The 257,970-nt window shown below is 42.7% G+C and overlaps 2 protein-coding genes across 10 annotated transcripts; one reads left to right on the forward strand and one right to left on the reverse strand.

Moving 5' to 3' along the window:
- The first annotated feature begins 11,843 nt into the window (after positions 1-11,843).
- On the forward strand, positions 11,844-179,969 carry TUB (TUB bipartite transcription factor). Of its 6 annotated transcripts, none has more exons than XM_052810451.1 (14): positions 11,844-12,114; positions 132,722-132,773; positions 135,390-135,552; positions 147,554-147,691; positions 159,001-159,168; positions 162,740-162,811; positions 163,757-163,878; positions 164,837-165,028; positions 165,588-165,700; positions 166,811-166,925; positions 172,665-172,763; positions 173,169-173,340; positions 174,454-174,579; positions 177,097-179,969. In XM_052810451.1, exons 1-14 carry the CDS (start codon positions 12,059-12,061, stop codon positions 177,129-177,131), a joined length of 1,623 nt encoding a protein of 540 aa, XP_052666411.1. In that variant the 5' UTR covers positions 11,844-12,058; the 3' UTR covers positions 177,132-179,969. The 6 variants fall into 6 exon arrangements, with proteins under 6 accessions (XP_052666411.1, XP_052666412.1, XP_052666414.1 ...); XM_052810452.1 differs by having other exon boundaries at positions 147,557-147,691; XM_052810453.1 differs by lacking the exon at positions 11,844-12,114 and adding an exon at positions 99,354-99,839.
- Positions 162,242-218,186, reverse strand: RIC3 (RIC3 acetylcholine receptor chaperone). Of its 4 annotated transcripts, XM_052810459.1 has the most exons (7): positions 217,993-218,186; positions 210,052-210,275; positions 208,699-208,777; positions 206,463-206,556; positions 199,301-199,449; positions 168,186-168,263; positions 162,242-162,808 (listed from the first exon to the last, which is right to left on the reverse strand). In XM_052810459.1, exons 1-6 carry the CDS (start codon positions 218,138-218,140, stop codon positions 168,205-168,207), a joined length of 753 nt encoding a protein of 250 aa, XP_052666419.1. In that variant the 5' UTR covers positions 218,141-218,186; the 3' UTR covers positions 162,242-162,808; positions 168,186-168,204. The 4 variants fall into 4 exon arrangements, with proteins under 4 accessions (XP_052666419.1, XP_052666418.1, XP_052666417.1 ...); XM_052810458.1 differs by lacking the exons at positions 162,242-162,808; positions 168,186-168,263 and adding an exon at positions 197,366-198,185 and having other exon boundaries at positions 199,301-199,446; XM_052810457.1 differs by lacking the exons at positions 162,242-162,808; positions 168,186-168,263 and adding an exon at positions 197,366-198,185.
- Between the last annotated feature and the right edge of the window lie 39,784 nt (positions 218,187-257,970).

The raw sequence follows: 257,970 nt of genomic DNA on the forward strand, positions 1-257,970 counted from the left end.
TTTGGTACTTTTCTGTCTTGTGGATTCCTAATGCGCAAGTTGCACACTGATGTTGCTCACCTCTCTCCTCCAGTTGCCTTTATGAACTATGCCTTTAATAGTCATCTTAACTTCTTGATCTTTTTTTGTAATTAAAAGGAAGTGAGACCTCTCCTGTCATCTTTCTCTTGAACAACCAACTTGAGATCATTCAAATCCTCATTACAATAACCAGCTGAATGATACTATCAACATCTGCCAGGGTCTCATACCACGTTTTGTTGGTGTTGTAAGGTGCCTGGGAAGGCATCGGTCACTGCCAAGTCCGAAGGTCTGGGACTGACTTTCATGGGGATCAGGGGAATTCCTGGTGACTGGAGGAAAGCAAGTGGTGTTGCACCCATCTCCAGGCAAGGCCTGGAGAGCAACGGAGGGAACTGCAAGGAGTCAGCCTCCCTCCTGTCCTGGGAAAGTCGCACAGCGAGTCCTCCAGGAACGCATTTCTGGGCACATAAAAGAGAAGTGGTTGGGAATGTTCTGCATGAATGTGCCAGTTTACCAGGGTCAGTCACGCCTGACCAGCATGATTGCCTTCTGTGATAAAATGGCTGAACGTGTGGTTGAGGGGAGAGCAACTCAGCAAGGCTTTCGCTGCTTTCTCCCACGGTATTTTTGTATCAAAGTTAGGACGTTATGGTCTGGGTAGATGGACAACCAGATGGGTAAAAAACTGACCGGTGGGTTGGCTTTGGAGGGTAATGGGCTGGCCTCCAGGTAGAGTACAGTGACAAGAAGGTGCCACAGGGTTTAGCCTGGCTCCTGTCACGTTAAACATTTTGCCAGTAACCTGGAGGAGACAGCTGAGTGCACCCTTATCCCATCGGCAGAGGTGACACCAAGTCGGAGGGACCGGTCAGTCTACTTTGGGGTGGAGCTGCCATCCTGAGGGGACCCTGACAGGCTGGAGGAATGGGTCAACGGGAGCCATATGGAGTTTAACAAGGACAAATGCAAAGCCCTGCACCTAGCAAGGAAGCCTCCCCTGCACCGATACAGGCTGGGGACCGTCTGGCCAAAGAGGACCTGGGCTCTTGGCAGGCAGCGAGCTGGACACGAGCCCGCAGCGTGCCCTGGCAGCAACGGCAGCCGACAGCACCCTGGGCTGCACCGACAAGAGCGTGGCCGTTGGATCAAGGGAAGTGATTAACACCCTCCCTTCTCTCCGCACTTGTGAGACCCCACACAGAAAACTGCGTCCAGTTTTGAGTCCCCTGGTACAAGAAAGGTGTTGATCAACTGGAGCGAGCCCCAAGGAGGGTAACCAAGGAGATCTGGGAGCTGGGCTGGAGCACTTGTCCTGGGAGGACAGGTTGAGGGAGCTGGGTTTGTTCAGCCTGGGAAAGGGAAAGCTTGCAGGGAGGGAGAGGGAAACAGCAGCCTTCCTGTACCTGCAAGGAAGACAGTGAGCAGACAGAGCCAGGACCTTCAGTGGTACATGGTGAGAGACAAAGGACAGAAGTTGAAATGAGAGGTTCAGACTGAATATAAAGACCAACTTTCTCACTATGAAGACAGGCTGCCCAGAGAGGCCGAGCAGTCTCCGTCCTGGGAGGTTTTCAGCACCTTACTGGATAAAGCTCTGAGCAACCTCAACTGACCTCATAGCTAACCCCAGTTTGAGCAGAAGGTTGAGTAACAGACCTCCAGACATACCTTTCAACTTTAATTGTCCTATGATTTTTACAGAAGACCAGCATTTGAGAAAGGTAGATACTATGGAGCAAGAGCTCAGTTTGAAAGGGAAAAAAGTTCTCCCACCTAATCTGATGATAGTAAGAGTGGTGATGTCTAATATGCGTTCAGATCTGTTACATCTGTGAGGGAAATTGCTGGTGGTTCTCATTTTGAAGCTTCTGGGAAAATAAGTAAGAATATCATCATAATTGATGTCCTGGAGAGGTTTCTTCGGGATGAAGGATGCTGGCTGTAGTGAATAACGCAGCTGCCCTGACCCCAAACCAGAATAACCCGAGATGTGTATCAGAGTCTAACCTATCAAACCCTTTCCACCTGGACTGTGACAAGCACCCCCCACATGTTACCTTTGGTTCTGTACGTGCGATTGTACACCCAAGCCATTGAACAGTAACGGAACCTGACCTGCAGCCTGAGCTGCGAAGTGCACGCTTCCCTTGATGGATTGCAGGTGTCGGCTGGATGTTCTGCAGTGCACTCTGGACCTCGATGGGATGTCTGGGGGGGGTCTCTGAAAAATGTTCCTGAGAGAACTTTTAAAACCAGAGTTTTCAGTTAAAGCAGCTTACGGCTTCTGCTGAGCAGAGCAGAGCACCTGTGCCAGGCCCTGGTATCGGGTTTGCACTCCTGCACGTCAGGAAAGGTGTAGTTGCCCCAGACTGTGGTGGCTGCCCAGGGCACGCCAGGCGAGCATCACGGGCGCACGTTCATCAGAGAGCCAGAAAGGGGAAGCTAGTAACGAGGAGCAGCGGCTTGTGCGACCAGGGTGTTTTAGGGGGATATTCGGATACCTTCATCATATTTTTGAGTTTGTTAAATGCTACTTCCTTCTACAGAGAAGTTGATTGTTTATTGGCAAGAAGCAGCTTGTTGAGCGGGATGACGAGGAGACGAACGGTGGTGGTTTGCAGCTCAGGTTCCGATTTTTCAGGTGAATGATGAAATAGTTACTGTACCTTGCATCTGGAAGGACAAGGTGCTTTGGTCTTTAATGAATGGGAAATCAATAAGTTATTAGGCTTTCAGTTTAGTTTCCAACTGATTACCTGCAAAAAGGTTCTGCTACTTAATACTCGGATATGGGTCCTCTGAAATCAACGCCCTGTGCAAGAGCCAATCTCTGCTATGGTTTTATGGTCTAGTGAAGGATGTTGCAATTCAAAGCTCTTCTCAGCCAGAGCAGGATCAAGTGACTTATTTCCATAACTGGAAATTACATTATACACATCAGAATGACATTAAAAAGCTGGAAAGTGTAATTGGGGTGTTTTCCAACATGAAATCTGTCATTGTTTTGTATAAAACCCCTGAGATGTGGTAGAGCTGACAGTTGCGTGGGGCGCTTTTGGTGCTTTTTTTTAGCTCTCCCAAAGATGGCATTTGTTTGAGGTGTGGTGGCCACCTCATTTTTGGCTTGTGTCACTGCACTGAGGTGACAAAGCTCCCACTGCCTGAGCAGAGGGAACAGCCTGAAGTAAGTGGATATGTGGGCATGTGTCTGTCTTGGATTTCATTGTAAAACCTCAAATTAACAGTTTGGTATTTTTATGTACTTCAGGTTCTGTTGTTTGGTTACCTTCCTAAAGTAATCCCGGTTTCCCATGACGTTTAAACAACATCAACTCATTTTTTAAGGCTTAAAAATTAATTTTTAAAAGGGTAAGTTGGCTAATTTGCTATTTTTTTTTCCAGATTCAGATGTAAAAAAACTGAGGAGGAGCACTGCTTTAATGCTACTGGTGCTGAGTTTATTTTCTAGCAAGATTACTGTTGCTTAAAATTTCCCGTAGTAGAAGCCAGTCAGTGACAGTCCTCGTTACTGCACTGCTTTAAGGACAGGGCTGCCTGGCTATCTAATTTATCTGCTGTCTGTGGTAGTTACAGAAATCCACAGGAGCATCAGTAGTTGCATTCACGGACGCAACCAGAGGCATTAACAGTTTGGTTCTGAATGCCAAAGCCGGCAGGAACCGTGGAGGAACAACAAGGGCAATGACAGGTATAGTGCCGGGTGGGGATTTAAACCCCTTTTGGCTGCAAGACTCGGTTCTGTACCGGGGCCGATGCCGTCACTCCTGCAGGACCCTGAGGTTTGAAGGGTGCCCCGAACTGTCGGCATCTCGCAGGGCGGAGGCAGGCAGCGCTGGGAGCCGGTATCCTCCCCATCCTTCGGTCTTAACCTCGCTATTGCTGTGGGACATCCCAGATGCTCGTTTGCCTCCCCATCTGGAGCTCAGTCCCAGGAGCGAGGACATCACCTGGTTTAATTATTGTGGGAGACGGTGCGTGGGGTAAGCGCTGGCTGGGAGCTCGCTGGGGAAGGGCTCAGCGCCTGCAGGAGCTCTGGGGGTTGGGGAACAGAGCAGGGGCCAGCACGGGCACCGCACTTGGCAGGGGTCGGCCCAGAGCAGCACCTCTCTCTGCCCGTGCCATGTTACGAACATGGGCACGCAGCAGCTGAACGTAGCAGGGCTGTGCACTTCGACCTAGCTGCAATAAAGTCATTAATCTTTTCTGATGCTTAGATTTTTACTTCCGTTCCTTGCAGATGATGTGGATCACTGGCACAATCACTGTTTCATCCAGGTTTCTTAAAAATAGATACATTCTTAAAAGCCACCTTGTTTTTGTTGAACCTGAATTTCTGTCAGTAAAGCTAGGAACTTCTTTCTCAGATACGAAGATGCTGGTCCAGAGAAATGGATGCAATATAATATAAAAATCCTCCAGCAGATGGAGACTGGAATGGAACTAATTTTGTTTGTTTGTTTTTCTTTTTTTTTTTCTTTTTTTTTAAATAAAGATCAAAGATAACTTTAGTCCCTCTCTCAGTCCTCTAAACTCAGAGATGATTTCTTTACAGCCTATCTCTGGAGCTGAAGCATCTGATACGGCTGCTGGTCTTGAGCAGTGTTTTGGGGTCATGTATTACTCGCTCAGCTTCTTTCTGTGTAGCTGCCCGCTGCAGGTACGCATTTTTCTGCTCTGCCTCTCCTGGGCCCTCTCTTATGCCACTTTTTGCTCTTTCCCCTCCATTTTTTTTCTAGTTTTTATATCTCCATTGTTAGCTGGTCCATATGAACCAAGATCCATGTTAGCAGAGTGCTGCCTTCTCAAATCACGTGCCCAGGTACAGCCTAGCACCATTAGGGCCTCTTAAGTAATAGAAACAAAACTTTTTGAAGTGCAAAGCCTGTATACAGCAAACACCAGGCTGGATTGATGCACTGTGTCAAATTCTCTGCACTTTTTCCCAAAGATCAGAGCTGTGACCTGGCTCCTGGGGGCCTTTGGGACTGATGTGAGCTGCTGCAGCCTGAAGTAAACATTGGGGAGCCGCTAGTGTCCCAAAGGAGGGGGATGTGGTTGAATGTAGCATCAGTATCCAGAGCAGCTTTGTACCTTCTTTAACCCAAGGGAAATTCTGAATGGTCAAAACAATTTTCATATTTCATTTTTTACTCCTATTAATGGAGTAATGCTTCACTGAAGGCCACTATTAACTATCCATCAGCACAATCTTGAGTTTGAAGTACAAGAATTTCTGTACATGTGGGAAATTAGCAAATATTACAAAGATGAGTAGAGGATGAAAAGAGCTACTAAGAGATTGCCTTAGCAATTAGGACTGTACAAATGGCTGAAACCAGCATGAGGTCCTTTCAGTAATATGCTCCATGAGGAAGGCAGAGTCTGCTAAAAAATACAGATCAGCACCCATGCTACTATGGACTTTCTCTGGTTTAGTAATTACAGTATTTTCTATAGAGTAAATATAGCATACATGTAGCATATATAGTAAATACAGTATTTCCTAATTCCTCAAAGGAAGAAGTCAAGCTCTTGTGAGCGCAGCACCAGTTCCTTGTGTTTGTAAAGAGAGGAACTTTGAAACAGGCACAGATTGCACAGCAGCTGGGAAGGACAACAGGTTTCTAAATGCTTTCAGGCGAGGGATTGTCAGAGGGTCGGTGCTGTCCTGCGCATGTGTAGGACTTGCAGGAGTAGCAATGTGTGGGGTGCTGGAGCAGGACGTGGGAGACTACGGGCAGTAGTTTCTTGGTTGCTGTTGGGAAAGCTGTGCTGCTTCAGTTTCCTCTCTGTAAGATGTAAATAGTGATGCTGGCTTCTTTGCGAAGTGCTTGGAGACTGACAGATGAAGTTGTTTATCATATTGGGAGCAGAGTAAAATTATAATGAGTCTTGGAGGGAATTTTTAGAAGCTGCATTATCCTTTGAAAAGAAGATGAAATACAGAAATATGGCACATGCTCTTAAGGACGTAAATACCCTCTTTTCAGAGAAAATTGTTAAGCCCAACTTTCATGAGCTTAATTTTGGCAGGGTAATACGAGGACATGTGGAAAAACAAACAGCAGCATTCCTACTTCCCTTGTTCCCTGATATAAAACATTATTTTATTCAAGGCACTGGCTTATTAGTCCCCAGCATAGATGTTAGGTGGCCTGGAGTCTCTACTGCTCATCCCATTGGTGTGGATTTCTCCTCATTACGGCTAGCTGTTCTCTGGCAGCACAGATGCTTTTAAGCTGTTTTCTTCAGCTGTGGTAGGACATAATGTACCTTGCAGCCTGTCTTTGCCTTTTTTTTTTTTTTTTTTTTTTAATTATGTAGTGTTTTTTTCACAGGCATCTCGTGCTTCTTTTAAGGCGGCAAAGCCCTGTGTGAGGACAGGCTCTGCAGTGCCGTTCCCGTGAACACCTATAGCATCTCGCATTGCTGCTGGCCAAGTATCTTTAGCTGCGGGAACAGCAAGTGGTGCTAACAAATGATTGAGGCTTTTAATTCCCAAATCTGCCTGGATAGGGTGTGACCAGCTTTGAGGCTCTGCTCATTTGCTTTATGTACCTCACTGAGGGGCGTGCTTAAACTCCAGGGGGTCGTCGTGTAGGGGCTTAGGTATAAACCCAAGTCTCTTTCTAAGTGAGGCCCAGGTATTTATTCTGCAGGGGGATGCAGGGATGTTTGCCCGGGTGTTGAAGGGTTTATAATTTGTTTTTCTTGAGGTTTTCCTGTTGCTTTCCTAAAATATGTCTGATTATTGAAGGAGAATATGCATGTTTTGTTCAAGTCAGCCTGAGTCCCTCTGGAGCTGACACAGACACTGGGTTGGAATAGTCTCCTGCTGATATCTCATAAACATCACCCTGGCACTCTCTCCCCCCCCCGGCAGGGTGCCGGAGGCAGCGGGTGTCTCAAAGCACGCTATGGTGATTTCCCGAAAAAGCCCCTGCTTACAACGGTGCTTAGGAGGCTGGCTCTGCTCTGCCTGTGGCTTGGAGTCCTCTGTCCTCACTCGTTCCTCTCATGTCCTCCTCACCTGGAGACCATCTGGCCACGGGGCTGAACACGGGCAGCCCCTCTGGAGGAGGAGGGCAGGAATTCTTTTGTCGAAACCACGGAGAAGGGGGCAGTTAGTGCCCTTCTGCCCCCGGCGCAGGTCCCTGTGTCACAGGGCACTGCCTGCAGACCAAGGAGCATCGTCCCCTCCAGGCAGCAGCCCGAGGGCTTGGAGAAATCCTCGCTTGCGTAAGTACTAATTAGCACTGCTGAAGGACTCCTAATCTCATTGAGGAACTTTTTGTGGCTGTGGCTAGAAAATGACCTGAGCAGTGCTGGCAGGTGCAGCTTCGAGCCCCATCTGATACAAAGGGAGATCCTGGCAATTCATTGACAGAGCGCACCCACGCTGGTGGTGGGTTTCTGGAGCAGGAAAGCAAATGCCACAGTTGGCTCTGGCCAGCGCCTTTCTGGCTGGACAGATGCAGAGACCTGTCTGTCCTTCTCTAGAGCTCACCTCCTGACTCGGACTGGGCTGTAACGAAGGGGCAGATTCTGCAGCCACAGACACCTGATGATGGGACAGGTGGTTTGTCGTGAACACGATGTTTTGCTGGAAAAACTACTGTCTGGGGATGCCCAAAATGTATGCTTAAACCTCATAGAATTTCCAGAATACCTAATCTGGAGTTGTTCCATGTTGGTTTTTTGACTTCCCACTGTTAAACCTGTTAGGCACCATCCAGTGACTCAGCGGGTACTTTGTCACTTGTTTGCAGCGTGGTATGTGCCAGCATAAAAATGCAGGAACAGCCTGTTTGCTTCAGTGCTCCTGCCAGTTTCATTTCTGTGGTATTTCAACAGCTCAAGCCAGTATTTTAGATCATGTTTATTTGGGTGGTAAGGTCATTTGCCGTATACTAAACACCTGAAAAAAGGAAGGTTTTGAGCTTTCTTGGTGCTCGGTTCCAACCTTTCCCCCAGCTGGCACTGGGACGGTCGCTCTGTGGTGTAGCCCTCCAACGCTTGTAACGAAGAACTGAAATTTTATTATTGCTCCAGCATTAACATATTGTAATCCAGAAGCCTAGCCCCCTTGCTGCCCCCGGATTAAACATACCCGCTTTGAGATGCCCCCGTATGTGCAGTAGTCAGAGGGAATCTCTTGAAACAGGGAGCAGACGTGACTCATTTCGGATGTGTGTAGATGTGCCCCTGCACAAACACATGACGACACCTGCCTTGTGGCACTGCTAACGGAGCAGAGCAAATGGCAAGACAAACATTTCCGTGGCTGAGTGAACTCCAGCGGGGATCTGATTTGTGTCTCTTCACCTTGTACAAGCTTACGAGTGCTCTGTCTTCCCCGTCAAAGCTGTTTTGAAAATTTCAGGTTTACAGTAATATTGTCAGCAATGCAAGCCGTGGGGTCAGATGGCAAAAGTGGCACTGGGAGACTTGCATAAGAAAGCCACAGCTCAGCAGGAGCTGTAGATACAATTAATCATAGCCGTCAGTGTTTGTTTTGAACTAGTGACACAGGAGTTGAGAAATGCCTTGGAGGAAGGGTTGGGAGGTTTTTGCATACCTGCATTCAGGGAGTTTGCCATCCACGTGCAGGAAGCAGGGAGACACTTGGGTCCTAGGAGGCTAAATTGCCACCCAGACTGTTTTTCTGAGGAGTCTCAAACTGTCATTCACCTGCAGCACAGCAACGGGGAAGTTGCACTTGTTTTTATTCTGGAGCGTCTCTTGTCCAAGGATGTTTGTGGAGGGGTCTCCTGAAGCAGGCATGGGGAATTTCTCAAAGTACAGATTTGGCAAAGCAATACCCTGTTGTATTTGGAGCTTGGATGTGGGTTTTGATTTTTGGTGTGTTACTCACGTAGAGAGGCTGTACTTGCCATGAAGTTCAGCAGGGTCAACCCAAAGTCTTCACAACCCACCTGCCGCAGTGTGCCAGGACAGTTTTAATTTCTGATGACAGTATAAGGAAACGAGGCTCCTGGGACAAGACTACTCTGGGTGTACAGCTGCGTTTCCCCCTGTCGCAGCATGAGCCGCCATGGTTGGTGTATTCCTGCTCAACGCCCTGCTCCAGGATGAGTGAGAAGGAGCCTGAAGTGCCAGCGAGCTACGCTTCGGGTGAGGCACATGCAGAGGAGAGCCCATGCTCCAGCAGCCAACCTGTGCTCCTTGCTTTTATTGATGCGCCTTGAAGTATTTGCTTACAAAGGAGTCTTCCCTGGGATGCAGGGACTCGTATGGGTGATTTTCAGCTTGTCTGTTGTGGAAAATGTTGGCCTGAGTAATCCAACAGCCAAGTAAACGGTCAGGTTTCGGTTTGCCCATTTACAACTTTCTTAGTGTGAGCACAGCAGTGAGCAGATGCGGGTAGGTGGAGGAGTTGGGCTGTGACTAACTCTCTGCTTTCCAGATGGTTCATTTCGTCTAGGTCACTCAGCACAGGTTATACATGAGATAAATGGGAACACACTGTCTATATGTAACATCGACAACAGCATCTGTAACAGGAGTCAGGAAGATACACTCACAGGGTAGACACAGTTACAAGGAATGAGGCTTGGGCCTGGGCATCTTCATTGCCATTTTGAGGAAACCTGGATGATGTTTTCCCTGTGTGAAAGGATTAAGGGCTTGGCCCATTCACCCTCCCAAAATAAAGACTGGAAATGAACAGATTGATTGCAGGTATTCAAGAGAAAGAGGATTTAACTTGAACTAAAGGAACTGAACGGTGAAAGACCAAGTGGATCTCAGATGTCCATGAATACTTTTGAGCTAGAAACAGGAAGGTCTCTGGTTGTCTGCAGGGTGAAACTCTAGGAGCTTCATCTACCTTCTGGAGCAATAGGAGCTTCTAGAAGCTCTTCACTACCAGTCTCTGGAGCTTCAGCTTGAGACCTCTCATCAGATATGGTTGGTTGTGAGATGAAGGACTGGGCCTGATTAACCCAAGTCCCTTCCAGTCCTTATTTATGTATGTTTGGGATTTTTAGTCATTTCTGCTGGGACATCTTACCCTTAGGAGCTGGGAGTGCATCCTACAGCTTAAGAGCAGGGCTGGGCACCTGGCTGGCCTTGCGGCGAGGGAAAGGGCCAGGAGATGCTAATGTGGGCCAAAGAGCTGAAGCTGTCTGGGAATGGTTTGAAAGCGGTCCCCCCATCCCCTACATGTGTGCGTAGACATCTCGGGTCATGCCGGGGGCTGACCATGCTGACCTGGCACCACTTCAGGTAGCAGCTCACTTGGCCAAGGTAGGGTCAGGTCTTCTCAGTAGCCCCCTGCGCCCGTGGCATTCTGGGCTATTGGGAAGCCGTTAACTCCTTAAATCAGGAATGAAGCGTAGGACAGAGCACAGTGCCTTGGGGCTGTGAGTGGGACATGATGCCCTGAGCACAACTGTGTATGGCAAGGTCTGAGCAGCTCTGAACTGGCTTCTGAAGAGACAACCTTCTGCCTGCCTACACCTGACCCTGCAGACCTCCTCCTCGTCCCAGGAGCATCCACCAAGTATCGTGAGTAAGGCTTGCTTTTGAGATCTGCTGCCCAAATCAAACCCTGGTAGGAGCTATGATGGGTGCCCCATCCAGAGGGTCACGATCCAGCTGTCTCTGTGTGCCTGTCATTGCACAGCCGTGCATCTTGGCAACCAAACTTCATAAATGTATGGCACTGGAAAACTGATGGCAAGCAAATATTTTAAGAGACGCAAGAAACCACTGCGCAGTTTGAAGGCAGACCTGTTCAATAAAGTGGCTTGAAAATGCAGAGATGCTGTGCAAGTTCTGCTGAACTTTTTGTTTTTCTGAAAAGAAAACCACAAGTGGATTTGAAGGAAGATTTTTGGTTTGGTTTTTTGGTTTTTTGGGGTTTTTTTTGTAAAGTGATTCAGTTTGAACTACTGTCTCATACTCCCCTCCTATTGAGATTATCGGAACTGATCAGAAAATAATGAGCAAGCAAGGTCTGATTCCCACCAGCACACAGGGCTGGATGGGGCACCTGGGAGCAGAGCAGACCCGGTGCTACCTGCTGCTGGCGGAGGTGAGAAACCCCTCTGCGAGAGACCCGCAGCTCCGTGGCACAGGCCCCAGTACTGAGCATTGCTGGTGCCCACCGGGGAAACGCAGGCAGGAGCTTGGCTCTTGGTCCTATGCCCAAGGCCTGTGCTCAGAAAGAGTCACGTCGAGGCTGGATGGATGCCACGCTAACGCCCTGGCTCTGGGGCAAACCGGGGCTGCGCGCCGCGCAAAACCGGTGACTGAATGGGGGTACGCAAAGCATTTTTGCCGTACTCCGAGTGACCCCTGGAGAAATCTGTAGGCTGACCTGTCGGGCGCAGGGGCTGCGGCGGGATGAGCGGCGGGGCCGTGTCCCCGGCAGGGAGGTGATCCTGCGGAGCTGCCTGACTGCGGCCAGCTGCCAGCGCTGCCCCTGCACCCAGGGGACGCGATCGCTGTCTGCCTGGAAGATCACGATGGCGAGACCCGGGGACCCGCGGCGGGGTGGGAGACGGCTGATGTCAGAGCGATGGACCCGTATCTGTGGCAACCAGAATAAATAAATAAATAAACGAAGCGCGTGTGCCGGAGCAGGAGGCGTACGAGCCGCTGCTCCCGAGCATGGCTTCGCCGAATATCTCTTAAGCGGCTTAGCACCCTTGCTCCAGTTTATTACCTGAGCGCCTTTGTGTCTGCCGGGCAGCTGAGAGCATCCTGCCGCCCGTCCCCTCGGCAGGGACCCTGGGAGCCCTCCCCTCCCTTCATCCCTCCCTCCCTCCCTCCCTCCCTGGCGCGGGCAGTGGTTTGCTCCGTGCATCCAGAGCTCGACGCGAAGCCGTCTCTCGGTGGTGAATTTTGGCCCCGTTGTGCGAGGCCGGAGGCGTCTGCCTGCATCCCTGCGGTGGGCCCGTCTTCGGGCAGGTGTTTGATTTCCAAGCCTGGCAGCCGGCGCCTGTGGGACGTGAGCGATGCTGGAAGCGCCATAGCCGAGCCGGAGATGGATGGTGTCAGCAGCAACAGGACCATGTCTTACAGTAGATGGAGTTACAACAGGTATCGTCTATCTTGGTTTGGTTTGGTTTTTTTTTTCTTTTTTCTTTTTTCCTTCCTGATATTGTAAAACCGGCAAGCTGTTTATATAAACTGAGACGGAGAGCCCTCTTCAGGAAAGCATAAACCTTTACTGACGCTGCTTTTACAGTCTGAAAGACACTTGAGGCACCCGGTTTCTCAGCGACTCGAGCAGCGGTGTTTGCTGTCGGGTAGCAGGCGTGTGTCTGGGAAGCAGGGTGGTGGTTTCGCCCTGCCGGGGCAGGACTGGGGGTCACTGCCGGCCCCCAGCAGTGCAACGCAAAGGTTTCCCCGGCTCTCGCCTCTGAACAGGGCAACAGACGCAGCCGTTGCCTCAGCAGTCGCCTAGACTTCTGAAAGGTGATCCCTAGGAACTGCTGCTCAAAGCCAGCACTTAGGCATTTTCTACAATTATAAACTAAGGCTTGGGAAAGGAAGGGGCCAGGGAGCCAGGGTGTGCCTAACGAGTGATATTTTCAAGCAAAAGCTGTGAGGAATGCTACGTACAGCCCAGGTACCACAGAGCCGAGGGGGCTGAATTAGGTGTCTTGCTGAGACTGCCGAAACACTCACAGTGTTTCATATCAAGATGCAACTATGCATGCATATTTTTCCTCTTCTGGGGAATGGAAAATTATTATAGCATTAGTTTTGCTTTTATGTGATTCGTGGTTGTGATTGACAGGTTCTTCAAGCCTGGATAGGAAAAAAAGGTACAAACTTCATACTCTCTTTTTTTTTTTTTTTTTTTTTACTTTTTGTCTGTGTAAATATTACGCCTGAAATGAAGCCAGATGCTAAGCAGTATTAGCATCTCACTGAATCACTACCACAAGCCACCACAATATTCTGAAGAAATAACCTTTGGAAGTGGTTTTCAGTGCTTGAACATGTATTCAGTGTTGCCCACGCTCACCAGGTGCGTGGGTTTATATGGTTTATACATGCATCTAGAGAGTTTCACTCATTTTCAGCACGTTCATACTGCCTCAGCAGGAAATATATACAGATGCATGCAGTGGTGGCAATAGGAACGGTGTCTTCTTTAAAAAAAATGTGTATACATTTTTGTATATGCAAAGCCGAGTTATACAACAAGCCATGATTTTATGCATATATTCTCCCACGCAGAGGATGCTTTACATCTGATGCCATGTCCTCAGAAACAGCAGCACTGAGACCCTGTAGTGCTCAGGTCTGTCCCATGCAGTCCAAGTTTGCAGCAGCTTTGACATCCTAACCCTACAGTAAACAATCCAGAAATTTCACAAAACCTCCTCTTGGATGCTTTCTCCCAGTGCTATCACCTTTTGATTTAACCTTATGTATTGCTTGCAATCTCTTTCTACAGTTTTCAGTCTTACGCTGACACACAAGTTGCTGATTACTATTTATTAGCCTTGCAACCGGGAGGTGTGCTGCACTTGTGTGTCTACCCTGCTTGGCTTTTGTAGTGCACCTGGGGGGAGATATGCAGTATTTCAGTGCCCGGGCTGGTTTTTTGGAGGCCAGTTTCCAGGTTTTGAGATTTTTCCTGATAAATCTAAGCTCCGTGAGCCGATGCCCACATACACTATATATTTTTCAGTGCCAGGAGGCTGAGTGAGTCGCTGCTTTTACTCACAGTCTTCCCTTTCTGAAAAATGGTGCAGAGTTGTTTTCGCACACTGAGCCTGTCCTCCCACTCCCCTCTTGTGCCCAGGCCCACGACAGGAGAAGGAGCTAACTCTTTTGTATCCAAAACCCCCGTGGCCGCTATTGCGTTTGGAGCATGTTCGCTGCCCCATCATCTTCGGTCTCGCTGAGCAACGACAGAAAAAAGCTTTGGGGGAACTTCTTGCCAGGGAGGGAAGGAAACGGGGGGTGCTCGTTTTGAGCATCTTTGAGCATCTGCGGGGCACACCGAAGCCTGGGTACGTGGGCTCTCCCCCCCAGCTCTGCTCCGGCGGGGCGCAGGATGCCTTTCTGACCCGCAGGCTCATGCGAAGCCCCCGCAGGCTGAGACCCTCCCATGACTGCTTATGCGACCGTCAGGGCTTGGGGGGAACACGAAGTTATTGCAAGATTTCATGAAAGTTGCGCTCCAGTGTAGTGGGTTGTAGGAGATTTGCTAGTCAGGTTAAATAATGTAATTTGCTCCTTCCTCAAGGGGCGCTTGTAACCTTGGGCAAGAAACGCTGCTGCTCGTAAAGCAGGGTTAATGACGTTTACTTCATTTACAAGAGTCCTGTGAAACCAAGTGATAATGCTGGGGTTGTTCCTCCTCACCACTGGCCACAAAACGTCACAGCTGCTCTTGGGGTAGCTGCTCTGTGGCAGAGCGTTTCGGGCCAGGGTTCCTCCAACATCAGCTAGCAGCAAAGAGAGCATAACTGATATATTTTTGTTGACTAAAGACATAATATTTACAATTCCTGGGTTACTCGTTACTGTGTGACCTGCAGAAGTCACTGTGCTTTTTTGCTTGTCCCCAGCCTCTATTTCCCTGGAGGCAGGAGGGGTTTAGGCACATACCTGTCCGCACGGGTGCACGGGGCAGCACCGTGAACAGCCAAGTGCTGTGTAAAAGCCGACGACCGCTCCTCTGGATGCACGCCCAGGTTTCTCCTCTTGGTGATGGCCTCCATGAATCAGCACTGCAGTTACAGAGGGACAGGGCCGATGAAGCAGGTGCTGCCTCCCATAAATACAATTGCATCTCTCATTTTAAAAAATGCTCATTGTCAATTAAATCAGGTGAAGGGAATTAAACAGAGGTTTTGGTCTCTGCATTCCCTAAGATGCATGATGGTAGAAGCCCATGGAAAAGAGGGGAGTTGCTATGTCCCTTCTAAATGGCCAAGCATGTGCCTTGCAGATGAAAGCACTTGTGTGTAGCATGTGGAGGTTTTTCTAGTGGGGTTTATCCAGCACTTGTTGGGTATCATCTCAGCATTTGGCCCTGTGTTTGTGGGCTTTCCTTAGACTTGCTGCCCAGGATTTCTCTATGGGAAAACCACTGCTCATTCCTGCATGTAGTTTGTGCAATGAAGAGCAGCAAGTCCAAACATTGACTGTGAAACTCGAGGTGAGGGAGCCCCATGCAATGAGAAGAGACTGTTCAACAAAGTTCACCTCGGCTGCTCTCCTAACCAAAGGAAAGCTTTTATTTTTTTTTCCCCCAAACTAGAACAGTATGTATGTGAAAAAGAAACCAGTACAGTATGAAAAGGCTCTTAATGATCACATGTGGCGTTTCCACATCTGACTTGTTGGCCTTCCTAAAAGGCTAGCCTTGTGTTGGGCATGTCTTTGCCTTCCTCCCTTTTCGGTGCTGTGATAATTTTGTCACTCTCAATGTTGCCGTCTGAAAGCAGAGGATAGGCAGCAATTTAACAAAAACTGGGAATGTTTTGAAGGTCCTAGAAATATTCGGGACTTCTGGAGTCGGCCAGCTAATTCCTAGAGTAAGACAATGCCACTCTTTCACCCTTTGCCCTTGGTGATACTCTCTTTTCTGGACAGTTACTACTCATTTTCATTCAGTTTCTTTTCCCCTTGAGCAGTGTGCTACTTGCTCACCATGCTTATAGCCCCCAGGTGTGCAGAAATGCTTGTCTTCCAGAGCAGAGCCAAACCTGCCCTTTTTCATGTGCTTGGTTTTCAGTGCTGGCGCAGGTTTTGGCAGCGGGGCTGTTGCCCATCAGCACTCTCGCTGCCTCCCCCTGACTTTGTCCAGGGGCCACGCGGTGCCTCCCTCTCGGGGGTGCCACGTGGGGACTAGCGGAGCGTTTCCCCATCAAGCTCTTCAGGAAGAATTCACCCGTCCCGGTTCACTGATTTAAAATGTCATCCACGTGGGTGTAAGAGCCACCATGTAGTACTCTCTTTGGGTTTGATGCACTCCATAGGAGTTCATGGTCTGTATGCAGGGAATTGTACTTTTCAGGGGCTCTGCTCTGTGCCGTGGCAGTTGCTGGTAGCACCCAGCACTGATCGGGTAGGACTTGAACACTGTGTGAAGTTGACTTCCTCCAGGCAACTTGCAGCCAAACAGTTACTGAAAACATCCAGGCTCAGGAGTGAAATGAGCGGCGGAAGATGGGCTATTCGGAAGCCTCCTCGTGTTGGCGCTCTCTGGGAATGGAGGCAGCAAGTGGAGGTTTTACATAGCGCTTCCCATCATACCCTGGTGGAAATGGAAGCTCAGACAGAGGAGTCATTAATATGGTAGGAAGGTGAAAATTGAGAATAGGTTTTGGCTGGTATAAGACTGAGGAGCCATTCTCGTGAGCTGGGCCACTCTAGTTCTTCTTAGCACTTCCAGCAGCTGGAGACCAGATGGACAGAAAATTAACTCTCAACAACGCCACCCAAATTTGACCACTGAAGTTCAAAATGGTGCTCATGAAGGCTTGAGGGAGCTCTGATACCATGGATGTAATTGAATCCAAGCTCTGGGAAGGCACAGTGTAGGAAAGTGTGCGGAATTCAGTCAGCCCATGGACATAGGAGACCAGTTTGAAATCAAATATAGAGGCAAATACTGCAGACTGGGAATCTGCAGTACCCATTTGGAAGAACTGTGCAAGCAGCTGTGCACTGCATGATTTTGCAAGGGTTTTCAGGTGTCAGTAGACTATGCATAGCTTTTATGAGGAGAGTCACAACTGAACGGCTAGTCCAGAAAGATTTGCTGCAGGAGCAGTAGAAAGTTTTGCAGCAGAAGGAATGGGTAATCTGCAGATTATACCTATGCATGAACAAAGATGTTAGTGGTGTTTTTAAAAAAGAACAGCAACAACCAAATAACAAACCACACAACAAAATGCCAGCTAGGGAGGCAGTAAAAGCTGCAGTTGTTTCCCTCTTTCCTCACATTTCTTCCTGAGACTAGCACATTCTCAGTTTTTCTCCCCTATCCTCTTTGCTTCATTTCCATACTTCTATTTTTTTCCTGGAGGGCTTTAGTGCAGCCATATCAGGTTCACAAATTACCACATTGTGATTAATGTAGGTTTTATCTGCTAGCATTTGGAAGTATATTTTGGGGAACTGACTCCCAGGATGTTTCAACTGTTGGAGACAACTGAAAACTTTTTTATTGATCTGTATCTTTGGTCTATTCTGGATATCAGCATTGTTCATGGCTTCCTTTTGAAGCTGCTATTTCTGTTTTGCCTTTTTTATGCTGTGTTGAAAAGCTGTGACTGTGTATTTGAGTCATGGTCTTGGAGGGTTTCAATCTTAGGTCTCATTTTTGAAGGTTTTTAAACTCCTCTACCTTGATCTTTTCTGGGACATTCCGTCATCAATGAGTAGAGAGGGGTTGTCCTCCAAACTTCATCCAAAAGGGCTTTCTTAGGGAAACTGTCATTTCTTTTTCCTTCTCTTCTTTGAAGTAGCAGCAGTGAAATCCCAAAGCATGTATACTTCCTACCTTCCTAGGCTTGCTGCAGCGAGTGCGCTTTGACTATACCGAAGAGCAGCTCCAATCTGTTCCCAGCAGAGCCATCTCGAGCCCTGTGTGCTGATCTGCTGTCAGCAGACGAATGGCACATGATGCCCTGAACCTCTGTTGACAGTGATTACTAAGTCTGCTCTTAAGGGGAGGTAGCACGCTGAGGAAGCAGGTTGAGGAGGGAGTCCCTTAGCCACTACCACCCTTCTCTCCTCTGCCATTTTGTGTCCTTAGGTGTTTCCTCCTGGAGTAGATACTGTAGTCATTGGACGAAGCACCTGGGGAGACAAGAAGTGGACATAGTGTTATGGGACAAAGGGAGGGGTAGAATCAGCCAACCCTCAAGTGAAGCCAGAATCAAACATTCATGTAAGAGAGAAACCTATGAGGATTTATGTATCAACGTTGCGTGTTTAGTTTGCTGGGAATCTCTTCTTTATTTTTCTTTCATAATAAAGTACCATAATATCAATTACATAGGAGAACCTAGAGTTTGGGAACGATGTTTCCTTCCTTGAGTCAAGACACTAGGAATGCTCTGCAGGTGTGCTCATGTACATCCTCCCAAGCTCAGGATGAACATTTTGCGTTGGTTGGCGGCACATCCTCGGGGTGTGTGAATTCTTCAGAGACTGCGTGGTGGCTTGTGACAGCCTGGCAGAGAGGTGTGAGAGAGGAAACTTCAGCTTCCACTTCACTGAAGAAGAAATTTTAAAGCTTCTTAAACAGAAGTAGCCTGAGAAAATATTTTAAACTTACTTGGCTCATGTACACCATTGCAATCCTAACAAACGTAAGAATTGTGTTTGGAGCAGTAAATATCATGGCTAGCAGCACAGCGATGAGAGCAAAGGGAAAGTTTTTAAGGGGAAACCAGTATTACAGGTGATCTTCAGTTTATCCATAGTATGTAACATATTAGTTAAGAATTTACGGTAAGAAAGAGAATCACTTAAGAGACTTAACTCAGCTTGGAAGATGCCGCTTGTGTGCTGTCAGTGATTTCATTCTCTACTCGTTATGTAAAAGCACACAAGCTGGGCCATAGCAATCAACGGACCTCACTGGTGTGCAAAACTCAACCTCCCACCTGAAGTGTTCAGTGGGCCCGCTCGCAGGGATGGTAGCACAAGACTTTGCACTCTCTATTGAGAATTGGACTGTGATCCCTGAAATCCATACCAACAAACCTTGAAAAGACAATTCCTCTGTTTAGTGGCTGCCTCCTCCTCAACCTTAGATTTCCTTTGTGTCTCACTGCAATTTACCTCCGGATATTTCTGGTTTTGGCTCAGTGCCAATGATATTACTCCTCTCGAATACCAGTGAAAGGAAGTGGAGAACTGCAGTGTTTAAAGGTATTATCACACAATATAGACCTGCGTCTGTGCATCGCATCTGCTCTGGGGAAGGTGGCTACTGAAGTGAAATGTGGAATAAATGCTGTTGCCATCTACTCTTCCCCCCTACATGTTTAGCTATCATTCTAGTATCAAGACAGAAATGTAATTTGGTATCTTTTTTTCTTTTGGGGGGGGGTGGTGGTGGTGGTGGTGGTGGTGCAGCCTAGCAGGAATTCTTAAATTTAAACTAGTTTTAAAAGGCATGCTATTAAAACTGTAAATTTTTCTTTGTGAAGATATGGGGTGAGCAGTATAGTCTCTAAATATGAAGAGTAGCAATACAGCAAATTATCCCAGCATTGTGTTGATAGTCTTCTTTCTTCATGGTTGGAGAGCTCATTAACAAAAATTCCCATTAACAAATTTTGTGAGAAGACTTCTTCTAGAAGAAGATGGAGAGAAAAATAGAAACAAAATATACATACCTTTTGTCAGTACCTTTGTAGACTTCTATAAAAGTTCCAAGGCTTCTGTAAAACTTCATGCTTAAAGCCTGCATTCAGGGCTTCTCTTGAACCATAAGGACAACTCAAGCATTTCTTCAGGGTACGAGGGGCAATAGGAAACCAGCATAAACGGCCATAAAGAGAATGGTGTGTGGTATGCGGTAAGAAACACTGCTCTGGTATCTTGTTAGCACTTTTCTGTTTCCTTCTTCTTTGGTCTTATGGCAAGCTCTGTGTGAGTGCCTTTTGTTACCATGTCTAAAAACCAAGCTAAGTGCCTCATCTTCGGTGCTGGGGCACAAAATTAACAGTCTCTTCTGTGCCTGAGTAAGTGCACCATACAAGGAAGATCGAACATCGCAGCTCTGAGCTATCAGAGACTCTTTGTGCTCTTGCTGCAGCTTTCAGAATTAGATTATATCTTAAAGAAAAATCAACCATGTCTCTCATGATCTGCACTATCATAAAAAGAAAAACTTTTCTCTCTCCAATACATAATTTGTGTAAATGTCACTGCTAATGGAAGTCTGAGAAATATCGTTCACAGCTGGAAACCAACAGAGAGGGTTTTCCCCCTTCAGAAATGAACCAGGACAGAAGAGCAATCCTGGCTGTCCACACGGTGGCACGTGGCGGGTGCTGCACATGCAGCTGGCCGGTGAGCGACAGTGCGTGTGGCTGTGGCGGGTTGATGGGGTCTGGGGAAACTTGTTCATCACTGATTTTAGGGGGTGCTTCTGCAAGAAGAGAAAAAATTAACATTCAGTTCATTGTGTTCTTTGCAAAGGCCAAAGCTGATCTTTTTTTGCCGTATACAAGTAGGTAGGGTCTGTCAGTCCACTTCAAATGTCATACCACTGGACTAAAATCATAACCTCATGCAATAAGTTCATCAAGTTAACAAGCACCTCTTTGTTTCAGTATATCCATAACCATCAGTTTCTAGAGATGGTTGAAACAGGGGTGGCAGCTGATTTATCTTTCCAGCACCCTGAAAGCCCATTGCCTTTGGCTTTGTGCTCCTGGCTAGTGGCCAGTGCAGTACTTCCAGCAGGCGTGGGGCACTGCCCGTCTCAGAGACATCCCAGCAAGTGGAGCCTGCAAGGAGGAGGGCTCGCTGCTCACACAGGAAAGGGTCCTGGTGCCCTGGCTAACCCCAAGTGCCCCAGGCCAAGAAATAATGTCCGTTTATACCCGTCGAGTTTTGCGTATTCTTGTGTCTGTGAAAAATTAGTATATCATGAGCCTTTAAGATGACCAGACTGAGTTCTGCCAGCAGTCACCTGTATTTGTAGAAAAGAGGGATGTTAGTCAACGCTTGGATTTATCTGAAATGCTTGAATGCCGAGGTCAAGAACAGGGGAAGACTTCAAGAGTTGGTATGAAAACAAAGATGCTCCCAGAGGAGTGCAGGTCTTTGAAGTATAAAATAACAACAAATCAGCTCAAAATCAATTTCAAAAGTATTTTTTAAATTGTAATTTGTCTCTAGGAGTCTACTACATGGATGATCAGCCAGGTAAGTTACCTTGCTTGGAAAAAAACCCAACTTAATTCCTTGGATTTATAAGGTTGCTGTGATGTGTGTTCAATTCCTTTTATCCTACTGGTGCTATGTTATGTTATGGTCATGTTACTCTGACAAACTGCCACGCTGTGTCAAACATCCAATTATTTGCTGTTCAGGTAAATGTGTCAGTTTAAATTCCTGCACCAATTTGTGCGTCCTTAGAGAGACAAGATGTGTGGCACTAGTCTTCCAGTCATACTTAGATACTGTTATTCCAGAGATAGTGCTCTTCTGTTTCAGAAAGTCTGGTTTACTTTGAAATCTCAGTTTCATGCACCACCAGCAGCATTCTCCTTCACGCTGTGCATTTTTGCTGTCTGTGAACACCAACAGCTATGTTTTGCAGGATGGAATAGTTCATTATAGCCCCTATGGGCACTGATGACATCGATATTAACATTAAACTATTGATCTGTTCTTGGTTAATTGTGCAAGCTTACCTAGATTCAATCCTGTTTTTGCAGAGTTTGCTGGCAATCCTTTAAACTGTATCCTTGAAGTTAAACTTTTCCAACTTTAAAATCCTACTTGAAAATCCCATTCAAACCTGTTCTGCTCAGACTCCTGAAGTATCAAAGCCAATTCCTTAATGCTTAATGTGGCCTTTCTATGTATGTCCTTGCAGGTTATTTTGCATAGCTGTAACCTAAAATCCTACCAAAACACAGGGAATTTGCCTGGCTGCTTAGAGGTGCTCCCAGAGAGCTGGGGGAGCTCTGCTTCTCTGCGAGTCTGGGGCTGTGTAAGGAAGCTGTCCAGAGGGACTTAGCAGGGGATATTAATCAGATAGTAATTTCAGGAGAGGCCGGCTCCACACAGACAGTTTTGCCTGTCTGCAGGATGCTCATTTTTCTATAATATAAAACTGCATTTGTCCTTTATTCCTCTCTTGAAATTTATTCTTTTTTTTTCACGTAGTGCTATTGAAGTACAACTGTATAAGCTTTCCCAAGCCGAAGTTGCTGCTTAAAGTTAATTTATCACCCTGTCTTATTTTTAACATCTTAGGTGGAACAAATAAATTGCTCTGCTTTTTAATATAACTTGGCTAGCTTTAGGAAGAGTGATGAAACTTAGACTGCATAACAGGATCTAATAGCTTTGAACCAGTTTTCAGAATGAGGTTATCATCTGGATTGTAAAACAGTGCATTCAGACCTGAACAGACTTTTTTGTAGGAAGGTGCAGATAAATTTGAAGGAGGAAATGAAGAGTGGGGCCAATAGGGAAACTGGTAGCCGTTCATTATTAAACAGCTGCTGTGTCTCACCACAGAGCAGGTGAGTTGATTTTTACGTACATATGTGAATTGCTGTTGGCTACCAAGAACGATGTGTGTCATCAGTGGATTTAGTTGGTTTTAATCAGATGGTCTAAATGAATCTCAGAAGAGGTAACCTGCACAATGCAGATTTCTGAAAACAAAGCCTTCTAAATAATGAATAGTTTATAGTCTTGTCTTACTAGTGACGAGTGAGTAACAGGTAAATACTGACAGGGAACTGGGAAGCAATGGGACTGGAGCTGGGCTCCAACATACCGTGTGAACAGAAGCTTTTAAGGTATTCTCAGTAACTCTTCTTGCATGACATACTGTGCTTCAAACAGGTCTAAAATCCAGACGCTGACAGTTAAGTGTCACCTTGCCTTGGAAGCTGTGATTTTGCCCCGGACACTGAAGGCAGCTGTAGTTTGCTTCCCAGGTGTGTTCTTCGGTGTGCACAGACACACTGCCACGTTTTTCCAGTAAGTGCGTCACCCACACTGCCACCACCACCACCTAAAATTTCCCTCCTTTCACCCTGTGCGTGCACCATGTAAACTTCTTTTTCTCTCTGGCATGCTTTATTTTTCTTCTCTCTTTCCTAGCAATCCTTTGAACATATTTAATTAATGGGGATTTTGAAATTCAGTTTGGGCCTCTCACACAAGAAGCGTAGGAGCCGGTCCAGGCTATGAACCCAGGTTGAGGCCAAAGACCATTTAAGTCCCTCCTTACAACCCTTCTGTTCTTCTGCTAATCACAGTAAGAGGATTAGCTTGAGGAGCACGGGATGTTGAATACTAGAGTCAAAGATGTTCATATCAGACTCTGGGTTATTTTCATTCATCCTTTTGCAAATGTAAAATAATTCCTGAAACAATGGGTGAACCGAGATCCAAGGCAGTTTACTCATGCCTGGAATATATGTGTATATGTAGCAAGAAAAGGAACCTTGGACTAAAAATAAGAACTGGCCTCAAATCGGAGCTGAGATTTAATGTTCCAGACTTGTTAAAAGCCAGAGCTTTTTGCTCCCACTGTCCACCTGTATTTGGAAGGAGTTGTATCATGCAGACGTTATTTGCTTTCTCTTACAAAAAACAATGAGCAACCATACAACATTACGCTGCTTTTGTCAGTGTCTGAACTGGACCTCTGTGGAGCTGCACTCCTCCTGTCAGCTCCTGGTGCAGGTGGGCTGCTCTTTCTTTGCAAGGGAGCTGAGGCTAAGCCACAGCTATTTCTGTTCATGATTTTTGGAGCTCCTAGAGTCGAGCTTCAGTCTGACTACAGGGATTATTAAATACATCATCTTAAATTCAATATCATTAAGTGCAAATACCCTGTCTTTTGCTTGGGAGACTGGGAGGGAAGGCAGTGGTATTTTCCTAATACTTACTGTTCCCCCTGGCCATCAGCTCTTGGCCACTGATATGGCAAAGGGAAACACTGGCCTTGCTGCGTCCAGCCACTCTTGTGCTCCTGAGGAAGTGAAACCAAAATTTGTCCAACAGGCATCCTCCTAGGCAGGCTGGGACTGCAGGCATCCCAGACAAACATGTCTGTGCCTGGGCAGGCAAATGAAGCTCATATGTGGTGACCAAACTCTGTTTTGTTCACTGTAGTGTCTTTACCGTGTGTTATGTACGTTTGATTCATTCACTGGAAAATCCGTATGGACTAATAGGTTGTTTTAAAATGTAATTAGGGTAAAATGTCTACAAAAGCAGAAGCAGTTGTTTTTCTTATCCATTACATCGAGGCTTTTCTGTTGTCTTGATTGTGCGGTAGATTTGCTAATGTAATCCAATGAGATGCTGAATTAAGAGTCAAATTTAAGGATGCTTTATGTGCAGGGGAGAAGTTGTACCTGTTCCTGTCTCAGTACACAAAAATGCAGTTGTTTAGGTAAGCTCTGATCATCGATTAACAAGTATGGGTGCTCTGCTGTGTTTTTTCTGCTTGTCCTGTGTGAAGTGCTCCTGCCCAGCCTGGGGAAGGTGTGCCAGGGGAACAGCCCTGGATCGTGGGTGCAAGGTAATGCTGAGTGCTGTTCCTGCTGTGATAAACCTGCTTGTCAGAGAAAGCTATGCATTTATCTTTGACTCAACTTGATTTTTTGGCATTGACAATTATCTTTCTGCTAAAAATCTCTTTGCTTTCATTTTGCCCCCTTAAACTGTGGGATTGCCTGCACGATTTGAAATAGTTGCCTAAATGCCTTTTCTGTGGATCTTATGAATCTTGCAGAGAACAATGTTGCAAAGAATATTAGTTTGCATCTTATCAGTTACCTTCCTGGCTGGTTGTTTGGTCCAGACTCTGTCACAAAGAGCAGCTACTAGTATTCTTATGCATTTATTATTCCTATGTACCGAGCAGCATAAAAGTGCTTGTGCCTCCAGTAGTGGTATGATGCCCCAGTAGTGGCACGAGGCTCTGAGTGCGTTTGCAGGTCTCTGGCTTCTTTACCACATGATTGCTTTTTTTCTACAGCTGTAACATCTGAGTTTACCTTTTTGATGTCATCTCAGTCATGGTGCAGCTGAACACAAATACTGAATTCTGTGTACAGTAAATGAGATAATGTATGTCAATGTTGAAAATATAGGGAAATCAATTCTTTTATGAAGTTTCTCTTCACCACTCTTGTGTAGGTAGTTGGAAAGTCAGGGTAGGTGACTTTGATAAGAATAGGCAAGGAGAGAGGGAGTGATAAAACAGATTATTTAGCACAGAACAATACTAGAACCCTTTAATAAGCCTTTTCTGAAGTATCTAAGATTCAGGCTTTTAATATGGTGCAGAAATTATGCAAAAAGTTTTCTAATGTGACTTGGATTCTGTCCACATGTACCATCAATTTTTTCTACACGTAAGTTACAGGAGGTCTAGAAGTTATAACTTATGTACCATTATAACTTATGCATTGTCAAATTTTTCCGTGCATAAGTTACAGCAGATCTATAAGTTACAACTTATTTTTTTGTTTGGGACAACCTAAAAACCCATCCCTATGCAATGAACTATTCAATATGTACTCAGATCCCACTGACAGTGGTACGGTGAGACTGTTCTTGCTTGTTAGACTAACTTAAAATTCACCTTTGCCTGAATGTTATGCACGAGGGCGGCCTTGCTGCCTGGCTTTGCCAGAAGAAGCGAGAAGAGCAAAGGTACCAGGGGACCATCTCGCTGTAGCAGTACTGATTTGTTTAAATTTGAGTTCAGCTTTGGTTTAGTTACAGCCTTGTGGGCTGACATTTAACTGCAGCTCTCCATCCTGGCCCCAGATGGGCTTATGACTACTCTGATCTGTGGATTTAAAAAGGAAAATAATCTCATAATACAAGACACAGAACATTTCTGAGGAAGCAAGAGGTGTTATCCAGTATGTTTTAGGGAATTTGGTTGCTGAAGCCAACCAGCCACTCTCCGTCTTTTGCTTGCCCAAGCGTAGGAGGGATGTTTCTTATCAGATGTTGGAAGACGAGAAGTCTCTAGAATTAGAAGTTTACAGTGAAGTTCACTCTGTGATGCTCCCTGAGAGCTGCTGCAGTGCTCCGTGCTATCTCTGCCATCTTGCCTGTCCTGTAACTGTGAACTTTACCTTTCCTTCAACGCTTTTCAGATACCCTCTGGGTATTGTAGGAGACTTTCAGGGCCACTAGATGAGCCTTTTTTTAGCCAAAACCATATTCTCATCCCTCAGTCTGCAAAGGTGTTGGTGCAGGCAATACTCCTTTAAAAATACATGAAGATTAGAAAGATGGTTTATTTTCTCCCATCTCTTTAAAAAAGTCCTCTCCTTTGTATTCCTTCTTTCTGCTGCTTTACTGTCTGTCTTTTCTTTCCAGTTTTACTGCAGTTACATCCCTGGTGATGGACCATCATAAAAAAAATCGGGTATTATTTTTGTTGCACCTTAGCAGTGGATGAGGCTAGAGAAAACAAGGGTGGATCTTCACAGCTGTTCACTTGGTTTAGCTCTTGCCTGAGCTGTCGCATGGAGGATTCAATTGCCTTCTGAATTAAATCTGTGCTGTCTTACTAGCATATTGTCTGACAGTTGGCCAGAGCAATATGAGCTGTTATTTTGAGATATTAATCATGTTCTGAAGCAGCATTACCTTGTGGTGGTTGTGCAGCGAGCACAGATTTGCAGTGCTGAAAGCGTTGCATGTGCAATGGTAGGGTTGCAGCCAGGCATCTCTGTAGCAGGGGAGATTTACATCACGACTGACCTTTTTTTTGGTTTGTTTTTGTTGTTTGTTTTGGTTTTTTTTTTAATTAGAAATACTTCTTGATTAGTTAGTAGCAAAAAGTAATCCTTTTATTCTTTTAATTAAAAATATTTTAAAATATCAAGTAAGATTCTTTTCTTTAAAAGGGCAAATCAAATTACTTTCCTTTCAGAAATAAGCCCTAGTTCATAAGGCTAGAGATGTCGTTGCATCGCAATTTGTAGAGCCACGCTCCCTCGCTTGCCTTGGCCTGGGTAAGACGAGGAGGAGGAGGCGGAGGAGCACTCCCTGTGCCCACAGCCCAGGTGCACAGGCAGCAGTAACTGGAAACGCTCGGCAGGGCCTCAGGGAATGCCAGGAGCTGGGCCAGGTGAGCACCACGAAGCACCTCCCCAGCATAAGACGCTGTATGGCAGAATGCACGGGTGGGAGGGTCCCTTGATGTCTCTCCAGAATACCCAGGACTGGGCACTGTTGGAAATGGCAGACTGGCATGCCTTATTTTTTAAGTTTAATCTGAAATAATGATTTCCTAGTGGTGAGTAACAGATGACATGATGCAGGTGGCATGTGATGGTGCTGATGGGTTGCACAGACTCTCCCAGGAAGGCCTGCTTTTGGTGGAAATGCCTCTCAGGTCTTGGCCCCACTCTTTGCTGCCTTCTTACATTGCGCGTGCTGTTGCCCCAGGAGAAGCTTGTTTTTAAATGAACTCTTTTGCAGAAAAGGGAGGACACTATGCATACTGGGACTCTTTCTTTGCAATACTATTCTTTGAATAGTTTCTCTGTTCCCAGGGCACACAATCTCTGTCAATACAGAAGGGTTTAGTCTCAGACTGAAGAAGTATCAGCTGTAAATGTGCAGAAGATGAGTTCGTGTCCTCTTTTTTATTTGTTGTTGTTTTGTTTTGTTTCTTTTTACCACGCCGTCTAAACTAGAGCATGAGCAGGAAGAGGCACCATCAAATAGGGACTGCCATGTGAAGGAAAGTAGCAGTGTAGATGCTGCCAGCAAAGCTGCCTTCCGAGGACCTGGCTCCAGAAGCTGGAACAGGCTCAGCTTGTTCCAAATTTCCTCTTGTCCTTATGTGCAGAGCTGCAAACTGCTCTCTGCTCTCGAGTGCTGTCCTTCGCTGTGAAATCTGTCTGGGTCGGAGTGCTGACTGTATCCTCAGCGCTTCTTTCAAAGGAAATGCAAAGGAAAGACCAGTTCCTCATTTAGGAAATCAGGTGGGGAGACGTGCTGATGGCATTTGCCTGTCTTTCCTCTCCCTGCGTTCAAACTACCTGTTACCAAAGGGTAGAGGGAATGGGGGACTCTCCTCCCAAACATGCAACCAAACCCTGCTTGTGTATTCAGCTGCGGTAAGCTTAGGTAGCTCTCCTGCCTCAAACCCTGCATGTGCATTCTCTTTTTTCCCCTCTACCTGCCAACATGTGTCATATTCACCTGCCTCACTAGGTGTTGCAAGGCATAATTCCTCCCCATTCTTTGATTAAATCAATTTCAAAGCTCTATTTAATTGAATACATACACCTTATTCTTACTTGCTGACTTAAGTCACTCATCAGAAACATTACTCTCATCTGGAAATGAGGTCTTGTGCCCTGGAGTTTGCATCATGAAGAATACGGTCCGTGTCTTCAGCAGCCCCATGGACTAGAAGACAGGCAGCCCAGCTCCTCAGCACACGTCATGGCCATCGCTGAAACTGCTCAGCTCTCTTTGTAGCAGAGTTGCCTGGAAAGTTAGGAAATATGTCTATAGAAAATGGACTATCCTTTCCTCTCCAGCTGTTGTGAAGCTTTGGGGAAGCCAGTCCTGGGCAGTTTTCCTGCACATTTCCCCCTGTTTGGGGCTGGTTTTATGAGAAAGCCCCAAGCGGCTGTTTGGTTGCCAAGAGTAAGTGTTACCAAGAAGTGTTACTCCAGAGTGCTCAGTCACACAGCACTGAGCGCCTGTGGCAAAAAATAGCTTTATGTAGATTGCATGAGGTACTGAGAGGAAGCTGAATTCCCTGAGGCTCTTGTAGGAGGGGGGAAAAAAAGGCTTTTTTTTCCAAATATGTCATACTCATGCAGTCATGCCAAAGCACGATGGTGTGCTGCTCCTGCTTTTCAGAGGCCTCTAGATTAATTGTTTTTCTCTGAGAACGAGATATCTGAAAGATATAGTGATTAATGACATAGCAGGCTTTCCCCCCTTCCTACAGGTCAAGCCTTCATGAGCAAGAAAGAGGAGGCTTACTATCATGGGGCTGGGATTTCTTCCTGAGACCTGCCAGATCTAGAAACTATTTTTTTTTTCTCACTCTGTGTTTTTTCTGTTAATAGAAACTGTCATCTGTAATTGAGACTATCACATTGGAATGTGAGAATAGTGCAGAAGTGGATGCAATTTAACTAATTCTGAGCCTGCTCATCCCCCTTGCTAAAACAGACAACATTTTTAGTTACCCTACCCAGTCCTTTCCAGCCAGCAATGTTTTGCCATAAAAACAAGGCAAACCTCCGTCGCTTCAACTGCAAGGCAGAGGAAGGGTGGTGGAGACTGGGTTGCCTCCTTCAGCCTGGGCTGTGTCTGTTGTCCTTAGTGGTGGTGGAGGTTTGCCCTTTTGTAAGCATGTCAGACTAGTGACGGTGCAGGTGGCTGATGCTCCATCTTCATGTGGCACAGTGGCCCCAGCACAAACTTTGTGATTTTAAAAAGGTTGTTGCAGAGCGTGGGGTTTGCGTCCAGTGAATTGGACATGGGATTTGGATAAGCAGTTTAATACGCCTGTTGCTGTAGGTAACTGAATCTGATTTGGCTGATTTTGATGTTGGTAAAATGCCACACATTTCCTACACCATGTACAAAAGAACGGGACAGAAAAAATAGCTGAACCAACAATTTTTCATGGACTTATTACCACTCTGATATTTATGACCCAGCAGGCTTTTTTTCATAAGCCCCCCAGAGGGTGCAGATTTTACAAAGTACTGTTCCCTTGGTCAAGGTTTTGGTGTATTTTAGATTTCAAATAAGCGGTCTTCTCTGCACTGGCTGCATAGAAGTCATTTGTTGCTAGGTCATCAGGAAGAGGTTGAAGATAACTCACATGCATTCATCTTGAAATACCTTGTAATTTTGTAAATGTAAAAGGTAGAAATCTTGGGGCAGGCAGAAGGAGCATAGCCTTGTCTTCAAGGCTTGATGACATTAAAAAGAATGCTTGTTTTAGCTGTCACAAAATAATTGAGGTGCTTCTGAAATAGTGTTTCAGCTTTTTCTCTATCATATGTTGAACGTGAAATGGCTCCTGTTATTAGCAGTCATCTTTTGTCATAAATGTATATCTCAACTCACCAAGACCTGTTTCCCAGATATACATGATAATGCCTTGTTTTCTGTTTAAACAGCAAACTGATGAGATGCTCGTTACTTTAATGTCACTAATTAAGTAATTACTTCACCTAGGAGATATGTTGCTTATTTTCTCTGACTTGATTTTTCAGATGAGTTGAGTTTAAACCCAGGTCACTTGAATTTACTTGTTTTAACCATGGTTGAGTCAACAAGTTTGCAAGTATTGGCCACTTTTTGCATAAAAAATTTCCAGTCTAGTTCTGATTAAGCTGTGATTTAAGCAGAGCATCAGCCTGCTAAAGAAATCCAGGTATGTTTTCCAGATGATAACTCTGGCATATTGTGAGTGAACTTAGAGTTGACTAATCTTCAGAATCCTTGATACAAAAAGTCCATTTAGAAAAAAAAAAAAGATAAGTGAATAGGAAATCTAGCATTTTAGAAGTGTAGGAAATTAGTAACATTTTGGCTGAATGCTGGAAAAGTCCCAATGTGATTAGAGAAGGGCTGAAATTCCTTGGCCTCCTTAAAATACTGCATACAGCTTTTCATTCCTGTGTCATTCCAGATCCTCTGATCAGGAAAACATAAGCCTGATATTTGCACACACAGGCTAGGAAGGAGAAATTTAAAAACAGCCACAGGTACTCACAGAGAATCGAAAGCATAAGGGTTCCTTTGACCTGTGGCGTGCAGGAGTGATGTGGCTGATGCTGTGCTTGGTTGCCTGTGGTTCCTGAGGCTGGTTGGTAAGATATCTTGCTATAGCTGGTTCTTGTACGCCACTGGGCAACAAAATACTGACTGGAAAATGATTGTACAAGAAACCCCCAATTCCTTGTAAGTAGGCATGTGGTTTTCTGAGACACTCAAGTTACATGATACTGGGCAGGAATCTTGCTTTGGAGCAGGAATCACTGCTTCCAGAGCAGGACGCCCCAACCCCCCTGGTTGTCCCCAGGTGCTGGCAGTGCCCGAGGCACACGGGAAGGCGGACAGTCCCACTGCCAGAAGCAAAGCTGTGGCCACACTGAGCTGGTCTGAGGCTCAGAGGTGCAAAGGGCCTTGAAGGGGTATGTTTCTATTACGAAACATTTATTTGCATTATGCAGTCATTTTGCAATATTGGCAAAGGCTGGCAGAGAAAGGGAAGCGCTGAGTGTCCCGCAATGTGATTAGCATTTTCAGAGCTGAGCTTGCCAGATGCCTGGGTTTCAAGTACTTGGTTTAAATTGTGGTCTGCACCATTGGAAATCCAGGGATGTCTGTCTTGTAGCAATTGCAAAATGCCTTATGTACAGGCGGGGGACACTGCTTCACTGCTGTGCTCGAAATATCGTGTCTGCTCCCTGTCCATATGAGCAAGGGAGCATTTCTGAAGTATATCCTTCTTACAGAGCTGGCAAGAGCCAGATACCCCAGCAATGCTGGGTTTTCATACGTTGACACCTACTGAATAAATTAAGGGTAATGGAGCAATCGGAAATCATATAGTCACAGTCATATGTATGCTTTGCTCAGATGGCCTTGTTGGAGACCCACTTGCAAGCGTCACCCTATGCTGAAGAGTGAATGGTTGAGCCCTGACAGCCCTGCTGGTCTTCTTGTAATGGACTATGGAGCAACCAAAAGTGACTTAAATGGGACACTGACACCCAAATAATGATAAATTATAAGAAAAATTGTAGCTAGTGAAGCTAGTCTAAGATGAGACAATATTCCCTAACTTTGTAGCAAAATGTTTCTCAAAGCAGCCTCTTGCTCACATTAAAAATACAGACACTTTAATACCAGAGGTTTCAATGAGTTTGTACAGTCCCTGATCAAACGAGAACATTTCAATCCAAATTCTCCATTATAGCAGAATCGGACCTATATGAAAGAATGACCTATCTATCTACAGACTTTTCTTCAGGCCACTTTTAAGCAGGGGCATGGGGGAATTTAGCAGAATTTGTCAGAAGTCTGGGATAGAGCAAAATAAAACAAAAGCCTTAGCCCCAACCCCCACCCAAACCCCACATCCTTAAAATTGTGAAAATACAACTTAAAATGTGGACCCCTGCCTTTGATTCTATGCAGTAAGCAATGAAGTATCATCTCTTCAAGTCCTTGCAGTGAACTTCGTGCTGGGGATTAGACAGCCAAGTGCATCTGGCAGATGGGACACTGTTTTGGGAAAAGGACTATAGGGTTGGATGAAATGGATATAGAAATAAGGGAGCCTGGCGTAACCTGGACAGGCACAGCAATAGAACTCTGAAACAAGGCTGAGTAAGATTCTGAAACCAAGCCTGCAGGTGCTGACTGGGAGCGTTTTTGGATCTTGGAGCTGGAAACATTTTTCTGATGTATTTCAGTTTGAGGAGAGAAAACCAAACTCTCAGCTATAATTTTCTACTTCCTTAATCACCTTCTTCGAGAGTTGAGGTACGAGAACGTGCAGCACGCAGAGCACAAGTGAGGGACCCACAGATATGTACTTGAGAGCTCTGCCAGTATTCTCATTCGTGCTATGTGGTTTCTTTATTGGTTGAGAGACTTGGTCAAATATAATAAGTGAGTATTTTATTAAATTATGATTATACTGTTTGAAATACATTGGGAAAATGAATAATTGATATCTCATAAGACTGGCTAAATTTGGAGGAAAAAAAAAAGTTCAAATATTTTCAAAAGCCTGTAAAGTAGTTTAAATAATAGATGACTACATGTTACTGTGATTCTGCACCCTCCCCCGATACATTTTGGGCATGTATTCATTTTCTTAGAGTGCAAATATTCTAAAAGAAAACAAGGTGGAAAAAAAATTTTAAATCGGAAATCAACACAAGTGCCTTGCTGTAGGCCAGCAAGAAATGGAGAGAAAATTCTCCATGAAACAACACAGTGAACTTCCTCCCACGTTACATCAGTGATATCCCCCCAAAAGACGGTGACGGTGTAAACAAAGGATGCTGTGTACAAACCATTGAAGGGCTGTACATAGTCATGTTATGTGGATACATATTATGCTGAGATAGGATTATTTCCTTTGCCAAAAAATTCAAAATATTTTTCTTTCCATATGTGAAGTAACTGTACTCAGTTTTTTGCTTGTGAACAAGTGCAAAGTCTCTCACTTTGGCGTAGCAAAGAGATATCCCAGTGGAAGCTTTTCTCTTTTTAACTTGCAGGTTTTTTGGGGTGGCCTTCCGTGTCTGACAGCTCTTTCTACTGCACAACAGTGCTGTTCAGCACAACCCAGGTATGGCCAGAGACGGTTGCCCTGACAATTCCCTGCTGATGAATCAGACTTGTTGTCTAGGCAACCGCCTTCAGCTCGAACTGGAAAACGATGAGTTAAGACCAGTCTTAAAACTGCGAGGCCTCCGAGGGTGGTCTCATCGCTTTTAAGGTTCTTCTAAACCTTAATGTTTACAGGCACGTGCTGTAAAGACGCAGTCCGAGGACGTAAGGGGGAATATGGCATCGACAAGAAATGACAGAAGATTTGCTGCAGTGGAGAGCTGCTGCCTCCTCCACAGTGCAGGGCTGGGGCGGGGGGGGGGGGGGGTGGAGTGGGTCTGATGCCTGGGCACGGACTCCAAATCCCCGCGGGAGGATGCAGAAGGTGGAGTGGGAACACCGAGTGCCCTCTCCTGCCCTGCAGTTGTCTGGCATTTCACGAAATGATGCGAAATGTCAAGCTCTTTCCCTACTGTTAAAATTTCTGTGCTGGGCAGAGCAACCTTTGATAAGGTCCAGCACAGACAGAGCTTGGTACCTTAACGGAGGGGAGACTGTTTACGACCAGCTGTGCCTGGCTGATGGTGGTGTTGCTGCCTATTCTTGAGGATTGCCTGCATGTTTCTCAAAAAGAAAACAAAGAAAATGCTCTTTCTGGCTTTTCAATGTAGATGCAGGTAGCGCCCTGCTTATGTACAGTGCTTTATGGCAGGTTCCAGTCCCGGTCTTGGGGCCATCCTGGTGTAAAGGGAAGCTGACAGAGGGCACAAATAGATTTCCTTGTTCTTCTTTGGTACACACATCTTCAAAAAGGTTTCAAATAGACTAGCTGCTTCTAACACAGTGGTGGCAAAGTTGCTCATTCAGAATTAGCTGAAATCAGCTCTGACGCAAGACCCTCATCGCGCACGCATTTGAGTGCGCAGCCGGGCAGCTGCTAAATAGCACAATCCAGGAGTACTGGAAAATTTACAGGGAGTGCGTGCGTGGGTATATATTGATCTTTGATAATTCTGGTTGGCTTCAAGCTATATACTAAAGTGCTGAATTGACAAAGTAATCATTTCAGGAATTTGTGTAAAAGTGGTGAAAAACATTACTTCCCTGTCCTGAATCTCTGGCTGTGGTGAGGGTGTCTTTTTCTAGACCTGTGCTTTACCTGTGAGGATGCAACTGTGGGGACTGCAGGTGATCTGTACTGGGGAATTTAAAGGATGATGGTGTAAAACAGAGGTGCTGGGGCAGAGAAGATGGATGAAGCCAGTAGGCTAAGGAGTGAAATACACGAAAACAGGTAAGTGAGAGCCAAAAAACCATATCCACTGTCCTCTGGTAAAGGTTTAAAAACAAATTCCTCCCTGGGGGATCTCCGTCCATAGCCCATCTCCAGGGACTCAGCTGTTCACTTCTGCCCCTTGTGAGCGTGGCTGGAAATAAAGGAAGAGCTATTTTTTAAGAAGCTGAGCTGGCTATTGAGTGGAACTTAGAAGCTTCCATCATGTTTTGTCCCAGTAAGTATGAAGTATCTGTCTGTACTTATGAGAGCTGCCAAATGGCTGTCTTCCACATTTGTGTTGAAAACCTGTGTGGTCAGACAGCCGCTGTAGTATTAGCCTGAAAAAAGAGTAATAAAAATTCAGAAAAGGATAGTCTTTGGGAATAGAATATAACCAAAATGGTTTGGGCTTTGTTTTCTAGTAGAGCGAAGACCATTGCTTCTGCATGGAAGTCTGTGAAGTCTTGCATATGTGAAGGTCACAGATGTTAACGTAGCTACAAAAATTATCTGAAGCTTCTTCCCTTACAATGTTGTATTTTACAGGCTGGTGTATATAATATAAAATCTATCCACAGCTAACCACAGTAACAAATTATGTGTGTCAATACAGACAGAGGAAGAACATTTTGTGTAAACATGTAGAAACGCTCACCTGAGACCTCTGAGACAGAACAGCTTTTTGTTGCAGTGCTTCTACCAGAGCCATCAACAATCTTGACAGTTCTAGTTTCCTCCTGAAACTGAAACATTTCCTGGGAATAGATTAATTACCGCTAATAATCTTGACAGAATGCCGTCAAAACATCTTGTTTTGATTTATATGGAATATAGAACGCAAGTCAAAACAAATCACTGGTGCTTGCAATGACATACTTTGGAGTTTTAAATTTAATGTTCTCAATTCTTCATTAAAATGAGTTCTTAGCAAAAAACTTGGAATTTCTGACATGGAAAATTGTTCCCAATCAATTTCAGCTCATAGTTTTCTTTCCTCATTAGCTTATATTTTAATCAAATATATCCAAGGCATATAAAAGAAAACTTATTCTTAAAATGGTGATTATTGACATTTGTAAAATATCTATATGAATGTACTATTGGCTCTAGATTTAAAGCCTTAAAATATATTGGGTATTTTAATTGATACTGAGGATCAATATAACGTTTATCACATTTTGGAAAAAAAAACCAAAACAAAACCAAAAAAACAACTTCATCTTTTTCTTGATCACATCTACCAAAACTTTTGGAGGCCCTACCTCGGAATGTGCTATGCTATGCCTGAGATGCTGAGAAAGACTTTCATTCTGCTTGCCAAATACATCAAATTCTAACCCCATCATTTTTCTCTAGGAAAAGAAGCTATGACAAGAAGCTTCTTAAATGTGTTGCTGACTACTTTATCAGGAACATGTAACCTGTTGTGGCACAGGACCCTAGCACAGCTATAGCTCCCTGCTGTATTGCAAGAGGATTCATGGGATCTGAAAGCAAAACAAATGGGATCTCCTTTTTAGTACAGCGTCATGTTTATTTCATAATAAAATAGATGCAGAGGAGTCGTGCACCTAACATTGGAAGAGGAGAGGAAGAATGGTAAAATCTAATAATGGATGGGAATGTGTGTGTAATGTGCTATAAAATAGCTCAGGACCTACATCCACAGTCTTGCCGTGTCTAGTTCTTTTCAGGCAAACACTGGCAGTAAGATGCACAGGTGTGTCTGGGCAGCACCAGCTCGCAAATCCAGCTTTTAAAAGTTTGGTTGAAGTGAAATGCTGATGAATGCTGGTTCAGGCTCCCTTTGCTATTTTAGAAATTTCCTCTCCTGTTGGTCTCATGGGATAAATATTTCCCTGGCTTGAGTAGCCATGTTCAGTGCCGAATTTCTGTAAAGACCTGGAAGTGTAATATGGGGGTCTGTCTGTCAGAATCTCCTATGTTTAACAATAAAAGATATTTCACATTTTACAACTGTGCGTGTGCTATACAGACATGAACAAATACTGGATTTTTAAAAAGAGAAAGTGAAAAAGCAAATGGTTTGGCTCATTCAATTGAGCCAAAGTCCATGGAAGAACAATGCTTATTCCCCTGGGCTGAGGATGAGGCATTTTGTGATGATTTGCCTTGGGCTTCTGAACCAAAACTGCAGAAACACCCAGTTATTACTTTTTTTTTTAAATCTCCATGAGAAATAAGAATTATTTATGGCAGCATTTAATTGTAACTATAAAAAGATTTATTCAGCAGTTTTACAGCCATTTGCTTTTTTTTAGACTTGCTTTATATGATATCTTTGCATCTGTAAATATCTCAATCTGTTTCTGTGAACTGTGAAGCTCACTTAGCACTTCAAGACTTCTCATAAGGGCAGCTAAAGAAGCCAAGCTAATAGCTGCGCAAATATATTTAAAATATCACTGTGGCTCATACAGGAGTTCTGCAAGCATGACAGGGCAGGTATTTTATCAACGTGTTGCCTGATATTTAGCATGTAGGTGAAGGCATCCAAACTCGCTTTCCTGCTGGCATTAAATGGATGAGGGAGCTATTTTGGACCACTTTTACAAACACTCTGAAACTCTGCACATTGTACTAAGGATTACTAAAGCTAGTTGTTGTAATCATACAAGCCACTATTATTTACATTCAGGAACTGATTTTCCCAGTTTCACTTCATTGCTTTACAGCTTTATTTACTTTCTACTTTTCTGTATTGTTTTCTATAGATGTAATGAGCATTGTGGTTTTCTTGTTTAGCGTCAGTTTAAATTATTCTAGCAGAAAACTTCGTATGTAAGAAAAGTTAGGTGTAGAAGCATAATTTGTTGGATGTAGTAGCCTATCAAGTAAGTCAAGTTACAAGGAATTTGCTGTATGTAAAGTAGAAGGAGGAAGGAAATATTCTAAAATCCAGTCTACGCTTCAAGGCAAGTGTCAGCTGTGTTTTCTGCACATAAGTAATGCAAGACAGTGTTTTAGCAACTAATGTAACATGGAATGTAATCTGCATTCCCTGCAAAATTAAGATGTTAACACCTCTATTAATAGGGGAGAAAATGTGGTGCCAATTTTCTGTTTGAGGACTAGAGGTGCCATATTGAAATATATCAAATAATTAATATCCATATTTTGAATCTCCTGATGTCTCCAAGTCCTCCCATAGTGCTCCAACTTAAAGCAGAAAAAACTCATTTATTTTTCTAATTGAAATAAACAGCACTTGTCATTATAGACAGAATGTGCTGCCAGAAAGTTTTTAGCTGCAGCATTTGCCACTCTTTCTAGCAAACTTTGGTTTCATGATGCAGTCAAGAGGTAGTTGAAGGTGCCAGTAAGTAAGCAATCAGGCAGCGTAGTGCCTGCAAGTTTATGGCAGACCTAGCTGTAAAGCCCATTGAACTGAAACCCACACTTCTGGTGGGGAAGGAAGGAAGGAAAGCAAGACAGCAAGCAAAGCTGCTGTGGGGTCAAGAAGCGGCACTCTTGTCAGCTGCAGTCAATCCATATCCTGGCATTTGGAAGGGGGTGTGAGAGGCTGCTTGTTTTATTTGGGATTCTGGGCAATTATTCTGAATATATGAAAAACCCCCTCTCTGTGTCCAAGGCTGTTAAAAGCAACATTTTGTCCAAACTTCAGCTCAAGTAATTGAAGGGGGATTCCCCCCCCTCATTTTTTTCCCTTGGTATTTTAAGAAAGCATAATATTTGTATATTAATACTTGTTCTCAAAGGATTTGGGGGGTTTGTCTATTTTCCTCTCTTATTTGGTAAAAAAGGAGAACCCTACATATGATGAGCTTTTCTCTTTCCTCCCATTTTAGTGTGTCCTTAAGCCTCAAACTATTTTCTCATACAAGAACTGGGAGTCAGCAAATTAAGCTGGTGGGAGACACGATCAAAACAAGGAAAAGGAAGTAGCTTTTCGCACAGCAGGCGACAGACATGTAGCTGCTTGCCAAAGCAAGCTGTGGATGCAAAAGCGGTTTATATGGATTCAGGAGGAGATTTGACTCAGGAAATGCCCTGAACTGAAAACACTTGAAGGCTGGAAAAGGAAGTTTGTGGGTTTTTTTTTTGTTTGTTTGTTTTTTGTTTTGTTTTGTTTTAAGGCATGTACTTGCCTTATTTGTTCTTTTCTCTGGGTGTCCACATACTTCTGCTGCTGCAGACAGGATACTGAGCTAGGCCGCCCCTTGGTCTGAGCCTGCACAACTCTTCTGCTGTTCTCACTGGATTTCACACTTTGCACTATTAGGGTTTCCCTGGCTTTTATGGAAACAGAACAACACCCCAGAGGTAGCTGCATGTCAGCATTTGCTGATGTAATCCCTTTGAGATGAAAGGAGCTCTGTAAGTAAATACAAAGTCATGTTCTAACCCAGTACTTTTGATGAGACAGTGAAATGATTTAGAGACCAATAAATGTGAATAACTCTCAGTTAGCAGTTTTCTTGCAGCTATCCACACTTCAAGCAAACAAGTGTTGTTCTCTACAGCTCATAAAATTCCCACTGAGATAATAATTGAAACTGATAAGACTCTTACCTGGAAATCTCTGTGTAGACAATAAAAGGTGCCCATTCTCCAGACATAAACAAAGAGCCATTGAACCTGTCAGACTTGGGGGAGAAACACATATGGTATGGACAGAGAGGGATTCTGCAGCGCTGGGTAATGTGTCTCCCTTCTAGCTCCTTGCCATTTTTTTAAGCACCTCCCTGTGCTTCTTCATTCCCAGCTGATTCTTCCAGTGTCAGCAAGTAAGAGTCACGAGGTGGAGGCAGAACTTGCTGTCCCAGAGAAGGAAAGATGCCTTTTCTTCTCTGCCCCTTTGACTTGCAGCCTGGCTTCAGACTGGGAAGGCACTCGCTTTGTTGTTCACGACAATTCCAGAGGAATTCAATAGCCCTATATTTGAAGGGAAAGAAATTACAGCACTGCACATAGCCCAGCAGGACCAAGTCTGCAAGACTATGCTCCTATCCATGGTTATTTCCCACTCACCCAAACAGGTGTCAAAGAAGTATTTTTGTCTTACATTGCTTTGATTAATCACATGTGCCGTATATAGATAAAACAAGTTAATGATTACATGTAGCCTGGCCTTGCTTTCCTGTCTTTTGCATATAAATAGGGATGAATGCAAGCAGACAGAAAAATAAGTGTTCCATCATCTTGAGGGTACATCGTGGCCAAAAAGTGCTTTGGCTCCTCTTTGCTCTTGACTTGAGTTCTTAGTGATATTTAATCGACGAGTGTGTTTGCCTGTCAAAGAACTAGCAAACTTTTTACATTAACTGCTTTTCCATTAAGCAGCATATGCGCTATGTCGCCCCTGCCAGTGGAAGCCACACAGAGCATAACAGGAAAAAATAAGGGAATACATCATGGTGTGGGTGGGTAGGCAGGAAGGTTCCTTGTTTTTTCAGATGTATCTCTTAAAGGACTGGTCATAGAGGAGGACCAAATCCTGCTCCTTTCAAAGGAGCAGGTAGGATTTATGGCCTGGCCCTGTTCCTTCCCTGACATGGAAGGATGCACCCTGAGGAGATACTGGGATCTCCAGTGTTAATCACTAGCTAAAAGGCTGAATACTGTGCATTAAAATAGCAGAAGAGAGATATGTTTAAAACAGCGCACAGAAAGAGTATGAGTGCTGGAAGAGAAGCAGCTCAAAAAGGAAATAGTACTTGGCAACTCTTCTGGAGACTGATGCATGGGCAACATCTTGCTTAATCCATCACAGCAGAGCTCTAACAACAGGAGGAGGGGTGGGAACCAAGCCCCAAAACAGCAAGAAGGTGAATTGTCTTGCTCTGTCTTTAAACACCAAGAGGAAATTAGTATAATGTTTCCCCATCTGTTCTGCTGGGATTGAAGTTCTTCAAAATGCTTCTCTTGCTTAGTGGGTAGGGAAATGCCAGGAAACATCTAATATTAACAAGTCTGCTATACCAAACTGTTCCTAGCCTAGACTTAGATGCATTAGTTTTAACAGTGCTCTTATCTATGCTTTTGTTATTTAACACTGTAATTATTGTAGGGGCAAGAAACCTCTGCTGTGGGATTGGATTCTGTTGCCCTCCACACTGTAAGAACAGCCATGCAAAAAGGTGTCTGTAACAGATAAATGCTCTGGAGAGAGGGACAGAAAGTAAGAATTGCAGTCATATGAGCACAGACTGCGTATTTGCATGTTCTGATGGCTTTATGGGAATATGAGAAAAATATCTGCATTTACTACTTTTGTCAGGGTCATGGCACAGCCCTTTTATCAGAGACCAGCAAATTAATGAACTGCTGAATCTTGGCCCACATTTCTTGTCCATGATACAAAGAGGCAGAAAGCTTGATCCAACAAGGTGAATATGCTCTTTGGTGCTTGCTACAGCTGTTCCAGGAGAGGTTACTTCCTACAGGTGGGTAGTGGTGTGTTGTTGTGTTGTTGCAGAATCTCTGCCAGCAATTAGCTCATATGCCTCTCAGGAGTAAGAAGAAACAAAAAGCTGTGGGGATAGTAGGAGTGTGGGTCAAGAAATCCTGCCTTCTTTAGTATGTGAGGGCATTTTCCTGTTTACTATTAGGCTGATTAAATACAAAAGGCTAATTTTTGGAAGGCCACCCAGCCATGTAAATTTGCCTGATTTTGCTTTTATATTTCAACACTAATTTTTCTTTGGTAAGGGTTCATTTGCTGTTTTCAAACAGTACTTATACTTCAAATGCATCAGTGATTTGAGTAACTTGCTTGAAAAATACCATAACATTTATCAAATTCATGATAAATTAGTGTTGCAATTTGGTGCATACGGTTATGGCTGGGAAGAAATTGAATAACTCCTATGTTGTTAGTTGTAATAGCCTAGTCTCTTGGCATTAAAAAAATAATCTCATTTCCAAACAGTCTTTACATGCTTCACCAGCCAGTCCTCCTTTAATGCTGTTACTGATTTTGTTCCTAGAGATTTGATTATTTTTTCCTTAAGATTGGGGGAGGGGGATTTATTATCCAGAACTGCTTTTGAAATTAAAGTGCTGGACAGACCTCATTATATCAGCAGAGGAAGCTGAGAGTTCTTTTAAAGGATACACCAAAAATTATGCTTTTTTAATTGAGTGATGTAGATATGTATGTTCTCACAGAAGTAATCTTCCATTGTTTTGATGCCATCCAATGAATCTTGATATAAAGTTTAGGCTCGGTTCTCAGCCACCTTAGAGCAAAGCTCTGATTCTCGAGCATTTTAAATCCTGCCTAGGCCTGGCAGCTGAGAGCACTGCACTCAGTAAGCAGGCAGGCGAGACTGGGAAGGCTCTTCCATCTGATGCGGAACCAGTGAAGTATGTGGATCCTGACAAAAAGATGTAATAAAATGCAATGTCTCCATAATGGCAAAGTGGGGAGGTACCCGGGACCAGCATGTCCCAAGAACACCTGTGGGCACGGACACAGCTGTGAGCAAAGAGGACTGGTTCCTGAACAGCCATCCCTGCTTCTTGTCTGACGGTAGTAAGCCTTTGTGTCTCGCAGTGTTTAGCTCAAATAACTACCCATATAAGAATGAGGATTCATGTTTGCATTCTCTGGTCAGCTCTGCAAGCTTAAATAAACACTTAAACATGTTCGGGGTTAGAGCAATACTCTGCTGTGTTCTGTTAGTGACAGAGCAGTGTTTTATTTACCAGTGGATTGTTGGTTACTGTCTATCATTGGTGAAATTTAACTCATTTTCTCCATACAGCAACTTGCATGTGCTACTTCATTTGCATTAAACATTGCAGACAACCACAGAAATGACCTTTTTTAATTGAAAAGGAACTATTTGCTCGTCAAGTTCAATAAACCTAAGCTGGCAAAAACATCTGCTCTAATTTGATAGTAATGAGAATTTTACAAATTCAACAGTAAAGTTATCCCAGTGTTTTTTTTCCTTGGTTATGAAACACATGCATTTAGGCATTTGCTAGTAGAGAGAAGCATGAGGATCTGAAGCATATCTGCTCATGTTCAAACTAGGGCATCAAAACAGAGACAACAATTTCTGAAGTAGAGCTGGTGTCACCAGGCAGGTAATTGAAATAGGCTTCAATGTTGTAGCAAGTAAAGATGTAGGCCTAGCTCACCACAGCAATCAAATGTGGTTTTGACCTGGTAGACCTTAAAGCATGTGATTTAGGGTGTTCCTAAATTAAGATAAAAAGACATCAAATGCCCAAATGTTACTGATCTTGATTAAGCAAACAATTAGATTTCCAGTATGTTGCAGCCCTGATTTCAATGTTTTCTAGACAAATAGCAATATATAGCAGCTGAGTATCTGCCTCTTCATATCATTCTGCAGTAACACAGATGTTTATTGCAGAGCTCTTCTGCAATCAAATGCTTTTAGAGCTGACCATGCTTTACCATGCTCCTTAAATTAATCATAGCTGAACTGGTCAAGGCCAATACTATTTCTTGGGAAGTAGCTGACTGATGGAGTCTTTCTTTAGATGAAGAGGAGGAGGAGGAAAATACAAATCTGCTCCGCAAGCAAATGTTTATTTGAGCTTGAACTGTGGGGTAGAGCCCTTCTGTTTAGGTTATGGCATGAACACAGTCACTTTGTGTCACTGGTCAGATAGGCATGGGTATTTTAACAAGTAAAATTTCTGTAGGTGAGAAATGTTCATGGGAAATCATGGAAAGGAAACTTTTACTAGAAAATGGAGCTAGGTAACCCTTTTATCCTGTATCCTGTGAGGGTATCATGAGAGGGGGATTAGCTGTAGGGATGAATGGCTTGTATGTGAAAGCTTAGACTTTCAGAACGGCTGGACTGTTCAGCTGTATCCTACTTCAGAAATTGTGTGCGGTGTATTGGGGAACACAAACTCGGGAAATATTGTCCTATACCATTCTTTGGAAAAATATTTTAGCAGCAAAAATTGTTGGAGAAAACAGATGATTTTGCCAGACAAGGTATTTCTGTACTTAGATGTTCTAGGTTTTCAGGGACATACTGCTTATGCCTTTTAGGAATTTATTTATCTAAAGCTCTCCAGCATCTATCTTAATTACATGGTATAAACTCAGTGAAGAGAAGCTATCTTTGTTTTACTGTGAAATAAACTTACTCAGTTCAGTTCTATATTTTTATCAAAGACTGGAGTTGATAAACAAATGCAGGCAGCTTCCAAGTGTTTTCTATTTCTGGTTATCTAACAGGTATTAATTAACTGAGGTGGAAAAACACTGCTAAGAGGGGGGTACTGCAGGCCATGAAGATATGTCCTTATAATGTGGTGTTGGCACAGACGTAAAAGAGTGTTTGGAGCTTATATTGGAGATTTGGTCATTTCTGCTGTGTGTGTTTCAGTACTTTCTATTTGTTGAAGCTGTACAAAGTATAGAAAAATACTCTAGCTGTTGACTATTGCAACGTTGATGCTTATGAATCAGCAGTATATTTTTGTGCTGCGAGCTCATGCTTCAAAAAGACTGCCCATAGTGAGGTCTGCAAGAGCTGAATTTGTGCTTAATGGCTCTTGGAACTTGATCAGGAATGTGGATGAAATTACAAAAGCGTAGTAATGCTGCATGCAGATGCTTTAGTGTGGCGATCTGGTGCTAGAAGCCAGCATAACAAACAGCATTTTCTTGTCTAGTATTGGCTGGAAGCACTAGAAAAGCAGCCCTTACCAGGAGGGTGGAAGGATGTGAATACATCTTATAGTGTGGTGCTTTGCATCCCTGAGGCAGGAGAGAATTTTCAGGCAGAGCTGGCATGTCTTCATTCTTTGAAAAATGTACTTTCTTAAATTTTGTGACTTGAAAACTCCAATTATGAATATAGGCAACACTTCAATGTGTTTTTATAATTGCTTATCAGAGAAACATCTGTCTTTTTAAGATATTCTCATTTTCTAGCTGTGGACATTATTAAGTGGTACCTTACAGGGTCTGATGGCGACTCTGGAAGCTTGCTTGGAGACTGTCACAGTCAGGGCTCTTGCAGGTTTCAACCTTCTGTTACCTGCCCAATAGTGTGACTGTGGAAGGATCAAGAAGAATTCGTGCCTGCTGCACCTCATGGTGCAGAAAGAAAGACGAGGTGGCTGCTGCCTTGTGCCCGTTGCTAGCTGAATAGAGAGGATAGATGCAGGACAAGATGATGCAAGACAATGTATAGCCAGCTGATGAGATAATGAGAATGGCTATTTTGTATCTTTTTGAGTTCTTCTCTCATTAGAATTACAGTGAGCTACACAGAAGGATGGGGCAGGAATGGGAGTAGAGAGAGCAGGAAGAGGATGGTAAATAGCTGAAGACAGGCAAGAAGGCTGACCTGGGGGAGCTCGAAACAGATTTCACTGACTGGAGGGGCTGGAACAAATGGGGAGAGGTTCAGTCAAAACTACTTTCTTACAGGTATTCTCTGATACCTTCCTGGTTATACTTTTTTCTGCAGAAGCTGAGCTGGCCTTGCTCCCTGTCTGGTCGATGGTGTCTCATGCTCGCGTGCAGACCCTGTCCTGCCCCTTCTCCAGTGTTGCAGCACTTGTTTAACTGCCTGCTGTAGTGACACCACTGGTTACACTTTCTGGCTGCAAAATTGTAACTGGGAATTAGGGCCTCATTTAAAAAAAAAGGTATATGGGAGTCTGCCACTTTAATACATTTAAATGTTACTTAAAATTCTCATAAGAAAGTAATCCATTGCAGGAGATGCTCAAAACAGCCTTCAGCTCTGTATATCTTCTGTGGGTTGATTTTTTTAATTTTTTTTTTTTTAAATAGTCAGTCTACAGTGAAAATCTGCCCAATCCACATAGACATTCTTTGGCTATCTTCTCAGACACTTATAAACACGGTATTTTTGCTTAAGTTTTCTGATTTCTTCTCTTAAAAATCCAAATTCACTAATTATTTCCTCAACTATCAGAGCCAAATTTCAGAAATAGAAGTTGACTCTGTTGGAGCTTAACCCAGTATTACTAGCTCAGGAAATAAGTTACTCTTTTTATCTTTGCTGTTTCATTTGGGATATAAATGTAAAATAGGTGGTTAGGTTTTTTCAGATTGCAAAATCTTTGATGAACCAAAAATACACTTTTGTAATATTGTACCTGTCTCAAAGGATTTGAAATTATACACTGAGGTCAGATTTCAGTACTTAGTGAAATTTCCATTTTTATATTCTGTAAACATCAGTGCTGTTTTTCTTTGAATAGAGCTGCAACTTAAATGTACTTACAGTAATTTGCCTTCTAGTCCTTTTATGCCAAATAGGGCAATTGAAATTCTTCCTTCCTTCTTTAGTCTGAAAATATTTTCATTAAAGCAAATGTCTGCTCTGAGATTTTTGTTATCACAAATGTGTTCAGAGGTACTGATTTGATCAGGATAAGCGTCGCCAATTACAATCTTAATCTTACAATCTAGTGTCCTTAAACATAAGTAGTGTTATCTGTGTTGCTGTTTAGGAGACTTTATTTCCTCCCTGTGAGAGGAGAAATTTTTTTTCAAATTCAGATGTAGTTGGAGTGAGAATGGGAGCTATGTGGGGCACTACAAGTTGTTTTGATACACAGCACCCTTGTCCCTGACTTCCCTTTTCTTTTTGGTCTAGTTGCCTCACACTTTGTGTAACTAAATGCCATTTAGATTCTGACCTGTTTCTCAGGGTCTTCACAATGGTCTAAGTAATTTCAGAAGGTAAGAAACCATACAAATAACATCTTATGGTTCACAGTCATTTTCCGCATGAACTTTCTGTGTGAACTACTCAATCAACAGGAAGGAGAATGCTCTACAAAACACGTGGGGAAGCCACTTTATCCAAAATACATGTGCACATGCACAAAGGAAGCCAAGCATACATGTGGGAGGAAAACAAACTTTATCCCTGGTGGAAACGACAGATGAAAAGTTTTTGTAGACAAATGGGACTTAGGGTGGCCATGTACTTTTTAACTACCTCTGAAGGAGCTTGGGAGCTTTAATGTCTGGAAAGGAACTGAAAGGTATAATACATAAAATGTTAATGTTGAAAGGGGAGCAGGTGTTTTTTCTCTCTTGGTAATTCATAATTAATGTTTTCAAGGCTGGAGAAGGTAGGGGGTTTTGTTTGGTTTTTTTTCTCTCTTTATAACTTGGGGAATTTTAAAGCATGATAAACAATGGGTTTTCCATTCCAGTGAACAAGCTGTTCTGGGCTCTCAAGCTGTAGCTTTTAGCCCATTAGATTGAAACCTGCTGGAGTGATGGATGCTGCAGCCACCATGCAGTGTTGGCAGTCTGGTGTGTCTCCATGCTTAATTAGTCAGTGAAATCAGCTTGAAAGGCAGCAGTTGCCTTGACAGAAGCACTGAGAGAGGTTAGTTGTCATGTGTTGGGTTTTTTAATGCAGTAAATGTTTGGTTCCCAGGGGGTGACAGTTGGCGGGAGCCTGAAGCAAAGGAGGTGGAAGAAAAAGCGAGCGTTTAGCCAAGAGGTAGGGGAAATGCCTCACAGTAAAGAGCAAACAGGATTTGGTTCTGTTGGCACAAGCCTACTAACCATAGGGCAGTATTTCAAGAGCATATAGGAGCTGGGCAAATGGAAGTGTGGCCTTGCTTTCTCAGCAGCTGAGTGCCTGCCTTTCCTCAGCATACAAAGTAGCTATGAGATAACACTGTAATTACATAAGACGATGACGATTTTAAATATTCTCAGTACTGCTCCTGGGTCAGACACCAGCTGGTGCTGGTGGTTGGGCTACATGGGGAATGGATTCAAATCATGCATCATTTAGAGCAGGTCATGTCCCATGCCCACCTATTCCTTGGCTGTTTTTCAGGAAAGACTGGTTTGTCCCTGTCTCTGTAAGCTGAATATAGGCTCCCATGACAAGAAGCTATGGTAACAGTTCGCTCACGTTGCAGATAAGGCAACCTGTGTTCTGGGCTGCATTAGAAGGACCAGGGGAGGTGTTTATCCCCACCTACTTGGCACCGGTGAGACAGCACCCAGAGTGCTGGATCCAGTTCTAAAGGAGGTGATTCCTCACTAGCTGCCTCTGGCTGTGACTGCAGGCTCTCTCTGCTTTTACATGCTTTGCAGTGGGCATTGTTGCTTGCAGTCAGCTGGAGAAGCATGAGATTGTTTCGCAGGTTATGTAAAGGGCTCTGTTTCCTGTCTAGCTGTTGTTTTTTGATCTTCATTCCTTACCTGTCTCCATTTCAGCCCCCCAGGGCTCGAGCTCAGACGGTGCAAGCTGTTGCACTTTTGTTTTGTTTAAAAAAAAAAAAAAAAAAAGACTCCCTGGGTCCAGTCCCTGTGTGGCATCTTGCTGTTAGCTACTACGTGGCAGAAGGCACATCTGCAGTATAAGCATGGCAACTGATATAACAAACACACTAATTAAAGCAACTCTTCCAGTGATGTCTCTCTAAATTGCTCTCTCAGGTAACCGACTCTTTGTTGTTATTATACTTTTACCATAGTGCCTCCTCAATAGAGGACTTCCTTCTGCCTACATTTTCCAAGAAGAGTGGTTCTTTTGTGCGTTGGCAGACATTACATTAGAAACAGTTTTTGTGTGTGTTCCAATAGAAAGTCACCTATTACTATTAAAGTCCACTAAGGTGCCTGGAGTTTATAAGCCCACGACACAGGGAGAAACACTTGGGAAGCAGCAAATGGGAGGGAAGGCAGATACAGTTTCCTAAATGAAAGGACTTAAAAGATGCCTGCAAGGAGATTGGGAGAAGCACTGGGTGATGCAAGGAGATGAGCATTACTGACCAGACATCCTCTACCCAGGAGAAATGCCTGCTACCCATGTCTGAACAACAATGCTCCTTTTCTGTCATTGCCCATTATCCTAGATGTGCATTCTGTTGAATATGAAAACACCGTATCCATCGGGGGTGGGTGTGTGTGTGTGTGTGTGTGTGTGCTGGTTTTTTTTAGTTCAATAACATCTAAAGACGTATAAACTGGATTTAAACTTCATACGAGTCTGTATTGGCAACAGTAAGAATCAAACCAAGAGTATAAAGCTAAGGAACCAGGAAACTCAGGAGTTATTCTTATTTTGGTAAAGTGCAGGTCTAACTGTAGTGATTCAGGTGATATAATTACCTCCAGTACTGTGACAGGATCCATAGTGAAACATCTAAGAAGTAGCACTGAGTGCCTATAGGCTAAATGGCTGTTCAGCACTGGGATGTTTTCCTTCTCACAAAGACTTTTGTCTCTTATTTTCAATGGGCTTATGCCAGTGAGGAGCAGCCTCAGTGTTCATTGACCTCACCAGGAGTCAGGGATGCCTAGCAGCTTTAGGACTGGTCTCCAACTGTGATACAGCATCTTTGTACACCAGAGCATGACTACTTTGTACAGTAGTTTTGGAGCAGTCAGTAATTTACACAGCAGTTAGGCTTGAGAAGCTTTGGAGACTGAGAAATACATATGCTCAAGTCCAGGTCCGTCCTCATCCAAGTAAGAGAAGTAGTTGCCTTCAGCTTCATGTGTAGTTATGAGATGTGTAGCTCAAGGGCCAATTCAGTCACCGAAGAACTACCCCCAACTCAGACCCTTTGAGCCACATAAACATGGGTGGGTTGGATCCAGGTTGTACCAAATAATCCTGAAGCAATAATCCTGACCCTTACCTTGCTTAATTTTCTGAATCAACCTGTTGTGTTTATTGACCTACCTTTTGTATCTTCCTACTGCTATTATAAAAATATTGACTGTGTGAAGTAGGGATTACTGCTCTCCCTCTGTTTTGCCCATAGCCCAACACAATGGCAACATCACCCAAGTGAAGCTTGCCTGTGTGCTGTTGTGAGTGGCTCTGAAGAGACAAGTGGGTTATGACTGAACTAATGAAGCTTCTGTCTTTTGGGTTCTTTGTCTTGATCCTGCCAAGTATTTTATCAGGTCCTTAAACAAGCTAAGTATTCCTGACATAGTGCTAGTTCCAAGTGTCCTTTTCCAACAGGGTTTAGCTACATTGCAAGCATACTTCAGCTGCTTGCTTACTTCAAACAGTTCACAGTCGTTACTAAGAGCAATGTGCTGAAATCTTAAGCAAAAACCTCTTTAGCTATGGCAAGCTCCTAAATTTCTTCAGGGCCTGAAGGCTATTTTACTAATTTGTACTAGAAACATTTAAGTGAGGGCAGAGAGCGTTAACACCTGATACCAGAAAGCATCCAGATAACACCACATACGTGAAAGCACCTGAAAGCCTGTATAGTACTGCATACTCTTTTAAAACAAGGAAGATGGCTTGTGGCAATGCTAGACTTGAGCTAAGAAAAGCTGTGAAACTGTCACAGGCAACAAAAGATGCTCAGGCAATAGACTTCCTTGAACGTGTGCCTCGTAAGGGCAGCTGGAAATGACAGCCATAAAGCCATACTGTTCAGTGGCAGCTTGAGTAAATTCCGTTTGCTTCTAATGCAAAAGATGGCTTTCTCATGATTAGAAAGGTTAACACAGGCAGTTCACAGTGAATCAACAAGACAACTGCTAACAGAGGAACAGCAAAAATATCCAGAGGAGCAGGGTGGGGACAATTGCTTTAGCAGATATTTGATAGGGTGAGCCCTTGTACAGGGAAGAGGAACAACCTGCAGACAGACGCCAGGTTTACAAACAGACATTGGAAACTCCAAAATTTTAAGTTTCCAGCACTTGAGTTCTAGCTGAATCAGCTCCTGGAGAAAACTAGTCTGTATCTCATATGCCCAAAACTAGCTGTGTAATGTTCATTGCTCACATTGCTCACATTGCTCACAGCTCACAGGAGCTGCCTGAAAGTAAGGCTTTGAACTAAAACTAGCTCTTTCATATCTCTTTTGCACAAATTTAACTCATAATATTATTCTATGTATATGGATGTTACAGACAATAGCTTGTCAGTGTTGTCACCCTTTGTCAGTACAAACTTTCTAAGCACAAATAAAAACCCTCACTGTAAAGAACTCATCTTCCCTGCAAAACTCTTCAGGTCTGGCTTGCCTGTGGCTTGGAGGGGTTCACAGGAACAGTTCTCTCCTCCCCCAGATCTAATAATAATCTTTTTTCCTCAGTATCCAATAATTTTTGCAACCCTGTGTGTTATAGAGATGCTAAACTCCCATGAAGACTGCTTTCCTATAGAACCAGAAAAAAAGTGCCTTGGTGCTCACTAATAATGTAGCCAAAGGTCATTGAGAGCTACCACCCTTCATGGCAGTACAAAGGGCCAAGGGTGATAGAAGCAGCTGTGCAAAAGCTGTAGACACATCATGTTATATTTTAGAACATTCATGAATTTGTTTGCCTTTGCTATTAGTTAATGAAAATTCAGGAATGGGACAGTATTTGCCAGGTGTATTTCTGCACGTGCTGTGCTCCTAAAGCATGGTAAAAAGCAAAGACTTTTCAGCTTTCATCTCTAACTTTGGCAGAGTAATTCAGAGGAGTGTGTTTTGGTGGACTTGATGCCTAATGCTAGGTGGAATTATAAAATCCAAGAAAGCCTTGGACAGCATGGTGGAGTGAGGAAAAGGAGATTTTGGTAAAAGTGTACATTTTGTTCATGTGTGCCTTATTGGGGGGCACAGAAGCCACCAAACACCTTTGATGCAGTGTTTATCCAAAAGCAAATCTGAAATGAACATTGGTAATAGTTGTCCTGTGTTTTGAAAGGTCACTTAGTACTTATATATATATTAAGTTTGGGGATTTTCTTTTTGCTTGGTTTGGGATTTGTTGGTTTTGTTTGTTTGTTTGTTTAGTTCTTTTAATTTGAACAGAATGGCTATTTGCAGATTTTGGGGGGGTTTACTCTAGATATGTTTCTAAGTAAGTAAAAGTATCTGACTTGGTTTTTTCATTCTGTTCTGTGAATCATTTTCAGTATGATAAAGGCCTCTATGGATGAAACTGCAAAAAAATAGATTGGCTTTTGGACTTCAGATTATGAAGAGAAAACAAAACGCTTCAGAAAGCTTGCAATTATTGGAAATAATATGACTTTCTAGCTGAAGTTCACCTTTCTTTTACTGTAAGGTGCAAGACTTGATAATGGCAGTTAAGAACCTTTATCAGAGGGGTATGCAGAAATTTCTGGGGGGCAGCTACACCTTTTAATACTGTGCTCAAAGACAAAGGAATTCCACTTTGTTGCCTTCAGAATGAAGGACGATGCTTCATTCGTACCAGCCGTCAGCCCAGCCTCTAAAAAGGGAGAAATATCGCCATCTTGAGGTTGCTATTCTGTATGGTGACTAAGATAAGGCAATGCGAGAAGTATTCAGCTAAAACTAATTAAAAATAAAATATCTTAAGTTCTGCTTGAAAGGCTCTGATGGAACACAAAGAATAAAGTTACTGCAATAGAGAAAACTTGATTTTTCTTTAGCTGTACCCTTTTCTTCTAAAGAAAAAAACATTGATGAACAGCATTTGTCAGGCTGTGAGAATCCTATTAAAGAATAGTAAGTACTTTTTATCATGCTGACACCGATCTATTATATACATAGGGACTGTTTTCAGAAAGGTCTAAGCTGAGGGGACAGAGGAATGTAATCTGAAATATATGCCTATTCCTGATTCTTAAGGTTATTGAATCAAATGATCCAAGATCTGAGTGGACAAATCGAAAAAAAATGTTGAATTTTAGCCCTTAAAATGCTTATGATTTCAGCACAATGTACGCAGGGTTGAAGTCCAACAGAATTTCACAATACTTCAAAAGCAAGCTTTTAGTGCTTGCTTCCAGAAGAAACTAAAAGATCATATGGGAGCAATTTTATAACTCTTTCTTACATTCCTGACCTGGTCATTGGCTTTCTGATTAACTTTGAACCTGTTGCTGAGTGCCTGTGTTCTAGCTTTTTTGCCCATAAAAGAGAGAATTGGCTACCTGAAACGCATAAATGAGATGAGATCCATGGTTAATGCTGAATAGTCTCAGAAAATGGCTTTGCTGTATAGTAGAAGATGCAAAGGGAACAGTGTGAGAGGCATCCAAGGATATTTCACCACCCATTTTTCCACTCAGATTATTGAGTCTAATATTAAAAGAGCAATGCAGACATATTAATGTATTTATCTATATTCACATACACATGACTTTGTTGTTGGGTTAAAGAAATAACTCGGCCATGCCAAGAATCAACATCCTGGCACGTAATTCGAAGAAAAACGGTTTCTACTGGATGGAAGCATTAGCTCAAAAAGCTACTATCAGATATGCTAGTGAAGGGTAGAAAACACTCGTCCTTATTACCGGAACCATTACAAGCCAAGGAGAGAAGGTGGTAACCCTTTAAAATGGAATCAAGCCTAACATGAGGAAGAGGCAAACCATTTATCTGATACCTTTCCTCTGCCATTGTTGGTCACATGCTAGCCCTGGCCCCTGGAACGTACTGAATGGCAGGTGACTGTAAATGTGAATATCTATCTTCCAAAAGCGCAGTGCTGGCTGGGCTGTGGCACCAAGCGGTTCTGGGGTGCACTGGAAATTGCCCATGGTGCATGGTGGAGCTCTCATTATTTCAAAGTATATGATGCGAGTATCTGGAAACAGAATGGAGCTGCTTCTAAGTGAGAGCTATGTCTTTTGAGCTTGTCACTCCAGATATGATGAACTCTGTGACTAATGTCTTAGGAGATGCACAGCTAAGATTAGAGCCACGCCTGTGCATATGGGACTCAATTTTCTCTGCTAGTCCCCTCTTTCACTCCTAGAAATCAGAGTGAAGCAGAACTGGCTCGTGGGAATGAAATAACAGAAATCTCTTGACATTTGCAAGAAAATAAACTAAATGGATATAGCCCTTTGGTTACCCCTATGTTCTTGCTTTCTTTCCTGTCAGGGGAAATTGTGAGCCCATAACTGTTCTTGGACTGTGCCCTCTAGATGGAAAATACTGTGCTAAACTGCAGTATTAGCAGGTCTGAGAATTTACACATCAACAGTAAGGATTTTTAAAAAAACCAGAGTTTAAAAATTAGTTTAGATACTTAATTTTGTTCCAAGACTTTTGAATACTTCAGAGGCCATGGTTTTCAAGCTTTCTTCCATAAACCTGGCAGCAGAATGCCTTTATAGGAAAGTGGATCTTCTTAACCAGAAGCCCTTCTTTAAGAAAAACTGTTAAGTATCCTGAGAATCTGGATAAATATGTTGTTATCCATGCTTGTGACTTTTACGAGGTTTCTCTTTACCCTTTAAAGGAAACAATGCATACTCCTCATGTATCAGACCAACTCTGCTCTAGTTAAAGCCGAATCTGCTCTTAGATGTGTTTCCACGTTCTTGGTTCCCCTGGTCAGCATGAAGACTGATGGATCTTAAGGGACTGCACTGAGGATCAGAAGTTTGGCTTAAGCCTATGGTCTGTTTCAGACTTCCCCACTGCCTTGGTCAAGTCCTTTAAACGCTTTGTCTGGGCTCAGTGGGGAACAATGATGATGCACCAATGGTGTCCTGAGCAAAACTTCATTAATGGGTAACGAGGTTTTTCTATACTATGGTAGCAGAAGGCATTTTGGTACCTCAGCTGCTTGTGCCTTGGTCTGAGACTCCTTCTCCCGACTTCTGGTAAACCGGGTAATGCTAAGCTCTGCCTTTGTATTTGAAAAGATTTCTAGTGTGGGGGCATTTTCCTCCTGACGAAAGATAGATGGAAATACAGCTTGTTCACAAAAGCGAGAAATCAGCCTCATGAGAACATTGGCTGTGCAATAAAGGTAGGAGGGGAGGAAGAGAGCCGAGTGTGCAGTGCTATTGATACTCATTCCAAGCCACTGGTTTTGCATTTTTTTCTTTTTCTTGCCAAATTACAGATCAAAGTCCAGGCCTGAATGTGCATGTTAGGAAAAGCACTCAGATAACTTCTACTTAATTGTGTTACAGCCCGTTATTGCATTAAGACATAATTGTCGATTTCATTAGAGTTAATTGTAGCAATTTTAATGTCACTATCAAAGTGAAGTATCCTAGCTGTAAGAGGCAGCACATCATCTTCTATTGTGTAATGGCCCACGTGTTACTACATGCCCAAGATCAAGACTTGGCTGTCTTTCTGAAAGACAGATTTGATTTTAACAACAAACGATTGGGTTTGGCACGGCAATTACTGGGTGATACTCCAAATCAATTTAGGCAGGAGGTCAGAATGGCTCTCCAGGGCTAACGTGTTTGATTGTGGTAAGGCTTAGATACCTGTGGTTCTTTTTTTACTGCATTTTTTTAAGGGAAGCCACTTAGCTGCACTAATGTGGTATGAAGCAGTTAAGCGAGCAGCTCCCAGATCTTTTCATGGATATTGAATTGCCTTGGTTTGTGTTCCCAGAGGATGCATTGGGGCTGCTTTGCTTTTGGATAGTACCTCATGTGAGCAGGAGGTAGACTCTGATGTGTCTTTCTTACACCAAAAGCTGTCTCTGGCTCATCATGTGGAATATGCAGTGGTTTGCTTCTCTGGATCAGCGTGGGGTTTTGAATGGTTTTAAAAAAAAAAAAAGGTAGAAATGAATCCATGTGATAATTTAGGCAGGTCGGTTTATTATATTATATAATCTTATAATTATTTTTAGCATTGTTGACTCTCCACAAAAGACAGAATAACCTAGATGCTATCTTTGTTAAAGTACAGCGTACTACTCCTTCAGCTTCTTTACTGGGAGGGGAAAAGATGCTAAATATGATTTAGGAGGAACTTAAAATTGTAAAGCAAATCTGCTCTTAGGAAAAGCTGTGATAAAACAGTCACTTAAGGCTAAAATGAACTGTTTTATCTCAATAAAGGCCAGGATTTGCTCTTCTAATGGCTTTTAGTGTCCATTTCCTTCTCAACTAGGCGGAGAGGCAATAGAGACCAACTGGAAAATCCTTTTCCGAACTGAAAGAATTAGCAGATGTAACACGTTTTGTGACTGATTTTTTTGTTGTTGTTGTTGTTGAGCTCTTTGGGCGCTTACTGCTAAGGTGTTTGCGCTTCAGTGAGGTCCCCATAAGAATGCCAGCGGGCAGAGCTTGTGTGAGAGGGAGGGGAGCACGCTGCATGTTTGCACCCCGTAATGGAGGAGCTCACGGGCTTCAACGGGCACCAAGCCAGTGAGTTCTCCCGCAAGGCAATTCGTTTCTCTAGGAATTTCAGTTTTTACTCACAAGCGTTAGTAGTGTCCCTTTAAAGGGCCCGTCGGTGGCACTGAACCGGTGCTCGCTGCTACGGAGAACGTCTGCTCTGGCAGCGCGCTGAAGCGGCGGCGGCCGCGGGTGGGCTCCGGGGCTGTCCCGGCTGCACGGCACGGCCGCGGGGCTCGGCTCCAGCGCCGGCCGCGGGGCTCGGCTCCAGCGCTGGCCGCCGCTCGCCGCCCGCGGCCCGGCAGGATTGCGGCGGGTGCCCGACTCCTCCGGCCGCCGGCGGCCGCGCCTCCCCCGCCCGCCCTGCCGGCGGCCGTTAGCCGGGAACGGCCGACCGCGCGCCGCCCTGCCACGGGAAGGCCGCGCCGTCCCCAAGGGAACGCGAGCTGCGGCGCCCCCGGGCGGCCCGGCCCGGCCCGGCCTCGTCGTGCGGGCCCCGGGTCCCGCCGTGGGCCGGCCGGCCGGCAGCCGAGGCGAGGGGGCTCCCGCGGGAGCGGGCCCGGGCCGGCGGAGGCCTGCTGGGGCGGCCGGGCACTGCCCGCCTCCCCGCGGGTCTGTGGCAGCCCCGGCCGCCCTGCCGCTGCCCCTCCGATTGCCGTGCGGCACCGCGCTGGCAGCTCCCTCCTTCACCTCGGGGGAAGAGCAGCTGATAAAGCGTGGCGGGAGCTCTGGCTCGCTTCCTTCGCCCAGCTTAGCCAGGAGGAAGAACGGGCACCGTGTAACTAGTCGGCTTGGAAGGGGGCAGGCGGCAGGTGTGCCAAGGGGTCGCCCCCCGTAGCGCTTTAGACGCGCCGTGAGCAAGAGGGGGTTGTGTTCAGAGAAAGCAGCAAGACGGGGAGTCACGCCTCGCGCTCAGCCACCGCTGCTGCTGGGGCCGGTTCAAGTAACGCGGTGAACGGATCTCGGAGAACCGAGGCTCGGTTCAGAAGATGCTCCTGGTTCCAAGTGTTTCCAGGCGCAATGCGATCCAAGGTCGACCGACTGTCTCTGTTCAGTGCCAGCTCTGCTCGCTCTTTGCAAGTGACGTTTACGGCCGCACGGAGATGCCGTTTCCTACAGCCTTGGCTGACGGGTCTGTGTTGTAAAAGCCACGCGATGGCCAACAGCGGATGCTTGGGGAAGGGTGCGAGAGCAAGGCAGCGTTGCTTAACCTGGGCAGCGAAGGCTTGTGTTTTGCAGTCTGCAAGTCTTAGGTTACCTGGGCTGCTAATGACCGGTTTTATTATGGCTTACAGCACTGGATAACTGGGACTGAAATGTTGTTATAGTAGACACAGTCTTTCCTTGAAATGACTAGTCTAAAGACAAGAGCTAAAAGTAGGGAAAGAAATATAATATTGCCAACAAAATGCAGGCCCTGTGGGGTGGGATACCACTGGCTAACTATAGCGAGCCTTGCAGATCCTTCCCACAAGCCTGGGTGCTTGCTGCATTGCTTGCTTCAAATGAAACCAAGCGCCCGACCAAGGACTTTTTTATGTCATTTATTTGTCAAAAGGCTGAATTAAGACAGTGCGGGTTGGCAGAGGCAGGGAGGTGGCCTTTCAGATGGAGTCCTGGCTTGTAGCCAACCTAACTCCTGATGTCTGCGTACAGCCCCAAGCTTTAGCATGGCGGAGCAGAGGGGTCATGCCCCGGTGGGTTATCTCAGAAGGTCAGCGCTAGTTACAGGGCGGCAAAGTTGCTGCCTCTTGGGAAGTTGGGAAGTCTTTAAGTGCCTTCCAGATCAGGAAGCAGCCGTGGAGTAACAAATCACCTCTGCAATTGGCAGCAATTGTCATCATCCCAATCAGCCCTGACCTAACCGTCCGTCCGTTTTGCAGCACCTATTTGCATTCTGCGGTTTCCTTCAGTTGGGGCGTCACTCGTTGCTGAGACCGTTCTGCCAGCAGCTACGCGATGCCCGGGGATGCCAGCGCAAGAAGGAAAATGACATTTTGAGAAGGATGTCATTTCTTTTTCAACACTACAAAACATCCACCCATCTGTCACAAATGCATGTCTTCTTTCCCGGCACTCCAGCATCTCCGTATCAGTCACACACAGAGTACAGCTCAGCACAGGGGAATTTATCAAGTTAATGTTATCAATCATATGCTAGTTTGCATTACTTACGAGTGCCAGAACCACCTTCTTTTCACCCCTTACCATCAGGTTTGGGCTTTTATTTTAGGCTTATCCTAGAGAAAAGAGCTGGAGAAAACACAAGTAGGGAGATATCACTGAAGTGTCTCTTGAAGACCAAGCTGGCTTGCAGACAAACTGAATATCTGTATCCTGAAGGAAATCTGCTGTCAGATCGCAGAATCAGAGGTGGAACGCTTAAAGCCACACATAGCTGATTGCTCGCCAAATCCTCCCGCTGCTCCTTTCTGTTTGAAACTCAGCCCAGTACCTTTTGTCTATATTAGAAGATGCTGATCCCTTCCAAGAGAAGAGGCCATGTGACTTACCTGATGAGCTGTCACACTAATAGCAAACCAAATAATCTTCATGCTGTTGATTCTGGAAATCATGCTCAGCTTAATAAAACACTAGTTGCAGTGTTACTTAACATCCTGGGGTCTGATGTCTGTTTTTCAGTGTCGCTCCGTGCCATTTAGAAATGGTACTTTGAAAAGAATTCACTTAACCGTTGGTGAAATATGCTCTGTGACTGTAATGAAGTGTCAGTTGCATGGTAACTAATAACATGCTGCAAAGTTCTTGCTGCATGAAAATACAGTATTAGGTGTGCCTATATTACCAGAAATACTTTCAGTTCAGATTGACTTGAAATTTTGGTTCATTAAGCTGTTAGCAGCTCTCAGCAACTATAATAAGGAGAAAACATTGATTAGTAGCCTCAGAAACCGCCGGCATGTTTACAAGAAACTCTGATTTGGGTCTATGAACAGAAGCTGATTGTAAATTTTAGGTTTGTTTTTAAATGTTTGTTTACTTATTAATGCCATATCAATCTTTTATAAAACTCAAAGAAGTTCGAGTCACACTATTGCATCAAGCCATGTTAGAAAATGAACATTAGAGCATCATTAAATACATGGGAGTCTGAAACACAGCAAAGTCCAGAGAAAAGCCAATCTAATGTAACGTAGAATATTACATATTTTGTGTATAAATCGGTATTTGTAAAGTTACCTGGAGCAATTCCATTGTTACGCTATTTAAGAATAACTTTTTTTAAAAATGTGTAAGAATACATGGTGCACACTTACTGTAAAGAAGATCAGACAATTTGCTGTTTTGTCTGTGAATTACTTAATTTGCTCAGCTGTTTCTACCGATGTCTTCCATCCAACCTCTTATTGCCACCTTCAGAAATATCTAATTCTTTAAGACAAGAATTTTATTTCCTTTATCGGGCATTTATATATGGGTCTTGGGTATCTATGTCACTACTGAGTTAGAAATCAGCAATAACAATACTAGAGAAAATTAATTCTCCTTGTGTCTCACTCAGTCACCTTGAATGCCAACTTCTAGAAGTGAGATAGCATTTGTCATTCTGAGAGTGCTGCTATTTTGTCAGCGAGATAAGATGAAAACTGGGTTTAGTAAAGCATGCACATGGCTTATCAGGCAGTTTGGTGGATGTATTTTAGGTTTGGAGGACTATGAAAGATGGGACCAAATCAGGAACTCTTATGCTTAAGCTTTTGCAAACTTGAAATTTTTAGAAGCATCTGTATTTATCTGTAAAAAAGGCACCTGGACGAGAAAAAACTGAAACACCACCCCTCAATGGAGAAGTGATTGATACAGGGAGCAAGTTTCCAGTCACGGGTGGCAAAAATGCTTTAAATTTAATAATTTTAAATGAAGCTATTTATTTGACTACAGAAGATGGAGGCCCCTGCTGTAGGCTGCTGGCCAGAAGGTGTGCTTGTGGGAAGGAGTGCAGAACATGAAATGTATAGTAGCGAATACTGAACGGAGAAGTCAACCTGCATGTATTGCTCCATGTACTTGCGACTGTCTGTCAAGGGCGATGTGTGCTTACTAAGCAGGCCTATAAGGTAGCTCCAAAGGCCCTAAGAAATTACACACACCCCACCCAACAGCTTTTTGTCTCCTCCTCACATGGAGGGACCCAGTTCCTGCTACTACAACCCCTGAGACTGAAGGCTCACTTCCACAGGGCAAGGAAGAGGCAATGCTACCCCGAGGGTATGTCCGTATGATGCACTGCTGAAAATCACATGGAGCACCAAAAGAACTAACTTGGTTATGAGCATACAAGAGACTAGTATTCATGGCTTTGCTGCCTGGACTCAGTTGTCCTGATGAACAACAGACTGTTTAAGTCTGGAGGACCCCACGGTACACGACCGATACCATTTTGGCAGCTTGTGTGCCTGAGTACCCTGGAATCATATATGAGCTTGCCTGTGATTTGTGACTAAGGAAGTTTTGCAGATGGATAAAGAAAAAACAGAGATGGGTCTAAATTTGTTTTGTTCCCAGGTTGTTGACATGAAAACTTTGAAAAGGGGAAGTCTTCTTGCCTTTCTCTGTAATCAGTATTGCAACTGCCAAGGAATTCTGCAACTTTCTCCGCTTTCCATGGGGCATCACCATCAGCCATCACCACTACCACCATCTCTCATGTGACTCTTAGGAGACAACAGGCTTACTTCTGTTTTCCTTTTTGCAGTCTGCTAGTTCAGTGACCCATGTGTATGACTATGTCTGCTTCCAGTGGGAAAGGTTCTCCAACTATTGCAAAGCTCTAAGCTTTGCTTCTCCTTCAGGGCTCTACTTTTCTTCTAGTCACCCATTAGGCCTCCACATTGGAAGAGGCATAAAAAAGAGATTCAGCCCTACTCCTCTGAGAAGAGGGGATTTTCCCCATACCCCAGAGATATGAAGGAGATGCATAAACAGATGACAGATTTTTCTTGCTCCTGTAGAATAAATTCTGCTTGCTGAAAAAATAATTGCTTTTGTCTCTGAAAACCTCTTCCAGCCAGACCGGCAGGGGACACAGAGACTGGCCAGACAATTCAGACGGGATTGCCTAGAGGTTTATTACTGGGACGATGGTCCAGCTGGACTGAAGAGATGGGCAGGCTGGGTTGGGACTAACCAATATGTGGGGTCAGTGGGAGCACTCTGCGGTTCATGCAGTGCTACATCCAAATGTGTGGTCAGCTCGCAGTGTGATGAGTAGTGATCTATTTCAACCCATAAGCCCAGTCTCTTCTTAGTTATAACTGCAGATTTAAAACTAAGGGTGAATTATCAGACTGCTGGAGCAGTCAGATAGAGAACAATTATCAGCTGTTTGTAATTCAAAGCCTGTCTGTGCCTTAAATTGTCATCTTAGCAGAAAAAAAAAAAGCCCACTCGAAAAAACCCTGATAATTTTATCTCCAGTATTGTAATCGGCATAGGTGAGTTACGGCCAGAATGTGAAAATAGCGTACTCAGAATTTTCTACTTCTTTTGTAGTAATAGGTCTGTTAGCAAACTGTCAATCAAATACTATTTGTTTCAAAGAAAAGTGTGATGACAGCTTTTCTGCAATGGAAACTCCATTATCCATCACCTGAATATGCTACCTAAACAATGCAACATCCTTCAGATGTCCTGAATCCTTTTATATGTCTTGTCTGGTTTTAGCTGCTTTGAAAATGTTTTACTTTTGACTAAATCATTACAAAAAATTTCTAGTCATCTCTGCTAGCAAAGCATACTTAGTTTTAACTTGGAGAATAGGATGCAGCACTCGTACTGCCTGAGAATATCTTTAAACATACAGCAAATGCTTTATGTCAGGTTATTGAGTGCACCTTTTAATGAACTGTCTGAGTGAGAAATAGAAAGACTGATTGTGGGGGTTGATGTTAGGAAAGTTAAGTACCCATCAGGTGGAAAGCTGATGTTTTTTGGGGGGGAACGTGTGTTAGCTGTCTAGAACTGTTACAGGGGTCTGGAGTGGAAATATGTAGAAAATGCTGATTGTTATAAAAACCAGCAGCAAAGGAGGGAGGAGGCTGGTGCAAAGAAAGGACGGTGGTGGGTCTTGACTTCTTGGGAAGGCAAGTGGAGAAGCCAGTCTCTCATCTCATTATCCTGCAGCGTCCAAATGGACCAAGCCATTTTGGTATTCTGAAACTGTGATATAGGAGGAAATGAACCTCTGTTCATGACCCAGACACAATTAATACATAGCTATGGATAAGTAGTTGTTACAAATAAACCTGAAGCCTGATGTTTGGTCCCGTTTGATAAAATTAGCTTGCAGTTCTCGGATTTAAGTACTTCTGAAGGCTGGTCACACAGACTTCCTCTGATTTCCCCTTCCAGTTGGTCTGGAAGTAAAATGCAAATCAGCTTTTGAACAAGCTGTGTGTTACAGTTCCCTCATGTTTATTCAAAAACACTTAAAGAATGTTTTTGAATAGAAATAGGTTTTTAATTTGGATTTTGGAGGAAGAGCGGTCTTCTTTTGAGAACTTTAATTTACTCCTGCTTAAGCAACTTGCTGGCTACTCCAAATGCTATATGTACAACTTAATTCAATAATGACATCTCTCGGATGAGTACTGAAGGAATGTTTAAAAAGTCCTAATCTGCTTTTCTGATTTAACACTGAACAATCTATGACTAAGGGTTAAAAGAAATTAATCTGAAGCTTCAAATGGGATGGAGCCAGTGAGGGTACGTGAGACAGGAAGGCTGTCACAGACAGAAGGATCGCTATCAGTAAAAGAGGAGTGTGTGAAAGGGGATTCGGCCAGGCTAGAAAAAGTGAAGGTGTATCATGGGAATAAAGAGCTTTACGTGTTGATTCAGAAAGCAGGATGTGAGAAGGAAGGCAGAAGCTCTTTACAGACAGTCTGGAACTGGAAGAACTGTGCCAGAGACATAAGCAAGTTGCAAGGATCAAGTTGAGCGTGGTTATTAAGAAGTATCAGTAAAGAAGATTATTTGGCTAATGTCTGTTCAAATGTGGTGATTAAAGTTAATGGGAAGAATAATATGACCGGGAAAGAGAAAGGAGGAGAATGAGATGAAATTTATAGAGCCCTATTTCTGTTCAAGTTCAAATTGTGTTACTGAATCTGTTACCCATTTTGCAGAAACTGGAAAACAGTGGAAATTAATGATTCTCTTGGTTATTTATTTTTGTTACCAGTGGCTTGAAAAGACTTTTAAAGTCAGAAAATACAGATAAAACTGTTTATTCAGTTTTGTCTGGATTTAAAAGATCTATTCCCATTCAGTTTCTGTGCATCTTTCCAAAGTTGTCTCTATCTTTTCAAGCATATTAAAAATCATTTTCTATAAATACTTTTCATTGGTTCTGGTGACAGCTCTTAGCGTTTTCTCAAACACGACCTTAACTAAGTAATCCCAAAGCAATCTTAAATATAAATACACCAGGTGGGAATGTTTTTATTCAAAGAAATGAGGTAAATGCATTAGCTTCCTGTGAAATACCATAGTGCAGGTTCTTCTTTTAAATCTTCTATTGGAAATGTCTCATTTAAATTTCTGCTCCTTTTTTTTGTTTAACCTCATTATTTGATATTTACGATAGCAAGCAGTTGTGCTGGTACCAAGGGAATGGTGCCAAAAAGGCAGAACTGAGTGGCCCAGGGGTGTGAATGTGTGACTGCTTGCGTTGAGCCTCGGCGTCCAGCTCCCACCTCCGCTCCACTCCCCCGTGTCCCACGGGAAGCACTGCTGCCGCGCTCCCCTGGCCAGCCCAGCTCTCAGCACTGGCTAGGGTAGCCAGCGTGCACAGTGCTAAGGGAGCCTCTAGCCATGTCCTGGGTGTTTTTGGCCATGTCCTTTGCCCTTGCCGACCAGGCTCAGTGGCCAGAGGTGGTGGAGAAGGCAAGGCTGTCCTCTGATGGGGTCAGGCTGTCCCCACAGCAGCTGAGGTTTCAGATGGCACCAAGGCCACCAGAGCTTTTAGTGTACTGCTAAGGTGTTTTCTCGCTTCTTACTGTACACCTAATATACAACTTGTAGTTCTGTCAATGCCAGTTAACTAATTGCAAATTAACTTGTCTTGCATAAGACAGTGGCGAATTCTGTGTCTGGACACTCCACAGAGTTTTGCCTCAAGACAAGTTATTACATATGTGAGCAGAAACCAGCTGTAAATGCTAGTCTAGGCGTAGATGCTACAGTGATGGATAACGTGATGGATAGATGATGAAAATCTAAACATGTTTAAACACCATAACTTAGGTTTAAACACTGTAGTCAATTTAAGCAGGGCCATGTTAAGAGTTCCTTTAGTCCATTCTAATAATAAAGGAAATTCGGAGAGATTCGATTGGGCTGATTTAGAAATGCGATGTGGTTAAAAGTAGTTAGTGAAAAAGCTGAATTTTTGTATGCCAGGTCGCAAACTGTGTAGGCTACCAGCACTGAAATACTGGGAGGGAAAATCCTTACCTGGGACATTCTAATACAGCGTACTTGAGAAAACCAAGCTGTGTAGTTTCTGTAATTTTCTTCATCTAAGAATATAACATAAAATGGTGCTGCTCCGCAGATCAGAAAAAAATGTAATTTTTTTTACTTCATTTATATAACTTCAAGCAACATCTGATAATGTAGTCTCTAGATGTTTGGCAGGTAGGACAACAATAGGAATTTAAAGCGGAAGTTATTCTTTCTGATTTGATGGGGTTTTTTCCTATAGATTACAGAAAAAGAAATGTGAAATACATACTAATTGGCTATTCTTAGCTTTTATATTTGAGTTTCATTCTTCCATGTAATTGTTTGAACAGACAAACTATAATCCTCCTGCTGCAAATCGTAATTGTGCAGAGAATTATAGCACTTAGTTTATCTTAAAGAATATCCAAAATTACAGATCAGTATCAACTGAATTATAACCAAAGGATGTAGACACTTATTTTCACTGTTGTAAATTGGGAAAATTAGCATCCTGAAAAACAATTTAATTACTTAATCTATGGAGAAATGTTTAAAAGAAAGTATGTGAGGAAAACCCCAGAAAGTTTCTGATGAAACACAAATCAGAAAGTCATCATTATAGATCAGTAATAGCCAGTAGCACTATGTAGAAATGAAAGCCCGTGTCTGTATTTTTCAAGATGCCTCATGTTGTTTTCTTTCTTTTAGTATGCTATTTCCAAAATAATCTAAGCCTTTGGAGTTAAAAGCCATATTTTGGTTGATATCCAGGTTTTTAAAAATATCGTATGTTTATGAAAAAATGCAGTATTATCTGTAGCCAGTGACACTTACTGTAAGATTATCTAGATGAGGCTCCTGCCACTTTAAGAGCATGAGAACAGCTTGGCAAAGTGATTCCTGATTTATGTATGCATGTCAGCATTTCACAAGTACTAAAATACAGCATTTGCTTATTTGCATGATGATGCCCAAGTTGAAACATATCAATTTAACTACTACTGGTTTACTGCCTCTTGGATCATGCTTCTAAATATATTTTATAAATGTGAAATAGTTTTATCAGTCTGGTGCTTTTTTATTCACAGACACCAGCATATGGAAACTAATAGGATTGTTTTCTTCAGTATAGTATATTATTGTGTGCATGAACGTTGCCTGAGATACCATACATCTGAATTTTGCAGTTGTCCTTGGCAAATGGAGAACACCACGGCTCATCTTTGTGTCTACATTTGTGCCCTTGGCTAGCAGCCCTGCTGTTCACAGTGATGACTGCAAAGGCCACTGGGGCCAGCTGTGTAGATACCTTGTAACAGACAACTCAGAAATGTAGGGTGAGGTTTTGTTGCTTGTTTGCTTGCTGCTGAACCTCTGAATATTTCTGATAAGGAGGTGCTTTTGCTAAAGAAAGCAGAGCCCTGTGCAGCAGTTGTATAGCATGGAGGTCAGGCGTATGATGCAAGGGAGTTCCTGTTTGCTGCTTTTCCAGAAAAAGCCTCAAGGTTTGAAGTACTGTGTTGATTTTGTTCAGGCACCAGAAATGCTTTTGTCTATTTGGCATTCAGCTTGGTTTTTTTCTGCTGTGCCACCTGATGGTGCTTCATCAGGCGAAGGGCTGAGCTGAAAGGATGTGCAATTCAAACATGCCACAGAAATATTTATTCATTGGGCTTAAACCAAGACAGAGATTTAAAAAGATCATCCAGGAGCTGGAGTGTTGTAAAAGCTGGTGCGCCTTTCCATCTGAGGGAAAGGGCAGTATGACGGTCACCAAAATAGTCTGAATTTCAAACTCCAGAGTTCAGTTGAGTGAATCACATGTTTAAAAGCTTTAAAAAATGTATGATAGAACAAACTCTTCTGGGTGTTCCTTATTTAGAGCTAATTAGGCTACCTTGACCTGCAAGGAAATTAGACTAAGTGTTGCTGGGAACAGAGAAAGTATTTTTATTTCAGTTTTTGTCTGGAGGGACAGTTTTTGCATGGCACCCTTCTGTAACATTGATCTTGTCACATTTATTATTTTTATCATGTGTGTATCATTTTGATTTACTAATTAGATTACTGTAGCTCTGAAGGTAATCAGGCCACTTGATTATTCACTTTTTACAGCTGCGGTACAGTTTGGGAGGAGGAAACAAAACCTGCAAGCAATCCTTAACTCTTATGTGCAATACACTTTTTCTTTTGCTCTTTGCAGTCTGGCAGTGATAAATGGGGAGCACAGAAATTAATGAAATTGGATATTTTTGAAAGCTTATTAGGCTTTAAACCACCCATCTGGATTGCTTAGTGTGGCAAAAATAGAAAATACTGAGGTTAAACTAGACAGGTTTTAAAGCTGGAATCTTTGTACAGGCCAATGAAAAACATCAGAGTGCATGCAAAGGAGAAATGTTTGCTGACGCATTTGTAAAAAATGATTCAAACATTAATACACTACTAACAGTGTTCAAGACTTTGTTAACATATATTTGTACTGATTCATTCCCATAATTAGTTGACCCATTTTTAAAATATGAAATCAATAAGTTTTTTTTTCCTTGGGGGAAGAAGTGAAAGCATTTGGGTTTTTGGTTTGGGGGGGGGGTTCTGTTTGGTTTTTACAAATGACAGTGAGGTAGGCGAAATTCTCCATTTTGCTTCACTATGCCTTATTCTGAGAAGGTAAGGGCATGAATTTGCCCTTAAATGTATTTATTTTTCACAGCTGTCTTTCACTATTTTCCAGGGCAAGTGAAGTCTTCATGATAAATATTAAAGACTTTTTTCTTAATCAGCTTTTCAGAGACAGAGATCAGAAACAAATTCTACGACATTTCAACTCAAACATCTTTCTTTTGTTGTGAGGGGGAAAACATAATTTGGTATGCCTCTCTGGAGGGTGAGTGAGCATCTTGAAGTGATGGGCCAAAATGATCTCTTCTTACACCTGGTTGCTGAGTGTGTACCTGCCTACTGCTCTCAGGGCATGTCCAAGGGGGGAGATTGTATGTGCATGGGAATGAAATACTGTCTTTGCAGTCGGTGGGAATTTGATTCGTGGTCAATAACATGCTTTGAGGCCCTTCGGGAATTTCAAAATACATCTCTTCACCTGAGTGACTAGTGGGAAATGGTCACAAGGAGGCTGTGCAGGGTCTGCCTGGGGATGCACTGTGGCCCCTGCTCTGTTGCCAGCAGTGCCCACAGCCAATAAGTAGGAGATGCATGCCTGCAGAAGGCACATGCTATACTGCTTATGTACACTGTACCGATCACGTACGCTGTATGGCTTTTCCAGCCTCCAGTGTTTTGCCCCTTAGGTACTTCTGAACCAGAGGCAGCAGCTTTGTGACAAACAGTGGATTTTCCTGCCATCTTTCTAACCAGTTTTTGAACATGTGTAAACTTTTAGCAGTCATAGTATCCCAAGGCAAGCAATGCCACTGGTTAGCTGCTTCTAATGGCAGGGAGAGAAAGCGCATCCTTCCCCACCCATAATGGTTAGTAAACCTTGTTCCTATTCCAGGCTCAGCTCTCCTTTTTCCATGCTATAGAAGACAGGGCGTATGGAATTTTTCATTAGGAAACGTTCTATACTTTTCATAGACTCATAGCATGGTTTGGGTTGGAAGGCACTGTTAAAGGTCAGCTAGTCCAACCCCTCTGCAGTAAGCAGGGACATCTTCAACTAGATCAGGTTGCTCAGAGCCCTGTCCAACCTGACCTGGAACGTTTCCAGGGATGGGGCATCTACAGCCTCTCTGGGCAACCTGTTCCAGTGTTTCACCACCCTCATCATAAAACATTTCTTCCTTATATCTAGCCTGAATCTACTCTCAGTTTAAAACCATTAACCCCTGTCCTATTGCTACAGGCCCTACTGAAAAGTCTGTCCCCATCTTTCTTAGAATCCCCCTTTAAGTATTGAAAGGTCACAATAAGGTCTCCCCGGAGCCTTCTCTTCTCCAGGCTGAACAACCCCAACTCTCTCAGCCTGTCCTCATAGGTGTTCCAGCCCTCTGATCATTTTTGTGGGCCTCCTCTGGACCTCTTCCAACAGGTCCACGTCTTTCCTGTGCTGAGGGCTCCAGAGCTGGATGCAGTACTGCAGGTGGGATCTCACTAGAGCAGAGTAGAGGGGGAGAATCACCTCCCTCAACCTGCTGGCCATGCTTCTTTTGATGCAGCCCAGGATACAGTTGGCTTTCTGGGCTGTGAGCACACATTGCCAGCTCATGCCCAGCTTTTCTCAAACCCTTCATCCCCCAGTCTGTCTTTATACTGGGGTTGCCCTGGCCCAGGTGCAGGACCTTGCACTTGGCCTTGTTGAACCTCACAAGCTTCACATGGGCCCACTTCTCGAGTTTGTCCAGGTCCCTCTGAATGGCATCCCGTCCCTCAGGTGTGTCAGCCGCACCACCCAGCTTGGAGTCATCTGCAAACTTGCTGAGGGTGCACTCGATCCCACAGTCTATGTTGTTGATGAAGATGTTAAACAGTACTGGTCCCAGTATGGATCACTGAGGGACACCACTCGTCACTGATCTCCATCCAGACACTGAGCCATTGACCATTACTCTCTGGATGTGACCATCCAGCCAATTCCTCATCCAACAGTCCATCCATCAAACCCATAACTCTCCAATTTAGAGAGAGGGATGTTGTGGGAGACCATGTCAAAGGCCTTACAGAAGTCCAGATAGATGGCATCAGTAGCTCTTCCCTTGTCCGCTGATGTAGTCACTCCACTATAGAAGGCCACTAGCTTGGTCAGGCAAGACTTGCCCTTGGTGAAGCCATGCTGGCTGTCTCGATTCACCTCCCTGTCCTCCATGTGCCATAGCTTCTAGGAAGATCTGTTCCATGGTCTTCCCAGGCACAGAGGTGAGGCTGGCAGGTATCTTTCACTAGACCAGGTTGCTCAAAGCCCCGGCCAACCTGCCCTTGAAGACTGCCAGGGATGGGGCATCCACACCTTCTCTGGGCATCCTGTTCCAGTGTCTCACCACCCTCAGCCTGCCCTCGTGTGCCGTGTGCCCCGGCCCCTCACCATCTCGAAGGCCCTGGGCTGGTCCCACTCCCCACGCGTCAGTGTCTTTCCTGGACTGGGGAGACCAGGAGGGGACAGAGGAGTCCAGGCGCAGTCGCCAAAGTACCAAACAAGAGAGGAGGAAAGCATTTTTACTGTTGTTTTCTCGGTTTATTGTTTCGGGTTTGTTTAAAATTGTTTACTGCCCAACCCTGAAAGGAGCTCCTCTTGAAGCACCTAGAAGGGACCTTCATGCTGAAGGCCAGCACTTCTTCCTGGCAGAGCTGCAGTCTTCTGCTTCTCCAAAGGAACAGTTGTCTAACTCACTCCTGTGCTTGATCTGTTGCTGTTCTTCGTGCACCGCCGCAGAGGGTCTGGCTTCACCTTCAACCACCCATCCGGCAACCTTCTTGTCTTCAGACTGAAGAAACCCCACCTCCAGGCCGCAGGGATCTCGGTGGCCCTCTGAGGGACAACTCCTGTCGCCCCGGCACAGCAGCCTGGTGGAAGCCAGGTCATCTCATCCCCTTTTCGTGGGGCTCAGAGCAGAGGAGATGGCACCCCTTCAGGAGGGGCAGGGGTGAGGGGTGGAATGGGAAAGAAGGGCTCACCCCACCCGTGGCAATCAACAAAATATTGTTGGTGCTGGGAGATGGAATGGGTGAGCCCACAGGGCGGCCACGCGTGGAGGCTGGGCCTCCCGGCTATCGGCAGGTGCGGTGGCTGGGCCGATGGCAGGGCGCTGGCCGGATGTTCCTGCGACGCCGCTGCCATGGCGTCACGGCGGGGAGCCCTGGCATGGTGTTGTGGTGCCAGGGGAGCCATGCTGGAGGTGGATCCACTTCCATCGGTTCTTCTTGGTCTTCCGGTGGATCCACCTCCATGGGCTCCACACCACCAGCCATGGTGTGCCCCCTCTGAGGCTGCCTCCTCTTCCTCTGCGGTTCCTGCAGCCACGCGTAGACTTCTCTCGCCCCATGCGAAGATGGGCAGCCAACCGCTTTGCTCTTGGACCTCTTGTTGCCAGGCGTCCTCGGAACTCGGCGGCCTCAAAGCTCAGCGAAGTGTGGGCCAGCCGCCGGGGTCCCCGTATTTACAGGGTCCAGAACAATGGGCAGCGAGGCAGCTCATGACACCAGGAGGCCGCTGTGGTGGCAACATGTGGCCAAATAGGGCTGTTCTGGGAGCTGGGGGGCCTGTGGCCTGAAAGATGGCCTCGCGTGGGAGGAGGAGGAGGAGGGTCGGGGGGCTGAGGGCCCCTTTCCTGGGGATCGCTCCGCTGTGCCCTTCTGCTGCCCCTTGGGCACAGGCACTGCCCTCCACCTCCCCTCGTGTGCCTGGGCTCCAGCCCCCTCCTCATCCCGCGCCTGGGCTCCCCTGGGCGAGATGGCGGCAACGGTGTTGCAGGAGGGTCGGGGGTCCTCGGTGACCCCCCACCCACCCGGCTCCCTGCAAGTGGCGCAGCCCCCCGTGCCTGACAGCGGCTGGGAGGGGGGAAGCATCCAGACGTCCCGCCGGCAGGAAAGGGAGGCGCAGCCGGCCTGCGCAAGGCCTCCCAGCACCCATACAAGAACTGCTGGTTGGTTTTGTTTCCCTTTCAGTATCTTTTGTAGTTTGCTATGTCCTTTTGGAAACGGGAGGACTAGGAGTGTGCACAGTATTTGAAATATGGGTGCAATATGTATCGAATTGTTGAGGTAAAGGTGTTTGTATTTTGTGTTCTATTTCTTTTAATTTCAAACCATCTATTGGCTCCGTCCTCCTCAAAGTTCCTTTGAAACTTCACTGACTTATAATCATAAAAAGTCTAATTGTTAGTGTAAGTAATGGAGTATTTCTCAAAAATGAATTTCCACTAGGGCTCACACTTGTGGCCTGAATAGGCTGTTCTTACGCTGAAGAGACCGCTACGTCTCATTTTGTGTTCACATGAGATTTTTATTCTATATCAAATGGATCTAAAAGCGTGGCTATGAACTTATTTCTGAAAATGTTATTTAGTCCATAACATTTTTGTTCCTTGATTTACATGAAGTGAATGTTTTTAAGCAAAAACAATTAAGTATTTTTCTAATGCTGATGCAAGCAGCAGAAACTCGTAATGAGTTTTTCACAGGAAATTAACAGACCAGGAATGAAATTCTTGGCTCTGTGAAGTAAGCAGTAATATTTCTATCGGTGTCAGGGATGTACTCCCTGTGAGCTGCTGCGTAATTTCAAAATACTGAATAGGTTTCAGAACATTGTGGCTATCTTCAAATGCAACTTTTGAACAAAGAAACGGCCAATAGTTTGACTAAATAAATACCAAGGTTTATCTTTCTTCTCCATCGGCCTATAGTGAGCATACTGACAAAACCAAGCAAAAGCCCGGCGAGTATGACAGATAACTGTTTGTCTAAGCACATTCAACAGCTTGTCACACTGCTGCCTTCCTCTCTGTAAGCTCAGTACCCAGAAGCCTAATATCTCAGCATTGTCAGACTGAGTCAAATTAACTGCAAATGACAGGGTGATATTTATTTAGGGCAACTCTTGGCATACTGTTAATTTACATGTTCTACTACTTAAGGATTTGCTCTTCAGTGGAAAGCAAACTCATTAGAACACTAAGGGAAGATTTTGTATTCTTTCTTGAAACATGTTGAGCATTTTGAATAAAAGAGTAATTATAGTTGTTATAGTCAGCAGAACAATGTGAAGTAGTTTTACTTAGAATGATATGCAAGCACTTGTCAGCTTGCCATTCACAGGAACCTTTTAAAATGCCACAGTAGTTACTTTCTAAATGCGTAAATATTAAGTCACTGGAACACAATTAAAACAATGATATTCAGGGAAAGATATTCTTGCGTTTGTGTTTGACCACACAATCCATGGTAGAAAATCTATGTGTTTCTAGAAAAGCACTAAAATAGTATTCCATGCAAGTGAGACTTCTTGCTTAAATTAAATTGATATTAAAAAAATCCCACACCAATTGCCCCCTCCAGTCTTGGCATAGTATTGTACTGTCCATTGTATTTAACAATAACCCGTTTAAAAATGTAAGTAAAGGAGAAAAGAAAATTCTTATGGTAATGCATCAATTACAGCCTTTACCACAATGTGTAGGAAAAGCTGTATTTTTTGTTCCAGTGATTTGGGGGTTCTCTATTTGCAGGAGCTTACTACCTTGCAAAAGATCTCTCTCTGCACCATACTGAATCAGCATTGGGAAGCACCAGGGTACTGCGCCATTTTGAATGCAATGTGCTAAATAGTTACGCTGGTTCTAAAATACTTAAATACCAAAATCACGTACCTGGCGTTGCTGAACCTCATTTTAACAATTCAGATATTTGTATATGACATTATCCATCTGGTCATTGCTGAAAGCATATACTATGGGAGGCCAAATTTTTAATCTCTGTTATCTCTGTGTAAATCTGGCAAAAGTTTATTGATTTCAGTAGGCTTCCTGGCAAGGTTTTTTCTTGTATAACAGGGAAGATTTTGGGTTATGTTCTCATTTCCAAGACCAGTGCTCCTGCAGACCTCTGCACTGCTCCATGCTGGCTGCAGTAAAGGCACTGCACAGCTCAGATAGCTGCGTGCTGAAAGCAGAAGTACTGCTTGACATTTGAGCTCCAGCTCATAGGGTTTTTGCTGCCTTTCTCCTCTCTGGCTTCTGCAGGCTGACTATGAACATTCATTAGGCTGCTGTATTATAAAAATAGACTAGTTACTAAGACATCAATAAGTCACTAAATTTAGAAACAATACATGAATTTTTTTCATTGGTGATTTTGAGGGAGTGGATAAATTGCATGATGAAGACCCCAGGGCTGATTTAGTAGAGTATCAGCTGGGCTTGCAGCTCAGTCCCTCATGAAATTGGATATGTAAGAAAAGCTGCTGTGCTCCTTTTTCTGTGAAACACACTTGAGGTCTTTGACTCTCAGAGGATCTTTGCCAAAACCCACTACCTTTGGATGTACCCTTGTCAAAACCACCCTGTTCTCAGCTACATGACATCATACATAGTCTTCCAGTAAAAAAGGAAAATATGTAGTTCAGACATCCAGACACCTTTGAGCAGACTGTCAAGGCATTGCTGTCAGCAAAGGTTAAACCAGCTCCATATCCAGAAGGAATATACCCTGAAAATAGCTTGCAACTGAACTTTCTCCAGTGGCTAGCACTATTATTGTAGGTAGTACAATGTTTTTATCTTGAATGGTGGTGCAAACTTACTGGTACATATTTGTGTACAGATTTAACAGTACTTTCTGAGGGACAGTATAGTCCATGGGCCACTGTGGGTAGCTCGGATAGGATTGTCTGCAGGCCTTAAAAGTTATTTCTTAAATCATACAAACACCAATAAATGTTGACTGCAGGAATAAGGATGTTCTTCGTGAAAATGTGTTGGAAAACTGAAGATTGTCTTTACGCTAGAAAGCCAACAGCAGATTACCTGATACTCAAGCTGTTACTTAAGAGTCTGAAGCAAGGCACTATGTTTAAAAATACTGGTCATGATATTTGTCGTGGTTTAACCCCAGCCAGCAACTAAGCACCATGCAGCCGCTCACTCACCCCCCCCCACCCAGTGGGATGGGGGAGAAAATCGTGAAGAGAAGTAAAACTCGTGGGTTGAGATAAGAACGGTTTAATAGGACAGAAAAGAAGAAACTAATAATGATAATGATAACACTAATAAAATGACAACAGTAATAATAAAAGGATTGGAATGTACAAATGATGCACAGTGCAATTGCTCACCACCCGCCGATCGACACCCAGCTAGTGCCCGAGCCACGATCCCCCGCCCCCACTCCTCCCAGTTCCTATACTAGATGGGACGTCACATGGTATGGAATACCCCGTTGGCCAGTTTGGGTCAGCTGCCCTGGCCGTGTCCTGTGCCAACTTCTTGTGCCCCTCCAGCTTTCTCGCTGGCTGGGCTTGAGAAGCTGAAAAATCCTTGACTTGAGACTAAACACTGCTGAGCAACAACTGCAAACATCAGTGTTATCAACATTCTTTGCATACTGAACTCAAAACACAGCACTGTACCAGCTACTAGGAAGACAGTTAACTCTATTCCAGCTGAAACCAGGACAATATTAGGGACCTAAACTTTTACACAAAAAGCTCAAGAAGCTTTGCTATTGACTGAATAGATGAATGAAAAACCATGCTGTTTGAGGTTTATGGTCATGGTTTTTCTCTATTAATTAGAAAGCCACTTTACTTTTTGATAATTTTCACAAAATTGCCTGAAACCCGGCTTTCGTGATTTAAAGTTGAACTAAAGCTTAGTTTTAGTGTGTGTCTTTTCATTTTTTGCAGAAATGGTGGGACTGATGGGAAAGGATATGAGAGCTCATTGACCAAAAGATGTGGAAAAACTGGCTGTGCAAGCAAGAAAATTATATACTAAAGAACAAAGCAAGGTCAGCTTATTGCAAGGCCAGAAAGGTTCACTTTGAGGGGTTTGTTTGACAATGATGTAAAGAACAAATACTTGTAAGGAATACTGAAAAGTGTAGGCTGTATGTACAACACAGAAATTTATTACATCAAGACTGAAACCTGTCAGTTTTTTGTCTTGGGTGAGGGTTTTTTGGTTTATTGAGTTTTTTTCTTTCGTTCACCAGGACAGTATCTTTCCACATGGCAAAATTTGTTTGTGTTACACAAAGCAGCAGGTGTGGCAGAGCACTGGGAGTAATCAACTGTACAAAAGCAAGGAAGTTCTATACTTTTAAACTGCCTTTTATATTATAAGAGACAGCTATATGGGGGCAACAGTACAGCAAGTGTTTCTGGCTCTGAAAAGTATGTGAGACTCCACCATTTTTATTTTTTTTTAATGGAGAATGAAATGGACAGTCCCACAGGTATGGTCTACGACTGCATTTAGGGACAAGAAATGTATCCTCCCACCTACTATTCACTCAGTGGTAGATTTATGCAGTGACATACTCCTGATCATAGTAATTGCTTTGAAAAACATGCTGTATTTAATGCATTGCTTTCTCTGTCTCAGGGGCCAGAATATAATAAAACTCAAGATTTAAAAATAATACGCCTTAGAATTTAGCCCACAGGCAATCCCTTGAGGTCTAGCTTCATTAGAGGCTTTCAGTAGCTGGAACATCAGTCAAGGCAGGAATGAACCTGGAGCAGAACATAAGTAAATGAGGAGTGTCTGAAATATTCAGAGTGTAGTTGGGAAAACAGTATCAATGCTGAATTCTGTGGCATTGTCACCTCCTTCTCTGCTCCCCACCCTCTCACCCCCACCCCACCCCCTTTTCTCTCTCTCCTTCATGCTTTTTGTTACTATGTCTCCAGTTTGGGACATGGAACTTTTTAAAAAGAATTAAAAACTCGACCAAGTGTATTAATGCTTCATTTGAGTTATTCCTTTAAACAAAATGTTGCACTTGATTTTCTTTATGTTATTATACTGTTCAGAGCTACACGATTCTGATGACAAGGTGGAGTGCTTATGGGTGAGGATGAGAGGGAAAGCCAATAAGACAGATATTGTGCTGGGAGTCTGTTATAGACCGCCTGACCAGGTTGAAGAGACGGATGAATCGTTCTACAAGTGGCTGGCAGTAGTCTCAGAATCGTGTGCCCTTGTCCTTGTGGCGGGCTTTAACTTTCCAGACATCTGCTGGAAATACAACACAGCAGCGAGTAAACAATCTAGGAGGTTCCTGGAGTGTGTGGAAGATAACTTCTTGACACAGCTGGTGGGTGAGCCAACCAGGGGAGGAGCCTTGCTAGATCTGTTGTTTACGAACAGGGAAGGACTGGTGGGAGGTGTGATGGTTGGAGGCCGTCTTGGGCTTAGTGACCATGAAATGATAGAATTTTCAATTCTTGGTGAGGCAAAGAAGGTGGTCAGCAAAACCACCACTATGGACTTCCAGAGGGCTAACTTTGGCCTCTTCAAGGCACTGGTTGAGAGAGTCCCTTGGGAGATGGTCCTGAAGGGCAAAGGGGTCCAGGAGGGATGGACATTCTTTAAAAAGGAAATCTTAATGGCTCAGGACCAGGCTATTCCCATGTGCCGCAAGTTGAACCGCCGAGGAAAACGACCGGCCTGGCTGAATGGGGAGCTTTTGCTAGGACTTAAGAAAAAAAGGAGAGTTTATCATCTCTGGAGGAAAGGGCGGGCAACTTGGGAGGAGTACAGGGATCTTGTTAGATCATACAGAGAGAAAATTAGAAAGGCGAAAGCTCAGCTAGAACTAAATCTGGCCACTATCGTAAGGGACAACAAAAAATGTTTTTACAAATATGTTAACAGTAAAAAGAATCCCAAGGAGAATATCTATCCTTTAATGGATACAGAAGGGAACGTAGCAACCAGTGATGAGGAAAAGGCCGAGGTACTTAATGCCTTCTTTGCCTCAGTCTTTAATAGTGAGTCCAGTCATCCTCAGGGTACTCCACCCCATGAGCTGGAAGGTAAGGATGAAGAGCATAACATACCCCACTTAATCCAGGAGGAATTAGTTAGGGACCTGCTACGCCATCTGGACACTCACAAATCTATGGGACCTGATGGGATCCATCCAAGAGTACTGAGGGAACTGGCTTAGGTCCTTGCCAAGCCACTCTCTATCATCTATCAGCGTTCCTGGTCAACAGGGCAGGTCCTAGAGGACTGGAGGCTTGCCAATGTGACTCCCATTTATAAGAAGGGTCGGAGGGAGGATCCGGGGAACTACAGGCCTGTCAGCCTGACCTCGGTACCGGGAAAGATTATGGAACGGTTTGTTTTGAAAGCACTCACATGGCAAGTCCAGGATAAGAGGGGGATCAGGCCCAGTCAGCATGGGTTTACGAAAGGCAGGTCCTGCTTGACCAACCTGATCTCCTTCTATGACCAGGTGACCCGCCTAGTGGATGAGGGAAAGGCTGTCGATGTTATTTTCCTAGACTTCAGCAAGGCCTTTGACACTGTCTCTCATGGCATACTCCTTGAGAAGCTGGCATCTCGTGGCCTGGATAAGTGCACTATTCACTGGGTGAAAAACTGGCTGGATGGCCGAGCCCAGAGGGTTGTGGTGAATGGGGTGAAATCCAGTTGGCGGTGGGTCACAAGTGGTGTTCCCCAGGGCTCGGTGTTGGGCCCTGTTCTGTTTAATATCTTTATTGATGATTTAGATGAGGGGATTGAGTGCACCCTCAGCAGGTTTGCAGACGACACCAAGTTGGGAGGCAGGGTCGATCTGCTTGAGGGTAGGGAGGCTCTACAAAGAGATCTGGACAGGCTGGATCAATGGGCTGAGGCCAATTGTATGAAGTTTAACAATGCCAAGTGCCAGGTCCTGCACTTGGGTCACGGCAACCCCATGCAGCGCTACAGGCTTGGGGAAGAGTGGCTGGAAAGCTGCCTGGCAGAGAAAGACCTGGGCGTGCTGGTTGACAGCTGGCTGAATACGAGCCAGCAGTGTGCCCAGGTGGACAAGAAGGCCAATCGCATCCTGGCCTGTATCAGGAACACTGTGGCCAGCAGGAACAGGGAGGTGGTCGTTCCCCTGTACTCGGCACTGGTGAGGCCACACCTCGAGTCCTGTGTTCAGTTTTGGGCCCCTCACTACAGGAAAGACATAGAGCTGCTAGAGCGTGTCCAGAGGAGAGCAACCAAGTTGATGAGGGGCCTGGAGCACAAGTCTTATGAGGAGCGGCTGAGGGATCTGGGGTTGTTCAGTCTAGAAAAGAGGAGGCTGAGGGGAGACCTTATCGCTCTCTACAACTACCTGAAAGGGGGTTGTAGTGAGGTGGGTGCTGGTCTCTTCTGTCAGGTGTCTGGAGATCGGACAAGAGGAAATGGCCTCAAGTTGAGGCAAGGGAGATTTAGGTCAGATATTAGGAAAAAGTTTTTTACTGAGAGGGTTGTCAAACATTGGAATGGGCTGCCCAGGGAAGTGGTTGATTCACCATCCCTGGAGGTATTCAAAAAGCAAGTGGACAGGGTACTCCAGGGCATGGTTTAGGGGGCATGGTTAATGGTTGGACTCGATGATCTTGAAGGTCTTTTCCAACCAAAATGATTCTATGATTCTATGATTCTATGATTATTATGCATGGTAATTTTTTCTCCTCTAGTTTGTGGGAAGTTGTGCTACCCCTACAAAACTGTCTGAAAGTGGTGTTAGCTCTTTAGGACCATGACAAGTAAATTTGTAAGGCCCTGAATAAAGAGGAAACAGTCTAGTTTTGAACATGACCTTCCACACTGTATCTTTGCCTCCAAGCTCCTCTTCTGCTTGGTCTGAAGTGATAATACTTTAATTTGGCCAGAATACAGCTGGTGAATTGACTACCTGTCCTAGCCGTGGATGCAAGGCACAGCATCATGGGGGGCTCTCGAGTCACTGAACTGCAGCTGCAGCTTGCAAAGGAGGCACAAATTCTTCCCCCTGAACTTGTATGGGTGTTCCTCTCTGTTTGAAATGCATGTAGTATTGTTCCTCCTGCATATTTACAGTTGGTCTTAATGTGTTATATAAAGGCTGGGTTACATAAAGCGCTGGGCACCACATTAATAGGGCAGAGACCAACCTGGTCCTGAATGAACAAAATGGACAAAATAAGGATTAAAAACTTGCTCAAGGTCAGTGTCAGCCAGTGGCTGAGCCAAGAGAAGAATCCAGGTGTCCCGATGCACAGTACGGTGCCTTTCCACTAGGCCATGACATTGCTGTTGTGCAGATAATGCAGTAAAAAAAAATGAAAGGGAAGAAAAAGAGGATGATGTGTCATCTGGACTGTGAGCCACCTCCTTTTCAGCATTAAATGAATAGCAAAATCCTATAACAATGCAGTGAGACAGCTGCCCATGATGTAGGTATTTGTGTTATGGCTGATACTTTTAAAATACACCACAGAAAAGGCCATGCAGAATCATCTTGAAGCTTATGTTAATTTTTAATGTCAAGTGCATTTTTTGATCTGTTACAATTCAGTGTGCATTTATTGATCTTGTTTCTCATACTTTCTCAAAGATGTAAGACTTATCAGAATACCTGCTGTTGTACAGCTTTTACCACAAATTTGCAATGGGGTCACACTACCACAACATTTCTGAATGATATTCTAGAATCTGACTAAGAACATAGTCTTTCTTCCATGTCTTTAAAGAAAACAAAATTAAACAAAAGAGACTGTATAGCAGTGGTGACATTTAGCCAACAATTTCTAGGGCTATATTGCCATCAACCTGGCACTCAACGATTTGAGCAGAAATAGGACTTCTGCTTTGCTTTTCATTGAGAGGATTTGTTTGGGATTAAGCAAGCCAGACAAAGGTGTCTAAAAATGATACTGTGGCAGCTGAGTCATCTGAGGATGTCTTTGTCTTTGATCATGTGTTTGCCACAAAGAGACATGTGAGGCCATGTAGGTGTCCCTTATAGTTGTGAGGTTCCAAAACCTGTGTCCTGAAATAGTCTATGACTCACCTGTATCTGCAATGCTTGCCCTTGTGACCACAGGATTTTATTATTTTAATGTCCTTCTAACACAGCTGCCAGCAATTCTTCTTCAGAGCTTCTCATTTGTTCAAAATGCAGCTGTCTGCTTCCTCGCTGGAGTCACCAACTGTGCCTGTTTTGCTGTTATGCTGAGAGATTGCCTTTAAGTTGTCCCTTTGTTTTTTGCAGACCTTAATGGATATGCTACTTGTCTTTGTTTTTCTCTGAGCCTTGTACTTTGAGATTTGCATTCCGGCAATGTCAGAAAAGTAAAGATCCCAAAGCTGTATTTTAGCGTGGAAAAACTGTATTTTGTCTTCTGTTGCTTCTAGGAAATTAATTTCCTTTCAACAACCATCTTGGTGCATTCTTGCTACTCTCTGCCTTACACTCTCTTTTCCATCTTTGACATTGAGGATTGCTGCATAATGTCCTGCTGAATGCACATGAAGTTTAAATGTAAAACTTGTGTTTTGTTCACATTTGAACAAAAGTATTTGACAGGGAATAGTTTTAAAAATGCAGTCATTACATTTCATAATGGCAGTGTAAGCTGGAATAGTCCTTCAGGACAAGAGCATGGGGTAACCAGTACTGTTGGTTTAGAAGAACGGGCCATGAGACTCAACTTTGACTTGAGTTTCCAAGAGGCAAAGTCCAAATGTAATAACAGATGTGGACATTAGCCTGGGAACTTGGTGAATTCTGGAAGCATTTTGTTCTGAGAAAGATTTGAGGTAATTTTAGAACATGTAGCTCTTCAGGAGAAACAAAGTACTTCTGTAGTATTTTGGTTGATTGATTGGGTAACAGTTGGAGGTCTGGTTTAAAGAGGAATCTGAAATTTCTTATCTTAGGGCAGGAAAGAATTCTGATTCAATGAATATTATACTTGAATGTTCAGTAGATGAACAGATGACAGGCACAGTCATTGTAGCCTTTTAAGTTTTCACACCATGTAAAGTGAACACCAGAAGCGTCTACTGCCTTTCATGCTTCCTTTGTTTCCTGCATTCAGTTCAGCTCCTGCATGCTTTTACTAAAGCGTGGAAGTGCCTCAGGCTCCTTAGTACCTAGACTGTGTTAGCATGAAAAGTATATGAATGCAGTAAAGCATTTGAATAGGCTTGAATTCCAAGTTTAAAACAGTAATGCTGAATGCCAAATTTGGCAACCTTCGGGAATTTGGAGGTAAGCCCCTGAACTGAATTGCCTTTGGGGAGGTTGGCATCATCATATGGGTTTAACTAAAACCTATCAGCCTAACGGCTGCTAGATGCCCATGGCCTGCAGAGCAGAAGCCTAGTTCACTCCTAATTAAAATTCTGGCTTTAATCTGAGTGAAGATGGGCCAGAACAATTTTCTTATTTCCTTTCTGCCCTTTCTTAGTGTCTGTGCTACGTTTCTGTTTCATTTACTCTCACGGGGTCTGTTCAGAGGCAGAGCAGGCAGGTGGCAATCGTGGGAGACCAGACATGCATTTTGTTTGTAAATGTTTCCAAGTGAGCAGAATTGTTTCTTGCTTCATAGTTCTACTGCAAGAGTCCCTCCACTCAATTTTCTCTTTACGTAGAGGAGGAACAAACTGCTTGAAGCACAACTGAAAGATACTTGCTTTGGTGATAAAACCGTACTCATCGAGAGGACCAGAGTAGGTTGAGAAACTGACCACACTTTGAACATGTTACCTATTTCTTAGAGCTGTGAGTAACCTCCTGAGAGGTGACATATTTACAAAAGTAGCTCTTCATCTTTTTGCCACAAGCACAGACTTGCTGAAAATAGAATCTTCAGAGAGGAAAAGTGAGAGACAGTGATTGCAACTGCTCAGAGCCACCTCACGCTGCACATGGAAAGTATAAAACCAAAACGTATGCTCAGCTGCTGGTACCAGCTGTTACATTCATTATAGTAATTGCTACCATTAGTGTGCTATTAATATTTCTCCTACAAATTTGTAAGAGAAACCAAATGAAAATGCAAAGTCTGCTCCATCTGCAACCATTTACGTTCTTTGTGGTCAAGTCACACAAGCAACAATTTCTACCAACAATGTTGTCCTCTCAGGAAACAGTTCTTAGGAGAAGCTTGGTTTCTCTGAGTTACTTGTGAAATTTCCATTTTGTGCTGGAGGAGAAAGACAGCATGTAAATTTGGGAGGGAATAGGTATAGTTGCTACAGGATCTGCTTGCCTATTGCAGCAAAAGTCTAACACCTTGCAACAAGCAGCAGGAAGATTTCTGGGCCTGTTCAGCCTTTGGTTTAGCTTTGTACAAGTTGGAGACCCTGGAGTTGACAGCAAATACAGCCTTTTACCAAATGGGCCGCACATGACTAGGTCTGAATAGGTGGCTTAGCCTCTGGATTGGAGGCAGCATGCTAAACCACCCTCAGATGCTGGCATTGGTGTGAATCTGAGGTAATGTCATTCTGACAATTGCAAGGTGCTCCTATATTAGCTCTTCATCACCAACATTTTCCTAGAACAGCCAGGATTTGGCCCTATAACGTGGGGTTTTTTTCTTCCTTCCCCACTATTTTTCTCCATTTTTTGGGGGAAATTCTAATCTATGAAAGTGCTGTTGAGTCAGCATCTTTCAGCTCAAGAATGCCAACACTGTTCACAACAAGTAGCTTGAAAAAATATTTAATTTCAATTTTCTTTTTTCACATAAACTATTAGAATGGGGAACGTTGCTGACCTAAATGACACTTATTCATCCAAATGATGAATACTGTAGCTGAGAAAAGACTTGTTAATTTATCTAGTTCATCTCACGAGAAAATGTAAAGTACTGGAAAAAGTTGCTATATCGATGGTTTGTGGTCTGATCCACTTTCAACTGTTATGGAAAAATGATTAATCAAAAGTATATTGGTGGTAAAAGTTAATTATTTAGTGATCAGTAAATGGCTCAAGACCATATTAGTACTCTTGCCTGCAATGGAATTAATATGCTAATGCTGCATACATACAGCTATAAAGCGTACTATTTCATGGTCACCTGTGCACACAGTCACCACTGCATACTGAATACTTTCAGTGAAATCAGCTGGACTTTGTATATGTCTGCTCAACATTACTGCTTGCTTTTGCAGCACTTTGAGACTCTTGTAAGATGCAGCCTAAAGTCTCAGCACTTGTGATTTCTTAAGCTGGTCCATTTACAGGGAAAATACTTCCAGCACTCCGTGTCGTAGAGAAGATGTGAAAAACAGAATGCTATAGCTAAAGTCTAAGAGGCAGCTCAAAATAGCCTCAATTTATTTGGGAACAGTACGATTTTTTTAAAGCCAGTGCTGCAGCATTGGAGAAGCGTGGCATGATTTCCGGATGCATGGGATCCTCAGTGCAGGTGCCATTTTCACAGGGCCTCCCAAGCTCTTCTGAAAAAGGTAACCACTTCTGCATGATAGTCCATTCACCCACCTGCAGGCCCAAAATCCTGAAAAGGCTGTGGCTAAGCACACCAGTGAGATGGGATGGGCTTCTGCCTCAAGAGGCTGGAGTGCAGGCTAAATATTCTGTTGCTTCCCCCACATGCCTTCATCTAAGTGCATTGCAAGTTGCAGGTCTGCCCCAAAGGACAGTTTCACCACACGCCGTCCAAATGCCTTGTCTGACTTCATGGAGAGTGGTGGGAGAAGGAGAGAAATTCTCTGTGTCTGAGGGGATGTGCTGCAGTTCTACTTCAAAGCATTAAGAAGCAGTTAGCGTATTTTTTTTTTTACTTCCTAAGATGGCTGGTGCCTGCTTAAACAGCAGCTCCTTGCAAAAGCAGGTGCTGTGTTTCTTCCTGCACAGACAGGTGTCCATCCTTTATTTAGCAGTACTGCGGGCAGAGCTACTGTCTTGCTGAAGCATGCGAAAGTGCTATTCTCGCGCTCTCTGCACACCCTTCTCCTCACTGCCTGGAGGGCGAAGGATAGGAAAGCTGCTTCTGGGAGTTATCTTCTTCATTATTCTGGATTTCCCCTTCAACCTCATCTAGTGTCAGCTTGTTCACCCCCTGGGCTCACTGAGAGGGAATTTGTTTGCCCATCAGATTACCTGACTCACACACAAATTTCACACGTCCTCAGAAGCGGAGCAAGGCTGTACTCTCAAAGTGAACTCTAGCCCAGGATCAGCAAAGACCTGACTGTAAAGTTTGTCCCAGCCAAAAATCCATCACTTCAAGGAGAGGCAAAATATAAAATTTGATGGATTTGGGATGAAAGAGCAGTTTATTCCAGAAGTGTCTTATATAGCACTGATTGAAGCAGCAAGGTTTGAGGGAGACCCTGGTTAAGTTTTAGCAGCTCATCATTAAAACTGCATCTGTCATGGTTTATGATGATTTACGTAGTATTAAGGAATAATGGACCAAGCTCTCAGCTGATGTAAATCTTCATTGCTCACTCCAACTCAGTGAAGTTCTGCTAGTCCCTTTGGAAATCTGGAGTTTGATTTGCAGTTTTTATTGTTACATACAATATTTTCCCTGCTTCCACAGGGTTTGCAGTATATATTTCAAGTAACATAGACAATGTTGATAAATCCATCTGAATGCAGAGTTTTCTTTGCAGATTAATAACATGAAGTTGATCTCACAAAAGGACAAGTACCTGACCTCCCATTGCTAATGCAATTAAAAACACTGAGGAGGTCTTGGTATGGTATTAGCTCTTAGCATCGCGGTTCTCCCAGCAAAAATGTAATTTGATGTTTATGTTGCCACAGCAAATTCAATTCTGTTAATTCCCAAGTTGCATCCCTTGCATGTGAGAATACCCATCAATTTGTCTTTTTGAATTCTGCTTCCTACTAACCTCTATGCACAGTGTCTTATGATCTGAAAGACTTTGAACCAATCTGTTCATTTGCAAAATTACATTTGATGTGGCCTCTGTTTCACTTCCGTCATTATCTTTTCATCCAACTTCTTCCTACAGTTCATTGATCTGAGCTAGGAATGTGGGACTTGATTTTCAGGGCTCTCTGCTTCTGAAATGTGAGGGGATAGAGACACAGCCAGAGAGCCACCACTTGGTCTCCCTGGGGGGCAGGAGCCTGCCTTGGCAGAGGGCCAGGGCAGCAAACTACATTCCTGGAGGGGTCTGGAGAAAAAAGGGCTGTGGACTTCTATGTGACCGGGCTATGGAAACTGAAGTTTAGGATATCATTTTGACTGCAAGTTAAAGGGGAAAAAATTCAGTAATGTTCACAAATGTGGCCTAAAGGAGGGACCTGAACGTGTCATGGTGTGACCTGCCAGCCATTCTTTCAAATAGATCACGCAGGTCTTAAATCCAAAGCTTGTGTGCTGGCAATCTTTGACAAAGAAATTTAAAAGCTTTGGGCTTGAAATCTGATTTAAATTTAAATCATAATTGATTTTTTTCCTCATTTTGATTTTTATGAACAGGTGGACTATAGCTAGCAGTTGCCCTTGAGGAGTCTTTAAAAATGTGGTTCTGTGAACTGTTTCCCTAAAGATTGATACAGCTGCTATTTCTTGAGCTATGTCTGAGTCATCCTCAATTACTATATGTCTTTATAAAATAATTATAGGTTTTATCCAGGAACTGAGCCCAGCTCTGTATTTTTCATAAAACACTTACGCAGGGTTGGTTAGCAAAAGAGATGATTTTACCCAACCAAGTTTTCAATTATTTAGCTTCGAACTTTTATTCTCTTATTCAATGTTTTGCTACCATGCAGCAGCTATATTCCCTTGGAACTGAAATGGAAAAGATTTTGGCTGCTCTATCCATCTCTTTATGCTTACTAATTTGTCTGCCAGAGTAAATCACACACAGAACGAATTTAGGAGAGTTATTAGTTCAGATGAAGCTATTCAGACTTAAACCAATAAATAAATGATGATCTTGCCCTGGAACATCTCTGCTTGTGCAAAAGTCAGTCTGCTCTTTCTCCTTCCCCGTGCAGCAATAATGAGGAAATACTTTATAGAAAGAAATCAGTTTTAAATGCAAGACAAGAATGAATGGAATGAAAGTACATGGCATTAATTCTGGATGACAGGGTGATGGAGGCTGGGTGGTAGCCACATGGAATTGTCATCCAATGATGCAAATACAATTTACAAGAGTTCATTTAGTCCTTGCCCCTCTGTATCTCCAGATACATCTTTGACGATGTCTTGGCCAATGACAGATATGTTGCAATAAGGAGGGCAGTAGGTGAAACCACTGAGACAGCCAACTGTCCAGGCAAGACAGCTCCTCACGTGTTAAGGCTGGCAGGTCTCTTCCATCAGGTACCCTAAGACATTTGGGGTAGGAAACATTTTGTAAAGGAAAAGTTTTGTTCCCTCTGCACCTTCCATTATTGCTACCATTAAGGACACCTTTTACTCATTGCAGAGATCGGGCTAAAGTACCAATCTTCCTTCTGAAGAAATGTGAGGAATTGGGGAGCCATATAGCTTCCATGTGCCTTTATATAATGGCACAGGAGGGGATTGTTCTTCTTTTAAGATGAGTTAACACAGTTATAGATTATCAGAAGTGTTGTCAGTCAAATAGATTTTCAACTCTAGAAGTTGTATCTCCATCTTTGTTTTCTGTATTATTTTGATGCACATAACCTGTAATTTATATGCACTGCTATGGAGGATTGCATGCATTAATCTTTCGCCTGGAGGAATTTTCAGCATGTATGTCACTGAAATGAAGTATGGAAGGAATCTAAACCCTAGCTTGTCTTCAGTCCAACGTGCTCAGTGGCTGCTGCTGGAATTTTGCAAGGCTTCTTAACAGAAGTTGCCACTTCCAACTGGATGTGTTCCGGAATAACGTCTGAACTCTGGTGTTTGCAGTGCTGGTAAATTACATAACAGTCAGCAGCCTGGCTGTTCTTTGGGGATATGATTAAAACCATTGCATTCCCTTTGGTTTAATGAAGTAAGTTTCATTCTTCCACCTCAGAGTCCACAGTCTGTTGTAAGTTGATTTAACTGACTCTCATTTAGGGCATAAAACTTTGGATTAGACCTCTGTGCTGTGTTTTGTTAAACTTCTCTGCTGATGATGCTTATTATGACGCAGTGAGAGAAATTCCTCCTGCCCATGAGGACTGGCTGGTTAAGTGAGAAATGTTCCTGTGATGGCGAACAGTATGTTTAGTACCTCCAGACTGAGTGCTCAGTAGGCACTTCAGTGACCTGGCCTTCTTAAAAACCCTACAGATTTTAATTTACTTAAATTATGATGGCTTACAAATTCAGCTTAGTGTAAACTGATCTAGATTTTTTTTTTCCATGTCTGCTTTTGTTTTTTTGGCAGAGCTCCTCATCCAGATAATGGCACTGTTAGGGCAGACAAATACATCTGGGGGCTGTCCTGCATCACACTTTGACTGCCTTGCGTGTTTACACTGTAAACATCGCATAAGGAAAGAAAGACGTAAGGGTGAAGTGACTTGTTCAAAATCAGGTAATCAGGCCCTGGACTGAGAATCTCATTCAGTTGAAATTCAATCATCTCATGTGCTCTTGTTAAATTGCAGTTTCCTAGTTTGCTTCCTCTTTTGATGCTTTGCTTTGATGCCCGGAGTTCACTTGTTCTTCAGGGGCTACAGGTGTTCATAACACTACCCTTGTTCATGAATATTTTCTTTTAAATAAAGGGGTGATAGATTGCTTCAGGGATGCAGCTGATCACAAGATAGGAAATGTAACTCAAGCATCTCTGGAAATAAATTTGTGATGCTGAAAACCTGACATTTTTCAAGATAAATATATTTAATCAATTCTGCTCTTGAGATTGCAATTGGGACAGAGGCGCATCTCCCTTTGTACCTGCTTAGAATTCATTTCATGTCAGTGGGGAATGAAAATAATTTCTATGCAGTGACACAAATCATTAACAGGTGTTAAAAGAGCCCAGAGTTTCCATTTTATGTTTGGTCAATGTGTGCCTGTCATGTAAGCAGGCAGGACTACTCATACTATTTGATATTCTTTACAACTGCTATACTGAAGGAGAAAAGTAGACTTATCTCAGGGTAGGGGCAATGTGCACAGAGGCACCCTGTTTTACTGCCACCCTAAAGTCTTTCCGGTGGACAGTGAAGTTTTAAGCAGGATGCCAATATGAAAACCTACAAATTTTCCAGTATTCTTTTCTGATTTACAGTTAAGGAAGTCAATGGTTTCATTTTAAAGGAAATTATATTCATTGATTCTTCCAAATATTTGAATTAATGAACAATTTTCTCTAAATATCCAGTTAGATTTAATTGCAGATAATTAAAATTTGCATCAAGGAAAGCTGGCACTTATTGACATTAGGAGAGCATGGTATAATACATCTTGAAGCTGGCTAGTATAATTGTGTTTTCCTCCTCTCAGAATCCCTACCTTGCCCATATTAAGCTGACCATAGAATAAATGTGCATAAATACTTCCACCAATTCCAATGGACTTCTGGAAATGTCTATTTATTGCCAATTGTTTCCTTCCAGAATATAATTTGCACCTGAGCCACAGACTGCCCTACAATATCTTACCTCAGTGCAATAATACATTTAGATCTGTTGAAGCGTCTGTGCACAAAGTCAGTAGTAAAGGGAAAACCAAGAACTCTTCAACTAGTAATTGACAGCTAGAGCCAACAGCAGGGAAACACGTAATCTCCCAAGACCAGTGCTCTGTGAGGCTGGGCACTTTCAGTAGAAGTTAGCACCACAATATATTTTTCTACAGACTGATTTGTTTTTAAAAGACAATTTGGAGTCAAATCTGTCATTCAGAAAAATATGCAGTATATTTCAAGTGTTGCTCATTTACTGTATGGCTGGCATGTTTTGTGCAACAAAATTCATTGCCATCAAGCCGTAAGAAGTTGGCAAATAAAAAAGAAGTATCAATACCCACCATCTGCTTCTGTACCACCACTTCAGGTGCTGCATACCTTTGCATATTTCATCTGTGACTCATTTCTAATTGATCTACTTACTCCAATATCCTGTTACAATATGTGGTATTTTTGGAGGCCTTTCATTGTTGTAGGGTTGTTTGTTTTTTTTTTTTCCCCCAGCCTGCTGATATATGGATGTTTTGTGTGTAGTTTCTCTGACTGTATCTAGTCTTTTAACTCCAAATCTGTCTTCTAGACCCGAGTCTCCTGTTCTCTGGGTTTATTTTTTGTATATATTTTTTCCCCTGTCTTGTTCTCTCCTTTTCCACATCAATTTGCCTATTACTCCTTAGTGAACCTTTTCAATGTTTCCTGGATTTTTTGTGTTTTTTGTGTTTCTCCTTGTCTTAATTTCCTTCACTGAGTCTTGGTTTTGCTTTGACATTTCTGTATAAAGGAAGGGTCTTATTGTTAACTGGGTTTGTTTGAGAGTTAAATTGGAAAACATGCCAAGAGGCACAGAAGGGAATTTCTCTAGGTCTTTGAGTCAGTGTCTCAACACCTGTCTCTCATACTACAGTACAATACAGCACTGGTTGTAAACAGACTGTTACATTACCACCTTCCTAATGTAAGGGAAGACAGTGTAGACAAGGATCAATAAATAGCAAATGTCAGAATGAGGAAACTGCTCAGCAGTTCCTGAGGAAGAGGCAGTGTTTTTTGCAGAGTGGATTCTCAAGGGCATTGTTATGGTTAGGACTCCATGAGAGGGAGCAGTCACACAGCAGGTATAGCAGCAAAAAGTCTGTGCCAAATATCCAGCATGCACAATTGCTTCATTACGGCTGCTAGAGGTACAACATGTATGTATATTATATGTACATAGAACATACCTAAAGATACCAGTATTCTCTGGGAAAAGGGCCATCAGTGGTTTTGGAACAGACTTTCAGTAAATGCAGAAAATCTGGTATTTTCTTTTTAACCTCCTCTCCCATTTTGTAATACCCTCTTCCTCCCAGCTCTTTTCTACTTCTTCCCTGTCTCAGGTTTCCTTCTTGCTTATCTTCCAGTCAAAGTGTGCTGACCCTCAGAGATTAACTGTGCTGTCCAGGGGCAGGTGGGGCAATACTGCAGAGACAGTAAAAATCCCTTCCTGAAGACCTGAACCTCGATCTTTCCTGAAGAATCTTAACAGATTCTTTAAATTCAAGAGAAGGAGACAGAGCTGTGAAAGAAAGGTAAACTGAGACACTGCCATGTCATTCATGCAGGAATGGGAACGATGGGTGGCACCAGCAGCAAGGCAGTAACAGACTCTGACATCCTGAGTTGTCTTATGCCCTTTAATTTTTTCCTCTCCCCAGACCTCTCACTAAATCCAGGCCTGTGACTAAGCTTCCACAATTTTTTTTTTTTTTAAGTTAATGCATCATGTCTTTTACCAATTCAGATCATCTGCCTGGTTTCACCTTCTCCATAGCATATATTGTATCTGCACATTCACTGAAGGAATGTTGTGTTGATCTCTCAGTCTCCTTTTGATTTATTCATAAATAATACATTCTGTGTGAATCTGGAATTATCCCTGCTCTCAGTCAGTTTGTCTTTATAACTTACTGCTCCTGAAGGCAGGTTGAAGGATGTGGTTACAATCATATTACCAATGCTATGATCCAGACTTGAATAATTGTGTTTGGCATGTGAATGAACCAGGCACGTGAACCTAGCTGACCATGCAACAGGAAGGATAGAGGGGAAAATGTGGTATCAATGCAAGGAAGGTGCAGCAGGATTTGGCTTAGAAGAAGAGCATGGAACTGTCATTGATAAGGAGGTGTAAAGAAATCCCAAGGAGTCAAAGTAGCAATTCTTGAGTTGGATATTAGAGAGAAGAATATTCAGATATATCCACCTATAGTAATTTCGGAGAAAGTAGATGTTGTCTGAAAAGGGTCCCAGGGGCCAAAAAAGAAGATTGGTTTATGCAAAGGAAAAATGAAGAAAAAGAAGATAAATTTCATATAGTCATCGCCCTGTATGAAAAATCTGCACAGGCTCAGAGAATTTTGTATCCATGTAATTTTTATACAATATTTACTAGAGATGTAAACTATTTGATTTATTTTCCTTTGGTTTTAATTCTTATCCCAGAATTACATAAGAAATGTTGCTTTACCTTATCTTCTGCCCCGCAAGAAAAGTCTCTTTGAAGAATTTACTATTTTAAAGTAGAAGTCTTGTTTTAATGTATCCCTCGTGTTTTCTTTTCAGTGCTCTTTGAAGGTGAGTATATGTTTTGCTTAGTAATTATTGGTGCTTAAATACTTAGCATTTTATGTCTAGAAGGGAAATTTTAAAAGCTTATCTTCCTGTCTGGCTGCCAGGAAATATGTTTTGCAAACAATAGTTCCTCCAACTTTTTTTTACAGAAAAATAACAAACAAAACTGCTTTGATTTGTACTTGCTGGTGAGGGGACTCTGCTCAAACCACTGATGAAGTTAATGAGGAATATGTGCTCATGGTTTGCCAGATGCAGCTGATACAGTTCTCACAGAAGAACTGTTAATAATTCAGCATTGGCTTCTCCCCCTCTGAATGAAAAGTGTTGCGCTGAGGGCTGCAGCACAGCAGGGTCTGGCCTGATGCAGGTGCCCTCCCCTCTGAGGTGGTGGGACCTCACCTGCTTCCAGCCAGACCCTTCAGGTGTTGCCTTTCAGAGGGGCTGGCAAACGTGCAGTCAGATATGACCATCTGGAGTGCCTGGGGGGCCTCTGCAAGGGAGTGCAGGAGGGCCCCACCAAGGGTGGGCGTGAAGTGCTGGTGGGAAGGTGTGCTGGAGGTGGGCACTGGCCTGCACGATGAGCCCACGGAGACCCCCAGGCTGTAGGCAGGGAGTGCCCAGGTGCCCACATGGGGACCTACCTCTTCACCAGTCAGAAGGAAACTGCCCTGGCATTCTCCAGTGGAAGCTGGGAGCTGCCCAGCAAGTATCTGTTAAACTCCGACAGCCAAATCACTGACAGCCTGGTAAACAGCGAACTAAAACATTTTATAAGAATATGCTAAAACATAACAAAAGAAAAAGACTCTTTAGGCTGGACCAGGTTATTGAACACAGTCTCTCACGTTTAGCTTATGTTGAACTATTTGGCCACAGCTTCAGTCATCTACTGAGGTAAAGTGAAAAAACAGTGTGGTGAAATCCATAACATTCATAGCTCTTGCAAACAGAAATTCTCAGCCAGTTGTTCAAGTTAATTTAGTGTATCTGTATATTTGAAATTATTACCAGTTGCATTAGATTGTAATTCAGGGAAACACTGAGTAAGCGATGCACTCTCATCCTGTCCTTGTACTGGCAAATATGGAGGACTCAGAAAGCGCTTGGTACACAATACCCAGAATAGAATTTGTATGCACTGTAGATGGATGTTTCAGTGAAGATCAACCGATGAATTCCTAACTTATCCAGAGACTTTCTGTATAACTGTAGGCAAACTAAATAATCTAGCTCTTGCCTCAGTTTATCATCTCTAATGGGAATGTGGCATTTTATTGCATTACAAAGATGATGTAAAGCTGTCATATTATGAAGTGTCATATATTGGCCAGAAGTGCAGATGATGGCAGTAAGTCAAGCTAGTAAGTTGCATAAATTCTGAAGGAAAATCAGGTGTTTCCATTGCAAGCTCAAATATATTTAACCCATTCTATTGGACAGAGAGCAGAAAACCAATAATTTAAATACTTATTCCTGCTCCTTTTGAGAAGTTTTACTAGCTATACCATTTTAAAGCAAACAAATGAAAATAATAACTTGATACTATTTAATCTTAAATATAATCTGAAGACTTTGAAGACTGTAGAATGTTTTCTAGTTATAAAAATGCTCAGCTATTCTAAAGCTAGTTTCCTATTTTTCTAGCTGCTTTGACTCCAGACAAAACTATTCAAATCTTTTTTCCTTGTACAGTGAACTCAACCTCATTTTAATTTGAATGCAACTCTGTGCTAAAGTGTAATACAATGTTAATTCTTTCAAAACCTGTGGCTCCTTTTTTGTTTTAAATAAACTGACTTCTTTGCGTAATCATGTTTGATGGAAGAAGAAATCTAGAGGGTATAACATGAGAAGGTCATTACCATGATGTTCTAAACAAACACCTATGGCAAAGCATTTCTGGTTCTATTTACAAGTTCTGCTGGGAGCATTCCAATTTTCTGGCTCATTGTCAGGTGAAATTAATGGCTTTTAAGGGCTGATAAGTCATGCCTGAGTTTAAAACATCCGTGAGTTGGAAACATCTCTGAGATTAGACAGGAGTTTGTCTGGGTTTTTTGTTTAGCTCCCTGATAGCCAAGCATGAATATTTCAAACTGTATCCTCAGCTGGGGTAAACAGTTTTAGATCTATAATTTCAATGCATTTTTTTTTAATTTACATTAACTGGAAATAATGCCTATGCATGCTTTTACAGAACAGTTGTGAAGGATGTACTTAGCTTCAGATTAATCCTGAGGTTTTGCAGTATTAAGTACAGTTGCCTACTCACCATGTTGCAAAGGAAAGACTATTTAATATGAAAAAACAGTTTGAGGCTTATCATTTCAGTAGGCTACGACATGCTACTGTTCGTTTGCTAACAGCTTATAAGAATTTCAGCATGGCTCTTGCAGTCTGAGTTGGAAGAGCCTGCTTTTGTCCTGAAAGGACACCTCAGGGTCCTCTGGACTTGCCATGAGTACAAAGGGAGATCCAATATGTTCCCCTCTTGCTGGTTGAGTGCAAAATGATGCATCATAGCTCAGAGGAACAAAATGAGTAACAGGCACAAATTGAAATACAGGAAATTCCATTTAGATGTGAGACACCACCTTTTGACTGTGAGGCTGCTCAAACACCAGCACAGGATGCCCAGAGAAGTTGCAGAGTCTGCATTCTTGGAGATAATCAAAACTTGCCTGAACACAGCTCTGAGAAACCTGCTGTAGTTGGCGTGGCTCTAGGCAGAGGGGTTGGACAAGATGACCTCCAGAGATGCCTTCCATTGCCATCCATCCGGTGATTCTGGTGGGGGGCGGAAGAGTCAGAATTGAAAACTACCCTTGATTTTTAGAAGGGGAAAACAAACAAAAAGTGACTTACAGTTTTCAGGGGCAGTAAACTGGCATTTGGTTTGCTATGAATTTAGACCTGTCTTATAGGAGAGAGATGTACTTTGGGCGGGGGAGTCTTTTTGAAAATATGTCTTTTTGATTTGGTATTCTAACTGCCTTGAGTGACATGTAAATAGTGTGAATGGTTCAGAAAAGTTCAAAAAGCATCAGTGCAAGAGATGAGAGCAAAATTACTGTGTAAAATTTGGTTTAATAATAACCTTCAAAGGGAAAAGAAACCTTTAAAAGCAAAACCTATGTGAAATAGTATGCTGAAATGGGAGAGGATTATCCAATTTTGTATTTAAGCACTATCATAGGAAAATTCATCCTTCATGAACAATCATTTTAGGTATCAGGATGTAGGAATAATGTTAGAGGACAGTAAAAAGGGGAGTCTGAAGGCAATCTATAGCAGAATCCACCTCTAGCACTCCCACTGGATTTAGATGAGTGCTCAGTGGGACAGCAATTCCAAAGATGACAGGAGTTCTAATTATGATTATACTAGTTTCTTACTCAAGTTTCAGTGACTTTATGTAGAGCAGTCACATAGGTTAGTCTGTGCAAGAGGCTTTGTTTTTCACCTTAGTAACAGGTTCCATTATTTACAGTGGAGTATCAAAGCACTGGATATATTCAGTGCAAGATTTTGAGAGATATGCTGTGTTGTTACAGGATCTGCTATCAGACTGAACTAAAAACTTATTTAGCAGGTGTTGAAAGCAAGCCACCAGCGGCAAACACCAGGACAGTGGTGTACAAGGTTTGATTTCTAGTGCTGGCAAAGTGAACTTAACTTTCACTCCTCAAAAGTTAACATTTTCTCATAGTTACTTATTTTATAGGAATATGTAGATGTAGGTGTCAGCTTGATATTAATTGTAAAAAACCTGATATTAGACAGGATCTCAGTGGAGCTAGGCAAGTTCAAACTGAAGTGACTAAAGTGAAAAATCACTCTGGGTGGCGAGGGAACTCTATTCTGTTATTGCAGAATAGATTTTATTTCAGTGTGTTACCAATCGGTATTTATGCTTCACAGCCTCACAATAAAGAAACAGAAATGTATTTATTGAAGTGAGAATAGATGAAATACAGTAAGGAAAAGTGAACTTTCAGGGAGACATGGAGAGGATCAACCATGTAAAGGCTGCAATAAATCTTTCATATACCAATTTGTTTCCTTCTCAGAGTTTCATCTCCAAATTGGTTCACCTTTACCACAAAATTTTCTTCTTATAGTTGAAATTGGGCTATCAAAAATAATGCCTTTTTTTCTTACTACGGAAACAAGATTTAACCGGGGCTTCTTTCTGTTTAAGGCACAAGGACAGTGAACTTGGCATAAGCCTCATCCAAAGCCCACAACAATGAACAGAATTATCTCTATCATGTCTTTGGTATTACTGAAGTGTTTATGGCTAAAATTACCATTCAGGGCTTTAATTTTATTAGCTTTTTTTATGAGCATTTTCTTCTTTTTGATTTATGACAGTTTTAATGCCCTTACTATCATCTCTGGAGTTTATTGAGAATTTGTTTCAACACATTCCAGAACTCACTGCTTGGAAAGAAATCCACTGGACTTGCTGAATTTCAGCTCATTATACAAAACCTCTGCTTTTGCATCTGGTGCTGGTTAGTTGCACAGTTTGATTTTCAAACAAACAAACAAAATATCTTAGATACGCTCACAACTGATCTGAGCATTATACAGCAAAGTTCATGAACTTTGTTAGGAATTCTAGGTTTGTAATGAATGCAGATAAGTTTTCTTTGGCATGGTTTTACTTCAAATATGATAGCTTGATTTTAGATATATTGGAATGGAAAAATCTAAACACAACTACTTCTGTAGTTATGCCAGCACAAACACACCCCTATTCCTTGTCATTTGGAGCTTAAAATTAGAAATGTCCAGGCCAATAAAGGAAAACCCAGAATCCTTACACGTTTATGCCAAATCTGTCCTGTTTGTGCTATTATAAGATTTAAAATGCCGGATAGAAGTGTTTTCTGCACGATGTTTGAGTTGATCCAGAGACAACAAACTGTCGGCTTTTGCCCTTTTAAAAGACCTAAAAAGTAAAGATCGAATTAGTCTCTCAGATGTCTTATGAATGGATTAGGAACTGTGAGTTAGGATGTATGTTACACCACAGCATAAAACCAGGATGGGTCTGCAAATAAGAAAATCCATGGTGTTCATTACTATACTTTTCCTTTTTCTAAAATCAATCTTCTTTCAGGTCAGCTAAAAAGGCAAATGAGACAGGAGTTTAATTCAATACATATCCTGAACCTACTATAGCAGCCATGAGGTGTAGGAAACTTTCTAAACCACACAACATGCAGACCTTTCTATCTGTAGCACACAAGCTCTGAACAGTGCCATGCTCACTAGTGCAGAAGCAACAGTGGCTCTAGAAGGAGAAACAATAGGAATATAGATAAATAAAAACCTTTCTATAAAAAATACTCTGTGCACTTTTTCAAATCAGTATATACATTTAGTACTTGATTTTTTTTTTTCATAGGCTAAATTATAAGAAATTAATTCTCCCATCATGGGAAAATTAGCCTTTTAAAAGTTATTAATCTGTACATTTAGGAAAAAGCTTACATCAGTTTCTTATTTTACTGCTTGCTTAGGTTCTCCCAACTCCCTTTCAACAGAGTTCTGCTTTGATGTCTTGCTCTCCACCCAGATTGCCAGAAGGCTTTCACTTGCAAATGCAGGTGTTTCCAACTGTTAGATATAGTTGTGTTGTATTATTCATCATCTCAATCAAAAAATGTATTAGTAGGACACTTATTTTACATAGAGGACAAAATAGGAATAATTGGAAAGGTAGCACGCTGTACATAGAGGAAAATGGTACTCAGTGAGACATGTCTGGCAGTGGAAGAGCTATGTTTGCATCTATGCTGCTCCTTTCTATCTGTTTCATATATCCATTGTTGAACCTTTAAAGCACTGTTTTACTAACAGACTACATTGCCCATCAGGCTGGTATCTGAAACCAATTAAGCACGGCTTTTGAGAAGTACAATTCTCTTTACAGATAGCACCTAGAAATCATCACTGCGTGTAAGGGTTATTTGTTACACGCTGGTATTTTTTCCCAGTTTTTGTTGTAGTCGTACTTGGGGAAACTGGCACTTGCAAAAGCCAGGTGTTCCCTGAGCTGCTGAAAATTATTAGAAATGTCAGTGAACGGATCTGCATCTCAAGGTGCAATCTTGAGGCTTGTTACACAGCAAAATGAACACCTTGGTCATCCGCCTGGCAAGGATTTCTCTTTTAACTCTTGTCCTGTCATTCAGAATTTGCTCTGTGTGCCACATAGACAAAGCACAGTGACATCCATAGGAGACTGGTGAGTTGGGACCTTGCTCAGAGTTAGAGATGTGCAGTAACCCTGCTCTTAACGCTGCCAGCTGCAGAGGGCTGGTATTCACCTTTCTGCTCAGCTCACCTGCTTCAGAAATGGGGGCAGAGCATTGACCATGAGAAAGAACCAAAGCGGGAGAGTAAGGCAGTATAAAAGCAAGTGACCTAAGATGGTAAAGGGAAAAGGGAGAATCAGGATGGGGGATGATGAGGAAGAGCTTGGGGGCATAAGTAAACCCTCCAAAAGCAGCTAAAATATCAGAGAATTGTTTTTCCCTTCTCCCCATGCAATTTTCCTGATCTTTCTTCTCCTGTGTGTCAGCTCTCCCAAGATTGACATTATGCTCTGTGCACCCCCATCTTCCGGGACACCCTGACAGTCTCCCATTTTGAACATCTAGTAAACCCATATGCTTTGTGTTTGTTAACAGAAACATGGTCTTGGGCTGTTTAAACGACAGTAAAGCACTTCCATATTTCACACCACTCAAAGGTTCAGAAGGATCTTTTTTGATGTGTGTGCATTAGCTCATCTACCAGACTTCACACTTTTGACTTTTTGAAAATAGATATTCTAATCATCAGTCTTGAGAGCTTTTGACTCTGAAGACATGAAACTCTTCTAGTTTTCATCTTTCCTTTCTTCTTTTCTACAGAAGCCTCAGTAAATGGGCATGCTTAAAAAGCATGCAGCTGAATACCAGGAGATGGGATCTCTCTCCTGCAGCCACCTCCTCATGCTAATAACACTCACGGGTGGTGGTGGTTGTTTTACAGTTGCAGATTGTGCCCGACTGGAACTGAGGTCTGTCAAGTCCAGTGCATGATGCTGGTCAAGAAAGCAGCAAATTATCTTATCCACATGGATGTGAGATAATTCTTCCTTAAAGGTAGATCTCATTTGATTTCTGGAAAAAGTTTAAATTCTGGTTTCTGGCTTTAAAACAAAATAGCCTTTCAAAAGTTTATGACAGTGATAAATACGGTAACATTTCTGTTATCTGTTAAGTGTGTCATCTTCTTTTGACTCTTGCTGGCTTCCTGGCCCCAGCCATGTTTTTTGGTAGTGAACTCTACCATACAGTTATGTTGCATGAAAAAGTATCATCTCCTTCAATCTGTTTTTAATTTGCTAAATTATAATATTGTCTCCTTGTTTTTTATGCTATAAAACCAGGAGAACAAAAGTTCTTTTTCTGCTGTTCTGCTCTACCATTTCTAGACACTTACTTTTAAAAACCCTGTCTCTGTTTTCTTAGGTGAGCGTTTTTTTTCACTCTCTGCTCAGATGTGCACCTTTCCACAGCCTTAATCATTCATCCTTCCTTCTAACTCTGCAATACCCTGCAATGGGATAACCTGTACCGTACCCCTTCCGCACGAGTTCACGCCATCAAGCAGAAGACCAACGTTGCAATTTGGGAATGGCTTAGCAGGTCAGAGCTTCACGTCTTCATCTCTTAGGTGCCCCTCTCTATCTTAGTGTTTCCAGGGTACAGCGGGTGCCACACTTAACTCTTTGATGGTTTATTCCACAATGCCTTTTCTGTGTGAAAAGGTGACCTCAGCTAACTCCTAACAGTCTTTTCTTTAAATCTCCCCTCCACATACAGTGCAACTGTTGCCTACAACAAAACTTCTGAGGTATTAAGGGCTAGACTGCTGTTATTCAAAGCAAACAGATAGGGATTATATTTTTCATTAATCTCTTATCTTTCACCAATTTCTTCTTTCTTCAGATCATGTTTTTTTCCGTGAAGTCAGGAACTGTTTCTGTACGCATATAGCCTGACACAGACCAAGAGGAGGAGGGATTTACATGGTCCATAGCGTAAATGGGCTTCACCGCTGCTGTGGCTGCAGAGCTGGAGCGGAGGTTGTCTTGCCAGGATGAGTGCATGGTGGCCTGTGACACACTTGTGCAGCAAAAGCTGGGCTCCTCAGGGAGCCGTGACTGCGCTCCGCTCCCCGGCAGCCTTAGCCTTCTGCACGGCTTCCCCAGGAGAGCTGCTGGCGGTGGCGGCCGTGCCAGGGCCAGCAGAGGTGGGCCACAGCCACCGTGTCCCAGCGGGTCTGCATCACCGCGAGGCGCCAGTCCGGTGTCGGCGAACAGAGAACATGATTTTTCCCTTGAGGGCCGCGTTAAACTTTTGCTAACAGACCCCAGGCCGTGGCTCCTCAGCCATTTTGGGTCGAGTTGCTGAAATTTATAGGTTTTGCCGGTAGGGCTGGACTGAGAAGAGCCTAAGAGCAGGCTGAGCTCTCCTCGCACCTCTCCCCCGCCTCAGTCGGCTGCGAGGGCTGCCCGGCCGTTGCCCGCCTCGCGGCGCGGCCGTTGCCCGCCTCAGGGCTCGGCCGTTGCCCGCCGCGGGGGCGGCGCGCGGCACGCCGAACCGAGCCGAGCCGAGCCGGGCCGGGCCGGGCCCTGCCCGTCCGCGGCGGCCGCACATGCCCAGTGGCGGGGCGGGCGCCGGCCGTGAGTCAGTGGCGGCGCGGCTGACGGGGCAGGGGCGGGCCCGGCGCGGAGGGCGGCTCGGCTCGGCCCGGCCCGCCTCGCCCGGGCGATGCCTCAGCGCGGCAGCGGCGGCGGCGGCAGCAGGGGGGCGGGCGGGTAGCGGCAGCGGGGACGCGGCGCTGCTGCCCTGCCTTTCCCTGCCCGCCGCCGGCCCTTCCTCCGCCCCCTCCCGCGCCCCCCTCCCCCGCTCCGGTGCCCGACTCAGCCGGCCGCTCCGGGCAGGGAGGAAGGGCTGGGAGCCGCCTCCCGCTGCCCCCAGCCGCCCCCCTCCCCATGCAGCCCGGCCCGCCGCTGGAAGCCCTCCCCGGGGGGATGTTTCTGCGGCCGCTGCCGGGATAACCGGCGCGCCGTCCGCCCCCGCCCCGGACGGAGGATGCTGCCCGCGCCGTGGCGGGTTCCGACTCGGGCAGCAGCGGCCGCGTCCCCCTCCTCGGCTTCGGGCAGCGTCGCCGGGGAGAGATGACTTCAAGGCACCAGGCGGACTGGATCCCTTACAGGTAGGGCGGCGGGCAGAGCGGTGCGGGCGCGGCCGGAGGGACCGGGGCCGCCCCGGGGCTGGAGCCGCTGCCCCTCGGTGGGCTCGGGGGCTCGCCGCCGGAACCCTTGCCTCGGCGGCGGGGCCGTGGCGGCCGGACCCTGCCCGGGGCGCGGCGGGGAGGCGGCGGGTCCCGCCCGGGGGAGCGGGTCGCGGGCCGAGCCCGTGCCCGCCGGCTGGCGAGCGCTCTCGGAGCGGGGCGGGGGGGGGGGGGGGGGAAGCGCGGTCCCGCCTCGCAACTTCGGGCCGGTCCCGCTCCGCGAAGTTCAGGGGCTGGTCTCTGGGGAGAGCTGTCAGGCCGGCGGAGAGCGGGAGAGCCGCGCTCGCTCCGTAGCGGGAGAGCTTTCCTGCCTGCCTCCGCCACAGGGCCCCCCCGCCCCGGCCGGGCGGCAGCAGGCGGAGCGCTGCGCCGTCGGAGGCGGCCGTCGCCCCTCGGCCGCGGGGACCGCCGGCCCCGCCGGGCGGTGGCGGGCGCTCGCTGCCCCTTCCGCTGGGTGCCGCCGAGAGCGGGGCGGGGGGCGGCGGGCCGGGCAGCGCGCGGGCGCGGCCGCCGCTTCCTCGCGGAGCGGAGCGGCCGCGGCCGGTGGTGCCGCCATGGCGAGGAGCGGGATCGCCATGGCAGCGCCCGGCGGACGGCTGCCATTGGCTCCGCCGTTGCCATAAGCTACGGGAGCCGCCGCGCGGCGGCTGCTGCCCGGGAGCCCCCGTGCGTCAGCGGGCGGCGGCGGGGGCTCCGCGCCGCGGGAGCCGGTCCCGGCCCGGGGACGTGGGGAGCCCCGCTCGCCCTGCGCAGGGGGCCGCTCTGCCCTCCCGCGCCTTGCGGTGCCCTTCCCGTGCCTGCCCCGAGCGCCCGGTTTTGGAGCGGGAGCGCTTGCCGCTGGAATACGAGGATAGTTTGTTTCTGACTTGCCGGTGCGAGGAGAGAGCGAGCCAAAGAAGGTTTAGCTCCGGGCGGGACGGGCTGTGCCGTGGAACAATAATCAAGCCATTTCCGAATCTTCTGTTCGGAGTGACGTTAACGTTACAGGGTTTTTTAGTTTTCATCAAAGTCTCTTCTTCAGACTGAACTATTGCAGGAAGAAATCACCGGCGTTAAAAAGCACGTTTGTTTCATTTGTTTGGTTGTAAATAAAACAAAGTAGATACAGTAACATAAACTTTTTTTTTTTTTGGAGAATCATGAAATTAAAAATATTTACAGAGGGCATTTTAAAACAAAGACAGCTGTTTAAGCAGGTCAGTTCTAGTTTGCCCCATTCTAAATGATAATATTTGTAGCGACCATATGCCACAATGAGTGCGATATAAACACAAATAAATCACTCCTTAATACAGAGAAAAAAATGAAATGATAGATGCACAAGTGGAAGTCTGCTGGTTTAATCTGTGCGCGTGATAGTTCTAATCAATAGAAGAATCAGAAAGAAAGAAATCTGATTACAATGAACCCGAGAATATCACCACTCTCTCTCCAATAGCTCTTTCAGACCATGTGTTTTGAAAAGACATGAGGAATTGGCAATAAGGCTTCAAAAACGACTAGCGGATGCATTCTTATGCAATGTGAAGCCTTGTAATGAAGGCAAAAATACCAGAACAGCTGTTCATGGCTCTTCCCAGCAGCAGAGGAACTGTTTCTCCGTTCTCTCAGTGTACACAAGGCTCTGCGGACGCCAATGCCAAAAGTTTGCTGAGGGGTTTTGTAGCAGTGGCCCTGAAGAAGGAAATAAAACGTCTCTTCTGTTTTCTGCTCGGTGCAGTTCAGTGAAGCAAAGGGAGACAAAGCAGTAGATCTTCAGAGGAACACAGATCTGATGGTACTCATGTCTTTTCTAATATAATATTATTGTTGAATGTTAACCATATGTTTATGGCCAGAAACTGCTGAGGACTGCCCCAAACCAAAAGGCAAAAAACCCACGCTTCTGCTCTGAAGTGTCTTTGTTTAGCCTTCTAACGTAGAGTTCTCTCAAGAAGTTGACTTATTTTTCAGTCTTCAGAGCTAATTTCTGAGTTAGAGGCATATCATTGCAAATCTCATTGAACTTGCTGGTTTAAAGCATCCTCCAGGATACCCTAAATGTACTTACCCAGGAAACAATAGTTTCTGAATGCATATGTGACTGAGATTACACGTGAAAACACTGTATTGGTAAATTAGGTCATTTTGTAGGAGTGAAATACACAAGGAAAGGCCTGATGGGCACCCCTTAGGATAGTTCATCTTCTCTATGAGAGCAAAACGCCCCAAGCTTATCTGCTGCGTTGCTTCAGATTCTTGCTTACTGTAGTGAGTTCAGTGGTTGCTGACTCAAAGCTTGGAGGCCTGTTTCCCACCTTCTTTATGGCCTGGGTGGCATGTGACAGCCGGCGACGTCACTGCCGCTAGCATGGGGGACAGAGCACAGGCTGTTGGGCATGCTGCAGTCTGTAAAGACGTGTGTGACATAGCCTGAGCCTCGCTGATGTGCGTACAGTGTGCTAGAAAATGCTGCAAGCCCTTCTTGGAGCTTGGCAAAGCTGTTTCAACTTTGGCGCAGACTTTAAAATGGTAGCGTGACTCCTAAACCTACATTGTTCCTTCTAGCAATCGAACGTATATGCAGCTATATACCTGAATTAATTCAAGCAGAGAAGTGTTTTTATTCTTTAGTGAAATGTCATATTTTTCCTCACAATGAGCCAGAGGGAATCAGTTCTGCGTGTGTAATGCACAACTCATTAAGCAATCCACCTGCATGTCCAAACCTCACAAAACAGATGCTGAGAACATTTTGGGTGAATTAACAAAAAATAGTAGGCAATTCTTTCAGTGTCAGTGCTACCTTTTTCATGCTGAGGTGGATAAAAGATTCATATTATTTGGGAGTTTGCGATTTCGGCATTTGGCCCTTAATGTCTTTTCTTCTCTTGTGTTTTCTGCTTCCAAAACACTAGTAGTCATAGGATGAGGGGATTTGAGTTCGCTAATGTTATGAAATACAATTGAGAAATTATTTTTTAAAAGTAAATATATTGTATTTATTTTCATGAAACTGTTTTAGAGATAGAAATTCAAGCATATGATTAAGCACTTATATGAAGCTACACACCAGGTACAACAAGCTAGGAATTCTTCTTTAAATTGAACCCATTTTTAACAATGTTTCTGTCCTTTCTTATAAAGAATCAAAATAGTTTAGACTCGAGTAAAAAATCAGTTGCAGTTCATGTAGCTGCCCCCAGCCCCAAAGGTGGTTCCTGATGGCAGTTAGGAGTAAGATGTAGCTTCCTGAGGAATTAGCACAGTAGTGTTTTCCTTTGGTGTCCTTCAGCAGTTTCCAGTAGAAAATACAAAGCAGAACTATCTGGGAATCATTACAGATTCACAGGAGTTCAGGGGTTTTATTCAAAAATATGTTTTGGTTTCATATCTTTTTCCTGAACTCATTTTTAATTTATAGAATTTCTGAAATTAACATTTTCATTTTTATTTTATGTTGGTGTGTCTTGAATAAGCGAACGTGTTCCTGGTACTACATAACTATAGTTAAATGAAGCTGTTGCTCGCTAAGATAAGAGTATCAATTAACTCAGTCACAGTAAGGTCCCAGTCCCTGTTGTTGTTGTTGTTGTTATTATTATTATTATTATTATTTCTGATATTTTTCACTTGCTTCTTTAACAATAAATCTTAATACTATGACTTAACAAGCAGCTTTTACAAAACCAATCTGACCTGTTTAATGAGAAATATATAAACATTATCAGCTGAAAAGCACAGTCCACATAGGAATAAATTTGCTGCAAGTCCCCAGAGTTCTCTGTAAAGCATCTGTGTAATTCTATTGAGACTTGGTTTGTGCAGATAAACCTGCCGTAGCCCAAGGGGAACCCATGAACTGTGCCATGGGGGGTCTGGCATTTTGTGTGGAGGGCGACGTCTAAAGCAGATTACATAGCATGCATTTGCAGGGGCATAATATATCTTGATATGTACATGTTGATGGTAATAATATACATTATTTTATTTGTGACATTTTTTATTACGCTCAATTTTTTGTAGCTTTTTGAATTTGTTCTGAAGTTTTGGTGCTTAGATATTGCAGCTATAAACAGTCACTAGTTATTTATTTGCAAAGTAAAGGATTACAGTTGGATGAAAATTGTGGAGCACAGCTGTGGTGTAAATTTGTGATTCATGGCAATTAGAGCAGATAAGATTTCTGAAAGTGTGATGTGTAAACAAGTCCTGGAACAGGAATGGGCTTGAAGACCAGCAGCGTCCCATGCTCGTTTCTATGCATTTACTTGAGGTACTGGGAGATCATCTACCCTTAAGCCTCGACATTCTAAAGGCAGCAGTGCAGGTAGAGTGCTCACCCCGCTGCAAGGCGCAGTTTGTGACCGAGTGCATCGCAATGCATGCGAGCTCGTTCTCAGCTGCCTGCTGTGGGGAATGGCATTGATAATTTATGAGCGCGCTGCTTTTTCTAAGGAAAAGGGTACAAAGAGCGTGTGTCTCCTCTAAATTAGGCTGTCTTGTCTCAGGTTATTGCAATGTGTAAAATTAGCCTAGTCATGTCCTTTTAAAACGTTTAAGTTAGAGCTCTCCCTTAATGGGGGTCTGTGCTTTTATGTAGGGTGTTACTGCTGTAGTGCATAGAGGCTCCAGCTGAGATCAAAGTTCTGTTTTGCCCAGGATCAGTGTTGGGGAGCTGCAGAAGCACATTGTCAGAGGCGATTGCTACCCTGAAGCTGATAGCCTAAATCAACCAGGCAGAAAAGAGAGGCAAGGAAAATAAAGTATCACTTCAGTTTTACCAGCGAGGGAAATAGAGACCTGTGGAAGTTGTGGGGAGTTGGCTTCAATGGAAATGGGACAAGGCTCAAGGGAGTTCGGCTGCAGAGCTGGGAGTGAAACCTAGTCGTCCTGTGCTTTGCAGTGTGCCAAAGGTGGATCGAAGCAAGGGGCTGAAAGGGCTTTGCCACCTCTTGCAGGGTGTGCTTTGGGCCTCGTGGCAGATAAGCGGCTGCACCAGCTGTCCTAGAGTATTGTCACCCCCAACCACCTTTGCAGTATCAACATCCAGATCAAGACTAAAAGTCATTTCATAATAGGCCAATGGGTTTCTGGTAGTGACAATCATTTGCAGGTTTCTGGCAGTGACAATCATCTAGAAGCCATCTGTGCCAGATTTGGATTACAGCCAGAAAGTGGTTATGAAATGTTACGTCTCCTCTTGCAGTCCCCTGAGTTAGACAGTTTTGACTCTTATGCCTGAGGTTTTTTGGACTTCCCTTTAAGCGGCATCCATTTAGACATACAAGCAGCAGCTTTTCTGGAAGGTGGTACTTTTTATTAGTAACTAGAAATTGCTGTTCTGGAGAGCTGGATTCTTTTCACATTTCCTCCTCATTCCTCTTCCCCTCACACTAATGACTGACTTTATTTTCCAATACATGCTTTTCTGTTCTTTCTCTTTATGAACAGATTTCTTTTTGCCATTTGTCCCTACATCTTTCTCTCTTTGCCTCTTTTTTTTTGTTTTCTTCTCTTTCCCACTTTGAGATTATTCATGAAAATAGAATTCTGTCTTGCCAGCTATATGGTGCCTGCAGAAGATACCCTTCTCTGTAAATGTTTGCTATTCAGTTTGTATTTTATTTTTTGTAACTTTTGAATAAATCCATCCCAACTTCTCATTGTATTACTGAAGTAGTTAGTACTGTTTGCAATTGTTTAAAGCTGAAATTATTTATTTTGCAGTTTGTCAAGAATTAATTTCAGTATTTGCAGCAGATTATTCAAAGATTATTGCTTTAAGCATGGATGTTAAAATCAGTGTTTATTTTATATCTGACTGACTGCTGAAGCGTTTGTTAATATAGTATATGAAGGCCCGTAACTGGGATTAGGAGATGCCCTTCTTGGTGATAGTGTGTGTCATGCAGATGGGGGGTGGTAGGGAACAGAAGACCTGCTCCCTCACAGTCTGCAATCTCTTTTATCACGATGGAGTGGCAGGATGATACCAGCAAGTTCTGACGACTCTCAGCTGAGAATATAACACCTCTCTGGACTCTGTTATCATTTGTATACTGCTAATAGTATGTAGTTTACAGCAAGACAGTCTTCAGTCTGAAAATTTTTCAGTTTAGAAGATAGATACAAAAGAAGGGCACAAAATAGAAGTGAAAAGATCAGTGTGATTGTTGGCATACTCCTTTTTGCTTTCATTTTTGTTGCAGACATGATCATCAGCTTCTTTTGACTATCCTGTTCTTAAGAAAATGGAAAGTAAGGGGATAGTGACTTAAATAGATAAAGAAATGTGCTCCCAGGGAAGGGTGTATAGAGCATGCAAAGGTAACTATGGGAGAAGGTAGAAAGACTGGAGTAATTATTTTGAAACAGGATGAGTACAGGTGGTAAAAGATGAAACCATTTTTTTTTTGCTGATGTCACACCAGCTTGTTTTATCTAATACTTGATGGTAATGTAGCTTTTTTATTGCTTTATACATGTTCAGTAACTGTGGATGTATTGCGGGTCATCTACTGATTAATTTTAGTTTATGTCTACGTTGTGTAGCTTTGTCATGCTTAGGAAAGTCTTTAAATGCTCAGTTTGCTCTGTAATTAAATTATTTACTAGATGTATTTGTATTTTCTTCTTTTACATTAATAAGAAGCTAAAATATATCTTGCCTTCCCTTTCAGTGAGTACAGCCGGAGTAGCTTTCCTGCTTTTGGATTGCTAATAAGTTGAGAGATTACATAGTTATCTGTTATTTATCCTTCAAGGGAAAAAGTGACCCAATTTAAAACACTTCATTTGGGGAAATGCAGGAGGGCCTTATACAGCAAAGGATAGTAACTGCTGCTGCCGGTACAAGAACTGTGCAGATGTTGGATGCTGATTCTGTGCAGTCAGACTACTATCCTTATACCTGGAGGTAGGGATGCTGTAGAGTCTAAGACTGCCCTCTGCCTTACGTGTAGTTGTGTGGTTGCTTGCAGGAAGCAGTCACAAAGAGGTGCCACAAGAGCCTTTTTATTGACTTAAAAGGGAATTGGATTGGTTCCACAGCTTTCTCTGAGCTCATGTTTTAGCTGAGCAAATAATGGGAAGCGGTCTATAATGCATTAATATGAATGTGTGAGCGCACTTTGTTTGTGAGTGACATACTTATCTTGCTCTCTGACAACACAAGTGCCTGAGCCATTCTTTCATGAAGTTGAGTTTTAGCTTGAGTTCTCAGATGTTTACCAAAATTAAGTCTTGAATTGCAGATTTCAGTGGAAACCTCATGGTTCCTGTTGAGATGCATGTTAACACAAGTCTGTGAATATCATAATTTGTAATTAATATAACTCATTTGGCACAGGTAATGAAACCACAGCATGAAGTTTTTAATGGTAATTTTAATTGTAATCACAGTTATAACTACCTGCAGGTGAGAAATTACAAGATGAAGAAATTCCTTGATTAACTTCAAATGATGACTAAGTTGGAAATTGTATCTGCAAGTGAAATACAGATATGTCAGTATTTGATCCATGTTTAGGGAAGGGATCAAAACAGGTCTGTCTTTCAAGTTTGGTATCAATTTGAAAGCAAAATGAATAAAATTAAAGGCTAGGTATTTCCATTAATGGTACCTGTGCCACAGCAAGAAGCATAAGGAAAATTGGTCTCTCTTTTTTCCAGGGCAGGTTGTTGCTAACCAATACTACTACAGCAGCATTTTCACTTGTCTGCAGTAACAAAAAACAAAACCAAAAAACATTGCATCATGTTGCAATTCTCACTTCTGAAAATTTGAGGAAATTATTGGATGTTTTGTAGAAATTAAAGAATAGATAACTTGTCTGGACAATGACTTAGACTAACTGCTTAAGTCAAGTTGAGTGGCAACTGAAAGAGTAAGATACTGTACCTTGGAATGCATCCCACTATATTTGGCAGATATAAATCCCAAGACTCAAGCCAGGAGTGTGAACTTCCATTAATCAATCTTCTGCGGACCTAGGGATTGCATGAACTCTTACGTGCCTATCTAAAACTTTTAAGTTAGTTATACAGGTAAATAATGCATCTGTAGAGCAACATTAAATAACATTAAAGATGTCTCTACACACCAGTGAGTCAGAGCTCGATAACTGATTCTTCCAGGTTACTGAATTTTAAATCACTTCACTGGCTGTTGCTGCAGATTTAAGAAGTGAAGTCCAAGGTTTTAGAGAAGGTTTTTGTGCTTGCCGTAGAATAACACTAGCTTTGTTTTATTGCCTGTCCTTAAGGCAGAGCTCAGGTGCCTCTGCATATTGTGTGTTGTTAAATCTATGCAATGATGGAGACACAGAGAACCCTGTAGCTTTGCTTAGTGTCAAATTGGTTAAATTCTTTCCTTCTGTATTTGATCTCTGTGGTATGTCCATGCTGCATACTGCAGTGCAGTAGAGAGACACTTGGGCGAGCTGCATACGAGCTGACACAGAAAGCTGTACAACAACATCAAAAATGCAGAAGTGATTTACTCCTTTGAGGAGCAATGCAGTTCAGTCTGTGAGGAGCTGGGGACTACCATAGCTAAATTGTTTCCAGTATATGTGTTAGCTTGTTTACAGCTAGCTGGATATCTATCATAGCACAGTTCACAATGTGGATGGAACTTTTAATTTAAAATTCATTATCTGGTCTAAACTAAGAATGTTAATTTTTGGTTGTTAAGAGCACTAGCCACATATGCGCCACCTGATCTAGGGTCTGCCTTTTCAGAATACTAGGATAATTATTCTTGGTTATGCCAGATATATTAATTATGGAATACTGTATTAATACTCAGAGAAACTGGGCCATCATATCAGTGCAAAAAGATCATGACATTGCTTGAAGTTTGAGGCATCCTGGAAGATGCCTTCTAAACGTTAGCTATTTCAAATAAAGATATAGTGTAGTATTCTGGCAGTATTGATGCAGCTTGAAAAATTGTTAATTACTTCCTTGGGTCTTGAATATCACTCATAGATTTTTAAAGATCAAGAAAAAACAGCACTGGAGAAATTTAAATGAAATGAAAGGTTCTCCTTTCCTTCCTTCTCTCTCCTCCTCCCTCCCTCCTTCCTTCTCTCTCTCCTTCCCTTCTTCTCTCTCTCCTTCCCTCCTTCCTTCTCTCTCTCCCTCCTCCTTCCCTCCTTCCTTCCCTCCTTCCTTCCCTCCTTCCTTCCCTCCTTCCTTCCCTCCTTCCTTCCCTCCTTCCCTCCCTCCTTCCTCCCTCTCCCTCCCTCCTTCCTCCCTCCTCCCTCCCTCCTTCCCTCCCTCCTTCCCTCCCTCCTTCCTCCCTCCCTCCTTCCCTCCCTCCTTCCCTCCCTCCTTCCCTCCCTCCTTCCCTCCCTCCTCCTTCCCTCCCTCCCTCCTTCCCTCCCTCCCTCCTCCTCCCTCCCTCCTTCCTTCCCTCCCTCCTTCCTTCCCTCCCTCCTTCCTTCCCTCCCTCCTTCCCTCCCTCCCTCCCTCCCTCCCTCCCTCCTTCCTTCCCTCCCTCCCTCCTTCCTTCCCTCCCTCCCTCCTTCCTTCCCTCCCTCCCTCCTTCCTTCCCTCCCTCCCTCCTTCCTTCCCTCCCTCCTTCCTTCCTTCCCTCCCTCCTTCCTTCCTTCCTTCTCTCTTTCCTTCCTTCCTTCCTTCTCTCTTTCCTTCCTTCCTTCCTTCTCTCTTTCCTTCCTTCCTTCCTTCCTTCCTTCCTTCCTTCCTTCCCTCTTTCCTTCCTTCCTTCCTTCCCTCTTTCCTTCCTTCCTTCCTTCCCTCTTTCCTTCCTTCCTTCCTTCCCTCTTTCCTTCCTTCCTTCCTTCCCTCTTTCCTTCCTTCCTTCCTTCCCTCTTTCCTTCCTTCCTTCCTTCCCTCTTTCCTTCCTTCCTTCCTTCCCTCTTTCCTTCCTTCCTTCCCTCTTTCCTTCCTTCCTTCCCTCTTTCCTTCCTTCCTTCCCTCTTTCCTTCCTTCCTTCCCTCTTTCCTTCCTTCCTTCCCTCCTTCCTTCCTTCCTTCCCTCCTTCCTTCCTTCCTTCCCTCCTTCCTTCCTTCCTTCCCTCCTTCCTTCCTTCCTTCTCTCCTTCCTTCCTTCCTTCTCTCCTTCCTTCCTTCTCTCCTTCCTTCCTTCTCTCCTTCCTTCCTTCCTTCTCTCCTTCCTTCCTTCCTTCTCTCCTTCCTTCCTTCCTTCCTTCCTTCCTTCCTTCCTTCCTTCCTTCCTTCCTTCCTTCCTTCCTTCCTTCCTTCCTTCCTTCCTTCCTTCCTTCCTTCCTTCCTTCCTTCCTTCCTTCCTTCCTTCCTTCCTTCCTTCCTTCCTTCCTGTTTTGATTCTCAGGCACCTTCAGTTACTTTTTTTTAATTTAATGCTATATGCTTGAGGCTTTGCAAGATAGAGGTTGTTCTAGGAAGGAAAAAAAGTTTCCCAGTCCTGTGCACCCCGTGTCAGAATGATTTCTAGATTATTCTGTTGGAAAAAATGTGAAATTACGTTTGCATAGCCTGGAAAGTGGGATATGCAAGTTCAAGCATTCAAGTCTATGCCCTGTGTGTTTCATTCCTTGGGAAGGTATTTCTAACACCTCAGATGAGTGCCTGGACTTTCAGGTTGTTGGTGTGGGCTGGGCCTGTAACCCCACCCCCCCAAAATTTTCTCCTGAATCTCTGGAGGTCATTGAGTTTACAAGATTTGGATTTGACAAACTGGCATTCTCTTACAAAGACTTCTGGCAAAAGAATCCAGTGAACTCTAGACTCAGAAGGAAAGATTTTAGGGCTTAGAAAATTAATTTTACTTACAATAAATTATAATTTCTGAAAGCCATCATTTCATTGAAGTGGTACCAAATAATGTAAGCCATAACAAAAATTGAAGGGGATAGTAAGGCAACTAGGAGCTCATTGGAAATGACTATCCAGTTGCTGGACTTTCAGTGTATTGATTGTTGCATTCCATTAAAATATAAAGATTTTGAAACAAGATTTAAGAACACGTGCAGAATAGCTGTATTTTAGCATTAGGCTGGTATAGGCCTTTGAAAGGATGGAATGTAATACTACACAGGGAGCCTTGAAGAGTCTATGGCTGGATTTTCAAGTGCTCAGGGTCACTCTGATTCCCTGCTCACGTTATTTCCTAATCGTGAGCCTTTTTGAAAATCTGAAGTTTCTGTTGAAAATACTTAATGTGGTGGAGAGGGAAGGGAGGAGAATGACTATTGTGCTGTCTAGTCAAAATGACAAACAGCGTATAACACGCTGCAGTTTTTGTGTGTTCCTTGGCAAGAACAACTCATTCTCATCTGAAAAAGCTTATTCTGAAGAAAAACTAAGATATATTAGAGGCATAGAAGTTTTCACTGCATTGCATGATGAATTGTAAATATGCCCAATTGACATTGCAAGGAGTCCTCAAAGTAACTCTCTGTGCATTGGGATGAAAATTCAGCCCAAAGGGTTTTAGTTTACAGCCAGCTCTGCAATATTGCATTTACTATGGACTTGGATTAACAATGCCAAACATAACTGCAGACTGTGATAAATAGTAAATAGAAAGATGGTGTTCTGTATGGTTTTGCTTTTCACTTTGCACTTCATGATGTCTATCTTGTTGCTAATTTTTCATCAAAATGGCTATGATATTGTTTCTTTTTTTTATTTTCACTCCATTAGAATAGGTCTATAACTAACAATGATTAAGTCACTATTAATAATTCCCTAAGTTATTTACTTTGTGAAATGAAAGGCATTTGTTTTCTTTTTACATCACAAAATGCCTACCTCTGTGTTCTAATGATACTCAATACTTAAGGAAACTTACTCAGCTTGTTTCTGTGGTTCTTGCCCTTTTCATGCGAGTCCTCTGTATCTGGAAATTTGATCTGTGGTGCTCTGTCCAGTGCACTGTCAAATGGCTGATGTTGGTTTTGAGGAGCACAGTGCATGTGCTGCTGGGAGAGTGCCCGGACATAATATGGGTTGAGTTAAATTTGCCAGTAAGTCAATGGCAGTATTTCCTTATGATCTTCCAGCTCTTCTTAAATTAAATCTTTTAATAATCATAAAGCAGATAAATATTTGAGCAGGATTTAACATCTGTGCTCCCATCAGGGACTGTCATCAAAAGTCTTTCTAAAGTAGATTTCAGATTCAAGCAGAGGTCCTTCTGTCAGCGCGTGGGAGCAGGGGAGAGCAGACGCATTCCCTGGGGAGAAGCATGGTTTGCAAGCAGACATAGCTTCAGCGATGTGGGCGAGCAGTCTCTGATCACTGCCGTGGTCACTGTTGTGAGGCTGGCAGTCCAGAGAAGCACGCTGCATGCTCCCAGTTCGCCGCACATAAAGGTAAGAGCATGTGCACTGGTAGCAGTACAACGCTATCCCAGAATGATAAACACTTTTGAAGGGTCACATAGAGGAAGCTGTTGCTGCCTTATGCATTTCTAGCTTGCTTGTGCCGGCCGGCTTTCTTTCCATAATTCTTCAGCTGAACTCCTCCTCATCCTGTTCCAGTTTTGGCTAGGTCCTGAAAGAGAAAGGGTCCTGAAATGGAGCCCTCTGAATCTGACAGAATGAAGGCGAATGACATTCAGTGGATGGTCCTGCAGGCTGAAATGGCTCACCTTGTAATCCTGTATCCTGCAATAAACAAACTCATAGGTTGTGTGTTGAAATATTAGAGCTATGAAAAATGTGCAAATATCAGTGATCACATGCTACATCAATTAGACATTTTGTGCAGTGGGCAATTAGCGTTCCATAAAGAAACCAGAAGATACACAGTCATATGTATTTATCTGAGAGGAGTAGAATGCTGGTGTATGAGTGTTGATTAGACCCAAAGGGGAATCTTATTTTCACTCTTTTTTTTAATGGTCCAACAGCTAATATGATACTTTCTGCCTTACTCAAATGCATTTGGAAATAGCTTCACGCAGTGCCAGAAGTGGTTTAATTGCATCTGATACAGTTAAAAAGAGTCTCCAGCTTTGTCCGAAACAGCTTCCTCTGTCTGAGAGTATGCGTGCTCACTTACTATTCCTACTGTTGTCTGCTTTTCCTGGCACGCAGCCGGTGATTTATGGTGTGGCCGTGGCTCGAGAGCTCAGTGTGACAGGTCCCTCAGTGGTCTGGGTGCACCTTGGCGTGGTGCTGTAGTGCACTGCCCGTCTCGTGTCTCACCCTCACATGCCGTGCTTTGTGTGGAGCTCTGGGAGATGTTGCGAAAGCAGAGGCATATTACCCCTGTGTTACAGACTGGGACACTGCACATACAGCAGAAGTGTGGCTTTTCCAGGATAAAAAACTCAGTAGTGAGATTAGGGAGGGAGTTATATTTGCTTTATCTTCCACTTCCACCCTTCTTGCCTCTAATACAGATTATCTTTTTTATTTCTTTTGAATTTCTGCTTGTCTGTTTATAAAAAGTCCAAATTAAGATAATAAGAACTATGCATATGTAGACAAGAAAAAAATGAACCCAGTAAACTTTCTTCAGTGTGTTGGGGTTGGAAGGGATCTTCTGCATATACCTGTAAGAAGCGGTCCTAGGATCAATACAGCTTTTGAAGCCAGAATTCCTATAGCTGTCCTTCATAATGTTTCCCTATATGGCTTCTCATTACTCTAATAATATTATTGAGCTGAGCCCGACACCTTCCTCTCCACAGAGAGGCTATTTAAGGTCTTTGCCTCTAGCCAGCCACCACTGTCATCATGAAATCTGTTGGACTTAGATTTAACCCTCTTTAATTTTAGTTGAAATTAATCAACTGAAGAAAAAAAAAATAAAGACATTATGAATGTATTAATCTTTGTTCCTTAAGAAACCAGGCAAAACCCCCTCATTATATGGACTGAATTGTCAGTGAAGGAATTTGAAGTTTGAGTGCTCTGGTCAAATTTCATTACAGAACCACTGTGAAAATGAGAATTCTTCCTGAAACTTCCAGAGATAGACTTGTTCACTGCTTTCTGTCTTGTACTCTTACAAATGCAGCATTAACACGTTTCACGTGAGACAGAGAACTTAAATTCTTCTTGGACAAAGACCTAAATGTTTTGAATTTAAGTTTACTTGCATGGTGTGATTTACTTCCTGTTCTAGAAATCAGCAACCGGTCTGATAATCACATATTTCTATTCAGATTTTACCCACATCTTAACTGAAAATGTTTCATAGGAGGGAACTAGCAGGCTTAGAAATGTGTCCACTGACAAGGCTCTATGTGGTGCTTCAGTCCCCTGAGTGGAGATTGCTTTTGCTATAATTGTTGCTAACAGGCATTCTAGCAGGTTAAGTGGAATAATTAAAATGGCAGCTTCAGCCACATATTAAATATGAAAAGGATGGTGAAAAGCCCTTTCCTGTAATGGTTTGCTACTAATGTCACAGCACCTGAACAGCTCTTTGTTCAATAGAATCCCTTTACATCTTATTCTTCCAGCCTTTGCTTTACAATTTAAACACAAACTTAAGACAGCCTCCTGGCAAACAGATTTGTATGTTTTACTGTGCTTTTTGTATCCACAAAAAGTGCTGATAAACTTTTCTGTACTGTTTGTAAACACAATCTTTCTTTAGCAGTTAATCTGATCAGGTTCAGCTGTGATCTGTTTAGTTACACAAAACTAAAGATGGTTTATCTCTAGACTTTTTAAATGCCACACTGCAGCAAATTAGTTTATGCTTGTTTTCTTTGTTGAAGAATGGAAAGCACAAAATTCTAGACCTGTAATATCTTGAATTACCTCGGGACCTGTTTCTGTCATGCTTAATGCTACAAAGAGCATGGCTCTCATCAGTGGTATCTCTCTAAACCTGTGCCGGTTTTGAAATTAGAAATGGATGTGGTTTTGTACAGACTTCTTTTTTTTTTATTTTGTTATTAAAACATTTGGGATGGGAAACAATTTGCACTTTTTCTGAATACTTGGAAAGTGACATTTACAAAAATCTAGATTCTGGTTATTCTTTCTATCTTGAAGCTGTTTTTTTCAAGTTGTAAACACATAGGAAGCAGTACTTCTCACAATATAATTGAGTATTGAAGATTTGTTTAAGCTCTACAGGTTGAATCCGCAGGTTGAAATTCAGTATAGGACTATCATTCATCTTTCCTTTAAAAAACAAAGGGAATTAAAAAAAACCCAAACCCAGTGATACCCAATCTTCTGTATGTCTGAATTATGTTTTAAAAAGGAGAGTTTGTCTATTCTATGCAGTAAGTAGAGTCAGTAGATTTTTCTTATGTTATTTCTGGCCAATAAACTTATCTCTGTCTTTCTGTGGGTTCATAATATGCCTGAATCTTAGAGGAAAGAGAAGAAAAAGACAAGGGAAACAATTTTTGTCTTAATTGGTAAATGAACTGCAGTGTTCTCAGTATCTGTATTTAGTATGAAAACAGCCATTAGCATTGCAGATTTTGCTATCCATTTTGTTTCTAGGAACTGACAAACGTACAATTTGCAATCCTGTGTAATTATAATCTGATTCTAGAGAACTGTAATTTCTACCAATATCTAGAAATACATCATTTGAGCGCAGATTTTCAGTACACTCTGTGCAGGGCTTAATGGCACAACCTTAATGAGAATTACACTGCTTATTAATTCTTTGGATATCATGCTGGTATTGTATCCTATATCTATTTTGGGAGGTCAGATTATACTGAAAATCTGTAGTAGTACATGACTGGCAAAGAATGCTTGTGGTTTTTTATGATAGCTCTTCTTCGATTTATAAAACATGGTACCCTATTTGCTTAGCAATTTTCACATGGTGAAAGAGAAAAGTAATGCTTAACTTGGGTAAGAACAGTTTAAAAAATAGTAGATTGGATAAATGCTGAAATCTTTTTTTGATCTAATGCCTTTGGATATTTTGTTACAGTTATGGATGACAGCTGCTTGCCAATTTAAGACCCCCCCCCCCCAAAGTCAACACACCTTTTTAAATCTAATTATCTTATGCATGCTTTGTTTTAAAGAAGAGTTTACTCTTTTTGCATGTAAAATGTTTGTGCAAATCCTAGGAGTTTTCAAAACAATCAGAAAAAGCATCTTATTCTTTTAATCTTTTTTCTCCTTGGTTACTGTTTGATGGAACTGGTGAATATCTGACAAACAGTTTAAAAAAAGATAAAAATTACTGATTTGTTATCAGCCTTTTCTTCTGGTGTTCACCATTTCACATGCTATAAGCTTTTATTTTGCAAATACGTAGCTATTTGACTGGGCTCAGATGGCAATATTTATGTCCAGCAATAACAAGTTTTATTAGTCTGTTCAGGATCAGAACCCTAAAAATTAGGTGGTGTGCATATATCAGACCCTATTTTCAGTCTTCAAATATAGTGAAAATGGTGTTCTGGAGTCTGAAATGTCTTGAATGGGGGACCGATGGAGGCTCTCAAACAGTACCACGCAGGCTGTTCATGTGAAGATGTTTTCAAGCCTAGAACAGTAATTTGGAAAAGATAGTTGCCGTTAGAAATATGAATTAGTTGGGTCATGATAATTAGCCCTTAGTTTTCCAGTAATTTGATAACTGTGTAAACTATAAGGTGTACACTGCAGAGGAGATTTTCAGCTAGAAATCCAAAGCTTTTTAGGGACACCAGTTTCCAGTACTCTGAAACTGTGAGTCTGCGTGCTGGCTCCTCTGCCACAGCCTTTCCCACAATTCTCATTTCTTGCTGGCAGCACACATTCGTGCATGTCTCATACGTGTTACAGAGCCAAATTTTATGTCTTGAAAGGAAGGATTGCTGCATCAATTAACAGCCCAATGGTGAAAGAATCCAACATTTGAGTCGTACCAGTTAATGATGATAGTTTCTCATACTGTATTTAAAAGAAAAAGTAGTAGTTTTCCAGATTTTCTCTCCCAGTTTTTTTAATATATACATGTATCTATGTATATATAGTTAAATATGAGGAAATAATGTCTTGTCTAGTTATCTGTTGAGAGGTCAAGCTGGGCAGAGCAGATAATGTATTACTTTTTTCAAGTCATCACACTTCTTAGTAATTAAATGTTTTTTTTGTATTTTTATGTATCACTACAGCAAGGCATTTCACATAGCTCTTTGTAGCTCCACACCATATATTATACAGTGTTGAGAGAACAATCCAGAATAATTATTAGACTAAACGATAACTTCATTGGAGGCAGTTTGAGAGAACCAGATGAAGACAACTTGATAATCTTAATCCGTTAGAGGTCTCATTGCCAGGGTATTTGAGGTTTCTTATTTGCTGAAATATTAATGACATATACAATATCTGGAACAACACTGGGGAAAATCCTGAGGTGTAACCCCCTCTCTGTATTTTATATGGTCTACCTTCTGTAGTTTCCCATAATTTTCAATTCGCGATGTACCCGTGCTCTCTGGTACTGACTGCCCTTGTGAACTAAGTGTTTTTCAACTGTGCTGTATTTGCCATGAGATTCTGATTGAAGATTTGATTAAAGACGTCCCGGCTTAACATATTAGCTTGATAGTTGATTTGAACTTAAAACTTTACAAACCAGGTGGATTCGTGTGTGCTCACAATTCCTATCAGGACAGATAATTCTAGCTGCTGGAATCTTTCTTAGATCAAGGAAGACTGCCACAACCCTAGAAACTAAAGCTTTCTGTGAGGAAGTATCAGAAATGGAGTCAAAAGATCACAGGGTAGATTTCTATTAACTGTTGGAGTTTCCTGAGTGGACAGGTATTGTTTTGCATTGTAGTTTTGTGACAGAATTTTGATGATAGAAGTAGGAGACTTAAATAGCCAAAATCCTCCTGTTGTGTGGCACAAGAAGAACCCAGGCTTGTTTGTACTTCCTAATATAATTTCCTCCAGTACGCTTACTTAGGTAAAAGGTGCCTCATGATTGTCACATGTAACAAAAATGGTCACAGAGTAGTCAAGAAGACGTACAGTTGGTACTCTGATGATTCATAATGAAGATGGAAATAAAAGTATTGCAATAACAAATATTTGATCTGGTTTAAATTTGACTAATTTATTTGAAATACTTAAAGCTGATATGCTAAAGTAGGTATATAAATTCAAATTGGTGAGCACAGCTAATATTTATGAAAATCAAAGATGATTAAAATTTATGCAATGTACATATCTTAGTATGCAACAAAAAGAGGTATGTTGCATAACAATGTTGAGACTGTTACTTGATGTGACATTTCCAAGTACTTGTAAATGTAGTGAATGCATTTTACTATTGAAATGAATATTTTTTCTCAATTTGAAACACAAAAATGCATGCCAGCATATCTGGGGTTAAATAAAGTACAGTCAGAATACAGAAATATAGGTTTAATGGGACAAGTTAGATTTTTTCCTAAAATGTGTCAAAAAGTAGTATTTGTTTCTTTTCCTAATATGTCCTATGACATGAGAGTCTATACAGTATTATTCCTTGTTATGCTTTTCCCTCCTCCTGTTTATTTTCTCTCTGCAATATTTTTACTAGAGAAAGTTGAAAACTGACACAGCCTGAAATCTGCATGTGGTAGTTCAGCTTCCTTGGCTGGGAATTACACACAGATGTGGAGAAAATCACTTAATGTAACAAAAAGAAAAAAGCTGATATGCCTTATAATAATGCATACTTTTCTCCTCCACCCATAGAGAACAATTTATAGCAGAGATAATTTTACCACCTGTGTGCTAGAGCCATTGCACTTTGCCTGATAGTAGCATGACTTCTGTTGCCTCCTTTCCAACGCTACCTTCTTCCAACACAGCTCCTGGACTTAGTAGTATCTTTGAAAGGGAGTTACTTGCCACAGAGAAAGGTGAAAGGTATATCATAGAATGATAGAATAGTTTGGGTTGGAAGGGGCCTTTAAAGGTCAGCTAGTCCAACCCCCCTGCAGTGAGCAGGGACATCTTCAACTAGATCAGGTTGCTCAGAGCCCTGTCCAACCTGACCTGGAACGTTTCCAGGGATGGGGCATCTACAGCCTCTCTGGGCAACCTGTTCCAGTGTTTCACCACCCTCATCATAAAACATTTCTTCCTTATATCTAGTCTGAATCTACTCTCAGTTTAAAACCATTAATCCCTGTCCTATTGCTACAGGCCCTACTGAAAAGTCTGTCCCCATCTTTCTTAGAATCCCCCTTTGAGTATTGAAAGGTCACAATAAGGTCTCCCCGGAGCCTTCTCTTCTCCAGGCTTGTCACGATCCAGACTGGACAGACCAGGGAGTTGTGTATAATTCAAAATTCCCTCAGGCTAAATTAAGGTGAAACGACACCAAACGATCAGTGCAAGATTTTATTTATGACAGAAGCAAACTGAACTGGGGAGGTGTGGTAGTAGGTGGCAGGGTTTCTCACAACAGGAATTGGCATAAGACTACTTCTGTAAACTGTGTAACCATATACATCGATTCAGGGAATAAGGAGATCCCTCCCGTTGAGTCACGAGGTTCAGAGCAGACCCCCTTGCTTTCCAGACTCCTCCTCAGAGAAGGGTCTAGGGGCAGCTGGATCTACTCTTAGTCTCAGACTTGGTCAACGGTTTATATCTTGAAACGGATGAGGTGTAGGGATTGTGGAAAAGGAAAGAGAGAAGAAGGCAGAGAGAGAAGAAGGAAGAGAGGAAGATTTCACCGGTCCTGGGTCCAGCGTTGGTTCAGTCAGCCGAGGGGTCCAGTCCTGGTGGGCTTGTGCAACCGGGGCTTCAGTTTGTGTCCTTTTATCATCCTTGCCCCTCCTTCGGGCGGGCACCCGAACTCCTCAGGTCAATGAGCAGTTTGTGAGCCTTTGGGCTTGGGGGTCGTTTGTGGAGTAACTTCTCTTTCCCTGCAGACACGGCCATTGTTTGATCTTTGTATCAGAACAGGGAGCTGCCCACCCTCCAGCATGCCCTCCCCCTCCTGTTGCTGATGTCTGAGCTGATGGGCTTTTCACCTTGGCTCCTTGCTGTGCAGGGTTTGTCTTTAAGCAGAACTTGCCCCGCCACAGTGTTTGAGACATTAACTCTTTCAGTCTCTCACAAGGCTGAACAACCCCAACTCTCAGCCTGTCCTCATAGGTGTTCCAGCCCTCTGATCATTTTTGTGGGCCTCCTCTGGACCTCTTCCAACAGGTCCACGTCTTTCCTGTGCTGAGGGCTCCAGAGCTGGATGCAGTACTGCAGGTGGGATCTCACTAGAGCAGAGTAGAGGGGGAGAATCACCTCCCTCAACCTGCTGACCACGCTTCTTTTGATGCAGCCCAGGATACAGTTGGCTTTCTGGGCTGATGGCTAAAGTTGTGGAACATGATTTCTTAATAATCTTAAGCACCCGAAATCTAATGAGTGACAGATACTTTGCTGGCTTTACTGTAGTTTCAACAGTTTCCTATAATGATATGTAATAATATAATATTAATATAATTATAATGTAATAATATCAACTGGTTATTTGCATACTAGTGTGTGCTGGGAAGGGAAGAGTTTTAATCAGAATTTGCTGATTTATTGCCTTAAAATGCTTCATGGAGAAAGCCTGATGCTGGAAAAGTTTTATTGGGCAAAATTCCTTTGGGAATTTCTTTGGTTGCTTGCCCACCTACCCCCTCAGTAGCCTCCACGATACATGACCCATCTCTTCTGCTACTGACTCAGTATACTGTAGCTTCTGGGGTCTTCCATGTCACTTATTTTGGCAGTCAGACAGGTGGACGAGCGTAGGATTAGAGATCCCAGGGCTGCCAGGGGCTCAATTCTGTAGATGTTTTATCTATTCGATAGCAAATTTGAATGCTTTTGGATTTCTTTCTGATTTAGAGTAGATGTGAATTTCAGGATGTCAGATTTCAAAATCTGGATCTGATCAATGTAATTGAATGACTTTTCTCTAACCAGCCCTGCCATCGGCAGGAGCCTGCTGTGGTGGTCCGCCATAGCCTTGTGGGGTAGAGCCCCCTCCAGTTCTCCAAGGAGCAGAATTCTTAAGTGGAGGCCAAGAATGTAGGATGGGCTCACAAGTCTCATTGATGTCTGCTGCACTGGGAAGCCTTCATATATGAATGTCAGTCCTTAAGGGCTTTCCTACATACTGGATCAGGTACCCTAAAGGAATCATTCACTGTGTAACACCATCCAGATGGTTTGCCTTCACTGTAAACTCCCAGAAGAATGACTGACTTTTAGGTAATTAGAGGGACTAGCTTTCACAGGATAGTCATTAATAACTCTTGTTGTGAGTAAAGCTCCCATGTTGGTTATCTGCCACTGCTTCTCAGTAGCTGTTTGCTTCACAGCGGCAGAAAACTCTCTGACCACGTTGTAAAGTTTTCCTGCCATTTCTAGGTCTTGAGAGTGGATTCCACTTACCCACCTTTGACTGCATACAGAAGCAAAGAGATTGGCTTAGTTCTGAAATGGAGAATAATGCTCTTCAGGTTGTTTACTCACAAGATCGTCTTTTCAGAGGGAACTGATAAATTAGAAAAGATGAAATGTGTAAGTTCTTTTGAAATTATCTTTGAATACTATAGACATTAGCATGTTTTAGAAAGGAGTGAATACCTCTGTTTCATTCAAAAAGGGAAAAAAGTCACCATCCCAACCTTATTATTACTATGCTTCTCTAAGATTGTATTAATACCTGGAAGACTCCATCAGAAAGAGAGTCTCTTTTGTGTAGGCAGTGTATATGCACATTGTGAAAACAATTCTGTCTCCAGTTTATCATTAAAAATCCCAACCTGAAAGGGTTTATATACATGCATCTTTTTATGCCGTGTGAAATTAGGTTTCTTCTGCATAGAGTGCTGTTAGAAATAATGACTTAGTTTTCATTATTGGGTACAAAATCTAGGCCAAATGGTGTTTGTTACTTTTGCTAGCCATCAACATCTTACCAATCTTGAAATCCATATCATGTACTCAGGCACTAGTATCTGACGAACTCATTTTTCCACTGAAAATGTTGTCCAGGATTGTCAGAATTTGTTACTTGTATAGAAGATAACTACAGAGAATGAACGCAAACCAAAATGAAAAATCTGCTTTCTTCAGTTCCAGCAAAAGAGTACTAGATTGGGTTATAAAGATAGTATGTGTGTGTGTGGGGAAAGTGACAAAATATTTTGTTTCAGGGTTAGTATTTATCATGAAATGATATATCTTTCCTTAGAAACTGTATTCCATAGAAGCTGTAAAACGACCTGTAAAAAGGAAAAAGGAGCTTGGCTGTTTCACTTCACTAACATCTCCTATCAGAGTTGTAATTCTTACTGGATTTTTCTTCAGTTTTGATTATTAAAGCAGCTAAAGGAGACTAGGTAGTCTCTTTTGCGTTCATATTTTCAATAAATTGATAGCTTAATTTTACTATTCCTTTAAAAATCCAATAAATACAACTGTATCTTTTTCCTATCCTGTCCTAAACACATAGGTAGGCAGTGGCATCTGTTAGTAAGTTGCGGCATTAGTGAATTACCTCAGATATCATCTCTTTCAGCAGCAGTATATTTGATCTACATATTTGTGCCTGTGTTTACACGCCTACTGCAGGGAGAAGCCTCACTGAACACCTGCAGCATTGACCCTATCGTTGGGATCAGTGTTTTGTTTGTTAAACACTTCATGATGATACTATTATTTTAAAGGCCAGCATTGTTTTTAGGTTAGTTACTGTACCTGTAATGCTTCATTCTTGCATCACAAAGGTGTTTCCAAGAGCAGTTAAGACTTGTTTGTTAATCTCATTTTACAGGTGTCTTGGAAGGTTATACTGTTTGATATAAAATAGGTCCAGTATGCTGCCAACTGGACAAAACCATGTTTCATAGAACAGGTATAAGAGAGGTAGGGAAAGGAGCCAGCAATCATTTTACGCAGGTTTTCTCTTTATTGCAGTGGTTCACAGTCTTTTCCATATTAGAATCACGGAGGTCTGTTCTAGGTGACATCTTTTACCAGTGCAGCAGTAGTGGAATGGGAGAGTCGTCATGGTCCAGACAGAGAACTCTTGTTCTGCAGTGTTATGTGTAAGTGCAGTCTCCTTATCCAGACAATAGTTTTCCCTAGTTTCTGCTCATTTGATTTACTGTTTGTTGCTTTGTACATTAATGCTTTGTATGTCAATGGGTTGGTTTTGTTTGTGTGTATATTTTTCTGTTTTAATGATTGAGATTGGTTGAATTTTGGTACTGGAAGAGAAATCAGACTGGCTGTTAGGGCTGGATCTTTCCTGTGGCTGGCAGCAATGCGTTTTCAATAAATGTACTTGCTGAAAGTCATGTCATTTGTCATCTGGATCCATCTGCATTGCAGGTAGTGTATCTCCAGGTCAGGGTTTTCTTTTATTCCTTCCCAATTTGCTCCTATTCAGACACTTCTCATTGATCTACTCTAAATACAATTTTAGCATAGCTCACATAATACCCAAAGGCTATTGTGTGTTTGTGTTCCATCATTCACGTTTATTAAATTCACCTCTCTCTTTTGGGACATAGATTTTCCTTCTAACATTGCATTCAGAGTTTGTGTGTGTTGAGGGAGGGCAACAAATAGCCCAGCCATCCACTCTTCCCTTAGGTGTTATTTTCATTACCTGCAGTTTACTGCTGTGTGCTATCTTACTCACCTCTGTGTAATTGCAGAGAATGAATCTGTACAAATATTAGTTCAACTGATATTTCCAGGGCAATAGTGGCAGCCCTGTAGTTCGGGTTATTTAAAACGTGCAACGTGCTTTAGGGAATAGTTTTGCTTTTCCTCTCATTATATCTCCTGGCTTCTTACCATCCTCACTGAAAGCTGTCAGCCTAGACATTTCAGATCCTGAACTGTAGGGTTTTTTGCCCAGTAACTTCAGTTTTGTTCTTGGAAGGTGAATAGCAGTTTTCTGATTGAACTCAAAGCTGGACCTCATTAATATAAAGCATATCTACAGTAAATATATCTGTAAAGTATATTGCAGTAAATAGATCTGTAAAGCTCCTGTTGTTCCCTTCAGCACTGAGAGTCTGTTGGGCTGTTTGCTCTTGGTCAGTGCTTGGTTGTATATATCCTGTAATACACCCATCTTCCAATATATTTTTACCTGACTCTAATGTTTGGTTGTTTTTGTTGTTTTTTTTTTTTTTAAACTTATTCTGAGTGAAACATTTAGAGGGCTTGATTTCTACAATTTCTGTTGGTTTCATATACCCTTGGAGTTGTAACAATTGGTGATCTATTTTGATGAACTGTGCTAATTAAAACAGAGCAAAAATACAATTGTGTGGTCATGCCGAGGATTTGGCTGGAGTTTAGCTTAACAATTATGTATTTGGAATTAAGAAAAAAATTATTAATGTGTATTCCTGTTGTTACATTTTCTTTTAGTTAATCTGCTTGTATAATCTGCCAAGTAGCTCAGTTGGGACACTGATGTTTTAGTTCTGTGTGACATCCAAAAGGAGCACACTTGTCATGGTTTAACCCCAGCCAGCAACTAAACACCATGCAGCTGCTCGCTCACTCCCCCCCCCCCCCCAGTAGGATGGGGGAGAGAATCAGAAAAAAAAGTAAAATTCGTGGGTTGAGACAAGAACAGTTTAATAGGACAGAAAGGAAGAAAATAATGATGATGATGATAATAATGATGATAATAAAATTACAATAATAATAATAATAATAAAAGAATTGGAATATACAAAACAAGTGATGCACAATGCAATTGCTTGCCACTTGCTGACCGATGTCCAGTTAGTTCCCGAGCAGCATTCTGCACCCCACAGGCCAACTCCCCCCCAGTTTATGTACTAGACATGACATCACATGGTATGGAATATCCCTTTAGCCATTTTGGGTCAGCTGTCCCAGCTGTGTCCCCTCCCAACTTCTTGTGCCCCTCCAGCCATCTTGCTGGCTGGGCATGAGAAGCTGAAGAATCCCTGGCTTAGTATAAACACTACTTAGCAACAACTGAAAACATCAGTGTGTTATCAACATTATCCTCATACTAAACCCAAACCATAACGCTGTACCAGCTACTAGAAAGAAAATTAACTCTATCCCAGCCAAAACCAGGACAACACTGTTCACAAATCTGGAAGGGGCTTCTGGAGGCTGGAATGGATCTCTGGAGTTCTCCAGTCCGATGTCCTGCTCACAGCATGGTGAGCTGTAAGGTCAGACCAGGTTGCTCAGGGCATTATTCACTTGGGTCTTGAAAATGCCAAGGGTGGAGACTGCACAACCTTTCCAGACTGCCTGGTATTAGAAGGCTGTGATTAGGTCTCTCCAAAGCCATACGTTTTCCAGGCTGAACAAACCCAGCTCCCTCAACCTGTCCTCCCAGGACAAGTGCTCCAGCCCAGCTCCCAGATCTCCTTGGTTACCCTCCTTGGGGCTCGCTCCAGTTGATCAACACCTTTCTTGTACCAGGGGACTCAAAACTGGACGCAGTTTTCTGTGTGGGGTCTCACAAGTGCGGAGAGAAGGGAGGGTGTTAATCACTTCCCTTGATCCAACGGCCACGCTCTTGTCGGTGCAGCCCAGGGTGCTGTCGGCTGCCGTTGCTGCCAGGGCACGCTGCGGGCTCGCGTCCAGCTCGCTGCCTGCCAAGAGCCCAGGTCCTCTTTGGCCAGACGGTCCCCAGCCTGTATCGGTGCAGGGGAGGCTTCCTTGCTAGGTGCAGGGCTTTGCATTTGTCCTTGTTAAATTCCATATGGCTCCCGTTGACCCATTCCTCCAGCCTGTCAGGGTCCCCTCAGGATGGCAGCTCCACCCCAAAGTAGACTGACCGGTCCCTCCGACTTGGTGTCACCTCTGCTGATGGGATAAGGGTGCACTCAGCTGTCTCCTCCAGGTCATTGATAAAGATGTTATCTCTTGCCCAGGTGGAAATACTTATCATATGACTGAGGAGGGATGTAAGAGAAAAATATTAACAAATAATGTTCTGCATTGACTTACTGGAAAAATACAGAGTGCTAAAAAGTTTTTTCTTGTTCTTTTCAAATACTCCAAATAGAACTGTTGGACAGACATAATGAGTGTCATAGATCTTAATGTACAATGGGCATTTAGATAAACCTTACTGAAGCAAATAGGACCAACAGTTCGGGAAGGTCTCGTTCATTTGCTGATTTTTAAGCTAGCTTGCCAGCCAGGATTTGAAAAGAAAATAAAGCATTTGGTTTTGTAATTATTTGTGCAACTACAGATTCAGTCTCTGCTTTCAGCCATCTGCCCTGCAGGCATTACTTTTAGTGCCATTTGGATCATTGGCACAGTGTATGATCCTCTACATCTTCTTGTGTTTTGTGGCTGACTTGATGCTGATAATTCTGATATAAATATCTGTGTTCGTATTCCTGCTTTTTTTTCCCCTTTCCTTTTGCTTTATCTCTTTTAGTCTTTTTAAGGGTCTTCAGAACAGCTGCATGAGCAGGGGAAGCAATGCTGTATTCCTGGACAGGCATGCTTTTATTTACTGTGTGAGATTCACAGTGAAACAATTTTATTCTACTGAAGCTTCACATAAAGAAATGTAATCTTCATTTCTGCAGCAGTTCCTGGTGTCTGTACTGGTCAGTTCAGTGGTAACTGATAGATGTACCAGTAATGGTAGGCTGTCGCCCTCTCTGCCATATGAATATGGCATGGGAGAAATCCAAGAGCATCTGCTGTTGCTGCTGTTGGCAGTAGAAGGGCAAACTAAGATTGAATGTCCTTGAGCCGCTCCTCAATGAAGATGATGGCCAGACTTTTGCTTGCTTAGACGACCCAGGAAAGAAGTTACTCATTTTACCATAAAGACAGTAGCTGAAGGTTTTGCTCTAAATCAGATGTCTGAGCAACTGCTTTGGGGTCAGAAAACCTTGATGATTCTTAGCATGAGGGGAGCCCTTGCAGTCATTCAGAATGATCTGTTCCATTTAAAAGTCTTTGATTAGGGTGTGTGTCTGATACAATAATGTTCTCCCAAGTGGCTTCTGGTGAACTAAGCTTATGGCATACATGGGGGAACAGACCTTATTTTTTGTGGGGACTTGCAGGTGTTGGTCTTTGCAGGTGTTGGCACTTTATAGAGATTGCTGGCTTCACTGGTTAGGAATTATTGAATTTCACTTGTTTGAAGAACCTAACAGCATGGCACTCCTTCTGGAGCATGACTTCAGCTTGCAGGTCCCTGACCCTGTTAATGGGCTTTTACAGTAGCATTTCATCAGTACTGCTGGAAAGCTTGTTCCTAAAGGCTTAACAGTAACATTATCCAGAGCAGTTGGGTTTTATGGAACTGCAGAGACTTTATGGAAGTGTAGAGATTATAGAGAAGTGTAATAGGGTGAATATGACAGATGGTATCCAGTAAGCCAAGTGCTATCTCTTTGCAGGAATTTTATTTCATATGTTTTTAGAGACTTTGTAGTGCTCAAATGGCACATTACACCCATACTTGTCCTTTTGAGTCAGCTGTGCTCTAAAAGATCCCGTAACCTGTTTCTCTTGACACAGCAAGATACCAGCTTTCTTCACAGCAAGAGTGGATGGAAAAGATGAGTGATCTTGAAGATTGGTATGGTATGGTGTATTTTTTTTTCTTTTCTTCCTATCTGGTTTGATCATCCATTGTTTTTGAATTGCACTTGACGATGTGGCAGAAGAAACTAGAGATGAAAATATCTCCTCTAACTTTCCATTGCTTCTGGTTTATTTTCTTATCCAATTCCTCATCTTTTTATAAAGTGAACGGTTTGTTTCAGGAATTTTCCCTGACTATGTACATGAATTTTGCTTGTGCAAAGGTCCCTGATTTCGTGTAGAGTTTTTGGGTGCTGCTGTTAGTAATGTATTATCATGAAGCAGCAGAAAGTGCAAGGGTGACACTTTTAAACAGTGTATGAAAGTGTAGTGGTAATATGTGTCTTTGCTTGTTTGACCAGGAACACTTCTCACTGCAATTAGTGCTGGGCTGCAGAGATGTGATAGATAATGATTTTGGACCTTTGTCCTGGTAAAAAAGTTATTGTCAAGGAAAATGTTCCTTTATGAAGCAGTGTCAGGAAGGAACAAAAACATTGCCTCATTTGTCAGGCAGAAACAATAGAGCTGGTTTACTGTGTCAGACTTTTTTCCTTTAAAAAAAAATCAGCAACTACATGCATTTTGCACATTCTAATTGAAAACATTTCTTCTTAATTCTTTTTTCTTGCAATGGCTTACTGAAATGTGAGCAGTTTGCATATTCAAAGAGTAAAGGTGAAGTACTTGCTGTGAAATGTGTTGTTTGAATTAAGGCTTTTCTGATTTTACTTAAATTGAAATCAGTCCATGTGGAATTACAGTAAAATGTAGCAAGATCTTGATTTACAGAATCTTCTCCTTCATCTCAGAAGTAAATTGTGGAGCTTCATGTAATCACAAAGCTTCATGCTTAAAACGTGATTGGCCTTGGGCTTCTCTCTAAATGATTTTTAAGGAATACAGATTATGAAGAGCTTAGAATACTAAAATTCTTGCTTATATTTTGGTCTTCATTATGACATGCAGCAGTGTAGAAAGCCTGGTTATTTTTGTGTAAATTGAATTTAATGTTGAAACTGTCTCTGTAAAATAGATTTTGTGTCTTAAAAAGGTGGTATGAAAAGTAATACTTTGGCAAAAAAGTGATTGTTCATTTCATATATTTCCCTTTAGAAAATAGGAGGTTGGGATATTTGAATCAAATGCCATGTTTAAAATTTGAAAGTAATGCTATCTAAATTTAATACTTAAGTCTCTGTGAGCATTCGTCCAGGCTGCTAATATGAATCTTTACAATATATAGCTATATGGTTAACTTCTTAAGCCCAACATCCAGTAAGCTCTAATGGGTGGGTTGTTCGAGTTATGTATAGATGGATGGGTCTTCCCTGGATAATTATCTACAAGGAAATATATACAAGCTCTGATTTGTTAACTGCATTTGGACTAGACTATTACCGCAGACCTGAAGCACTGTTTACAATATTATATATAGTGTGAAATTGCTTTTTGTTTTAAATGGGTCAAAACCATAGCCAAGATGCCAGGTGGATACATGATACTTGATTAAATAGGAGCAAAAATGAACCACGCTGGATCTTCAGGATGCTTCAGCACGCTCAGCAGATTGCTAATATGTATGCGTTCCCTTCAATAATTCAATTTTCATGAATGGTAAAGTTTTATTTCTCTATTAAGACTGACCGAGTTTCATGCTGCTGCTGGGATTTTCTAGCATCACATCAAACATGTAGGCAGAATTGTTCTAAAAGCCTCATGCTCTATGAGGTTATTTCCTGTAGTGGTCCTGCCATGTCACAGCCATAGTTTTTTCCACTGTACCGGGCCTTTAGTCTCTGACCATCTCAGTTATTTGGACCGCTGAGCAACAAAACCATGGCCACTTCTGAAACTGGGCAGGATAGGCTGGGTCCTCACCACATGCACAACTCTTGCGGAGCAAACAGCGATCGATTTCTGTTCTTTTTAAAGACCAGGAAGGGCAAAGGCCGTGCTTCTGCTCCTAGACTTTTCTGTTTTCCAAAGAAAGAAAAGGGTACATTCTCTGGATTTCAGCTCTTGGACGCTGGAGCATTTGTCAGAGTGCATGGCCTGCCAGATGCTGTGGCAAGATCATCTGCTAAGTCTTTCTGCAAGGTTTCACTGAAGCGTGAGAAAAAGGGTCAGTAGTGGTTACACACTTGCATCTCAGAGTCCGCTGCAGATGTTTTTCAAGGCAGAAAGAGTGAGGGCCTGGTGGAATTGCTACGGAAACAGAGGTTATGTTACTTATTTACTTATTTATTTATGTATTTATTAACACCCTGATGTCCCTTAATGGCAAATCTTGGAAGTCACCCAGTCTCAGGAGAGTTGTTCTATTGAAAAGCAGGAAATGTGAAGTATTGGCTGCTAATCAGCAACTCCAAGGTCCACTAGTCCTGTGGAAAATATTAACATACTTTGTTAGGCTAATATTTTATTTATATACACAGTCTCAAACTGAAGTGCTCTGCTATTATAGCAGAGCAATATGTAGGCTAAATTGGATCCTCTTTTTATTTGGACTTGCACAAACATTATTTAGGCATCAAGAAAGGACAGAACTGCAGCTTTTCAGTGATACGGGCATTGGGTAACTGTTAAAATAGGCAGAGTTGGTGGTAATGAGGCGTTTTTCACACTGTGAAGGATTCAGAAGAGTGGTGTGGCTGTCTGGTGGGAGTAAGGCGTTCTCATACAAGTCCGGTAATCTGGAGGGGGAGAGAATTGTTGAAGTAACTATTCTACTGAACCTCAGTGAAGAAAACTGGAGTTCAATTATAGTGTTGAGTGTTATAGCTTAAATAATGCAAGGCTTGTAGTTAATGCATATTTACAAGAGGATTGTGGAAGACTACCCAGAACCTTATAAAATATGAAGTGAGAGAATGAAGGACCAGGAAGTTCCAGACGAGCTTGTCAGCTGGTTTTCAAGCCATGCTGCTCCTGGTGTCAGCTTTGATTGCATATATTCAGAGGCTATAAAAACAATGTCTTGCAGTAGAAGGGCAATATGGAGAGGTGTTCTAGCGTTACAGCATCCATAGTTTTTGGATGGAGTTCCATTTTTTTGGCAGTGTGTCTGATAGTTGCTTTGCATTCGTGGAATGCTGAATCAATGCAAATCACACCCTTCCTCTGACTGATGTTTACTGTGGTGTTACTTCAAATGTCATGTTTACTGTGGTAAGATTGGGCATAAAGAGACCTGTGGGAGCTGTGCTTGCTTACCCGAACCTGAATTTATCTTGTTGTGTCTTCCTAGGGAGTCACAGGTAAGGTTTAGAACCTGACAGGGGACGTTTCCCTGCTCCCTTGTTCCGTGCAGTGTGTTATGCCAGGATATAGTGTGATGGGAAAACAGAGGAAGCTAGAGTCATCTGGAGCGCTTAGACACCTTGTCTGCGACAGAGAATTTAGAATTATAGCCAATCTAGCATAATACTGAAAACCATTATATTCACATAAAGATAATTACTGAACTGGTGGTTTATGGGAATGTCTGAGAAGTGTATATATAGCTCATTTAACATATGTGAGGGAGTCAGCATAGTCTGATTTATAAAGCAGGAGATGAGAGGAGAGAAGAGATCAGAGTTTTCTCCTTAGCTCTGCAAATGACTGGTGGAGTGGAGCAATATTGGCTCTTGACCTCTCTGTGTATTGGAGCTGTATATATGCACTGCTGCCTCTGCAGTTCTTATGGTCTGTATTAGCATCATTGCGTGGTTTTGGCTTTTTTCAAGCATTGTCTTAAATGAGGAGGACTTGTTCAGGCCATTAAGCCTGAAACTTTATACTCAGGCATCTTTTACTCAATTGTTTGGCCAAAGATATCTGTTAGGGTAGTTTTACTTTCTAGGAGTGCACTTAATATGTATTGCATTTGTAGTGAAGCACTCTTGAAAAAAACCTGATATTGTATACCGTGGAGGAATGTGTGTCTTCTTTTTATAACTTGTTTCTGTAATTTGTCAAATGAAGAATGCTTGGTGTAAAGCAGAACATTTTTGTGAGTGTGAGGGTTTTTTTCTTTAATTTTTTTGTGGACTATGAGTAATACATTACCTCTACAAGAGACTGTAATTTCATACCTGAGGTACTTGTACAGCATAGTTTCACTCTGTGGAACATCAGCCTTTTGTAACATACAACGTGAGTATAAATTGTAAAAGGCTGATGCTACCAATAATGCTTAATTATAGGTCTTTGATAATGCTGGCATTGGAAAGGTGGCATTCTGCATGCCTTTATTAGCTGTCCTGTCTAACTCTACTATAATGTTACTGTCTCCTAAAAAGTATCTATTAATACATGGAAAGTCACATTTTTTATGAAATTTCCATTGCAATACAATTTGGTTGTATGTAGGTCAGAATCCAGGTTCATTTGTCCTGGATTTTTTCTTTTTATCTTTTTGATTGTTAAGAGTGATTATAAAAAAGGGGGCTAATCTTTTATAAAAATGTGTTGTAACAGAAAATGGATTCTACTTGTAAGAGGCTGGGGTTTTATTGTTCTATAGCACTATTTTCCTTGTAGATGATATATTACAGTTTAAAAGATTTAATTATCTATTTTCAATGTTTAACCATAATGTTCTTACAAGAGAGAGCTTTGTTCTCCAGAAAAATAAAGTGTAGTCAGTAGTTTGATAAAATACTTCACAAAAATAATTTTCTGATTTCAATGCCATTAGTTTTTACCATCTAATTAATGAAAATGATTGAATGTGCAGGAGCTAATCTCCCAACTAGCAACAATTAGCAGAAATATGGCAGTGCACAATACTGTGTGTCTTGCCAGTCTCTAAAAATTGAAGTGCATGGGAATAAGTGTTACTTTTCATATATTCAGGAATAAATTGTGGTTTTCAGTGTGCAGAAGATTAGACAGTTAATTTTCCTAATGTAATTTTAAATACTGCTGAGTTGCTAAGCAGCTCTCTTACTCTTCTCACTTTTTATATGCTTTATATGCAAATTTGCAATCAAACCCTGTTGCTGTATACATTGACATTTTGCATTAGAAGACAGTGGAGAAGAAAATAAGCCATAGACTGTGGATTTTGCATTTCTTTGTGAACTGGCTGAATACATATATTTGTTGAAGTTTATGTGAGCCAGAGTTTTTCAATTTTTCATGGACTGCATTTAAATTCTCTTGAGCCAACTTTTGCAGGTTAGGGCAGGCAAACTTCCATGGAACATAGTGGGAGTTTTAAATGGAAAACTCCTGCAAGAGTTTGCTCCAGTGATTGCTGTTAGGTGTTGTTTTGAGTGATAAATTTGTTCCAATTACGTACTCTTTGTCTTTGCAGTGTTCTGGATGATGAGGGGAGCAGCCTGCGTCAGCAGAAGCTTGACAGGCAGGTAAGATTTTGGAGGGGGACCTTCTTGCTCTCTGAAGTCTAGATCTTGGAGTAATGAAATCACTGACGTATATCTGGTAATTGATAGAAAATTGCATCCTCTGATTAGGGAATGCAAAAGAGAGGTCTGTGGAGGTTACAGCTTGCTTAGAAGTCTGACTTCATTTAAAATTTTTCTTATAACTGTGGTTTGAGTGATTCTCATTTCCACTGCCTCGGACTTGTTTTAAGTTGACTTACAATGTATTTGTTACCCCTTTGATGGACCAGAAAGGACAAGAGGTTCTGGCAGACATGCCAGCCAACAGAGGTTTACCACAAAGTTTTTACATCTTTTTCTTCTGTTCCAGGGATTTAGCCCTTGTGGCTGTGAACTAGTGGCACTATGTGCTATGTTCCCTATTTTGCTACTATATTCCTACATGACTTGTACCAGAAAGTAATTCAGAATTTCTGCCATGAAATCTCAGGGAATTTTGCCATCAAGTTTTAGTGGGGTTTGAGGTTTCCACTTTTCCTTTGATTTTTCTGTGGTCCCCTTTTCACAAACTTTGTCACGTTTATAGTTAAACCTTGTGAGTTTAATTTTATGTTTTTCTATACATTTCTTTTCCCATTGTTTTATCAGCTTGTGTGTCTACCAGCATCTCATTTTCAAATTCAAATACTTTCTGTTTATGCCATAATCCTATACTAAATTCCGATCATTTTGAAGTCATGTTGAGGTGTTCCACACAACTTATGGAGCTGAAGGAGTTCATTCTCCATTCTTATTCTTCAGTTTTAGTGCGTCTCCTTTCTAGAAGCAAAAAAATCATTGTACAGGAGCACAGAGATGGTAAGGTGTCGTGGTTTAACCCCAGCCAGCAACTAAGCACCACGCAGCTGCTCTATCACTTCCCTCCCCAGCTAGACAGAGGAGAGAAAATATAACAGAAGGCTCACGGGTCGAGATAAGGACGGGGAGAGATCACTCAACCAATTACCATCATGGGCAAAACAGACTCGACTTGGAGAAAATTAACTGAATTTATTGCCAATCAAACCAGAGTAGGGTAATGAGAAATAAAACCAAATCTTAAAACACCTTCCCCCCCACCCCTCCCTTCTTCCCAGGCACAACTCCACTCCCAGTTCTTGCCACCTCCTCCCCGCAGCAGTGCAGGGGGACGGGGAATGGGGGTTACGGTCAGTTAATCACACGTTGTCTCTGCCGCTTCATCCTCTTCAGGGGCAGGACTCCTCACACTCTTCCCCTGCTGCAGCGTGGGGTCCCTGCCACGGGAGACAGTCCTCCACGAACTTCTCCAATGTGGATCCTTCCCACGGGCTGCAGTTCTTCACGAACTGCTCCAGCATGGGTCCCTTCCATGGCGTGCAGTCCTTCAGGCACAGACTGCTCCAGTGTGGGTCCCTTCCACAGGCTGCAGTCCTTCAGGCACAGACTGCTCCAGCGTTGGTCCCCCGTGGGGTCACAAGTCCTGCCGGCAAACCTGCTCCAGCCTGGGCTCCTCTCTCCGTGGGTCCGCAGGTCCTGCCAGGAGCCTGCTCCAGTGCAGGCTTCCCACGGGGTCACAGTCTCCTTCGGGCATCCCCCTGCTCCCGCGTGGGGTCCTCCCCAGGCTGCAGGTGCATATCTGCTCCACTGTGGACCTCCATGGGCTGCAGGGGGACAGCCTGCCTCACCATGGTCTTCCTCACCATGGGCTGCAGGGGAATCTCTGCTCCAGCACCTGGTGCACCTCCTCCCCCTCCTTCTTCACTGACCTGGGGGTCTGCAGAGTTCGTTCTTTCACATGTTCTCACTCCTTTTTCCGGCTGCAGTTTCTGTGCCCCAGCAACTTTTTTTCCCCCTTCTGAAATCTGTTATCCCAGAGGCACTACCACCATTGCTGATGGGCTCGGTCTTGGCCGGTGGCGGGTCCGTCTTGGAGCCGGCTGGCATTGGCTCTGTCAGACATGGGGGAAGCTTGTAGCAGCTTCTTACAGAAGCCACCCCTGTACCCCCCTGCTACCAAAACCTTGCCACGCAAACTCAATACATAAGGTAATGGATAAGTAAAATTAACAGTTCAGTTCTCTGAAGTTGTGGAAGAGGGCTCAAAGGGAGAGATGCCTATGGTGCCATTGGATGCTGAAGGTTTTGGTTTTCAGCAGGCCTAGCTGAGAAATTCCAGTGTTTAATTAAACTTCATCTTGTATGGTTGTTAAATTAGGGTCATGTCCGGCATTATCACTCGATTCTAGTTTGCAGATTACCTGCTTTTAATTTACAGAAACTTAAATTGGCATCTCTGCCTCATGCCCTTGCTTACCCTCCCATTGCTTCACACCCAGTACTCTCACACTGTTGTTTTCCCAAGGATTATTTCCAAGGAAGCTCTGATAGCTGGTAGACTGCTCAGAAAGATCTGTTTTCATTATTTGCTGTTTTCAGCAGAAGGTGTTTTAGCAGTGGGTTGGTTGTGGTTTTTTTGGAAAGATTTCCTATAACCCAATATCCCACTTGCCGACTGCTGCCACTGACTGGAGAATGTAAAGATATCCATTGTTTGTCATCATACGTTGCTACTGTTTGGAGTCCAGTAACAGATGCTTTTCTTTGTATTTTCCTCAGAGAGCATTGCTAGAACAGAAGCAGAAAAAAAAGCGCCAGGAGCCATTAATGGTTCAGTCCAATGTGGACAGTCGCACAAGAACACGTAGAATGAAACATTCGGAAGAACAAGCACCATTGGTTGAATCGTATCTTAACAGCAACAGCAGCACCATATATCATGGTATACGAATATGATCTATTGTGTGTATATTTACTGCAAGTCATAGTATGATGCTCTCCATGTTAAATTTATGCTAATGAGAACAAAGGTTGTTGTTTGGGATTTTTTAGTAAATAATTGATATCCTTCACTTGTGTTTGGGGATAAAACTGTCAGAACTTGCAATGCTAGCCTAACAGGAGGGAGTGAGGTGACTAGCTGCCATTTCAGTGCTGTGGGGAAGAGAGAGTGGCTTGTCCCGTCTGCCACGAATATTTGTCTTCAGCCGTGGTTCCTACTGAACTAAAGCTTATGCTGTTCCACTCTATGTATTCCTCTGTACATAATTTTGCTTAAGCCTGACAGTGTTAATGATAAATTTGAAACCTGTTAACTAATTTCAGCCAAAGTTTGCATATAATAATTTCAAAGATACTGTGTTTCTGCAAGGTTCATTAAAATAGGTGAGTAGGTAGAGAAGAACATTTCAAGCTTGTACAGTGTGGTCTACCCTTCCTTATTAAAGATTACAAAACCCAGAAGGGACAGAGACACTTCAGGTATCACAGCCATAGGGAAAAAGTTATAATGCCATTTCTATATTGTTAGACTTCAAAGAATTTAATCATCAGAAATAAATCCTAAGGAAACCAGTCGTTATTTAGTTTTGTCCTCATGTGGCCCATGCTTGTTGGCCCCCTAATGAGGGTAGGTGCATACTTTTCCTCAGGATTTCCTAGAGGGAAGCTTGGTAACCCTTGTTATGTTGTGTCTCTTGTAGGTCTTGTTCCAAGTTGCTAACACCTCCAAGAGTTATAGAGAACAGTAATTTTCAAATTTTCTTGTTTTGCAGATCGTTAAGTTGAATTTGATTCGTAAGGGATTCATAAGCCTCAATAGCAAAAGGCTTCCTTCCCTGAGTATTGATGGGTAGGTGGGACAGGAGCTGAAACTTACTGGTACTGGGAACACAGGTGGCTGTTTTCAGGTTGGGAATGCTACTAGGTGGCAGAGTACTTATGGTTTAATGTCTAAAACCCAAAACCTTAGATGCCTTTGTAAATCTACCTCTGGACAAAAAACCCAAACCAGTCAGTATCCTACTCTTAAACAAGCAAACAAAAACTTAATCCATCATTCAGTTCAGATCTCTATCAAGTACACTGCACGTGATATACTTTTTGTCTGCCCTGTCATTTCATTTTCAGTCGGTGGTCACATCTTTCAACAAGGAGATGGCAGATATTTACTGGACTAACTAATCATGCTGTGAGAAGTGCAGGTTTTGGAGTCTCTACCCCTGATTTGCAATTGGTGGCATTTTTTTGGTGTGGTTTCAGCTACAGAATTTATTGTTAGAAACTGGAAATTGCATTGATTAAATGTTAAGGTTTCATTAATAATAGGCCTTTTTTATCTTGCTTCTGCAAGCAGATAGACTCCCATAAGTGATCTCAGATGGAGAATTATTTTTTCCCTTAGTATTATTTTAATTATGTTTTTCTAATAAATATTAAAAGCATTAGTAATATTTATCTCTCTTTACTGTCTTTCTCTTAGGGTCTGGGAGGAAGATTTTTAAGATGAAACTGAATTTCTTTCCAGTCTGACCTAAGAATCTGATTTAGCACAGAATTTTAGTTTTTCTTTATTTTTTAATCAGAGAAAACAGAAATTTTCTCTCTTTCCTCTTTCACTCAATAGCTTATCAAAGGTAAAGAACTGTTCTAAGAAATAGTATCTTATGGTACAGAGGTGCTGTCGTATACTAAACCTTCTGTAATGTGAGTTGAACAAGGTTTTAATTTTCACAGATCAGAGAAACAGACATTACTGTCCCATAAATGGTAGCAAATTTCATATCTGCACTAACTGAGCTAAATTTTGCAACAGTTTGCACCAAAGTGGACTTTCTGACTTAAGTGAGATTAACTGTGCTTTTAAGGTAAGTGACCCTTCCTGTAATATTACACCACACCATTTACTGGAGTATTTACCAATTTATTCTTCTTAAATCAGTTTGTTCTAAATTTGTCTCTCAAACCCTTTCAATATTTCACAAAGTTTCAGAGAAGCAGAAAAATATAGTAATGTTTCTCATATTCAACCTGGAGTTTGTTAATCCCTGGGGACAGCTGTCCTTGCAATAAGCTGTGCAGTTAGCAAAAGCCACCTTAGGAGAACTTAATTACCTAGTAAAGTATTTTATTGCCTTGTAAAATCCTTTATTAGGAATTGCTTTTGAAAATATTATAAGAACTCCAGAAGTATCCTTTTTTGGTGTGGTCTTCTCTGGGAACGTGCGTCGTGTTTTAGGTTACAGTGTTTGCATGGTACATAGTTAGGTTTTGATGGCCATTTTTAACTATGGTATTCAGCTTCAGGGTTGGCACTCTTTTCCCCTTCAATGAAAACATTTGTATGTGGGAGTGTCGGATGCATGAGACAGCTGGGCTGTTTCTAAAGAACTATTCTGCTCTTTTCCGTTCATTTGTTTCTGTTATGGGCATGCTGATTTTAGGTTAAGAATGACTCTTTGATGGGAGTTGATGGTCTACTGAATGAACTACATTGCTTGGATGAGCATGTTTGTGAAATCAATTCCTGTACCGCAAATGCTACAAAAAGAACACTTCTTTCCGCCAATCATCTTCCTCTACTCTCTTTTTTAGCTTGTACTAATTCTGTGTAGCACAAAAGTACTTGTTGATTTCAACAAATAATTGGATGCCTGTGTGGAGATATCTCTATGGTACTTTGAGCAAAGTAGGTCAGAGATAACATCTCAGCAATTCTGAGATGTTAGGCTTTCTGTGCTGGGAAATTTTCTTTCATACACTGCCATAGCTTATTCTGATGCAGTTATCTGTGCTGCAGTGGTTCCCTGGTGGGCAACTCTACTCTGGAATAAAACCTCATTTCATTCCAGAATAATTATCAGAGTGTGGAGTAAAAAGTCAGTCACTTTTGTTCTGGAATAGAATATCACCTGGTGAGCTATTTGTAGGTAGATATAGTGTAACAGCGTATTTCACTACTTAAGCTGATCATATGTTTTTCCATATAAAGGTGTCCTTGGCTGCTTTGGAACCTCTGCAGGGAGTTGCAGGGTGATTGCTGGTAGTCCTCTGGCTGCATGTGTATTTTGCTTCATCTAGCTTGGAGCTGAAGGGAAGTGCAAATAAATGTTAGATGCAATAGGATGGAGGGATGTTAATTAAGGGCTGTGACTGAGCTCAGCTGGGGCAGCTCACAAAGGGGATAATACCAATGTGGCTTTCCTACACTTGTGTTGCTGAGGATTGAAAATGCTGGGACCAGTTTAATTCAGTGTGAAACTGAGCATGTACAGGGCTCTTGAGTTTCTTTTTTGTTAGTTTAATAAATAGCAAAATGGCTCTGCTGAAAGCATGTCTCCACAGAGTAAGGAGGAGTATTGCCAGGATCACCGTAATTTTTTCTTAGATACCTTCAAAGCAGAGAGGTGACGTGTTGGTAGGATGAAATGGTATCTCTGCTCCCTGCCAAGTGTTACTAGCAATTCTTCTGGGTGCCCTGAGACTTTTAAGGAGATGGGTGCAGAATTCACCACGCACAAGTCTCCAGAGAGATCATTTCTTCTCAATCCCTGCCCATATTGCACCTACAGGTAAAAGTTTTCAGATCCTGTTGCTTGTAAATGACTTGCATGTGGTATATCTTCCTAAAACCTTTTCGTTGTTGGCATAATGCCTAATTAACTAACAACAACAAAAGCATTTGACTTATCTGTGGGAATGGACATGAATTAAGTTGGAAAGGCCAACTCGAGATAAAATGAATCCTTGGCAGTCTGGTCCATGAGTGGTTAGTTTGAGCTGGAGTATTAGCCAGTGGTAATGCAGTGCTTGCCTGTCAGCATCTGTAGATCAGGTAGGACCAAGCGTACAGGAAATTGCTTTTGTTACTTGGAAAGGATTATAGAGATATATTTCATGGGAACAGAACCTTTTGTTTTATAATCTGTGCATCTAGGAACATAGGCACGCTAGTAGGAGTAATAGTTTCACGGCAGCATTTCTAGATAAATCTGGGACAAAGCTGAGTATATGGAGGTAACAGAAAGTGTTCATGTAAAATGATGAATGCAGTGTCCTTCCATCACCCCCAAAATGAAGGTATTAATATAGTTTTGGGACCACACTTGTAGGTTAGACCCTAAATTATCTGCCTGCCATTTCAAGCAATAGGTATCCTTCCATTAACTTCCATGATGTTTGGCTCCAGTTGTTACAATTACAAATAATGCCTCTCTCTTGCAGTACCAAATACAACTTCATCGCTATTTCATCATTCTAAATAGCAAAATAATAACCAGTAACAACATTTTGTATTGCTATTAAGTTCACGTTGTATATAAAAGACAACAAAGTCATTTATTCACTGGAATAAATTTAATCCCTCCGTGTAGGAGAGTTCTCTTACAAATTGCTTTGTCTTCTCTTTCTTGTGTTCTTGTTTATTTTTGATTCAGTGTCCTTCATAAGGACATATTGCTACCTGTTTGTTTGAAGTTTTTATTAAATTTTACTTGCCATTGTGTAATGCATCACAGTTGCATCTGCTGGTTTGTTTTCATGTATCTCTACACCACTTATTTTGTGAAGTTTGTTGAAAACCTGAGCAAACATTTTAGCCTGATATGATATTGCAAAATTCTGCTATGAGTACAGTTCTTTTCAGTCTGGATTGCAAATACATACTGAGCATTCCTCGAGCCAAATAGCACGCAGAGATACACTAGTTACTGCAGCAATTTAATTACATTATTTAATTACATCTAATGCAAATGATGAAAGACCATTTTTACAGAGAAGAGTAATTTTACTTCTGTGAAAATGGTGAATTTCCATTGGGGAGCGATTTTTCTTTTCACAGCACTGAGGAAGGCGGAGATTTGAATGAGTGCCAGATATGCTTTCATTAATATTACCATACTTCGTTGCAGCTGTGGCTTTTTTTTTTAAAGACTTGAAATTAAAAATGTTTTCAATTAGATACTCTCAGAGTAATTTTCATGGCAACTTCCAATTTAGAGATTTAGATTAACCATGTGTAAAAAGGCAAAATTACTTTCTTACTTTCCTCCTTTGACATTTGGCAGCACATCTAGATGCAATGGTTGTGTGGTGTGTTGAATAGACTTCTGATGACAAGTCATAGCTCTGGATTGTTAAATTTGATGTGTCATTCTGCTCCTTTACCATGAATGATGAGAGAGAGTTTTCTGATGAGTATCAAGATGTCAACTTCCTAAGATGGCATCAGTTAACCATTCATTTAAAAAAAGCATATATTTGCGTGTTCATCAAAACACTGTCTCGCCATCCCTGTTTTCCACTGACCTTGAAATGAGAAGGTATTAGTTTATTTTTTGAAGATAGCAAGGAATGTTCTGTGCACAAGACTATTAATACTGAGAGATCAGGCAGCACTCCAAGTATCATGTGGGCAAAATACTTAACTTCCAATAAGCATATATTCTGAAATCTCCCTTTCAGCCGCAGTCTCTTCACCTTCGTCTAAAGGGGAAGCATCTTTTTTTGATTTATCAGCAGTCCTTACTGCGCTAATACATTTCGAAAAAAAACCAAACTAACCCAGCAGCAACAATCAGAGAGCAGTGGGTAGCAAGTCGTTTAGAGGTCTTCTTGTGGTTCTTGGTACTGGAAGATTTGAGAAAGAAGTTTAGAGGCAATTGCTCACAATTGCTTGAAAAACTCCCTTCTCTTTGCTTTAAAGTCCCACTTAAAGCGTATTTACTTTCAGTTACTACTTCAAAACTAGCCATTATTTTCTGTCCGTGACAACCTCAGTGTCCGGGAGCAGCAGGGCCAGGAGGTGAGGGTGACCCCAAGCACGGGCAATGCCCTCGCAGATGGAGCTCCATCCCACAGGCTTCGAACACGGCGGGCAGAGCCGGCTGCTGCTAACGGGGTTCTCGGCCGTCCCAGACACGCCAAGGGATGAACTGGGGCCAGGGCCCTGCAGGGTGCCAGTCCGGGCAGAAAGGAGACAGGGCCAGGAGACAAGGCAGCAGCGTACGTACGAGGGGTCCATCGAGCAGATGAGCCACCTCTAGCATGGCGCCGGGGTCCTCCCCGGAGGCAGAGCGGGGCAGCAGCGTACCTACAGCATAGCCCCGGGCTGAGCTGGAAGAGAGCCCAGGGGCAGGGGGTGGGTGGAAGCCCCCAGGGAGGCTCGTCAGGGCAATTAAAGCCTACTCGTGCCCTCAGGGCCGCCATACATAAAAGAATTATGTAATTTCTTACTGTCCTTAATCTTCCTGGCATAGGTTTTTCATGGCTAATTTTAGCTTTCCTTATTAGCCGTCTGCTTTCCCAGAGCCTAATTCATTGCTATTAACTCTCCATTTCACATGCTCCCTTTTCTTTCCCCCTCCCCAGAGTCAGACAGCAGATATGTGGGGGTTAAGAAGCATCTTTTGTTTAATTCCTTCCTTTGTTCTTTCTGAGGGAATCTCCTTATAGCAATGAGCTTTTAATAATGTCCTTAAGCAGTACCAGGTTCTCACGTACACTTGTTCCTTTTTTCTCAGCCCGTTCACATTCAGTTTCACAAGTATTTTCACCTTTGTAAAATCAGCCTGGTCAACACATCAGTGTTAGATACATAAACTGCAAGGAGCCATAGGGAATTTATGGGCGATACAAGTTTTTTTGGAATCTGGAATTTGACTGTAAGTTACTAGCTGCAGGGGTAATGCCTTTGATTATAAGCATTTTGAAGCAGAAATCAAATCTTTGCATGTGATTAAATAGTAACTAACATACCAGAGTCCTTGCCCTAATTCAGGCCCTTGTATTTAACTAATTTTATTTCATTGCATTGTAAAATATAGTGGGTTTGCCCATCTTCCGAATATTTCTGATAGAATCCAGCGTCTTTTAGATGACTGTGGAAATACTAGACCAGTTCAGAATCTAAGTTGATTAAATAAAGTAATAATGAATGACAGCCCAAATAAGCAGCAAGATTCACTAAGGCTAGAACTTTACAAAGAAAGAGAGCAAGCCATTCTGACAGTGAAACACAGGAGCATCTCAGGCAACAGTAAGAAAAGCACAACGAATTTGCATTGATTTGTTAAGGTACATCCTGACTGAACTGCAGTTTATCTTTCTTTGCATGGTACTCATTCTGGATTTCACTTTTACTGTTGAGAGGATGTTGGTAAATAGAATGAATATTTGCCTTATACAGTTAAGCCAATGATTTGCCTCGCATACCTCATTGTCTGTTTCAGCCTCTTTCTACTTAAGGTGTTTTCCAGACAGACTGCACAAATTTTTAATGTATCCACTTAAAGTTTTTTTTTTCTTTTTGTGATTTTTCACTCACTTCATTCTTTGCATACTGTACTGATCAAAACCAGTTTTTTTTTTTTTAGCACATGGCATTTTTATGTGATAGAGATTGGTAAGTTGTGATTCATAAATTTTTTTGTTTGTTTCCTTCTTTCTCTAAGATCATAAGAGTGTGCAAGCACTCATATCAAGAAAAATGGTCATGCAAATGGAAAAAAAAAATCTGCATTTTCATTGCATGCTACTTTGAAACTAATTTCCTGTGTGAACTTCTCATCATGAGGGCCAGATGAAAAAACATGCTTTTCATTTTATTCACTCATATAAACATGTGTGGATAACTATCTTTCAATATTTTTTTTTTCAGTTAGGTGTTGTCTGCATCACAGATTACTCACTTACTTACAGATTTCATCCTTTTGTTTGATTGTGTGTTGTACCTTTATCCCTGTAACATGCAGTGTTGTCCAACACAGAACTGATTTGTGGGAGAGGCTTCTTTTTCTCACTTTTAGCAGTTAGGCCATTGGTGATGGAAGGCAAAGCCAGGACACTGCCCCTCTCTGCTTTGATGCAAGTTCTTCTACACTCACCTTGTACTATGCTAATAGACTATTTGTTTGTTGTTCCTCTTTTCAGCTCAGGTCCTGAATTAATATTGCAATCTGTGCTCTTTTCTGTCACCACAAAAGTATTTTTTTCTAATACTGTATTGAGGTTAGTAGTCAGTACTTGATTTAATGAACATGGATGAATAACACTAAAATTAAAATCATGTCATTGTTTTATTTGAGAGCTTGCCATTTATCTCAAAACTGTTTCTTACGAGTCCAAATGAGAATGAAACACCAGATCTGAGAGTCCAGCATTATTTGCTCTTTGGAATTCTGTCTTGTGGCAACACATGCTCTTCCATTTTTGTCTTGTCTAAATGCAAATTCTAGTACAAACAAATAATTCTAATAGAAAAGGAAAATCTGTGGGATTTTTTTTTAAGTGAAGATTTTAATAATTTGGGATGGGGCTTATGGAGTGTCGGGCTAGATTTTCATATGTAGTCTCCTGTTGTTTAAGATAACTATCAATGGGGACGTTTAAAGTTGCCTAAATTTCTTTTTGTACTGAAATCAATGCATTTTTGAGTGACAGTCTTTGAAACTCCATCCCTGTATAGCTGCATTTAAGGTTCTTAATTTATTTATCCTGTGGTACTGCCTATCATTGTTTTTAACTTTTTAACATCCAACTAAGGACATAATCATATTGTCATATCAGTGAATATTATCTAGGGAGGCCAGTTTATCTCATTTTTTTATTCAGGCTTTCTTGCAGGGAACTGTAAATTGTTTTATGGGGCTGTCTAGAGTCTGTGGAGAATGCAGGTTAGAGTTTGCCTCGAGGTTCCCATCCTGCTGAGAAGGGGAATTCTTGTCAGACTGTTACTTAGTGATCCAAAGATGTAGTAGAGGGCAGAGGGGAAGACATTTGATCCCCTGACAACATGGTTGGCGATAAATATTGCCTCTACGAATTCCTTATCTCCAGAAAGACAGACTCGAAGGAGTGCTGGTTTGATAAGTTCAAAGCTTCACATGCTAATGACCAGCTGCGGAGTGAGTATGGAGGGTATTAGAAATGGCTGTTCTTGCAACTCTCCAGGGCAGGAGAAAGCACTGGAAACAGAAAATAGAATTTTTTACTTTGCTCCACATCTAAATCTGCCGGAGCCACTGAGCAAGGTAGGCCCACAGACCTCTCTCTGTAGGTCGGCAGGCTTCAGAAGATAGCCCATTGCCCACTCCTCTGCAAGGACTGAAGTAGTGACCGGCCCTGTTCAGGGGAGCTGCTGCACGGTATAAACTTCACTCCCTGCCATGCTGCAGTGGGCAGCGCTTACGTGGGCGGTGTTTGGGGGGATTAGTGCTGACGGGCAGGGGAGACCAGTGTTTACCCTGTGCTTAAATGGAAGTACGTAGCCAAGTCTCCTGGAACGCAGTGCTGTCCTGAACTGAATTTGTACGGTCAGTAGCAAAACTACATAATTTCTTTGATACCTGCAGTCACAAGAGAAAATATTAGTGAGTGGACGAGCCTTACCTAGTTCTGCTATTTGCCGAGTAGTTAGTAGCTAAGAATAAGATGGTTTTGTGGTGGAGATGGTATTTTGGGATTCGATTTGGATTTATTTTAGAGGTGGTGCTTTAAATGTAATGGTAGAGCTCAGAAAAGCATCCTGTAGAAACAGGAAATTCTGTGCCAATTCCTTCATGAAGCCAGCTGCAGTATCTCCACATTGATGGTTTAAATCTTATTTTGCAGCTTCCGTCACTTATGTCTGAAAGTCCTGTTTACCATAGACAGGAGTGATGGTATATGCTCAAAATGGCTGCTGTACTGAAATCTTGTTCTCTGCCTTATAGAGTAAAGCAATGTAAATATTTCCTTCTCTGTCCTTTGAAGCTCCATCACTGTACTTACAGTCAGATATCTCTTGCTGAAAGTTATGAGACAAAAGTAATTCAAAAAGCTTCAGGCTTTTACTTGTTAGATCAAAGGATAGCTGACAAGATAGTGAAGATAAGTCTTTAATTTTTCAATTAACAATATCGGATTGTTTCATCCTTTGCTGATTAATCATTGCTTTGGACCAAGTAAATGATGCTTCATCTGAGTGAATGAGCATGGCCATATTTAAAACGATTTAGAGAACTGTCTGGCCATTTAATATAGGTCATTTGTAAAGTACTGAATTTAATTATAATGTGGATGATCATCTTTAAAACAACTGAAAGAACACACCCTAGTTTTTAAAGAGAGGCTGAGCTACAAATACGGGGTAGATTGCTGGGTTGGCAAATCACACCTATTTAAAGACTGTGGAGCGGGGACTCTTTGGTTGCCTGCTTAGTCCGAGGCTGCCATGCCCATGGAAATAGGACCCAGTGTACTGTTCTTATGTGCCATTTTCCCTGGCGTCCTGTGTGCTTACTCCTTTGGTTATGTCTTATTCATTTCCAGTGCTCCTTTACGCTCAGCAAAGGGACTGCAGTCTTGTAATTAGTGTATGATAAAGACAGGAATGAGGAGTTGGGCAGTGACAAGCTGTTTCTTTGGGCTTTTAGTCAAGTTAATGTATATTCTCTGTAAAGCTTGAACTCTTTCTCTGTGTAATAAGAAAAGGAGGGTGTGTGTATTAAGTGCCTCAGATGCTCATTGTGTTGTGAATGTGGTGCTATCCATAACAGATTGCTGTGCTGGGGAGGGTAGCTGTGAGTTTGTAAGCTACAGTCTACACAGACATGACTAAATCCATTTCATCTTACTCCTCTGAGAGTCTTGTTGCTGTTTCTATTGCTATTCATGCGTATGAAGGGAAGTTGCCTCACAGACCAGAAGCCTAGGGAGAATTTCCCTCTTCAAAGAGAGATTACTGGCAATCCACACATCATTGAGCATCATTTGGTCTTTTGGTGGTTTATGAAGTTTGTCGTGATATTTTTAAAGTAGTTTTATGGGCAATCAGTTCTTTCCAGTAAGGTTTCTTAGTGGACTTCTTTTATCCTTTTAAAGAAAGCACTTTAGTTTTGGGAAAAAGAAAGGGATGGTGGGAGGCCCCAAGTGCCAGGGTGACATTCCTCTGAGATAAACCACAGTCACCACCTGAAGTCAGTGGGGCTTAGCATTGACAGTGACCAGCAGCTGGCACCAAAATCTCTTAGTGCCCACCTATAGGTTGTTTTGTTCGGGGTGTGAAGTTTGGTGATTCCTTTTTGTATTTCACAGAGGTAATTGCTTTTATGCCTTCGTAAACTCTATTACTTCACTTCAAGGCTTGGACTGGCCAGAAGAAAGAGTTATTGTGTGTGTTGCTTTCACAGATTCAAATATTGACCTCAAAGTGTGTCATGCTTTTAGAAAATGATAAAGCCTTTTTTTACTTTGAAAACAACTAGTGTTGCGTGAATTATGCTGACATTCACAGTTTATGCCATGCATATTATGTTGAGACTTCTAAGGAATTAATTAATTTGTGTATGTTACAAAGTAGGAGGAGTTTTTAATTTCAGCTTGGGTATAGTTTCACCACAAAATGCATGGCCATTCTACTCATCTTACTGTGATATATACAGTTGTGCAAGATGTGTTTTGAAAAAAACCTTCTGATGATTCCTTGTTTACAGGGTTAGGATGTAGCTTTAAACATAGGCACTACAAAGTCTAAAGAAAATTTTTCTGCCTTCGTGCTGCCACTGTTGATGATCAGTCTGGCAGAGCTTTACTACGAGGAAAAGTGCTTCCTACAATAGCTTAGCAACACATTAATATTCTGATGTCACTTTTGGCCTGAAAGTTAGGAGCTGATACATTATTGGAAGGAGGAAAAATGTTAGGAAATACATCCCAGCTAACCTAACACTTTCAGGTTTTTACTGTAGCTTTGCAAATTCTGGTTTATTTGACTCTCCTCTCTGCATGCATTGTCTGAAATACCAAACAAACTCTGCTATGTCTGCTTACTCTTTTATGCTTTCACAGAGTTCTCAATTCATTCTCTCTTGTCTCTCTCTCTCTCTCCCCCCCCTCTCTTCCCCCCCTTTTCTCTCTCCTCTCTCTCTCTGTTTTTCTTTTTGGTGGGGTACCCTGAATCTCTCAAGCAGTGCAGGAGGCCGAACAGGAAGATGTAAAGGTGGTAGTGGATGCCCAAGCTCCGAAACCAACTAAAAAAACCAAGGCAGCAGCTGCGAGCTGTCAGACTGGCAGCACCAGAAAGGAGAAAAAAGGGAAACACAAAGGTTAGCTGCATGCGGCTGAATGTCAGATGTTGAATTGACTGCAAAATACTTTTTTTAAAAAATTATTATTATTTATTTGAATTCTGAAAATTGCCTAAAAGTAATTTCTTGACATTTTTATGAGATTGGAAAATGTGAGTGACTTGGTCTTGTCTTGGCATGTACAACCTGGGAGTGAAGGAGGGCTAAAATTTGTAAACTGAGTCTTTTCCAAAGGAGAGTGTTTGTTTAAATTGCAGAGAAGGAAAAAAGTACTGATGGAAAGATGCTGGTGTTTTCCTGCAGTGTTAAAAAAATGAGAACCATCTTACACCAATGTGGTTTTTTAGACTATCTGCATGTAATGTAATTTGGAGAAACAGCCTTAAATTGCAGTCATTTCTGTCCAGACTCTTATTGAGGTTTAAACTATACAAATTAGAAGTTAAGTGGGCATTTTGAAAATCAATTCAACAAAACCGAGACAACGTCCTCAAAGGGGTTCTTCAAGTTGTTACTTAGGGTTGCTCTGTCCCACCTGGTTGACATATGGGAGGTGTTTGTATGAAAAATTTTCTGCAATGACTTTGGGTAAGATTAGATAGACAAAAAAATACACTGTTGATAATGACAAAAGGGTTGGTAGAAATGACACTGCCATTATTAGACTTACTATTTGAACTATGTAGACTAGATGGAAGAAGTGACGTGAGCTACTTTAGAGGTATTAAAATTTTATTTTTATATGCACACTCACAAAAAGAGAGGTTTTTGTACCACGTACAGTTTCTTTTTATTTGATGGCAAATGACTAATGAAATTAATAAATACCTTTCCAATAATTTGCAGTTCTTGGATAAGGCCACTGTAACACTATCCTGCCTGGACTGTACTGTATTCCTGTCTTGTGTATGTCCAACAGTCTCTCTGTTATTGCTTAAGTAAGAAAATAGTATATATCCTTGACCAGTCTATTTAAAGATAGCAATGACTAATAAGAGTAATTATTGAGGTCAGAGTATTGGGGCTTACCTATAGACATTTTGCAGGACTTGAGCCTGCCTTATCAAAACCCTTTACACATCCTTTACATATTGCAGCTTAATTCTTGAGACCTGAATCTACAGTGTCTTTATGTCTGTAGTCCTTCTGGCTGCAAAGGAGGTCCTAGGTTAGACAGGCTTTAGAGTCTGGCCCTGAGGTAAAGACTTTATTCATATATTTGAAAAAAAAGATGGTGTGTGTCAATACCTAGGCTTAAAATAATAAGTAAAAGTCAAAGGTTAAAATTAACAATGTGAAATTTGTTGGCAAAATAAGTGAACAGAAAGCTAATGTTTCTCAATTTAATGTAAAAAGTAATGCCACTCCAGCGTAGTACTACAGATGCCAAATTTTCTTTTGAAGTACATCTTGCTGATGAGTAAAAATTCTTTTACTAGTTTAAAAGAAAACCTGTCTTAGGCTGTAACTGAGCATTGTTCAGGGTAATACTTAAATCATGGTTACTACATAACCTTGAGGCTCTGTTTCACCTCATATAATACCTGTCTTGCCTTTATGGGGTGTCTATGTCTGTACTATGTCCAGAACTTAAGATACTGTGCTGGTCAGTTACAGCAGGTTTGATTTGACAAATTTGCATTGTATAACACCAACGTGTGTAGACACTCACCTGTTTTCTAGGCAGTTTTCTGATAAGCTCTTGGCTAAAATATTCCATGAATATTCCTAGCCACAGGCCTAGTGAGGCTCATAGCAAGAAACTACTCATTTGAGTGTGTGATTTCCAGGGCTGTTCTGCAGACGCTGGTCACGTCCACGCTGGGGCTGCATTTGCCGGATAGCTCTCTTCAAACTTACCTGCTACATGCAGGCAAGTTAGTCCATGAGCAGCATGTGCTTACTGTGAAGGAGTTACACTGGTTTTTATTACCTCACAGCAGGTAACACCTAGTAGTTGTCTCATATGCCAATAATATTTTTATTTATTTTTCTGAAGAATTCCCCAAACAGGCAAATGTTGGCAGATTTTAATAGAAGCAAGTTGTGTCAGTAAAAGTAATGTCACTTTATGTAGACTGAGAACTTTTGCATGCTGATACTGCTCTGTGTGTTGGAAACTAACATTGTTAGCTGTTGAAACCTCTGCTTCTGCTGCAGTTCTTATTGCTCATCCTGCTGTGCTATGCGTGGTCTTCCCTGGCCTTCAGCATTTGCCCATCAGTGGCATCTTATGTATGTTTCCATGGAGTGGAGGTGTTATTCATCAATTATACTAAAGAAAGTTTTGAGTACCTCCTCTGCTGAAGTGTATGTTGATAATTAGTAACAAATCTCAAGTAAAAAGTATCCCTGTCAGTTAAAGTATATTCAGAGCGTACGAGTAGCACCTTCTCATCCAGCTCATCTACTTTTTCCACACACTGGTATTTAACTGTTCATTCATGTATAATTTCGCCCTTGGAATGGTATCTAGTTTACCTTTGATAGTGTAAACTGGAGTGTTTGCAGGGGATTGTAACTGGATTCCCAGTCTTGCATCTTGATTGAAGCTGCAAAATATTTTGTTATTGGATGAACAAGTAAAACCGAATGCGACTTTAAAATTCCAGAGGGATTTTACTGATCAATCCACTACAGACATAGCTAATTTGTTTTACTTAGGAATGAAGAAAATGCAAGTGGTAGCAGAACCCTGTAGTGGAACTTGCATCAATTTTTTCATTTACTTTTAAGAGTAACTGTGAGTCTTAAAAAAAGATTTTGTAATAAAATTGAATGGATTTGCTTAGAACTTCAGATCTAACTAATGAAAATGGGTGAAGGTTAAATGGGTTTATACCATTTTGTGGCACAAGAGATTTTGTTGGAGGAAGTTCATTGGTAATTAGACCAAATCTTGGAAGTTTTAGGTTCTGCTTTTAGCTTTGCAATTGCTTCAGGTTTTGTCTCCACTCCGACTGTAACCTTTGCATGTCCTGTAAACGAGCAGGCTGAACGCTGAGGGGTGAATGCACTTTACACGCTAAAATAGCATTTTAAAGGTTTCTGTTACTATTTAGCTATAGTGAGCATTACCTTTCTAAGCAGAGCCAAGCTCTTTGTGCTTTAAGAAAAAAGAACCTTTAGACCAGATCCTATGAATAATAAGCTAATTCAGAGCAAAAATCATTGAATTATACATGAATAGCTCTTGAAGCTGTAGTGTAATGATTGTACTCTGGTCTTAGATGTGTAATGCTTTTTTAAGTGGCTCAAAGAATGATGAAACTATGATCAGAACAATGTGCTAAAGACAAATGCAAGGGAAATATTAGGTTTAATGAGGTTACACCGACATAAGGCAAGAAAAGGAATGTGGCTAATTCCTCATGCAGAGCTAATGGTGCCTGTCAAGTTAGTGGTCAGTGCATTTTGTAATTCTGTGATGGGTAGTACGGTATTTAGCAAATTTTTTCTAAATCTGTGATTGTTACTGGTATTTCATTCTTAATGGCAGTATCCAGTATACACTGTGCCTATTTTTAAAAAGAAACATCATTTTTGTGGGACAGAGCCTACAAATGCAGTGAATTGATGACATTTTGTAGTAGCTTAGCTAATTAAACTGGTATTTCTGAAAGCTTTGGTCTCCCGGTTTATTGTTTGACATAATATTCAGTATTGGAAAAAAACCCCAAATGTAACAAAGAAGTATGTAAAATGGTTGTCTTTCCAGTGGAGATAGTGGATCAAATTCTGGTTTGATTTGTGACGCTAGTGAGGGGTGATTAAGGATATTAGTGAACCTGGTGTACAGTATTGCTAGATGGTTCAACAGAAGAATAATGCAAACAAGTGAAAATAGTTGCAGAAGGAACCTATGAAAAGTATGCACCCTGCATAGTATTACAAATACAAAACCAGAGCATCTTTAGATGTCAAATACCCTGGTGATTCTTTAAAAATTGAGATTCCTGAAAGTATTACAGGTACATAGTGGTGTGGGTTTTTTTGTTTCGTTCATTTTTTTCCTCCAATATAGGTTTGTGAAGAAATTAATAAATATACCAGATAAAGTGCTTTTTTGGCTATGTGCCATGAATGTGGCAAAAACAAATCAGGAAGATAAAATGGAACCTTTAAAAAAACCTGGAAAACCATGCAAGGCCAGGAGTTAATTCAAAGTGAAATCTGATAGGAAAATTCAGGAATCACTTTGTGAAAAGTTGTCGTGGTTTGTTTGGTTTTGGGTTGGTTTTTTTTTTCCTTGCACTCTTGCACTTATAGCATGTAAGTACATTATAGGAAAACCCTGCTGTGAACTGCACTGGTTCACTCCCTGCCATGGGCAATATAAATGAAGATTTTTGTCACTGAAATCAGGAATCTGGATGCGTATAAAATGTTCAAATAAACAATACCTTCCCAGCAATTTTTCTCTTATGTTATACATTAAATGTAGTTAGTATGTTGGGTATTCCCTGCTGTCTTTGAGAGTCAAAAAGCAAATGAGCTGCTCTGACACACAGCTCCTTTTCTGCCAGAGTGGCTATTTCATGTTTTGATTTGGTTTGCTTCTTCCGTGTTTCTGTTCTCTCTTTCACGCCTGTCTGTCTGTTTTGATTTGTGCATCATGTCCCATTTTTATGTGTAACAAGCAACTACATTAACGCTGGCTGACTAAGAAAGCAGAATCATTTGTTGGATAAGAAGCATCATTTCTCACAATAACACTTCCTTTCTGATGGGGGAAGGGAAGCTCATGTGGAGTAGATCTATCTCAGCTTCCCTGTGCATTAAAGAGAAAGGGTAGGAGTAACAATAAGTGAGCTTCCACCAAGAAAACTCCTGTTATTTCTAGATCTGACAACCCTTTCAGGCTGTGCTTTGGCAACACATGAACTTGATTGTGAAGAAGTCATTTTGGCCTCCTCAGGATAGAGGTTTATGAAAGTATAGTTCCTGCCACAGTTTTCTAGGTTTCATCAAAGTGAATGCAGAGCTTGGTGCTCAAGCACTTGCTTTTAGTGACCTGATCTGGTGTTAGCAATAGTCCTTCTTTTGGTGGAATTTTGGACTAAATCACCTCCAGAGGTCATTTTCTAAAAAAAATTCTATTTGCCCCCTTTCCTTATAAACAAATCCCTTTGTGATTTTGCAGTTGCTTGAACCCATATCAGTGGGTGCGCAGTCCCTATGAGAACAGACGTATACTGGGAAATGGCTTACAAAATATTGACAGCTACAATATACTTAAGGTTATTCAGTCCTTGAAAATAGACCCCAAAAATGTTTTTCCTCCCTTTACACATTCTGCTTTTTCAGTAAATTCCTTTTGAGGAGAGTTTCACCCAACAGAGAGAGAGAGAGAGATTTTTTTTTTTTTTTTTAATTTCTTTTAAAGCAGTGGAGTTCTACATTTCTAGAAGATGTAATTTCATGATATTTCATTCTAGCCATTTTATTAGAGCTTCCTAAGCAATCATTCTGAGAGAACCTTTTTCACGTATTGATTTGTGCAGTACTACTTTCTTGTACCACTGTTCTGGAAGTAAATGTTATTATACTCAGTGGTCACATTTCTTGATAAATGCAGATTTTAAAAAAAATAAAGTGTTGTTTTGTCTTTTTAATTTAAAATGTAGATCACTTGAGGCGATAAAAGCAGAAGCAGGGTTTGCTTTAAGCCAAGTTCTTTAAAGGACAGAAATGCTATTTGTTCTGGTGTCAGTCTAATAAGAACAGATTTCTCTGAGGACAGACTCCCTGTCCTTGACCTCGGAGCGGGCCAGCTGGCCTTTGAAGGGTTATGCTGCCATCCCTAAGTTGGAGGAAGGAGCTGCTCTGCAGTGTTCTTGAAGAGCAATTGCAGTGTTCCTGCTGCCTGCAGCCTTGAGTGTTATCCATGTGGATATGACTTCTGTGTCAGACCAGGGGCTTATTTAACCTTGTATCTTGCCTTTGAAGGCATATTTAAAAAAAAAAAAAAAAAGAGAAAATTTTCTAGTGTGCCTGCATTTGCTATCAGCATGTTTGTAGAGGAAAGACATACTTGTTGTAGAACCTTTGTTGTATGTAACTTAGGTCAGAAAATGTGGCTTGAGATTTTCTCTTCCAGAGACCTCTTGCCTGACCTCGGTCAACTCTTCAGATCTGATCTGCAAAGAACCTAAGCACAATCTTAAAACTTAGTCTGTGAGCAATACACCTGACTTCATATGTTGAATTTGTGTCTTAAATGCTTTATAAAATGAGAACAAGAATTTTTGTATCCAGCAATTCCTCATTTGTATAAGTAGGGACAGAAATACTTGTTTTCTATGCTGTGTTCCTTTCCTGGTATGTAATCTCATTTGCCATTCAATCACTGAGCTCAATTAGTTCTCTGATGTATGATAGTTTTCTTTTTAGTTTCTTTCTTAGTTTGCAAATGTTCTATGAAGAAATTCTTAATTTATTATAACAGTTATTTTCAAATAATTTAGAAATCTCTCTTTTCATGGTGTCCTAGGTGCAGTAAAGACTCTCTGTAAGTAATCAGTTAATCATTCTTTCCTGTACTTACACTTTCATGTAAAAGAACCGAGAGGAAATAACATTTGCTGAAAATCTTTTCACAGCAAAATGTTTACATGTACAAATACATGCAGAGAAGAACATGATGTGTATAAATACAATTAGATTCTTCTCCTGCAAGATCCAATTACTAGGGATTCATGTAGTATATAGTCAAGTATTTAAATAATGTTTTGGAGAGCTGACTCACTATGCTTATGCCTGTAATTTGCTGCTGGGTAGTTTGTCACATATTTAATCTGTAACTAATTTTTTCAAGACTACCATTGTGCACCATGCACTATTGTCAGATAGCAAATTCTTTCCTCATGTTTGGTCTCATGCTCATCTGTGGTGGCCACAGAGCTGCATCTCTGAACTTTCCCCGGTTGTACATAGCTTGGTAGTATGTAGTCTTTTCCTCCCATTTGGCCTTCTCCCCCCACCCCTCCACCCCCTAAAAATTTTAAATACACTTTCTTGATTATCTCTTGAGCAATGAAATAATCAAAATTGTGGTTCTGGCCTATCCTCTTCAGTTTTCTTATTCTGCTGTAATATTACAGTGTCATTAGACTGTGATGACTTTGAGAATTTCTCTGATGGGGTGTCTAGAAATGCTTAATTTCTATCTAGTTTTGAGAGGAAGTTCCACTCGGACCTCTTGGTTTAGACAGGAGTATTCAACAGACTGATCTAAGCCTTGTGTTCAGCATGACTATACCCTTAGTTTCCCACTTGCAAATAGGGTTAGGAAATGTATTTCTTTTCTGCAAAATCATTTTGAAGATTGTGAAGCTCAAATAAAAATGCATGAGGCTCAAATGGATACCCAAAACTGCACTTGTAATGCTTTACTAGTGCTATTGTGGGGGGAAGAAACCACCCCACAACAACCTCTAGATCTGTAGGGCCAAGGAGGAGGGATACACTTCAGGGTCTGTAGGCTCCATCCCAGGTAGTCTGTACTTGCTTAGTTTGTGAGAAAGAAATTTGATAACTATGTCTAGTAGAACTAAGATGGTTCACCTATATTCATTTTAGTGTCTATCTATAGGACATATCCAAATGGTTGGAAACTTTTCAGCAGAAAGCTGCTGGGCATGTAGGATAGAGAAGAGTATGCCTGGTGACCCTCCCATAAAGAGTTTTCCTTTAATTGCTGGATTGGAACAATAAAACAAGGTCTGAACTTCATATCCTTGAAATGTATTGTCATTACTAAATCCAGTGACACTGAATGGATTTTGGGTTGTTGGTCCATCCTTTAGAAGCTGAAGTTTCAAACAGGCATAATGTGGTATCATAAAATGCACAGAAGCTTAGATTTGTTTCTCAGACATCATGAACATTAAGCAAAATTTTGCCACTTTATTCCTTTCCCAAGGCTTTCAGTAGCAGTTGTCTTCTCTATTTTTCCCATACCTTTTTCTCTCTCCCCTCATTCCAGACCTGGGTCTTGTGATATTTTTTGTGTAGATAGTTAACATTTTGTGTGTTTAAAGCAAAAGAAAAAAAAATCCTATCTAAAAATCCCATACCTGAGATCAAAGTTAAGTGCATGTCCACTTTCTGTATTTTGAATTTCTTAGAATTTAGATGAATTCAGATTATAAAACATTCTACACGGTAGTTTAGATTACCAGCTTTTAAGAGCATGGTACTGTCTATTTATAAATATTGCCTAGAAGATTTTAGCTGCTAACAAATACAGGCATTGATAAATAGTAGTTTATAGGATGGAAATGCCATTGAATGCCAATTTTCTGTTGCATTTTTTTCATTATTTCTTTGTTTTCATTTCTGGTACCTCTGGGTTTCATCTGAGGCATGCCCATGTCAAAGTCTTCCAGAAGGCTTTTACTGAAGGGTCTGGTATTCTGGGGGTTCCTCCCTGCCCTCCTTCACAGTTGCCTCTCAAAATTTCCCTTTTCTTCTTAGCAGGTATTCAAGGACATCTCTGTCAGGTTTTTTTTCTACCTGATTTTTAGGAAAAGCTGTAGAAAATGCTGAATGTAATAATAAAGACTTTCTTTTTGGCACAGCTCGCTCAGCTTCTTTGCCTCTTTTGACCCTGTCCTTAAACTTATAACTGTAGACATGAATGGTTTGTTTTATTGCACAGTGAACCATCCTCCCAGTAAGTGGGTGAAAAGGAGTCAGCGAGGCAAAGAAAGTGAGAGCGTAGGGAGAGATCCACCTTGAGTACCACGATTACACAAGCTTGGAAGTGTTTTCAGACATTAGGTAGGTGATGGTAAAGCTGCCTTTTGAACTATGACTTACAAAGATACACTTATACCTCACGATATAGAAAAAAGAAATGTGTATGTATGCTTGCATTTAATACTGTTTTACACATGCATATATAGCTACCAAGATGCGTGCACACAAACAAATATTAAATAGTTAATGCTGCATTTTCCATGAACCATTTAAAGTATTCTAATGCAGCAGAGGGTCTTCCCACTCACCCCCCTACCCACCCCCCACCCCCCCACCCCCCGTCTGGCTATGTCTTTCATTCCCTTAAATGGGGTCACCAGTGGAACCATTCATAATGCTTAATAACACACTCTACCAGTGATGCACTCTTCAGAACACTGAAATTGATTTTTCTTCTCTAAAAGTGTGACCTGCTAGTGTAGCCTTTGTCCTAACGCCTAATAATACGTGATGTTCCTGACAGCATGGGATGTGAGCGCAGATGTTCTGCAGGCATCAGAAAAAAGCAGCCTCAGTGCAATGGCTAATGCTGTCAAAGGCATTTAATTTGCTGCAGGTCAGTGTCTGCTTTGAAGAAGAAGAATTAAGGTGTTTTGTTCCTTTTGAAATGGGTTCTCAAAATTAGGTTTCTATCGACCAAAGCTTAATGAGGGGCTAGGTAGATATGCATGAGGTGTGAGCATCTTGTCGAACTCATGGATGCTTAATACTTATGAAATTCAGAGTATTAAGGTAAGAACTTTAGGCAGCTGCTTTAATGATAATGGCTAATATGGTTAAAGCTGTTAAAAATACCACAGGGGATCTGAGCAGCTACCTGTCTGTTCTAGAGCGCCTTTGCTGTAGTGCTTATCCTGAGATAACTTTTAAGAAAAATGCTATTCTGTTCACTGCCATATTATATCTGCAACATAGGAAATTATACTGTTCATTCTGCATCACACAGAGCTTCTGTCTGAAATTGTCATTCTACCCAGATGAGGGAAACATTTCTGTGGACTTTATTTAATCCTTCAAGGTTGGATGGACAGATTGTTTATTTGTTGTTAGCTGTTGTTGTTAGTTTTACTGTAAGTAAATCAGAATTTACAGGGTTGGTGCAGGAATTGCCAGATTAGGGTCTGTGTGATGCAGATGAGTCAATAATTTCTTGTGGTCTTGAACTCTGAATTTAATACTTCTGCAGTGTCGGACTGCATCTTGTTAGGTAGTTGCACAGCCAGTGCTGTTCCTGAGGGTGTGGGCCACTCTCTTTTCCACTTGTGCTTCATATTGCAGCGGCGGTGACAGCAAGTATGGCAAAGTACAGTTAAGCATGCTAAATGTATAATCCAGTTGTTTTTTAATGCAAGTTGACAGCTGCTGGCAAAGCAGGTTGAAACGGTATTCTTGGAGACTTCTGCTACAGATCACAGTCTCAAGAAATCCCAATCCCTACAGCTCCTTCTTACAGGATTTAGTCAGCTCTGTTTGGTGTGCAAAGCACCATATTCTTTTACTGAACTAGCTCATTGTAATGCTTGCTAATTCTCCACAATGTTGCTTGCTTATTAACAAAAATTTAAAACCAGCAACAGTATACAGGCTTATGTTATTTACTATATCTGTATATGATAATTTTACTATTTTTATTGGTGCAAAAGTGCATTTTTATATAGCTAATTTAGTGATATATACCAGCACTAAGTCTTAACTAAGAGCTGAAGTACATTTGCAATCTGATGTTTTAACTTGCTGCCCTGAAGAAAAAAATGAAGTTAGCTTGTGATAAGAACACACCCCACCCCATATTTTCATTTTTCTGTCTTCAGAGGCGATTTACAGCTGTAAGAAGTAAATAGTTTCTTTCTGGCTGTCATCAGAAGCCACAGAATCACAGCATGGCTGAGGCTGGAAGGTGCCTCTGGGGACTGTCTAGTCCCACACCCTGGCTCAGAGCAAGTTGCCCAGGACCGTGCCCGGTCAGGATTTGAGCATCTCGGAGGATGGAGGTTCCAGGGAATATGTATTATCTTCTTTATAGTTTCACACTGATGTTTTAACTGTATAGCAATTTACTAACTCAGTAGGCATATTTAGGCTTGTTAATGTGCTGCTCATCCTGTTGTATACGCTGCTAGATCTGCTTGTGAATTTTCCAAGTTTCTGAAACTTTGAAGCATGGTTTCATAATAGCAGTGTTGTTTATTAGGGGTTATGGCATAATCTGGGGCTCAGGCTTACCTGTTTCTGGACCAGTTGTGTGTCCTTATGAAAGCTGCATCTGTTTTCTTTGTTGGTCGTCTCCAGTGAATTTCTTTTCCGTTTAGTTTTCAGTGTTTCTGGTGCATGGATGGTTGTGCTTTGGGGTTAAGGAGGGCAAGAGTGAAATCCTGATCACCTCTTGGAGATTCTCTAGTGCAGTATGTGGGAAGTAAGATGTTTGCCTTGGAGGCTAGTTTAGTCTTGTTGAAGTCTAGAAAGATTATTGGATGTGAATTTCTGATTCTTAGAAAAGATGCTTTTTGTGAGTGAGCAATTCTCTTGACACAAAGACAACTAAGGCTTTTGCCGTTGTCTGACAGGGATTGATGGCCCAGCTGCTTTTCAAGATGATGTTCAGAAGATAGGAAGTCAAGTGCAAATTCTCACCGTTGGACAGTCTAGCCATGATGAAGATGATGGAGAGAAAATGGCTAGCGGCCAACAACAGCAAAACAAACAAGATCTTAGAACAGCAATGCAAAAAAAAGGTAAGTAGCCAAAGCTGCCTTCATGTTCTCATTGGTTGCTTTATGTACATTGATTCCTTTTCCTGTTCTCGCTCTCAGCCCTAGCCTAAGCAGAGATTGTTACTCTGTGTTTCTTCTCCTCGAGCCTGTTAGGCTCTATTCTATTATCTCAGGGGGGAAAAAAAAAAAAATTTTCTCTCTTGACCCAAAGAACAAGAGGTCTCCAGGCTCTCTGGGATGTGGCTTTCCCATCTGAAGTGCAGTGCCGCTATTAAGGTACCAGGCAGATCTCATGCTGGTATCCGTCTGTTCACATTTTTGTATTGTACAACTCTGGAAATCACTTACTTGAGGGTTAAAAAAAGAGTGTGGAATAGCAACGCTCAAACCAGAATATTAATTTCAGTTGTGTTGTCAGTTAAATATTGTTCGTGTTTTCATAATGTGTATTCATGCTTGTAGAGGTGAAAATTACAGCACTGTGTATTCTGCAGCATTTCCCATGCATAGTGCTCAAATGTGCTGGTATATTATTTTTTTTTTTGTTCTAGAGGCATGCATGATTTGGGAGATAGATTGTGTATGTACACATTCATGCATCCGTCTCTTCCTTCCTGCACTGTTCCTATCTCTCATTAGACATTAACCGTAGGAAGGAAAAAAAAAAAATCCTGAAATCCTCACAAAGCTTTTTCTGAAGGCATTTGCTTTGGAGTTGTTCTTCTTCAGTGTACAGCTTTTGAAGCAAAGATGGCTCAAGCCAAGAGTGCTCTGATGCTTTAAGAATAAACTCTTTGTGTATAAAGAGCAAAATGTAAGTGCAAACTTGACTCATCTAGAATAGCCTATTCATACCTAAATGCCTGCCTCTTGTCTGCAGAGCAGTTCTCACTATTTCATTTTTTTCTGGGACGTTACTCTGCAGATGTGAGCAACTTCAACTGAAATGGGCAGATTTTCTCCAAGTGTGGTATTTCCTGGGCATTTGAGTCCAGGGGATGTTGGCATGACTAACAAGTTCTGATCTGTGTGGTGATTGTCTTGCCTTAGACCATGGCTCAGAATATTTAATGATCAAGCACACTACTTACTAAAGCTGATTGACTTAAAAACTATCAACAGACTTCTCAAATTAGGTCAAAGCACTCAGATTTTTACTCTGGGGGACATTTCTATTTTTGATGTTTTTTCCAGGTTAAGATATATTTTTATTCTCCCCAGTTTTTTGTTTATTTTTTAATAGAAGCAGTGGGTGAGGTTTTTTTGTTTTGATTTGGTTTTGGCTTTGCTTTGCTTTGTTGCTTCATATTCTTAAATATATGATACAACCTTTTTTTACCGTGTCTGAGTATACTCCTGATCAGAACAGACACTACTAAGAGTGGACCACTAGTATGCTTCAAGGTGTGTGGGCGCTACTTTTTTAAATGGGAATGCTGAGGTTTACTCATTTTTATTAACAACAGAGCTATGCTCTGAGACACAAAGAAAGGTATTAAGACAAGACTGCAACTAGCAGTGTCTCCATAAAATATTTTTACTATGCGTCTATGGTTTGCCACTTTATACCAGCAGAGGAGGCTTGTTAGAAAGTTTTGAGTATCCCAGTATTCATGGGAAACTTTATGTAGGCCTTTTCATGTGGATTCCCACTGCCACTTCAGTGCTTGTGGTGTGTCCTCACTGCCACGTCCCTGTTGGTCTGAAAAGCCTTTAGAATTGCTGTCTCCCATCAGTCCTTCGCTCGCATGGAATAAGAGCAAAAGGAGAAAAACACAGAGATAAATGCTAACTGGCCTAATGGGAAAGGCTGAGTCCCACCAGATTTGCGAAGCCCTGATTTGTGCTCATTCTGCTCTCTGACACTAACTTTGTGGAGAGAAGCCTCTCTCGGCATGTGTCTCTACTTCCCCAGCGAGTCAAGTTCTGTTTCGAGACGAGGGGTTATAGGCTACCGGAGTGTGAAAAGAATATGCCACTTGCAAGAAAATGCCAAATGTTTTATTTGATTTCTCCATCTGTTGGAAATTGCCATACTAGAATCATTTTCTTTCTGCAGGAAATATTTGTCCTTTTGATTTCAGAATTCTTAATATGTAGAGTTCCTCTCTGGCAAATGAGTCACTAGGACAGAGCCAGACTTCCATAAGTTTTAACATGAATAACTAACGTTTAGTCTTCACATTTATCAGTTTCCTGTATGTCTCTAAAGACTTGGAATGAGCAATTTGGTCTTGTAACTTCAGGTGGCAAAGAAGAACTAACTGTTTTGAGATTTAGGGAAGGGATAGACTTGATTTCTGGGTTCAGAAACAAAACAGGAGCTCTCTGAAGCATTCTTCCCACAGATCATGAGTACAGACTTTTCTAAGGCTGGCAGGGAATTTTCACCACCAAAATGTTGGTGGTGAAATAGCGAGCATGGATGTAGAAATAAGCTGATTACGTCTGTGCGTATGAAGTATGGCTTTATTGCACAGCTGCCAGCTGAGGAGATGGACTGTCTCTATTACCCATGCATAGTTGACTAGAATGTGGTTGTCATTATTAAGAAATAATGCTTGTGATTAATGAGTGTGTGATTAATAATGAGCGAGTTCTACAGGCTTTGAAAATATCTATTGACCTGTGAACTCAGGCCTCCCTTGCATAACCAGATCCTATTGAAACTTTTTGCTGTCATACTGTGTGGTATACGTCCAGAAGAAGTGGATAACGAGACCATTCACGGCGCAGCTGAATGGAATACAGGCATTGCATATGCTTCTGTTTAACTTTTATACACTTGCTCTTACTACTCTGATGGTGTTTCATTATCCAGTGTGCATCTGGTGTCAAAAGCATTGAAGTTATTGGAAGCAGCAATAATGTAAAAAGTATATAAATGCCTTTTTTGGTGTCTTTTTTTTCTCATTCCGTTCCAAAATTTGAACTGAAGAAAACCATTACTGATACTATCTCTAATGTTTATATTTCTGTACCTTAGTTTGGTTCAGACCAAGCTCATATTCCAAGAGACTAAGCTACATGAAAGATCTCTATGCGTATCCCTGTAAGTCCTGGATGAACACTTTAGAGAGTCTGAGAAAGATGATGAGGACACACTGGGCACAAGGATTTAGGTAGAATTTAGGAGATCTGAATATGAGTCTGAATACTTTTTTCAATGTTACTGAATGGGTATTTGTGTAGAGTCTCTGTATATCACTTGTGTTGATCAGTTTTAATTTTTTGTGTGTTAGAATTCAGAAGTAGCCCAAAAACCTACCATGCAGGGCACATCGTGCACAGAAGGGTTTGTGGCACAACCGTTTAGCATGGATGATGTTTTCTGAAGCTTCAGCTCTGTGATCCAGGGCTTTTTAACTTTATTCAAAGTACTAAAAAAGAAGGTGACAGCTGGTATAAGCAGGTAGAAGGTGAATTTGATTGTGCAGAAAGATAAAATGTCCGTAATTGAGAATTCAGGCAGCAGCATTATGGCCCCGTCCAGTAAGCCTTTAGCCCTATGCGGAGTCCTCTTGGCAAATTAGGCTTGTTCACTCACTTAAGGGTTTGCAGAATCAAGCCCATGGATTTTTTCCTTTCCCAGATCCCCATGCAAATACATCCTGGTCCTCTTCCACCTCCCAATCCAGTCTTGTCGCCCTGGATCATGTTCCTGGTAAGTACAGAAGGAAAAAGTTAATTATGCCCATGCTGCTTGGCTCTGGAAGTCTTTGCATTTCATTTATCCTTCTGCATTGGACTTACCTATAGTGGAAATTCTGGACCAAGTGTTTTCTTTTCTTTTCCTTTTTTTTTTTTTATATTTTTTTTTTTTAGGAAAACATATTGCATAGATAGCCTCTAATAGGAGGAACTTAGAGTTTGAACCTGAATACAGGGTGGCTTCATCTGCATGATACTCCTTGAAAAACTAGGCCTGGCAAATGTCCTACCATTGACGCTTCCTGCTGCTAAGTCCTATTTGATGTTCAAAGTTGTGTTTCCCATTGAAATGTCTGAGGTTTTGAATTCTTGTAAAGTCAAATTTTTAAGTGCTGTAAGGCAGTTCCTTTGGCCTGGGCTGATACTGTTTTTTACGTGAAATAAATATGCATGAGAACATTTCCTTGATGTGAATGTTTCTTCTCAGTCTAAGATCTGTTCTTCATCAGATCACATAGGAACAGTTAAAAGTGCGCTGTAGAAGGGCTCGTATTTTAGTCGTTAAGGTTTCCAAGTGGCTGTGATAGGTTGTCCACTCAGCTCCAATTTCAGGTTTAAGATTTTGCGTTGTGTTTGAAGTACTTGATTGGATGAAGAAGATCTGAATTTAATTCCTAACTGTATGTTGCTCCTGTATCACTGGATAACTCGATCCTCTCTGTGGAATGGAAACCATGATATTTCTTTTCTCATTTGCTGAAATGTTTTGGCTTCTCAGGGCAGGTGCTGTCTCACTCGTGTATGTGTACACTGCCTCGCACAGTGAACCCCCCCTCACACACACCCTCTCTCACCTGTGAGCCTAAGGGTGCAACAGTATAATAAGTGATGTTTTCCAGCAAGTATGGACAGCTTTAATGTATTAGTATTTCATGTAAGTGTGCTGCTTTCTCCTCAGGCATTTCAAGCAGCATGAATTTTGATGAGGAAGAAGATGAGGAAGATGAAGACAGCTCCAGTTCTTCACAGTTAAACAGTAACACCCGGCCTGGTTCTGCCACGAGCAAGAAATCCAATAAGGTAAGGGGTGAGTGCCGAAGAAGGAGCATGTAGGCTGCTATTTACTGTGTGATTTGAAAGTGCAGTCAGGATAGGCCTGGCTTTCTTGTTTTGTTTTTAATGTGCACTAGAGTATCTCCACGGTGATTTACCGTGATAGCTGTCAGGGTTCACAGGAGCAAGCAATGAAAATAATGGCTTGGAGAAAAGAATAGCAAATATTGTCTGAACTTGAATGAAGAGAAGGGTAAACAGTAAATATTTACCCTTCTACCTTTTGCAGGTGCTCAGAAGAATCTTTTGTTTCTATTGGCTTTTTCTGAGCATTTTCCCACCCTGTTCTCACTGCTACCATCTGAACATAAAATAAGACTTTGGCTTGTTCAAATATTCTAAACCACAAGCTCTTGCTAAAACAGCTGATGGTGCTCCACTCTTATATACTGCACTGACTTCTCATCTCTGTTGTATCTCTATCTAGCTTAATCTGTCTCTCCCTATCCCATTTCTTCCTTGCATCCGTCACGGGGGGATTTAAAAATGAGAGAGGGGTTCAGATCGCTTAAAGAATCACCTCCAATTGTATTAGCAGTTATGACAGCATCAAAGGCCATCACTGTCCTTGGGTACAGTGTGGTGAGATGGGAAGGTGTGAGCCAGGGTTTGCTCTGTAACATTACAGCACTCTGCCTGTGCGTCCACCCTGTTCTGCTTTGCCAGATGTGTCTGTACACTGAGCATCAGTGGTGCAGAGAACTGCTCCCTGGGCCTTTGGTAGCCAAGAGCTTGACCGACTGGATGGGGAGAGATCCTTAGCTTCATAAGCTGCCTTCAAGGCTGCTGAGGAATCAGAACGGGGAAGACTATGTCCATTGTGTTTATTTTTTTTAAAGTGCAGCTTCTATCAAATGTCATTCCTTTGTACTTATAGCCTCGTAAATCAAAGTTGAGGAAACCTGAGTTTTGCTTACTGTTTTAGGAAGCAGCCTCAGCCCCCAGTCCTTCCACAAATGAGCCTCTCATAGATGTTGATGACCTGGAGGAATTTGCCGTAAGACCTGCTCCGCAGGGTGTCACTGTCAAATGCAGAATCACAAGAGACAAGAAGGGAATGGACCGAGGGATGTACCCTACTTATTACCTCCACTTGGAAAGGGAGCATGGTAAAAAGGTCATAAAATAACTTGAATGGCATACCAGTTGCATCTGAATATAAAAAAGTTATTAAAAGTCTGAAGAAGTCTTATAAAGAAAATATATTTTAAATGTATTTTCACTTTCACTGAGATCTGCCCTACAGTCTTCCAAAATCAAAACAATAGTATCACTTTGTTCTACTGCCCTTCTTCATATGTCTAATCTTTGCCCTTTAAATAATCCATGCATGGCACCTTTGTGTGACAGTCAGCTGGGGCTCTCTGCATTCTGTGGCCTGAAAAGCGTACATTTTCAATTCAGCTGGAAGAGCCAAAGCAACTTAGAATGAAACATTTAACAAAATAGATCGAATTTAATTATTTAAACCATAAATTATGGACTGAGTGGTTGAGAAGTCACTTTCCCTTTCCAGATTTTTATCTAGTTTTGCCTAGTCCCAGGAGACCTTCTGTTACTTCACTAATGATGCTGGAAGACAGAAAAATTGTCTATGGTTTCCTTATATCAAAGCAGGAAGTGGTGTGTGCTAACCCCTTTGGCATTCTAGAATATCGGTTTTTTGCACTGCTTAGGTGTTTCTGCTAGCTGGAAGGAAACGAAAGAAGAGTAAAACCTCTAATTACCTCATCTCCATAGACCCAACTGACCTGTCTCGGGGTGGAGAGAGTTTTATTGGAAAACTGAGGTAAACACTGATACATCTAAGAATTTTCTATATATAATATAAAGTTCATTTGAAATTAAGAAGCCTGTAAGCCACTATGACTTCTTAATTAGAGGCTTGACTGCATCACGTGATAATGGTCTTAAAGTTCACCAGTATCCAAGGCATGTTTTCAAACTGTCTCAAGTACTTACAAGATCACATTTTATTAAAAGTCAGCAGGATCGAAGCTCTTAAATGCTCAAAGGCCAGATTCTCAAGGATGTACGAGCAGAACTTATCTTAATGGGATTTTCAGAAGTACACAAGTAGATTGTGTCTAGCCCCTATTGATATAAATACCTTGGAATGGAAGTTCTGTCTGTTACACAATCTGAAAATCTCTTTGGTTTTGCCCATTTCTTAAGATCCTAATTAGAGTTATTTACAACTAGCGGAATTCTTTCAGAACCACGTATTTCTTTTCTTGTCTGTCACCCCATCATACATCAGTCTGTTGTTGATACCTACGTGGAGCATGTCAATGTATGTTTAGATCATCTGTGCCTGAGGAAAGGGACTGTGCTGCTAATTGCCATTTGCCTGCGTGGATCTTAGAACTTCATGTGCTATTTACTGCAGTGCAGACACAGAATGAGGATAATGTGGTTTTAGTATGTTCTAAGTTGTATTTTGCACTCCTTGGTGTAATTTCCATTTAAATAGGAAAGACTTCTCTTATTTATAACTTTATGAAAAATCACTCTCTGTATTCTCATAGAGTTAGTAGTCAGGTAAGAAAGCAGATAGTTTTGTAGACAGTAAGCATATTTTAAAACCCAAGCAAACAAACACAGTAACCCCACCTGAGTATTTCCTTATTGCTTTCTTGAGTTTACTAGTTTGCAAGATGTCATGAAGAGTCTCCAGTGTAATGATAAGGAACTGTTAGTATACTCTGCTGTACTGTACCTTTACATTTTTGTGATGGCCTTTAATCCAGGTGTTGCCATTTAGTTGGGATTAGAATTAACAACTATTTGTGCTCAATATTATCTGTCTTTCCTTTGGGGCTACAATGCAGTAAAGGATAGATGTCTTGAGCAGCATTACTGATAAATGGTGATTGGATTTTCCATTTTTTTTTGATAGATCAAATCTTATGGGAACTAAGTTTACAGTTTATGACAATGGAGTAAATCCAATGAAAACAACATCAAGCCTGGAGGCGAGTATCCTGCGTCAGGAGCTAGCTGCTATTTGTTATGTAAGTACTGCTCACACGCAAAATACGCAAGAAATGGCAGTTTGCTTTCTGAAATAGCACACTGAATTTCCTTCTCACTTATGATTATGTAAATCAGCATTCATGATTTGATGTAATCAAACAGCTGATCTTCACTAGAGAAACCAGGAGATTCAGTGGAAAGTAGAGCTGAAAAACGTGCACAGAACCAGGTTGCCCCGTTCTCACTTTTGGTCAGAAGGTGCTGGAGCTTTTACATAATCCCCTGGAAGGGGTACGGTGCCTCACAGCCTGCAGGCACCATCCGAGGGAGCCTCCTGAACTGGAAAGAGTTGTGCACATGGAATTACTGCGCTAAAGTATGATCATTTGTAATGGCGTTTTGGAGGAGGCCTCTCTGATCCAGAGCACAGGTAGCTGGACAGCTAGGTCTGCCGCAGCAGCTGATAGACTGGGATAAAACTCTAATCCTCCTCTTTACCAGGAAAAAAACCAAACAAACCCCAAACAAAATGCAAAACTCAATTGAATGAGAGAAACCAGCTTCTTATAGGACAGTAAATAGCATTTGTCAGGGGCAGTGCAGACAATCAAGACTTGAAACACAGTTGCTGTTGTTTCATGATTACTGGATGACTAACTGTTTTGGTGACAGTATCCTTTCCGTCCAGAAATCTCTGGGCCCAAGAAACTCTTCCAGTCAAAATTGATACACAGTGCTACAGAAAGTTTTCTGTTTTCACAAATCAACAAGTTCTGACAAAAATACCTAAGAACCACTTTTCAGAAAAGTTCCTGCCCAGCTCTAATCAAGGATGCCTGGAAATCTGTGAGATCGAGGTCCAGCCAGCCCAGCATATACCCTGCGTACGCACAGAATGCATTCCTGGAAAAGCCAGCTTCAGGTTGGGGGGAGCAATGCTACTGGAAGTCTTCTGCACATGAGAAGGAAAGCAGGAGGCATCCTTTCTGTGCAAAGTGCTGAGAGCACTGAAGGGTGGCAGTATTAGCTGCTAACGTGTTCTTTTCCTGCTGCTTAGGATGCAGTTTTTCTGTAAATGTAGTATAAATAGTGTGTTTGTTCACATGTGCTATTATTCAGGCACATGGCCTCTGGTTGCAGACAGGCACACGCACACACATATCCCTCCATTCCTGTTGGATTTGAAAATCTTTGAGAATTTCAGAAAATCCAGCTAACAGGATTTAACAAGGGAGTCCAGGATTTGATGTCAGTTTGGAGTTTGACTGAAGTTTCAGTAGGAATCTAGGAGAACTTACATGTTTAATAAAGGTATTTTTACTGGTTTATGTAGGAGGGCATTCCCTGGAGCCAGGCAACTAGTCTTCTGGTGCACACTGGAAATACAAGGAGAAAACAAACAGTTTAAAAAAAAGTTACATATTGAAAATTTTAGGCATTGCTTGTGTATTGGGTCTGGCTGAGATGGAGTTAATTCTCCCCATAGCAGCCCTCATAGCACTGTGCTCTGCATCAGTAGCTAGAAAGGTGTTGATAACACACCAGTGTTTTGGCTACTGCTGAGCAGTGCTGGCACAGCATCAAGGCTGTCTCCCCAACATTTTTGCCCCCCCCTCAATGGCAGGCTGGGGCAGGGCAAGATCTTGGGAGGGGACATAACCAGGACAGCTGACCTAAACTAACCAAACAGTTATTCCATACCATATGACGTCAGCTCAGATATAAAAGCTAAGTAAAGGGAGACGGAAGGGGGGCATTTTTGTCTTCCGGAGCAACCACTACGCGTACTGAAGCCCTGCTTCTCGGGAAGTGGCTAGACATCGCCTGCTGATGGGAAGTAGAGAATAATATCATTTGTTTTTCTTTGCTTTCGCACGCAACCTTGGCTTTCACTTTATTAAACTGTCCTTATCTTGACCCATGAGCCTTTTGTTATATTTTCTCCCCCCTGTCCAGCTGAGAAGGGGGAGTGATAGAGCGGCTTTGGTGGGCACCTGGCATCCAGCCAGGGTCAACCCACTACAGCTTGTTTCAGTCTACAGTAACGACATTTGAACCATTAACGTTACCAAATAAAAAAACTCAGTTGTGGTCAGCAGAGGTAATTAGAAGTGTGAGTGTTGGAAAGAACAGAACCATGGCCAGTGTTTGGAGAACGTGGCTAAGATAAGCCGCTTTTCTATGTCTATTTTGAGATCAGCAGTTTAAAACTTGTACATCTGTATAAGAAAATGACTCATTCCATTGATATTTTGATACTCATGGAGAAAGGCAGCAGGCTGGCAGGTGTGCTGTGGCCAGAGGACAAAAGGAAGTCAGAATGATATTTCATTACTAGCCAGGTTTGCTAAAGTGAGATTATTGTTTCTGGCTGCAGCAGAACTGCAGCAAAGAATGCCAGAAAGGGCACTCCTGAAAAACCCTTGTCCTAAGGTAACATTTTAATTCCTGCCTTGAGATTTTTCCTGCAGCAAAAACTACAATAAACAATACTTTGAAAGCACCACTATGCCTCTTGCTGTCTCTCAGCTCATCTGATCAAGTACGCATCTGGAGAACAAGCTGTACCCACTTCCACCAACTTACTGAGCCTGACCTGCTGAATCATCTCAGCAGGTCTAGTTTATACAGGCAGAAGCTGGTCATGCTTCTGTTGTTAACTGTGGGATAAACGTGTTGAGAACTCTCATTGTGGAGGTCACCTTAGGGCATGTTTCAAGCAACAGGAATAAAGTTAGTGCAAGGACCGAGTTTTATCAGGTGCCATTAACTATTTTTACAGTCCCTGCTGATGGCAGGCTAGCATATTAATAAAACTGCAGCAGCACCTAATGGCTGATTTCAGAATCGCTTGGCAAAATTTGTCAAGAAGCAGTGAGGTGTAACTGTACTATTGGTACCAGGATTTTCTGTGCTGGATTCCTTTATATCCATAGTATCTCACAATTCAGCTTGCGTCAGATTCCAAAGGCAGGGAGCTCAGCTGATATTCTGAGGTGTAACTCAGGTTTCAGGAAAGCAATAAAACTATGTTTTTCTACTCAGGCCTCAATCACTTGCATTGTGCTGCAACGTAGTGGGTTCTGTGCTTTGGGCTTTCTATGGAATGATAGTTTCTACAGAGTGTATTAAGGACGAGGCGCAGCTGTGTGAATCAAGTCCAGAAAGGGAAGTGGCTGAAAGAAAATTGGGGTAATTAAATCGTGACTCTCCTGAGAGCTGCTGGGATATACACCTTGCCGCTTTTATCATGGCAGGTATTGCCACCATAGCAAAATGCTTACATAATTTTATTAAAGTGTGTAAGATTTTAAAAGCAACCTTGGGGAGAGGCTCTGTGTTTTTCCAGTCCAGTTTATTGTGACGCGTGTTCACGGAACAGCTTATTGGCTGGGCTAAGGCAGAAAGTGCAGCTTCTAAGCAATACTAGGCCAAGTCCTTAGCTGATTTAAATCATTGACGTGCTGGTTGAGTCAATAGGGCTCTGCCAGCTGACAACCCTTATTTTGAGTTCCTATGTAAACCAAGACTGTCAGTGGCATTAAAATGGTGTGAAATCAGAATTTGGCCTATGTACCCCTAATAATACCATTTGTAGTCTTGAATTTACACACACAAAATAGTGGAGGAGGGAAATAGAAGCAGGGAATGAGACAGGAGATAAGGGGAATTAATTTTATTTGGATGCAGGTAGATTGGAAAAGTCTGTTTTAATTAAAGCTCCTCTTTTGTTCCTACTGTTTTCCTCCTGTATTCCGTGTTTGTAGAATTTCAGTTCTGTACCTTGTTTTTAGCAAAAGGGGTAGCATTTGCCAATAAAACTTTTTATATAATTGGTGATTGATGTAATGTGCAACTAGAAACCATTCCCTTATCATTTAGCAGAAGTACTGATTTTAGTGTTTCTGAGTAAATCCAAAGAATATAGTCCTGTTTTTCCAGAGTGATAATACTGCTTGTTGGGAGGGAAGTGATTCAGTGCTATTATTTAATTTTACCTTGAACAATGTCTTCAACCAGTCAGCATCTAAATTAATTATATATAGCATAACTGCAGCTTGATGAGAAGAAAAGCTTGTAAGGCGTTGCAGAGAAGACCAAAATTGTCAGTAGTTACTGGAAAATAAGCATAACCATGAATCGTTTCTTAGAAATTGTCCTCTGCTGTGCTGAGTCTCTCCTGCTTATAAAATCTGCTGGCAGTCATTTTAGTTTTGAGTCTTGCCATGATGCAGAACCATACGCTTCCAAGTGAACTGATAACACTGGTTTACTCCGCCAAAGGCCACGACATAAATGATTCAGAAAAGAGGTAGAATCTTCCCATTAGTGTACGGAGTTATGAAGATATATCAATATACCTGCATTGGTTCCACAGTATTTGGCAAAATGACTCAGTGGAATTTTTCTTGCATCTTTAATGAGTTGTGTAAAATCTCCACACAGTTTGCTGAAACAACCAAAGTTATTTCAAAGGTCTGATGGATGACAAAACTTCTGCACAAGTAAATTTTAGGCGGGTATTTTCAGATGTTCCTAGTGAGTTGAGATGCATGGTTTTTTATGTGCAAAAGTAGAGACGGTTTAAAAAGTTTAGTGTTCCTTAAAATCAGGATGCTTTAATTAAATATATAAAAGCAGAGACATCTGAGTACGTCACTTCTAAATGTCCCAGTGGGGGTGTCCAGCTCTTGGCATCTTGTGGCATGTTGCTGGGAATAGCGCCACTGGGAATTTCCTTCATGAGATTCTTTAGTGTGTGTCCACAGCCCTTCACTTGGGAAGAGTAGAGGGGAAAAAATGCATGTGACTGGGGGAAAAAAAAAAAAAAGTAGCACAAAACACGAGGAGATGGACTTTTAGAGGTGTCACTGTTTCATTTACTGGAGTTAATGCTAAGATAGGCAATCAGGTTTTACTGAGTGGATTGCAAAATATCGTCCCCTACTTTTTCAGAAGTAGATGATGACTTACTGAAATACTTGGCCCTAGCTGCTTCTGTGGAAAAAAAAAAAGAAAGCCTCAGATAAAAATAAGACTTTAGGCGTATTTAGATTTTAGTGATTGTGTTTTGAGGGGATAGTGCAATACTGAAGCGCTTTTGTGAAAAGCTGGTCAGAAAGGCATCATATCATGTGTAATGGAAGCACCTGTATTGTCCGTGGATTTATTTTTGTGGCCCATGTTATTTCTTTACTTTCCCTGCCTTCATAGCTCGAAAATTTGCATTCATGCTAATGTGTTTGTTTTTTACCGTGCTCATCTCTAAGCATAACATTATCTGAAGACTTTGAAAACCACAGCACTGCTAACAGATGCTCTTACTGGCAGCTTCTTCTTGTTTGCTTTTGTGCTGGCTCTGGACTAAATGGAGTTGGTCCCATATATTTAATTTTGTCTCTCATCAAAATGTATGACTGCATTTTATGATTTTTAAATTACAACTACTTTATTTTGGGACCTAGCAGTAGCCAAGCAATCTGGTTAGTTCATATCCTTCTTTAACAAAGGGATTTTTTTTTTTTTAAATTGTATTAAGGTTGCTGGCAGCCAATGCTAGGAGTGTTTTTGGAAACCTCTCTATTTCCATTTTTCCTGTTGTCGGAGCTTCTAAGACAAAGCTAGAATGTTTGGCAGTGCCAGTGAAGGTAGGAGTTTCAAGATGTTTTTTGAGTTGACTAACAAATAAGTTCCCTGGGCTGCCACTGTGTATCTCTGTTGAAGAAATTAACTTTAAAAATACAGAACATGATGAACTCTTTTCTAAACATTTTTAGGAAACAAATGTCTTGGGGTTTAAAGGACCTCGTAAAATGAGTGTGATCATACCAGGAATGAATATGGACCACGAAAGAGTTTCCATCAGGCCACGAAATGTAAGTCATACTATCAGCCAACGATAAAAATTACTTGAATTCTTTTTCAGTTAGAGTTGGTTTTTTGTGTTTCTGAAGGTTTAGAGGTTTAAAAAAAAAACGGTATTTGAACAATTGCAGAACAATGGGATGTGTGACTAGTTCTCTGACTCACAAAAGCACCACAAATAATAATGTGTTTTGGTAACAAAAGATAACAGCTAACCTTTTCCAAGCTGTAGAAAGGACTCAAACGCACATTCGCGTTAAGAAACTCAGAGTTCTCTGTTCCATTTGATGATGCTGTTTTGAGGGTGACAGTTTAGTCTCTGGACTAGGATTTATGAATGGGTTTTTTGTGCGTGTGAATTTATTTTTTGTCTTGTGAGAGTGTTAAACTGAACCATGTATCTGTGGTGTGTGCAGGAACACGAGACACTTCTTGCAAGATGGCAGAACAAAAATACAGAGAGTGTCATTGAGCTGCATAACAAAACACCAGTCTGGAATGATGACACCCAGTCCTATGTTTTAAATTTCCATGGTCGAGTCACACAGGCCTCAGTGAAAAACTTCCAAATTATTCATGATAACGATCGTAAGTATAGCTCGCTGTCTGTAATGCGTAGAAGCAGTACTGCATACACAGCCTGACAGTGATTCTGCCCTTACTGTTGTTACCTGAGCGAGTTTAATGTAGTTATGCGGATCCAACTTAATGCTGCTCTGCCTTGTGGCCGTGACATTGATGCAAGTTGGGTGTTTAAATGCTCATGCTTTGAGGCAAGTGATTCTGCTATGTGCTATCTAAGTTTTCTCCTTGGCTGCCCGGCCTGTGAACTGAGCAACAGTTTAGAGTCATTTCTGCTCTTAGAGCTGCGGTACTTCCAGTAGCAGGACCGTGGGGCAGTATCACTCTGCTCAAGCACTTGTATCACACAATCCTTCCTTGGTTTTTTTGTTCACTGTGGTCCCCATGTCCTGCCCAGCTGGAGATAGTGGCAGTCAGACTGGTCCCACTGCACATCCACTTTGCCATTACTAGTCTTTGTAGCATTAGCCCTACAGGACACCCTGAAAATGTCAGGACTGCCTTTCACACCATCACTAGGACCTTACCGATGTGCTGCTTTCTGCCAGCAATGTACAGCCCCCTTTTTTCTCAAGCTTAGGTACAGTTGTTGGAGCAGGGATAAAGACAAGTGCTGGAGCGGAGTGATAGTGCCCCACTTTATGCTCGCTTTAGGCAGGCATAGTCACTAGGTGCTGGAGTGCACTGGGCTACACCAGTGCCATGCTTAGACTGCAGGAGAATATTGGAAACTGGTGAAAATGGCTGTGCCATTCTCCGAGAGAAACACTTGAATTTGAAACATTGGCGTATGCATTTGCTGCATTTTATAAGGTGAAACAATTATACCTGCTTCTGCAGTTAAACATTTCAAACTGTGAATGAGGCTGAGATTTCCTCTTGAGTAACAAGTCTTGCAATCCTTTATCACTCAACTGTTCCTCACTCAAGCTATCCTTGCTTCTCGCTCTGATATCAGCACACCCACTTGCATGAATAAGTGTTGCGAAGTTTGATGATTGAGCATGTTTTGTTTGTATTTTGTTGAACTGGCCAGAGGAAGATGTTGAATGCGTACTTACTTAGTAAGGGCTGCAAACAAAAATAATGCTTTGTCACCTTTTATGACCTTTCTTGCAGCTGACTATATAGTGATGCAGTTTGGCCGCGTGGCTGAGGATGTGTTCACCATGGACTACAACTACCCAATGTGCGCACTACAAGCCTTTGCTATTGCCCTTTCAAGTTTTGACAGCAAGCTGGCTTGTGAGTAAAGGGGCATGGGTGAGCATCCTCTCAAAGGAAGCAGTTTGCCATATGATTCCCAATTCCTGCCACTGTCACTTACGGTCCATACTAAACAGGTCAGGGAAAATGCAGTTGTGGAGGACCACTCTATTGCGGAAGAGAACATATAAGGAATCTTCTAAAAATTCAGGACATTCAGGAAATAATATTTTCCTTTTTTTTCTGTCATATTTTTCTGGAAGTGGCATCAAGTTTGTGTAAATAGAAGGTCTATCTCATGTCCTTGATTATGTTATGGAGATGTGCCATGATGTACTGTACCGTGGCTCTAGTAGCACCATTATAACGGTGTCTTTTTTTAAATCCAGAAAGGGCGTGCACACTCGAAAAATTTCTTTTTACATTTAAGAATTATTCTGAGGCTGCAATCATACCTCAAGGTTGCATTCCTACATCGACTAATCAGAGCTTCACATCATCCAGCGTAAAAGAAAGATCACAAAAAAGATGCACTTTTTTGAATGTGCAAGGATCTCGTGTAGTATAAAGCCAAGTCTGAAGGTTGAAAACCCATACTGGACTGAACTTGATGCATTGCTGTTGTATATGTAGTAGGGCATGATGAATTTTAATTGCAGTAGGAGGAAATGGAGAAGTAGAAAGCACAAAACAATGTTGCACAAGTCACTTGAATTCTAAGCTGTCATTATGTTTTAACATCTACGTGCTTTTTAATTTGTTTCAAATGAAAATATATTTGGAATACAGAAAAGGAAAAGGAAAACGTCTAGATGCCAAGAAAGCATAACTTAAGTTGAATTTGGCATGTCACGTGTTGGGAATTTATATCCTTGTATTGCTGTGGTAATTCAAACACATATTTTGTATGAAGTGATATAAACAGTTGGATAAAGGCTCTCCACAGAGAATCTTATTATTTTGAACAGGCTGTGTAAAGCTGAGGAAGGTAAATGGAAATATTTTATTAAATTTGTCTGGCCTTTTGTGATTTTACAATTTGTTGATTGCATTTTTTGAACTTTAAGCAACAACCACTTTTCATATTTATTTCCCATTGTAAGAACGCTTGCTATCGATTGAAACTCTGTATGTTGTTCTCTAATGTAAACGTGCCAGCTACTGAGCTAAATCCTTCTAGGCAAATCTAGTGTATACTGCATACAAATGAGACACTGGCAGGACACAGAATAGCTTAAAATAGTGTGGATTTTTGTTTTGTTTTTCCTGATTTAGCTGGAATATATAAACAAATACCATTTCAAAACACAAGCAAAGAACAAGCCATTCTCTTCTCTTCCGAGCATCTCAAAAGCCAAGAGCTGCAACTGAAAGCACACTGTAAAACACCTTTAAAAATAACGAATCTTTCTGCCATTGTTCTGTACAATGTTATCCTAAACAGCACACAAAGTAGTAGAATTTGTACGTAGTTTACCAGAAGGGTATTGAAATGTGAGTGAAGAAGTAGTTGCGTTTTATACTGTGTGTATTCAGATCCTCCTTTTTACTCTTCATAGACTCTTGCACTGCACAACCAAAGATTATGTAATGAGAAGTTGAGATCAGATCTGCCTGTCTCATAGCTGTCAGTCCATTTTTGACTATAGAGGACAGGCCATAAGGAGAGGTTGTGCCATTTGGACTGCATAATTTCAACTAATAAAAGAAAAATGCTCTCTTCTTCACATTTGCCTTCAGGTCTCCTCCCCATATACAGACAAGGAAATTTCAGATAAGAGATGGAAATAAGTAATTGCCAGCATTTTTTCTAATCCTTTTTAAAATTTATGGAAAAAAGTCTGATGGCTTTGAACAGTGTTTTGTTGATGGACTCAGCCTGTCAAATGTCATCTTTAAATAACAGGAGGCTCTGTCATTTTTGTCAAATCTTTTTACAAGAAGCCTTTCCACGTAGTGGTATAAAATGGAAAGACACCTTTTGTTTGAGAGAAATGAGCCGTCATTTCCCTCAATGAATGATCAAAATGATGAGTCATGAGCCGCAGTATGATACTTAGGCTTTGCACATGGATGGTTTGTTTTCCCCTGTAGTTGGTGCTTTCCCACCACTTCACATCCCCATCTGTGATCTCCCTTTGGATTTTGACAGAGAAGGCCCTTAGGCCTTTGGTTACCTCAAGTCATTCTTTAAAAACTAGCTCCAATGATAACCAGAATTTTTTGTTTAGACTACTGCAGAAACAGACAGGAATTCCCACTGCTGGTATTTAGGTATGATGTGGATTTCCAGAACTCTGCAGCATGGGAATGGTTGACTCTGCATGGCTTTAATTCTGTGGCTTGCCAGTCATATGTTTTCTTTAAAGCCTGAGAAAATAGCACCTGACATAGTTCTTCTGCCTCCTTCTGTGCACAGCACAACTGTGTCAAAGGAACTAAGTGTCTTATGGTGCAAATATACAATCTGTTGGCTTTAGTACTGGAGTTGGTTTAGGAAGGGTTATTTTTAATGCGGATCATAACAATAGTCTGACTTGCATTGTGTCCCCACAGGGAATTGGCACGAAAAGGAAGCTGATGTGCAGTGAACTCCTGCACAAGGGTGAGAATGAGGGGCTCGGGAAAGGCAGAGGGTTCAGCTTCTTGGGACAGTTTTGCTGCCAGCACATTGTGTAACTTCACTCTCACTGCGTGTTCTTCCCAGCCAGGTATTTTTTTAACCTGTAAGCATGCCAGGAGGAAAGTGGTGACTCAAATTCCCATCATCTTAACAGAATCATACAGGGACATCAGCCAACAAGCTGCTGAAGAAAAAATACCCCACCATAAATTGAGGTCACTTAGAGGGAGATGTTAATCAGGGGGTAAGAGGAATGAGGAGCTCTCATTAAATCTGGTTCAGTTGCAATATGATTTGCACCTAGTGGCCTTTGCCAAAACCCTAATTCCTCACTGTTGTTGAGCAAGGTACTGGATTATTTTGATTCACTTGACCATCGCCATCTGCTCCGGAAGCGGTTGCTTTAATTTAGCATCTATATAATTTCTGATGGACATTTTCTGGTGAAGGTCACTACTGCATGTCAATGCAAGGTGATATCACAAGTTTTCCAGCTCATCTCCAAATTTGTTTTCCTAACTTGGTAAAGTCACAGCAGGTTCTGTCTTAATGTACAGTCATGCCTGAGATTACACCGTCCTCACAAGGTTAGATTTTCCTCCACACCAGCAATAAAATCTTGGCACCAGTATATATTTTCAGATATATATGAATACTAAAGTAACCCAGGAGTAGTTAGTGGCGCACTCATATTAGCAGTAGCTTCTGCAGGGCCTGCATGTCAACGTGCAACAGGGCATAACCTCGTTTACTCAGTGTGACAAAGCATATAATGGCACCAAGCTGTGTATTTCCTTCACATAGCCCTAGTGAGTGTTTGGATGCAGTAGTTTTAATATTATTTAAAATCCCAATATTGATGATTTTTTTGCATCTGCTGTTGATTTTGGCAGAGAGTTGTAAACAAAATTCCTTGCCTGAATTGCTTATAGGCAAATACTGCATGCTTTAATGAGAGTTCTTAATCTAACTTGTCACTCTGTTTACATCAAACAGTTTCTTCCTGGCCCTTTATCTAATTTTATTTATCTCTGATGTTCTGTTCCTTCTTATTCTTTTCACAATCCCTTTATCTTTTCTTCAAGGATGTGCAACTTGGAAGTGTTTATTTTGACAACATTACTACTCAGTGATCTCTCCACAGATGAATAATGCCTTTGGTGCACATCCAGTGATGCTCTTATAATAGAAGCCTTATCAGAGGGGTGAATTTGGCCCTTTGGCTTTTCAGTAGAGTAAATTAACACATTAAAAGGTAGCAGATAAAAAAGCTTGCCTAAAATATAATCAGAATTTTTCTCAGTAAACATTTGGTTACTAGAGTTTCCAAACCATTGGTTGCAAATCAATGAGCAGAACTGTCCACAAGCCTGGAGGCAGACTGTTAAACAGATTCCCTTTGTAGTCCTGCCTTATTTTTCCTTTTTCAAAAGGTTGAAAGTGATTTTGTGAGCTGAAGTGTGTTGGTGCCCTAAAATAGAGTTTATTTTTTAAAAGCTAGACATCACTCCTTTTGCAGGATAATACATGGCACATAAAATAGTAATGTTGTAGGCCACCGTTACAAATTCTGATGCCAAGAAGTCTATGAGAATGGTTTTGTAATAATTACTAGGTAAATCTCTCACTGTCCAAGTTGCCTTACAATAGTGCAGGAGTTCCCAGCTGGCTGTCCTCATGAGGTACTAGAACTGAAGGAGCTTTAGTGAAAAGGGCTCTGTAATAAAACCTGCTGGCTGCATGGTCAGGAAACATCATCGTGGAGTCAAATGACACCACTGAGTTTTATTGGTCATGGTGAACCAATGCCATCAACTTTCTGGTTTTTTGCTCCCTTTTGATGAACAAAAGGAGGGATTTTCAACAAACAGAGACATCAGTGAGGTCTCTAGAAGTACTGAGCATTAGACATACTTTTCTACCTACAAAAATCTTACCCTACCTGAGTGTTGCCCATTAAAAAAGAAGGAAATCAACCCAGACCTTAGTATAGAAAATCACTCCCGTTCTTGTATCTTAGCTTTTTACAAATTTTATTATTAATTTATTAGTGATTTCACATAAGTATACAACAAGGACTGGATGTCACATGGCAAACGTGTTCTTGCCCTGAAGAGATGATGACTGTAGACCAGTATCAGAATATTTTTTCTTTGGTTATTTTAGTAGGATAGGACAGGGGGTTGCCTGGTGTTTTGGGCACAAAGAGTTTCTCCTGGTGTGTGGCAGGTGTCAGAGGGAAGATTTTGGGTTTGATCCTGTGGCATTCTAACTAGTTCCCCAATACTATCCCATTGCTCTCCTAAAACATTTGCAAGATTTTTCATGGTTTTAGAGCAGTATGTGTTCACCAATAAAGTATCTTTGCTTGCCAAATAAGGACAGCAGATGTGATAAAGCAGCGGTCACCTTTATTAGAATTATGGGCTGATGACTCGGATTTCTCAAAAGGCCTCATTTTGATTACTAGAAGAAAGTAGTTTTATACATATAAATCTTGCACTAGAATTAATCTAACTGTAGCTGTAGGCTTCTCTTGTATGTGCTACTTAATGAAAACAGGTTTCTGTTGTTGTTCATGTATGAAATGTACCTTCCAGGGTTCTGCTCTGTAAGTGTTTGAAATTAATTGCGTAGATATTTTTCAGTTCTTTCTGTGGCTCATGAAGGAACTAAGAAAAGGATTTGCACAACTATCTTGATGTTTTGGTATTTTGCTATGAACTATAGCTCAGTAGCTGATACTCACAAATGCCTGTATATTGGATGAAAATGCATTAAAACTTATTTTATATGTTGTATTTTATTTAACTGCCTGGAAATTTTAGATTCCTCTTTTTCAGTAAGGGTATGTTTATCCATACCTTCACTGAGAAGACTTGAATTAACTGGCTCTCTTAAAACTGTTTAATGGAACCAGTACACTGGTTTGCTAAATTGCTTTAGGAGGAGGACAGAGTTCAGAAAACTTACGCTTACGTTTTTGAGAAAAAACTCCTTCCTATTCCTTTTATAATTGGATTATGCAATAACACTGAAAGGTTATCATGGTTTTATTTAAGTCTACAATGGCAGTTTGAAAATTACTCTGACAAAAGCTTGCTAGCACATGAACTCGAATGAAGTCCTACTTGAGAGTCAGAACCCAGCAAGTACCAGTGAGTACTCCTGCATCTATTCTGTGCTTAGGTACTGCCTGCATGCAAAAAAAGTCCTGAAGAGTCAGAAACCTGTGTTAAAATCAGCCTAGTCTTTTAGGCGGTCCAACAGCTGTTAGAACACAGGCCTGGGGATCAGGTCACCTGGGTTTTAATCCCAGCTGACTGTGTGACTTTGTGCAAATCTTGTAACCTCTTTGTGCCTCAGTTCCAACGAGTTGAATGGAAATAATAGTTTTCGGACCTGCCTGTGTCTGTCCCTGTTCCGCTGAGAGGCTTCTCAGGAGTGTTTTGAGGCTGGTGGATGGCAGGTGGTGTTGGCGTGCTAAGTACCCTATTTAATTCTCACTGAATGAACCGCAGTAAAATATGAACGGTTTTCTGCCACCTGTGTAGAAACGGAATAGCTAACCAATCTCTTACGATAAAATCTTGACACTGTTGAATTCTGTGGAAATCTTGTCAATGATTTTGGTGAGGCTTGAATTTTTTACCTTGTGTCATTTTTGGTCACTAAATGTGCAGAAAACACAGTAAGGACAAACCATCTGATACCCTTCTCCTTCTCACAGTGATATGTTGTTGGTTATGTTTTAGTTTGCACAATCAGTTGTTTTAAAACTATTATTCCTGAACACGTTGCAGAGGTTCAGTTAATGCAACCACCTATTTATGCTTTTATGTAGCAAACTGAGACCCTCAGTGATTGTGCTGCAAATTGCCTTTTTGTACTTCTGTTTTGGTTTTTTTTCTTGGATGTGACTCAGCTGTTCAAAACTGTTGATACTGCAGACTTTGACTCTGTCACGCACATCTGATTTAAAAACAATGAGTCTCGTGATTTATGACTACCTTTATACTCACATGGGATGTTTACAGTGCAATCTGTTTCTCACATTTCACCCTGTATCTGTGGCTTCTTACTGAGGTTATCCCAGTTGGCACAATGCCATTAGAAGTATCAGTAATTTATGAAGTGAACTCTCTCAAAGTAACAGATTGTAATTTATAAACATTTTTATAGATTTTAACATTAAAATCTAGCTGATCTTAATGCTTACAGATTGGGTGAAATTACAAGGAAATTATTTGTTCAAAATTGTCTTTCCTAAGCTTGTCTTGGAGTTTGAGCTCTCGTTTAAGCAGTAAGCTCCTGGTCCTGCAGCTCCATCTGTGCAAGCAGAATAGAGTTTGGCCTGTGCAGACTGCCAGACTTTGGCTGCAGGAATCTGTCAGTGTGGTGAGGACACAGTAAGTGATGGGATGTCCACCATCCTAACAGGAGTGCACTTCCCAGTTCTATTAGGCATTCTTGAACATCACGTAAGAAATCATGTACCTTTCCTGTGTTGACTTACCAAATAACTGGGAATATTTTCACTTCCTTTGAATTTATTTAATTTTTTTTTAAAGGCTGTGCTTACTGTCTAGGCAAGTGTAATTTTATCAGACATTTAGTCTTGATGTCTTGGAAAATTATGTCATGAGATCGCTTATTTTGCCAATGCAGAAAATCTCACAAGTACACAAAACCAGAGTATGTTTTGTGACAGTGAGCTTTGGGCACTGCTCACGCTCTGAAGTTCAGTGTTCAAACAAGTTGGTGAGCTCTGGCACCTTGTAAAAGGAGGTTTTCATTCCAGTCTGGGGACATCAGAAGATAACCCAATTATTATGATCCTGTTCTCTTCCCTAGGGAGAATCTCCTGTCCTTGCTGGCTAGAAGTAGAAGTATATTGATCCTGATGTGTCTTTAAACATTATGGTATTTTTTAGCTATTCTAAAAATGTTTTCAAAGATGTAGTTTGAGCTCAAAGAAAATAGTCTTTGAAGTAGCTATAGGTGTACCAAGTTGATTTTGTTGAGAGGTAGCTGCTTTTTCCAGCAGTTTTCTCAGTTGACGTGTGAGCAGTGCTTGATAGTCCTGCTGGAAAAACACAACGTAGCTATTATAATACGCTTTCCTTGTGTTTTGCCTTATGATACTGCTTTTTTGTGCACCACTACGTTTATTTCTGAAGGTCAGTACTTCCAGTGCTAAACACAAATAGAGCAGTGTTTTCTACTAAAGTCTCTGCCTCATTTTCTGCTGCCTTACATGTGGAGATGTGGTATTTGATACTAAAAATAGAAAGTTTTCATCTAAGGAAAAAAACCAGGATTTCTAGGCAAAATCATTAAGTTCTAGTCCTGTGTGCCTGGATTGACAGAGGGCTTTTTTTCCAACCAGGAATCTTACTACTGGCAGAGCAGTGTGTGCCATGAAACATCCTGTGATACCCTGTTGCATACTGCATCTGGGACACAGTTTGAGGACCTGGTCCAAAGATACAGCCCTCTCTCACCAAAATGGCACCACTTTCTTTTTTGGGGGGGTTATGTTGATACTTTTATTCTTATTGCAGTATCTTCCATCTTGGGGCCAATCTGTGATTAGGTTAGTAAATACCAGCCTTAACAGACATCCACAAACTAAAAATACTTCACAAAGACGCTACATGTCAGCTAGTAAAGCCTTACAGCAGTCCAGGAGCAGCAGGTAAGTATTAGTATCCTTTTGATGGCAGTGAAGCTCTAATTTGCGGTTTATAAAAGCAAACAGACAAAGAAACAAAGAGTAATTTTTAGAGCTGGCACTAGAACTAAGTTCTTAGTCCCTAAACCTGTGTTCTAGCTATTGCCATGGGTCACCAACTAGTAGACAGAGGGTCTCTGTTTTGAACTTCATTGTGAAGAATAAAACTGTTTCACTTCAGTTTGGAATAGTGGAAAACCAAACCACATTACTACAGAGAGTTCTCACCAGGCAATTGAAATTACACCAAAATCAAATTTCGTGCATATTAATTTATGAGGATGGCCCAGAACAAACATGAGGGTGCTGTGCAAGTGTCAGGAATTGAAAAGTTGCTCAGCAAATAACTTAAATCAGGCCCACTGAGTTTTCCCAAGTAAAAAAATCAATGGGGCTGTATTTCATCCCTAACTGTATTTATCTGGACATTCAGTGTCTCATAATGTAGGCTGCAAATATAAAAATGCTGTGTACTGTGAATTCTAACTTCTGGTTTAAAGTAGGGCTACAGCAGTGATGCTTACTCTTAAAAGATTTGTAACGTCATCCTAAAAAGCTGATTGTGGAATATAGCTCTTAAACTGTGATGGATCCTCAAGAGTTACTGAATTCAATGACACTATGACAAGGGGTTTTCTTGTTTTTCTTTTCTTTTCTTTTAAAGAAACCTGCTTTCAAAAGCACTAGTTATTCTGTCTTTTGGACTACATAGCACAAATCCATGAGGATGAATCCCTATTTGGTATCACTTCAAATACTTTCTTGGCAGGTGGTAGATGCTTTTCAGCTTCTTAGTAATCTGTGTTACTACAATTTCCTTGTTTTGTTTTAAGCTCCCTGATATTTTTTTTTCCATCTATAACTTGCTCTTGTTTCAAACATGTACAGGTTTTTCCATATGGGAACACTCCAGAAAGTGAAGTCAGTGAAACCTATAAAGTTAATGTCTGTGAATTAAAGTGTGTTAAAGCCCTGTGTATATGTTCTCATTTCCAAGTAGGGTGGCCTTCAATTCCGGTTGCATAATCCTCAGCGGGGATATTCATCCCATTGCACAGTTCAAGGTTGTTGGTGAATTTTGAAGTGCTGAATAGGTTTCTGACCAAGATACTGGAGAACATATGTAAAGGGATTCACCCTTCTGTATTCTCAAGGTGGCAATTATGACTTACAGTATGGCATTTCTAACAGTTGGCTCCTTGAATTGTACTTGCAAAGCTCAGCACCTACACACTAGAGGCCGTGTTTCTGAAGTTCTCTTTTTCTACCACAGTGGTTTTCAGTGCTCTGATTTATTGCCACCTGTATGATGAATTTAAGCTTCCTGACAACAGTGTGCTTTCTTCTTTGGATTTTGTGGATGCCAGGGATCTGGGAACTGTATGCTGAAAGCAACTGCTTTACTAGTATAGCAGAGCTTGATGCTAGGAGCATGGTGTAAATGATGCCAGTATAACTAGGTTTATTTTTACAGTGCCCATCAGCGATACGCTTGTTTCTCGGAAAATAATCTTCCTTTCTCTTTTTCTTCTTCCTTTATATCTGCCTGGATCTGGAGGACGAGAGCCCCTCTTAGCATTCATGCAAGCAGCCACCATATAAGAAAAACACACACAACGGGTTTATTACAGATGGGTTTATCACTAAGCAGTGCAACTATTACGTGCTTACTGTCATCCTGCTATGTAACAGTGCGTGTTTTTCCCCGTGTGCTGTTTCCCACCCTGTGTGCTTGTCACCAGAGGACACGGCTGCAAAGACGGGCATGGAGGCTTAGCAAAGTAACCGCAGAACTGAAGTCATTAAGATACAGCTCTCCTAATACTGAAGAAAGAGTTCCTCCTGAAGGCAAAAACTGGGACCTGTGGCTCTAAGTTATTTGAACTTCCCATGTGTTTGCATCGCATGTAAGAAGATATAACCCTTCCTTATTATACTTGCACTACAGTGAGCCCTAAGCCCCGAAAAAGGAACATGCAATCCAAGGAGTACAGTCACAGAGAAGCAAACATTTACAGATGTGGAGGAACTCCAGTGCGCAGGCAAGGCAGTAGTAAGTGCTGGGGAATGACGGTAGGCTGATTTCTTGCCAGAGAATTGGCACGCTGCTTGGCATCGCTTAGAGTGAGCAATGGATTTCAGTATTCATTGATGGACTATGACGGTCACCGCTCATGTTGCATTATATTGGTAAGAACTCTGCCCAGACCATTTGTTTCTCTCCTAAACAGCTTGATTTACATCTTCATGATGACATTTTCACCCATTTATTTCTATTTAGGGCCTAATCCAAAGCCTGCTGGTGTAACTGAACATTTCTTTCTAACTTCTGTTGTGTCTCCATAATGCCACACTTGTGTGTCTCTACAAGAGTCCTAATGTTTCCTTATCTGTCTGTGTTTAAAAGTGGGCTTATCTGGATCTCAAAAACTGGGCATTACTGGCATGAATACTTCAGAAAATTGGATTTGGAAGGGAGGCCAAATTTTGCTCTTACGTACATGCTGTGAAGCCTTGTTCACACTCAAAGGGGAATCTAAAACATCTATTGGTGAAGAAGTTGACCTTTTCTATTAAATGTGCCATCAAATTCTATGATGGCATTACTGCAACTAAACAGGGCATTTAGAAAAACAAAATGTTGCTAAAAATTGCCCATGTTTTAAGGGGTAATAGTGGATAACTGACCCTGCACAAGAAGTAGCAAATCACGCAGGGAGTTTCCCTAAGAAACAAGGTCTGTAAGAAACAAACCTCTTACAGTGGGTTACTGGAAAACATGTATGAAAAAAGACAAATATTGGAGCTTTGTTAATTTTGTTTGTATCTTAAAAGTGTAAAATTCTTTTCTTGTGACTGAAACTAACAGTTTGTTTCAAATAAAACATCCTGTACTCGGTGACAGGAAAATAAGGTCATCTGGCAGCTATATACAAAGTATAAAGGGGGCACACATACCTGCCCAGTATGGCAGGATTCTCAGTATTAGGAGTGGGTTTAATTTATGACTTTCCCAACATTTTCCAATGTTAGATGTGCAAACATTTGTGCTGTGCACACATGCATATACATATGTACGTAGTCTTAAAAAATTTCTGTTGGTGATATCTGGGGATTACTCAGCCTTCTTTCCCACTGTTCATATCAACAGCTTAAACCATGATATTAATTTGTCTTGGCATTAATTATTGCAAAATATCTCTGAAAGAGTCTGTTACTTGAAACCTCTTTTAAAATAATTTTGAACAAGTGAAATCTTTCTGTGGAAAAGATTAAAAAATTTCTCTTAAATGCTCTCCATGTAAGTGTCTGTATCTATTACAGATAGCCATCTGCTTTTCCTTTTGCTTTGAGCTGACTTATCAGTGGGATTGATCCATGCAGTGAGTCAATCCATACCCCATCATTAAAGACTGAGGCTTTTGTTTCTCCTTTTTGAGCAATTTCTTATACTCGAGTAGGGGAACAAGGGAAAAAACATCTGTGGAGGATGTTTTGTAATTCAATACACCTTTAGAAGTATCTCAGAAAGTAAATACTTTTGAGGTGGTTAATTTCTGGCAGTTCCTAGTAGACACTGAACTGTTTTTGTATTTCCCAACACTGTTTTCATCCAACTAATGACAGTCTGAAAGATCCAGTGTTTGGGAGCAGCTGTAGAAATACCCATTTTAGAATGTATTGGGACTGTATCTGCCTGTAAATTAAAATACACCTTTGTTTCTGACTTGTTTACTTAAACTTTGAGAAGTAGAAATTTTAAGTGCTACATGAATGTTTCTGTCCCCATAAAATGAAAAAGCAGTTTAGTTAGGGGGTTTTGCGGTTTTTTTTTTTATTCCCACAGTAAACATAATCTAATTCATCTCTTTGCCTTTCTTAAATAAACCAATGATATACGGTAGAATTTGACTATGTTATGGTCTAGATTTCCTTTACATTATATGGGGTTTAGAGGAAAATATCAAAATTGACAAAAAATGTCTTAATCTTGAGAACTAATATTTAACCAGTCATGTTTTTTCATAATGCCTGTAATACATTACGGTTTTTTCCACACAAGACTCTCTTGACCCGTTTCGAGCAGCCAGGCATCTCATTTTTGTTCAGACCTATATAGAGTTTTAGATAAACCTGAAAGGACATGCTTTTACAAAGTAAATTTTTTAAAGAAACTCTTTTGTTATTCTGGAGTAAATGTATTTATGTACCGGTATGTGCAATGACTGATTTTTGTATTTTCACATAATTTACCTTGTGTATGTCATAGAGGTTCCAGTGTTTGTCAATGCAGAACACTGTGCAGAAATATTAATTCGTTTGAAACAACTATGTCTTTCCCTAGCCAAGGTCAGAAATACCGTGATAAATTACCTAGTGAGTATGGAAGTTATTTAACATAAGGAGTTTCCAGTGCTGTTTAAACTGTATTTTTACCTTTAACACTAATATGAATTCAAAACCAAACACATAGCCATAGAAAGTTATACTATCAGTCCTGACTTTACGACACCTGTAGTCATTTTCAGCCTGTAAGTTTTATCAGACTGTGAGCTCAAAGACTTGAAATTGATACAGACTGTAGAAATACTCCTTTTACCCATTTTCATGAAGAGGACAGTGAGATTGCCAATGACCACTGGCTGAGCAGAGGCCCGCTTGTTTGCTGCCTTAGGTCCCTACTGCCCAACGATCATGTCCCGTTCCTGCCACCTCAGTGCTGTTTGCTGTGAGGTAAACCAGCTCTTTCCAAGTCTAGCTGGTGCTAAGGACTGAATTTTTGGCTTGCTCATTTCTACCAAAATTAGTCTGGAAAATGGCCAGAAAAACCTGGGCTGTAGTTCAGGAAGGACAAGAGCAAAGAACTATACTTCGGCAGGAATGATCAATGCACAATTACAAAAACCCCTCAGCTTCAAACATGTAAAAAGCTATTGGGAAGCAGAAGAGAAGCATCTGTCCTCCATATCTCTGATAGAACTAATTCAAACTGTGGTCGGGTTAGACATGAGAAAATTTTCTGACTACAAGGCTAGTGAACAGACCTTTTTATCTGAGAAACTTTCAGTGACAGGAGACTCGCAGTTTCCTCCATTGGGACCAATATAGGTTTGGGTAATCTTGCATTTTGACAGGTGGTTGATCACAACAGTAGTTACCAGTAGGGAGGAGGAGTGGTCTCTGGGCACTATCTAAGCCATCTTGGGAAGATCACTGAGAAAAATGAGCATATTGTCAGGTGTGCCCCCCCACACCTGACCTTTATTTCCCATAACCCTGCTCAAGCGGTAACCACCAGTGGGGGTCATAATGGATGTGTCTGGTCGTGTGGTTTTGGAGGAGATGGATAACGACACAATAGTCAAGGGCTAATTTGAGCAATGCACCCGCCTAACCACAGTGCTGGTCAATGTCTGACTCAAGCCAAATTTGGAAGAAACTAACATCTGTAATTGCTACGTAAATACGACTAAAAGTCAATTATCTTACTCCGTAAATAGTGGACAGCCCAGGGCCCCTTGAGCTCTCCTGCATGGCAGCAGGCTGCATGCCAGGATCTCCCCTTGAGTAGGGACACCTCCCAAGGTTAGTCCTCGAGGACTATATATATAATCCTTTAGACATAAACCATTGACCAGGTCTGGGACTAAGTCTGGATCCAGGTGCACCAAAACTCCTCTCTGAGAAGGAGTTTAGAACACAAGGGAGTCCTTTCTGAACCTCTTGACTCATTGGGAGGGTCTCCCTGACAGTTATGTCTGACCCTGTCCTCTATGCAGTAAATAATCAAGTGTACCTTGCCATTGAATCTTGTTAAACCACCGTTGCATTTCCTATCAAACTTTGTTAAATCACTGTTTTATATCAATAAACATATTGCTGCTTCTCTCTTATGAGTGAGGTGCGTCGCTCCATCCACGACAAACTGGTGTAGTTGGCAGGATGGCAAGTAGTATCACCGATTATTTAAGGAGGCATGGAGTGGATCCGAGTCCCAACTTCTCAGAAGAATGGGCTTGTGAGAATTGGCATAACTGAGAAGCTATTGCCCTAGGCATTCCTGGAGCCGACATGCAAGGTCAGCCTACTGATATTATCTTGAGTCTGACTGAAGCATTCCAGAAACAAGGTAATGGTGAAAGGAAGGAACATGTTTCAACTCCTCCGGTGCCAGTCCCTCAAAGGGAGGCAACCTCTTCCTCTCCCCTAGGAAGGAACTGCATGACATGAAGTCAAAAGACGAGTAATGTCTGGAAGGCAACTGGGCCTGCCTGTCTGCAAGGCAGGAGGCTTATCAGTGGCTAAGTGATGATGGCTGACACATTTTAATGTAAAGAGACAATTGGTGAAGTTTTTAATAGATACGGGAGCACAAATTTCAATACTAACACAACAGGATGTCGAGAAGCTGCCTGTGCAATCCGGAAGGGAAAGATTTAAGATTACCGGTGTGAACGGAGCAGATGTTGTGTGTCAAACTGCAAGGTCAATTTATGGCTCCTGGGTGAAAACGTGGCGACTGCTTGCTTTGCAATTAAAGATCACCATGAAGTTTCAATGTTTTAAATGGCCAAACCTGGCGCCTGCTGAATGGCAGCGTGCGGTGCTTCAGCTCAAACACAGACAGATTTCTGCCCTGGCAGAAACTGGGAGGCCACAGTGCTGATACTTCCCGCAGCCCCTGCACTCCCCGATTCAACAATGACTGACATAACACAATATCTGATTCCTGCTGCGGTGCGAAATGGAATTTCTGATGTCATAGCTGATTCAGAGAAACAACAAATGATCTCCAGAACCCACTCCCCATAGAACTCACCTGTCTGGCCAGTTCGGAAACCAGACGGGAGGTGGTGTTTAACAATTGCTTATCGGCATCCGAATGCTGATACAGCCCTGCTAACAGCTGCTGTACCAAACATTGCAAACCGAACAGCTGCACACCCGTGGATGGCGGCGCTGAATGTAAAAGATATGGTCTTTATGCTTCCCTTGAAGGAGGAGGATAAAGAGAAGTTTGCTTTCACTTGGGAGGGAATACAATATACCTTTAACAGACTCCCACAGGGGTATAAACATTCACCCACAATTGCTCATGCCACACTTGCTGAACTTTTACAGATAGTGTCACTCCCCTAAGATGTGAAACTGTACCAAAATATATAGGTGATATTCCGATTAGAGAAACTTCCCCTGAGAAGATGGGGGAAGCAGCAGCAGCAGTATGGCAAGCGCTAAATAAAGCAGAAATTGCAATTCCACCCAGACAATATCAGGGACCAAGTAAAGAAGTAAAATTTTTAGGTACTTGGTGGATAGCAGGCAGTGCAGTGATTCCTCCAGATATGTTAAGAAAAATTGAAGAGCTGTGAATACCCCAATCAAGGAAGGAGTTACAACAATTAATGGGAACTTTAGGATATTGGAGGAAGCACGTACCTGGATTTTCTATCATTTCCCATCCATTATACTCATGGAAAGGCAAATCCTGGGAGTGGAAACTAGAAAATAAAGAGGCAGTCAAAAATCTAACGGAAGAATTAAAAACTTATCATCAGTCACTGGGACCAATACACCGCTGCGACCCTATTACAGCCGAATGGGGTTTCGCTGAACACGCTACTTACTGTAACCTGTTCCAAACTGGCTCCAATGGGCCAAAATGACCTTTATTGTTTACCTCAACTGCATTTAAAGAAACAACGATAATCTGAATGGGAAAAGGGACTTTTATCTTTAGTCCGAGCAGTTAAGCAAGTTGAGAAAATACATCAGGGACAATGTGTGCAAACTAGAGGACTGTTTAATTTACTAGAAGCAATTCTAAAGGGGACTGCTCCCCCAGAAGGAGTTGCACAAAAGCCCACTATCAGAAAATGGTATGCCTACCTAACAGGAGTTGCAGAAAATACGCAATTAACTGAAGGACACACTAAGGTCTCCGAATTGCAGGTGTCCATAAACACAGACCCTTTTGTGTTACAACCTTTTAAACCTTCATCCATTCTGGACGCACTGCCCCTCACTGAGGGTAAACATTTGGTTTACAGATGATTCAGCAAAAAGGGTAAACAGTAAATGGCAATATAAGGCCGTTGCATTAGATATTACCACCAGCAAACAAGTAATAGAAGGTGAAGGCAGTGCAAAAGTAGGAGAAATAAGAGCAGTTGTTTTGGCAGCACAGAATGGAGGAAAAATCATATATGTAGACCCTTATGCTGTGTGGGCTGGTGCCACACAGTGGCTCTGTCAGTGGCAAACCTTGAATTGGGAAGTAAATAGATCCCCAGTTTGGTGAAGTAAAGATTGGCAATTATTACTAGATACAGCAAGGAAAACACCTTGCCAGATGGGATGGCTAAAAGCTCATGCTAAGGATAATCAGCCAGCCACAAAGTGGAATTAAAAGGTAGATGAGCTAACTAAAATTAGGAAAATCACCTTAAGTCCTGAGTGGTATTGACTGGGAGAATGGTTACATCAAAACCTAGGCCACACAGGTAAAGAAGCACTTTGCTCCACAGAGTAAAGGTTGGCCTATAAACAGAAAAACTTGTGGAACTATTCTTACAGAATGTCCCCGGTGTAGCTAAAGCACCACCTCTACATATCAATGAAGGGAAAACTTTATGGTCTACATGGCAAATTGATGATATCAGACCATTCAAATCCTCTGTGGCATATCGATACATCCTCACAGGGGTGAAAGTAGTCTCCGGCTTGTTTATGGTGACCGAGTGTTGGAAAGCTTATGGGTGAAATACAGTGCAAGGGCTATTGTTTTGGTGCTCAAATCTACCTCCTCCTGTTATCCAAAGTGATAATGGCTCACATTTTTTGTGTAAGGAAGTGCAAGATTGGGCAAAACAAGAGGAAATTAAATGGCTATTCTAGACCCCATACTACCCTCAGTCAAATGGAATGGTAGAAAGGGCTAATGGCTTATTGAAAAGGAATCTCAAACCACATGAGGCTCAATGGGATCTGAGACTTCCCAAAGTACTCCATCAATTCAATAATCAATAAGGGCCCACTGGGAAGCCCTGTAAGCCAAGGATTCTTTGTAAAAACTGAGCTTAGCACCCCACTTACGGGGAAAAGAGAATATCTGACGACATTACAGCCAGGACAGCCTGTGATGGTCAATCCATTGGTACTGTGCCTATGACTTTTTAACTAAGCCTCGTGGCCCACTTGCCTGGGAAGCTACTGATAGCAGTGGTGCAAACCATAGAATTAGTGCAAGATGGATTTTTTTCCTTCTATTTAACAGCATAACCTGTTCGGACTCTCCACAACAACGAGTGATTTAAACAAATTAGACTACCATTGCAGTCTTCTCTGTTAGCATTGGGAACTAACCAATGGCTCTTATATGATATATTGCCTCAGTGGGAAAGAATTAATTAGAGACCACCAGTTGATTATGGATGCACTTGTGCAGCCCAAAGTAATGTTTCTCTAGCTTTTAGTTGTATCCAAGCTCAACTGTGGATGCAAGCTATGGTAGCAGCAATTACAAGAGAAGGTGAAGATGGCACCTTACCCACTGAAATTTGAAAGGTAATCTGAGATAATGCAACCAAATTTGAAAAGGAATTCCAATCCTAGTGGTAATTAGTCAGTTTTACTTATGACCCCATCAAAAATAAGGCCACGACTTTTGTCTTAGCAATACGCAATGCTTTGGTATATACCATATGCCCAATCATTGCACTAGGATTGAATCACAATGGAGCTATACTCTATCCATCAGAACATAGAGCATGGACCCAACGAAATGGAAACAAATGGCAACCTATTGATGTTAAATGTATGTGTTGTATGGGAACAACAAGGATTTATTTGTGAGAGTAACACCATCAAAGCCCAAAACATTTGTCTTGACACTGAACAAAAATGTCATTTTGAACTACATGCCAATGAAACCCCTGAAATTGTACTTGTATATACTGGAAAAGGATGTGTTTGTATGAGAACCCTTTGTGATTTTTATATTTGTAGATAACATTACTGTAGATACAAACAATCACTCAAATATTTGTGTTTGTAACTTTACTAAAATTATGGGATGCAACTTTAATTATTTAGCTCCTGTTAGGTCTTATCAATTGTTACAATCTAATTATACATTGAGTCAAGATTTATTGCCTACCGCCATCAGAATGAATCTCACATTGGCAAAGAAACTACTACAACACGATGACCTGTGTCAACTGCTATAAAACGCAACCAAAACAATGGACAAAACCCCTTAATCACCATTCATCATGATACAGAAGAGACACACCATGTCTTCGAAAGAATGAAGAAGGATGGAGAACACCATTGGTGGGAAACTCTTGTGGGTGAGACCTCAGGACTGAGCTATTGAGACTCTTTGACACCACACAGTCAACCTGCACCGGTATCATTTTCTCCTGTTGGTGCTGCAAAGAAATACAAAGTCTTTAGCTCTGTCACAGGTATTAAAAGGAGTCCTAACAATTGGTCTCTGAGTTAGTGAAGGAAAACTCGTTGGTTTTTCCTTTCAGTTTGTTTTTTCACTAGTGCTGTGATGATAGAATTATTTCTCATCTCACACTCCAGTGCAACGTGTGCTTGGTGTGTCTGTGGAGACTGTTGGCCCACCAGACTAACTCAGGACACAGCTGAATTCCTGCATATACAAACCATGGCTCTGTGATCTTCTTGCGAAGCCTAAACTCACTTCCAGAGATCATACAATTTCTTTTTCCTCTTGAGGTCCACGCAGAGTTCCCTGTTCAGCCAAGCTGATCGTCTGCCCTGCTTGCTTGACTTACGAGAGAGTGGAATTGCCTGCTCCTGTGCTTCCAAAAGGTGTTTCCTGCAGCCAGCACTCGTGGACTCCTAAGCCCTCAAAAGCAGATTCCCAGGGTACTCTGCTAAATAGCTCCCTGAATAGCTTAAAGTTTGCTCTCCTGGAGTCCAGAGTAGCAACTCTGCTGTTCTTTTTTCTCATTACACTGAAAAAATCTTAAACTTGACCATTTTGTGATCACTCTGGCCAAGACATCCACCTATCATCACATCCCCCAGAAGTCCTTCTCTATTCACAAACAGCTGGTCTAGGAGGGCATCTTGCCTAGTTGGCTCACCGAGTACCTGTGACAAGAAGTTACCTCCTACAAACTTCAAGAATTTCCAAGACCTGCTCATCTCAGCAGTATGATATTCCCAGCTGATGTCTGGGAAGTTGAAATCTCCCATAAGGACAAGGGCTACCGATCCTGAAAATTCTCCTAATTGCCTATAGAATAACTCACCAGTGCTTACCTCCTGGCTGGGCGATCAGTAGTAGACACCCACTACAACATCTCCTTTGTTTTCCATCGCCCTAATCCTCACCCAGAGGCTCTCAACCACACCATCACCAAGGGCTGTACAATCAAACCTCTCCCTTACGTATAGTGCGACACCTCCACCTCACCTGCCCTGCCTGTCCCTCCTGAATGGCCTGTAGCCCTCCATCCCTGCACTCCAATCGTGGGACTCATTCCATCAAGTCTCAGTAATACCAAGGATACAATAGCTCTGGGAGCTGACCAACGCTTCCAGTTCATCCTGTTTGTTTCTCATACTGCATGCATTAGCATACAAGCATTTCAGATACACTCCTGAGGTCTCCCTGCTCCTGTAAATGTTCCCACTAGCATTGCACCCTCAGGCGATGCCATGCCAACCCTTGGCTTACCTACTCCAGTCCTGTTAGTATCCCCTCCCCGCATCGATTCTAGTTTAAAGCTTTCTCGATCAGCCCTACTGGTTTATGCCCAAAGACATATTTTCCCCATCAGAACAGGTGGATCCCATCAGGGCCCAGCCTACCTTGTCTCTCAAAGGCTCTTCAATGGTTTAAAAACCCCAAGTTTTGGTGCAGGCACCAGACCTCAAGCCAGGTATTAATATCCTGGGCTTGCTCCTAGCTTCTAGGAGGATCTGTTCCATGGTCTTCCCAGGCACAGAGGTGAGGCTGGCAGCTATCTTTCACTAGACCAGGTGGCTCAAAGCCCCGGCCAACCTGCCCTTGAAGACTGCCAGGGATGGGGCATCCACACCTTCTCTGGGCAACCTGCTCCAGTGTCTCACCACCCTCAGCCTGCCCTCGTGTGCCGTGTGCCCCGGCCCCTCACCATCTCGAAGGCCCTGGGCTGGTCCCACTCCCCACGCGTCAGTGTCTTTCCTGGACTGGGGAGACCAGGAGGGGACAGAGGAGTCCAGGCGCAGTCGCCAAAGTACCAAACAAGAGAGGAGGAAAGCATTTTTACTGTTGTTTTCTCGGTTTATTGTTTCGGGTTTGTTTAAAATTGTTTACTGCCCAGCCCTGAAAGGAGCTCCTCTTGAAGCACCTAGAAGGGACCTTCATGCTGAAGGCCAGCACTTCTTCCTGGCAGAGCTGCAGTCTTCTGCTTCTCCAAAGGAACAGTTGTCTAACTCACTCCTGTGCTTGATCTGTTGCTGTTCTTCGTGCACCGCCGCAGAGGGTCTGGCTTCACCTTCAACCACCCATCCGGCAACCTTCTTGTCTTCAGACTGAAGAAACCCCACCTCCAGGCCGCAGGGATCTCGGTGGCCCTCTGAGGGACAACTCCTGTCGCCCCGGCACAGCAGCCTGGTGGAAGCCAGGTCATCTCATCCCCTTTTCGTGGGGCTCAGAGCAGAGGAGATGGCACCCCTTCAGGAGGGGTGGGGGCGTGGGGTGGAATGGGAAAGAAGGGCTCACCCCACCCGTGGCAATCAACACCATCAATGCTGATGCCGGGACATGGAAGGGGTGAGCCCGCAGGACGGCCAGGCGTGGAGGCTGGGCCTCCCGGCTAATGGCAGGTGCTGGGCCGGCTAATGGCCGCTGGGCCGAAGGCAGGGCGCTGGCCGGGTGTTCCTGCGACGCCGCTGCCATGGCGTCATGGCGGGGAGCCCTGGCATGGTGTTGTGGTGCCAGGGGAGCCATGCTGGAGGTGGATCCACTTCCATCGGTTCTTCTTGGTCTTCCGGTGGATCCACCTCCATGGGCTCCACACCACCAGCCATGGTGTGCCCCCTCTGAGGCTGCCTCCTCTTCCTCTGCGGTTCCTGCAGCCACGCGTAGACTTCTCTCGCCCCATGCGAAGATGGGCAGCCAACCGCTTTGCTCTTGGACCTCTTGTTGCCAGGCGTCCTCGGAACTCGGCGGCCTCAAAGCTCAGCAAAGTGTGGGCCAGCCGCCGGGGTCCCCGTATTTACAGGGTCCAGAACAATGGGCAGCGAGGCAGCTCATGACACCAGGAGGCCACTGGGGTGGCAACATGTGGCCAAATAGGGCTGTTCTGGGAGCTGGGGGGCCTGTGGCCTGAAAGATGGCCTCGTGTGGGAGGAGGAGGAGGGTCGGGGGGCTGAGGGCCCCTTTCCTGGGGATCGCTCCGCTGTGCCCTTCTGCTGCCCCTTGGGCACAGGCACTGCCCTCCACCTCCCCTCGTGTGCCTGGGCTCCAGCCCCCTCCTCATCCTGCGCCTGGGCTCCCCTGGGCGAGATGGCGGCAACGGTGTTGCAGGAGGGTCGGGGGTCCTCGGTGACCCCCCACCCACCTGGCTCCCTGCAAGTGGCGCAGCCCCCCGTGCCTGACAGCGGCTGACAGGGGGGAAGCATCCAGACGTCCCGCCGGCGGGAAAGGGAGGCGCAGCCGGCCTGCGCAAGGCCTCCCAGCACCCATACAAGAACTGCTGGTTGCCAAGTGTTGCGTGGGCCCTTCTTTCCCGTCTCCTGGCCTGCCCCTGGAGCGTGGGGAGGTGCCATCTCCTCTGCACGGAGCCCCAAGGGAGAGAGGAGGAGAGGGCCTGGCGTCCTTTGGGCCAGCACCATGAGAGGAGTCTGCTGGAGGCCACCAAGGGAGGTCCTTGGTGCCTGGAAGTGGCAGGGTTTCTTTTCAGTCTGAGGTTCACCCTTGCTCTCTTATCTACTTTTAAGGACAAACCTTCTCGCTGCTTTTATTTTTAATCCCTGGAGATATTTCTAGTATTCTACTTTAGCACAAAGTATGGTCCGATTCCTGCACTCATGCAGGGGTTTCACCACAGCTATGGCAAAGACAAAGAAAACTCGTAACGCTTCAGTCTTGCTCACCCTCATTGTGGAACACAACATAGTTGAGGCTACTGGTCCTGCAGCAGAGAATAAGCTAGGAAATGGGCTGTGGGTTGGGGTAGCATATGAATTTTGTGGACTGTAGTGACAAGAGTTTCTTGGGCATACAGCAGCAATGACATGGTTTAGAAAGAGTCACGTGTGTGGCTGTGGTCTATTCTGTTGATCAGTTAACATTCCGGTGAGAGAAAGAAGGCATAGTTTCTCCTCCAGCTTCCTGGTAATCTTATAAATATATACGGATTTGATTAATTTTCAGAACTGGTAGCACACAAACAGATGTTCTTGAGAAAGTCAGAAGAGACATTTGGTTAACTCTGGGATGACAGAGGGCAAAAACATGGACTGTTTCTTCAGAATCAGAAAGGAAAGAATCACAAATATCTGAACCGAATAATCTGCTCCATGATACCAGTCTCCAAAAAGCAAAGACAAAGTGCTGTTGGCAACATCATGGTAAGCTATGACAAGACTGCCTGAATGAAGGCATTGGCTTCCAGTTCAGGTAGATAACGTGACTGATTGTTACCATGGGAATGAAATTGGTACAAGGAGATGAACACAGAGAATTCTTCATTGGGAACAAAACCACACGAACGACAATTTATGACCTCTACCTTCTCCATCTGGGTAACATCCACTATTGTTCCTATTACTCAAGTGCTTTCGTGTTGCGCTTTCTCAGTGTGCCTGTTTCATCTGAATCACTGGCTTTTTCCTTTTTCAGTGCTGCATTTTCATTTTCTGACTCCACAGATGGGTCCTCTTGGGTTGACTCTTCTGCTTCACTGCAGCTCTCAGAGTGGAATCCAGCGTTCTCCGCTATGACAGCAGGGTCGTCATCCTCGTAGCAACAGCAGCACTCCTCAGTGCTTTGGCTGTGATGAAGGTCCCTCTCCTCTTCACTGATGCCAGTTACCTCATCCTTTTTCTGCATTAAATCATGACTGTCTCTTCCCATGGTGAGATCAGTTAGCAGGGTTTCATTGCACAGATGCTCCTCATCTTCCATGCCCTCCATTCTTTCTGCCAGCTCTTCTGCAGAGGGCTGGCTCAGGTCAGGGTAATCTACAAGGATCGTGTCCTGTTTGCGCTTGAAGCGATCAGAATTGTCATAGACAGGATAGGTCTCTTCTGGATAACCTTAGGAATAAAGTGATATGCAGCTTGAAGTGTCACCAATATTTAAAAGTAGTGCCAACTTCAGTGATGGATGCACAAGTTTGTTAGAACAGTTTTTAGCACTGCCAGTACAACTGTCATCTATTTAATGTCAGGTATATGTCACAGTATTAAATCCATGGCAAGTATGTGCAAAACATGACTTCTTGGGAGATGATGAGAAAACTCCACTTATTTTTAGGGAGCCAGGATAAAGCGTGACTTTAAGGAGTGAATATCTGAGCTTTGCTGAAAGCTATGGGAGCTAACAGGTGAAAATTGCGTGTCTCAGACCTTCAAATAGATCACATTTTTTTGTTTGTTTCTGTCTACAGATTGACTGATTCAGGTTTTGAAGACTTTTGCTATAAACAGCATTATTTATAAAGTTGAAAAAACAGGTATGTCAATGACTGTGCATTTCATTTTAGAAAATGCATCATGAGCTTGACTTAAGAAAACAGAGCTCAAGGCCACCATTTATGCTTTATGTTTTGGATCGTTTTTGAAAGCTTCTTAAAGAACAAGGAATTAAGTCTGCATTTAAAATTATGATAGTGAGCAGTTCAACTAGGATATCTTGAAAACACATTTATGTAACAAGTAAACAGCAAGGAATGGAAAGGACATTAAAATAAAGAATTCTTAAAAGAGACTTCCTGGAGTTTACTTTTACAACATTGGAGCAAACAAAGAATGACTAATCAAAAGTAAAAACTGTAAATTATCCAAAACATATTGATTCTGATTTCCAAGGGTTTTATGATTTTGCATGAAATCTAGCCCAGCAAAGAAAGGGAAAGATATAAACCTACAGCAGCCAAGACCCAGCAGCAGATAGAGCATATGTGAATATTGATATGCTACTTTTGGCAGCAGATGATAGTGTAGTGTTTACACTGAAGGGAATGCTGGATGCCTCAAAATCTATTTTCTTTCTGTTATGGTTGGGAAATCAGACTGCCTCTTGCAAAGTTTTGAACACTGACTTCTGAAAAGGAAGGATAAAGTTAACAAAAAATTTTGAAAGGATCTGAACAAGTAATCCTTATTCAATTTTTCTCGTCAGGGTAATGGTAAGAAAGGCTCTTGCTTACCTTCCCAATCCTCCATGTAAGGAGCTTCTTCAGCTTCCTTCTCAGGAGAGATGCCATCTATGAATTTTCCTTCTTTCATAACTCTAGTAATTTCTCGGAGTTGCTGAAGTAACCTTTTTTCCTGGTCTGTTGTAACATTTTGAGTCCTGCTAGAAAATATTAGACACCAGAATTCAGTCCACTATTATTACAAACTATTAACAGAGTTTGAATCCAACTGTTTGGTCCATCCCAGCAGCACAGTCTGAAGAAACCTGGCTGCAGTATGATCACTATTCAACACCTGCACGTGGTCTGCACTTCAGCTTGGTACAAAGGTTTATCCATTTATCCAGAAAGCCTGCAAACTTAAACAGGTAAAGGAAGGAAGTACAGCCAATGTGAAAGCAAGATGGAAGTGACACACAAGCAAGAGTTATGGTACAAAAGTCACTACAGAAATTTCTGGCCTTTAAAAGAGTGTTAGGTGAGAATTAGAGGGCCATGCCTTGTTTGAAGCAGTATAAGAAAATGTAAGTCAGAACCTATGCTACATTTAAAACAACTTGTGGCGCTGATCAAAATGTCTCACACAGACATTAGTCTCAAGAGTCTAATGATCCCTAATTATGACCATTAAAGGTAATAAATTTGCAAGGCCTCATTAAGAAATGTCAGTTGGACAGATCATCATGTTATAGAGTCAATAATGCTGCCTGGTGGGGAGGTGGGGAAGAAGCAGGAAGGAAGATTTAAAAATGGGAAGGTATTACATTTAACTTTTTAACTTGCCCTTTAGAATCAGAGGGAGAGTGGGAGAGGACTGAGATTTTTATCAGATTAAAAGCAAACTATAATTTTGTCTGGTTCTACACTGCTGATTCTAGTAATTACTACTGCTCAGGTAATGCAATTACTTACTGCTGTAACAAAAATGCTTCCAACAGATAAGATCATGTAGTCATTACATGTTATTTTCTCTGGAAGAAAAATAGACTAAAAATCTTACAGACAAAAAAAGAAGTATTTGGAGGGTGGAGATCTGAGCACAGTAGGTCAGAATAAGAAAGACACTGGCTGTACTTAGGGGTGAAAATGGTTCTGACTGTTGTGCTTGTTTTATCTTGAATTTCAAGTTGTTCTTGAGCAGGTGCTTGATCTCTGTGTAAGTGCCAGTTCAAGCCTCTCAGGGGACTGAGGCACTATGCTGGTGTTCTTTTGAATCTCACTGTGTTTTAGGCAGGATCTATTGCCCCTAAGTTACTCAGAGAGGGTGGCCCTCGGCATGTGCAGAATGCTGAACTGTAGGTGGTACGTGAGCTCAGACGGATGATGTCTGGTGATCTCCAGACCATCATATAGACAGATAATCTCCAAAATTAGACAGCTGCTCAGTGAATCTTAGGGGTGAGTTGGGAAGAGGGGAGCTGGAAAGAGATTAATGATTTTGGATTTAGGTGATTAGTATCTACCTAAACCTTGTTTCAGGTGCCTGAATTCTCATAAACTTGAAAACTTGCAGTGTCCATCTTCAGTTTTTCCTCTTACTAACTGTTGTGACTAAAGCAGCACTTTAATAGGTACTTTGTGCTACTCTACATATACGGGAATGATGGTGACATGATAGTTACTCCCCTAAAGGCAGCAGAGTCATACTGGTTTAAAGCCGAAAGATCAGCATCATACTGCTGGTTCGTGCGATGGTGAGCAAAGTGCTGACCCTGGGCTAGATTTTGTGCACAGCTGCACACACAGTTGTCTGTAACTGAATTTAGCTCAGGAGCAGGCCCACTGGTTTCATTAGCAGCTACCCAGATTAAACTGGTTGATTGAGATCACAAGGCTAAACATCACTTCTCTGCGCTTCCCCTGAGGGGCACTTTGCCCCACAATTTGAAAAGCTGATACGGTCCCAACGCTATATGGAGGTTGCACTGAGTCCCCTCAAGTTGTGGTGGCAGTTTGTTCCACAGAACAAGCGAAGGTGTGAGACAGCATCTTCTCAAAAGCCTGGGTTATGCAGATGTAGAATTTGAGATGTGCATTAAGAGGCACACAAAAAGAAATGGTTTCATCAGCTAGCTGCCTTTGACAGAAGCTGTAATAGAACTGCCAAACTAATCCTCCTTTTAGAGACAAAAGTGTATGTAATTTGAATATATATCACCTAGATAAAGACAGAGAGGCCTATCTGTTGAGCACAATAGGGAGATATGCTAGCGCAGACAATAGGATCAAACAATGCAGCTGCATCACTGTGGCATTTCATATAGGAAAATTCCTAATATGCTGGATGCTCTCATTAGAAAGCACTACTGTCCTATTGCAACACAAGATCTCTGTATTTCAGAGTATTCCTCCTCCAGATACCTTGCTTAAAAGACAAATTTCCCTGTAGAAAGGGAGAAACCAAAGCCCATGCACTATTTCTACTTCATTTAAGGCCTCTAGGAAGACTTACTGTAGGATGCTGGCAATGTGTAAGACATCTGGCTGCCTGCGTACAGGAGATTTACCAGAGTATAATGCACTTAAGCATACTAAGAGGACAACAGATGGAAAAGGTTTACAGTGTAAGAAAAGGTCATTATTTTTGCTCTGTGTGTTTGGAGCTCCAACACAGCTATTACTTTTCATAGTGGCAATGCTTATGTTTCGTAGAGTCCCGAAGTGCTCACTAACAGGTAATGTAAAAGCTTCATATTCTTATGCTGAGATCAGAACATTTCCTAAAGAGCTATCATGACAGCAGTGAAAATCCATAATCTAACATGGTATCTCAGACATGTCAACTGGTATTTTTTTGCTTCATGATCTTAAAATAATCACTATTAAAATGCAGCTATAGCCCCAAAATGGCACCCCACAGAGTACAGACTCTCTCTCTCTCCCTCTCTTCCATATCACATTGGCTCAGTTTATGGTAAAAAGGTAAGTTTTTCCAATTGACAGCCTGGTAAACAGGACTTTAAAAACAGGTAATCGAGCTGCATTACTTTTACCTCTTACCTAATTACCAGGAATTCAGATTTTTTTGCAAGAGACTGTTGCGTAATACTCCCATTGAGAAAAATATTTATGAGTATTCTTCAATTTAAAGTGGTTTCAAAATACCAAATTTTACAGACAGTGGTGAAAAGAATATGGGTAAGACATCTGTGAGAATGGGTAGGGAAATCTTTTGTACACATTATATCACTGTCCTAACATTGAAACACTCTGCTAAAAGGCTGGAAAAAAGCAACATGCATGCTTTTAATGCAGAGAGCCCTATATACCCATCAATCAAATCTTTATTTCTGAATCATCAAATTCCCAGCAAGGCTCCTCATCTTTGCTGAGAGATACTGGACTATAAAGGTCTACATTTACAAACTGGAGATACTGAGGTCCCCTTACTGATAGGATGTGATGATAAATTACAAAACTGTGTAATTTAAATTTATAACCTGTTGAAAAAAGAGCTGGGAAGAGTGCCAGATTTTCTCAGAGCTGTGAATCATTATATCCTTAGGTACTATGTACTACCTATTTAAGTGTGTGCATTAGGTAACAATTACCTTTTCCATCTCTTAGTTTAAGTTTGGTTACGTTGCTGAGGACCCGGCCAGGTAGTTCTTTCTTCCTCTTGCTTTCTTTACCTTGCTTCTAGTCCTTGCTAATACATGCTAGGCCTTACTAAAAGTACCTGTACTTGTACTTTTTGAAAGTTTTGCATTTCTGCAAGGGCGTTTCTGTACTTAAGGCTAGTAATTCCAACTGGTGTGCTGGTTTGGAAGGAGGTCTCCTTAGTTGGTTTGGAGGTTGGTCTTCAAGCCTCATTAAAAAAAATCAAATCCGAGTTTCTGCCTGCCTACCTTCTACAACACAGGACTGGATAATACTAGCTATCCCATCTAAGAAAACCACCTAATAGTACTGAGATGTATTCCAGCCTCACTTCACTCAAATGCTTTTGAAAGGAAAAGAAATGAGCAGGACAAGCCACAGCAAGAAAACAACACGTACACTTGCTAGAGAAGAAAGCAGAATAAAATCGCACAGCACACTATATATTATTCCTTTGAAACAGGATTTCTTTCCGTGGTACAGCACTATCTAAGAATAAACTGTCCTTCCAAACTCATCTGGATTTCAAAAGCAATGGTTTTTTTAAGAAAATAAACAAAATTAGAATGTCTTGGGATTCTAAGAATCTTCACCAGAAGGAAAAAGCCAGGATGAATCCTGGAGCGGTTCAGCTGGGAGCAGAATGCTCCTGAAGTATAGTGAGCGGACACTGAGGCACGAGCTCAGATCTCAGCACTATTACAAACACTGTGTGTTACGGTGATACATCAGGTTTTGTGACAATGCAAAATACGTCCTTTGGTTTGGTTACTAATACTTCATTTAGCAGGCTGGGAGTCGCTTTGCCATATCTAGTATAATGGGCCATGGTCTCACCTGGGGTCTTTCAGCATTAAATTTGATACCAGTTATAAGGATTTCTGTTTAACTGCATATTAATAAACGGAGCTCAAGGACTCTGTGCTCTTATTACACTTTCTAACAATACATTTTATTTTAAGACAAAATGTGGTTCCTGAAGCCAGTACTCGTGGACTCCTAAGCCCTCAAAAGCAAATTCCCAGGGTACTCTGCTAAATAGCTCCCTGAATAGCTTAAAGTTTGCTCTCCTGGAGTCCAGAGTAGCAACTCTGCTGTTCTTTTTTCTCATTACACTGAAAATCTTAAACTCGACCATTTTGTGATCACTCTGGCCAAGACATCCACCTATCATCACATCCCCCAGAAGTCCTTCTCTATTCACAAACAGCTGGTCTAGGAGGGCATCTTGCCTAGTTGGCTCACCGAGTACCTGTGACAAGAAGTTACCCCCTACAAACTTCAAGAATTTCCAAGACCTGCTCATCTCAGCAGTATGATATTCCCAGCTGATGTCTGGGAAGTTGAAATCTCCCATAAGGACAAGGGCTACCGATCCTGAAAATTCTCCTAATTGCCTATAGAATAACTCACCAGTGCTTACCTCCTGGCTGGGCGATCAGTAGTAGACACCCACTACAACATCTCCTTTGTTTTCCATCGCCCTAATCCTCACCCAGAGGCTCTCAACCACACCATCACCAAGGGCTGTACAATCAAACCTCTCCCTTACGTATAGTGCGACACCTCCACCTCACCTGCCCTGCCTGTCCCTCCTAAATGGCCCGTAGCCCTCCATCCCTGCACTCCAATCGTGGGACTCATTCCATCAAGTCTCAGTAATACCAAGGATACAATAGCTCTGGGAGCTGACCAATGCTTCCAGTTCATCCTGTTTGTTTCTCATACTGCAGGATCGTCATCCTTGTAGCAATACATTGGGTTTTGTGACAACTGGTTTGGTTACCAATATTTCATTTGGCAGGCTGGGAGTCGCTTTGCCATATCTAGTATAATGGGCCATGGTCTCACCTGGCGTCTTTCAGCATTAGTTTAAATTTGATACCAGTTATTTCTTTCTCTGACTTTTCTGTTATAAGGATTTCTGTTTAACTGCATATTAATAAATGGAGCTCAAGCCATTTTTGCTCTCCTCCTCTTTCCTTTTAATTTAAATCTATCAACATCCAGATTGAATAAGCCTAGCACTGCACTCTGTGCTCTAACTACACTTTCTAACCATACATTTTATTTTAAGACATTCATCCAGTATTACTGAACTTAATGAGTATCACAGTGTAGATTAAGAAAGCTTCAAAGTCTGGGTGTATTTGAAAAACACCTATTTGTTCCATCTAGAGGTGCTTTTCCCCTTCTCTTTAAAGAGGCTACATACAAAATTCTTTATTAGATTCAGATTCTGATTTCCCCTGAGGCCTTTAGATCCATCTATATAAATAGTTTGGTTGAACAAAGAAGGGAAGTTCTACTAAATAAAGGCCCTGAGCCAATAACACAGAGTGGAACAGATACTGGGTCAGACTCTAAACCCATTTTCTCAGTAAAAAATATGCTATCCTGAGAGTCAGTACAATATCTGGGCAGCTCATAAGCCTGTTTCTGGCAGCTTAAAGGTACACATAGAGCACTGCGTTAGCTCACCAAAACAGAGAAGAGTAACCGTCAAAATAGTATCCTTCTGTTACACTAACAAAACCAGGGCAGCTTAGGGGTTCTCCTGCTGGAACCTGGCCTAACACAGGCAAGTTTGGCACTTTGTCTTGCTGAGAGGAGTGCAGCCGCAATCCAGGACGCAGTGCAAAGTGGGCAAAACTACATGCTCAAAGAGAATGCGGTTTGAAGCATAAATGAATATAACATGCAAGTTTGGCACAGAATTGCTCCTACAGAATGGGTTAAAACAGACATTGACTGATCCAGACAAAGTTAACATGCGTTACAACCTGAAGAGCTAGCTTTTTTGCTTGCAAACATCACCTTAACGTTCATGGTATTTAAATTTTCAAATACTGCAGTTATGCCTTGTCCTATTGATGTGTTGTTACACTCCTTATAAAAAACATAGACTTGTTCCCAGTGTTTCTTTATAATGTAGAATAGTGATCTCAGATTTATAGCAAACAGTAAACATAATAAATTTTAAAATCCTGATTTTACAACTCTTTTTCTTTTATATTTAGAAGCAAATCCATGGATTTACTGGTTACAGGGTGGAACTAAATTATGGAATCAGATTATTATACAGTTCTGCCCTTAAAGAAATATTTTATGGATATTCTAAAACAGGCATTTACATAGATTATAATAGCATTCCTATTTAGAAAAATAATCCATAGAACTGGAAAATAACAGAAAACAAATGGGTCTCTTTGGAATCATTCAGAGTATTACTTTGGTCACATAAGACAGGTTGTTTTATATACTTTAAATGTAGATGTTTTATTTTCTGTTTACACATACCCGTCATTATCTTCCAAATAACGCACGGTACAAAGGGGGAGGGTAGGGATAGTTGTTTTTCTGTTTAAGGAAAATGAAGTTGGAAAAAATGATTTATTTTAAACATAGATGCTGAAAAGAGAAAAACTGAAGAACAAAAAGTGTGATGTGTAAAATCAAATTTCTACAATTTGAAGTAGTAATAAAAATGCTATTTTAATATAGCCTATGTAAGAAAGTTTAATTTCTAATCAGAGCAGAATCTCTCCTTAAAATGCTGTAATTTGAAACATACCTGTCACAGTTAGGTCCTACTCTGTTGATTAATTTTTCCATAGCTTCTTCTGTCTCTCTCAGTTTTTCCTGGAGTTGCGTGAGCTCATAGTCAGCTGTAAAACAAGCAAAATCCCAAGATCTGTCAGTAGGAGCTTTGAAAATGTATCCCTGTCCCATTATCACAGGTAGCATATGCTGTACGAAACCAAATTGGCTGTGAGGAAACTAAAGCATGCAGCTTAGAAGCGTTCTACCTACTTTTCCTGGTATAAGAAGGTGAAGACTATTGCCAAGGGTAATAGGACACACAGAAATCACCTTCCTTCAAAGGCTCCCAAGCAACCTCCCAATAAGCAGAGTGAGTCGGCCACTGTAAATGCCCTGGAGATTAAAGTTAGGGAAAAGAAAATACCTTTTTTTTTTTCCCCCTAAGGAAACCGTAGTGTTTTACTGTCTACTGCAGAATTAATAGTTCTTGTGGAATTTCCCTGTTAAGTCCTTGGGAACAGACACAAGGTCACTTGAGCATTTTCTAATGAGCCTAGGATTTGAGAAACCACATTTTTATCAAAGAGAATAAAGTTCATGGCCTTGATGGCATCCAACCCTGCACAGGTGTGCCAGGGTAGGCAGTGAGTGCTAACAGTCTGCCAGGCTTACAGGGATGAACAACAGCTAGCCACACAGAGTCTGGCTGGGGAGCAAAGCACAGTATTTCCATGGTTGCATTTTTTTTCAAAAAATGTGTCCATAGTACAATAGTAGACACACATGAATACAAGCAGGAACACCTATACTGGCTTTAATTTAGCCGAAAGCGTTAATGGTAAAGATGCAACACCATGGATGTCAACAAAAATGCTTGAGCTCCTTGTTTGGCTTTTGTAGCTCACGCCCAAAATCCTATAGCTGAGACTTCATTGTTCCCCACTGCAGAACAGAATGAAACCAGCCTGGGTTAGTTAAATATTCAGCTGCTACAGTCACACCCATTTAAGCAGCACAAAGGCACAATGGAACTCTGACATAGTAGGAATGGAGAAAGCCATCCACAAACATCCTGCTTTTGGAAAAATCTCTATTCTGGAGAGAATGTCATTACTTAACTTATCACTGATGTCATTATTTTGCATGTCTGAGACTTTAAAAATAGGGGAAGGAAAACTGGCAAAGAGAAAGGAAGTTACTCCCTCCAAGTCATTATGGTAGTGGTTCCTAGTCCAGTGACTTGTCCCCTGCTCTGCTACAGCTTGCAATGAATGCTTTAGGAATCCAAATTAAGAGCTCTAGAAAAGGCAGAATAATTTTCATCACTAGTTCTTTGGGTTATAATGATGGCAAATATTTAACTTACTGCAAAGTTAGTTTCTCTTACCAAGCATTAGAGGAAAAAAATACAATTACCATTGCTAATAAATTGCACAAAATTGCCAGGCACAATGCAGTACAAGTGCACTGAAAATACAATCTATAGCACTGAGTACATTAGGTATTCCTAATATACACATTAATGTCAAGATAATTACAGCTATGTTAAGAGAATTACCTTACAGCCAGCACTTTCTATAAAGCCCTAAGTACTTTTCTTTCTTATTACAACTTAGCCAGCTAAACACAACACATTTAAATACTGTTATGGTAACTACTCATCCAATCTTCAACAGTAAGCTTATTAATTTATCTAATAAATGTCTACAAATAGTTGAATCTATCCCACTGATGTTTCCGTAAAATCACAATAACATTCCAGAATACTGTTTGCTTTCTTATCAAAACTTTGAGCATTGCAAAAAGGGAAGGGAAAAAGTAGGGAAGTGCCTGGTGATAGCTAAGAATTCACAAATTAAAAAAAATGAAGGTGGCTTTTAATAATATCTTTATATACTATTACTAGAATATTACGGATTATAGAATAATTATAGATGGACATCCTATTATCCATTTTTAATCATTAGCTACATAGCTTTTCAGCAAATCCGTACAGTTAATTCAGTGAACCTCATGAAAAGCCATTGCTTCCAGGGGGGCTTGGGATCAGGCTAGTATCACAGAGTCTCATTAGCTGAATGAGATTAGAAAGTGACGGTGCAGTAATTCACTTTAACTCTTGCTCATTCCAACACAGAAGCTCTGGCTTGTTCTTTATGGGGGGTGAACAGCAGCTTTACAGTGTGCCCATAACCTGAAGAACCCAGTTGGACTGTGCCTCTACAGAGTCAACAGCTACACAGATATAACTCACAAGTCATACTCACTGATTTTCCTCTTCAAGTTTCCAGGTGCAGCAGTAGGGCATTTCCGCTCTCCAGCGGTAGTTTTTCCTTTGGAAGCCAGCTGATGTGTGAAAAAAGATGACCCTTCTATGAGTTACTGCAATAGTAATATATAAGCCCCAAAGGCAACAGAAAAAAGGATAGGAAACTAAAATATGCCAGAAAGTAACGACAGAAAAGCATGCCCAGCAGCAAAAACAGACAGCCATGAAAGATGCCTGGGAGATCTTGCCACCTGAAAACTCCTGAAAGACACCTGGAACAAATGATATTTTTAAGCATAGTGAAAGCGTAACTCATCAAAAATAACTTCTTCATTTTAGAATATTTATCTGTTCCATTCTTCTGCATATAGGAGGGAAAAAACCTCATTGGGCAATTATTGTGCAATAAAGGACAGGTTCTGAAGGGATTATATGTGACCCTGCTTGTCCCTCTCGCAACGCTTTCTGCCATTATTCCTTACCAACTTTGTACCTGCAGCAAAGATACTGGCTGGCTCTATACAGAAGCTGCAGGCTATCTATTTCTTTCGTCTTCTCTGTGTTTGATCAGTTCATCCAATTCATCCAATTCATTTTGTTCTTGCCTCTATCTGTCCAGAGCAGGCTCAACTGTTTAGACACTGCTCAGTCTGGATTCAGCCCCCACTCCAAGGAAAAAACATATCCACAAGTCCACTTCTCCCTCCTCCCACACAGCTGACTGTCATCACCTACATGCAAGTTACGTCTGTGTAACAAAAAGCTATGCGAAGTTCAAACCACGTGTGAAACGCTTGAGGGGAATTTGGGCTGTGCTTTTTTAAACTAGCTTTCAACCAGTCCCTCAGCTAGGGTAGTTCCAGCATGGTCAATACAACCTTACAAACTCCCATTCTCCAACAACATGGTGCTTTTGTTTCAGAAGGTATGCAATAACCATACTCCCTCTCTCCCACTTTAAATGCGTAACACGTGACATATACAGTATATATAATATGTAGTCACACATAATAGAAAAGAATACTATGTGTATACTCAAAATTAATCTAACATTGTTCTAGACATATACATTTTCCATCAGGAAAAAAAACTCCTTTAAAATATTGTAAGAAGTCAGAGGCCAATACAGGATCACAGCAACCCGTCCCTGCAATCTTAGCTACAGTCTTTGCAATAGCAAAAACCACAGGACACACTGGTCTTTTAACCACCAGTCAAAGGTCCAGCATAAGCTTTTTTTTTTTGAGCAAGGCTGAAATGGAACCAGGTACAAAAATGGGACTTCATTTCTGTTTTGAGGTTTTTTTAGTTGTTATTTCCCTGACTTTTCAATTTATGTTGGTCTTCTTACCTTAAATAAAATGTACAGGATATATAAGAAGATGCCAAATCCATATATAGGGATAATCTGCCCCACAAGACCTCTCCCAGTTCCACCAGTGCTTCCACCACCGCCTCCACCTGCCTTAGCTTTCGCAACTGCTTCAGCAAGGTGAGACCTTGGAAAATGAGGGGCAGCTCGGCTGTCGGGAGTGGCCTGGTAATGCATCCTTGGTGGAAAGCGACCAAGCTTCCCTGCAAAAAAGAACCCACAATTATTTTTCTTCTATTACTTTTCACCCTTTTACATGCAGCCTAAAACTGCAGCAGGTGCGGCTGACCTATCTTTTCTACTTTTAAATGCACCACCAGTGATGAATAAAGCAACTTGTTGGACTGTAAGTACTATGTCTGTAAGCTCAATCCTCAGTCACTTATTATATATAGCACTAGGAGTAGGTATGCACTACTACTCTCTTGATTTTAAGAAGAGGAAAAGCTGGCAGGGCACTTAACAAAACATGGATTTTAACAGGTATCTACTTGTCCAAAGACTCTATGAATCGGCACCCCTAACAGGATGAAAACCTCAGCTCTTACTTCTGGTTCTCTGCTCAAAAAAACCCCAACAACGTTATCGGTTTTCTGCTGTGAACCTGATCTTTCAATATTACACAAAGGCACATTCATGTATAAACCACTACCCATCAAACATCCTGACACACGACTGCAGTGTTTGGCCAGTATAGATTTTCAGCTATTGCCATAAGAAATAGCATTTTACCTGATTTTACCAAATGAGTAATGAAAGATAAAGAAAAGTGGTGGCACCTCAAACTGTTCTCCTTAAAAAGGTGTTAGGTAAAGCAAAGTAAGAGCGGAGATTGAATATGGCTTGGGACGTATTATCTTTGGCATTTTAGAGGGGAAAAAAATGGTTTCTAGCCTTGAGAAAGGCAGAGATAATTTAAACCAAGAAAGGGGAGTGAGCATAAATGGATAAATGGATGCTAGAGTAAGACTGCAGAGAGCCTGAAACGGTGCTGTGGACAATTTGATTCAACTGAAAGGCACTGGAATATCAATAAATCTAAGCTCAAACATGATTTGATTTTCTTGCTGCCACCAATTCAACAATTTTTTGCCATGAAATTCACTATTTTACTGCTCTGTGTCCTTGACATCCTGCTTTCTAGCTCCATATCCAGCTTGGACTTGCACCTGCGCTCTCTTCCACTGATTGGGACTGAACTGAATTACTCAGCTACTCCACCACCAAGTCTGGTGACAAGGAGGCGTTGGATGGAGGCTCGAGAGATGGGGGCTGCCAGGCCGGGCTGCAGCTCACCCCCTGACGCCAGCTGCAAACCCCCCTCCCTGGCACACACAGCCAGAAAGCCAGGCAGCTGGGATACTGCTCGCTGGTGCTGGGGCAGGCTGCATGCACTTGCATAAAGAAAACAAAAACCAGGTTTGAAATAGCACTGAAAATAACTAACTTTACTTCTGTGAGTACCTAGCTGCAAATTTTTTTATGAGAAGCAAGACAAGAGAAAATTAGATTAAAGTCACATTTGCTCTTGCTAGGAAACAGCATCATAGGCAGCTAAATTCCTGAGCACAGAAAATTACAGTAAATACATACTAGGAAGTGATATCAATAAATCGTGAAGTCCTGCAATTAAAACCACATTTTTCTTGTAGGTGACGGCATACGTTCTTTGAGTGCTGTAGGCTTTAGTGACACTGCCCAGGTATACCACCACTGACCAAAACCACGCTCAGATTAGCTCAAGCTTAACTTTGAGGAAGCTGTTACCATGCACTTTAATTTCAGTGAATTAGTCAAAGTCTGTGACGGAAAGCATAGCATCTTATTTACAAGAAAGTCCCATTGCTCCAGCAGGAACACCTTGTAGCAGTAGGTCGCTGTGGAAACAAGTGTGATGTCAGGTAGAGAGCAGTATCGCTGAGGTGGGGATGAAACAGCAGGGTAGGAAAACCTTTGTAAAACATCTTATACTCATGCAAATATTCTCTATGAAAAAAAGAGATGAAGAAAGCAGAAAATAATTGACAAATGTGAAACTGTATTTAAAGGGAATAGTTTTCTGAATTATCCACAAGGCCTCTTTTGTGCTTTAAAAGATTCAATTCAATTAAAGATAATCAGGCCAAAGGGACACACACTAGTCATTTCATTATCAAAATAATTTTAAAGGGGAATTTCATAGCTCCTAGTTCTAAATCTTCCCTGTTGATTTTTAAACTTTTATAATGATTTCCTCATTTAAAAAAAAATATTTTCCATAGCTTGTTTTTGGTGAAAAACCCGTGCAAATTATAGAGGAAATGGATGGCACAGGCAACTTAAAAGCATCATATGCACAATGCCGTCAAATACACAGTATATAAATGGAAATGCATAGTGATTTGGGTGCCACTGTCAATTAAACAAGGTACCTCATGCTATGAAAAAACCCAGCACCCTAACACACACACCGGTACTGGATTCCACACTTCCAGGGATGAAACAAACCACTTTCAAATGGAGACAACAACATACTCTCCATCAACAAAATCAAGTGACACCTCTACATGAGCACAGAAGCTCCTTGTTTGCTGCCCCATCCAGCTGCCAGTGCTCATGGTGAGTACTTCGACAGGACACTTTCCATGCCGTGGGAAGGGAAAAGCACTAACCTCCATTTAGCTTTGAAGGGTGCCACAGTGCTGCTCTGCTTTTGAAACATTTCTCAACTCCCCTGTGACAGCCTGAGGGCTGCCTTCATGCAGACCTGATAGCTGCATGTGGTAACTCCACCGAGTACAACCTACCTGGCTTTGCAATATTTTTACCTAAGGTCTACCCAATACGTTTAATAATTTGTCAGTTTAATGCTTCAGATCATCTTTGCAAACCAGCTACAGGGCAAGCAGAGCATGTTTTGTCTAATCCTGTCCCTTCAATAGCTTTAAGTCCACAAATGAAATTATGCCCCAGCTAACATTTCTGTTGTTTGAAGAGACTGTAGGTTTCTGAATGTAGATGAAGTCCTTAACAGCAGTATCATGTTAGAATTACTGTGGGTTTTTTATCTTTTAACGATAGTAACACTCAACTGAAAAAAGCAAATCTTAAAAAGTGTATTTATAGCACATCTAATACAACAGCCAATCAGCTGATAATATTCAGACCATCCCAGTGTCTTTTTTCCAAGAAAGCTGTTATGTATTCTACCTAATGGGGCTTATGAATTGCTACTGAGCCCAACTTGACTATTTATAAAGTTATTTAGACTTAAGTTATTGTATAATTCAGCAACTCTTAGTCTCAGTAATATGTCTTTCTGCAACATCTGACCACCTGTAAAATGCTGGGATACATACATACACATAAAATAAAAAAATAAATTTTGGTTAAACCACTATGGACATACAGTATATATGGGCTGTTGCTACATTAAGTTTGCACTCCGTTCATCAGGAGATTTACAATACATGACTTAATTTATAAAATGTGCATGTTCTTCAGACCCCAGGAAGTATAGGAGGAGGTTAGAGATGGGAAATGGCAGTCTGGGAAGTGTGTGTGACTTGTCCAAGCTGACAGCGAAGCAAAGGATGCTGTTCTCATCACTCCTCAAATCTCAACCAAGTTGCTCCTCAGGAGGACAGCACCCACAGTTCTGCTCATGCTCTGCAGTAGGCGCTCTGCCTTTTTTCTTTGTTTTCATCCCCAAACCATGGTTACACTACTTTGGTTTGGAAATGCTAAGATTGTGTTTTTTCCAAGACAGACATTTACTATTCCTTACTGTGCATGCAAAACCAACCAAACAAAAAAACACAGCCCAAGAACAAACCAGCTAGATGTTCTGCAAAAGCTTTAACTGAAAAAACATGTGACATTAGGATACAGAACAATCCTCCTGCCTCAGCAATGCAAATTCCAGTCCTCAGACCTATCTTCAAACTACACTCTGACTCCCACATTTAGGCATGCTTAGGTGCCATTTACATTTTCCTGGTAAACTGTTCATCGTAGTGACTGAAAAAGGAAACCACCGCTTTTTCAGTCACAGAGATCAGAAATGAAGTATGCTTCTGTAAACCAGAACTCAGAGTTTTGTACATTTTTCTCCCCGGCTCTGTTGGACTTGATATTTAAAGAAGATGTGTGCTCTAAGCAAAGCTTTTGCTAAGTAGGATATGCAAGACCTCCCTCTCTGGTAGACGCCAATAAAGAAGCATTTATACTGAAGCCTTCTTCTCAGGACACTTGAATCAATCTTTAGCCCCTCTCAGCAGTGTATTTTCATAAGACATTTATTTTCTCTCTCTGTCCAATGAGATGCATTGGCCAAAGGGTTCTAAAGCTGCAAGTGGCAACACACAGAAAGAAACACAGATTCCATGATAAAGTAACTTGATCTTCTCTAGACTGAAAGTGTTCTCCTAGGTTTTCTTGCATAGCCTCCATGTTTAGTATAATGGCTTAGAATAATCTATACAGAAACTGTGTTCTTGACATTTAATCTAAATTTTCTTTCAAGCCACTATATAATTTCTGCTGCTGTTCTTTAACACCCTCTAATTTCCCCAACACCTCTGCCCACAGAAAGCCCAAGTAATTAAGCCTTTTTATAACACTAGAAGTTCATGTTCGGTTCATTGTTGAGGCCCCTCTCTATTTCAGTATTATACACTATCCCAAGACCCATGTTTCAGATTTTTTACACGTGCAGTCATTTATATTTTTCTCTTCTAAATCTTTTTATAAATACTTCTCATCCTGGCAGACTGCGTAACACCAAGATGAACTGGACAAACAGTATGTGTCCATTTAGTTCTTGCTCTTTTACTGACATTTACAAAATAGCTCTAGCTGTGTTCCCAACAACACAACTTTAGAAACCTATCCAAAAAAGGTTAGAAGGAATGACAATTTTGAAATCCTTACTTTAAACCACCGCACAGGTAGACACAGTCAAATGCTTGAACATTATTAAATACTGCAGGTGGAGGTTAAAAAGGAACACAAAAGCTACCCAAAATGGAATTATCTTAATTTTCTTAAGTAAGGACACCTGCAGGCAACCGATGTGTGCATTGCACAAATCCAAGCTGGGCAGAGGCTTTACCTGAACAGTCATGTATTTTTCTTATAAAGCTGATGCCACTTAATTGTTCGTAAGAATGCAGACTATACACCTATTGTCATGGAGCTGTAAGGTTTTTTGTTAAACTACCAACTTAGAGAGTAGCTTTACAAAATGCATGGCATATATTTATGAACACTAGACCTAAAAGTACTTTTTAAACTGCTAGTAGCTCTTTTTTTTGCTATTTTCCAAAAGACTTAAAAAAAAAAAAAATTGTAATGCCTGTCCATGAAGTAAACTAGAAATGTGATACATTGACAGTAAATTCTTTAAATAAGTTCTTCCATATACATGAAACTGTTACTGTGAAAAAGAAAAACCTTTCCGTCTGAAAGATAATACTAACTTCTTTAGTGCTATGCTCACCATTTTCCTAAAAGAAACCTCTGAAAATGGCTTTATTGGAGAAAGCACCATTCCCACACTTAAAGACTGTTTCGATAAAAAGCCTTCTGGTAACACTGAGTTCTAATAAATGGTAGTAAACTTTAAGAATGTTTTATTCAGAGGCATTTTGCCCCCACGACTACTATAAGCACTTCATTAACTTCAAGAATAACATGATTACTTCAAGTCCCTGAAACTTCTGTCAGATAACTGCAGTTATCAGTTCACTGAAGAGGACGACTAATGACAGATATATGAATCGAACTGTTCAATCAAGATTTATTCTTCCAATAAAAAAATAACTTCAGGTGAAATAAAGTTTGGTCTACAGAGCAGGTGTAATGAAATTCTTGCTATCAAATTGAAAATATAGACTATAAATTCTCATCTGAAATGGATCAGCTGAGGTGAGGCATTACGTCCTCAGCCAAAGACAGGCGCTGGAGTGCAACAGAAGAGCACGCCAAGCGTTCGCCCTGCACCAGGCACACACTATCTCATGCTGTACTGTGATCTCCTGCAGGATGATGGAAAGAGTATTTATACTACATATTGATGATGGAAAGAGTATTTATGTTACCTATTTCAAGCATTTAACTGTGGCTGTGATTAGTCAGCTTATGGCAGCACTGCTTAAAGCAGGCTGTGCTAGAACAGGTATGAACATCATTCAGCAAACAGATGTCACTGAAAATAATTTGGGGGCAAGTTTTTTGTTTGGTTTTTTTTTTTTTTTTTTAGAGCTAATTTTTCTATCAGATCAATTCAGTTCAGTCCATCCTCCGGCCAAAGAAAGAAGCACCAGAACATTAACTGACAACTGCCTAAGACTGCACTGCTGTGGGAAAAGGGTCTGTCAAACTCCATCATCTGGCATCACTGTGGGATCAGTCGGGAGCTGCACAGGGGCAGAAGTTAACAGAGACGGGTACCACCTCCCAGAGTGTCAGCTCCCATCCCTGCTTCAGGCAGGTAACTCTCCAGTCCTCACTGAGCCCCTGTGCTGTCTGCTGGGCCTTTGCGGGACCCAGCACCGTGCCCTCACAGTACCGCTCTTGATGCAATACCAAAAATATCAGCTACCATTCAGGTTTTCAGTGTTAAGAGATTCTGCAACAGAACTATAAACCTGTAGATCTGCAGTGCTGATGAACCTATACTCAAGTTCCTAAAGACCAAGAATACACACAGCAAGCATGGAAGGGTAGCTGTAGTATAGAAGTCATGTATTTCGGTTCAACAAACATTGCTTCAGCAGTAACTTCAGCCTGAATGTCCGTAAAATCCCTGGCCAAATGGAATCAATGTCACTGAAGTGTACGGTCACGTAAGAACCAGGCTGTTGGAAGGATGCAGACGTCACTGAACATGAGTCCCTGTACAGCATCGAGCACAACTCAGAAGTTCTCTGTACTTCCATCAGCCTCACCTCTGGCTTGTGGGCAGCCCTGGGCAAAACTCTTTCTCTGCCAAGGCCTGAGGCTAGGATACTAGCTACTTTTGTGAAGTACCTTGGGGAGAAAAACCTGCAGTAAAAGGCAATAGACAGAAAAAGAATGGGAGATGCTTGTATGAACCCATTCCTCTAGAACTTAAGAGGGGACATGCAGAGTGGGAGGGCAGGCAAGGACACAGCTCAAGGGACTGCATGGACAGGACCAGAGTCTAAATGAGTCATCACGTGGCACAGTTATTATGAGAATCTGGTGCATGAAAACAAAGTTTAGAATACTGGAGCAGGAAACTAAACAATGAAGACGATTCAAATGAACTTTTATTTCACATGCAACAACAAAAGCATTCCTTACAGAAAATAACAAAATAATGAAGCTTTCAAATAAAAAGTGATGTATCACAATGAAAAAAAAAAAAAGTATGTCTCTCTTCAATAGCTTAAGTACCCCACTTGCATAAAACAAATAAAATGAAATTTGGAGGATTTTAAACTATCTTTTTCTGAAGCGAAAAGAAAAAGGTAAATCACAGTGAGAACGGTAAATTCAGTCTTTGACTCTCCACACGTGGTTACGGGCAGAGCACGAGAGTGACGCGGGCAACGCTTATGGGAAGGATTAACTACGCTACGTTTTCATACCCGGCGGCAGAGCACCTTCCAGACGCGCCGTGCAACCAAGGACCGCTCACACACGGCCCGGCCGCCGGCAGCAGCACCCCCGGGGCCGGAGAGCCCCAGGGCCGGGCCCAGCACGGCCCGCCGCCCAGCGAGCCGGCGGCGAGGGCCCGCCCCGCCCCGGGCTCACCGCGGAGCCACCGCCCGCATTTTCCGCTCGGCGCCCGAGCAGCAGCCGAAACACGGACCTCGGCGCACCGGGACGGGACGGGACGGGACTGGCGGCGAGGAGCGACCTGCCCTCGCCTCAGCGGAGCCGCCGCCGGCGGGGCCCGCGGCGGCCTCTTACCCTCGGGCGGCGCGGGCGCTGCGAGCGGCGCAGCCCCGGGCTCCTGCCTCCCGCCGCCCCGAGACAAGAAGGTCCGCGGCAGCAGGAGGGAGACGCAGAGCACCAGGCAGGAGACCATGGCCACCCTGCAGCACGTCGAGTACGCCATGGCGACCCGCCGCCCTCGCGGAGCCGTTCCCGGCCCCTCAGCGCACCGGTAGTCTCTGCGCAGGCGCGGGCAGCGCGCGCATGTGCCGTGAGCCGGCGCGGCTGGGCGGGAACCTGAGGGAGGCCCCGGCCCCGCGCTCGGTCCCGGCCGCGGGGGAGGGCCTCGGCCGTGGAGCCCGGTCCTCTGTGCCGGCAAGGCGTTGAGAAGCGGGCAGTGGGAACCCCGCGTCCCGGGCGGGGTTGGGTCCTTGTGGAAACGGCCCTGAGCCTCAAAAACGCAGGCCGGGGCAGGAGGGGGCATTTGGATGCCCCCCGTTCCTGTCCTGCCACAAGTGTTTTCCAGACTCGGTGTCCCCCCCTTGACTGTAGCACTGCAAACTTCTTGGGGGGGCGGGGGGGAGGAAAAAAAAATCTACACTGTGGCTTTTTTTCTCCCCTGTGAAGGGTTTCAGCGGTGTCACGACTGGTCTCTGCCGGCAGCAGCGATGGCAGAACAGAGCAGGTGGGCCCTGTGCGCTGAAAGCTCAGCAGTGCCCTGCCATGCTGCGAGCCCATTTCGGTAGCAGCAGCGCAGTTACCGGTGCTCTCCCTGGCCTGGGAAGGGGCCAGGGCCTTACCTGCGGAAGGACTGCGGTGGTGAGGGCAGTCGGACTTGCAGGGGCAGGAAAGCGTCTTGGTGAAAAGAGCTGGTTGAGGCTATGGCTTGCCTGGGTTCTCCATGAAGAATTGCTTCCCTCCTTTGAGCACATGGGACAGATGTAGAAAAGTCCAGGCCATATTTAAAATTAATTCAATTTGCTGCAACTATGTAAGAAATTTAAAAGTTATAAATGTGCATTTTCGAAAGAGAGCTTGACATTTGCATATTGTCAATGCATTTGTGTTGCTGCTGTGCAAAGTCATCCTGAAACCGCCTTCCTACTATACTAATAATAAAAGATCGAAGTAAAGAGGGAAGTTCATTGTTTGTACTCATTCATTTTCACCGACTTACTTAAGCAAAAAACTGCCAGTCATGTCAAATTAAGTTATATGGTTTTGTATTTCCATTATATTTATATTACACTGTATTACTGTAGTTGAATTAGACTATTTTCCATGGGGTCTGGGCTGTGACTACTGAATTTAACTCACTTTACGCAAGAGCTGCCCTTAATTAGAGTTGAGCTGAGAGCAGAATTGCTTTGACTAAAGCTGCAGACCACTACGGCAGCAGAATGCCACAGACTCATACATTACTACAAAAGAGATATTGGCTGTCTGAACAGCTGGAACTGGGCAGACGATTCCAGAAATCGTTCTCACTGAGCACCTCCTCCCTAGGGAGACAGCAGCCCTTGGCCAGATCCCACTAACCATTACCAGACTAACCTGGCTGGTCTGTCTCCTTCCACAGCTCCTTCACCCACCACTCACTCACCAGTTCTCAGGCACCTCACAGTAGGACTTCTGGGACTCCCTGCTCTGCTCCTGGAAATAAGAATTGGGGGAACTATTGTTGTGGTGTCTATGCCTCTTTCCTGATCTTGCCAGCAGTTCTTGATGCCTGCAGTGGCAAAGTTAGCAGTTAGGGCCAGCAAAAGGAGTGTCGCCCTGATCAGAAATGCGTCATCAGTCCACTAACAACGAATAATTCACTCAGTCTGTCATGAAAAATATATTGTTGTTCTCTGGCAATGACGTACTACCATGAGCAGCAGCTGTTGTCTCTTCATTGAGGAGAAAAAGCTTTTTAGCGTGGTACAGCAGAGAGATTTGGCAGTTGATTAGGGCAGTCATCTTCAGCATCTCATGATACTGAAGTTACCCAAAGCATCAGTCCTTAAGCCAGAAGCAAAACCTTCCATGGCCGCAGGGTGGCCACCACTGGCCTGGCAGAGCACTCCTGGGGATCACTTCTCTTTCCATTGTAACTCTTGGGATGTGCAGGAAGGACAAACAGCAAGTGGGAGAGCACCGCCACCTGTGCCTCTTTAGGCGTTAGCTGCAACTGTCAAAGGGTGGTTTCACCATTATAAGTGCTGTGAGTGTTGTCAAGGTAGTTGATTCAAAACACTGATAGTTGGGGGCTTCCTTGGTGATTACGTTTGGATGAAGCAGATATTGCCTTTCCACTCTTACCTTGTTCCTAAGAAGGTCACTGGAAGAAAGAAATAAGTGCTTTTGGCAGTTTTCTCAGTATTTTTCCCCACGCCATTCAAAGCCAAGGAGGAATGGGGAGACTGGTGCTCTACAACTAGCATTTCACGTGGAATCACTGGCTTTCTGATCCCAGCATGGCTCTTGGTCCATGGCCACTCAAGAAGCCTACAGCAGCTCAAAGCCAAAGCAAGGCATTTAATCCTAGGATTATACGTAGAGACTGCATAGATATAATGACTCTTTGTGAAGTCTTCAATCATCAAGCATTACGTTTAAAAAAAAGGAGGACTTGATAAAACCCATTTTCTTCTACAGCTAAATGCAGAACTCCTGCAGGGGAAGCCTAGGGTACAAGTCTTGGGCTTCACAAAAAGGACAGGACCAGTCCTTTGTCTGTGGAAATCCCAGGTGAAATCCTTCTGGTTCAGCTTGCTGTAGAACCTGTTTCTAATCGTACAAAACAACCATTGAAAACAGCTTCCTAACAAAGAAGATCAAGAGGTTGTTTTAGATGATTTTACCTTCTGGAAAGGGAAAATACCATAAATATATTCTGATCTGAATACGTGTTTTTCAGACCACGGTCTGAGTACCACGAATGCACCGATTGCTCACACTGGCCTCAAAAACGTCAACCTCATGAAGCGGATTTCACTATATTTAGATTGCTTTGAATTGTGTTTGCCGTCAGGTAGAAAGAGATGTTTTCACAGAATGATGTCCTCGTAAGTGCTAGTATTCATAAATATCTTGTTTGATTTGTGTTTCCAAGCTGATATAAGTACAGCCTTTATAGTATTCAGAAACAACACTTACATAGCAAAATACCTTCCAGGTAGCATAATAGATATTCAGCAGGTATCAATAGCAATCTCCAACAGATGATTTATTTTGAACTTCTGGAAAGGAACATTAGAAATTAATTTCATTTTCTTCCTATTTATTTAACCCTGATATTCTCCCACTTACCTGCCTCTCTGCTATCCCATACTTACCAACTTTCCTAGTTTCTCCTTATTGTGGGACAAATGTTGAAAACAGTTTTTAAAGACAATTTATCCAGTATGAATCAGACTTTTTTTTTTTCTTGTTTTTATGCTTTTTTCCTAAGGATGTTCATGGGCTACTTTATTTTGCAAGAAAGCTCGAAAACCAGGAAATGACAGTGTGAGTTGTGGAAATTGTACACGTTCATGCTACTATCCATGCTGGCAATATCAGCATTGAAGCAACCATCCATTTTCACTAATATTTGCAACTTATTGTAACTTTTTCCTTTCATAAGGGAAGGGTCATCTTCAGAAGCTAGAACCTTTTTCACATGTGTTGGTAAAGATCTGCAGGAGTCACAGTCTATGGCTTAATGAATACCCTGGTACAAATTATGTAAAACAATATTCAACAATTCTGAAAAACAGGAAAGGCATGAATTCTCGAGTATGATTGCTGATAATTCAGTGAAGAGAAAATTAACGTGAAAGAACTTGAATGAATCATTTTAAGCCTGTCTCTTTTTTTGTCTGCTCATTCTTGACTGGCCACATACAAACTGCTATAAAAATGAACAATTTTTGATATAAATGTGAATTAGGAACAAATTTCTTAACTTAATCAAACTAACAAATGACTCAAGAGTCTCCTCATATGTCTAGGTCTTGCCAAAAGCTGTGCCATCACAGCTTCTCTCACCTAACTTAGGAAGGTGTCTATGTGCATGCTGCAAGCATACTTCTCATTGCAGAGTATCTTAGTAGTAAAGGGCCAAATGCTGCAGTATTGGGTAAACGCAAACACCAGCAGGAAACCTGAGAGCTTTTTTCTGAGGAAGAACGTAATGCTTTGGTAATTCCCAAATCTGTTGATTAGCTGCAGAGCAGATGAAAACCAATGGTTAGGCTGCACCGGCAGTATTTGCTGGGAAGAACTCTGTGGTATGTTGTGCTTGGTAGTCTGCAGCGAGGATTTTGTGCCCAGCACAAGAGCTCGCACAGCTAGCATCCTTGCAGTATTCTAAGCCAGTGCGTACCTAAGCGGTAAAAATGGGTCACATCCTCTGTGCCTTCTGTGGGTAGCCTGGAAGAAGGATGTGGTTTCTTGTCTTCTGTGCATGAACAAACCTATTTGGCATATCTTCAAATCTTCCCCATACTGAGAATTGGAGGATCTGCCCCTAAATGAGCAGTGTTGACAAGGGGCTGCCTGTGTGTTTTCCAACTCCTTGGTGAGTTGATAAGGTAACATCAGGTAACAGATGGGATTGCATACACAGTGTGATCAGGAACACATTAAAGGGGATGGTTTAACCTATGGACAAGGTGATGCCTTGCAGGCGGAAGACCCTTTCCCTGCATCTTTCTTGCTGTCATTGATCAGCAGAAAGAAAGCTCAGACTTGAATTCTGTAGCCCCTTCTGTCAAAAAAAAATAAGGGAAGTAGTATTCTGCTCCAATTAATTAAACAAACTGATATAAATTCCCCGCTTAAATTGTACTTTGCATATCCATAATCTCTGCACTACATTTTATGTATACTTTACCCTTGGGTAAAAATTTGTGAGCATATAAATGCTTTCTCATATAATCTTGCTAAAGCACGCTCTTCCCTATAAATATTCATACCACTGCCAAAACATTTGCAAGCTTTCCCCAAAGGTGAAATATGTGTAATGTACTTTGCCTTCTGGGTATAAATATTATCCAATACATTTTGGTTAATATGAATACACTAATTATTCTTGTAACCCTTTTTAAAAGGGTCATCCTCATGATGTGAATTTTTAAAAAATGTAATTACAGTAATTGGATACGTAATCTAATTAAAATTGGCTTTATCTTTAATGGGAATTTTTCTAAAGAGGCAGAATTACAATTGACTTTCTGATAATCACTGTTTTCTTTCAGCTAGAAGATGCATTTAGTACAGTAGGAACCAGAGAACATGGCCTCTTTACTCCATGCCAGCCACCTTTAGGGCCAGTTAAACTATAATTTTATCTATTACCAGGCAAAACTTTCACTTTGCTTAGAAATAAAAGTTCTTCATCTTGAATCGATTTCATTGTGGCTCAGGTACAGATAATTTAGGGAGTGTTTATTGTGCTGACTACGATGCAAAGCTGCCCTTAGAGAAGATGCTGTGTGGAGGAAGGTGCCAATCTATCTCACAAAGCCTACTTCTTTTGGTGGCTGTAGGCACAGTCACATGTATGGTGAGCTCTGCTGTATTCAGGAGGTGCACCTGGATGGACCCCAGCATGCTTGGGGTACATGTAAATTCTCACTGAAGTAAACAGAACTCCAGTACAAAGATAATTGGGATCAGCATTTCTAGCGTGCTCTCTAAAAGCATGTTCCTTGCACAGTGTGACTGGCAGGACTGTCACTGTTCAAAAGGTGAAAATTAAGTCCACGTTGCCAGTTATAGGAGCATCCCTTACTGTGGGAAGCCAAGGAGAACAAGGCAATGGGAAAACTGGGAGTTGTGTAAGAATGAGACTGGAGAAGTGGATTCATGTCACTAGCTTCAGATACCTGTGACGTACACATTTATGTCTGAGACACGTTTGTACTGATCAGTGGGAAGTTAGTACTTTTGAGGTATAATTCACCTGATTGTAGGTGGAGGTCTACTTTCAGATGTGATAGATCACACTGTATTTTCCTACCTTGACAATAAAGGGTGCAGGGGGTGCCTTGCCCAAAGATTGATGGGCGCCCTGTAGATGTGAATATTGAGTCAGATGAATGCCACCAACTGAGAAGCAACACAAACCCCTGTCTGTGGAGCACATCAGTTCACTTGGGAAGTGCAAAAGAGAATACTAGCATTAGAAGCCAGGTGAGGTTCATAAAGTTTTGCTTTCTGGATGTCTGAAGATTCAGAAACCTGGCTGAAAGCCAGGTTGAAAGAAGTAAAAAAAAAAAAAAATTACCTTGAGAAAGAAATGAAAATGGAAATTCTCTGGTAATACTGGTGATTTTGAACTGTCATTATGAAACAGTTTAAAAGTGGGGAAGAGCTTCCCTGATGAGCTCAACAAGTGAAAATCTGGCAAAACAAACAGAAAAGGCAATTCCTGTGAGCAAATATGACTGACCCGTCTCTGGTGATGTTACAGCATCTGTCAGCAAAGACACTTAGTCATTGGATTGGTGCGAGCCCTTGATAGATGGTTTCATCCAGCCATCAGGCTGAACTAACTCGAACACAATTAATACCATGACCTGGAGAACACAGCTTCAGGTTGAAATATCTGGAAGCAGGTCTGTTACAAAGCTGCTGCATCGTTCAGGGTCTTTGCTGCTAGTAAAAGGCATTACTGGAAGCCAGGCAAGAGAGAGAGAGCTTCCAAGAGAATCTATCAACTGTTTTGTAGGCTCAGCTTGCCAACCAGCGTGTCCCTCATAGGCTGGTATGTTTTACATAACTGAAGACAAAGATTTCACAGAGGAACTAATCATTGTTTACTAAGAAGGATGTAGAATGGGCCAAATCATCACCTAGTGCAAAGAGGCCCCACTGTTTTTTGAGGTACCTGTACTCAACTGATAGCAGTATCAGCTGGGGAATGATGCAATTACCAGAAGAGTCTTTTGGGTTTCAGCCCCACAGCGTGGTGTCTGCTACAGCGAGACCCACTTGCAGGATGCCTGTGGCAGTGTCCGGTAGAAAATCTGTGCCCGTGTCTCCGTAAATGCTTTCTGTGCCTCTCACATCTGCCCAGCTGCTGCACCTGGGGAGTCTGTCTGAGCTGACAGACCAGAAGCACCATCCTTAGAGTTGCCATAGGAAGCTATTTTTTGTGCCCAGAGAGTTTCTGCTGAGCTCAGCCCTCTTGTACTCTCCTCCAGCAGGCGATCGGCTAATGAACAAAGAGAACAGGTTGCATTACTGTATTACTTTTTGGGTCAGGATGAATAAATATGTACCTAGTTCTGTTGAGCATGATGTGAAGTAGCAGTGACTGCAGAGGAGCTGAGGAAAAGGAAGATGGAAATGATGCTGTGATTGAAACACTATGTTTCAGCACCAACGTGTACATAATATACGTGATAGAAAAGAGGCTTCTAAGAGAACCATTTTTGTATTGGGAAAGAAATCATTAATTCCAGAGTGAAATTAGCACTAATGAGAAGAAGCATTTCAATTGAAAACAGGTACCGGGAAAAGTTGATCATGAAATGAGTGCATAAGTTCAAAACAGCATCAGAAGTACCAAGGTAAGCCTCAGGCTTCATTTGAGAACTGCTGGAGGTCTCGAACAGTAGATTTCAGCTTATTAAAAACATTTGCCATATGAAAAAATTTGATGCTGAAAACGTTGAAAAGCATGCCATTTCCCATCAGTTTGTTTTACCAAAGTGTAAAGCTGAACCATTGGATCAAGAAATAATGACATCATCTGGTAGCCTTCACTAACTTTAAAGCTTCCAGACTGAAATTAAACACAGAGGCAACACTGAATCATTCAACGGGGGGCACTTTAGCGGCAAAAAAAACAGTGCATTGGTAGGTAAGCAGTCCTGTACCTGAGACTCGCAGAAATGTGAATGTGCTGAGGTTCTGTTGCTATTACAGAAAATGTGTTTGTAGGTTTGGGAGTACTTCAGAAATGTTGTGGAAAGTGAGAAAAGGGAGTGTTGTAATGGTCAGCAGTGTGAACTGTCATATTTTCAGAGCTGAAGATCCTTCTAGTTAGCATTTTTGGGGCCGCTATTGGTTACTCAGTACAGAGGAGCTGGGAGGATAATGGGCTTGCTAGAAAAATCTGAGCTCTTTGGAAATAAATTTTTGGAGTGTCATAGGAATTTCTGTCCCTATTTATAAGGCCAGTTCAAACTATGCTTCTTGCAGTAGCTCATGATTGAGGAATCTTGGCAGATGCCCATCCGAATGCTTAGAAAAACAGAAGCAATTTGGTTTTGCAATCTGTCCTGGGTAAAAACTCTGCACTGCTGATGTTCTCTCCAGATAGGCTTATTGGGAGACTAACACCAAACATTGCCCTAAGCATGAGAGAAAAGTATTGGCGGCTGAAGGGAATAAGTGTGTTCAGGGAGGGAAAAAAGTCTGTTGTCTCTCTTCTCTTTGCAGACATGCAAATGTTCCTCATCCTTCAGTGGTACAGTTGCAGGAAGAGACTGCCAAGTAACTGACTTGGCATGTACATATCCTACAATACCACAGGAAAAGTTTTCTTGTCTAAGAGAAAACTTGAAACTTTAAAGAATTCTTGTAGGTTGGGAAAAAAATCTTCATGGATATTGGTACCAGTATCAACTGGTTATACTGACTTCATTTAAAAGAAAATAAAATCCTGATGTTATTTCATAATTTTAAAAAGGAAGGACAGTCTAAAGTTACAAAAATTTTAGCAAGTCTATGACAAGGTGTGATATAAAAATCTTGCAGAGGAGATTAGGTGGTTCTAATAAAAGGAAGATCCTCCACAGACCAGACATGACTTTTGCTTTGACCACAGTCAAAAAAGTGGGTGTCACTTTCCACAATCCTACTATCCACGGGATTATTTTGGAGAGCAGTTCAGCACTATGCACAGTAAGAAATGCACAGGCTGGGCAACTGAGTGCTAGCAACTTCCTTTGCAGCAGCTTTGATATCTTGCATGCATCACAGGCAGAAAAAAAATATTTTAATCCAAAGTATTAGTGAAAGGCTGTGCAATTTCTGGATGTCTATGAGGCAAGATCCCTGCAGCATACAGAGTGTGATGGGAAGGGGAACTGTTCAGCTGGAGCTGCGTGCGGCTGGCTGACTGAGCAGCCAACATCATACCCATATTCCAGCGCTGCAGAGACGGGACTGGGACCAGCTATGGCAGGTGTGGGAGTAATGGGTCACCATTACAGCAGAGTGTGGATAATAAAGCAGGGATAGTTCAGACATAGCTTCTCCCCAGCAGAGAGACAGTAATTGTAAGAGGAATTTGGGTAAAAAAACCCTTGGTTTTGACTGGAAATGTGAAAATACCCTGAAAGCAAGGCCTGGTAAATTTGAAAGTAATTAGAATTTTATTCTAATTTGGGGGATGGAGTGGGGTAGTGGGGTGTAAAATGCATGGTCTCACACGTTACCTGATAAGTGCGAGTGAGAAAGGCTTTCATCTTTTGTAGTTGAATGCAATGCCATAATTTGAGGAAGCGGTAAGAAACTGTTCTGCTGAAACAAGAGCAGCCTTCCCCCAGCCCTATCACTATGCAAACAGAAAAGGCATGCGAGAAATGGCTGGGCCTGGAGGGGAATTTCAGCCCTGCTTGCAAGATAACACCACTGAGCACCTAGGTGCTTCACCTGCCTGTCTCCTGAGGAAGGGCAGCCCCATGTGAGCCATGGGTGCCCATCTCCCACTCATTTCCACAAAAGGGAGCTGCGGCAGGGAGAAGAGTCCCCCTCCGCTGTGGGCAGAGCCACAGCTTCATCCTCCAGCTGGTCTTGGACCCAGTCTGAGAAGCTGAGCCTGGGAAGAGTGCGAGAGGTGCTTACTACAGGTCCTCTTCAGCCTGAAGGCCACACATAGCTGCCAGAGGTCCGATCTAATTGATGGAGAAGCTGGCGTTGGGGCAGAGGACAACTGGGGATATGGACAAACGTAAAATCTGAGTAACAAAATGGACGCAGTGCCTAGAGACACGGGAGGTGTGTTTGGAGTTGGGGGAAATCCTTCAGCGGCAGCCAGAACCACCGCTTAGTAAGTTGATAGGATGGTCAAAGCTAATTATCACAGGATGGCTCAGGCCAAGAAAGACAGAAAAATACAATACCATTTCCTTTCAGGCGAAAACTGCAATACAAACCTTTTTTACTGCTAAAATCCCATAGTCTGAAAGTATCTGTTTCTGGGTTACTGACTCCTGGGGGCATTAAGTAAAGTAATACTGCACCATTTCTTAGTGGGCAGTTCATGATGTGTTTAGGGAGGTTACATTTTGTAAAGAAACACCAAACCACAGGAGCACCTAGCTGTTCTCACCATCTCCTTTTGATAGGGGTAGCCCACAACACTCCAAACGACACATCCATTCTTGTTCCTCAGCAAAATCCTTTGATAACAAAGAGCTGTGCAGCCATTTCTAACATTGAAACCAGGCATCTCAGCAACTCCAAACCCCTTAAATTGAAGAGGTTGTTGGCTTTTGTACTTAACCTCTTGCTCTTGAAAAGTTTCTCTCATCTCAAGGTGAAAAATTTGGACGCACAACTTCTGTTTTTCCAGGAGATGGCAGTGCCACTACAGAAAATAGCTGAACGGTTGAGCTGCTAAGGTGACTGTTCTGTAATTTGCCAGCTCAGAACTCATATATAACAAGTTTTGATTTTTTTTTAAAATAGATGGTCAGATAATTATACTTCAATGACTGTCAAAAGCAATAATGATAGCACTCATTACAACTTTAAAGTGTGTCTGGTTTCCCAAGGGCTCACAACAAATTTTAATTCATCTGAATGGAAACAGGAGACATAATTAGGCAGTAACTCATTTCTATCATATACAGTATGTGCTATAATTAAGTTTTGCTTCATGTGTTCACACTGGATGTTCAACTGCCCTGCCTAACACCTGTTTCCTGTGCCCCTACCTGGGGTAAGCGCAGGTATTGCAAGAGTTGCAGTAGCAGGCAAGAAGATGGCAAACCCTGGATTCAATTCGAGGAAATGGCACAGCACATCTGGCAGCACCCGGCAGATCTGAAGTATAAAGCAGGCAAATAAATGTATTGAAAATTAATAAGGAACACAGCACTGCACCAGATGCAGTGGTATGCTAACTACATTGCTAAATAGATTGCAATATGCTAACTAGACCGTCTAAAATATATTCTTGCTTTCATGAACTGTGTGAACTGATGTCTTTAATTTTCAGCTTGAGCTTGATTTCTGATCATTTTTGTCACATCATATTTCAAGGATTTTGTGTTATGATTACATGTGATTTACTAAAAATAAGAGATCAATGGAAAGATGCAGAACTTACTGTGCTTCTCTTTCCATTCATTTATTATATTTTCATAAGTCTTTCATTACAAAAAAAGGGCTCTATTCACACTAGAAAGGCTACCTACCAGTTCAGTGAGAAGAAGGCAAGCAAAGAGTTATTCTACACCCTGCTAACATATTCATATAAAACTCATCCAATTTTGTTAAGACCTTTTGTGGAGAATCAAAAGTTAGCGAAGATTGTATTGTAATTCCTCTTCCTGACCTGAAAGTCACACAGCTGGATTCAAGTAGGCCAGAAATATGTGCTTTATAGAAACACCTTGTGGTTGGGGGTTTTTTTGAAGCTCTGAAAGTTTATACCGCTGACCCTGCCCTCCGTACCAACAACCGAGTCTCTAGTAGGAACTCATGGCAGAAGACAATTTGTTGCAACTGTCAAATAGCTGGTGGAAGGAAAGATCCACCTTGTTTCCTCAATGTCAGCCTCTACGTTTTCCTTGAAATGGGGCAAGAGTTACGCACCTTTCATTAGACCTGAGAGATTCTAGTTTTGTGGGACACTGTCAAAATTTAAATACCCTGGAGGAAAATAATTTGGTACTTGATCCAACAGCACCTTTTGATGTCAGTGTAAAAATACTCACTAGCATCAATGAGATTCAGAATAGAGCCTTGTTTCATAGTCAGCGGTAATAGAACATAATTGGATGGTCAACATCATCTTTTGCAATTCATAGGAATTTGTGGAAAGCCATTTCAGCAGCAGTCATCTCATTTATTGTAACATCAGCAGCAGCACCCCAATGCTCTTTACAGCCTTATGAGCATGGACGTTATATGATTTGCATCCCTCCTAGATGGTGCTAAACCCTGTCCCATACTACACAGGAACATGTTGCAAAACACTCACCACACATTTCACTGGCGGGTGCTGGTAGAAGGGAGTGTAGCATTTGTGATAATGGAGATAAGTAAGATACAAGAAGGAAATGCAGGTATTGCATAATATTTTAAATACCAGTTACTTTTAATTCTCAGTGTTAATGACGATGGTGAAGTAACCAGTAATGGTACTTTGCATTACATATGTGATAAAAACATCAGGAAATTAATGTGTGTTGTAGAGAATCTCCCTGTTATTTAGGCCTCTAAATTTATTGCATAGACTTTATGACAAAGCACATAAATAAGGTATTTAAATAATAACTTTTCAAATATAACATTCCACATTAAATTGTGCATTGGATGAGTAGGACAGGTCAACACTAAGAGCTAGTCAAAAAGGAGCTCAGATCCTATGACTGATACCCATCATGTTAGGAAAAAGAAAAATATAAATCATACTGATTTCTGACTAAGCAGCGTTCCAACCAGCCTCATGAAGACCATCATATGACTCTGCGCTGGTGGGCAAGACGACAGCTAAGCAGGGCTTGGAAACTGCAAGTCAGTAGAGCCACCTTGTTTTATATCCACTCGGGATTTTATTTAGCAGTTGTATGAAATGCTGTCATGTAATGCAAGCAATGCCAACACAGGTGTCACGGACCACATTGTTCAGAGGTGTTACTCTGTACATGTGAACAACAATGAGCTAATACTGGAGCGTGTTTCAGTGTGATAACTAAACAAGCCAGGTACGTGTGGAGTGTGGGGCATCACAACTAGCAAAAAGAGCACAGCAGGTTTCCGTCACATGTGAGAAACAGCCACATATCAGGGTAAAACACTTCTTATGCACATACCTGACAGCACACAAATGCACACACCGTAAAACTCCAACCAGATCCTGCAGGAGCCCTCTCCCCAAGAGTGACGGAGCTGGAAGCAAACTGGAAGAATAAGACTGATAGGGTGTTCGTAGTCATCCATTGTCACCAAGGTAACTTTTAGAAGTCAAGCCCTACACCTTTGAAGGCACGTGCACCTCCCATACAAGTTCAAGTGCAGCTTACCCCGGGGTGTGATTCAAATGCCATTCTTCTCATGCAAGAAATGCCTCCGTACAGCACATCCATCCTTCTGCGTCTCTGCAGCACCAGGTAGGACTAGCCACCAGAAGACAGGCAGGTCAAAGAGCAGAACATTAACCAAGGTCACAGGGGACTTGTTATTTCTGGGGCAGTTACTTACTTTCCATATGTCTTAAGTTATTCAACCTCTCTGTGCCTTTTTTTTCTGCTTGGCTGGGCTCCTCCAATTGCTGCCAGGACTTCAGCTATGGTCCCGATTTTATATGTTTAGAGCTTGGTTGAAGCCTCTGGGCACAACAGTATTGCTACTGCTGATAGGTGATTCCCACAAATAAGAAAAGGAAGAATGACACAAATACGTCTTGCTGTAGAAGGTCCCGCTCTCAGAAATTGTGAGAGGAGGAGATAGCCTCAAAGAGAGACACTGCAACTGCAACAGCGTAGGGATGAAGGAAGAATCAAGGGCTTGGCAAAAAGGGTAGAAATGATAGCTTATGATTTTCAATGATAAAGGCTGAGAAGACATTCAAGTTTAAATAATATTTGGATATGAAGCTGTAGGGACAGTTAATACAGAGTTCCCATTAAAAATCTCTCAGGAGATCTTGTAAGATTAAATAAAATTAGCCCAAAGGCCCAAATTCTACCTGCAAGTCAGGCATCATCCACTGAAATTAAAAACCCCCTGAAAAGCGCAAGATCAGACCAGCCGTGTGATCTGGCAGTCACCCTGTTCTTGTCTTCCCCACACAGCCTCCCCCCTCAACACCTCCTGCCTGTCCTACCCGCTCCGTTCAGCTCTGGTCCCGGCCACCACGACAGCTGACTCTCAAGCTTGCAATACTGCTCACGTACGCAGTTACGCTTTGAAAAATGCATAAAGAAAAGGCAGTTAGCTGATCCTGCGAGGACGAAGGCTTGCACTAGCATGGCATGGATGTGCCTTATATGACTGCTCTTGAAAACCTGAAAAGGCTGGGCACCTACCTTTCAGCGAAGTATGGCTGTGAGGGCTGGGACTGTAGGCTCACACATTAGTGACAAATAACTACAGTGTGTACATCTTGTGTTTCCTAACTTCTTACAACTAAAAATTGATGTAGCTACAAAAATCAGTGCTCTCAATTTTATATTAAGTGATTAAAAAAAAAAGAAAAAGAGAAAGAAAGAAAAAGAAAAAAGAAAAAAGAAAAAGAAAAAGAAAAAGAAAAAGAAAAAAAGGGAAACCCCCCCAAAGTTATTAACAAGTATAAGCTGATGCTGCAGGCTTTCCTTACTTTCCCGTCATCCCCGTTACATCCGTAGGCTGTGCAGCAGACCGTCGCGTTGTGCTGCAGCCTGCTTTCCAGGGTGTTACAACTACAGTGATGAGGCGCTTCTCCTGCTTGCAGACAGATATCTGGTGGAACCGCTACCAAACTGGGGGCAGGAGATCTGCCAGCCGTGGCTTTGCAGTGTGCCAGTTCATCTAGCACACTGGCCAAACTTTTTATGCCAGTCATTACTGCCTGCATTTGGCAAGCCCTGGGCATTGCCAAGTACCTGCACCTGCAAGTAATTCCCCGGGAGTCGCTGGCGTTGCTGGTGCGGCTTGGAGCTCAGCAGCGTCTCTGCTGGTCCATTAACTCTGAGAGATGTTTATTATGAAGCTAAAATTTATTCAACCAAATCGCACAATGAATAGAAAGTATAAGATAAATATTAGGGCTGCACTTGGTAGAAACAGTAAAGAATATGCTGTTTGCTGGGGTAGATACGAATGCTGTTTAATTTGTGTCAGAAGTAGTTACAGGAGGAGACCTGACTACATTACCACAAAGCACAGCTTTAAGCAGACTTTTCCTCTCTGATACTGAAGAATATTTCTATGCAGAACTTACTTTTTTTTTTTTTGCTTAGGAGGACTAAAAATTAGTACCTTTTCCTTTTGGTAACAGATTAATCCTCTGATAGTTTATAGGGCAGATGCGTGGTTGAAAATACTCATGTACATTCAGACACTAACTTCAGCCAGTCCTTTGGTGCAGATCCTTAAAGTTAGGTGATGTCCAACTCCCAGCAAAAAATTACACCAGTGGGAGTTGCTTACCCGTGCTCCAGTCATTGGAAGTGCCATAACCAGTTAAAGGCAGGTGCCACAACACTTTGAGAACCAAAGCCTTAAGGCCAGATTTTAAAAGCTATTGATGTGCCTAGCTAATTTACAGAGCACCCCAGGGCGGTCCTGCGCTGGCTTTCAGGCCACCTCAGTGGCACCGTACCACTCAAGGACACCAGCAGGACTCAGACCCCGCTCCATGTCTGCCCATTTTGGGAGCGTGTCCCTGTGTTTTCGGCCGCGGGCACCGGCAGTGACCAGATGTGCCAGTGCTCACAAAACTGCAGTGATCTAAGGTCAAAGCTGGGGCTCTTAAATGTTACCAAAAATCAATGGGATTTAGGCTAAGGAGGCTTGTGTGTTTGAAGACGTTCAGATGCCTCAGTCTGGCTGACCAGCTGGCTGGGGCCTGGGACATAGTGCCTGTGCACGGATCCATCCCACTGCACTGGCAGATAGTCCAAGGCGTGGTGTAGCTTCTCCAGGAGTGCATCTATACACATCCATCATCAGTAAGGGACAGTTTATAGATCGAAACAGAGGATAATGGGAGGACGGTAATTTAAATCATAGTACTTAATTGGACGTAAGGATTCCTAACATCCTCTTAGCTTCCTAATTGCTAATATACTTAACACTGATTTTATCAATAGTCCATGATATATAAAATTACTTCATATCAGCTCATTAGTTAATTAATTATAAGGGGCACACACAACAAACCAAAAGTAGTCTGAGGACCCAAACTTCTCCTTGAGTGAAAGGAGCAGCTCTGCCTCTGGTGCAGTGGTGCTAATTCCCACTGGCCTACACGTTTTTCAAAATACTTACTCACAGCAATGCAGCTTTGCAAAGTACAAGTAAGAAGGAGATAAGGCCACCATGCCAGGACCAGCCTTTCTTTCCAGCTTTTTGAGACTTTCTCTTTAGGGGCAAAGAAGTTCCCAGGTGAAGCGCAGCTCAGAGCTGCAGCTGGCAGAACTGTGGCTGAATAAGAGAAACTACAGAATTAAAGTTAATATATATACACCATTTTAAAAAAAACACCTCTAAATAGCTGAACGAATATGCCAAGAAATGGGATATAAAGTTAATTTTTCTATGAGACTGAGTATCTCGGCTAAACCAAAGGAGAAAAATATTAGTTATAACTACTCAGACAAGCACTCTGAGCTGTGTTTAGTGAATGCCTTCTGTGTGACTGTTTTTGGTGAGGGTGAAATACCATATATTTTTCCTACATTATGCAAGAATTGGGTGAGCTGAATGTTTCTGATTACCCAACCCAACAAACAAAGTAATTTCAAGCCACCACTTATTTTAGACTAAAATAAGTCTCGAAAGGGACAGAAGGCCATTTAATGTAGCTCAACTGAGGTGCAGTGACCCTCTAAGTGATGGTCTGTCCATACCTGGAGGTCATCCTACTTCTTTACAAGTAAGGTTAGGTAGGATTGTTCCCTAGTTTCTTTTCTTTTCCTTTTCCTTTTTTTGCTGGTCAAAGTGGGGCAGGAAATGGAGGAAAGCTCCTGCTCCAATCCAGGGGTTTTATCACACAGCAATCTTCCCTTTTGCTGTCCAGTGAGCCAAAATTTGATCTGTTCACTATTATTAACATCACCTACAGAGCAAAATGATCACACTTTCTTCCCAACACTGGCAAATGGATGGTTTCATTTTCCTCATCTAGGATCTCCACATATGTGCTTTTCACTGGGCTGGAGACCCCTCTGCCCAGCCCGTTCTCAGTCTTTTTCCCTTCGGCTTCTGCATGTGATATATATAAAAGTGTCTTTCCCACTGAAGAAAATGTGATCACCCCACTAAAGTGAACAATGTGAATTTTAGATTTGCAGCCTTTCGATTTATTATCTACAGAGAAACCTAAACTCCAGTGCTTGCTTCATGCTGATTATCCTTCTGGGGATAAAAAGAAAAAGCATTGATTTTTCTTTTACCCTAATTTCCCCACTGCTTCTATGCAAACAGTCTATAGACACTGTTCCACTACTTCTTCCTCCTGTTGAAGACAAAAGTGAGGATTTTTTGCAGCCACAGACTGTTATGACCGCCACTGTTTGTCCCATTTTCCCCCCCAGCCTACACTTACCCCTCCGGTTTCATGTGATGATTTATTGCTAAAGAGCATATTTTCCATTAGAGGAGAAGAAGGGGGGGAGTACCAAACAAACTCCAGTGGCTGTATTCAAAGTGTAATGCTTCTTATCACAAATAATTTAAAAAATGCAAGAACCCCAATTTGCAGCTAGGAGGCCCACTTGAGGGATCAGTTAAAATTTACTCCTTTATACGCATGCCAACTTTGACTTCAAAAAGACTTTATTCCCAAGGATAAACAACCCAATATTTGTGTAATATAATTAAGTGAAGGCATCTTTAAATGTCATACCAGCTTGTGCCATGCTTTAAATTGTTATGCATCAACAGAATTTAACGAGATGGCCAAGGATCCTGCTTCCTGCGTGAATGCGATAAGCCACAAATACTGTATAGCTCTTTAATAGATTGCCAAAATAAAGCATTTTGTATGCAAATTATTCATGGAGTGGCAAAGCTAATATAGTGCCAAAATTACGCCCACTGGTCCTCTGCAATTAGTAGTTAAGTTGAAGTATCTTCAAACTGCAGAATTTCTTTCAGTGTCTCCCAATACTTGAAACATCTTTTCATTTATGAAAATAGGAAATAGCAGCTTTTATTTTCCTTTTAAGGTTTAGGGTATGCGCGCGCTATAGCAGAGAAGTGGCGAGTGGGATCTAATCAGAATGATTGCACATAGGCTACCCGGGAAATAAATATAGAAGTCCAGTGACTTGCAAGAAAATTGAAGGAGAAAGAAAAAAATTGATTTCCCCCTCCCCAGCCTGTGCCCCTGAAATAAAGTATGGGAGCCCTGTGAAGTCGGGCTGAAAAAGCTAACTGGAAAAACCACAGCAAGACTGAAGTGAAAATACAAGCACATGGCTGACGGCTTGGAAGGGCTGCCAGTGCCCCCCACGCACAGCACCTTCCTGTCTCCTCCAGAAATCTCCCTGTCCGACAAACACCTGCGTCCTCCGGAGAGCTCTGGGAGAAAAGTTCCTCAGGCTGCACCAGGCAGAGGAGCTGCCACTGCGAAAGGCCAGCAAGAAATCACCCGAAATGTTCTTTTCCTGCCGATTCGGGGATAAGCTGTCCATAACCAGCAGTGTCTAGTTTCAAGTTAAGTACACAGATAACCGACAGGCGCGTCACCTGGGAAATACTTGCAAAATTCTCAATTTTTCTTTTTAAGTAATTACGTTCTCCCCTGAATACCAGCAAGAAGGATCCTTTGCGAGAAAGGGAAGGGGAGAAAGAAGGAAAGAAAAAGGATTTCCCAGTCTCCAAATTTCCAGTGAAAAACCTCTTCTTCAGCTCTCCAAGGTCATCTCCCAGACAAACCTTGGGCCGGTGAGGGAGCTGAGCAAAGGGGGGGAAAGCAGAATTACTCCTTGATGGAGAACTTTTTGGAGAAACTTTAAACAGTTGAATTAGGCAACTGCAAAGTATTGAGGCAACCTTTACCCTCTTTGGTGTCGCTTGCAACAGCACGTGGAGATGAAGCTTGGTGAAGAAGTGGAGGGGCAGGCAGGTCCTGTAGATCAAGTCCCCATTCTGTAGAGTTAACGCCAACCGTATTTTTCATTTACAACCTAATCATCAGAAAAGTACGGTACACGCCAGGGGCCTGGGACAGTGATTTAAGGAGTCTGTGTCAAACTGCCTGGACCTAGATGGCCTTTCTAAGCTAACCTGGAGGATTTACGACCAGCTAAACAACAAATGTAATTTCGGTCACAAACTGTTTTATGAAATGTTGTGGAATGCCATAACCATCGGTATTCAGTCCGGTGAACTCCAAAAGCTGTACTCTACAGCATTCTCTTAACCTGGGGGGCAGCGGGCAGACCCAAACCCAACAGACCCACTTCCATATTTTCATATCAAGCGAAGAAAAGGATAGCAGGTCTTATAGCAGAAAACTGCAATCCTTTGGAAAAATAAATAAAAGCAGCTACCACCATTAATAACATAGATCTTCCATTTTGTCCTTTTTTATAGGGATGCTGGTGTAAGTGTGTCCTTTTTTATAGTGATGTGGGTTTAGATGTCTGCCCCGCAGAGGCAAGCATTACCGCAGCGTCTCTGCCGGACAAGATCCGGCGGAAGGCACGGGGAGCGCGCTGCCCCGGCACCTCTGTGCGCACCCGGCTGACGGCAGCCCTTGCGCCGTGGGGAGGACTTGCCGGATGCTATTGGTCAGGGTCCCACACTGACAACTTGTCATCGATTTCGTTAAAAAAAAATAAAAAATGGCAACCAATGAAAATCAATCTTCTGATGCTCCGCTGCCTTAAATACCAGTAGAGCAAACAAACAGCCCTAAACAATACAGCAGAACCCATATATCAATTACCCTAAACGCTCAAGCATTTTTACTTCACAGCCTGCAACATCCGACTGTGGTACCCGCACCCACTGCGCCGAGATGATAATGGTGCTGCATTGTTCCTGGGCGCCTGGCGGCCAGATAAGGGCTGCCTGCGCTTAGATGATAATGAAAGTGGGCAGACTTAACATTGTGATTGGAAAATTTCTTGGGTCTCAGAAAAAGGTTCTATTAAGCCCACTGACCCCAATTGAATATTAATTAGCTAATTAACAGATTTATTGTTCCACGCAATTTCTGGAGAGGCAATTTTTTTTCAAGTGCCATTATTTTTTTAAATTATTTTTTGCATTGTGTATAATTGAATCTTTGCAGCTGCCAGCATCTTCTGCATGATTTGGCAAAAAAAAGAAAGAAAAAGCACTTATAGCTTTCCCCTTTTTTTTCAGACCCAAATGTTTCCAATCGCTTTAGCGAGTGTTTTGGGGGTGGGGAAGGAAGGGAGGAGGAAAGAGGGACCTGATTTATGTCACATTCTACAGATTTATTTATTCTTAAAAGCTTAACTTAAAAATGTCCACACTTTTTTTTCCTATTATGATTCACTGGTCTATCTTTTAGCCTGAGGTTACTACACAGTGCACTATTATTCCCAGGGAAGACACTGAGGTCTGTGCCCCGTCTCTCTTTATACATCCTTTTAAGCATTGTGCGTCTGTCTTCTCATCTTACCTGTTTGCTCCTGTTCTTTTCTGCCATGCAACTACTTTATGCCCAGCTGGGGAGGGCAGGGGACTTGGGCAAGCCGGTCTCTGCCCTTCCTGCAGGAGGGTCCCTTGCGTGGATCAACACGGTTCACATTTTTTTTTGCAAAGTATTTTTCTAAATACTGAGTTATTGGTAAAGAGAGGCAAGATGATATTTTACCATATGGATGATTTCTGACCTCTTCAAAGAAGTTTATTTGGCACAGACTGCTCCAAGTGCTTCACACTTAAGTGAGCAAGGGCCCACGGTGATCTGTCGCATGATGCTATTACCGGGGCGGGGGGTTGTTGCAGATTTCTTACAAATCATTTACTGCATCATATCTTTTCCTAAAGAAGCAGGCTGTCTCTTAAATAAACCGTGGTATTTTTGTGAGTCCTGTCCAAAAACACTAATGTAAGCACTCTTTAAAGTTCCAGAATTAAAAATCAAGATATTCTTATAACGTTACAAGCTGTAGTGGAAAATGTCAACAGAGAATATCATTATCCTGTTAAAAGTAGAAAAGACAGAAATAATCTTGCACTGGAGAACAGAAAATATGCAATTTATATAGTACAAGAAAGCATGCAGATCTCTTAAGTCCATACACCTGGGCTTAGGGCTACTTCTTGTGTCCAAATCCAGGATTTGCATAATCTGCTGTAGCAAGTGTGGCTCAAAACTGAGACCTCGATCTTCTAACAGTGTCTTCTTTTACGGCATATATCTTCCTTCTCTGACCATCGTGTAAACGCACCAAGACAGCCATATATTAGAAGTATGGTTAAAAATTACAAAAAGAGACCTCCTGCAGAGACCTGTGAAAAACTCTTCGGCACCTACAGAAGTGAAACCACATATGCCTCGTCCCCCATGGGCAGAAGAGACTACAAGAGGGACAAGCTTGTACTTGCCACAGCTAGAGATGGGTCCAAGGCCGGTGAATGCTCACAGATGGTTCCTCCTCTGTTTCTTCCTCAGACTGATGATTTTTCTGTTATTTTTCTTTGTTTTAATAAAACTGCCAGTGTTCAGTGAAATAATTCATTCGTAGCTTCTAAGCAATTCATATTTCTACAGCTCTCAGTCATGCTTGGAAACCTGTGAATCAGGTCCTTAATGACTCAAGACACTTTGTGGATCCACAGAAGTTCTGGCCTGCCAAATTAAATGAGTCAAAATACATCCCTCGGGTATCTCTTTCAACTCTTACAGGTGACAGTGGCGCAGATTATGGACTATACTTGCACAGTGACATAAAAAAACAGCTTGTCACCCCACTTCTGAGGGGTAGACAGACGCTTTCACTCAACGTCCAGAACTAAGTTGTACAACCCAGAAGAAGACGGGTCACTAGAGGCAGCTCTGGGCCCTGGCTAAATTTGGATCGAACCAACAGTTTTACCAGTCGTGGGGAGCAGAAGTGCTGGTATCTGGATGCTCTTGTCCATCACAGAGATAGAACTGAACTGAACTATTGAAATCCGGATACAGGGCCCATGTTCACAACGCTTTGCCCAGGACCTACCTCAGGTCCCATGCGATGTTCTTTACGAGATCGGCCTAGGTGAATCAAGACATGTTAATGAAGTGCTGCTCTCATAAACCTCTTTTTATTTAGATTCCTCTGCCTTTTTTACAGCTATATCCTATCCTGAAATACTCTAGTCAGGGAGGTAGTGTTTAAACCACATGATCATTTACTTAAAAATATTAGATGAAATACTACTGGGGCTCCAAATGAAAACTAATAAAAACACCAAGAAATGTGATTTCTATTTAAGTATAAAAACATGAGGAATAGGGAAGGAGAAACACAAAGCTTGCACTAGGATTATAGAGATATGTGAACTGTGCCAGTAAAGAGCCTGGACTAGACTCATCAAAAAGGTTGGTGGATAGTATTTCATATTGACTTTGACCTTCTACTCTAATGTAATTACTAGGAACAATTCAAATAACTTTCTTTTTTTCCAGAAAAAAAAAAAAAAGAAAGCATTTTCCATTGCTTAAAACGGGAAAACAAAATGTTTGATTGAGGTCATCTTGACATCCATTAGTGTGATAAATGAAGTGGAATTCAAGGCTGCTCCATTATCAAGGTTCATTTTCGTTGTTCAGATCTGGTTTCCCCCCTCTCTCTCCCTCTCCCTTCTTTTTTTTTTTTTAAAACAACATGGCCTCAGACTCAAGGCTGATTACAATAATTACATTTTCTACCCATAATAGTACAAATGATTCAAAGAGTTATTCAGAATGTTTCAATGTCAGCACTTAGATAAATGCTCCTTCTTTCCTAGGGATTGCATTTTTTATGCAGAAGGTTAGTTAGCAGCGGCAATAACGGTATAGCTGTCAGAAAGCCGTGAATTTACGTGCCCAGTAACTACATTCACAATTGTTTGGTACTCGGCGTGGCAACGAGACTGAATGGGATACCAGATAATTTATAACTGCTCCCCAATACAAGAAGAACAATTATATTGTGTGCAGTATAAAATGGCCATTATTTAGCTCAATTCTTAAAAATTATTTGAACAAAATGCCTATCCTTTGCAGGGCTATTTTCTTCTCGGGTCTAATTAGATACCCGAGGAATACAGGATATATAAATTTTAGCCAGCAAATATATTTATGGAATTTTAATTCGCTTCTTGTATACCTCTGCCATAAACCTTGTAAGCCTTCTTTGGGAGGTTTTTAATCTTAAAGGTAAAAAAAAAAGTGAAAGCAAGCAATAGTCATACAAAAGGTAGCTGCCATTTTTCTGATGAGCAGCAAGACCCTGGCTGTACGCCTCTCCTCTCGTACCATAAAATTACTGCTGCATGTTTTGTGAGTACAAGTTTGTTTCTGCAGACTTGACAGATTGCATCTCCTCGTAGGGAACAGCGGGGCCGGCATTGGGCAGAATTTCAGGGGGGTCTCAAGCAGGCCGGGGTCCACTGGACCCTCCAGCGCTTGAGCTGAAGCCTCCATCCCCTGCCCCAAGCCTCCCCTTGGCTTTTGTAATGAGCAGATCACATTGCTGTGGAAGAAACCTTTTTTTCAAAATCCTCCAGGTAACAATTTTAGCATCTCACAGAAAACAAAACAACCCCCCAAACAGTTAATAAGCTCACGACTGCCCATCTTCCTTTGGGGGTGATGGAGGCAGAGAGGCTTTGCAGCACTCACCACACCTGGCTGCGGCTGTGGTAGTGTGCCGTTCCTTGCAAAACATGGAAATTTTAGTCTAGAGTGCAAAATTAATTTCCATTCACAAGGGGGGCACTTTTCCTCACTTTCTTCCGAACTGTTTCAGAGATGAACAAAACACATAACCGAGCAGGAATCGGAGGAGAGTCAGGTTTCACCAGTTTCTGTATAATTTGCACCTAAATGGGAATTCAGGTAGAGAAGGGACAGACAGAGAGACGGACAGACATCAGAAAGCTCGGACTTGTTAGTAGCTGGGGCCAGTGTAAGACATTGTCGAAACTTAAATTTTGCCAATTTTCAAAGGAAATTAGCCGTGCTATTACCAAGACGGGCTTTCAATCAAATTCTAAAATTAGGCTTTCTTCTCTTGAATGAAACCTTAAAATATCTAACGTATATTAATCTAATCCGGCTGTCTAAGAGTTGGTGTCTCCTGTCACTGTATAGCCAGGTCACAAAACATTGCATTAACCCTTGCCTCAGGAAGGAGGTCTTTTATGGACTTGCATCTGCATCTGTCTAACTAAAGCAAATCCAGTCACGACTCTTCTAATGGAAAATAAGTTCTCTAGGGGACACTGGGGAGGCAGCAGGCAGGGGAATGGCTGCGGCAGTGTCCTGCCAGCTTTTCAGCAAGGCTGTGCGACAATAGCTCCCGCCTGCCCTTTCCTTCAGAGAGTCCAAGGGTACAGATGCAGGAGAGAGCTGGGATGAGAGGCTGTGCTGAGTGCAATTAATTTATATCTCCATTTAAATAAAACCCTCTCATAGTCATAGCTTGGGAGGAGGCAGCACCACTTGGCAAACAAAATTGTATTAAGTGCACTCCACTAGAAATGTTTATACTTTGTCCCTGAGAAATGTTTATGCTGGAGTACAGTATTTAACTTATCAATTTGCAAATGAATGACGAGGAGAGTAGTACAGAGGTTTTCTTATTTCAGAAACATTTGTTAAGTGCCTTTCATTTGCAACACCTCCAAAGTCAGGGTAAGTTGTCTTCATCTAGAGGAGTCTGCAGTGACCAGAGCAATGCTGAGTGTGCTGGTGGGGACACTCCAGCAAATGTATACCCCAAAAATGAATGAAGGTTTTGGGAAATTTCTTCATTTCTGATTAAACTCCTTTCTTCTCACCCTCTCCTGGTGCTGACTTGGCCTCAGGAGCCTAAAATTATATTAGAGCAGCCGGACCAGGGCTTTGAAATGTATGAGATTGTACCTGTGAGCATGAATTTCCAAAAGACTCTCTCAAATGATATCTCCCAGTTAAACTCCGAATTCCCAAAGGTCAATACACCCCCTCGCATCCTTCCCCTGCATTTCAGTGCAGGGTGCAGCCACATACAATCAACTGACTGCAGGGGTGCGGGAGCAACACACACCCGTGTCCAGCATGTGAATTGCACGAGGTTTTTCTTGCCCAGGGCAGCTGGCCTTCTGCCCCGACTACATACTTTTTTTAATGTGAGAAGAATAAAACCCACCTGTATTTACCATCTCAGCCTTTTTCCCCTGCAGACTGCATGGGGTGAGTGTAAGCTAATAGGATCCTCCCATAGGATCCCATCTGGAATTCAGGGCTGTGAGTGCTCCTGAACAGTACATTTTGCAGCCAACAAGAAAGTAGATCCCAATTCTGACAGCCCCACAAGCTACCCAGCGATTTTGGCAGCAACGTCACCTCTCCGCCTCCCACTGAGCAAACCGGTGCCTCCACATTTGGGAGGTCGGGGCTTGGTCAGCGGCCAGCAGCTGCTGCTGCTGCTGCTGCTGTGTTACTCTGCACGTTTCTGGGTCAGCCTGCATGGCCCAGCCAGGGAGACCTTTTACTTGCTTTGGAGTTCAGGTTTCTGTCCGTGAAAGGGTAAGGCAGCAGTTGAACTGGCTCACCTTTGCCAACAGGTCTTATTCTGGGGCAGATTAACTGAGCTGGGTCACTGGGAACACGTTTTAACCTGAATGCAAACCTCTCTATCCCTGCATGCGAACCCTGGATACCAAACTGCTGAACCCAAATTAAATTGCATTTGTTTCACTGCAGCATCATCTATAAAAATAAAAAGGCCAAGTGTGGAGCTGAAAGACATTGGTACTATGTTTCAAAGGGGAACGTGCCTCAACACTTGCTTGCATGAGGGGTGTGTGCACTCTGCCTCCTCTACCGCACACAAGGAAGTATACACATGCTTGAGTTTGTGCTCCTGTTTGCTGGTAACTTATATTCCTTGTGGGAAAGCCAGCTTCCCAAGATGACCATTTTGCCAAGGTGCTCAAAGTATTCTGGAAAGGCAATGGAGTGGTGCAGAGGACACAGTTCTCTGCAGATAAAATCAAATTAAAGGTTACGTTCTGCAGAAGGACAATGCAGAGGTTTCCTGTATTGGGCACCTTCAGGAGGCTCAAAACCAGGATTATCCTGCCTTCCCCACACAAAAGCCCAGCTGGCAGCTACCAACAGGAGTGACTCAAACCACGAGCAATCCCAGCCACTGCAAGAGCAGTTTACTCTGTTAAAAGCGAACCTGAGCACGTGATGTGCAGTGATGGTTTAACGCTCCTTCACGTGCTAGTGGTGCTACAGAGCCCAAGTTCAGACCTGAAAAGCTGCTGTACGGGAACGTCGACTGTGCCTCTCCCCATGCCGGCGTGCAGGCGCCAGGACAGCCCCACAGCCCTCCCCGCAGCCCAGCTCCTGAAATGACCCGTGGACAGCCATAACCACCAACTGCTCTACCAGCGCTTTAATTCCCCTATCGCACCCCAACAAAGCCGCCAAGGACCATGCTGCCAGTGTCCCAGTTGCTTTTGCTTGGTGTAATGAGAATGGGGGAAAGATCCACTGGAGGGGGCGAAATAGATTTAAAAAAAAAGAAGGAATAGGAGCAGGAGGGGAAGAAACGTTGCTTACTCTAACCATCATCCGTAACATCATATTTAATCTTACATAAGGTTCCCAGAGAGGCAAAGAGAGATGGTGTAGGTATGAATCCAGGAATAACAATGTGCACTTAATCGGTCTCATCGTATGATGAAGTATGACACTGACATTTTACCAATGTATCTTCAAAAGGTGTTAACAAGGGAAAACCTGCCTGAAGCCGACAGCCCAGAACGTGCCAAACGAGAGAAACGATTGTTTCTGTGAGAAGAGACCCAAAAGACGGAAAGAAGAGACACAGAACAAAACCCCTTGTGCAACCACGTGGAAGGGTAGGAAGGAAGGAAGGAAGGGTAACCTGGTGCCAAGACGGAAGGCAACAAGGGGTGTTCAGCAGCTCCTGGAGGAGGAGGAGGAGGAGGAGGAGAAAAGTCACACCTCCTCGTGGCAGCCTCAGCATTGGGCATAGCATCAAACAGGCTCTTCCTTAAGTTCCTAATGTATCTGTCCCTGATATTTTTTCCCTCCTCAAAAGCTTTGCTTTAGAATATACATGACCTGGGTGCATGAATCAGCTCAGGAGCAGCAGCATTGCGATTAAAATAATAACAATAAAAAAAAAAAAGCACGCATGCAGAGTGCGAGAAGCGTGCCTGACCTCTGAGAAACCCGGAAAACACTGCAACTCTTGGGTACGAGCATTAAATGAGGTTTAAAAGCTTGTCACCCTCTCCAGCACACGTGTCAAGAGCAGAGGTGGTGTAAGATTGAAGGAGAATAATTTGTAAAGGAGGGGTGTAATTTATCAAATTCTGGGAAACTCATCACTTTGCGTTGGACAGGAACTTGCAGCAAAAATAGCCAGTGGTGATGTGCGCATTTTAAAAGCGGCAGCTACTCTAAAAGTGCCCTGTATTATGCAGAAAGGGAAAATAATTTTAATTTAAAAATAATTTTGCTTTCCCCATTGTTCATTTGGTCTCCTCCCACTAGACAAACAAACAAACAAACAAACAAAAGCTCTCTGAGAAAAGCAACACACCTTGGCTCACTACTTACAGAATCATATAGACTCGTGTAATTGTAATACCAGCAGCTTCAGCCTTCAGTCTTATTCTCCACCTGTAGTTTCCATCATATCAAATTGTAATGGTGCAAACACCCACTAGCTGGGCAGAAGGAGAGACAGCGAACCAGGCTCCTGCAGAGACGTGAGTTTTTCAGTAGCTGGCACTAACCTGAAGGGAAAGGCCACATGCTTCCTTGAGAAGAGAGGGATTTTTTAAAAAATTATTTTTTAAGACTTGCATCAGGTTTGAGATGGCTTAGTTGAAGTACTTTGGAGATGTTAAATAATTAGTTCCTTATTTCATAATGAAAACAGGATGGAAAAAAGGATTCATTCAGTAAAACGTGGGGAATTTCTGTTTTGACATCAGACAGCAACAAAATAGGAAGCAGTGATGCCAGACTGCAAGAACTCCATCTGAGCTGCCACAATTCATAACGATGTAAGCTGGTCTGTCCCTACAAAGTTTATAGCTGAGCAATAAATGTACGAGCTCTCATTTGCAGGACAAGTGTCCTGGCCGATGCACACCCATGTCACCCTATCGAGGCCAACAGAGCTGCCGCTTTTGGGAGATCTTGGTCCAAAGGTTGCATTTTTTTCCTGATTTGTTTTAGAAAAATTATACCTCACTGTTAAGAGTAAAATTCCTCACCAATGCTTAAAAGCACATTCATTAGCCTTGAACTACAGGAAAAGTTGTCTCTTGCTAATGGCACGTGTTCCCAGGGATGAGACCTCATGATCATGGCAAAGCTCAAAAGATCATGCGCCTCCTCCGGCAATTATTTCTGACTCTGACACGTGGTGAACTATGGACCTGGCATAAAAGCTCTTTTCAATGTATCGAGGGGGGGTTGACTGGCCATCCTCAGGATTTTCCAAAGCAGCAAATCCTTGTGTACCTCAGGGCCCATCCCAGAGAGCTCCCTGTTCCTAGCCATGGCTGGTTGCTGCTGCTTGCGACGTGATCTGACCCAGCCTAGTTATTTATTTCAGGCTCTCTCCAACACAAGAGCAAGACACCGAGTGCCCAAAGCAGGCGGCATGCCGCCGAGGCCAGGGTGTGCAGGGCTCGCCCCGACTGGTTCCCAACCGCTTGGCAACTGGCCTTGCATCCGCAACCGCAGGGCTAAACAAAACCACCACCACCCACACGCAAAGCCCCAAAGCCCAAAGACAGACCTTTCTCCAAGCGACCAGCACATCTCCCAGACATACAGGGGCAAGACACGCGGCTCAGCAGCAAGCACACCTTTGTGCCCCCAGGCTCTCCGAGGGAGGACCACTGCCGCTGCTCCCCCGTGCCGGCGGCTCGGCCGCGGGAGCAGAGACGTGCAGTCAAGAGAAGTGTGGAGTGCTGCCTGGCCTGGCCCCGAGCAGAGGAAACTCATCCTTTATAAACGCTGCCTGCCTCCGAGCTGGGAAACCGCAGGGTCCCTCCCGTTACCCAGAGCTGAGATTTATATGGCAGGAGGCGGGGGAACGCAAGCACACAAGCTTGAGCAACTGGATACCCTTGGATTTATACTCCATTTGGGATGATAATGAGGTGGTTAATACAGAAATACAAGACAGCAATAAACCACTGACTTTTATAGATCTCGGTGTGAATCTGAATCATCATTTGGTGACCAGGAGATGGGTGATATACAGCAGCCCGTCCTGCCCTCGCTCCTCTCGCGGCTCCCTGGGAGAGCAGCAGCACAAGGGAGCCTGTGAGTGCCGAGGCCGATAAATCCTGCCTGGCTGCACAGGGACGGTGTCCACAGGACAGGATTTGTTAATGGAATATGGATCAACTAATCTCAATTAAAAGCATATTCTTTTTACATAGAGATTGCTTTTCCTCCACACAAGTTGTGCTCATTTTTAAACCCCTTAATTGTATTGGAAATGCACACTGGCAGCTGAAGGCAGATTTTGCTGCGAGCTTTAATAAAAGGACTAGAGATGCCTTGTTTTCTGATGGGTGAGAAGGAGCATTAACTCCCATTAAATGATCTACTTTCAGGTCATGTAAAGTCATCTAAACTTGCATTAATCTATTTGTAACTTTGAAAAAAAATCACAAACCTATGGAATAGGCGTTGCAGATGCCTGAAAGTTTATATGAGTTAAAAAAACCCCAAACAAACAACAACCCTGGGTGCTCATCTGGCATTGCTGCAGGGCTGCTCTTGCAGACATGCCCTCGGCTGCTGCTGCAGACCCACTTTACCACTCAAGTCCTCCAGTCCTGGTTTGGGTGAGCCACGGCTCTGCCATGGGCTGGGAGAGCCAACAAACTTTATATAAATAACTTCCAAAGTGAAATAGGAACTTTAGGGTATCCAGCTTTAACAGAAAGCCTGACTGCTGAGGGCAGACACTGTCAGCAGCTCCCAGCAGCAGAGGTGCCTGTAAGCTGTTGCCAGCTGGGCTTCCCCAGCAGCAAGGCAATAAAATCACAAGCAGCTTCCAAAAGTATTCCTCTTTGTGCATGTGTGTATTTTTCTGTGAGAGAGACTTAGGAGCTGAAGTGATATTTCATTAAGGTAGCCAGAGCTAATCCTTCCCATCCCTATTCTTCTCGGAGGCGGTGTGGGCAGGCAGGGCTGGGCGGCAGGGCTCCTGCTGCCTCCAGACTCCAAACCTGCCGGTTCCTCCGGGAGCAGAATATAGGAGGATTTATATGATGGAAGAAAAAAGATAAAATGTTAGAGGAAATGGTCCAGAAATGCTGAAATAGAAATGAAGGACTGAAATAATCTACCCATACTTTATGCAGTGGCATAGATATAAAAAATACTGCTGGGTTTTTTTTTATTGAGAATCCTTTTTCTTCCCAAGAAAATTGTTTATGCAGAATGTCCCGAGAAGCTTCATTTTTTATTTATATAGCCATATATATGAGTGGTGGTAATTTGAAGTCCTCCAAACAATCACCTGTAAATTACAGTCTTTCTAAGCAGCAATATATATCCACAAATCAGTCCCAGGACACTGAAGCTATATGTGAAAAGGTCTATTTATGTCACTCCAGGCGGAGAAAAAAATTTGCTCGGTTTTATATGAAAGAAATTTTCTTATTAACATGTATAGTTAATTGGATAATAAAAAAAAAGAAGAGCCCTTTAAAAGACCTAGGATGACTAGAAAGTTAATCTACCCAACTCCTGAGCAGCATGATTTACCAGGGCAGCGACACCCGTGCCGCTCCCTGCTCCACAGGTACAGATTTATCTGCCGCACGGTGCTGAGCACAGCCCCTGGGTATGGCTCGTGCTGCACACACGCACGGGGAGAGCCGCCGCGGCGCTGGGGAAGGGGCAGCCGCACTGCTGAGTGTTGGTCTACAACAGAGAAGTCACCAGGAGTGACTCTGCAAAAAAGCCCTGCAAAACCCAGGGCAGAGACAACATGAGGGGAGGCAGGCTCGGAGCAGGACACGGAGGGGATAAGACCCCTAATCCCACCCCACCCCCCCCCCCCCAGCAGCTGCGGCAGGCAGCCCCAGAGCCCGCTCCTGCGTCAGCCCATCACCAGAAAGATGTACTGGTTGGAGTTATTGCTAATGGGGATAAAAATCTGAGCTTATTTAACTCGCCTGGTGTAGTCAGCCATCACCATATACACAAGTAGGTGTTGCCCATCACACCTTCCTGCTGAGTAAGCATCTGCCCAAGTTACCTCCTTGGGACCCTGATTTGGGACAGGGTGGGCATCGATGGGCAGAGTTAACTTTGGCCAGATCAGCACCACCGGTGATCTGTGTGTGAGGAAAGACAACAACAGTTCAAAGCACGGCGTATTTGTACCTGCAGCTTTCTCATAGCCTTTACCTTACCCATGGCCCATATCTCTTGCTGTAAATGCAATGTTTTGGGGGTGTGAAGGAGGCCGGTTTCAGGAGTGCTGCTAGATCACGTTACCAGCAACAAGGGAATTGAGTTTCCAGGACCTTGAGCCTCATCACTTGTAAAGCAGAGTCCAGATCATACACATGCATTTTTTAAAATACACTTTTCCTCGAAGTGAGCTTTTGGAAGAAGCTGCTCACGAAGCCAGCAAATGACATCAACCGCAAGTACCATTCAACAAGTGGGCACTTAAGTGGCAGGAGTACTTTATAGAGGACAAAACATCTGATTGCTGCAGCTTTTCCTCCCATAAATTACATTCTTGGCTTCCCCCTCCTCCTCCTCCTGCTGCCTAGCTTAGCACTGCTGAAGATGCGAAAGAAAGCTACCAGTTGTATTGGGTCAAACATGTGAAATTAAAAATTACCGGGCAAATGTATCCAGGGCACTTCCTCAAACACTCAGGTGAGTTTAAACAGGAGGATACAGCAGCCCCACTTCGATGGCTTTTGTCTTCATCTTCCATCAATGAGCAAGGTTTGCCTACATGGTCTTTTGTGTTAGGTGAATATTAAGCCTGTCCGCACAAGTCCTTGCACTTGCTGTATTTTAGCAGAGTGGGATGTTTCTAGGATCTTTGCCATGACTGGGCACAGGGAGAGTGCCCGGGTACTCTGATGAGGCACCAGAGTGGCAATTGGTGTGAGCCATTGCAGTTCACCAGGACAGCCTGAGCATGGCTGGCATGCTCTCACCCATCCCAAACAGAGAGACAAAGAGCAAAATCCATTAATTTTGGACACCAACAGATTCAGGAAAAGCACAGCCTCTTCACAGACATTCAGAAATAGGGGCTGTGTTTGCTGAAGAAATTATTCACTGTGAATTATTTGCTCTACTAATAAGCTGCTTTCGCTCCATGTCTCGCGCTCACCTCTCCTCCCACATACATGGGTATCAGTCAGACCTAGCTCTGCAGATTTTACCAGAATCACCCCAAATTTACAACAGCATGGTGCCAAGGCAGCATCACCCATACACGGGGGCTGAGGGGAAAAGCCCCCAGACCTTAGCACAAGCGAGGAACGAGAAGCCTCTGCCGCAGCCCCAGGCTTGGCATCACGGGGCCGTCACACTGCAGGGATGCTCTTCTGGAGCAATGCCGGAGCCACCTGGTGCCATGGTCTGTCTGCGGCAGTTTAATAGCAGGAAACCAAAGGGAGCATATGCTGAGGGACATGGGCGGATGGGGGAGCGGGATGCTGGTCCTCAGAGCAGGTGGTGATGCCCAGAAAAAACCATAAAGCTGACTTTGCAGGCAGTGTGCTTTTTCCTATGGGATGAGAATCATTCTTACAGTGAGTTCTTTCCCTGTGCTACCCCCACCACCAGGATGGGGCTGCAGGGCAAGCTCTGCAAGGCAGCACTGTCCCAGGAGCGAGTGACACGCTGTCACACAACGGCGAGTCAGTGCAGAGGTAGGTTGTGCACTCTGTATGCTATCTCCCCAAAACTGCCCAGTGAAAGTCTGCCTAAGTTTTGGGCTTGATTCTGCAATCCCTCTCCCACACTGCTGGCCAAAATCAGTGCAGAGCCGACACGTTCTGATCCTGGGGAAATTAGGCCCCCCCCAAAAAAGAGCTCTCCCTGCTGTAGCATGGGGGACAGGGAGGGGACAGCAAATGCCATCAGGGTTGAAAGGCTTCAATAATTCAAAGGTTTTTGATCTTGCAATAATCCCTTTGCACAGTGCCACTTAGAGCAGTCTTTGAGTAAGGGACATCTTGTTAACTGATGTTTAAAAGAGGGGTTATTTTTTTAGTTTTTGCCTTTTAAAAAGGGGTTTAATGCTCGCGCTCTCCTCACACCAGAAGAGCGCGCTGACACAGCCAGGCATCGCAGCAGCCTGGCAAGTGCCAAGCTCCTTGCCATCAGTTGCCCAGTGGCTCGATGTCCTCCAGCTTCTTCCCCCCTTCCAGCTCCAGACATTGATGAATTTTAAGCTAAAAGGCCAGCTGAATTTATTGTCTTCCATTAGTCTAATACAATACAATTTATTTTTAAACAGCTTCTCTCATGCAAAAGCATCCCAAAGTGATTCACGGCAGGTGACAGACTGCATGCAAATCTGGGCAGTTTATACCCTCCTGCATGACATGGTGCAGGTCGTCCTGCTGGCTGGACCACAACCAGGCAGATTTAATTATCTACAAAATGGCATCACTGTGCTTTGTCCTGGAGAACATGCCATCAAAACAAGGTAAATGGGAGCAATGACAGATATAGGCAGAGCCAGGGAAGAGACCAACATGGATTAAAACACAAAATGAAGGCTGAGCAAATCACACTGCAAGTAGAGATGCTCAAGAACTTGGGAGGAGAGGGAGAAATGCCAGGAGCGAGCAAGGCAGCAGGTGAAGACTGGTGGCACAGAAAGCAGGAGCTACTACAGAGGAGCAGGGAGCCAACCCAGGACTCAGAGGATGAGAAAAATACAGTGACTTGACAGGAGATGAGCCTATTTGCATCAGTTCAGGATCTACCCAGGTGCATTTCCACAAACAACAAGCAATGCCCCAGAAAGCACTTAGAAAATTTTGTTGGCCGAGCCTCCCCCCTGAGTTGTCGTCAGGAGAGACTTATTTAAATGACAAGGGGGAAAACCTCCCGCCACAACAGCATGGCTCAGTCCGCCCCGCAGCCCATGCCCCCGGCAGGAGGGGGGCAGTTTTGTGGGAGCCCTGTGACCAAACAGCAGTGTCGCTTCTTCCCGCAGGGCTGCATGGTGCAGGGCAGGTGAGGAGGGATCACCCCAGCTCGCAGAGCTGCAGGGATGTTTGGCACGGTGGTGAGCGCAGCCAAGAGGGTCCAGCACCATCACCTTCCACTGGCCACATTTTAAAATGACAAAAATGATAGATGGTCTGGCAGTTCAGGGAAGGAGACTTATAATACAGCAAAGATTTGTCCTTTGACCGAGGGGATTTGACATTTCTTTCCTCACATACCATTGCAGCTCTCAGCAAGACATCAGAATTACACGGCACCTGCACATACTACATGCCCATCACCTCCCTCCTCACGAGGCTCACCCCATTCCCCAGGTACACTACAGACACCACCTACATCTTCTTCAGCCCAAACAAGAGCCCAGAAATTCCCACTGCCATACCTGTTCCTACCAGATACTCCCAGCATCACTCCTCAGGCCAAGTCCCCCACTGCCTGCAGAATATATAGCCCTGAGCATCTTGCTGCAAACAACCCGCAGCTGTTGCAGCACAACCCCTTGGGACAATTAATGAGACAGGATAATGACCTGTGGGAAGCAGCGTGTCAGAGACCTGCCTTTTCCCCCCATCAGTGAGGAAGCCTTCTGATTAGTTTCCCTGGACTGCCTGCCTCTCTACAAATAAATGAATAAATACAGTTCAAGGATCATCAGGGTGAGCTGTGCTGCTGATAACTCTCATTTTTTTAAAATCTTGTCAACGAGACCCACCAGGGACCAGGAGCACGTGGGCTGTCATCCCAACAGAGCTGGTCACCTGCTGGAAGTGAAAACCAAAGTGACGGTCAGACGGTGGCTTGCAGCGAGTCGCTCCACAGAGCACTGCCCGCGGCCGCGCCGGCCACGAGGTGACCGTCCCCGCAGCATCTCGCCTTCATGCCGTGGCCACGTGGTCCCCGAGCATGCCCCAGTGAGGGTCGAGCATGTACTCATGTGCACTGGGGAGGCTCTCCGCCCTCACCGGTGTTTGTGAAGCTCACAGAGAGGTAGTCAGGGTTTTGGTCAAGCTCAGGGTAGGTGCTTCGGTGTTTTTCAGGATTTTGTACTTCACAATTTTATCCAGCGATGTAATAATCACGGTGCTTCAGCTGTTTCTAAAAAGGACAGTGACTCTGCAAGAAGAGGACTTATTAGAAAGATCATTCTTTATTTAAAAGCCAGAATAAAGTTCTTTGGGGAGAAATTAAATCATGGAAGTAAAGAGCCATGAAAGGATAAAAGCGTGGGGTTAAGCAGAATGTGGCTCAGAGCTTGGCTTTCCCAGCTCCTGGCTAAACTCAGGAGGGGTTCCTGGCTAAACTCAAGCAGGGCCTCTGGAAAGCAAGGGCAGAAGCGCAGGCAAGCGGCATCGCCTGCCAGCTCGTAAAGCATCTGTAAAAGAAAGAGAAATCATCATTTGTGCACGAGCACATACTGTAGCAACAATATAGCACTAGGGGAGCCTGTATAACCCAGCACGTCATGGTAAAGTGACATTATACAACCACAAGCCAAAACAACGCCCTACCCATGGTGGGTGCCCTTCCCCGCTGTGCCTTGCCTGGCCGCCAGCCCCGGCCGAGCAGGGGCTGACCCCTCCGCCTCCCCGGCACACCGGTGCCGCCGGATCCGTGCCACAGCCCCTCGCGAAACCGGGCCCATCCTCAACCCTGGCTGCGGGTTTGGGGGCACCACTTGGCACACGCTCACGGATTTCATGTGTTTTATCTGGAAAACAACTCCCTAGGCGTTATTTCAAGTCAGACGCCCCAAAAATCAAAGCATCCAACATGATTAATCGCATCCCACATGATTAATAGCATAAAAGCTGTCTTGAATGCCTTGATTATTTTTTTCCCCATAAAGAAACAGACAGCTTGCGCCATGTGAGAAATAAATTTTTCTTTCTGATTTTCTCCTTGTCTGTAGAACATTTATAAAGTGGAAAAGCCAGCGGCAAAGTATGTCAGAATTGTCTTTTAAGGGGTTAACATTTGTAAGATGAATGCTGCGAGAACTTTTTTTTTTTTTAATTAAAAAATATATTTCTGGAGCAAAAACACAAGCAATAAAGAGTGTTTGCCTGTTGGGAGGCTTGTTTTGTAATGCGGTATGAATAACCAGCTGACAATCCGGTTTTTTGTTTTCTCTTCGTATGGGCAATGGCCACGAGCCAGCCAACTTTATTGTCCTTGAAATGTCATGATTTTGAGTATGCACAGAATTCTTAACTGCCCAAATTACTGCATAACATCCTTTTTTATTATATGGCAACAATGTGATCCTGGGCTCAAAGACTTACTAGTTAAGAAGATTATGTGTTTTCCTTTTTCTGTTTTGTTAAAGTGCCAAGTCTTGCATTTTTGGCATCTTCTAAAGAATAAAATGTCTTCTGAAATATTCTCTCTGAGCACAGAAGTTACCTCAGAGGAGCTTGGCAATGCAGGGCTTTTCAGTACTTTCTAGTTTGCTCAGAAGTTCAGACGCATTTCTTTTCCTCAAAAGCTTCCAATTTTTGCCTCTTTGTGTGTATTGACAGCAAAAAAAATCGTCCTTCATAAGTTTGTGTTGCTTTACTTTACTGATAATTTGTTTCTCTCTCTTCCCCCCCCCCCCTTCCCAAGTGTTGAACGTTGCACTAGTGAGCATGAGCAGGCAGGCGGTGGGCAGGCGTTCCCACCTTGCCCTGCCTGCACCCTCGGCTGCATCCCCGCATCCACCGTTGCAGCAGCCCTGTCCTGCAAAATGCCTGCTGCCCCGTAGCCCATGCTGGGGTGCACTCACCCCCCAGCCCACCCTGCTGGCATCCCCGGCGCCCCAGCCACGTTGGTTACACAAGCGTACCAGGAGAACCGGCATAGCTTTGGCCAAACTTAGCCCCGGCACAGGTGCGAAACCCTCCGTCAGTGGGAGATGGACCCGCTGAGAGCAGGGCGGCGCTGGCTCTCGCAGGTCTGGTCCCCAGTGAGCGGGACACAACGCAGCCGGAGAGTGCAGGGGCCCATCACCCCAGCCCTGGGCTTCAGCGTGGCAAGAAATGGTGTGATTTTTCGGAGCCGCCTTTGCAGCCCGTCTCCTCTGGCACCTTGTGCTTCCCCGGGAAGGAAGCCTTTTAAATATGTTTTCACCAGCTGACATTTAAGTATGAATAAACAACTATTATACATGCACTAAATATTCATGTTTTACAACATTGCCATTACACTGAGGAATTATTTATGAGGCTGCTGCTCCCCACTGGGGTGAGGGGACGCAGCGCTGTGCGGCCGGCGGCGTGGCCACAGCTGAGCAGTAATGGTAACGTTTCTTTCTTGCTAAAGGCTGGGGTTTCCCAGAGCCTCCTTGTGCGCAGAGGCAAGACATCCTGCTCTGGAGGATGGCGTGTCCCGAACCTTTGTGTACCCATTGGGACGTTTGGGACACCTTCCCCCCGCTCCGTGGCAGGCAGACGAGAGGGCATCACCTCAGCTCCCCAGGGCTCCTGTTGCAGCACCGTGTGTGCTACCGAGGCAAAGGGCTTCACTGCAGCTGTGGGCTGCGTTCGGCAAGAATTTAAGAAATAATAATTAAAAAAAAAAAAAGACAGACAAAGATATGTTTTTTTCAGAAAACCAAACCGCAAACAGAAGTCCCCCCTTCCACCTTCATTTAAATTTCAATACTGTAGTGTAATTATTAGAGTGAGAACCTGAGCGTTGAACGTTGAAGGGGTTACTTATGTTAAATAATAGATTCTTGAAAAGCCATTCTTAAAAACTGGTGGTAACGGCGGCACGGTCTCTGCGACTGGCACGATTTGCCCACGTGCCCGAATGCAGCGGGGTGCTGCAGCACGGCCGTACGTCTGTCCTCGGCCCCAGCAGCCCGCTCTGGGCAGGGTCAGTCCCTCCCTACACTGGGATAGAAACTGATGGCAAAGTGCACGGGGAAGCATTTTAAGGGGGAAAAAAGCCAGGTGAGCTGCAGAGGGAGAGGCAGACCAGAGGGAATCGGCGCTTTCCCTGCCTCGGTGCTCCTACCACATGCAGGCACCTGCTGCCGGGATGCACCCGCGCGGGGCCGCAGGACGAGCCCCACAGTGAAACGCTGGTTTTGAACAACGTGGTTTTCATTAAGTAAAAACACAGTTTTCTGTGGTTCCTACAGGGATGTTAAGAACTTTAAGTAAATACCTGATTCTATTTAATAATAACAAAGCTATTCCCAAGGTCATTTTCTTAGTAAAATTGCCCATAAAAGCTCAGGTTGCATTAGCAACATCTCTTTCCAGCTGTATTACTCGCGAGGGCTAAAAGGAGCAGCAAGCCCCATCTGCCTGCCCACAGGCAGTCGGCGGGCAGCACCCGGCAGGCAGCACCCGGCGGGCAGCGCCTGGCTGGCCTGCACGGGGGGAATTGGTTTCCCCGACTGGTCTTGCTTCGGCATGGCTTAGCGATAAGAAAAGGGGTGAGCTGCGTGTATTTTGCAGCCCTGAGAAACAAAAGGAGCGGCCCAGCAACTTCCCGCTCTTCTCAAAATAAATTTCTTTTTGTTACTGCAGTGTTCACGCCAGGAAGCTCCTGGGACTTCAGCTTCATGTGGCCCGGTGGCGGCGGGGTCTAGAGGTGGATTTCTGCACTGCCACCGGGCGTGCAAGGTGACCACGGCCCTGCTGCAGCCCACGGGCTGCGCCGGCGACCCGCCCGCGCGCCGCGGCTCGGGCTGCCGGGCACCCACCAGGGCCGAAGGGCAATGCTTCCGAGGGGCTCACACTCGGTGTCTCCGGGCCGTGAGGGACCCTCGGCGCCGTCCTGGGCAGTAGGGACGTCACCGAGCAGACGCCAGTGGAAAAGGGCCGCGGGCGATGGCGGCACCTGCCCCAGTCTCACTGCAGCCGTGCCGGCAGCTCGCTGGCTGCACGTGGAGCGGGTGTCCAGGCCCGGCACGCCGTGCTGCTGGCCATGCCTCGGGCTCAGCCTGGTAGGGCTGGCTGCACAGTTTCGGAGGGCACCTCTGCAGCACGCGGCGTTGCCAACCGCTCCTCTTGCTGCCCCTGCCCGAGCAGAAAGGCGTCACGCTGGGTCCGGCAGGGCTCGCAGTGGAACACCGACGTGGCCGGGTGGCAACTCCAATGGCCCGCAAATTTCCACAAGCCCAACCGTTCGAGTCTCCCGGGGCAAACCTGAGCCTGGGTCACAGGCTCGGACCATCACACCTCCCCTTGCCAGAGCACCTTCATTGCACAGTGCACCCAAAGGCTCTCGCCCAGCCGAGCCCCTGCCACCTCCCCTCCATCACCTGGGGGAAAAAAATTGGCCATGGTTTAGAAAGGATGCATGTGTGTGTACCTGGGTCTGATTCACACTCCTTTTCCAACATCTGACCCATTTGCCTGCTTGGCAGCATTCGTCCTTACAAGTTGAACTAACTCGTGGTGTGCCAGGCGGCCATGGGAGTGGATCCGGCACCAGGCACCGGCGCGGGAGCTGCCGGCTTTGGCGCTCAGCTGCTCGCACAGGCAAACCCCTCCCTGGGGAGAGCAGTTTTTCAGGCCTGAGGCGGAGGGAGGGCTGGCCATCAGGAGGGATGACAGACAAGTGATGCAGCAGCAACTTAAATCATGCCCCCGCAGACTGCCCTGCTGCCCAAAGCCTTGGCTGGGGAGGTTTTGCTGGGACGGCCACAGGAGCCCGCACCGGCCTCAAAGCCATAGGGCTGTGGTCAGTGCAATACATTT

The sequence above is a fragment of the Harpia harpyja genome, chromosome 16 (assembly GCF_026419915.1).
Source record: "Harpia harpyja isolate bHarHar1 chromosome 16, bHarHar1 primary haplotype, whole genome shotgun sequence".
Taxonomy (NCBI): Eukaryota; Metazoa; Chordata; class Aves; order Accipitriformes; family Accipitridae; genus Harpia; species Harpia harpyja.

Bases quoted from the DNA above. Each gene is read 5' to 3' on its own strand.
- TUB (XM_052810451.1), top strand. From the start codon at position 12,059: ATGGATGGTGTCAGCAGCAACAGGACCATGTCTTACAGTAGATGGAGT. The intron at 135,553-147,553 runs GTATACGAATAT...GAATCTCTCAAG, and splicing joins CAGCAGCACCATATATCATG to CAGTGCAGGAGGCCGAACAG. The intron at 163,879-164,836 runs GTAAGGGGTGAG...TTACTGTTTTAG, and splicing joins CGAGCAAGAAATCCAATAAG to GAAGCAGCCTCAGCCCCCAG.
- RIC3 (XM_052810457.1), bottom strand. From the start codon at position 218,140: ATGGCGTACTCGACGTGCTGCAGGGTGGCCATGGTCTCCTGCCTGGTG. The intron at 206,557-208,698 runs GTGAGTATGACT...CTTGTTTTACAG, and splicing joins AAACTTGAAGAGGAAAATCA to CTGACTATGAGCTCACGCAA. The intron at 198,186-199,300 runs GTAAGCAAGAGC...TTTATTCCTAAG, and splicing joins TTACATGGAGGATTGGGAAG to GTTATCCAGAAGAGACCTAT.